Below are 288,358 nucleotides of genomic sequence, written 5' to 3' on the forward strand. Positions count from 1 at the left end.
AGAGCATGGAGGAGATTCCAGGAGACAGGCAGTTACTCTAGGAGAGCTGGACAGGGTCGTAGAAGGTTCTTAACCCATGAGCAGGACCAGAATCTGCTCCTTTGTACAATGAGGAACAGGATGAGCACTGCCAGAGCCCTACAAAATGACCTCCAGCAGGCCACTGGTGTGAATGTCTTTGACCAAACAATCAAAAACAGACTTCATTAGGGTGACCTGAGGGCCTAACGTCCTCTAGTGGGCCCTGTGCTCACTGCCCAGCACCATAGAGCTCGATTGGCATTTGCCAGAATTGGCATGTCTGCCACTGGCACCCTTTGCTTTTCACAGATGAGAGTAGGTTCACCCTGAGCACATGTGACAGACGTGAAAGGGTCTGGAGAAGCTGTGAAGAATGTTATGCTGCCTGTAACATTGTACATGACCATTTTGGTGGTGGGTCAGTGATGGTCTGGGGAGGCATATCCATGGAGGGACGCACAGACCTCTACAGGCTAGACAATGGCACCCTGACTGCCATTATGTATTGGGATGAAATCCTTGGACCCATTGTCAGACCCTACACTGGTGCAGTGGGTCCTGGGTTCCTCCTGGTGCACGACAATGCTGGCCTCATGTGGTGAAAGTATGCAGGCAGTTCCTGGGGGATGAAGGAATTGATACCATTGAATGGCCCCAACGCTCGCCTGAGCTAAATCCAATAGAGCACCTCTGGGATATCATGTCTCGATCCATCCGATGCTGCCAGGTTGCACCTCGTGGCACGTGGGGTCCATACAAACTACAGAGTACCATTTTGAGCTGCTGCAATGAAATTTCAGCAAAATGGACTAGCCTGCTGCATCATTTTTTCACTTTGATTTTCGGGGTGTCTTTGAATTCAGTCCTCTGTAGGTTGATCAATTTCATTTCCATCAAATGATGGGGCATCCTTATGTTCCTAACCTATTATGCAGTCCATATAAGTATAGATATCCAGCATTATATTTTTCCCCACTGAGATCTGATGTGTTTTCAAAGTGTTCCTTTAATGTTTTTCAGCAGTGTATTAAAATTTGTTTGATGATATGAATTATTTAAGTGTGACAAATATGCACAAAATCAGGAAGGGGAAAATATTTTTTAACAGTACTGTAAGTGTTTAGGTATAGAAAGCATTAAGGAGAAAATGCTTAGATTTTAGAACCAGTTAAATGTTTAACTGCTATGTAGCCTATAGTCATTTTTTATATAAAATTTGCATTATGCACACCAGCCTTAAAGCAAGCCCATAGTGGGGGTATAAAAGTTAAAACCTTTACAACTGAATTTAATTTCCCATTTAACTGCTAATATTGCCATTTTGGTGTTTCTGTCACTGTTTTTCTGAGTTTTAATAAGGCTACAAAAGCAGAGGTGGCAACATTGCTTTATATTTCTACCATATCATTAACAAATAGATTGGAGAAACTGGGCAATCATGTAGCAGCAAATGTCACAAGATAATGATCAATAGTCAAAATACCTGTGACAATCAGATGAAGAGTTAGTGTATTGCACAATATTTCAAAAGTTTACATTTTCATAGCCTGAGTTTACAGACTCTATTATCTGAGATATCAGGAGTTACAACAGAATGTTCTCTGTGTGAGAGAATTCCTGAATAACTGAATAACTACTAATTAGTGCATAATCAGTCCCATGTAACAGCGTTTAGCAAAATAATCCATAGTTAATCCCTCGTTCTCTTTTTGTTTCCTACATTTATGTTAGATTTATTTTTTTTATTTTTACTTTAAATTGTGCAGAGAAAAATAGCAAACTTTTCCACCAAAAATGTAGTATAGGAATTTACTTTTTCTGAATCTCTTTTTTTTTTACATTTGTAATGTTATTGTAAGATTTAACAGGTTTTTTAAATCCTAAGAAAAAGGGTACATTTTTTACATTTGTAATGTATTGTAAGATTTAGCAGATTTTTCAAATCCTAAGAAATAGGGTATATTTATAAATAATCAGAGGTGCCACTGACCAAACATTCAGAGGGTTAATCATTCGCTGTAATTTAAAACATGTGAATAAAGTATAGAAAAAAGGAATTTCCATGTGAACCATCATTCAATGTACTAATTACATACAATTATATAAATACAAAACTTTTTGTGATAGTGGTCCTTTAAGATCAATGGCCCATGTAGAGTTTTCTGTTTCAGGAAATCAAGCAGAGTATCAAGGAGAATAAAATAGGTGCCACTGGGGAGGGGACGATCTGCATCTGCTACCTTTTTTGCCTTTGAGCCTATCGGATAAATATGAGATTCACCCCAGTTTACTTTTAGGCCAGAAAAAAGCGCAAGATAATTAAGGGTCTGCAACATCATCTTTAGTGAGGGCTCCAGGTTCCAAAGGAACAGGAGAAGGTCATCTGCATAAAGGGCCAACACTTTTCAATGTTACTCTTATGCAGGACCTTATCATATGGGGAGGAAATGAGGGCCACAGGGGGTCCATCATCAATGCAAAGAGACCCAGGGACAAGGGGCAGCCCTGCCTTGTTCCTTACAAATATTAAAGAAGGGTAACAGAGATGAGTCCTAGGTGTATTGTACAGAATAGATATCCATTGGAGGAACTTGGGATCAAAACCTCTTGCATATAACCCCAATTGACTGAGTTAAAGGTTTTTTCTATGTCTAACAAGACAAGAACTCTACTGCACAGGATAAGATGATCAAGTTTGTAGATGGGAAAGAGGTTACACAGATTTGTGTCTGTAGACCAGTGGTCTCCAAACTATGGCCCCGGGGCCAGATATGGCCCTTTGCTTGCCTTTTATCTGGCCCTTGAGGCATTATTCCTGCCACTGACACCAACAATGGGGCACTATTGCTTCCACTGACACCAACAATGGGGTATAATTTCTGTCACTGACATCAGCAATGGGGCATAATTCCTGCCACTGACACCAACAGTGGGGCACTATTCCTCCCACTGCCACCAACTACTTCTCCCCATAATATTAAAGATCAGGCATTGTTTACTCCCATTGGGCACAGTCCACCCCCCACACAAGTCTGAAGGACAGTAAACTAGCCATTTCTTTAGAAAGTTTGGAGACCCCTGCTGTAGACAACAAGGAATGAATTCTTTGTGATCTATAGATGGGAGAGAGAAATTATATCTGATAACTTGATTGACAGTACTTTAGTTAGTATCTTGGATCAACATTCAATAATGCAAAAGGAACAGGATTGTTTCTCCGGTTTAGGGAGTAGGAATATGTGGGCATCTGTCATAGAGTCAGGTAGATTGTCCAACTCCAATCAGCGTGCACAGAGAGATTACAAATGAGGAACGTGGGAGTGAACAAATGACCTGTGCAATTGTTCAAAGTGGTGATGTCCCATTCCACTGAAGCCTTCTCCTGGTCTAACTGGTATGGGAAGAGAGGAAAGCAGAGCCCAAATAAATTGTTATAATGCTCCAAAACCATTATTTCACTAGACTCACTATCAACAGACCCAGCTGCAAACTGACCTTAAAACGTCATATTACTTTCAAGGGGAGTTGACCCTTTCCTTGCATTCAAGTCCTATATTGCCACAGCCATAACTTATAAGTTTCAGTCTCGCCTTCAGAGCTTGCAATCATGTATGCATCTGCGATCACCTGCATCACGCTGTGCACAGAGCTGGGACTCCGTGATGGAAACAGCATTTTAGTTATGTATTATTGTCATATTTTCTTTATCTGTATCTGTCATTACTTTTAATAAATGTTATACTTAGAAGTATTTGTGTGATCTCTTTTTGCACATATCTAATATAACCCCTAAACCCTGAAAACAAACACTGTAATGTGGTTTCAGTAATAAAAATGATTTATAACAGTGGTTTGATCATGTCTTGTATTTGATTTTCTGGGGGGCATGCAAAAAGTCTAACTCGTTGAATAAGTGAACACTGAGGGGTTGATTTACTAAAACTGGAGCATTCAGAATCTGGTGCAGCTGCGCATGATAGCCAATCAGCTTCTAACTTCAGCTTGTTCAATTAAGCTTTGACAATAAAACCTGGAAGCTGCTTGGTTTCTATGCAGAGCTGCACCAGATTTTGCACTCTCCAGCTTTAGTAAATAACCCCCATGTGTTTATTGCTTTATAAGCTTCTTGACAAACTCCATTCAGATCACTTTGCCTGAACTAAGTTTTTCCAAGTGTCCAGATTAGCTATGGCATTTATTCATACTCAAATCCTCAGGAGCAGAATTCCTTTTGTTAGGTATCCTGATGGGATATTGACTTTATCCTACAGCTCAAGAAAACACTCTAACTTACTTGGATTTTGTAAAGTCATCTAAGGTAAGAACTTTCATTCGACTTTATCTCCCTTTCCCCACCCCTTGTATCTCTCTCTCTATAATACTGGGAATCATTCCATCAACACTCTTGCTATGTGTCAGATTAAGAATAAATCCTACATTTTGGCGCACAACGTATTTCCTTATTGTTTTACTCCATTGAAAGTTGCATTGTCAAAATGGTATCACAGTAGCATGTGTTTATGTTATACAGTGCTGTAAAAGCATTGTTTGATAAATGCTGTAAATATGAATGTTGATAAGAGATGAACTAGCTCTATTTAATATAATGTAGATGATGATTTAGCTATTTTTAAATAAATGTTTTTAAGCATGCATTTTCAAACCTCAATTACGAAAAAATCTTGGTGTGTCCAAAACATTTCTCTAAAGTGGTTCTAATGGCTAATTATTTTTCATTAAAATAATAAACATGTCACACTTACCTGCTTTGTGCAATAGTTTTGTACAGAGCTGCCACGATCCTCCTTGTCTTGGGTCCCCTGTCGGTGCTTCTGGTCCCTCCCCCTTGCCGAGTGCTACCAGAGCAAGCTGCTTGTGTGCGCTCGCTCTCGAGCCTCCTCTGTGTGTTTATGAGACACACAGAGCATGGCTTAGTCCTACCCCTTGTGCCCTGCTCCCTGGCTGTAATTGACAGCAGTGAGAGGCAATGGCTCAGCCAATGTGGAGAGAGAACCTGGGAGAGCTGCTGCTCTCATACACATCACTTGATTGAGTTTAGGCTCAGGTAAGTATTGGGGGGCTGAGGGGGAGCTGCACACTGAATGCTTTTTTAACTTCATGAATAGAATGCATGAAGGTAAAAAAACTTCAGCCCTTAGAACCACTTTAAATCTTAGTACAGCAAAGTGTACAGAGGTCACAAACAGTGAATATGTCCTGATCACTGATCAAAGAAAATGCTTATATTAGTATTTTCAAAATAGTATTTTCAAAATTAGTATATTGAACATGTCAATATCAATGCCACCTTTTTATAGCCATATCCCAATGAACGTATCCATGGAACTGATACAGTGACAATTCAATGAAGCTATATGGCACAGTCATCACCTCCTTTATGTAGCTGTCCTTGCCATAGATGATTCTATGTTCCGTTTTGTATTTTAAATTTCTTACTTCTATAGTGAGCTTGGAGAGTTGTACAGTAAAAGACTGGGGTTAAGATCGGAGTCTTTCAGGCAGAACTTGGATCCATATTGTGTATATTTTCTTGTTCTAAAATTATTGAGGGCTCTTTCACACGATTAGTTTGATTGGGTCCGCTTATTCATTTTTCAAGTGGATCTTATCAGCCCTTCCATTTTCCTGTATGGATTGGCAGATGTAAATGGAGGTGTGGTCGTTTACATCCGCCTACATCCAATTCGATCTGATCCACTAAAAAAAAAATGGAAGGAGATCCCTTCCACTCCATCTGGGTGAATTAGATTGGAGGGCAGTTGGGTGTAAATGGTCCGCCATAGAACAGAGCAGGTTGTGTCCATGTCTGCTGTGCATAATCGGAGTGCACAAGGACCTGCCAACCAGCCGCTCCTCTCTGCTCAGTGGAGGATCAGCAGACATGTTCCCAGCTGAGCAAGTGGATTCAAATGGATTCTGCCCTGTGTGCAAGGGGCCTAAGGGTAACTATTTTTTTCAGTTCTTTCATAAACTTTGGCAAGTTAATAACACAATGCAAAAATCCTAATATATGAATAAACTTTCTTTATATTCAGGATACACATGAAGGATCAGCACTGATCAATTCAACAAAGACACCATGCCAGGTCCATTTTTGCACAGTACATGTCTACACCACTGCTCCTGCCCTTACCTCCTGTCTTTAATATTGCTCCTGAAGCATTTAGCCTTTGGTTTCTACATGAATACAGAAATATGTTTCCACCCCAGCAACAGTCTAGGTAAGTAGTGATAGTTCCAAGCTGTTCTAATGGTTGAACACTTCCATCAAACTTTACAGTGTATGTACAAAAAAAAAACAAAAAACATCTTTTCACTTGTTGAAATGATAAAGGTGTATTATTTTTCTTTATATATTACTTCTCTGTATGCAGAAACCTCATCAGTATTGTACAAATTAAAAATATGTATACTTTTTTTGACTTACAAAAGGTAAAAGGTTTCACTAAGTCCCTTGGCCTTTTATGTCCTTTTTTAGGTAACAACCCGAATATTAACATCCGTAAAGGACTACTAACCTGACTTACAAATAATGTATTCTGATTCTTTTTTTTCTGCTTTCACATTCTGTATATAATTTTTGCACATTACAAACAGACTAAACTGATTCAAACATGACCATGATAAGGATTTTAGTAGCTTTAATTTTGTTCAGATTTAATCCATCACTTAAAAGGTGGTTACAGTAGCCATCATTACCAATGTTTGAATTTTACCCTATCCCCACCACTGCCACTTTTCTGGAAACTTAAAGTGGTTCTACAGGCTCAAGGTTTTTTACCTTCATGTATTCTATGCATGAAGGTAAAAAACCTTCTGTGTGCAGTGCCCCCCCTAACCCTTACCTAAGCCCCCTCTGATCCATTGACTGAGATAGCAGCGGGAGCCAATGAGGAGCCAGTGAGCGAATGAGGAGAGAGCGGGTTGGGGCAGAGCCACGGCTCTATGTGTGTCCTATGGGCCCATAGAGCAGCAGCTCGGGAACAAACATGCAGCGGTGCCCCCAGGGCAAGCAGTTTTCTCTGGGGTCACTGCTCGAGGGGAAAGTGCCAGGAGCACCAGAGGGAGACCCGAAAGGAAAAGGATCTGATCAACTGTGTGCAAAATGACTACACAGAGCAGGTAAACACGTTTGTTTATTTTTTTTTTTTTTAAAAACAAAGCTTTAATATCACTTTTAATGTGGAAAAAAATATAAGACCTGTTTAAAAAAAAAAGAATAGAATGCTATTATTACATGTAATAAGTTATCAAAATGCATTGCTTTTCACGATAGTGGTCCTTTAACACACATTAAATGGCATTAGGCCTGCAACTATTACTGCTCACTATTGTAGACTCGGGACTATTTACTTATTATGTTATTACATGTGATAGGAAATTGGGTGAAAGCTGTGTAAATCTTGGGTAAAAAGATTGATAAACAGGCACCTTAATTTAAAGACCTGTTCTAAACCTTTCTGAAGGATATGCATGCTTGTAATCTAAGCAGAGAGGAGATCTTGTCCACAAAATGCATGAGAGGCTTTGGAAATTAGTTGGTAAATCGTCCCACCATCATTTGCATATTAGTCCTGAATAGTCTTACCTTTTGCTGGGGAAGTCTAAAATCATTTTTGTACATAGTTTTGGGCTATACCCTTAGTTTTTTTTATAAACTATCAAATATACTGAAATCTTTTAGGTGGAGGGAAGTAAACATACAAAACTAAATAATATGGTTGTATAAGTGTGCACACCCTTAAACTAATACTTTGTTGAAGCACCTTGTGAGTTTATTACAGCACTCAGTCTTTTTGGGTATAAGTTCATCAGCATGGCACATCTTGACTTGGCAATATTTGCCCACTCTTCCTTGCGAAAACACTCCAAATCTGTCAGATTGTGAGGGCATCTTTTGTGCACAGCCCTCTTCAGATCACCCCACAGATTTTTGATTGGATTCAGGTCCAATATGTAGACAATTTATATCCACTGTATATACATATATATATATATATATATATATATATATATATATATATATATATATATATATTTTTTTTTTTTTTGTGTTGTGGTGTTCCTGATGTTTTCAAATACTATGATAAGTGACCTTAAGATGTGATGTCAATATTTATTTCAAATTTGATAGGGAAGTAATACTACTCTGCAACTGCTTTAGGGAATTTAGGAATTGTTTTAGGTTGTTTATGTGCTATTATGTGTCAATTGCGAAGTCATTTGTTTTCCATTTTATTAAAGTGACGTAATAAAATGTAGTATGTGTAAGAAAAAGCTGTGTTATTTTTTCCCTTTAAGTGCCTTATAAATAAAATATGTTTTCTTATTGCAGTGTTACATTCCAGTTACACACATTTGCAATGGGAAATGTAGAGCATGAAGTATTTTATCATTATTTCTCATCGGGATGTCAAGACACTTCTTCAGCTGAACATCTTGGTTTATGATATCAGCACAGCTTTTTGTTTGATTTACAGCTTGTGTTTTGAATGCACGGTGTCTAAAGTTTACTTTCCACCTAAAGTCCTTGATTGGCTGTCCATGATATCATGCTCACATTTGCTTGTCACAATCCTTAGGTAATGCCAGATCAGGCCACTTTGTGTATTTGTTTTACAGCATACGTTTCATTATTGTCGTAAGACTCACCAGGAAATGTATTTCTAGGGGATTATTGAAGTTCTCATGAGATTGGAATCACCTGGCCTTGGGCTCAATTCCTGACAATATGTCTCAGGCATGCAAACCAATTTAAATGAGCTTCCCATATTGTGTTTTGTTACACAATGTAACTGATGGTAACTCTTGCTATGCGTTGCTGTATATGAACTATTTGCATTGTGTTCAGCTAAGGCAGTACTTTGCTAAAATAAAAAGGGATTTTTCTTATAAGGCCTTTATCTCTGCTTTGTTGGCACATGTTGGTCTTTATGAAAGCAGACCATTTTTTGTAACTTGCATATATGCAAAGGTATGTGTAAGTATAATATGGATATTTATTACCTCTCAAAGAGATTACAATACTCCCCTGGCAAGGCCTTCATCTTCCAATCATCCAACAAGGCATGTGCAATCTTCAGGCATCATCCGTGGTTAGACTTCCTGGAATAAAACCATTTCTCAAACTGACAATGTCATATAAATCCAGGTGTCTGTGCAGTAACCTTTGTGTTGGGATGTGCGTGCAAGTTGTCTCACATATTTCAGCTCTCCTACGTCTCACCTTGTTACAATGTGTTGACTTAGTAATCACTGGGGGAGAGGAGAGGCAATGCATTACCTTACCTCCTCTGCTGGAGTCCCCAGCTGGCGTTCTCTGCTCCTCCTTCATGTGGGTCCCCCCTTAGCAAGCTGTTTGCTGAGGAGGGTCCCATTTGGTGCACTCCTAATCTGGGCTGCCCGCATCCATAGACACACACAGCATCAGTAAGCCCACCTCCTCTCACTCCTCACAGGAGTTTGACCAACAACCTATGGTTCCTGCTGCTGCTTATGTCTGCTGTGAGACCAAGAAGAGGGGAGAACGGAGCCAGGACAGCGCTAGATCATGAGAGGATGCAGGTACTGTAAGTGTTTAGGGATGGGGAGGAGATAAGTAGTAGGGATTTGTTTGCAGTCTTAATGCAGAGAATACATTACAGTAAAACTTTGACTTTAGAACTACTTTAATTAATTAATTAATTAAATCTTCCAGGCCGCAGCAGAGGAAGGCTGTGATTGAACGTAGTGGTGGGGGCAGATATAAAATGTCACTGATCACCAAAGATTGTGGAATTGTTTTGATGGGTTAAAATGCCAATGGCCACCAATGATTGTGGGATTGGTATACAGGGTGTTGCACACAATGCAATTTTATCCAAAGGAACTTTCTTCCACTAATAACAGAAGACTAAGGCTGGCCATACATTATCTTGGCCATACATTATACAATTTTATTGTACAATTTTTCTTTAGATTTACCAAAACCATATAATATGAGACTAAACCTAAACATTTCACATTTGTACATAGTTTGTACATAGTTAAATGTAAATCTAAAGGAAACTGAACAAGAAAATTGTATAATGTATGGCCATCTTTACATTTGGCTATAGTGTGTGACTTTTAACTGCCTCCCGCCCGCCATATAAGGTAATGACGGGTGCAAGGAAGTTCTCTCGTTCTGGGAGGACGTCATATGACATCCTCCCATTCTAACCGCACATGCGTGGCTCTGGGAATGTGCAGCGCAGCGATCGGTGGTGCGCTGTGTCCCTCGGACACAGCAGATCACCGATCAATGGAAAGAGCCAAACATGTTGGCTCGGTCATGTGATCAGCTGTGTCCAATCATAGCTGATCACATGTAAATAGGAAACTTTATCGGCATTTCTCACGAGCTGTCACGCTGACAGCTCGAGAGGAGAGGAGAGCGGGTAATCGGCATCCCTCAGAGGGGACATGTGCACTGATTATCAGGGCACTGATAAAGAGCTTTGGCCCTACTTCTCCTTTATAAAAGGAGTTCTATAGTCACAGCATACACTTTCATTTTATAACCTTAACTTTGTAATAGCGATACAAAGAATAGTTACTTTTGACACAAATGCACAGTTGGGAACATGTTTCATGCATATGTCATTCTTATGAGTGCAATTTTATTCTTCAATAAATTCATTTAATTTTACAGCTAACACAATGAGAGTTTGCGCCTTCTTCCCTTTCAGTTTGTTCTTTGTGGAGTCATGCTTTCTGGGCAGCAGCACTTCTAGATAGACTAGTAGTTTTTATAGTTATATGCACCCACATTGTGGTGTTTGATCTGTCTGTTCATATATTTGATATCATCATCATCGATCCATTAGTTTCATGTGAGGCACACTTTTTTGTATATCCACTACATCGGTTCAAGGCTTCGAGCTCTGTTATTTCCGTTTCATCACAGAACTAGTATTCTGGCAATTGGTTTTAAATGAATTCAAACCTGCTTAAAGTACAGGTATTCTTTTCTCTTTTTACATTTCCCCTTGATCTCAGCTGCATTAAACCACCCCTCTTATACAGGTGAAACTCGAAAAATTTGAATATCGTACAAAAGTTCATTTATTTCAGTAATGCAGCTTAAAAGGTGAAACTAGTATATGAGATAGACTCATTACATGCAAAGCAAGATAGTTCAAGCCATGATTTGTCATAATTGTGATGATTATGGCTTACAGCTCATGAAAACCCCAAATCCACAATCTCAGAAAATTTGAATATTACATGCAATCAATAAAACAAGGATTGTACATAGAACAATATGGGACCTCTGAAAAGTATAAGCATGAATATGTACTCAGTACTTGGTTTGTCCCCCTTTTGCAGAAATTACTGCCTCAATGCGGCGTGGCATGGAAGCTATCAGCTTGTGGCACTGCTGAGGTGTTATGGAAGACCAGGATGCTTCAATAGTGGCCTTCAGCTCTTCTGCATTGTTTGGTCTCATGTCTCTCATCTTTCCCTTGGCAATGCCCCATAGAGTCTCTATGGGGTTCAGGTCAGGCGAGTTTGCTGGCCAATCAAGCACAGTAGACCCATGGTCATTGAACCAGGTTTTGGTGCTTTTGGCAGTGTGGGCAGGTGCCAAGTCCTGCGGAAAATGAAGTCAGCATCCCCATAAAGCTTGTCTGCGGAAGAAAGCATGAAGTGCTCCAAAATCTCCTGGTAGACGGCTGCGTTGACCCTGGACTTAATGAAACACAGTGGACCAACACCAGCAGATGACATGGCTCCCCAAATCATTACAGACTGTGGAAACTTCACACTGGACTTCAAGCATCTTGCAGTGTGTGACTCTCCATTCTTCCTCCATACTCTGGGTCCTTGGTTTCCAAATGAGATGCAAAAGTTGCTCTCATCAGAAAGAGGACTTTGGACCACTGAGCAACATACCAGGTCTGTTTTTCTTTAGCCCAGGTAAGACACTTCTGACATTGTTTGTTGTTCAGGAGCGGCTTGACAAGAGGAATACGACATTTGAAGCCCATGTCTAGGATCCGTCTGTGTGTGGTGGCTCTTGATGCACTGACTCCAGCCTCAGTCCACTCCTTGTGAAAGTCCCCAACACTTTTGAATGGCCTTTTCCTGACAATCCTCCCCAGGCTGCGGCCATGCGGTCAAAGTGCTTTGGTACAGCACTTTGGGACAATCCAACTGCTATTGCAATTACCCTTTGAGGCTTTCCCTCCTTATGGAGGGTGTCAATGATGGTTTTCTGCACAACTGTCAGGTCAGCAGTCTTTCCCATGATTGTGATTCCTACTGAACCAGACTGAGAGACCATTTAAAGGCTCAGGAACCCTTTGCAGGTGTTATGGCTTAATTAGCTGATTAGAGTGGGACATTTTGAGCCTAGAATATTGCACCTTTTCACAATAATCTAATTTTCTGAGATTGTGGATTTGGGGTTTTCATGACCTGTAAGCCATAATCATCACAATTATGACAAATCATGGCTTGAACTATCTTGCTTTGCATGTAATGAGTCTATCTCATATATTAGTTTCACCTTTTAAGTTGCGTTACTGAAATAAATTAACTTTTCCACGATATTCAAATTTTTTGAGTTTCACCTGTATACCATAGTTTAAGAGCCAAGGTATCTTGTGTGGTTTACAGCCCTTCCAAGGGAGAGCTCCTCGGTGAGCAGGACGTAAGCATCAGAGGAATTGGGGGGGTGGTGGTTAGGATTGGGTGGAGAAGGGGTTCTTTAGCAAATGTTTACACCAGGGTTTCTCAACCATGGTTGGTAGGAACCCTAGGGTTCCTCCAGAAGTTGCCAGGGGTTCCTTGGGCAATGAACAATTTTGGCCTCTCAGGTAAGTTCCCACTGACACCATTGATCTTTTTAGCAATGTGTAAGGGGGTAATTTTTCCCAATGACCACAAGTGTAAGAAGCATTTTTACCTCTGACTATCACACTAATGTATCATGAATTGGGGATAAAGTCATTCTAGCAGGGGTTCCCTGAAATCGGAAAGATATGTCAAGGGTTCCTCTGCGTTGAAGAGGTTGAGAAAGTCTTGTTTACACTAACCTACAGCTGTCCTGGAAAGCATATTATGCCTTACATCACACTGCACTTTTATACAATATATGTGAGCATAGAGGGAAGCTGAGTGCCTAAAGGAGAGCTGAGATCCTCTTGCCATGGGTCCTAAAAAAAGTACCACCTAAAATAAGATTTCATGGCTTCACCATCCCATTTATCATCTCACCCTATGGAAGGAAAAACTAAACTGAAGAGCCATTTTTTTTCTCTACATACGTTTAAATTGTCTTTCTGATTGGCTATATAAAATCTACTGTATGTTTCAAAAGCAACTGCATAATTCTATTCTTAACAGCACAGTTTCTGACCTATCTGTGTTTATACATTTATTCTTGGTTTGCCACTTTTAATCAAAACCTTTTTTTTTTGTTTGAAACATCTGCCTAATTAATCTAAACCTTGACACTATACAAATAAACACTTTCATACAGAGATATGTTAAATCCTCTGTCTTTAGACTTACTTTCTAGTCCAAATGTTTTCAAATCTCAGTTGACTTAGTTAGACCAAAATTGTAAGATATACATCTGTTTGTTCTGAACAAAAAATAAAAGTGTAATCAACATTGCGCTGAATGGGTAATATTAATGCTCTTTGGCAGGTTTAAAATTTGCTGAATCTGACCTTAACTGTGTTTAAACCATAACAGACACTTGTTATTGCTCCCACGGGAAGTGTTAGACACTTAGGGATATGTAAGTTAATTAGACATTGTACTGATAATAAACAGTTCAGTGCTGTAATTAATAAAATATGGATAATCGTCATAACAAATTTTTACACTTTGTTGTAACAGTTATTTTAAGCCATGATTACCTTTAAAAATTCTAATTGTTTAATAAAGGGTCGGTCAATGTTGAGAGCCTTGACATCTGTATTTGGGTCCTGTATGTTTGTTCTTTACAGAACAGCAAGTACATTCTTTTTGGTGAGACCAGTGTTGTATTACTAGAAAAATAAATACTTATGTAAGTGGTTAACTAACACAAACTTACAGTAAAAATGTACAGACATTAAAGAGTTTATTTTAGACATGTAATAAATTAGATTATTAGCGTACGTAAATGGGAATACTTATTCCCTGCAGCAAATCTAACAAAGCTCAGTCACTCAGCTCTATAGAATTTTCCTTTACTGCAAAGTTAAGCAATATGTATCTGCAAGAGATATCTATAAAATAAGACATATTAAAATATTATATTTAGTATATATACATTTTTTGGGGGGTGGAGAGAGATGAAGTCTGAGTGTTAAATTATATTTATCTTGATGTGAAGATTCATCACAGATTCATTTATTAATCTGTCCCAAATAATGAGAATTTGCTATATAGTGTATTCTTTTGATTTCAGTCCTCTCGCATTAAATCACTAAATTGCCCCTAACCTTAATGGCCCATACACATGATAAGAAAATCGTACAAAAATTTTCATACGAGGAACGATCGACTGATTATCTGATTGTAAGTATAATGCTTTCAACAGCCGGCTCCAACTTTTTGGACAACAAAAAACGAGGGTGCAAGATAGAAAGTTATTCTTGTACGAGAACAAAATGTCCCATATTCCGTCAATGTGTACAGCTATCATATGGAAATAATTGAATAGAAAAAAATGCGCATGATCAGAATTATGGAACGACCCCACACTTCCACTTCTACTATGCTAGGATGCAGCTATGTTTACTTTTGTCGGCCAATAATTTTCTTACAAGTCAACACCATTCTGACTACATCATGATGTGCACTTCAGTAGGAAAACAGGCGATCAATTGTCCAGTTTTCTCATAATGTCTACTAGGCTTAAGAGTCCATTCCCGCCATATGCATTGTACTTTGCTGGGCAGCCTTGTCCAACACAGTCCCATTGCATAGACAAGGCAAGGTGCTATGAGTTCAACTCACACCACTGTGCTGCAATGTTGTGCACTAAAAAAAATGTAGGACATGCGCAACTGTTTTTAGTGCAGTGTGTTTAGCATCACACTAATCAGTTTCTCACAGTGTGCATTAGAAGCTGCAGCAAGTCAGATAACGCTTGTCTCATTTCCTGACTGGAGGACTTCCAGCATCATTTAACCATTTCCTCCCTAGCCTTACTGTCCCTGGCCTGCCCCTTTCATTCATTGGATTTACAGTTCTTATGATCATGAAGGCTCAGCTTCACATGTGGGTGTTAAGTAGGGCAGTATGCATGCAAATTCAGCCTGCATAGGAATGCCCACTGCTCCAGACTGACATGCACCCATCAAGGCACTATTATATTTTTACAACTCCTTCCAAGGGTCAGCCTACTGCTGGAACCAGGGATGAGAACTCATGGGATTACGTACATAAAGTGATGTGATGTTTTCAGGTAGCTGTGTACAGCACCCTGCCAGTGCCTTCCCCCAGCCACTATCTGCCTGCATTGCATAGAAAAGCCCAATGATCAATCTAAAATAATGTAATGAAACTAAAATGTTTTATTTAAACATTTCAATATCATGTTAACAAAAGAGGAAAAGGTAAACAAGAAAAGGTGATATATGAGATTAAACGTCAGTTTTAAGCTTTTTATTTTTACAATATCTCCTTGGTGATCCTACCACTGTTTTGTTTGCTTTTATTGTTTGTTGCCTGCATTATAATCATATATCTGTTTTATGATTACACATTAGTATGCCTAACTTATCAAAAAAGTTCTTTCAAGAAAGTTTTACCAACAATTAGATTATACATTGCGTTCTCACATACTTTGTTTGGGGCTAGGGATGTTTCAGAAGAAATTGTCAGCAAAGAGGTGAGCTGTGTATTGGCAAGTCAGCATGTAGCTTTTGGGAACACATCACAGGGTGACAATGCTTCTCCAGTAGCAAGACAATACAGAAGCAGCAGTGGCTTTTTATTGGACAGCACAGTGGCTAAGTGGTTAGCACTTCCACCTGGCAATACTGAGAGCTACAGGTTCAAATCCCAACCACAGCTCCACCTGCCTGGAGTTTGCATGTTCTCCATGTGCCTGCATGGGTTTCCACCGGGTACTCTGGTTTCCTCGCACACTCCAAAGACATGCTGGTAGTTTAATTGGATCCTGTCTCAATTGACCCTAGTATGTGTATGCATGAATGTAAGTTTGTTGCATACATGAACCTTAGATTGTACACCCCTTGAGGGTTAGGGACTGATGTGACAGTACAATATATATGTAAAAGCACTGCATAAATTGACAGCACTATATAAGTAATAAATAAATGTCACAATAATCATTGTCAGGATCACCTAGTAAAATTATAGAGTAGAAGGCAACAATCACAATAGACTGCACAAAGTGTTTATAAATTAAGCTAGGCTACCCTTTATTAAGTTATTTGCCTTTACATTACACTTTATTTTTTGCATTGTTTCTTTGTGCATTGTATTTTTGTAATGTTTGCCCATTTTTCAGTCTGAGGTTTGAGTACTTTGCATATACACTCTATAAAAATAAATAAGCTATTTTATGAATAGTATGGCTATTGTTGGCATCAGTATTGAGATATCACCTAGAACAGCTAACAGCTTTGCTAATGTGTAAGATACAGATAAATCACAGTGGTTGCTTGGAACACTGAAAGTCAAATAAACACTGCAAAACATCAATAGTACCTCGTACGTAATGTAAACCCTACCAGATATCTTCATTTTTTTCCTTGGGAAATTAGGACATTTATTACGAGAACAGTATACTCTATTTTACTGTGCCAATGCATTCGTAGTACTTTCAAGATCAGCCATACATCACGTGGAACCATAGACTGTGGGCTATCTACCAGATGTTACAATGTTGGAAACCCATCAGAAAATAAGAGTCATTTATAACAAATGGATCATTCTGAAGGCTGTTTCCAGGAATTCTGTTTTAACAAAGAGACTGAAGATGGTGTTGACCTGAGATTTTTAAGAAATAACAAAATATAACAAATTAGCTAATCAGAAGTTAAACCTTCCTAATATCTACGAAACCATTTCCAACAAACTATACAAGATATAGTAGTAATTGAAATGAATCTCCATTTAAAAAACTTTAATTGTCTGTTTTGGAGAGAGTAGTGGAGGTTTAGAAACTTTGTAGGATTTTTATACCTATATGGGGGAGATTTCCACTCACTTCATGTTTTGGTCCCCCCTATCTCTGGTAAAAAAGGTGAGATAATATCCAAAATAAGGATACAGTCAGCAAAACAAACATGATAAAAATCCTAACAATACCCCACTCTAAAGGAAAAGGGGATCTGTTTGCTTTATGTGACCTCAGTAGAGAAATTTACCTTAACTTCTAGTCTGTGAAGATTCCACTGGAAAAGAAAATGGAAAAAGGGACTGAAACAGTGATAATATCTTTACAAAGCCCTTCTTTGCTTTATCCATAAACAAGGAAAATGTATGCCTGTAAACCTATGCCTGTAATTCCACTTAAAACTATTTCAGTAAAATAATAAAAGTAACTTTCACAGCAAATTCTATGTTCAGGGAGTAGCTATCATATAAAAGAGCCCTAATTCTGCATGTCTTAACAGGGTCTTCCTCTACTACCCCATGATGATGAATCGGCGACTTCTGGTCATCATTCATGTGCTCTGTGAAACTTTTGATGAACTCCTACCTACAGGATCATGTACTAATGTTCTTGTCTATGTTGTGAGGTCAACACAATAATTTTATAAGTTAATGAAGTAACATTGATGCCTTTGGCTCAACTAATGTACCGGCTATGCATTTTCCTAAAATGTTTTTTTTTCAACTTTGCAACATATTCCAACAGCATCAACACCTTGGTCTTACTGGAAGTGAATCTGAGATCTTAAGTTGAGCCCTAAACCAAAATGTGGATATAAGCAGTTCTAAAATGCTGAGCTATCATTACACAATTTAAAAACTGTTTCTAACCATTTTGTCAAAAGAAAATAGTTGCTGATGTCAACTATCACGTAAATGATGTCTCCAGACCAGATAACCACAAAAGAAGAAATGCTGTATGGCTGGCTCAGTTGTCCATACATGTATTGGTCATTTTCTTAAAAACAAAACAACACACGTCAAATATGTATAAGTTGCTGAAGACGCTGTCATCCCTGAATAGGGAGGATATTTTTGGTGACTTATTAAAATAATTTTTTTTATACTTTTAGTAGCATTTGTAGTGGACATATAAACCTTGGACACCTGAAAAATGTGAAAACATGACACTGTTATGTTTGCTTTTTAAGCTCTTTCAGCAAAGCATAATGTTACAATTGGAGAGACTTAACAGAGTTTTTAGGTTATGCTAGGTAGCATGGAACCAAAGCAAACAGGAGAGTGTGTTTTATTCCTTAAGATTTGCTGGTTAGCGTGGAACCAAAGCAAACAGTAGAGTGTACTTTATTCCCAGCTGTTTCTGATCTCTGTCCATTAAATCATTAACCCTAACTTCATTTTGTGGGTATAATACAAGTACAATTGACTTGCAAAGTTGATAGTAACTTCGTCAACAGCATCTTGAATGACTATTGTTAAAGGATCAATCAACTTAAAACAGATATTAAAGTTTTAAAAATATGTCAGCGAAGACGGTCAACCACTATCTTCTAATTCCTTTCTCTCACCAGTCCTTTCATGGATTCTTACTCCTGCTAATTGTCTGTAATGTTAAAGAAAGGAAATATCTTCTCAGGTAGGTAGTGCAGAGGTTTTATCTCAAAGAAGTATGAGCACTGCAAGATCCCAACCACCTGCATCTACCTAATAAGAAAAATCTGATCCGGTTGGACTTACTCTTTATACAATTATCATCCTTAAACTAACTTTTGTGTCCTAACTCCTGAACTGTTTAAAAAGTATACTTCAGTCAAACTGCAAAATTCTCATTGTTCTTTATCTGTGGGGATGCATATGTGCACTACTGTGTTTGTGCTGAGAGTGCGCGATACAGCACACTCCCAGCACAGAGATTGAGCTGCCACCAACAGCTCCAGGCATTGTACTAACAGTCATGAACTAGGAAGACTGTTTCCCGGTCAACTTATCACTGAGATAACCTGCAATTAGCTATCATAGTGGTCTGTCACTATACAGCCCTCCTGTCACATATCTTGGTTGAAGGCCAAGTTGACGAGAGAGCTTCCCATGTGGCTCTGTTCCCAGCACCCCTGAATGTGGTGACAGAGGTACAAGTCTCAAAGAAGCATGGCTGCTGATAGCTTGATAGCAGGTGACTGCCACGGTCAGAGATGTAGTCAAGGTGAGCAAGGGTCATACACAGTGAGACAGCAGTGGGGTCAGGAAGCAGGCCGGAGTAGGTACCAGGTTAGCAAGCAGAACGAGGTCCAGTAGGAAGCCAAGGTCAGCACCAGGAGATCAGGAAGAAAATAGTCAGAATAGAGAAAAACAAATGCACCGGCCTAGTGCATTACCCTAAAAATATGTTTATTAAATGTTAAAAGTAGGTATTGTACTCACAAATTTTGAATAAAGTCAAAGGCACATCATGAAAGAACAGCTCTGTCCAATTCGCACTACGTATCTGTCCGTAATGGGGACTCTGGACATCCAACATGCTTACGCGTTTCGAAGACAAGCCTTTTCCTCAGAGACCTGATGTAGGGAAAAGGACATTGTCCCTCAGTATTGAAAGGCATGTGGCTTGCTTGCTGTTGCTTTCTTGCCCACCTCGGCTGCATGCCTGGATAAGGATCTGTTTAGACTATTAAGGGTAACTCAGTGCATTATTTTTAAATAAATGTTTGAACAGGAAAAATAGACATTTTGATTTACCTGTAAAGTACCTATCTTTTGGGTACAGTGCAGGATATGGGGCTTGAATTTATAGATCAGGGGTTAAATGCAGGCTGCCTTTAGGTGAATGGACACTGGGAAAAAAACTTGCTATGGCTGCCCCTAGAGTGCACCTTATAACTGGGACCACTCAGTGAGACAATAAACTGAGAGGTGGACAACAACATAGCAAACAGAACTGACAACAGGCCCACAAGAAAAACAAGGATTCACAAAACTCGAACAAAAACACTCAAATAACAGTTTGAAGCAGTGCACCTTGTGGCTGAATCTCAAATAAGCTGAAGCCTGAACATCCCCCTGGTAAAACTTGTGAACAAAGGACCAGGAAGAGGTCTTGCAAATATAAAAAGCAGATGATTAATGCTAAAAGCCAAAGAGACACCATTATCCCTGGTGGATTTGGCTTTGATAGGAAAAAGAGAAACTCTGTCCCTAGGAGTGGGTTTTAACAACCATGCCATTAAAACCAGCTACTGAGAAGCAGGGTGGAATAGGGGGCCTTTGGCCAGTAAGACTGGTTTGTTTAGAGGCCAAAGTATGTCTTCCAGAAGTTTGAGTTTGTTTGTGTACCAAGTTTTTCTGGTCCTGCTGGAACAGAGTCCAAGGAATCACCAAAACATCTACTGCAAAGGCTAAAGCATCCCTGATTTTGGCCATGAATCTGTTAAGCTTGTTATTGAGCCTGGAGGCCATTTCTGTTTTCTCCACCTTGAGAGGAGAGACCACTCCACTAGGTCTAGTAGTTTATGGCTTAGGAAATTCATCTACCAATTATCCACTCTGATGGCTGAGAGAGATGGAATGTGAGTTTCCACCCAGGAGAGTTTTAGACCGTTTAGAGATTTTAAGTCCAGTATTGGGCGAATGCTTCCCAATTGGTTTGGGGCTTGGAATAGAAACAATGAAATTGTTCTACTAAAAGAACTTGTACAACACTTGTATCTAGGATCCATACTGGCACAAAATCCAACAAATGTTTCTACATTCTGATGAGTTCATTGTGAGGAGGACATCTGGGCAAGATTGGTGGACTTCGGAGACAGGGCTTGAGAAAGGAGGTGCTAAGCCTTGGTTTGGAAGTTGATACCTGGGGAGAATGAAAAGAACCTTTTTTGCTGAGAAGTAATATCCATAAGATTAACTGACTTAGGCTTTTTCTTGTGAGGCACAGGTATCTTTCCCCCAATGACTTCCGTGAAGTATTTATCAAAGGATTCTCCAGATAGGTGTTCATTATCAAAAGTCATGCATAGAAGAGGCTTATTACAAGAAGGTGCAGAATACCAAGCTTTAGCCAAAAAATTCTGATTATATGCACAGAAATTAGAGGCATTCTAGAGACTTGGTGAATTACATTCTCTAGATGACATCAGCTGTAATTGTCCTCATACAGCAGAGTCCTCAAAGACAGGTTCCTGGTCTCTGTTCATTTTTCAGTTGCAGCAATAGACTGCCAAAAAGGCCAGGGCAGGACCTGCAAATGCAAAAGAAAACATTAGAAGGGCTTTCAAATGTCTAGTCTAACAGAATCCTTAAAGAGGGAACATCCTCAATATCAATTATAAGGTGTTTATTGAGAACTGAAGTGGCAGGGCATGGTGTCATTGGGGACACTGCATGCAGGCTGAAGAGCATATAATTATTGGGGATACTGGATTCAAGTAGGAATGCATGGGGTCACTGGGGACACTCGATGCAGGCTGTAATGTACAAGGTTACTGGGAATACTGAAGCTGAGTTACAGGAGACACTTGGGATCACTGTGAAACACAGGAGGTCTTAGGAGATAAAGGGGGAATTTGGCTGCTAGCATGTGGGTGCATTGCTTGAATGCAGAGAAACATGAATACTAGCCCTTTGGCACTGGATAGGTGAGCGGGTGATTGTGACAACACCACCCCCCCCCCCCCTTTTATGTGGCCTCCCCACTTGCAGGGCTGAGACATAAGAAGCAAGGACCCTGTGGGTCTTAAATACTTCTAATTAATTAGATATTTGAGCCTTCTACGTGATATTTTGGAATTCAAGATTTGTTAGACCTCATGTTCCTGAGGTGGTTTGGCAGGTGACAAGAAAGAAGGCTAAAGAAGAGGGTTGAGAGAATGTGTTCAAGATTATTGCTTTGAGTGTAGATACATGGAAGGAGTTGGGAATTTTTAAATGCAGAGGCAGTCACAGTCTGTAGCAAACCAGATTGATTCTGGCAGAGATGAAATATGGTAAACAGGAGGGGAGGAGTGAACTCCATAGAAGGGACATTCAGACAGATAGTTTTAGTAGAACACCAGTTTTAGTAGGAAACCTTGTCTCCAGGTTACCAAAATGGTATCCTTTGCCAGTGCTGGTTAGCTAACCTCTTTACCTGGTGGCAGATTGTTGAAGCTGATTTCGGACTTGGGACCAAATCTGGATCATGTTCCTTTGCACGGCATCTAGGGCAGGAATTTCAGGGGCACTGGGCATCAGCAAGGGAATGCATGGATGATTGCAATAAGCTATGAAAACAAGGACTCCTGGTTCCTGGCATTATGATGTTTATTAAGAGCGAATTCTGCTCAAAGCAAAAGAGTACCACAGTTGTCCCGATGAGCAGACACAAGCCTCCAAGGAATTGTTTAAGAGACAGATTTATTATTTTGCTTTGCCTGGTAAATTGAACCCTGCATCAGAGACCTAAAATCTTGGCAATAAAGATTGTCACCAAAGCTGCTGAGAGAGGTGTTAAGATGTGAATGGGTCTATTACTACTGCCCTACAGCCCTTGGAGAAAGGTTGGTGATGAAATCCATGGTGATATGGCACCAGGCCTCTTAAGGGACAGGTAGTGGAAGAAGAGAACCAGCTGGTGCATGAGTGGGAGACTTTTTCTGGAAGTACAGGAGATAAGGACAGTTGTGGACACTGGGATTACCAGAAAATTGGGAATCCTAAGCCCACTGGATTTGCTTGGTATGTAACGCCTCAAATAGAAACATTTTGCCTAGAAGGATGGCTGAGGCTTGGATGGAAGTAGGAGCCAGAACTCAATTGGAAAGGATGATACACTCTTGCTCAATGAAAGTCGAGTGAGTGGGAAAAAGCGTCTGCTCAAAAATTGGCTGTTGCAGGTTTGAAAGACCTGTGGGCTTGCTTTGGGGCTCAAGCAACAATCTGTCTGAAGGTATTTTAAATTCTTATTGATCTGGGCAGATCGTGATCTGGTGAGGTGGGTCTTCCAAGAGGTACTGACACTCTTTCAGGACCAGTTTAATGGGCAGTATATCCTAATCTCCAATTTAATAGTTTTTCTCTGCTGGACAGAGCATCTTTGGGAAAAGAACAGTCCCTCTGTACTCCTGTTGAAGATGTTACCTATGCCTAACAGACTTTATTTATAAAAAAAAATGCCAGAGTTGGGCTATAAGTTATCTCAGTATAGAAATAAAAAGAGAAAACATGACACAATATACTATATTAATCTTTTAGCCTTCATTAGGATCTAATGATGTCTCCAAAAAGTATTGAAAATCACAAACAGTGTTTCTTGTACAGCATGTAAAATGGTCCGACCTCGGCAGCATTTACATCAAGTCAGAGGTGGTATTGACATGTCTAAGTTACCTTGGCATATTTGTGTAAAACTTTTTATCATAAACTTTTTGACTTGCAGTTCTCATTCTAGGAATCCTGCAGTGCCAGGGAATACTTTTGGGTTGCAGTTCACATTCTAAGAATCATTCTAAGAGCCAGGAAATACCATAGACGCATATATTATTTTGAAGATGGTAAAGATAAACGTACATGATTATTACCAAAATGAATTGCAGCAGAACAGCCAGCCCAATTAAAACATAACTATGAATAGCTGGTAATTCAAGCTAAACCTGAGGCAATTTTTCAATCCTCAAATCCTGCTGTTAACAAATATTAAAACAAACTAGTCTGCTAAAATCATTATAAATAATGTGATGGTTGAAATGAAAAAATGCAGAACAGCAAGTAATAAAGTTATAATCAAATATATTATATGTTCATGTTATGCTGCCAGTGGTAGGATATAAAGAATTACAAAACCAAAAAATCCAATGTTTTAAATGGAATGTATTAGCAAAGTACAGCTTGTTGACAAGGTTGTTAGATGAAGGGGGCAGCTTCACCCTCAAATTGTCACATGATTTCTTTTGTATTGAGTTGGTGATATTGATGATATTATTATAACCTGGACTGTAGCTGATAACAACTGCTGAACGTCTTCCTTTGTTGCTGCTGTGTTATCTTGCATATCTGCAATATGGACAGTGTCATGTTTCACATGACTGTCATATTGACTGTCATATGCCTTTAAATGTTTTCATTGTTTTGTCTCTGCTCCTCCCTTTCCTTTAGTTTAGCTAATTTTGCATAGATATCCCTCCCCCCTTCCCAGAGATGCATTGCAGTTAGCCTCATGGCATGGAGCAGGAAACAGCATGTTCTTTTGACCTATGGAATTTCATTGTTGTAAGATTCTCTCAGTTTATGGAATAAACTTCACAAGATCTACAAGATGTCATTCTCATTGAGTCACTGACTGTGGTATCCAACTGAGGTTGAAGTTATCGCTATCTCATCACAACTGTAAGTTACAGAGATCACACTATCAATGCTTAGATTGGAGCCAACAGAACAGACAGGGTTAAGCTGAATACTCAATAATGCAGAAGTACAGCAGCCATCTTTAAGGAGACCATTTTGCAATGCTTGTCTATGGAGTGTCTTCAGTGCAAGAGGCAGCCATCTTGACCGGGCCTGGGTTGATCCTGGAAGTTTGTCTGCTGCTAGAAAGCAAGGGGAGGAGTATGTGTAGGCCAGCTGGTGAGGAGAGAGGAGAGGATTGACTTGAAGCAAGCAGATGCAAGAATGAGACTGGGCTGTTGATGAATGAACAGAGCTGCTTGCTGTGGGGGCACCCGACAGGAGGGAGGGGCCAGGAGCAGAGGAGAATCTAGTGTAAAACCACTGCACAGACCAGCTAAGTATGCCATGTTTGCCTATTTATTTTTTTATTTATTATATTAAACCTTTAGAATCACTTTAATGATTATCAAAATTATTTCCCCTTTTTTTAATAGGTGTTCTATATATATTTTTTTTATATAATAGAAAAATAAAATTATATATGTTGATATGTGGTTGTCATTTGCTGGATACCTGGTGCCTTGAAAGATCAATGTCAATGAAATGTCAGAAAATGTGCATAGATGCAATGGATGGGAGCTGGTGCAAATTAGAGCGCCATAGCACCAGCTTGTGCACTCCGGCACACGCCGCATGCAGTAGATCTTGGTGCCCTTGGGCCTTTATAAGAATATCAGATGCTCACAGTTGTTGCTGACTGGTCTTCAGCTCCCTGATACCCATGTACCTATGTGCTTGTACTTCTGAACTTCCTGTTACTGACTTTACTTGCTCCTGAACTCTCTCCTGTCTCACTCCTGGCTCTGACCTTGGCTTGTTCCACAGACCTGTTCTTGTCTGCATCCTGTGTATGACCTCAGCTAACCTGACCACGCTTCTGATCCCCTCTCTGCTGACTACTGGTATTCTGAATTCAGCACCTACTCCTGACCCCAGCTTCTGTCTTGCCCTGCCTGCTGTGATCTGCCTGCTGTACCTGCCTGCTGTGATCTGCCTGTTGTACCCATCTGCTGCTGCTGTGTGCTGCCTACATGATTCAGCATTCCCTCCAGAACCAGCTTTCCTCCTCATCTGGAGTCCATCTAGAGAGGGTTCACTGATACAGCATCATCTACCTTGCAGAGTTGGCAATTCCTGCTTCTATGGGCTCAGTGTTCCTTGTTATCATTCTCAGGGACTCCAAGCACTCATCCGCAAGGAGAGCCCTCACATCATTTTGGCTTCAAGACCAGGTATGTGACATCCAAGTGCTTAAGTGTTTTTCTGATTGTACCTAACAACAGGGTATAGCACCTTCTATATCACCCACGATTTGGATTAAAAAGGGGTACGATGTGTTCTAAAGGGGGCTTCCAGTTTCCACATCCCTTTAGGGGGACATAATTTGTGGACAAGGCCTCTGTCCATATCAACATAGGGACAAGGTGATTTGCAAGTAAAGGAGGTTTTACAGCCCCACCCCCCCCTCGCAAGCTACCTACCCAATATTTTCTCTAATAAAGGACGTTTTTCACAATGTGGATGTTCTATTTACTATTTACATGTTTCTGTGAATAAGCAATAAGAGTTACTGTGTACCCCATACCTATTCACATGGCGGGGGGGGGGGGGGCAAATATCTGTGGCCTTCTAATTTTAAAGGGGGAAGTTAACCCCACAGAGTGCAAGGGAGGGGACTTTGAAGCACATGGCCAGGAATTATCCAGAAGGAAAGGAGGTGTCATGCTCACTACACCCCCTTCCTCTCCTGGCCAACCAGCATGCATGCCTGAGTAAGGATCTTTCATGAGTCTTGAAAGGGACCACACACTGTTTTTGCTCTCTTAAAAATAAACCCAATTTCCAAAAAAGAATTCATAGTATAGTTACTCATTCACAAAAAAAGCTAAATAGTAAATATGAACACACATACCATGAAACAAATCCCTTCATTGAAAAGTCCTCTGATGTAAATCTAACGTTGTTTATGCCATTCAGCGATATAGAGCTATGTCAACCATGATGAGCACTGCTCAATGAAATTGAGCTGCTGCCAAAACTATCCACTGTGCCCAATGATCTCCAGCTGCCACTACTCCCATCACAAATGACAAATCCATGCTGGCTTGTGTGTGTAAATAAATCTGCAAGGATTCTGGGTGATATCATCCCAAACTTGTTTACAGGCAGAAGCCACTAGAGAACGTTCTGCTAAATGATAGATGTTCAACTGATAATTGTGTAGAATCATCAGAGGTTCAGGCGGGAACTGGCCAAAAACAGTTAGTTTGTTAAACTCATGGCTTGTTCAACTTGGATGCAAAGCTCATCCCTAAAGCTTACCAAGCAGTATCATTTTTTTTAATATTTTGCCTTATTCATTTTATGGTCAAATATGGAAACCAGATCCCAGATTGTTTCAAATATGGGTCTAATGTTCAAGATCCAACAGCCTGATGCAATTTACTAGTAATAAAAACAGTATACTTGAACTGGACCTGAGACATCCTGAATTATAATCATAGCTCAGGCATATTACTCACCTGGCACATCAGGAATCTGGCAAAGGGCTGGTCCACTCTGAAAATCATCCAGTATTGCGGAATGTAGTGATTGCTTCTTCCTGCACAAAAAGGAAATGAGTGGGAAACATGCCACATAGGTTCATGTAAAGAACTTTGCGTCTAAAGCAAGCAATGTGATACAATGTGATTAGATGATTAGATGAAAAGAGCAGGTGTTCATAAAGAATAAAATAAATAATCAACTTTAGATTGCACTCATAGCATAGCAAATTAAATGTTTCTTTCCAACACAGAATCAAGCTGTATTTTGTATGACCGTAAGAATACAGCCAAATAGAAAAACCTGACTCTGACCTTTCTGAAAGTTGAAATCACTTAGCAAACATGCCTGTTGTAAGCAATGGCAGTGAAAAAATGGATGCAGCATCAGATATTTTCGTGTTGCGTAATATATACGTTTTCATTTGTAATATTTACTGTATCTCAATGGTCTAGGGTTGTCAGGGGTCAATATCTTTACCAAGTTTTTATAGACCTGTTTAACTTCTATAGTTGGGAAGATACTGGAGAGTTTAATACAAGACCGCATAGATGAGTTCTTGCTGGAAAAAAATATTTTAAGCAACAGATAGCATGGATTCATGAAAGACAGAAGTTGTCAAACAAATCTGATTTCTTTTTATGAGGGGGTGAGCAAAACCTTGGACAGAGGGGTGGCGGTGGATGTGCTATACTTGGATTTTGCAAAAGCGTTTGACACAGTTCCCCACACATGGCTAATGCGTAAGGTAAAGTCTACAGACTTGGAAAAATCTGTATGTAAATGGATAGAAAACTGGCTAAAAGATCGTATTCAGAGAGTAGTGGTTAATGATTCATACTCTGAATGGTCTAGGGTTGTCATTGGTGTACCCCTAGGTTCAGTGTTGGGACCCTTACTTTTTAATATATTTATAAACAATGTAGGGTCTGTGATTAAAAATCCCCTTTCAGTCTTTGCAGATGACACCAAGCTGTGCAGTGGAATAACGTCCTTACAGGATGTCTCCAATTTACAAGCCAACCTCAATGCACTGTTTAATTGGGCAACTATGTGGGAAAATTAGGTTTAATGTTGATAAACGTAAGGTTATGCCCTTGGGGGCTAAGAATATGCATGCATCATACATACTAGGGGGGGTAGTCCTGACCTCAGCCCAATAGAACACCTTTGAGATGGATTAAAGCAGAGACTGCGAGCCAGGCCTTCTCATCCGATATCAGTGCCTGACCTCACAAATGTGCTTCTGGAAGAATGGTCAAACATTCCCATAGACACACTCCTAAACCTTTTCGACAAACTTCCCAGAAGAGTTGAAGCTGTCATAGCTGCAAAGGGTGGGCCAACTCAATATTGAACTAAGACTAAGACTGGGATCCCATTAAAGTTCATGCATGTGGCAGGAGTCCAAATACTTTTGGCAATATAGTGTGTGTGTGTGTATATATATATATATATATATATATATATATATATATATAATTGTATTTCAATTTTATTTTCTGCTCTTATATTGTGAAGCACTGCATAAACTTTTGGCTCTATATAAATTCTGTATTTTAATAATAATATTCACTATATTATTGAATCGGAGAGATTTGAATCGGAGAGATTTGAATCGGAAGGATTCAATATTTTTGGACACTAGTCCAACCCACAAAAATAAATGGCATAAACTGATTGGACAATATTGACTGGCACCATGTGCATCTGAATTAATGAATGGAACGAAATTCAGATCTATTTGTTATCCAAATCCAAATTATCAAAAAAAATGTGAAAATTGAATTAATTTCCCCCTGAGCCCAAACTACTATTGCATTATGTGATGTCATCCGAATGAAGTAAATCCATTTGTTAATTTTGTTATAACTTTTGTTAGGATTCGTTGACATTTGTTACTATATCCATTCAGAGATACGTATACATCTGAATCTCCGAAAATGTGCTTCTGGAGGAATGGTCAAACATTCCCATAGACACACTCCTAAACCTTGCGGACAGCCTTCCCAGAAGAATTGAAGCTGTTATAGCTGCAAAGGGCGGGGCCAACTCAATATTGAATCGTACGGACTAAGACTGGGATGCCATTAAAGTTCATGTGCGTGTAAAGGCAGGCGTACCAATACTTATGGCAATATAGTATATATATATATATATATATATATACTGTATAATGTAATCTAGCTTTATGAAAAACAGACTACCATTTTCCTCTATAACTGGCTATGATTTTCTATAATTACAAAAAACTGTCAGTCTTCATGTAATTATGGCAACAGTAGTCTAAGATTCCCCGCAATCTCTTGGTTGGCTCATTATTTTACTCTTCATAGAGTTTGAAGTAAAATGTCAGCCATCACCATTATTTTCCACGCTGCAGCATCCCTCTGTAATTCCTGGAATTATCGCAAGATCTTTTCATTTAGTGCTCAGTTTTATCAAGGCATTGCAACAACCTGCCACAGAAAAGAATCTGCACTGAAGTTTGTTTAGGTCATTGCAATGCACAGTATGTATACTGTGCTGAAGAGTATTGTTTTCTTCTGAGCAAAAGTAGAGTTGCACTTTAAAGTGTTATTAAGCCCAGGACCCTGCATTCACTATATCTGGTCTCCCACAGGACACAAACCATGGAAATGCAATTATTTTAGTAAACATAAACTGCTAAATACCTTTTCTCATCAGCAGTTAGAACAGTCTTGTGACTTCTATAAGTGTCCAGCAAAGAACTGGTTAAAGCTCATAGGAAGAGTTTTGTTCTGCTCTAGGAGGATACAGAACCCTTGACCATTGTCTGGACAGTGCTGATTGCCCTGTGTTGATCACATGCACTCTCCCAGGAAAAAAAAAAAACCCTCTCTAGCAATACACACTAAACTGAGCATGTGCAGAGTGACTCCACATGATATGCCTTATCAGGAGATAAGAGGGGGCACTGGAAAAGGGGGCGGATCAGAGAAGTCAGGATCAAACAGCCTTTTTACACAATGTAAAGGATTAACCCCTTAGGTTCCACAGTGAGTATAAAAAGCATGCTTTACTCCATATACAAACTGATTTTACTCTTGTGGGTTTAGTTTAGTAACACTTTAATTAGGTAGATTTTTGGCACCTCTACTGTTATAATTATAGAAATGTTTCCTGTAAAGTTCTACTTTTACTGGGTTAGAGAAAAATGTTTATATTTCTGATTTTCTTTAATCTAATTATGCTTTAACGGAACACATCTATATCGGGCTGATGTAAAATCTACACCTACAGTATATGTAAATCTTTCACAGTGGGATTGACTTAGAGAAAAAGAGAATGTTCACTTAGCAAAGTGAATGTTCACTGAGCTCAATAAATAAAATGAAGCTGTGTTCATTTAAATCGACCATTCATGTACAAATACAAATCTTGTTCATTTTTTAAAGTAGATGGTGAGGTAATACATATTAAAATATAGAAGAATTCTCTGAGAATATTTCTTTACTGCAAAAACGATCAAAACATTACAATACCTGCCTGCAACTCTTTCCTCTCCAGGTGCTAGGATGGGTCTATGAATACATCACCACTATCATGTGTTAGACTAGGGTATCTCAACCAGGGTTCCTCCAGAGGTTGCTAGGGGTTCCTTGAGCAATGAGCAATTTCTGCTTCTCAGATAAGTTCCCACTGACACCATTCATCTTTTTTGCTATCTGTAGGGGGTTAATTCTTCCCAATGACCACAAGTGTAGAGAACATTCTTCTCATTGACCATTACATGAATGTATCATGAGTTGCAGATATAGTAACTTTAGCACGGGTTCCCTGAGACCAGAAAGTTATTTCAAGGGTTCTTCTGTGTTGAAAAGGTTGAGAAACATCGTGTTAGATCAGCCTTTCTCAACCAGGGTACCCAAGCACCCTGGGGTGCCTTGAGATTTCTTCAGGGGTGCCTTGACAAAATGTCTAAAAATTGCCAAAAACTTGTATACAAACCAGCGGTTGGAACAAGTCTGCCTTTTAGTTACACAAAGCCACAGGTTTTCATTGTGCACCATTACGACCTTCTAGCCACCAGCGTCCAGACAACCAATGACATCATCAGTTGATAAGGAGGATGTCAGTTGCCTGCACAGCATCCTAGTTTGACCCTCCCCAGCCCCTCTCAGTCAGTGATGGGGGTCACATTAGCTCAGTGATGGAGAAAAATTGAGGAAGAAGAGAAACTCTGGAATACTAGTCAGTACCAGTGTGCAAAAGTGTATTTACTTTGGAAGAATAAATCAGCTCTAATGTTGGGTGTCCTACGTGTGTGGATGTTGTTGCGTTATATAAACCTATTTGAATAGTTTTTCACATTTTAGAATGGGGTGTCTCAAGACTGTCCATAATTTTAAAGGGTGCCTCGGGACTGTCCATAATTTTACAGGATGCCTTGACTGAAAAAAGGTTGAGAAACATTGTGTTAGACTATACCTTCCATGCTATAACCCTGGAGGCAGTTTCAGCAATACCCCAGCCACCAACTTCTCTAGGCAGGCAGTATAATGATGTCCCTTAGCTCTGGATGTGGATCAGAATGCCAACAGGGGTGGATTTCTATAGGGGATACACGGATTGAGCATACACTGGCAGGATCACCAGGTAAATACCCAGAGATGAATATATTATCACACTTTATAAAAGGAAATGTGAATGTATATGTGCATGTGCACATGGGGTGGAATTCTGCTTTAGATTTCCATTGTTTATTGAGTATAATGGTATTCAAGGTAAGCACAGATTCACCTTTCTAACTATCATTTACTTTGCTAAGGGAACAGCCTCTGATTTTCTTGTGAATCAACCTACCGTGGTATTACAACGGACAACACAGTGGCTAAATGGTTAGCACTTCCACCTGGCAGTACTAGGGTTGTTGGTTCAAATCCCAACCATGGCACCACCTACCTGGAGTTTGCATGTTCTCCCTGTGCCTGCGTGGGTTTCCTCCGGGTACTCCAAAGACATGCTGGTAGGTTAATTGGCTCCTGTCTAAATTGTCCTAGTTTCATCCCTGGCCATGTGGGATCTCCTGCATGGTAGGGGTTGGGGAAAGACCTGTCAACCTACCATGTAAAATAATTGCTAAGAGACTTCATGGAAAAGTTGCTTATGAGTGATGGTCCATGCAATTGCCGAGGGTCAGATATGACTAGATAGATGTGTATGTATGAATGTTAGGGACATTAGATTGTACACCCCTTGAGGGTTAGGCAGCAGGGGTGGACTGACAACTCATGAGGCCCTGGGCAGTAGGGAATCATGGGGCCCCTGTGTCCTTACCCAAACTCAAAAAAGCCTATGAAAAAGGTACCAGGGGCATCTCATGGGGCCCCCTACTGACCTTGGGCACTGCCTGAGTTTCCAAATGGTCAGTCTGCCCCTGTTAGGGAGTGATGTGAATGTACAATATATGTGAAAATTGATGGTGCTATATAAGTACCTGTAAAAATAAATACAATCAATAAAAAAACAAAACAAATAGGGCAGAATAGAACTACTAACCATTTCTCCTATTTTCTACTTTGTTAAAAAGCCTTTGTGTCTGATCAGGACATAACAGTGACACCAAGTGGTGAGAATCAGCATTGCTGTGCAATATTGTCCCAGTTGCTGTTCCATGATGTAAATCTATATCCACAAACAACCTGCATAAGGCATTTTTATCACCTACACCTTTCTTGATTAGAGATATTGTTGTTGAATTACTGTTAGAGACTGTTTTTGTTTATCAATGTGAGTGTTTACTTTGCAATGGGAATGTCACTCAGGTTAGTGAATGAGTTGAAGCTGTGTTCCATATGAATGCTCAATGGTGCAAGAGAAATTAAAAAGCAAGATTTTGCCTTGCACAAGATTTGATAATTGAAATCAATACATCTTCAGCTGATTTACTAAGAACAGAGAGCATTTGCTTTTCTCACAATTAGTTTGTCTCTAGCCCATAATACAATAAAACATGATACACTAAAGAACAGAGTAGCGGTGGTGAGGTGCTATAAATTCAAAAGAGTGCCATCCTATCATCCTAAAACATAGGCCAAATATAGAAGTGAATAGGCACACCCACAACTTTTATGATGTAATATGAGGTCTGGACACCTTGAGATGATGGTTTTGTTGAGCCTCGTTCTTTTACAACTGACTGTTATGCCGTTTGATTATTTCTTATGAGTCTCTGTCTTTCACACAGTTGTAAACTTTTATGCCTGGACCCATTTGTATATTTTATAACTTGTTTATACTGCCTGCTATACTGTTGTGCATTGTATCTGCCATTTTGCGTGTACACTAGTGCCCTTTGTTAAAGTGGCTAAAGGCTCAAGGATTTTTATCTTCATGCATGCTATGCATGAAGGTAAAAAAAAACCTTTTGTGTGCAGCATCCCCCTCAGCCCTCCTAATACTCATCTAAGCCCCCTCTCGATCCTCTCAACTCCCTCTTCTCATTGGCTGAGACAGAAGTGGGAGCCATGGCTCCCATCGCTGTCAATCACAGCCAGTGAGCCAATGAGAAGATAGAAGGGCCACGGTTCTGTGTGTGAATGGACACATGAAGCAGCGAGTACCCCCATAGCAAGCTGCTTGCTGTGGGGGCACCAAACAGGAGGGAGGGGCAAGGAGCACCGGTGGGGTACCCGAGAAGAGGAGGATCCGGGCTGCTCTGTGCAAAACCACTGCAGAGAGCAGGTAAGTATAGACATGTTTGTTCTTTTTTCTTTTAAAAAAAATAAGCCTTTAGAATCACTTTAAGCCAGATATACATTAATCAAAATTCATCTGGTTTAGCAGAGCTGAATTTTGATTAATTTATGGGCAAGCTGGTTGTACACAAGTTGAACTATCAATCGACTTGAGTAGGACAAGCCTGTCGGGTTTTTCCCAAAAGATCAATGCCGCTGGCTTTAGCTGACAATACTGATCTTGTAATCTGAGGGCAGGGAAGTCTCCTTACTGTCAGAATACATTAGCGCAGGTCAGCGTACAGGGTAGGTTTAATGCAGAAGAGCCATAATGGGGGGTGGTTTACTAAAACTGGTGCACACAGAATCTAGTGCAGCTGTGCATAGTAACCAATCAGTCTCTAGGTTTTATTATCAAAGCTTAATTGAACAAGCTGAAGTTAGAAGATGATTGGTTAGTATGCACAGCTAGACCAGATTCAGTGTTCACCAGTTTTCGTGAATCTCCCCCCAATATGTCTCTTCTGCATTAAAAATCCTGTCTGTTTACCTATTGTTTTCTCTAAAATTCCACTTTATGAAACAAATGCATTTAATTTAGCAATGTGAACATAAGTGTATGTTCACTTAGCTTGGCAAATACAATAAAATAGTTAAGCATCATAAACAGAATTTCAAATACCAGTAACAAGTAAACCAGTGTCTTTTATAGTTGAAAACTCAGGTGATGAGCCTATTCATTACATACACTATATTGCCAACAGTATTAGGACACTCCCCCAATCATTGGGTTCGGGTGTTCCAATCACCTCCATGGCCACAGGTGTATAAAATCAAGCACCTAGGCATGCAGACTGCTTCTACAAACATTTGTGAAAGAATCGGTCGCTCTCAGGAGCTCAGTGACTTCAAGTGTGGTACGGTGATAGGTTGTCACCTGTGCAAAAACTCCATCTGTGAAATTTCCTTGCTACTAAATATTCCACGGTCAACTGTTAGTGGTATTATAACAAAGTGAAAGCAACTGGGAACCACATCAACTCAACCACCAAGTAGTAGGTCATGTAAAATGACGGAGTGGGCATGCTGAAGCACACAGTGCGCAGAGTCAATAGCTAAAGACCTTCAAACTTTGTGTGACTTTCAGATTAGCACAACAGTGCATAGAGAGAACTTCATGGAATGGGTTTCCATGGCCGAGCTGCTACATCCAAGTCTTGCATCACCAAATGCAATGCAAATCATCGGATGCAGTGGTGTAAAGCATGCCACCATTGGACTCTAGAGCAGTTGAGACGTGTTCTCTGGAGTGACCAATCACGCTTATCTGGCAATTCGATGGATGTGTCTGGGTTTGGCGGTTGCCAGGAGAACGGTACTTGCCTGACTGCATTGTGCCAAGTGTAAAGTTTGGTGGAGGGGGGATTATGGTGTGGGGTTGTTTTTCAGGGGTTGGGTTTGGTCCCTTAGTTCCAGTAAAGGAAATCTTAAGGCCTCAGCATACCAAGACATTTTGGACAATTTCATGCTCCCAACATTGAGGGAACAGTTTGAGGATGGCCCCTTCCTGTTCCAACATGACTGAGCACCAGTGCACAAAAGTTCCATAAAGACACGGATGAGTGAGTTTGGGGTGGAGGAACTTGATTGGCCTGCACAGAATCCTGACCTCCACACAATAGAACACCTTTGGGATGAATTAAAGCAGAGACTGCATGCCAGGCCTTCTCTTCTGACATCAGTGCCTGACCTCACAAATGCACTTCTGGAGGAATGGTCAAACATTCCGAGAGACACACTTTTAAACCTTGTGGACAGCCTTCCCAGAAGAGTTGAAGCTGTTATAGCTGCAAAGGGTGGGCCAACTAAATATTGAACCTTATGGACTAAGACTGGGATGCCATTAAAGTTCATGTGAGTGTAAAGGCAGGTGTCCCAATACTTTATACAATATAGGGTACGTGTAGCATCCTCCTAGATAGGTTAATTATTACTAGACCTGTAATTAGTGGAGCTGTTTGTGATTACTGTGGTCTGAGTTTTACAGGCTGTGGATTTGGCCACTTTCCCTTGTTTTCTGGATGGTTCTAGAAATTTGTGGACTAGGAGAGTCAAATCTTCAATATGACTATTTAAGTGGTCCCAGCCAATCCCTCGGAGGGGGGCAGATGATAGCTGGGAATGAGTATAAATAGTTTGAAGCCTGGAGCTGTGGGGTTCTTGTCAAGGAGGAGGAGATCTTAGCCTGAAGCCTGGGCAGTCCAAGTTGTACTTCTTCATTTTACTCAATGAGACCCCAGCTGTGCTAACTGGGGAGCCTATTCTAATTCTGCTGTAGCTGACTGAGGGGCTTCTTTTGGGGATGTGGTCTGAATAATTTATGGGAGATATGTCTGGCTGATACTGGATGGAGGCATCCAACTATTCAAGGACATTTGTGAGTGAAGACTGTGTGTTGCTGCTATCCCTCTTGTATTAGAGTCAGCATGTTCCTAAAAGTGAACATTGCTCATGGTGTCCCTGTGTAACTCAGTCTATTATTTGCTACTGCAAAGACAGTACTCAGAATCTTTAGGAGGAAGAGAGGTGTCCTCTAGTTACTACTTAACGTTGCTGGGGTATCTTACGGTGCTCCTACACCCATCCAAGTTCATTTTTTTTCAATACAGCATCAAAGAATACCCCTAGACTGATAATTGAGCCGAAAGAGTGACTGTGTCTGGCTGCTTGTGCATCTCCCGGAGAAAGAACCTTGGGTCCAAAACAGTAAGCCCTTTAGGGGGTGAGCACTACATACAGATATGTTTTAGTCCTTGTATCCACAATATACTGTTTAATTCCTGTGCTACAAGAGAGATTCTCACAGACAAACATTTAGACAAAGGATTATTTTAAAAAGTTTTCTTTTCCATTGCATGGTCTTTTGATTGTAGACAGATAGCTAACACTTTTGTCTGAGCCTACCTTTAAGAAAAACTGCTGGGGAATACTCAGAACCAGTAACTGTTAAAGTGACACTAAAGCTTTGTTCTTTTTCTTTTAAAATAACAAACATGCCATACTTGCCTTCTCTGTGCAGTGCTTTTGCACAGAGCAGCTCCGATCTTCTTCTTTTTGTCTCCCCACCAGTGCTCCTGGCCCCTCCTCCTCGAGCAGTTCCCCCAGAGAAAGCCACCCACCCTGGGGGCACCGCTGCATGCTCATCCCCCAGCTACTGCTCTATGCGTCCATAAGGCAAATAGAGCCATGGCTCGGCCCTGCCTCCCACTCTCTCCTCATTGGCTCATGGGCTGTGATTGACAGCAGTAGGAGCCAATGGGCTCCCACTTCTGTCTCAGCCAATGAGGAGGAAGAGTTCCCAGACAGCAGAGGCTTTTGATAACGGTGCTGAAACGGAGGTGCTCAAGCAAGGATTGGGGGGGGCTCTGCATGTAGAAGGTTGTTTACCTTAATGCATAGAACACATGAAGGTAAAAAACCTTGAGCCTTTAGAACCAATTTAAGACAACAATGATTTATGTGTTGCCTGGGGCAGCACAGAACCTAAATACACCACTGCATGCAGCCATTGATTTGTACAGTTGGTACAAAATCCATAGCACCATCTTTTATTCAAAGGGTCCTGTGCTTTCATAAAATGTATGGCTGGGGAATAATTTACAGACTTTGAAATCTGTAGTTAAAATTAGTGAAACATGATTAAAATGTGAAAAATAGCAAAAAATGTCTGGTTACCTGAGGTTAAAAATGGAGAGCAGCAAAAGAGTTAAGGGGATAAATCTTGATGAAATGTGCATGCATTGCAGAGATGTACTGAATATGTGTTGTTTTTTTAATTTTGTCCAGAAATACATTTTATGCATTTGTATTTAGAGTCTAATCCATCTACAGATCCAGTGAGTGGTGGTGGAAAAGAGGGCTCTACTCCATCTAGACCTCCTGGAAACACAAGTTGATCACCTGTACCTTTTATACCATCCTCCTTACCTTTGGGCCCTGATCAGGTAGCACAGAACTACAGCACTGTAACGAGAATATCTAGTCTGATACTGACCTTCAGATAGCCTTATTGGTATTATTAGATGACATGACTCCAATCCTCTAAAATCCAATTATTTACCACATAGTTACCACTGTGCTTTTTCTGGATTATTATTTGAACAATATTGTTCTAGAAAGTTCACTCAAAGCCATTGTTTTCATGCCCTTATCTTGACAGTGGGGTAACTGCCTTTGGCAAGATAGCACCTATTTCTCCATTCGCGTTCAGATAACATACACCTTGGCCAGAAATACAAAACCAAGTCAATTCTATTTAACAGTTTGTTCCTGTAGGCAGGAAAAGAATATGACTTTCCATTCAGCATGTGTTATTATTTTAATATAATTTTAAATAAAATCACTTGTCCTAAACTTGAACCACATTGCAGTCCTGTTGATCAATGTATGTTGCCAAAAAGCCCTAATATTAAAATTGAGTTGGACAATCAGTATCTCTGGTTTACACATTTGTTCTTGCCAAAATAAAGATCCACAATAAAAATAATACTGGGGGTTTTCTGTAGAGATAAACAACTTTGATCAGAAAGTCCCTATAGCAGTTAATCTCTCTCCATAAAGATCTGGAGTTTCTATGAAATGCATACATATATCTGTCATAACTAGAATGAAATTTTCGAGGGATTTGTTATTACTGATGATTTATTCTTTAAGTGGCGATATTCCCGCTAAAGCATGTTTTACTGTCCAATTTGGCACTTTCCAAGAATGTTCTGTTAATTGCTACTGAATTAAATATGGGAGCAGTGAGAGATTTGAAGTCCTTTTATACAGCTCCCTTTCCTCTACACACCATTGGGGAGGTCAGATGTTAGCTCTTACTGTGTAATACTATAGAGAGGCACTCATACAATGTACTTTTCATCAAAGGGCTAGTAGCGGTATGGTTGAATGTTAGCATGTCAAGCAAGAGTCCTTAGGACCCCAATGAAGAAAGTATATCCCTGCTAGAGCTCATTTAGGTATAGGCAGGGGCGGACTGACCATTTGGAAACTCGGGCACTGCCCGAGGGCCCGGGGTCAGTAGGGGGCCCCATGAGATGCCCCTGGTACCTTTTTCACAGGCTTTTTTGAGTTTGGGCCCCATGATCCCCTATTGCCCGGGGGCCCCATGAGTTGTCAGTCCGCCCCAGGATATAAGGTTATGATTAGCTTCAAGACATACAGTATAATAGAGTCTAAAGGCAAGCTGGAAGACACTGAAAAACATTGATTAACCACTTTAAGTCCGGACACTTTCAGCCCCTTCCAGTCCAAGCCAATTTTCAGCTGTCAGCATTTTTACATTTAAATACAACACTGAACTCAAATGAAACTTTTATCATTTTTTTCACACAAATAGAGCTTTCTTTTGGTAGCATTTTATCACCACTGTATTTTTATTTTTTTGCAATATACATAAAAAAAAAATCTTGAAAAAACACATTATTTTTCTTAATTTTTGCTATAAAATTTTGCAAATAAATAATCTTTCTTCATAAATTTAGGCTAAAGTAAAGTATTCTGGTACACTTTTGGGGTAAAAATAACTCAAAACAATGTATATTATTTAGTCTGTGTGAAATGTATACAGTCTACAAACTATGGGATATATATCTAAAAATTGATCAGTTGGGACCTTAAAATGCCAGATTCTGATATGACGTATGGCAGGGATCAGGACATTGGAATGATGTATGGCGGTAATCAGGATGTTGGCATGAGGTATGGTGATGATCAGGATGCTGGTATTGCATTGATCAGGATGCTGGTATGGGGTATATGGCTGTGATCAGGACGCTAGTACAGTGTATAAAAATAAAAATGCAATTGGCGCAAGAGAATTTGTAGTGGATATAACGTTCACTCAGTAAATCTTAAACAAAATAATCCAGTAAACAGAAATTAAAATATATAATCATATATGCTAGTAATAAAGGGACAACAAGTAAATGATGCAGCTTTAGTGGTGAGGAAAGGGAAGGGGGGAGGGGGGTAGGGAAAGGAGGGGAAAAAAAGGCCTTGTGATGCAAACAGTACTGGATTGAGATAGATGGTATATATATGTGTGTACATATATATACAACGCTGCAATGTAGACACCGTCGTGAGGCTTGCACTTTCTAGAGTAAACCGGACTCTGTGGTAAATGGAGAAGAAAGAGAAGTGCGCCAGACTAAGTGCAGTATGAATATAAAAGTTTATTGCACACAAGATTACAAAAACTCACAAGACGTGGGTAGATATCAGGCATCAATATATATAAGGAGGAGTCCTCCTCCTTATATATATTGATGCCTGATATCTACCCACATCTTGTGAGTTTTTATAATCTTGTGTGCAATAAACTTTTATATTCATACTGCACTTAGTCTGGCGCACTTCTCTTTCTAGTACAGTGTATGGGGGTGATCTGGACACTGGTATGACATATGGGGTGATCAGAAAGCTGGTATGGCAGTGATCAGGATGCTGGTATGGCATATTGGGTGATCAGATCGCTGGTATGGGCTATGTCGGTGATCAGGATGCTGGTATGGCATATGGGGGTGATTGGGGTGCTGGTATGGAGTATGGTGGTGATCAGGATGCTGTTATAGCATATGGCAGTGATCATGGTGCTGGTATCGGGTATGGAGGTGATCAGGATGCTGGTATGGTGGTGATCATTACATGGTATGGTGTATGGCGGAGTTTTTGTGAGCACTGGGACAGGTGACAGGGCTGGCTGTATTATTTATCAGGGACTACACTGGTGCAGTGATCAGGGATACTGGAACAGTGATCAGGGAAACTAGGGGTGGCTGGTACTGCAGTCTGTGAGTATACAAGCAGCCTGGTAACATCTTCTGGGTTCTACGGACAGGAGATGGTGAACCCCTATCCCCAGACTCCAGTTCCAGAGACTGGGGATTTGATTGACTTTTCTGCTGAGGAGGAACCAGCCAGTGCGTCTCCAGCAGAAGAGCTGGCATCAGGGCATGGCGTTGTTTACCTCTGCCCACAACAATCAACAACGCAGGAGGTACAGGAAGAGGATGCAATCGGCACCTCACAACTGCAGCTTGAGCTGATGTCCGTGGATAGGACTTCGGTCTCCACTGACACAACCCCAGAAAAGGGTTCTGGCATTGGGATTCAGAGGAAGTCAACGTTACTTTGTGAACACTGGGGATGTCCATCAAGTCAAAGTGGATAAGACTACAGTCACCACCTGGATATCCCAGGGATGCTGAGCAGTCGGCCCAGATCCCCAAACAGCATGATGGAGTCAGCCCAGCCACCCTGTCTTCTCTCCAGTGGCTGAGAGGACTTCAGGGAGAAGGACCAGCCCGTACTTCTCCCCAGCGGTGGGTATGTTCTACGAGAGATGCAGAGGTTGGATGGGTGAGTAATGCTTTGTGTGGGACCACTTGCTAGGGGTACTGTGTGGGTGCTGGCATTGGGGGACTGGAAGTACAGACTAACTTCTGAGTCAACCCATCTGGGGTTTCCTCCTGCGTTAGTCTCCTGCCGAAAGGGGAGATATGTGACGGGAGTGACTTTGGGTGGGGGGCCCATGGAACACAGCTCACTTTAGAGAGGTGGGGAGAACCCTGTCTCAGCTCTCCATATCCCTATAATGTGTAAGTCACCCTGTGCCTGTTAGGGGTACAGGGTGATCTGTCCTAATATTGGGGTGGGGGGTTGTTGATTGTTTAATGCCATGTGGTTGCATCCCATTGTACTATTGTGTGTCTTGCTTAGGATCAAACTATTATGGGATGTATGTGTTTATGTGTATTAGCTTAGTGGGGGGTGTCTCCAGCAGCCTTCCCTCCTGATGGGATTATCTGCTGGTGTGAAGTTTGAATACCTGTGTGTCTCTTGTTGCTAAGTGTAGATTGCCCCACCCTGTGTCATTATGCAGGGAGGGGGGATTGTCCCTTGAGTGTATAAAAAGCCAGTTCAAGTTTCAAATAAAGAGTTCCATGTTCAGACAGACTGGTGTCGTCTAGTCTTGTATGGTCGTCTGTGGTGTCTGTGGTAAGTGTTCGGACAGGGAAGTGGTAGTCTAACGGAAGTACCCAAGCGCAGACTGGGTCGGTTCCGTTACAGTTGTGTGTGCATTGTCATCCTAATTCCATTTACTGCAGCAAATTATTTTTTGTGTAAAGGGTAGGGGAAAACAACATTAAAAATATTAGTATGTCCTTTGTCAACTTTATGTTTCAGCTGTCTTTTTCTGTACACAAATGACACACTAATGTTGACCAATTAATTTAAGGAGTACTAAAGTCACATTCATTATTATTTATTTATTATAGGTACTTATATAGCGCTGTCAATTTATGCAGTGCTTTATATATATGTTGTACATTCACATCAGTCCCTAACCCTCAAGGGGTGTACAATCTAAGGTCCCTAACTTACTTAATACATACACATACTAAGGCCAATTTAGACAGGATCCAATTAACCTACCAGCATGTCTTTGGAGCATGGGAGGAAACTGGAGTACCCAGAGGAAACCCTAGCAGGCACAGGGAGAACATGGTGCTGTGGTTGGGATTCGAACCAATGACCCTAGTACTGCCAGGCGGAAAAGCTAACCATTTAACCACTGTGCTGCCCATTACATATAAATAAAGAGCGTTAAAAACTGACTAAAAGTGCTGTATTAGTATTGTTGAAATATTTTTACTTATTTACAGATGCAGCAGCTGTTTTTTTTAGTATTTCTGGTTCTTCCTAACAGCTAGCAGGCTGATGATACATCAGCCTCCTGCTGTTTGGAAATGTTAAGGAACACATCCCTGGCCATATATGTTCTAGGGAGGGAGCTGGGCTTGCAGGAAGTAACATGGTTGTCTAAATGGATGTCAAGACTGTGTTCTTTTACTTGATCTCATCACTAACCTTCTCTGCTTTCAGTGAATCTAAATCGGTGGCTACAAAGAGAGATATTGAGAGCGCATAATGAATTGTAGACAGAGACATAAAGGAAATTAATGCAAATGGGGAATAAAAGTTATTTAAGGGAAGTAAAAACACACAGAAATTGAAAGAAACAAGATAAAACAATTTAACATTGACGTATTAAGTTTGTTGTGCTTTCCTCCACAGGAGCTGTTGGATATTATGGGTTCTCTCTTCTGCCATGACTCTTTAACCACTTCAGCTCTGGAAGGTTTTACTCCCTTCATGACCAGGATATTTATTGCTATTTAGCACTGCTAACTGCATTAATGTAATTGCGTGGTTATGCAATGCTGTACCCAAAGGAAATTTTATATAATTTTTCCAAACAAATAGAGCTTTCTTTTTCTGGTATTTTATCACCACTGAGTTTTTATTTTTACAATATAAACAAAAAAAGAATGAAAATGTTGAAAAAAACCCAGTTTTTTTTCTTTCTGCTGTAAAACATATGCAATTAAAAAAAAACCCAAAAAACAATAATAATAAGAATATTATAGTGTCTACAAACTATGATGTATATAGTGGAATTTTTTTTATATGCTACTAATGGCGGTGATCAGAAACTTATAGTGGGCTATAGTGCGTAGGGCAATCTGACATTAACTGACACTGGATGGGAACTGACTAACACTGACATCACCACGACACTCTTACAGTGATTAGTGATAATACTATACACTGTCACTGTACTAATGGCACTGGCAGGGAAGGGGTTACCATCTCGAGGTAATCAAGGGTTAAGTGAGAGCCTAACAAGTGTTAGTGTGTGTAGTATGTGCTACTTTTTACTAAAAATCTCATTGTTCCTTGTTTGCAGGGAGAAGAAACAAGGAGATCATTCCCTCTGCACAGAGCCCTGTGTTGATTGTGTAGGCCATTCCAATAGAGGAGCTACTGTAGCTCACATTGATGAAAAGAATAATGCTGGTTCCAATAGAAAGGTGTCAGAACACACAGTGCATCACAGTGCATAGCCGAAGACAAGTAGGGTGTCAAACAGGGGCTGGTAGGGTGTCAATCAGGGGCGGACTGACCATTTGGAAACTCGGCACTGCCCGAAGGCGTGGGGTCAGTAGGGGGCCCCATGAGATGCCCCTGGTACCTTTTTCATAGGCTTTTTTGAGTTTGGCCAAGGACACAGGGGCCCCATGATCCCCTTTTGCCCGGGGGCCCCATGAGTTGTTAGTCCGCCCCTGTTGTCAATGCTGACCCGTGTCCACAGCCAAAAGTGCTTAAAAAAAGGGCATGTGAGCATCAAAACTGGAAGCAGATGGTTTGGTCTGATGAATTGTATTTTCCTTTTCACCATGTGGATGGCTGTCGCTTACCCAGGGAAGAGATGGCAATAGGATGAATTATGGGAAGAAAGCAAGCTGGTGGAGGCAGGGTGATGCTTTGAGCAATGTTCTGCTGGGAAACCTTGGATCCTGGTGTTCATGTAGAAGTTACTTTGGAATCCATGCCTCGATGGGTCAGGGCTGTTTTGGAGGCAAAAGGGGGACCTACTCAATATTAGGTGGGTGGTCATAGTGTTAAAGGATGATTAATGTAAAATTTCACATTATTAGATGCTATTGATTGTATGATAGTTCCTTATCACTTTTGTATGCTGTATATAATTTGAACAAGCTCTTCCCCATTTTCACAGAGGGATGCTACATTGCTAAGGTTGTAATGGAGGAGATTTTAAGGTATACTGTGGTGGTAAGGAGCCTGGTGTTGTGCACCAGCATTAACCATCCCCCATTGACCCCCCCCCACACACACACACACACACACCACATGTTCTGAATGAGAGGGGGGCACTCCTTCACAATCAGAATATGGGATGAACATAAACTGCCTTCATCAATAGCCTTCAAACACAGACCAATGTTTGCTGTATCCTGGATCCCCTTTGGCCAGCTCTGAAGCTTACAGATATCAGATCCACATTTGAAAAAAATACATTCCTTAAAAGAAAAGCTCAGGATTTAAAAAAAAAGCATACATACTCACCTAGGTGAATGCAACATTGATCTGATGTATCTAAGACCAAGACCACTGATCTCTCAGTTCTCAGTCTTCAGTGAGCAGAGCCCCTCACTGGTGCTCACTGAAAGACCGGGTTGTGCAGGGGGCATGAGTGGCTGGTTTAGGCTTTAAAGTTGAGATCTCTTCAGAGCCTGGACCAGCTCAGTGACATCAGCCGACAGCAGACAAAAGCCTGCTATTGGCTGAAAACGGGTCACAGGATTGCAGAACTTTGACCCTGCTTCTCCTTTAATACTGAAAACTCACTATAGTAGGATCTGTGGAGTGTGCATTAGTGAACCTTTTGTTGCTTCTGTAGCACATAAATGAATAAATCTTCCAGTAATGCTATTACTAGGCTGCAGATAGAGGGAGCTCTAATGATCTGTAGTGTGACTTCAGGAGACTAACAACCAACAAGCTCACATTAAACTCGGAATGAGCTAGTGTTTTCTGTTCTCTTCTAGATACAGCTTAGTCACATTTGATTTATGCTATCTTTGTTCAGTTTTGTGTCTGTTCTGATACTCACTTTCTCTGTATAGTGTCCTATATGTTAGTAATGGTAACTCTTTAACACAAATTGATTTGCTTTTCCATGTGATCTGCACTGCCACTACAAAGAAAGTAATTATCTGTATAACGTGATCCATTTCAGTTTGATATATTAAACTAGGAATGAGCAAGTGAGCCACATGTGTTTTCTGTTCTCCTAATTATAAAGATACAGCAGGCAGCAGCATCTTTGTCATACCTCACACTCAGATCACCTATAATCCTGTAACATTTCTTGCACTGTTCTCACAAGATAAACAGTCATTCAGAGTTCTGTCAATGGCTGGCTGGTGCTGGAAGGCTGGGAACACTTACTATGTAATTTTATAAAGAATTCTAAATAATTTACAGCAGTTTTATTTTATTTTATTTATAAACAATGAAAGTTGCCATAATATAGTGAAAGGAGTTATAGATTATAAAATAAGGTTTTTTTTATTTAAAGCTGACACAAAAAGTTATCCTTATGTACACAGTAAGCATGAAATTGTGTACACTTTGTAAACACCGAGATATTTGACAGGCAATTTCTTCAAATTACCCATAAACATAGAATGGATGTTAAAAATTAATAGTGTCACATTGACAAACCTCATGCTTTAGTTTTACACAGTGGAAAATCTTCCAAGCAATTTACAAGCAATTTTCCAGATTGAGTTTCTTCTGCTTCCAATGTCAGCTGAAAACCACTGCTTGCTGAGAAATTTTCAGGTGATTTAAAGATCTCATATGTAAAGAAAGAGAGAGCCACAAATTACTGCTTAACAGGGCATGCACAGTGGGTTGAAAGTGATATGTTTTACACAAGTACAACTAAAGACTCCTGCAAGGCAGTCTAAACAAGTATACAGTTACTGTGTGATACACAGCTTCACAACCCTATTAAAGTAAACAGAAAACTACCTCCTTCATTTGTGTCTCACACTAGACATGTACACACTGGAAATTTTTATTTTGTTAATTTTCGGATGCATTCGTTTATTGAAGAATTTTGTTTTGTCCTATTTGTTATGTTGGCCCTGTGCATTTTCAGAATTTGTTTCGTATCGGCATTCGTTTTGTATATTTGTTGGTCTGGGTGGAATAAAACCCGTGCAGTTTTTCCAGAAGATTGATGTCTACATATCTACTGTATCTCTCTCTCTCTTTCTCTCTCTCTCTCTTTTTTAAATATTTTATTCTATCTTTTCATGTGACAACACTGAAATGACACTTTGCTATAAGGTAGTGAGTGTACAGCTTGCATAACAGTGTAAATTTGCTGTCCCCTCAAAATAACTCAACACACAGCCATTAATGTCTACACCACTGGCATCAAACGTGAGTACACCCCTAAGTGCAAATGTCCAAATTGGGCCCAAAAGTGTCAATATTTTGTGTGGCCACCATTATTTTCCAGCACGGCCTTTAAACTCTTGTGCATGGAGTTCACCAGAGCTTCATAGGTTGCCACTGGAGTCCTCTTCCACTCCTCCATGACGACATCACGGAGTTGGTGGATGTTAGAGACCTTGCACACCTCCACCTTCTGTTTGCTCAATAGGGTTTAGGTCTGGAGACATGCTTGGCCAGTCCATCACCTTTACCCTCAGCTTCTTTAGCAAGGCAGTGGTCATCTTGGAGGTGTGTTTGGGGTTGTTCTGTTGAAATACTGCACTGGGCCTAGTCTCCGAAGGGAGGGGATCATGCTCTGCTTCAGTATGTCAGAGTACATGTTGGCATTCATGTTTCCCTCAATGAACTGTAGTTCCCCAGTGCCGGCAGCACTCATGCAGCCCCAGACCATGACACTCCCACCACCATGCTTGAATGTAGGCAAGACACACTTGTCTTTGTACTCCTCACCTGGTTGCCGCCACACACGCTTGACACCATCTGAACCAAATAAGTTTATCTTGGACTCATCAGACCACAGGACATGGTTCCAGTAATCCATGTCCTTAGTCTGTTTGTCTTCAGCACACTGTTTGCGGGCTTTCTTGTGCATCATCCTTAGAAGAGGATTCCTTCTGGGATGACAGCCATGCAGACTAATTTGATGCAGTGTGCAGCGTATGGTCTGAGCACTGACAGGTTGACCCCCCCCCACACCCCTTCAACCTCTGCAGCAATGCTGGCAGCACTCATACGTCTATTTCCCAAAGACAACCTCTAGATATGACGCAGAGCATGTGCACTCAACTTCTTTGGTCGACCATGGCGAGGCCTGTTCTGAGTGGAACCTGTCCTGTTAAACCGCTGTATGGTCTTGCCCACCATGCTGCAGCTCAGTTTCAGGGTCTTGGCAATCTTCTTATATCATAGGCCATCCTTATGTAGAGCAACAATTCTTTTTTTCAGATCCTCAGAGAGTTTTTTGCCATGAGGTGCCATGTTGAACTTCCAGTGACCAGTATGAGAGAGTGAGAGTGATAACACCAAATTTAACACACCTGCTCCCCATTCACATCTGAGACCTTGTAACACTAAAGAGTCACATGACACCAGGGAGGGAAAATGGCTAATTGGTCCCAATTTGGACATTTTCACATAGGGGTCTACTCACTTTTCTTGCCAGCGGTTTAGACATTAATGGCTGTGTGTTGAGTTATTTTAAGGGGACAGCAAATTTACACTGTTATACAAGCTGTACACTCACTACTTTACATTGTAGCAAAGTGTAATTTCTTCAGTATTGTCACATGAAAAGATAGAATAAAATATTTACAAAAATGTGAGGGGTGTACTCACTTCTGTGAGATACCGTATATATATATATAATATATATATATATATATATATACACACAAACTATATTGCCAAAAGTATTGGGCCAGCCCTCCAAATCATTGGATTCAGGTGTTCCAATCACCTCCATGGCCACAGAGATATAAAATCAAGCACCTAGGTATGCAGACTGCTTCTACAAACATTTGTGAAAGAATGGGTCGCTTGCCGAAGCTCAGTGAATTCAAGCGTGGTACCGTGATAGGTTGCTACCTGTGCAATAAGTCTTGTTACTTGTTACTAAATATTCCACGGTCAACTGTTAGTAGTATTATGACAAAGTGGAAGCAACTGGGAACAACAGCAACTCAGCCACAAAGTGGTAGGCCATGTAAAATGGCGGGGTCAGCTCATGCTGAAGCGCACAGTGCGCAGAAGTCGCCAACTGACTGCAGAGTCAATAGCTAAAGACCTCCAAACTTCGTGTGGCCTTCAGATTAGCACAACAACAGTGCGGAGAGAGATTCAAGGAATGGGTTTCCATGGCTCAGCAGCTGCATCCAAGCCTTACATCACCAAGTGCAATGCAAAGCATCGGATGCAGTGGAGTAAATCACGCTGCCACTGGATTCTAAAGCAGTAAAGACATGTTTTCTGGAATGACCAATCACGCTTCTCTGTCTGGCACAATTTCATGCTCGCAACATTGTGGGAACAGTTTGGTGATGGTCCCTTCCTGTTCCAACATGACTGCACACCAGTGCACACAGCTAGGTCCATAAAGACATGGAAGAGCGAGCTTGGGGTGGAGGAACTTGCCTGGCCTGACCTCAACCTGATAGAACATCTTTGGGATGAATTAGAGTGGAGACTGCCAGCCAGGCCTTCTCATCCAACATCAGTGCCTGACCTCACAAATGGTCTTCTGGAAGAATGGTCAAATATTCCGATAGACACACTCATAAATCTTGTGAACAGCCTTCCCAGTAGAGTTGAAGCTGTCATAGCTGCAAAGGGTGGGCTAGCTCAATATTGAACCCTATGGACTAAGACTGGGATGCCATTAAAGTTCATGCATGTGTAAAGCCAGGCATCCCAATACTTCTGGCAATATAGTGTGTGTGTATATATATATATATATATATATATATATATATATATACAGTAAAACACTCCATAAACTGTTGGCACTATATAAATCCTGAATTTAATAATAATATTCAATATATTATTGAATTGGAGAGATTTGAATCGGAGGGATTCAATATTTTTGGACACTAGTCTAACCCACCAAAATAAATGGCATAAATGGATTGGACAATATTTACTGGAGCCATGTGCATCTGAATTAATGAATGGAACGAAATTCAGATCTGTTCGTTATCCAAATCCAAATTATCAAAAAAAATTCTAAAATTTAATTAAACTTCTCATGGGCCCAAACTACTGGTGAATTATGTGAAGTCATCCTAATGAAACAAATGTATTTGTTAATTTTGTTATAACTTTTCTTAGGATTCAGTGACATTCGCTACTATATCCATTCAGAGATACGTATACATCCGAATCTCCGAAAATGAAATTTTCGCCCGAAAAACGTGAAGTGGGAGGGTTTCAGCAACAGAGGCAGTGCTATTATATGGAAAGCAGTGGGCAGGTATAAATGTGGCCAGGTATTGATTGACAAGCTACAGGCTTGTGAATTAGCAGGAACAGGGCTGATAGCAACTCCCCGGGCAACATTTTTCATCCCACTGTAGAGCAAGCAGGCACAGCCTACATGAGAATGACAACTCTGCTCTGAATAGTGTAACATTGTTGTTACACCACACAGAGATCTGCATTAGATGGACTTCACCGGCAGGATCAGCAGTGATTTTCCACATGGGACTAAGAAAAAAAAAAAGAAGTGCATATACAACATATATACAGAATCGATTTGTGAATAAACTTTAGTCTTGATCACTCAATTCATTTCAGTTCCTATATATACTGCATTCTGGAGCAGATGTTAAAGAAAAGAATGAAAATACTATGTATACTGTATGTACCTGTATATATACTGAATATAGTTGTATACTGCTTGCATATATATGTGTGTATTTACATCATAATTTTACTGTTCAAAAGTCCTTTGTAACATGTATGACATTTTTAAAAACAGTGGTGACATTCCAGCAGTGCCAAAAAGTCTCTTGCAATATGTCATTGGTAAAAGTGGCTTTTGGATGTGATTGAAGCTGCAAACTCTGCCAGTGAAATAGTGACACAACCATGCAACTCATTTGACAGGCAGTTTGAAAAGCAGAATCAGGTTGAAGGCCATGGATATGGAGTTGATACAAGTCCACAGAAAAAAACAAGTGCAGGTTTCTAGTGCAAAGTATTGTGAAAACGATCCTGAGTTGTCTTTGTGCATTAAAGTGGTAGTAAACTCCCATGGGACACTTGTATCCATAGGTAAGCCTATAATAAAGCTTACTTGTAGGTACAAGAAATATCTCCGGTCAGGAGATATCCTATGTCTCTGCAGCCTGACTCTCTTGGCTCTGAGGAAGAGGGTTGCCCTCGAAACGCGTAAGTAAATTTTTGGTTCTTGGACAGAGGTTTTCAAGCATCGGAGGGTCTCATTGATCACTGTACCAAGTGGCTGTAGCCTGATATGCGATCTTTTATACACTGTGAGTATGGTTTTATCATTATTTTAATAAACTTACCTTGAAATAATGCACTAGGCTGGTGTACTCTCTGTTTGTCTCTACGGCTGGTGACATCACTGGTGCACATGCACTCTTACGGAACGGCATACTCGTGCTTGTCAGTGCTGCATCTGTTCTGCCTCTCCTTGCCTGCCAAGGAACACTCAACATTTCCAGGGCTGTATGCAGCCACTAGGTATGTGCATAACAAAACATTTGCTTTGTTTCATTTTGATTCATTATATAAATAATTTTGTTTCGTTAAAATTGTTTAATTTGTTTTATGTTGTTTTGTTTTTTTGGTTTTTTTTTAAATCCAATCTTTTTTTTTGATTGAAAAATTAAGGGAAATACAGGAGCAAAGAGCAGGGCAGTAGACAATCATACAAATGGGTACAAAAAAATGAATATTGTTCATATACAGCATATACATTAGGGTTACATCTTTATGGGCAGCACAGTGGCTAAATGGTTAGAACTTCCGCCTGGCAGTACTAGGGGTCGTTGGTCCGAATCCCAACCACGGCACCTCCTGCCTGGAGTTTGCATGTTCTCCCTGTGCCTGCGTGGGTTTCCTCCGAGTACTCCAGTTTCCTCCCACACTCCAAAGACATGCTGCTCGGTTAATTGGCTCCTGTCTAAATTGTCCCTAGTATGTGTATGTATGTATGAATGTAAGTTAGGGACCTTAGATTGTACACCCCTTGAGGGTTAGGGACTGAAGTGAATGTACAATATATATGTAAAGCGCTGCGTAAATTGACGGCGCTATACAAGTACCTGAAATAAAATAAAAATAAATAGCCCTTTGTTGCAGAGTTTTAAGATCATATCAGTAAACATTTTACAGAGTATGTAGAGGTTGAGTAGAGGAAACAAAAGTCAGAAAAGGAAAAGAAAGAAAAGAAGAGCAGAACACACAACAGGAACGATAATAACAGTTGCAGGTGGGCCATCAACTTCTATTTCAACAATCAACTAGCCATAATGTCTCAGATTTGTAAAAGCCTGTTCATGATCAATCTTGGAGGTGCCAAGCCGGGCGTATCTAACCAGTTCTGCCAGATTAGCTCAGATTTAAGTGGGGCATTATGGTGAGGATAGGTAATTTGTTCTCGGAAAAGGAGAGAATTAACATACTCCACCCGACATTTCTTAGAAGATATTGTACTAGACAGTCAATATCTAGCTATTAGTTTTCTTGCTAAATACAAGAGACAAGTAATTATGATATAGATACCCGGAGAGTACAGCTCAGGGTCCAGCGCTCCCAATAGACACACTAATGGGTCCGAAGGGACAGGAGTCTGGGAGATGGAAGACACAACCCCCAGAACCCCCTGCCACTGTCTTTCGAATTTTGTACATCTCCAAATCATGTGAATAAAGTCCCCTCTGTGTGCCATACACTTTGGGCACAAAGGTGTATCTCTCCTGCCCCATCCAAACAATCTAACTGGTGTTCGGTATGCCCCGTGAAGGATAAATAGTTGCGATAACTTGTGTGAGGCCAACAGGGATGATTTTGTGTTGTTTTTTAATGAAATTTAATTCAAATTCATTTTGACCAAATTCGAATTGGCATTCAATTCTATTCAAAATGTGAATTCCAGAAGATGGTTCTATTCTATTCTATTCTAATGTTTATTCTATTTTATTCTATTCTCCTATTTTCTAATCTGTTTGAATTCAAATTTATTCTATTTGAAATTCAAATGTCGGAAGACGGTTATATTCTATTGTTTTTTTCTATTCTATCATATTCGAATTTGAATTTATTCTATTCAAAATTTGAATTTCGGAAGACAGTTATATTCTAATTTATTTTATTCTGTTGTTGTTTTCTATTCTATTCTTTTCTATTCTAATCTATTCTATTCAGATTCAAATTTATTCTATTCAAAATTTGAATTTTGGAAGACAGTTTTATTCTATTCTATTTTTATTATTCTATTCTATTAATTTATTTTCTATACTAATCTATTCTTTTATATTGTATTCTATTCTTTTTCTATTCTATTCTTTTATATTGTATTTTATTATTTTCTATTCTATTCAATTCTTTTATTGTCTATTCAATTATTTTCTCTTCTATTCTAATCTCTTCTGTTCTGTTATTTTAAGTTCTATTCTATTCTTTTTGTATTCAATTAAAATTTCATCCAAATTTCATTGTTATTGCGGAATCATTACTAATGTAATTTAGAAATTCGGAGACATCTGAATGTCCAAATAACAAAAAATGAATTTGCATTTGGAACAAAACGTCTAGCAGCCACAGAGAGAGCAGAGGAAAGCCACACCCACCACGCGAAGAACAGGGGAAGCCATAATGCTGTTGCTGTGCAGCCTGAGAAAGGGCAAAGACTGCTGGGAGGAGCAAGGAAGTAGTCCCGAGAGAGATTGTACCTGATATTACAAAATGTTTTGGAACTACAGATCTCAGAGTTGCCAGAGCTCTGCAGAGGAGGAAAGGGAAGGAGTGTTCCTGATCTTAAGGTTGTTGGAGGACATGGTAGAGCACACACTGTGCAGCAGGCTACTGATGGGATGATTTGATGCAGTGTTGGAGATGTAGAGAGGCAGAGTTACTGACATCTTCTGGTCCGTTGGACCATCACTTTCAAGTCTGGTGTCCAGGGGCGGACTGACAACTCATGGGGCCCCCGGGCAATAGGGGATCATGGAGCCCCTGTGTCCTTGCCCACACTCAAACCACACCCAAAAAAGCCTATGAAAGGTACCAGGGGCATCTTATGAGGCCCCCTACTGACCCCAGGCCCTCTGGCAGTGCCCGAGTTCTTGAATGGTCAGTCCGCCCCTGCTGGTGTCATTGCCTGGTCGACGGGAGGACATCATAGCAGCTGGCATCGCTGAGCCCTGGACAGAGAGTGGGAAGAGACAAGACCCCTTTCCTGACCAGGCAATGTTTTTCGATACAGCACTGCGTTACTTTAACTGACAATTGCACGGTCATTCAACTCTGTACATACATGAAATTTATCTCCTTATTTCCCACAAATAGAGCTTTCTTTTGGTGGTATTTGATCACCTCTGCGTTTTTTATTTTTTGCACTATAAACAAAAAAAGACCAACAATTTTGAAAAAAAACCAATATTTTTTACTTTTTGCTATAAACCATGTCCAGTAAAAAAAAAATTAAAAAATTTAATTTCTTCATAAATTGAGGCCAAAATGTATTCTGCTAAATGTCTTTGCTAAAAAAAAAATCCCAGTACGTGTAAATTAATTGGTTTACGTGAAAGTTATAGAATTTACAAATGGCTATATAGATACTGGATTTTTTTATTATACTAGTAATGGCAGCGATTAGCGACTTATAGTGGGACTGTGGTGGGCATTCTGACACTGGGTGGGAACTGACTAATTGCCACTGACATCCCAATGACACTAATACAGTGATCAGTGCTAATAAAAAGCACTGACACTGTACTAATGGCACAGGACAGGAAGGGGTTAACATCTGGGGCGATCAAAGAGTTAACTGTTTGCTGTTTAACATAATGTGATGTGTGTGTTTTACTAGGGAAACATGCTGCTGTGTATTTCTCTGCTGTGCAGGATCCTGATGAAGCTATGAGGGGCGTGGTGTAACGCGTAGATGTGAGGTAGTGACGTGGTGATGCACTTCCGGTCCAGCGCCATCTTGGTACACCAGAGTGCTCTCAGTACACCCATGTGAGGTGATGCATGCAAATTGTTTCTCTGCAGAAATGTGAGTTTGTACTTGGCGGTTTTTCTTCTATTAAATTCAATATACAGTTTTGCACTATGGAGGATCTTTGTGTTCTTATTTTATGACTCTAAAAACATCATGAGTATATAAAGGTATATACATTGGTACCAGTCCAAGGACGAATAGTGGAAGGGGGAGGAGAGAGCATTAAAACGTGTGGAGTAACCTGGAGAGAGCGTGTAGGATCCTGGGGTGATCCGCAAGGCATTTTGGCCCCTGTGGGTCGCCGGGGGAAGGTGAGCGGGCATGCCAGCCATATAGGATTTTCACTCACCACCTGCACCAGCACAGGAACATGTTTTATATCAATTTTGTGTATGTGTGTATAACACTGAATATTGTGGACATTACAAATATCACTGTTATTTATATTAATCACCTTTATAAGGTGACCTGTGTCCCCTTATAGGGAACGACTGTGTGTCACGGCTATGTTGGAATAATCACAGGGTTATTTATGCTAGATTTATACTGCACCAATCACCTTCAAATGTCACTGATATAAGCTTGGTTGATTTTCTAATAATATCAAGTACTTTGGAAGTGGTTTAGTACTATATAAAAGGTTCATAATATCTATTATAGTGCTACATCATTGTTACATTAATTATATCCATTTATCCATCTAAAGGTGAGGATTGGATGTTAGCAGCTGTTTCATTAATCTTAAGCAGGTATAGCAGCGCAGGAGGATTCACCACTTAGATCAGTTGAAGGAAGGATCGATCAAAGAAAGGACTGATCACTTGAAGAAAGGATTGATCGACTGAAGGAAGGATCAATCAGTCCTTCCCTTTCTTCAATCAATCGATCCTACCTTTGATCGATTCTTCCTTCAATCGATCAATCAACCTTTCCTTCAATTGGTCAACCCTTCCTTCGATCAATCGATTTTTCCTTTAATCAATTGATCCTTCAGTCGATCAAAGGAAGGATTGATCAATCAAAAGAAGAATCGATCAGTTGAAGGAAGGATCGATCAAAGAAAGGACTGATCACTTGAAGAGAGGATTGATCGATTGAAGGAAAGATCGGTCAATCCTTCCCTTGCTTCAATCGATCGATCCTTCCTTTAATCGATTCTTCCTTCAATCAATCAACCTTTCCTTCAATTGACCGACCTTTCCTTCGATCAATCAATCTTTCCTCTGATCAATCGATCCTTCCTTCAGTTGGTCAAAGGAAGGATTGATCAATCAAAAGAAGAATCAATCAGTTGAAGGAAGGATTGATCAAAGGAAGGACTGATCACTTGAAGAACGGATTGATCGATTGAAGGAAGGATCGATCAACCCTTCCCTTTCTTCAATCGATCGATCCTTCCTTTAAACAATTCTTCCTTCAATCGATCAATCAACCTTTCCATCAATTGATCGACCCTTCCTCCAATCAATCGATTTTTCCTTTGGCCAATCGACTCTTCCTTCGATCGATCTTTCCTTTGATCAATCGATCCTTCCTTCAGTTGGTCAAAGGAAGGGTTGATCAATCAAAAGAAGAATCAAGCAGCTGAAGGAAGGATCGATCAAAGCAAGGACTGATCACTTGAAGAAAGGATTGATCGATTGAAGAAAGGATCAATCAATCGATTGAAGAATCGTTCGATTGAAGGAAGGATCATAACCGCTTCAGTGTGAACCTAGATTTTAGGTAGCAAGGATGAGGGAGGAGAGGTGATGGTTAAAAAAAAACCCATTGATTTATCAAAGTTGCATAGGAATGTTTCTTATCTCTTAGATTGTAAGCTCTGATGAGCGTCTGAATCCTCCTATATTAATTGGTATTGTAATTGTACTGTCTGCCCTTATGTTGTAAAGTGCTGCGTAAACTGTGGGCGCTATATAAATCCTGTATAATAATCATAATAATAATAATATTTATGCTGATGCAAAGTCTGTGAGATAACATAGAAGTCTATGGGGCTGAAATCGCACTGAAGTCAGAATATAATGTGACTTTCCTTGTCATGTAATTCTCTGAACAAAGGCTTGAGAACATCTAAAGTCGCATTGAAGCCTCATCAAGGTCGCATCAATAGTTGCACTGGAAATCGCATGAAAATTGCATTAGTATAGTGGGAAGTGATATGGGGAAACCGCAAACGTGTCTAAAATAAATCAAAAACACATAATGCGGTGTGTTAAATTTAACGCAATGTGGAAAAAATTTGATAAAAACGCATATGCGTTTTTGATGCGTTTTTTGCATAGAGCAGTGTGAAAGTAGCCTTAGAGTCAAAACTACTAACCAAAAATTTCAGCACTGTGAATAGGACTGGGCATCATCAGAGAGGAGATTTCTACAAGAAGCATTAGCCTGTATCACGTGGAACATACTTTATTAAGTAAATTATGTGGGTGCAGCTGTAGCAAAAAAAAAAAATAATAATAATAATAATAAATGAAACTTCAGCTTTAACCATAAGCATGGTGTGATTGTCAGCTGTGTGTCTCATCACATGGAGAAAAGGACTGTCATTGGTGCGACAAGACCACAGAGCTTTCAATAACACAGCAAACCCAGCATCACTTACAGCTCTACTCTCACACAGCATGTCGCAGATTTTTCAGAGAATGATCCATCAGTCCTGTGGTCTGACTGCATGCCAGCAGATTGCATTGTAAACAGAACCATATTTATTATAATGAAACTGTTTCGCTTACATTAAATGTCGCAAAGCCTTGAGAATGCTCATTTCACATGGCCAGAATCCCACGAACGAAATGATCATATTTGACTTGTTTTTAAAATGACGGTGACATTCCTTATAAATATAATCCTGTCCAATCCATCCATTCGCTCATTTTGTGGGCTTGTGGCTGTCAAGTGCAGAGCACACAGAAAGCTGATCTGATTTAACATCTATCATTAGTTCATGGCATTTCTAAGAAGAATTCAGCAATCAGAGCAATCTATGTGTATACCTGTACCCAATTAGCAATCTGTGGGGAGCTGGGACCCCCTTCTCTTTATATTGGATAACCAGATGGTGAAGTATATAAACCACAGCTCTATTAGGTATAATTCTGCATTAGAAACATATATTATCAAGCCCTGGCCATCCCACATGGAACTTGTATTTGAGAGACGACTGATATTCGGAAGAAAAGATTTCCTGTGGAACAGCTGTGCAGACTGTAATTGTTTATAGCGCAGGAAAGAGAGAACAATACAATGTGTCTGGGTGTTATGTGTCTCTGATAATGCCTTGCAGATAGCTACATACCAGAGGAGAGGTCATGTGAGAAGTGCCAGCTTCTCCTGCCTGGGAGGATGCAATAGCTTGCCTTCATCACCATCACCAGGCAACTTTTCAGAAGGGCATCTCTTCTCCTCTCCAACTTCTAGAAGTAGCTAGTGGATCAGTTACATGCTTTGTCACTCCTGGAGGTGGGCGGGAGAAATAAACCCCTTTGTGGAATCCTATAAAAAGAAAGGAGCTGAGGTCATTAAAGACCAAAGAGAAAAAGGGGAAGTAGGAAGACTCAGAAACACACAGGGTGTTTGCCTAAGTTTTAGTACACTGTGAGCTCTCAGCTGCTTGTAGATTACAGAAGGTCCTGCACATCCCTGGCAGACTGTCATTGCATGGGACTGCAGAGCTAGGTCTAGTAGCAGCATCTTCATTCATCTGCTCACCTGGCTCAAACTCCAATCTTCTGGACTATCTGTCTAACATCTGGATCTTCTGTTTCTGGGCTTAAACAAGACATCTCATACACCTTGTGCTTTGGCAACTGTATAGAGAATACCCATATATTTTGACAGCTGCCTGATTGGACTGTGGATGCTCTACATTTATTTTACCGATGCTTCCAAACATCCGGATCTGTTGTTTCTACAGCAAATTCTTCATGTTTTGGGTGTGATTGTAAACTAAGCACTTGCCATAGTGACTTCTGCTTTGGGCATTGGGAGGACTGTTGTGTGCAATTTCTTTTTAAGACTTAGACGGGTGAAGGATGAACATGGTTTTTCTTGGTTGGACTGGGGAGTGTTGCTGTCTGTTACCCCTTCTACTTGCAGTACTGTTGGTGGAGGGGACCCAGATAGACTATTCCAGATCCAAAGCTAACTCAATCAAGTCCATTTTGGTGGTGCAGACCCCAACCCTAGCTACCAACAGGTCTTCCAGCTTCCAGCATGGAGGGTCACACAAGAAAGGGAAAAGCCTTGGTCAGGTAAGAGATGGCTGTGATTACTTGTATTTATTGAAGTGGTGATGCTTGTATAAGAAAATCAAATCAGTGGGAAAAAGTAAATTGCCTGTTGCCCAAAAACATCCAATCATGTTCTAGAATTGTCTAGTAGATGTTGGTAAATCAAGCAAGAAACTGACTATGGGCCAGTTCACACTGACTTGCGCTAAAATGTATGGAAAATGCATGTATATTTCCACCCATTTATCCATTCGTTTATGTACATTTTGATGTCCATCCGTTTATGTACATTTGATGTCCATTGACATACATTTTGACACCCTTTGACATGCATGTGCAGCATTATGGTGTGAATAGCACACAATGGAAATTATTGTTTTTCAGATGTCCTTCCTTTATGGTGTGAACAAGACACATTAATTTATTGTTTTTCAGATGTATTTCTGTTGATTCCACTTTTTCAGATGTCCTTCCGTTCGTTGATCTGCGTTTTACAGCTGCGCTAAAAAACAGATCAACACACTGGTGTGAATTGGCCCTAAATGATAAGGGAAACAGCCTACTGGACAGTTACACATTTTTTAATTATTATTATCTTAATATACGATACTACAAGTATGTTGTTTCGATTTGCAAAGAATGGTGGACCAACTAACTTTAGATGCTCACTATAGTCAGGTACATTATAAGGCTGAAATAACTTTCTACTGTATTAGTTCAGTTTTTTTTAACAGATTACATAAAAATGATATACAATCTATCAGCATGTTGCTTCTCTAATTATCTGCATGTATATCTGGTATGCATGATTTGCAGTCATATCTACTCATCCACTGTTGCTCAAGTATCAGTTATGTGTATTAAAGGTGTAATAGATGGAGGATAGTATTTAATATGAATCTGGTCCAGAAATGCTCATCCTGATCTTCTGTGTGATTACATTTGCTCTTGTTTTTTTTTTTTTTTTAATCTCAAATGCAAACTGTTAAAAAGGATATTGGCCAACAGGTTACAAATCACACTGAGAAAGTTTTTGACAGCTTGCAGCCATAACTTTTGCAGAACTACATGATATAGCATGTCAAGCCAACAGAAGATCAAGGGGGTGTTATATGTTCTTTTTGACTTGGCATAGACTTGTTGGATCAACAAAGTTGGAAAGTCATGATTGCCTATCAACTATGGCATTTGATTACATTTATTTCATCTTTAATGCACCGCTTATGAACATTTAAATCCATTTAAGTTTTTCTGGCAGTGCAAATCTCCCCATAGCTGCATTTATTTTCTGAGGATTATAGGAGCATCCCCAAACAGATTAAATCCAAGTAATGGCTACATCAATTACATCTGAAAGGATGGATTATATTACTCTGTGCCCTGTGTTATATCAGTGCATGCTGGGGTTACCTGCGCACTGCCGGTCTTGTTAGACAGTTTAATCCTAGGTTCACAAACAGTTGCCATTCACACTGATTCGTTTGTGGTTTCCATGGGAATGCTGTGGTCTTTACTTGTCATATAAAAGGATCTTCCTTTTTGTACATTCTTGTTAAAGTACAATTAAATGTGTTACAGTAGGAGTTAGATGGTAATATACAACAGAAATCTACAGCTGGCAGCAAACATAATAGGGTAAATTTTACTTAATTGACAATTTATGATTTCTTATACATTTTTTTCAAAATGTTTCCACTATAACTATAAAACTATAACACAGAGCTTTAGTTTAGAAAAGAAAGTTGCCATAGCATAGCAACAACTTATTAATTTCATTATAATCTTACATAACAAGAAACACCTATATAAGCAAACTTTTAAACAGAAAAACACTCTGATATCTATTAGTACAAAAATGGTTATTATTTATATTAATGATATATACAGAACAACAATCTATCTGCCAATCTATGATACACTTGAAGTCTTTGGCTAAATGAACTATACATATTATTTTAATTAATAGTTTGTAAGAAATGTAACCCTTTGTTGACAGTGGTATATTATGCAGTAAACTGAAGCAGTTGTCAGCCAGGGGTTAATTCTAACAAGCGATTAAAATTTCACATGTAGCCCCACACTTCTGCTTGGTTCATTGCAGGGATATAATACCGCACAATAAAGCAAGTCTTTCAAAAAGTCCCATCTGGTGAACAGGTACCCAATGGTCTGATACAGACCAGACTGCTTTTTAACCCATTCCGTGTGATTCATTTTAATGTATTATAAATGGGTGTTTTTTTTATTATTGCTACCTAGGCAATCCAAAGTAAAATACTTTAGATAATGTATGTTGCTTTTTGTTAGAAATGCTGCCACTTTGTGTTGTTTTTAGGTATTTGTTGTTTACTAAGAAGTGAATGCATTACAGCTGTGCTGTGGCTTAGGTCTTAATGACCCCAAGTTGTGTGGTTTTCAGTGCTGCAAGTCTTGTTTTATGTCCTTATTCCCAATGTGTAGCCTCCTGTTCCTCAGCAAGATGTGCAGACAGGGAATTCATCGGTTCAGCTCTGGACATCCCAGACAGATATTCCCAGCACCCCATCTTATCACACCGGCCATCTGGCTTCTATTAACATGGTTCTAGCAGATTTTTCCCCTTCAGAATGAGCTAACATAAAACTGCACATCATAAGATAAGTGACATATAATATGTCAAAAAGAGAAGAACATTGCAATTTCTCCTGAAATAACACATTGGACAGGTTACCTGATATGGCAGTTCATGATAAACATTTGTATTTATCCAAATAAATCAGCACTAATTACATGCATGTGTCCCATGGGTAGGAAGAGGAAAAAGATACAGATCACAGGATGGTGAATAGTCTATCCCCTTTTCCTATACACACATAACTAACACATATGGATATGCGTAATTTGTTCTGTGCATCATTAAATACTAATTTGTAACTTTTACTGCTTCACCCAGCCGCCCCAGTTCACAAAATATTTTGTCTTCATCTCCTAGGCAAGATATCTACCAATTCCTGATTGCCCTAGAAAGCAGATCAGTCATTTTAAATATTCCTATCGTTCTGCTGACTTAAAGGCTTATATTGCAAATTCCCCAGTTAAAAGGATCCAGAAGCTGTTCTCTACAGTTTGTCAACCAGTGGTAACTAGGGTTGCCGCCTCATCCCTTTAAAACCAAACACATATTAATTACACAGGTTCTCTGGCTGATTAAGGTGGTAATTAAACACACTTAATGCTTTATCTGCATTAAATTAGCCTCAAAACCTGTGTAATTAATGTGCTCAGTTTTAAAGGGACGAAGGTGCAACCCTAGTGGTAACTGTATCATTAGTGGAACTTTTGACATACCCCTGGAGTAATCCCTCTTTCTGATCTTTTAGCCAGTAATGGACTTTTTGTAAAACAAGCATCAAAAGCTTAACCTTTATTACTTCTAATTCATTTTGGTCTGTGCCCATTTGACCACATAACTGAGCTAACTGGATGAATGTGGCCAAGGAGCACTCTTTTATTGGGTATGCCATGGCCTGCATGGTGGTTAGGGGAAGCACAGTGGCTTAGTGGTTAGCACTGAGACCCTGGGTTTAATTCCCGCACAGTACTGTATGAGATTTATAGGTTTTCACTATGTTTTTGTGGTTTTGTTCAGGGGTTCTGGCTTTTTCTCACAGTCAAAAACACAGCGTTAGGTTTAATTAACATCTAATCAGAACGGTTCTACTATACGCTTGCAAAACTGTGGTAGGAACATAGGAGGTCAAGCTAGTAGCCATTAGTAGAAACATATTTAATATCACAGAACAAGTCAAGTTTAATGTGACTGACTACTAATAGCTGCTATAGCGTGACCTGGATGAATGAGAACCTTTTACAGACGTAAGAGCGCGAGTTCTTTCTGGGGCAAAGACTGATAGAAACGACTGTACATGATAAAGTTCTGTGGAATAAGTTAGCACCATCTAAACAAATAAAATACTTGGTACAAATTTGCCATGACAAAGAGTATGTAATGTAATAAATCTGGGACTTTCTATAGTACATTGAAGTATGCAAGTATCTCGTAGACAATGCCTTTTCTGTTTCCAATAAAGTAATGTTATGTAATTATGATAAGCTTTTCGGTACTTTCTCTAAAATCACAAGGTAATGAATACACTGAGAAAGTAAATTAGACAAAGGTCAAGGGCAGGTATTGTACATGTTGTAGAATTATTATCAACAAGCTAAAATTTAGGCAAGGCTTTTCGAGCTGCTGGAATGCTGTTTATTTTGTATTGCAGTTTTATGCCATTGTGTATTTTTCCATTGCGGATATTTATTTGGAGTTCATTCTTCGCTTTAATTGTATAAAACTAATTTAAGGAAGCTGAAGCTCAACTTAATCCAAAAATATCTCACAGATGGGGATAGTTACTTATAAGTCTTGAGTTAATCAGAATTTTAAAAATAATAAATTCTTAAAACTTGAGAATTTTAAAGGATTTAACCATCAGAATGTTTGGGAATATTAGAGAATGACTGACTAATAAAGCACTAGAACTAAAAAGTGCAATAACTTTTTACAAACAGCCAACAATCATTATCATTGTTCAAATAATTGATATAGCATCAATTATGATTGGTTGCTATTTGTTAACTGCACTTTGCACGCCATCATTGCTTCAGCCTGTGGCTGTCTAGCTTGTTCAGTTTAATGTCTAGTAGAAAACTATTTTGGATTGAATCCAAGTGTATGGTACTCCAACTCATTAGTGTAATAGTTAAAAGGAGTCTGTCATCAGAATTGTATTTAATTATATATTTGTTTAACCAGAACTCCATTTTGCTCTCTGTGGATGTTCATTTACATAATCTAGTTATTCATTCTGAAAATTATGACAAGCGTTTAAAGTAAACAGGGTTATGTGAACAGCAGTGTATTTGTACATTTTAGTCTGAAAACTGAAGTCAAAAGCTCTTTTTTTCTCATTTTGGATAGGGTAAAGGGTGGGTTACAAACCCTGTTAGTTTTTTTTTTTTTGGTCATCTGTGTCACATTGGGAAATTTTCTCTTGACTTCTCCCATAGCCACTGGAAGTGAGAGAAAATTCCTCCATAGTGAGGGAAATCACTGTTATTCACTAGGTTCACCCAAACTAATGTTTCCATTGGAAGATTTCCATTCAAGTCTTGTCCTGGTGACCGTCAAAACTTGGGGTTTTCTTTCACTTTCTTTTGGTGATAATGGTCACCAGGACAAATAGATACAGTGGGTCTCAATTAACAAGGACACAGACACAATAAAACCTCTTCACTCTATCTAAAATAAAATTTTGTCTTCTGTTATACTTAAACTTTATGTATTGCCAGGAGGCAGGAAACTTTGGAAAAATTTCAGTATTTATAAGAGATTGTCAGTGTGAAAAAAGGTAAAGTGAGTACCTTTTTTTATAGGTAATAGGCTTTTTTGTTCGGTTTCTGGCAAGTTCAATCACATATTGGCTTCCTACATTTGTCAGGGACTTCAACGATGCAATAGCCTCTAAGTGCCCTGCTTTTGCAAAGTCAAATGATGGTGTCACACTCTTCAGGTGGATTTTTTGAAACTGTCCAGTAAACTAATATGCGGGCAGTCTAGCTGCAAAAAAGTGACACTTTCTTATGGTCAATTGGACTAGAGCACATTCATAAACTACTGTAGACAAATCTTCCCATGGAAATCTCTGAGAGATGAGGAACATTAGTAAACCAACTGCAGAGGAAGCGGAATCCTGGAAGCAACACAGAACCTACGTTTTTAAGAGATGATATTTCACCAGGGAGGTTATGCATATTGGTTAGCAGTTTAACCAGGGCTGTAATTATGAATGATGGGGCCCCATATTGAAGTATTGATGGTGCCCCATAGCCTTTATCTCAGAGGCAGTTTCAACAGAATATTATTGTTTTTGTTTATTTCTATGTTTTTGTGGTTTCTTTTAGAAAATATGCCAAATGCTTTTGCTATCTGCATGAACACATGACGCTAAACACCTGTACTTCTGAGAACATAGTAGAACCATGGTTTGCTATAGTGATACCTTTTTAGTCTATTAACATTTTGCACTAACTGTAGTAGCTACAGGTTTTGTTCTGGCAGCCACATATACAAACCAATAATTTTAGTAGATTTAAAAGAAATAAGGTTCCTATTTTTTTTTTTATTTCAGGTACTTATATAGCGCTGTCAATTTACTCAGCGCTTTATATAAATATTTGTACATTCACATCAGTCCCTAACCCTCAAGGGGCGTACAATCTAAGGTCCCTAACTTACATTCATACATACACATCCTAGGGCCAATTTAGACAGGAGCCAATTAACCTACCAGCATGTCTTTGGAGTGTGGGAGGAAACCAGAGTACCCGAGGAAACCCACGCAGGAACAGGGAGAACATGCAAACTCCAGGCAGGTGGTGCTGTGGTTGAGATTTGAACCAAGGACCCTAATACTACCAGGCGGAAGTGCTAACCATTTAGCCACTGTGCTGGCCTAGGTTCTTGCTTCTCATTGGTTCCTCAGGCAGAAAAATGATTATGTGACAACAGCTGACAATTTCTAAAAAGTAAAAATCCCATCAAACACAACTCCAAAGTTTTTTCGTCCGATTAGGGCCACTAAAAAGCAGAACTTCAGTTTTAGCAAAATTATGCTTTATTCAGTTGATATTTATAAAACCTTTCTTTAAATACGCTTTCATGGTTGATGATTGATCTTGGGTTTTCTAAAACTATTTATATGCAGATATCAAGGGACATTAGTGCCAGAGCTTAGTGAAGTTGGTGAAGTCTCACTTTTCAAGGAATAATCAATAACATGCAAGGAAAAGAAGAAAACTTCATTTTTACTTGCACATGATTGGATGATAAAAGTTGACAGAGATTCAACTTATTCAAGCTTAATTGCCTATAGTAAATCAACCCCAGTGGCTCACAACCTCAAAATTGCTATAAAAATGCATCCTCCAAAATTTCCAGAGAATTTACCCATCACAGGCCAAGAGAAATACAAAAGGCTGATCCCCTTCTGAAAGTGTTATTTGCTTGGTAGTCACACTGACCACCTGACTTTAATTGTATATATAGCCAAATCTTTTTTTTTCTTTTTTCATTTTGAGTAGCATAGGAAAAGGCTAATACTCCTGACAAAATTTCTGTTCACATTCCGTCTTAGAAGCACAACAGGAAGTTAGGGGAAATCTCATAAAGTGAGGGACATTTCCTCTTAAACAGTTGTCCCTGGAACAGGTGGATTGGAAGATTTCCCCCTTCTCTCCTTTCACTCCTGTTCTGGGGACAACTCTGTTCTGCATTAGACATGATGACACCAATGGATAATCCATAAGTTGAAGTGCAGGGGAGTGCCAGCTGCCAGAACAGTGGGGACCAGGTAAGCAAAACTACTTTTTCTCTTGCCCTAGAAACTGCAAGGAATTTTTGTTTTCCCTGGAGATTGGCTTCAAGTGCAGACAGTGAAGTAAAAACTTCCTTTTTGCACATTTGTTTTGGGTTAGTGAGTCGGTGAACAATGAAATAATTATTAGATCAGCATGACAACCAGGCAACTGAATGAGAGGTCAGCAATAACAGCCTCCACATTGCTATCAGAATGTTTGCCTTGTGTTGGTTCACAATAATTTCAGTTTTAAAACCAAATCCAACATATTAGTAACCAGGGGCGGACTGACCATTTGGAAACTCGAGCACTGCACTAGGGCCCTGGGTCAGTAGGGGGCCCCATGAGATGACCCTGGTACCTTTTTCATAGGCTTTTTTGAGTTTGGGCAAGGACACAGGGGCCCCATGATCCCCTATTGCCCGGGGGCCCCATGATTTGTCAGTCCACCCCTGTTAGTAACCCTTCCTCCCATTCAGGTCCAACTAACCTCTGGTAAAAAGAAAAAAAAAATCCCAATACCCAGTTTACCTACCTGAAGCCATGCTCACATTATGAGCCTTTTCTCTTCCTTTTTTTTCACCTTGGGGTCCTTTTTTTGGTGTCCACATCACTGTCTGCTTGATATGCATACCTACTAATGGTGGAGGCAATATTACCAACGGCCTGGTCCTGTCTCATAGGCTCCGAGGGCAGGAGAAATCATGGGGGCAGTAAGGGGACTGGTGGCCAAGCAGATAACGGGCAGGGAAAAATGTCTGGTTGCCAGGGCAAGAAATTAGCTTGGCTCATAGAGGAAACTGTGACTTTCATCCATTACATAGAAAGATGGCTTAGGAAGAGGTGTCTGGAATAAAAACTGAGCATGCACAATGCATTATTTAAATTTCATTTTTGCCTGGAGTTGAGTTGTGAACCCTTACACATACCCAGTGAAGTGAGGGGCCTCCAACACAAATCCTCCAACACAAGTGGTACCTGTTTATCTGCAGTATTCACTTCTCTACATCCATTCAAAGTGCTGACTTTTAAAGCTTGTCTGAGAGTTACAAAAAAGATGGGCAGAGAGCTGAAGTTGCAGTCTGTAGAGCCCAGTAAGGAGAGCTCTGAGAGCTGATTGGATGGAAGAGGCACCCCCCTCCCCCTGCCACACAGCTCACAGGAACAGAGCTGAGGCTGTCAATCTGCTGGAGGTCCCTCCCCATCACCTTTTTTCTCTTGGTGTCAGGAAAACCTGTCAGAAGTGACTCATGCTGATAGCAGAGGAATGAAGCAGCAGACAGAAATGATGATTAGTGTTTTTAATTGAGACAATGGCACACTATAGAGGGATATGCTTTGTTCATTTTTCATGTCTGAGGTTTACAACCACTTTAAAGAATCAAGTTATAGCTGAAAATGAACAGGGATAAAAGTCCTATTATTTTAAAGGGTTCAAGGAGGACTAAATAATAAATGTACTTGCATCCATTGCAAGGAAAATAGGTAAAGTGTTAGCTGGTTTTATTTAGTGGCTGCTTTTAGCTCCTTTTCAATCAGTAGGTTGATGTTTAGCTGAACCTGCTTTCTTCTAAAGAAATATAACGGATAAAACAATTGTATAAAAAAGTATACATATTTTTATAGTGTAACTGTGTCTTTATTTGTGCTCTTTATAAAGAGTACTAGCAAAAAGGTCAAAAAAAAAACTTCGCCTCTTCCTGTATATATTGTTACTCATAGTTTTTAAGTGCAATTTCTGTTTTTGCTTCAGAATCTAAATCTTAGAGACAGTGCTGTCAAACAATTTTGGTGATGGTTTCATATTCCATTGACGAGGGGAAAACCTTTCGTATGAAAGAAAGTGTGAATGTCAGATTACAAGCTTTTTCTTCTGGCTGCTCTCATAGCAGCTGCTGACCATTCTTATGCGAGGAAGAAAGAGTATATTAATTGTTTCACTTCTTGAAATGTCATTGCAGTTAAGGCACATTCCCACGAGAGCCTATTCTCCAGTAAATACAGCGCACTGTCTTTCTCCTTGATATAAATACATTGGTGAAAACCAAGTGGAGATGTGACATTTAAAACTATCAGGATCAGGTATTTTCCTTCAGGGCTAACAGGAAAAAAAGTCATTGGAAAAAAGAGAAGAAATCTAAGAGGTGTTCTGGTCTAAAACATGATTTTGCCAATGATGAAAGGGCAAAGGGATAGATTACTTTTAGGCAGTTATTATTAGCACCTTCAATGCATTCTTCTCCTGAGAACTATAAACACTAGGACACATTGCAAATGTTTCAATAGGAAACCATGACTGGTATCTGCTACTGCTGCTGGGTGGTACCCTGTTGTAGCAGCTCAAAGAGTTCATTTTTGGTTCTTAGAATACAATACATTGTCATTTGTTATAAAAGGAAGGGATGGCCATTGTGATGACTGATTTCCTTATGTGAAACTAAAAATCTGATATACTTTTCAAAGAGTAGTATACACAACTTAACAATATGATCAGGCTGTTGGGGTAAATCTTTTCAAGAGAACAGCTCACAAAATATGTGAAAAGTGCAATAACTTATAGCAGCCAATAGGATATCAGATGACTGAGTTTAGCTCAGTGAAAGCTAGGTTCTGATAGGTTAAAACTTGCATTTCTGGGTAGCACAGTGGCTAAGTGGTTAACATTGCCATCTGGCACTGGGGTTGCCACATCAAATCCCAACCACAGCACCACCTGCATAGAGTTTGCATGTTCTCCCTGTGCCTGTGTGGGTTTCCTCCGGGTATTATGGTTTCCTCTCACACTCCAAAGACATGCTGGTAGGTTAAGGTTAATTGGCTCCTGTCTAAGTTGGCCCTAGTATGTGTATGTAATGTGGGTTAGGAACCTTAGATAATAGGCTCCTTGAGGGCAGGGACTGACGTGAATGTAATGTTACTTTATATACAGTGTGTGTGTGTACACTGCTCAAAAAAATTAAAGGAACACTTTGAAAACACATTAGCTCTCAATGGGGAAAAATATAATGCTGGATATCTATACTGATATGGACTGGGTAATGTGTTAGGAATGTAAGGATGCCCCATTGTTTGATGAAAATGATCAACCTACAGAGGACTGAATTCAAAGACACCCCGAAAATTAAAGTGAAAAAAATGATGCAGCAGGCTAGCCCATTTTGCTGAAATTTCATTGCAGCAACTCAAAATGGTACTCAGTAGTTTGTATGGCCCCCACGTGCTTGCATGCATGCCTGGCAGCGTCAGGGCATGTTCCTAATGAGACGACGGATGGTGTCCTGGGGTATTTCCTCCCAGATCTAGACCAGGGCATCACTGAGCTTCTGGACAGTCTGAGGTGCAACCTGGCAGCATCAGATGGACCAAAACATGATATCCTGGAGGTGTTGTATTGGATTTAGGTTGGGCAAGCATGGGGGCCATTCAATGGTATCAATTTCTTCATCCTCCAGGAACTGCCTGCATACTCTCGCCACGTGATGCTGGGCATTGTCATGCACGCGTAGGGTCTGACAATGGGTTCAACGATTTCATCCTGATCATTAATGGCAGTCAGGGTGCCATTGCCTAGCCTGTAGAGGTCTGTGCATCCCTCCATGTCTCCCCAGACCATCACTGACCCACCACCAAAATGGTCATGCTGAACAATGTTACAGGCAGTATAACATTCTCCAGGGCTTCTCCAGACCCTTTCACGTCTGTCACATGTGCTCAGGGTGAACCTGCTCTCATCTTTGAAAAGCACAGGGCACCAGTGGCAGACATGCCAATTCTGGTGCTCAATGGCAAATGCCAATTGAGTTCTATGGTGCCGGGAAGTGGGCACAGGGCCCTCAGGCCACCCTCATGAAGTCTATTTCTGATTGTTTGGTCAGAGACATTCACACCAGTGACCTGCTGGAGGTCATTTTGCAGGGCTCTCGCAGTGCTCATCTTGTTCCTCCTTGCACAAAAGAGCAGATACCGGTCCTGCTGATGGGTTAAAGACCTTCTACGGCCCTTTTCAGCTCTCCTAGAGCAACTGCCTGTCTCCTGGAATCTCCTCCGTGCTCTTTAGACTGTGTTGGAAGACACAGAAAACCTTGTGGCAATGGCATGTATTGATGTGCCATCCTGGAGGAGTTGGACTGCCTGTGCATCCTCTGTAGGGTCCAGGTTTTGCCTCATGCTACCAGTAGTGACACTGACCCAAGCCAAATGCAAAACTAGTAAAAAAACAGTCAGAAAAGATGAATAAATAAAAAAATGTCAGTGGCCCCACCTGTAAAACCATTCCTGTTTTGGGGGTCATCTCATTGTTGCCCATCTAGTGCACCTGTTGTTAACTTCATTAACACCAAGGCAGCTGAAACTGATTAAAACCCCCCTCTGCTTCTTAACTGACAAGATCAATATCCCAGGATTTTAACTGACTTGATGCTATACTCTGATTAAAAAGTGTTCCTTTAATTTTTTCCAGCAGTGTATGCCAAAAGTATTGAGACACCCCTCCAAATTAGATTCAGGTGTTCCAATCACCTCCATGGCCACAGGTGTATAAAATCAACCACCATGCAGACTGCTTCTACAAAAATTTGTGAAAGAATGGGTCACTCTCAGGAGCTCAGTGAATTGAAGCGTGGTACCATGAAAGGTTGCCACCTGTGCAATAAGTCCATCTGTGAAATTTCCTTGCTACTAAATATTCCACGCTCAACTGTTAGTGGCATTATAACAAAGTGGAAGCAACTGGGAACAACAGTAACTCAGCCATGAAGTGGTAGGCCACATAAAATGACAGAGCGGGGTCAGCACACGCTAAAGCCCACAGTGCGCAGAAGTCGCCAACTGTCTGCAGAGTCAATAGCTAAAGACCTCCAAACTTGGTGTGGCCTTCAGATTAGCACAACAGTGCGTAGAGAGCTTCATAGAATGGATTTCCATGGCCAAGCAGCTGGATCCGAGCCTTACATCACGAAGTGCAATGCAAAACACCAGATGCTGTGGTGTAAAGCACACTGCCACTGGACTCTAGAGCAGTGGAGACACATTCTCTAGAGTGATGAATCATGCTTCTCTGTCAGGCAATCCGATGGACGTGTCTGGTTTGGTGGTTGCCAGGAGAACGGTACTTGTCTGACTGCATTGTGCCGAGTGTAAAGTGTGGTGGAGGTGGGATTATGGTGTGGGGTTGTTTTTAAGGAGTTGGGCTTGGCCCCTTAGTTCCAGTGAAGGGAACTCTTAAGGCATCAGCATACCAAGACATTTTGAACTATTTCATGCTTCCAACTTTGTGGGAACAATTTGGGGATGGCCCCTTCCTGTTCCAACGTGACTGCGCACCATTGCACAAAGCAATGTCCATAAAGACATGCATGAGCGAGTTTGGGGTAGAAAAACCTGACTGGCCTGCACCAGAGGTGTCCCTAGGGTAGGTGTCACCCGGTGTGGTAACACTTGGTGACACCCCTTCCAATGATCAAGGTAAGTTGTAAAGGTAAGTTGTAAAGAAAGCCGACGATCCCCGCAGAATGGATTGGATCGGTGGATTGAGTATAATGCATAATGGATCAGACTCCGATCCATTATGCTCTCCAATCCGCAGATCCGATGCATCCTGCGGGAATCGTCAGCTTTCTTTACAACTTCCCTTTTTCTTGGAGTGGGTCCGGTGTCACCCTGTGTAGGTTGCATGCTGACGAGTATCGTTGGCATGCAACCTATACGGGGTGACACCGGACACGCTCCAAGAAAAGGGAAGTTGTAAAGAAAGTCGACGATCCCCGCAGTATGCATCGGATCGATTCTGCAGGGATCGTTGGCTTGCTTTACAACTTACCTTTTTGTGAAGTGGGTCCGGTGTCACCCCGTGTGGTCGGTGTCACCCGGTGTGGACTGCACCCCCCGCACCTGCCTCGGGACGCCACTGGCCTGTACAGAGTCCTGGCCTCAACCCAATAGAACGTCTTTGTGATGAATTAGAGCGGAGACTGCAAGCCAGGCCTTGTCGTCCAACATCAGTGCCTGATCTCACAAATGTGCTTCTGGAAGAATTGTCAAACATTCCTATAGACACACTCCTAAACCTTGTGGACAGCCTTCCCAGAAGAGTTCAAGCAGTTATAGCTGCAAAGGGTGGACCAACTCAATATTGAACCCTACGGACTAAGACTGAGATGCTATTAAAGTTCATGTGCGTGTAAAGGCAGGTGTCCCAATACTATTGCGTACAGACGTGCAAACTCATGTCGGGGGAAGGTCAAGGGGTCAGATGCATAAATAGCCTATGGATAATGTTGTGGAGATGCAGCCCTCCTCAGATGGGGAGATCAACAAACTGGAAGAAAGTGTTGAGTTAACAACACCCTGAAATCAGTTTGCAAAATGCGGTGCGATGTACTGAATTGGATTGCATAGGTATTCTGGTGCAGGCAAAAAATAGGGTCCTGCACTATTTTGGTGTGGATCCGATGTGATCTGTATGGCTCAAATTGCACTGCACAGAAATCGCATATGATTTGCACAAGAATGCAATGTAGTTCCTGAGCGAATCACATGCGATGTGCCACACTGCATATGTGTGAACCCAGGCTACAGGAGATACAGGAAAATCTGGCGAGTACTGGCTGTGTGGTACATGTAACAACAATCTCCTGTATTCTTCATATGTCTGGGCTATGGGGTAGAGTGGCAAGACAGAAGCCTTTTCTTACGAAGAAAATTATCCAAGCCTGGCTATATTTTGCAAAACCACATCTGAAGTCCCCAAAAGCATGTGGGAAAATGTGTCATGGTCTGATGAAACCAAGGTTGAACGTTTTGGCCATAAGTCCAAAAGATATGTTTGGAGCAAAAACAACACTGCACACCACCAAAACACCATACCCACAGTGAAGCATGGTGGTGGCAGCATCATGCTTTGAGGCTGTTTTTCTTCAGCTGGAACTGGGGCCTTAGTCAAGGTAGAGGGAATTATGACCAATCAAAAATCTGTGGGGTGATATGAAGAAGGTTGTGCACAGGAGATGCCTTCGCAATCTGACAGATTTGGAGTGTTTTTGCAAGGAAGAGTGGGAAAATATTGCCAAGTCAAGATGTGCCATGCTGATAGACTCGTACCCAAAAAGACTGAGGGCTTGAATCAAATCAATGGGTGCTTCAACAAAGTATTAGTTTAAGGGTATGCACACTTATGAAACCATATTATTTTAGTTTTTTATTTTTACTTCCCTCCACCTAAAAGATTTCAGTTTGTTGTTCAACTGAGTTGTACAGTTTATAGGTTACATTAAAAGTGGAAAAAGTTCTGAAATGATTTATCTTTGTCTCATTTTTTTACATCACAGAAACCTGACATTTTAACAGGGGTGTGTAGACTTTTTATATCCACTGTATGCTGTGTGCTACATAAAATGTTGGTGCTATATACGTACCTGTAATAATTATTTTTTAAAAAACTTACTTTGTTCACATGTACAGTTATGTTCAAAATAATAGCAATGTGTTGAAAAAAAGTGAATAAAGCTCAAAATCCTTCTAATAGCTTTTATTTCCATACACACAAATGCATTGGGAACACTACACATTCTATTCCAAATCAAAACATGAAGAAAAATATATCAAATTTGTGTTGTTCCTCTAAAAAAAATGAAGAAAAGTGAATATTAGACTGTTCAAAAAAATAGCAGTGTTTGTATTCTTCTTTACAAACTCAAACATTCACTATATAAAATGAAAAATGTTTGAAGATTTTGCTTTCCTTTGAATCACTTAATTAATATTTAGTTGTATAAGCACTGTTTCTGAGAACTGCTGTACATCTGTGTTGCATGGAGTCAACCAACTTCTGGCACCTGTGATCAGGTATTCCAGCCCAGGATGATTGGACTACATTCCACAGTTCTTCTCCATTTCTTGGTTTTGCCTCAGAAACTGCATTTTTGATGTCACCCCACAAGTTTTCTATTGGATTAAGATCCGGGGATTGGGCTGACCACTCCATAATGTCAATCTTGTTGGTCTGAAACCAAGATGTTGCACGTTTACTGGTGTGTTTGGGGTCGTTGTCTTGTTGGAACACCCATTTCAAGGGCATTTCTTCTTCAGCATAAGGCAGCATGACCTCTTCAAGTATTCTGATGTATTCAAACTGATCCATGATCCCTGGTATGCGATAAATAGGCCCAACACCGTAGTATGAGAAACATCTCCATATCATGATGCTTGTGCAACCATGCTTCACTGTCTTCACAGTGTAATGTGGCTTGAATTCAGTGTTTGGGGGTCATCTGACAAATTGTCTCCGGCCACTAGACCCAAAAAGAACAATCTTACTTTCATCAGTCCACAAAATGTTGCACCATTTCTCTTTAGGCCAGTCAATGTGCTCTTTGGCAAATTGTAACCTCTTCAGCACGTCTTTTTTTCAACAGTGGGACTTTGCGGGGGCTTCTTGCAGATAGCTTGGCTTCACATAGGCGTCTTCTAATTGTAACAGTACTCACAGGTAACTTTAGACCTTCTTTGATCTTCCTGGAGCTGATTGTTGGCTGAGTCCTTGCCATTTTGGCTATTCTTCTATCCATTCGAATGGTAGTTTTTCCGCTTTCTTCCATGTCTTTCAGGTTTTGGTTGCCACTTTAAAGCATTTGCGATCATTTTAGCTGAGCAGCCTATCATTTTCTGCACTTCTTTATATGTTTTCCCCTCTCCAATCAACTTTTTAATCAGGGTACGCTGTTCTTCTGAACAATGTCTGGAACGACCCATTTTCCTCAGAATTTCAGAGAGAAATGCACTGTAACCAGCATGTACAACATTTGCTGCCTTCCTTCGTTAAATAAGGGCAATAATTGGCACCTGTTTTTCAAAGAATGAATGACCTCACTAATAGAACTCCACACTGCTATTATTTTGAACATGCCCCTTTCAATTAGTGATTCAATTACAGAGAATCAGCAGCATGCATGTCATGACTGTTGGGTCTGTTGGATTTCTATTACTCTACTACACCTGCTAGTAAATTATTTGCCATGTAGAAATATCATTTCTACCAAAAACAGTGATTGATCAGGTTAGTGATGTCTGACTGCTATTATTTTGAACACAACTGTATTTGCATAACTGAATAAACAATGGAAGCATGTGGAGATCAAGGCCCTGACCATGTCATCATTATATAAAACCCATTAGTGAAGTTCAAATACCTGCAACACCCTCCATATGAACTGTTGTTTAAAGCAGATCTAAACCCACCTATCCTTTACAGCCATGGAAGCAGCCATCTTAGCCTCTGTTTGGCAGTGGCCATGGTGCAGCACATGTGATCACTTATGACACCAGCCATTTGATGGCTTGACAGATCAGTTGAGAGCGCAAGCAACTGTGACAGCTATCATTCCTAGCATGCCTTGAATGTAAACTGTTTTGGGGAACCATTTTAAATTGATTGATTCAGTTACGGTTTAATACAGAAAATACCTTGTTTGATGAAATGGATTATAGTGTTATCTGTGCTGTATACTGGCCAGTGCCACTTGTACTTTGTTTTTGTTTTTGAAATTGCCATACATCTAAGAACACGGATCAGGTGGAATCTGCAAACTATTAGTCTCCATGCATACATGACATTTTGATAACGCTGGTAATGTTAGCTGTGTAAAGTCACAATAAGAACGTGAGTTTTCTAGCATTTTTGCATTGGCGTTTTTCCCGTGTTTTTCAACATTTGTGTTCTTTAGCGGGTTTCTTTTTGGTCAAAAAACATCCAAAAACACTGGTTTGTGGCGTTTTATCGCATTTAGCAAAGTTTTTCAGCATTAGAGCGTTTTTCCAGCTAAAAAACGCCTCCAGAAATCCACTTGTCCTGGGTTTTTTTTCCAGCCAAAAAACGTTGAATACAGTCTATGTGTACTTGGGCACATGCAGTAACAAGCTGGGGGGTTTACTAGTTGTAGAAAAAAATGTCAAAAGCCAAAAACAGCCGCTGTAAAAACATCCAGTTTGCATGAGGACTTAGGTCACTCAGGTGTTTCTCTACTTTAGATAGCAAACCTGTACTTGCAGGTTATTTTCAAGTTCTCTGGGCAATGGCACCTTGCTTTGGGTTTTTGCATTTGTTACTGTTTTATGTGTACTGGGCACACATTGAATAATCTCTGCACTTGTTTTGCTGTGCTTATCTACCAGAAGGTTATGGTACAGTCTATAGTGTTATAGAGTATAAAGTATGATTGACATTTGTTTTTTAAAACTTTATTTATATGGCTTGCATCCAAAAATGATAGCAATAACTTAGGTAGTTTGTAAGATATCAGAGTTAGCAAACAGAAGAGTAGTAACATTTGTATGATAAACCACTAATCGAAAGGTGGTAAAAACTGATATTGATTAAAACTTGGAGGTAAAAACTGTCTGCCCTGAAAAATATCAACCATGACAGGTTAAAGCAAAATTCATTATGAGACTAAGAACACTTTGAGACAGGAGACCCTCTATATTTGGTCAAAGTGATTGGAGCAGGTAGATGGAACATTAGAGTCAGACATATACAAAGTGCAAGGATCTGTTAAATGGACAAACTGGTTTAAAAAAACCTAGTTAAGTATTTATTCATAACATAAAGAATACCTTTCATTCTTTCCAGCCTGCTCCAAATTTCCTGACTTTTAGTTAGAAGGTGGTTTTGTTCATTCCCCCTGGTCCCACTGTATGTAGGAATGTAGGCAGTCTCTCTTGCGCACTCTCAAGATGACTATGGGATTTGTAGTGAGCATAGAGCAGTGTACATAATCAAACTAACCTGCACTGCTCATTCCGTACAAACATTTGGTTTAGGAGCTTATGGAGGATGTTGCAAGGAGGCAGAAAAACACCATTAAAAACAATTTCATGAAAAATAGATTACAGGACCATTAAGTAGTGGATGTGTATGGAGCATTTTTGGAAAATAATAATATTGTTTAGCTTTCACTTTAACTACTTGCCCGTCAGATGATTTACCCCCCTTCCTGACCAGCCCATTTTTCGCAATACGGCACTGCGTTATTTTAAATGACAATTGTGCGGTCATGTAACGCTGCATCCAAATGAAATGTATGTCCTTTTTCCCCCACAAATGGAGGTATTCATACTGGATTTTTTTATATACTAGTAATGGCGGCGATCAACGACTTATAGTGTGACTGCTGCAGGCATTCTGACACTGGGAGGGAACTGACTGTCACTGACACCAATACAGCGATCAGTGCTAATAAAAAGCACTGGCAATGTACTAATGACACTGGGCAGGAAAGGGTTAACATTTGGGGCGATCAAAGGGTTAACTGTGTGCTGTTTTACTGTGTGCTGTGCTTTACTGTGTCAGCACATTGCTTTGTATTGCTCTGCTATGCAATTTAAAGCAATGTGCAGGAGCTGACAGGGGAGAGATCTGTATTGTTTACATACAGGTCTCTCCTCCTCCTTCGGGCGATCGCCGGGTGCCGGCAGGGAATCACCGGCCAGGACCTGGTGATTGACAGCTGAGGCTGTGGCGCAGGTAGGGCGCTCGTGCGTGCCCCCTACCTGGAAATGCAAAATCATATATATATATACTGCTACAGGGCGTTGGGAAAGCGGTTAACATATGTACATACTGTAGGCATGTGTTTGCTGTTCAGTGTGTACTGCAGAAATGTAAGCCTGCACTTCCACATACTGGCACTTTGACAAATAATGGAAATGAATAGGGTTTTAACCTCTACCAAAGCCTGGAGTGTGTACAGGAGATGCACATCACATAGGGTTAAGTGGCTGTGAAGGCTGAAGGTTTTTTACCTTCATGCATTCTAAGCATCAAGGCAAAAAACCTTCTGTGTGTAGCAGCCTCCCCCCCCATTCATGCTTACCTGAGCCCAATTGCAATCCAGTGATGTGCACAAGAGTCTCGGCTTGCTGGGGACTCTCCCTACTCATTGGCTGAGACAGCAGCAGGAGCTATTGGCTCCCACTGCTGTCAATCACAGCCAGTGAGCCAATGAGGAGAGAGAGGGGGCACATAGAGCAGCAGCTCTGGAGCGAGCCTGCTTGGGTGCCCTCATAGCTGCTTGCTGGGGTTGCACTCAGCAGGAGAGATGGGCCAGGAGCGGGTGACCCGAGAAGAAGAGGATTGGGGCTGACCTGTGCAAAACCACTGCACAGAGCAGGTAAGTATGACATGTTTGATAATTTATTTTTAAAAAAATGCATTTACTATCACTTTAAATGCAGCTAGAAACAATGCTTAGATATGAACGTTGAATAACAAAATCAAAGGACCAGTGATTTCTCATACAGATAGACTCTGTCTGGCAGTTCTGTAATTTGCCTGAAGGGCTGCTTAGTCTAAAATATTTGTGGGCTAATCCTTTAGATTGTGTACAGCTGGAGCCTATGCACATTCTGCATTTGGGTTTTTGATTAAACCACACTGGCAATTGCGATATTATATTATGATTTTTGTCCTACAATGCTTAGTTAAGTTAAATCACATACAATAGTAGAGCTGATGTGCACGGACTTTAATGGATGTTTTGCTACTTGGCTTTAGTCCTTGTCAAATGCTAGTGCAAATATAACATCAATACATTCTGCAGAAGGCCATATTAAGAACACCTTCTGTTGCTCAAAGGCCGATTATAAGACATCAACAAGTTATTATGTTGTTGTTAAGCAAACACTGCAGTCCAATATTTTCCTCAATTGACTTTAATTTGATGAATCTGAAATCATCTGCATGCAACCCATAATGCAGTTTTTGATAACTTACTTCCTAAAGCATGTGGTGGATAACAACTTTCCCTTTGTTGTATCACCAATTCCTTTCAGACCTCAATAGGGCAGTTTTGAATCCTATTGGTGGAAGCTAGTAACATTTTAATACTGACATTTTTAAGGCTTTCTGTAGGTGAAAACATCCAAGCATCTATGGGAAGCTTGTTTTTATGTATAGCTCCCCTTCATCCTAAATTTCCTGCACCATAAGAAGAGGTTCTCTAGATTACTGAGAAAGTAGAGTTGGGTGGACTAGTGCAATGCCTGGATGCAAAACATAAGTATAGAGTAGGCAAGCTATGCTTCCTGTATGTGCTTTGAAGTTTTCAATTTAGTTTTCACTGGAACCTTTTAAAGCGATGTTTCTCATCTTTATCAAATTTTGAAGCTCTTAGTAAAAAAACATAGTTGCCAATTACCACCTGGTTACAACAGAAGAATGCCAAGAACTAGCTAGTCAATGAACTCATAAGATAATATACAGGTCAGATCTCTTAAAGCCATTCTCCACTGATGTCAATGCTAGCATCTTTTTCCAAGAGCCTTTTAAAATTCACAATGACTGAAAGCAAGGATTAACTAGCAAAAAAAAAAAAAAAAAAATATATATATATATATATATATATTAGCATATAGAATTGTGATTCAAGTCATATTGTAATTGAATGTTATTACAAATGACCTTACCTTTGCAATCTGCAGCGCTGTAGTTTTCTGTAAAATGCAATGCATTATGGCTACCTGGAGGTATTCTGTACACAAAAGGTATACAGAATTCATCTAAAAATGTCATTTTCTAAGATAGAAGTCAGATTTTAGGTATCCCCTACAACAAAAATATCATTTTTGGTGAGATACTCCCAAAGGGAAAAATCACATCTAAGGGGATGCAGACCCTGCCACTTTCCTCATTAGAGCATTGCAGATGCAGCAGCTGATTGATAATTATAAAATCACTCCCATACAGATTTGCTCTATACATAGACACAAACAAACACCTTTCTTCAAAATAACAAGACATAGGACTCAGCAACAAAGTTTATTAAAATCTGCGCAATGTCCATAGATCCCCCAGAAGGGAATGTTGTTTTTTTTTCTCAACAAAAGTGGAGTTACTCTTTAAACCCCTGGCCCTGGTATGCTGAAATTGGGTCCAATGATATTTTGTTGTTAACTTTTTCTTGACATATGTTTTTTTCATAAGTTACACATAGTTATGGCTATAAGAATAAGTTTGTGAGCCATTTGGAATTAACTTGGTCCCTGCAAGTGTGCCTCAAATATGGTCTGATCTTCATCTAAAGTGGGGTACACACCAGGAGAAAAATTCTGTATGAGGACCGATTGATTTTCATATAGTGTGTACACAACCTTGAACATCCGATTCAGACTTTCCAAATGAAAATTTCCGAAGGGACAAACTTCAAAATTTTTCTCATAAGTGAACAGAACTAATGATTTTTGTTTAATGTGTACTGTCTTCTTATATGAAAAATTTGATACGAAAGACTGCACATGATCAGAAACAATAAACAATGAAAAAAGCCTTTGTTGTTCCATAATTTTCATAACATTTGTACAATCCTCTGTTTCGAGCTGTTTGTTCACTCTATTTTCTTATAATGTGTACTGGGCTTAAAGTGTTACTAAACCCAGGACCCTGCATTCACTATATCTGGTCTCCCACAGGACACAGAACATGGAAATGCAATTAATTTAGTAAATATAAACTGATAAATACCTTTTCTCATCAGAAGTATATAGCAGTCTTGTGACTTCTATCAGTGTCCAGCAGAGCACTGGTTAAAGCTTGTAGAAGTTTTCATTCTGCTCTTGGTGGATGCAGGACCCCTAACCCTCTGTCTGTATAGCACTAATTGGCCCTGTGCCGATCACATGCACTCTCCCAAGAAAAAAAAAACCTCTCTACCAATACACACCAAACTGAGCATGTGCAGGTTGCCCCCAAAGCTCTGCTCTATCAGAAGATGGTTTGGGGGTCAATAGCAGAAGGGGAGGATCAGAGAGACAGGATCAAACATCTTTTTTACACAATACAGAGGATTAACCCCTTAGGTTCCACAGTGAGTATAACAAGCACACGTTACTGCATATACAGTCAGATTTTACTGTTGTGGGTTTAGCAGCACTTTCAGTCTTTATAGCAAATGAACTGATGTTTTGTAACATGCTCCGTACCTTACATGTAGAGCTAGAAAAAGTAGAGTTGGAAACAATACACCATCAAATTTTTCATAACAAGTAAAGACAGATTTGCCTAATATTATTTATTTATTTCAGGTACTTATATAGCGCTGTCAATTTATGCAGCACTTTACATATATATTGTACATTCACATCAGTCCCTAACCCTCAAGGAGTGTACAATCTAAGGTCCCTAACTCACATCCATACACATATTAGGGCCAATTTAGACAGGAACCAATTAACCTACCAGCATTTCTTTGGAGTGTGGGAGGAAACCGGAGTACCCACGCAGGCATAGGGAGAACATGCAAACCCCAGGCAGGTGGTGCCATGGTTGGGATTTGAACCAGCGACCCTAGTACTGCCAGGCTAACCATTAAGCCACTGTGCTGCCCTAATAAACAAGATACACATTTCTACATTGTCATATCTTTACTGAACGGCTTACACAACCCTTAGTATAAAAAAGATGTGCAACCTCTAGGATAATGTCTCTTTAAAAAAAAAGAAAAGGTAACTGGAGATATTTCAACCAGTGACTTGAAAGTCAGGTTTGGTTCAAAGGTGCCCCATTCTATGAAAAAGACATACAAAGTTTTGGTACTGACACACTCTGCTTTGCTTGAGAAAATGTTCTTAATGTGAACCATGTACTAATTAAAAAGAACAAATTGAAAACACTACAAAATGGAAAAAAAGAAAAATTGAAAATGTTATGAAAGGATTTCTGTAGGCCTCAGTGGTCATACTGTTGACAAAGATTGCAGCAAGAACTAAACTAAAAGTGCAGTGCTGAAGGAGGTAAAAATGAACATTAGTGTAACAGCAAAGCACTGTTAATGTGTCATGTGAAAAAATGTAGTCTTCTTGAAGGGACACTGAGGAGGTGACCATTGTAATGTTAAAAAAAAAATCTGATGATTAGTGCACCAAACATTCACCCAAAACAGGAAAAACTGTAAATCCCAGAATGGCCAAGAAAAAGTCCAGACCTCAACTCACCTGAAATACTGTGGCATGGCCCAAAGGGCATTGTTCATAGAAAGATTTACAGAACAATGACTGTCAAGACTTTTTTTTTCTGGGGAAATGGTCTAACCTGCTTTGTAAGCATTGTACAAACCTAATTGGTTGCTTTAGAAAAATGCAGTAAATGCTTGTAAAGGGGGTTGCACCATTTACTAAATACAATGGTTCACAGGCATTTTCTAGTCCGAATGGTGGAGATTTAAAGTGAAACGCTAGCATCCCCTCCCCTTCTTGAAACCTCTTCTACCAGAATTTCAGTCTTCCAAGCCTGAAGCCTTCAAGCCTGTTGCAGGTCCTTACATGGCAGGAGGGGTCCTTCCTCCTAGACTGAGAGATTAAATAGTGACATCTAATTGTCACTCAGCCCAGGGGTACCATAAGCCCCGGGTGCATGATGTTGCTGTCCAGGTCATAGGTCCTACATTAGGTGGATTGGATGGCACTGACTGTCATTCAGCCCAGAAGACAGTACTGCAAGAGACAGCTTCTGCTTTTTAACCACTTGCCTACCAGGCACTTATACCCCCTTATTTACCAGGCCAACTTTCAGCTTTCAGCGCTGCCGCACTTTGATTGACAATTGTGCAGTCATGCAACATTGTACCCATATGAAATTTTGATAATTTTTTTCTCACAAATAGAGATTTCTTTTGGTGGTATTTAATCGCCACTGGGCGCTTTACTTTTTGCGCTATAAATTAAAAAAGTGCAAAAAATTTGAAAAAAAAAAAAGTTTCTTTGTTTCTATTATAAAATTTTTCAAACAGGTAATTTTTCTCCTTCACTGATGTGCGTTGATGAGGCAGCACTGATGGGCACTGATAGGCGGCACTGATGGGCACTTATAGGCAGCACTAAAGGGCACTGATAGGCAGTACTAATGAGGTGGCACGGATAGGCGGCACTGATAGGCAGCACTAATGAGGTGTCACGGATAGGCGGCACTAATATGCAGCACTGATAGGCGGCACTGATAGGTGACACTGATGATGGGTACTGATAGACGGCACTGACTGGCATCACTGCTGGGCACTGACTGGCGGCACTGACTGGCACAACCGCTGGGCACTGACTGGTGGCACTGACTGGCAGCACTGGTGGGTGGCACTGGTGGGTGGCACTGGTGGGCAGCACTGGTGGGTGGGCACAGGTGGGTGGCACTGGTGGGCACAGGTGGGTGGCACTGGTGGGCACAGGTGGGTGGGCACAGGTGGGTGGCACTGCTGGGCACAGGTGTGTGACACTGCAGAGTGGCACAGGTGGGTGCACTGCTGGGCACAGGTGGGCGGAGCTAGTGGGCGCACTGCTGGGCACAGGTGGGCGGAACTTGTGGGTGGCACTGCTGGGCACCGATCATCAGGGCACTGATCATCAGTGCCCTGATGATCGGTGCCGATCCTCGCTCTGACAACTGCCGGTTCTCGGCAGTACTTTCCTCACGATCTGACAGCGTGAGGAAAGTGCAGCCGAGAACCGGCACTTGCATTTCCCTGTGATCAGCGTGTCATTGGACACCGCTGATCACATGATAAAAGGCCGGTATGATTGGCCTTTTACCACATCTCGTGATCAGCTGTGTCCGTAGGACACAGCGATCACAGAGATCGCCGGGTGCGCGCCCCCTGGGGCGCGCAGGAGAGCGCGTTCTGGGGGGACGTCATATGACGTCCACCAAGAACTGGCCGGCCGCAGTGCAGCCGTCATTCGGCTATCTGCGGTCGGCAACTAGTTAAATAATGTGTTTATTAAAGACCTGGATTATATAGCTGTGTATTACAAGTTTAAGCAGATAGTGTTTGTCTATTTAATTTAAAGTCATTTTTATTTCTCTATATTTTAATGTTTGTTTTACCTTTTAAATTTTCTTTTCACTATTTATACATCACAGTAACACAATTAACCATTTTGAACTAATAAACATTGATGAAAAATTAACAGAAAAAAATGGGAAACTAAGTCACAATGCAGACATGATTCTACATTTTTTTGCTGGTCTATTTAAATGGAAACCTTAAAGTGATTGTAAATGCTCAAATTTTTAAAAAATTAAAATAACAAGCCAGGGGTGGACTGACAACTCATGAGACCCCCGGGCAATAGGGGATCATGGGGTCCCTGTGTCCTTGCCCAAACTCAAAAAAGCATATGAAAAAAGGTACCAGGGGCATCTTATGGGGCCTACTACTGACCCCTGGCCCTCGGGCAGTGACCGAGTTTCCAAATGGTCAGTCCGCCGCTGTAACAAGCATGTTACAGTGCATCCAGAAAGTATTCACAGCGCTTAACTTTTGACACATTGTGTTATGTTACAGCCTTATTCCAAAATGGATTAAATTCAGTTTTTCCCTCAACATTCTACAAACAATACCCCATAATGACAACATGAAAGAAGTTAGTTTTGAAATCAATTTATTAAAAATAAAAAACAAAAATAAACCACATGTACATAAGTATTCACAGCCTTTGCCATGACACTCAAAATTGAGCTCTGGTGCATCCTATTCCCACTGTTCATCCTTGAGATGTTTCCAAAACTTCATTGGAGTCCACCTGTGGGAAATTCAGTTGATTGGACATGATTAGGAAAGGCATAAACCTGTCTATATAAGGTCCCACAGATAACCATGCATGTCAGAGCAGAAACCAAGCCATGAAGTCCAAGGAATTGTCCGTAGACCTTCGAGACAGGATTGTATCAAGGCACAGATCTGGGGAAGGGTACAGAAAATTTTCTGCAGCATTGAAGGTCCCAATGAGCACAGTGGCCTCCATCATCCATAAATGGAAGAAGTTTGGAACCACCAAGAATCGTCCTGGAGCATGCAGCTCGGCCAAAATGAGCAATCGAGGGAGAAGGGCCTTAGCCAGGGAGGTAACCAAGCACCCCATGGTCACTCTGGAAGAGCTCCAGTCTTTCTCTGTGGAGAAAGAAGAACTTTCCAGAAGAACAACCATCTCTGCAGCACTCCACCAATCAGGCCTGTATGGTACAGTGGCCAGATGGAAGCCACTCCTCAGTAAAAGGCAAATGGCAGCCCGCCTGGAGTTTGCCAAAAGGCACCTGACAGACTCTCAGATTATGAAAAACAAAACTCTCTGATCTGATGAAACAAAGATTGAACTGTTTGGTCTGAATGCCAAGCGCTACGTCTGGAGGAAACCAGGCAACGCTCACCACCTGGTCAATACCATCCCTACAGTGAAGCATGGTGGTGGCAGCATAATGCTGTGGGGATGTTTTTCCAGCAACACGACCTGGAAGACTAGTCAGGATCGAAAGAAAGATGAATGCAGCATTGTACAGAGACATCCTTACTGAAAACCTGTTCAAGAGCTCTCTGGACCTTAAACTGGGGCGACGGTTCATCTTTCAACAGGACAACAACCCTAAGCACACAGCTCACATAACAAAGGAGTGGCTACGGGCCAACTCTGTGAATGTCCTGGAGTGGCCCAGCCAAAGCCCAGACTTGAACTCGATTGAACATCTCTGGAGAGATCTGAAAATGGCTGTGCACCGACGCTCCCCATCCAACCTGATGGAGCTTGAGAGGTACTGCAAAGAATGTGAGAAATTGCCCAAAAATAGGTGTGCCAAGCTTGTAGCATCATACTCAAAACGACTTGAGGCTTGGTGCTAAAGGTGCTTCAACAAAGTATTGAGCAAAGGCGGTGAATACTTATGTACATGTGGTTTTATTTTTAATAAATTGCAAAGATTTCAAAACGAACTTCTTTCACATTGTCATTATGGGGTATTGTTTGTAGAATTGTTTATTGTTTATTATCCGGACGTCGGGCGAGAAGGACGTGCGTCGGCGAGCTCCTGCTCCCCTGGCCCCAATCCGCTGCCATCTGGGCAGCAGCGGACCCTAACGGGGGCCCCACGATCCTTCGGTCCCTGCTCATCAGCCAGGTAAGGCCACTGGACCTTTTTCCCGGACCTCAGGGACTTGCGGCCTACCCGGCACCCGAAGCCACGGCCTCGATTTCTGGCGCGGCCGACCCGGATCGCCGGGCATCAGCCCAGGCCGCCGCTGCTCTGTTCCCCGGTCCCCGCCGATCAGCCAGCCTCCCCAGGGCCCCCCTCACTGGCCCTGGGTCCATCCCGACCACCGGGTACCAGCTCGCCCGGAGCAGCCACGTGCTCGTCAGCTCCGGCGCCCCCGCGCCCGATCCGCTGCCATCCGGGCCCCTGAGCCTGCTGCCGATGTCCCCACCAACACCCTGAAGGGGACACAGACACTCCGTCCCTCCAGCGGAGCTCCGGTGGTCCGAAGCGGCTTGAGGCCTACCACGGCACCCGAAGCCGCGGTGTTTCCTGCCGGCCGTGGCTGGAATCGCAGCGGGACGCCTCCGCTCCTCCGGGGAAGCTACCACCACCACCAACGGTCCTCCTAACATAGGAGGGATCCACCTCCACCCCGACGCTCCAGGACATCAGGTACTCCACCAGGGGCACCCACTACCCATCAGGGAGCCCAACCACCATCCCACCGCCAGCCACCAGGGATCCCACCACCCACCGGAAACCCTAACCACCAGGGACCCTTAACCACTATCCCTCCAGGGATCGCTACTAACCCACCAGGGATAGCACGGCCACCATCCCACCAGGGATCCCCTGCCCTCCACCCCACCTGGGACTACCAGCCACCTCCCACTGCGTTTCGGACACTGCTTCACCATCCCTGACCAGCACCCCCTCACCCACCCCGACCCTTCCTGCACCCCGCTCACCCCAACATGCCGCCCGCGCTCCTCCTCCTTGTCCTCCTCTCCTCCATCCCTAAAACCGCCTTCCTCTACCCACCCACCCCCGCTAAGCAGCTCTATATCGCCCCTTCACTTCTCCCCTCTCCCCACTATGGCACCCACCACCTCCTCCTGCTACTCCACTTCCCCGCTGACCCACTTGCCACCACTTTCAGACCCAAGCGCTCCTACACCTCCCGTTCCCACACCACCTTCCTCACCCTCCTCCTTCTCATATCAGCTGGGGACATCTCCCCAAACCCTGGCCCCTCACCACCTCACACCCCCCCTAGAGCCCCCCCTGCTCACGCCAGCCGACGCGACCCCCTCAACCTCATACATGTACCCCTCCTCCCCATATCTATCCCCCCTCTCTCGGTTGCACTCCTGAATGCCCGTTCGGTTTGCAATAAGCTTACCGCCATCCATGACCTCTTCATCTCCCGCTCCCTCAACCTCCTAGCAGTCACCGAAACCTGGGTACAGGCCACTGACTCCACTTCCCCTGCGGCACTCACCCATGGAGGTCTCATCTGGACCCATTCACCAAGACTGAGCGATCGCAGAGGTGGTGGTGTCGGCTTGCTCCAATCACCGCTTAGCACCTTCCAGGTCCTCCCTAACCCACCCTCTCTTTCCTTCCCCTCCTTTGAGGCGCACTGCATCCGACTCTTCTCACCCACCCCCCTAAGGATAGCAGTGATCTACAGGCCTCCCGGATCCATAGCCCGCTTCCTGGATGACTTCGCCGCCTGGCTCCCCTTCTTCCTCTCCTCTGAGCTACCGACCATCATCCTCGGGGACTTCAACATCCCCATCAACGACAACACCCCGGCTACTTCCCAATTCCTCCACCTAACCTCCTCCTTCGCGCTCACACAGCACACTCAATCCTCCACCCACTTCGGAGGGAACCTTGTCTTCTCCCACCTCTGTACCCTCAACCAGTTCTCGAACACCCCCTTCCCTCTCTCCGACCACCACCTCCTCACCTTCTCCATCTCCCCTTCCCCCAACTCCCCCCCTCAAAACCGCCAAACCATCACCAGCCGCAACCTCCGCAACCTGAACCCGGCCCCCCTCCACTCTGCCGCCGACTGCCTACACGACAGCATCCTCCCACTGTCATGTCCTGACATAGCCACCACCTTGTACAATGACTCACTGTCAGCTGCCCTAGACTCTCTGGCACCCCTAACCACACGCATCATCAAACCCAGACCGCTTCAACCCTGGCAGACCGACAGCACTAAACGCCTCAAACGTCGCAGTCGCGCACTGGAGAGACTGTGGCGCAAAACCAGGTCCCCTCATACTTTCTCCCTCTACAAATCTGCATTTCTTATCTACACCTCCTCCCTCCACGCCGCCAAGCAGGCCTACTTTGTTAACCTAATAAACACCCTCTCCTCCTGCCCCCGCCGACTCTTCTCCACCTTCAACTCCCTGCTCTCCCCCCCCCTCCTCCACTCAGTACCTCTCTCACCACCCACGAGATTGCCACCCATTTCCACAACAAGATTGGCGCTATCCGTAAGGACATCATCAACTTGCAATCTACCTCCCCACCTAGCCTCCTCGCCCCCGTCACCCCTTCATCTCCCCCCTCCTCTGCCCTCACAACCGCACTGCCCCCCTCCTCTCCCAATGCCCCGCCCACCATAACCCCCCCGCACTGCACTCCCTCAGCCCTGTCACTACTGAGGAAGTCGCCAAAGTCCTCTCAAAAGCCCGCCTCACTACCTGCCCCCTGGACCCTATCCCCTCTCAACTCCTCCGGTCACCCCCCTCTTCCCTCATCCGCTCCCTCACCCACATCTTCAATCTCTCCCTCTCTACTGGCGTATTCCCCTCCCCCCTAAAGCACGCGCATATCACCCCCATCCTCAAAAAGCCCTCCCTGGATCCCGCGGACCCCAACAACCTCAGACCCATCTCCCTGCTGCCACTCACCTCCAAGCTCCTTGAACGCATAGTCTACGATCGCCTAAGCGCCCACCTTACAGACAATAACCTCCTTGACCCTCTACAGTCCGGCTTCCGTCCCCTACACTCCACTGAAACTGCCCTCCTCAAAATCACTAACGACCTACTCAACGCCAAAGCCAAGGGCGACTACTCTGTCCTCCTTCTCCTGGACCTCTCTGCGGCCTTCGACACAGTTGACCACCCCCTCCTCCTTAATAAACTACTCTCCCTTGGCATCGGAGATACTGCTCTCTCTTGGTTCTCATCCTACCTATCCCGACGCTCCTTCAGTGTCACCTACAATGGTGCCACCTCCCCTTCCCTCCCCCTCTCTGTTGGGGTCCCCCAAGGCTCTGTCCTTGGACCCCTTCTCTTCTCCATCTACACCTCCTCCCTGGGCAAACTCATACAATCTCACGGCTTCAACTATCACCTCTATGCTGACGACACCCAAATCTACCTCTCCACCCCTCACCTCACCCCCACTATCTCCGCCCGCATCACTCACCTCCTAAATGACATCTCAGACTGGATGTCGCTACATTTCCTCAAGCTCAACCTCTCCAAAACCGAGCTCCTCATCTTTCCCCCTGCCAACACCCCCCCCCCCATCTTATCCATCATCACCAACAACTCCACTATCACTCCCGCCCCGCAAGCCAAAGTCCTTGGCGTCATTCTTGACGCAAACCTCTCCCTCCAACCGCATGTCAAATCACTCACAAACACATGCAGGCTCCATCTTCGCAACATTGCCAAGATACGCTCCTTCCTCACCCCAGACACCACCAAACTTCTTGTACACTCCCTCATCATCTCACGCCTTGACTATTGCAACTCCCTCCTCACTGGCCTACCCAAGTGCAGGCTCTCCCTGCTCCAGACCATCCTGAACTCAGCTGCCAGACTCATCCACCTCACCACCCGCTCCACCTCTGCCACCCCCCTCTGCCTCTCCCTCCACTGGCTCCCGATTGCCCAACGCATCAAATTTAAACTCCTAACCCTGACCTACAAAGCCGTTCACAACACTGCCCCTGACTACCTCACCAACCTGATCACCAAGTACCACCCTACCCGTACCCTTCGCTCCTCACAGGACCTCCTTCTATCCTGCTCCCTGGTCTCCTCCTCCCATGCACGACTGCAGGACTTCTCCAGGTCCTCCCCCATCCTCTGGAACTCACTGCCCCAATCCATCAGACTGTCGCCTTCCCTATTCACATTCAGGCGCTCCCTCAAAACCCATCTCTTCAGGGAAGCCTACCCCACCCTCACCTAACGGCCATCCTCCCTCATTCCTCCCACCACTTCATCCCCCTCAGCCACTTCCTACTGTACCTTTACCCCCTCCCTCCTAGATTGTAAGCTCGTAAGAGTAGGGCCCTCTTACCCCTCGTACGTTGTTTGTTGTTGTTGTTGTACTGTGCCATGTATTGTCCCCCCTATTGTACAGCGCTGAGCAAACCCTTTGGCGCTATATAAACTCATAGTAATAATAATAATAATAATAATAATAGAATGTTGAGGAAAAAATTCATTTAATCCATTTGGGAATAAGGCTGTAACATAACAAAATGTGGTAAAAGTTAAGCGCTGTGTATACTTTCTGGATGCACTGTATACTTACCTGCTCTGTGCAATGGTTTTGCACAGAGCAGCACCAATCATTCTCTTCTTGGGTTCCCTACTGACTCTCCTGGCTCCTCCTCTGTCGAGTGCCTCCATAGCAACCCTCTTGCTATGGGGGCACTTGTATAGGCTCGCTTCCAAGCCAGCTCTGTATGTCCAATTATACACAGAGCGTGGCTCAGCTATGCCCCTGCTCCCTCCTCACTGGCTGTGATTGACTTCACCATCTCTGAGCCAGCGAGGAAAGAGCCGAGAGAGCCACTGCTCTCATGCACATTGCTGGATCAAGATCGGGCTCAGGTAAGTAAAAGGAAGGGGGGGGGAGGCTGCATGCAGAAGGTTTTTATCTTAATGCAGAGAATGGTTGCCTTTTACAACCACTGTATTCTAGTTTGACTTTAACAGACAGAAGCAACTCCTGAACCTATCATTAGAACTCCTAAGGGTACATTGATTAAAGGACCACTATACCTTTTAGCATGCATTTTAGCCTACACAAATTACAGTGTTCAATTTACTCATACTGGTACCATTATGGGCCCCCTAAGTGATGATAGCCAGAGGAAAACTTGACAGGTGTAAAAGGGCCCCCTGCTCAACGGCTGGTATATTCATCTAGATGATTTCAGGATGTAACAAAAGTGAGACTGCAATTTCAGACACCCTTGTTAGCTCAGAGAAAGCAAGGTAACTAAAATAAATACTGTTCCTCTGATCTATCTATCTATCTATCTATCTATCTATCTATCTATCTATCTATCTATGTTCTCATTCAGCATCACTCTACAAAGTCATCATTGAAATGGCAAAGAACTCTACAGGTGTATACATGTGAGCACACACATCACAGAGCAAGTGGTTTCATTATTGAAAACTTCCACTTCAGTTGGCGTCAAACTTTTTTAAATGTATATTTATACAAATTTGAATATCAGTGGACCACATAATCTTGGGCTACTGAGAGATTTGTAGTTATTTTATATGATTTCCAATTGCATACAATTTATTTTTTGTAGGCAGAGCCATATGTAAAAAGTCAATATGGCTATACTGTATACATACATCATTGCAAACTATAGCTTTACTAATTAATTTTTTACATGAGTATCCAACTTATATAAATCTATATTTGTGTATAAAGACAAGCGGTCTATTTAAAAATGTTTTCACCCATGAGTCACGCATTTCACCCAAGATTCACATGTTTATTCAAAATGGATTTTTTGGGCAACGTGGAAATCCTGGGTAAAGCCGGTGTTAATTTTGGGTGAAACCACTTACTGTACAAATAGATTTCTTAATCAGTTACAGTTTCTCCTTAATTAGCCATTTAATGTAAGGTTTTATTGCTAAACACCATAATTTATGGAAAGAAGAAAGTATACACTAGAGTATAAATTATAGTTTAGGTGATGTAAAAGGGGAAACTAGCTTTCATATTCATGCAATCAATTATGAATGATGGAAAAAATATCAGCAAAAATATTTATCATACATATGACTATCGATTTATAAGATGAATTCTAATACAGTAAATTAAGTTGGGTGCTAATGTTTATTTGCCATTGTAATGACAAACATCTAGTTTAGAATAATTCCGAAAAAATACCCAGTGTTAAAAGTACAAAAGAGAATATAAAATATTTAGTCGGGGAACTGGAGAAAGTGCAGAGAAGTTCATCCAAACTGATAAGAGGCATGGAGGAGCTCAGCTATGAGGAAAGATTAGGGGAACTGAATGTATTCTCTTGAGAAGTGGAGATTAAGGGGGGATATGATCAACATGTATAAATACATAGGTGGTATATATAATGAGCTCGGTGTAGAGTTATTCACTTTAAGGTCATCACAGAGGACATAGGGGCACTCTTTATGTCTGGAGGAAAAAAGATTTAATCTCTAAATAAGGAAAGTCTTCTTCACAGTAAGAGCTGTGAAAATGTGGAATAGACTCCCTCAAGATCTGGCTCTGGCCAGCTCAGTAGATTGTTTTAAAAAAAGCCTGGATTTTTTCCTAAATGTACACAATATAACTGGTAACTAATATTTATAGTTAAAGTTTATCCAAGGTATATCCGATTGCTTCCTAGGGGATCAGGAAGGAATTTTTTCCCAGCAGGAACAAATTGGATCATGCTTTATTGGGGTTTTTTTCCTTTCTCTGGATCAACTGTGGGTATAGGGTTATGTATACAGGACTGTATATTTTCTTTTTCCCCTTTACTGGTTGAACTAGATGGACTTTTTTTTCAGCCAGACTAACTATGTAAGTAAAATATTTTTGTTTGTTCACTGACTTGAGATGTATGCTCGAAAACAGACTTTTATGACCATGGAGTCGTGTATTCACATTCGCATTCTGAGCTGCGTAATCATGTGCACATCGCATTGATTTGCAATAAATTAGAGTAAGATATCAAGAACATCAATGAAATCAAAGCCTGCACTGCCTTTCTGTAATAAGGGAATGCCTTTTAAATAGGGTATAGTGGAAAATTGAATGGAAAATGTGCTTATAAAAATAATAATTATCAAACATTATAATTTGATGTTTTATTTTGTTCTATAATGATGCTCAAGCAAATTTAGTCTTCTATTATGATCTGATGTTAACTGTACAAGTCTGCTGTTGTTGACATTAAATTTTTTGGGGAAACTATGAACACCTGTTTGACGTGTGCAGCTGAACTTATGTAAGATTTATTATCCCCTCAATTGCTCATAAGATCATAAAAATAAAATTGTGTAACAATCACACATCTGTTAGGAAGCAAAGGAGGGGACAGAGCATAAGGGATTTTAGCCGTCCACCATAGGCAGAGTTGATTCATTGCTTCAGAGAGTAGCTGAAGAAAGTATTTCAGGGCTGTGGATAAAGGCAATCGGTAAATTCCACAGCGGAGACTGAATATTCACTGCTGCCAGATGACCCATAATTAAATAACAGGATAGCGATGCATGTAACACCAATAAAAAGTGAGACACATTCCTGCTAACAAACAAAGCAGAACATAGCACATTGTTTTCAAATCCATTTTATATGATTCAAGCGTCGTCCTTCAATGACATTGTGTGGCTAAAACATATAATTTACCATAATACGTGTGTGCCCACTCCATAAAAAGTTATCCTTGAAAATTATTGGATCAGCATGGGAAACATGTTCTTCCTCTGGTTCAGAGGAGCTCTTTTGTTGCTCTGGAAATTTTGTATTGGAAGGTGTATTCCCTTTCTCATACTGCTAATACAGGAGGTGATGGAGGTAGTGCAGAGGTCAACAGGTGCAGAGAAATGGCGGTGGGGAATCTTTAAAGTGGCTCTAAAGGTTCAAGGTTTTTTACCTTCATGCATTCTATGCATGAAGGTAAAAAACCTTCTGTGTGCAGTATCACCCTCAGCCCCCCCAAATGCTCAGCTAAGCCCCCTCTCCATCCAGCGATGTGCACTGGAGTCTTGGCTGTCCTGGGACTCCCTCTTCTCATTGGCTGAGATAGAAGCGGGAGCCATTGGCTCCCACTGCTGTCAATCACAGCCAGTGAGCCAATGAGAAGAGAGAGGGGGTGGGGCCGTGCTGCGGCTCTGTGTGTGAATGGACAAACGAAGCAGTGAGTGCCCCCCTAGCAAGTTGTTTGCTGTGGGGTTCACCCGACAGGAAGGAGGGCCTATGGGGGACCCGAGAAGAGGAGGATCTGGGCTGCTCTGTGCAAAACCACTGCACACAGCAGGTAAGTTTAAGTAAGGATTATCTCCTGGCATGTTAAAGGGACTCTAAAGGCTTGGCAAAAGGGTATGACCCTAATCATTCTTCAAAAGATGTCTTGTGAGAATTCTGGCTATGTCTTATTGTAGGGAATGGGATTCCTCTGGCATTAACACAGTAAATTGTTACAATATGCATACTCAAATCATTGTATAGAGTGATGTTTTGAATTCATGTTTGTATATTGGCCCTCCTGTTCCTTCTGTATTGAAATGTACTGTAATTGTACTGCCCCCCTTTATGTTGTAAAGCCCTGCACAAACTGTTGGCGCTATATAAATCCTGTATAATAATAATATATGGACTTTATAATATATAAATGAGCTTGTGAATGTTCATATGAGAAGTATGAATGTTCATATGACACTGGGAACTCTAACTGTAAGCAAAAATGTATCCAAAACGCAACCGGAGTGCGTTTTTGTGGTGTGAACTGTTACAATTGGTATACTTAGCCTCAGCAAATACTGTCGCTGCATAAAAATCTGCTTGCTAACTTGTTGACAAAGCCGGGATACTGTTCAGGTAAGGGTTAATGTTTCAGCTACCCAATAGCTAGCCACACAGCCATGCATGCGTACGCTCTTGTCACACAAAGATGCATATTTGTGCATTCTGAAGACAACAGGCTTAGCTTGATAATCGACCAGGAAATCACTAACTTCCCTCTCCCCCAATGGTGATCGGCCTGAATGATTGCTGTCATCTGAAGATGTCCATCGCTAGTCCAGCTATAGCACTATTTTATTTATTTCAGGTACTTATATAGCGCTGTCAATTTACGCAGTGCTTTACATATATATTGTACATTCACATCAGTCCCTAACCCTCAAGGGGCGTACAATCTATCATAGCTAAATTGGCAGAATCTGCTGAGGTTCATCTGTTTTCTATGTGTACCCTAATAAATGTTCAATAATTACATAGCTTTTATTGATTGCAATATCTAACAAATGATGAGGATGTATAGCCTCATAAGGCAGCACTGCCTTGTTGGTTCCCACAGTGGTGCATTTAGGTTTTGTGCTGCTTAGGCAACACAAAAACTGGACGCCCCTCCCCGGCAGAGAGAGCCTGACACCGATCAACACCAGACCCCCTCTGCGGGGAGAGCTTGACAGTGACCAACAACACTCCTGCCCCACCCCCGCCAGCCAAGAGAGCATTCCACTAAACACACACACACCCACACACCCCCAGCAACAGAGAGAAAGACACCCTCACTGCTCTGGCCATCCCTATGAAAAACAGTTGGGCTCAAGCAGCTCACAGCCTCTCTTGGATCCCACCTGGTCCCCATGCCACATATGTCCCTTCTTCCGGGGGCAGTGCTGCCCCCTTAAAAAAATGCAGCCCTAGGCAAATGCCTTGTTTGCCTTGCGGTAAATACACCCCTGGGTTCCCACTATAGTCTTTGTTTTATTTCAAACTTTGTAACCATTAACATCGTTAAAAAAAAAAGCCACACAATACTTAGTGTTACTAAACCCACAACAGTAAAATCAGTCTGTATATGCAGTAAAGCATGCTTGTTATACTCACTGTGGAACCTAAGGGGTTAATCCTCTGCATTGTATAAAAAGGCTGTTTGATTTCCTCCCACACTTCAAAAACATGCTGGTAGGTTAATTGGCTCCTGTCTGAATTGGCCCTAGTATGTGTATGTATGAATGTGAGTTAGGGACCTTAGATTGTACACCCCTTGAGGGTTAGGGACTGATGTGAATGTAAAATATATATGTAAAGCGCTGCATAAATTGATGGCGCTATATGTACCTGAAATAAATAAATAATAAATAAATTCTGACTTCTCTGCCCCTCCTCTTATTCAAATGTCCACGCTGATAAGACAGACTTAACCCGTAGGCCTTCTGCACATGCTCCGTTTAGTGTGTATTGCTAGATAAGTTTTTTTTTCTTGAAGAGTGCATATGATCAGCACAGGGCCAATCGGCACTGTCCAAACAGAGGTCAGGGGTTCTGCATCCTCCTAGAGAAACCTCCTCCTACAAGCTTTAACCAGTGCTCCGCTGAACACTGATAGAAGTCACAAGACTGCTGTAACTGCTGATGAGAAAAGGTATTTAGCAGTTTATATTTACTAAAATAATTGCACTTCTATTTTCTGTGTACTGTGAGAGACCAGATATAGTGAATGCAGGGTCCTGGGTTTACTAACACTTGCAGTAGTTGAAAAAATTGATTACTTGTTAAAAGTGGTTTTAACAGTATGATATATCGTATATTTTATGGAAATTAAGAATTTAATGTTTATAACATAATAAGTGCACAGGTGCTTTGGTTGTTGTGCTCCTTAACAGTGAACAGCAAAAGCAATTCTGGACTGTAGGAATGATTTTTTTTTAAAGTCCACAAGAGGGCGCACACTATTTGTTAGATATAATGAACATTTGTGTCTAAAAGTTTGAAATCTCATGTTTCTTAAGTGCAAGGTATGTAGTTTGACTTTAAATAACAGACATGTAATCGTGTACTTATTTCCCTGTTACAGATTATTAACGCAGCACAAATGGCAATTTTTATACATATGGATTAAATGTGTTGTACTTAATGCAGAATGGGAAAAATGTTTTTGATCTGCGGTGTAAATATGGATTGTGCAATATCTATGTATTAATAGGTATGTGTTACTTATGTTTGTGATTATTGAAATATTTACACTCTCATGGCAGGAAGTATAGCTATCACAATGCTTCTGGCACTGCAACAGGATTGCTGTGACACTCATACATTGAAACTGCACTGTTTGTCTGCCTGTCCTCTCCCCTTGCCCAGTCACAGAATGCTTTGTTTGCTGTAAACCCATTAAGAGAATACAAAAGGGGGATTTAATAAAACTTAAGTGTGCATCAAAAATGCACCAGACACATCAAAAACGCGTCAAAAGTGCACATGTAGAAATGCATCCGGACTAAGTTTCTATGATGTGAACCAACCCGAAAACTGGTGCAGCTTTGCATAGAAACCAATCAGCTTCCAGGTTTTATTGTCAAATCTTAGATGAATAAGCTGAAGTTGGAGGCTGATTGGCTAGTATGCACAGCTGCACCAGATTCTGAGTGATCCAGTTTGAGGGTCTGTTCACACCATAAAAATGAAGTCCAGATGCATTTCTGCATGTATGTTTTTGATGCGTTCTGGTGCATTTTTTCCCCTCTTTTGTTCTTCACCTTAAAGTGGTTGTAAAGACTCAAGGTTTTGTATCTTCATGCATTTTTTTTCTATGCATGAAGGTAAAAAACCTTCTGTGTACAGCAGCTCCCCCAGCCCCCTCAATACGTACCTGAGCCCCATCACGATCCAGTGATGTGCACGACAGCCTAGGCTGTCCCAGGTCTCTACCTCCTCATTGGCTGAGACAGCAAGCAGGAGGCATTGGCGCCCGCTGCTGTCAATCACAGCCAGTCAGCCAATGAGGAGAGAGGGGGTGTGGCCAAGCCGTGGCTCCTTGTGTGAATGGACACACGGAGCAGCAGCTTGGGAACACGCCTGCCTGGGTGCCCCTATAGCAAGCTGCTTACTATGGGGGCACCCAGCAGAAAAGGCAGAGCCAGGAGCGCTGGCAGGGGACCCGAGAAGAGGAGGATCTGGGCTGCTCTATGCAAAACCACTACACACAACAGGTAGTACAGATATGTTTGTTATTTTACAAACAAAAGAAAAAAACTAACCAGTATCGCTTTAAATAAGGACATGTACGTTGGGGCATTTTGGGCATGTTCCTATGCATTTTTTATGCATTTTACCGCGTTTCAGTACAGTTCAGTGCAGTATGATCTCCTTTTTTTTTTGGAACTGGAACGCACTGGCATGAACTATGCCTTTGGAAACCATATAACCTACCATCCATGCATTTTTGATGCAGAAAAAACAAACAAACATTAGACTGCATGTAGTATGAACCGGCCCTTAGTAAATTCCCTCCAAACTGTTCTATGAATGGACAATGGGAGAGGCATGGGGAAAAACAACAGTTTCTGTGTATGAGAGCCCGCAGCTACTCTCGCTGTACTTCCGCTTCTTAACACTTAACATATTTACTGCTGATTTAAAAAAAAAATCCTTGAGTTCCAAAAGTCCAAAAGATCAAAAGTTAAAGTATATGTAAATGTACCTCCTCGACTTTTAAACTTTACAAAGGGGAACAATTTTTAAGGCTGGGTTCACACATATGCGGTGTGGTATATCGCATTTGATTCGCACAGGAACTGCACCGCATTCCTGTGCAAATCACATGCGATTTGTGTGTGGTGCGATTAGAGCCATACATTTTGTAAGGCTCAAATCGCACCGCACCAGCCCAAAATGTGCAGGACCCTTTTTTTGGTCTGCACTAGAATCGGATAGCATGTGTATTCACACCTATGTGAACTGATTCTGCACATCGCACTGCGTTTTGCGAACTGATTTCGATTTAGCATACACACCCTCAGCAGTTTGCATGAACAGAGTGCGATTCTGATGTGGTGCGGAATTCGCATACAAAACACTGAGAATTCTGCATCAGTGTGAACCCGGGCTCAAAGAACAGAATGTGTTGAGCTTAAAGTGGGTGTAGTCGGTGAACAATAGTCGTACCCATATGGGTGGGGTTTTAAGATATATTTGCAAGAGATTTGATAGGAATCTCACCTGGAACTAGAAGATTTATCATATTAAAGACAAAAACACCTGCAAGAATTAAAGAAAATTATTTATGTATTTATATTGCTAGCTGCACCTAGTACATTAGCATTTAGGCGTCATGCACACTGGGAATATTGGGCGTCAGGCATTTTTTTCTACAGCCAGTAAACTCAGCATATTATCTTATGTGTCCATGCACACATAGGCTTTTATCAGCATTTTTTAGCAGGGTTGTTTTCAGGCTGTAAAAAAACCCCAATAACTACTGCATTTGAAGAGGAATTTTGCAGCTGTAAAAAAGCTGTAATGCTGCAAAATGCTGAAAAACAGTGAAAAATGCAGCTATCCAGCATTTTTGAGCCTCAAGCTTTTGTGGGAGTATAGTTTTATTGAAAACGCTAAATGCAAACGCTGAAAAATGCTACAAAAGTTGCGTTTTTTTTAATGCAGCATTCTACAGCTTGCTCTACTGGTGTTTTTGTATTGTCCAGTGCGCATGAAGCTTTATACCATGATAAAACACCAATTACACTTTTGAAAAGCACATTTGGCATAAAATATTTAGAAAACATAATTTTAAACTGAGCTTTCTGCTGAGCACTGCAACTCCTGTTGAGCCTGTTCTGTGTATACACAGCACACATATTCTACAGTCCTATTACCCACAAAATATGCTTTAATCTCTTCACGCCAAGTATACACACATATGTGGCCTCTTACTGGCTAATCCTTGGCGCCAAGCAGCCGCATTTTTGTGTACCATTTGTAAACAAACACGTGCTGAGGGCGCGATCCCAGAACATGTGTCGCATCCCACGGAAAGGTCCCGATCTCTCCTTGTGATCGGGACCTTTCTGATCATGTGACTGCCGTGACAGCCAATCATAGCGGTCACATGACCCTAAACCCTACCCCCCGGCATCAGAAAACCCTTAAAGGCCTGGGAGGCGTAGGCGTGAAGGGTGTTAAAGGAAGGCCCGGAGTTAGAAAAAAGAAGACCTGAACGAAGGGCTGGCATGACAGGGGTTAAAAGGGGTTGGGATAGGCAGAGTCCCATTAGCATAAGGGGGAGTTAAGAATAGGTAAGGAAGGAGTGGGGGGAGCCATGAGGGGTGGTCTTACAGGGTGTGGCAAGGTTTTTTTTCAGTCTGAAGAGAGTTTTCACAGGGCAAACTTCCCTCCCACCCATTGTTTGATGGTTTGTCTTGGTGGGGGTTGTGCCATATTGGTGCTGGGGAATGTCCGGAGGGGTGCAAGGTCCTTGTTGCTTAATGTGGGCACAAGAAAAGGCACTTTGTAGGAAAGCGTTTGAGGTACGGCTTCCAGTTGTTCTGGTGGGGGTTTCTGCGGTGGTGTCTCCGAGTTGGTGATGTTGCGGCTGAAGGCCTAGTTAAGAAGGACGCAGATATTTGTTTTTTCTTGATGCCTATTGGGACCTTGAAAGAGCATTGTGTTTTTCAGTTATTTAAAAAATTTTATTTATTGATGGTTGTAATAAAAGGCCAGTTTTGGGGCATTAACTCCATTTGTTGTCAGTGTGGTTACTTAGGTTAAGTATGGGGGGTAGGTATAGGTTTAGTGGGACTTACAAGCCATCTTTAGTCCCCTGGTCATGACTGTACCACAAATGAGAGTCTAACAGACATGTTCAAAACTCCTTTTTAAAAAATACACACAGCCTACCTTAACCTCACTGGAGGTATTCCCAAGTGTAGCTCGGGGTAAAGTTTCAGTACCACAAACGGTAACCCCAAGCTACACTCGGGATTACACTGCAGCGTTGCTCCGAAATCCCTCGATCACTTACCTTGTCCTTCGCTCCTGCGATGTCCCCCTGCAGTGTCCCCGGCAATCTCCTCCGGCCGATGCCGGCATCCATCTTCGGGTTCCGTTCCCTGCGACGTCTGGACATACGGGGGCCAGAACCAGCGGGAAATTTTTACATTTTAAAAAGCGTCATTCACTAATACACTAAAATCACATAGTAAAACATTACTGTATCAAACCATTTCACATACATTTTGTCCCTAGTGCTTTGTCCGGCGCCCTGCCTGCATTTTTACTGTTCTTTCTGCCTGGAAACTGAGAAATGTCCACAGCATCCAAAAAGCGTTCCTTTATGTCAAAAGCGGTTTTAGACCAGCTAGAGAACAGCGATAGTAAATTAGAACTACTTGCAGAATTGAGTGATAATGATTCGTGGGGAAATTCGTCATCAGACACTGAAAATGATTTTGCAACTAATTTCAGTGTTTTTGGTTTGATTACATTATTGAATTAAATTTATTATTATTTTTTATGTTTATTTATTAAATTATAATATATGATTTTGTGTTTCAAATTTTAACATACCTGGGATGTTTACTAGACTCTTGTTCGGACAGATTTCAGTGAGTTATTCCTACAATAAAAAACAACATATTTCCATGCAAAAAAATGTACCGCTTTGAGCACAGAAATACTGACATAATCATACCACTAGGGAGGTTAAAGAACTCCCGGAGTAGATAATGTACTTAGTACTTAGAGTGCAGTGGTCAGAAGTGTGTCATATAAAGCCCAGTATAAAGAGTGCAGTGGTCAGGAGTATGAAATGTACAATTATTGTGTAGGGCTCAGGATTGTGTAACGATCAGGATGGAGTGACAGGAGTGAATGGCTCATATGTTTATATCGTGCAGGGTTCAGGAGTATATCATGTAAATAATATATAGTCAGGAGTGGGTGTTACAGAGAGTGCAGGGGTCAAGAGTGTGTAGCGCACAGACTGCAGGGGTCAGGGGTGTATAATGCACAAACTGCAGGAATCAGGAGTGGTTATCACACAGAGTGCAAGGGCCAGGAGTGTGTAATGCACAGAATGTTTTTTGTACAGAATACAGGGGTTATGAATGCATGGTATAGGGTTCAGGAGTGCATAGCAGAGATTGCAGGGGTGAAAAGTATGTAATACACAGCCCAGTGTACAGAGTACATCCAAAAAATCCCCCAAGCCCATTTCCCTCACAGAATATATCTCCTCTCACAGCTCCAAATCCCCATCCAGTACAAATGTTCCCTCTCAGCTCTAAGCCCTCACACTGGATGTTTTTACAGCGGCTGTTTTTGGCTTTTGACATTTTTTTCTACAGCCAGTAAACTCCCCAGCATGTTATCCTGTGTGTCCATGCACACTTAGACTGTAATCAACGTTTTTTGGCTGGAAAAAAACCCCGGACTAGTGGGTTTCTAGAGGAGTTTTTTAGCTGAAAAAACGCTCTAATGCTGAAAAATGTCGTAAACCGGCGTTTTTGGACTTTTTTTGATAACAAATGTGATTACAAAAATGCATAGATGCTAAAAAAAAGCTGAAAAACTCACATTTTTAATGTGACGTTACACAGCTAACGTTACCAGCGTTATCAAAACGTCCAATGTGCATGATCAACCCTCCCTCAGCACAGACCTGTCCTCCCAGCCCCTTCTCAGTACAGTTCACTTCCCCTAGTACACACCACCCCCCAAAACACATACTTCCCTCCAAACCCTTCAAAGTAAAAATCCCCCCCACAGTACAGACACCTTCCTCTTATAAGTTCTCATTGTTCCTTGCTTTCCTGCAGACTACAGAACACCTCTCTTATAGTTTTAGGGAGAGGTGTTCTGCAGGCTATTTCTAAGGTGTCATTACTACTTCTCTACATATCCTTTTATAGTATGCTGAATGAATATTGTCACCCAGAAAAGGAAGTGTGTTCCTGGCAGGATCCTCAGGTTAAAATAAAGAGTAAAAAGCCTGAAAAAAAAGAACAAATGTAATCTAAGATGTTGCAATACACACTTTTTTGTTGTTTTTTTGTTTTGGGGGTTTAGATACACTTTAAAAGTCAAAGACCAGTCAAATTAATATTAAACTCCATTCTCTAAATGAAATATGATATGAATAAAAAAGTTATATATATATATATATATATATATATATATATACTGTATATATATAAATATATATATATATATATATATATATATATAACAATTGGTCTAGCCATGAAAGCATTACAATTTTTATATTTTTCTTTTTTGGAAGCACAGGAAGTGCTTCCATTATGGCCAACCACACTAGTAGTCTTTTAAGTCATGTGTCATTTTGGTTCTAAGCCAGAAGTAAAAGGTTGACAAAAGCTGATGAATCCAACACCTGTTTTGTTTCTGAATTCTGCTCTGAAAATAACTTCTCCCACAACATTGGAAACTAATCAAATTCAGCTGCACTCTAATGTGTTTTTGGGATACCATCTCACAGAGTCCACCTGCTCAGAGCTGTGACAGCACACTCCTTGAAGGAAGCTATTTAGTAACCTGACAAGGGAATTTGATGGAAGTTCACACACATAGGGAGCAGAGGGCAATCATCTGACTATGTTATATTTTAGTCATCATTTAGGGCACGTAAAAGTGTTTCAGAAGACATAATAATATTTATCCCTATTATATACATATACATATATATATACATTTATATATATATATATATGTGTGTGTGTGTACTCCAACTAGCACATTTTTGTTAGTTTTGTAAAATAACATTCATTAACCACTTCAAGCCCGTGCTATAGCCAAAAGAAGGCTACAGCATGGTCGGCTAGTTCTGGGAGGGCGTCCATGGACGTCCTCCCAGAACCCCCCCCCCCATACGCCCCCGAAGCGCATGCCGTGTGCAATCTGTGATTGATGTGTCCTTCGAAGTGACAGTATGTAAAAAAAAAAAAACATAAATAACAATATAAAAAAATTAAATAAAAATTTAAAAAAATTGTTTATAAACTAATTTGGGTTATTTTTTTTTTACTATTTATGAAGAAAGATTATTTACAAAACTTTATAAGAAAAACTTTTTTCAAAATGTTTGTACTTTTTCATTTATATAGCAAAAAAAATAAAAATCCCATAAAATACCACCAAAATAAAGTTTAATCTGTCTCAAAAAATGCTGCAAAATTCATATTGGTACAGTGTTGCATGACCGCGCAATTGTTATTCAAAGTGTGACAGTGCTGAAATATGAAAATTGGCCTGGACTGGAAGGGGGTGAAAGTGTTCAGACTTAAAGTGGTTAAACTCACTTAGTGCCTAATCTACATTAAATTAGACTCAGAACCTGTGTAATTTATATGTGTTCGGTTTTAAAGGGATGAGGTAGCAACCCTACTCATGTGCAAGCTGCACTACCTGAATGGTCCCACAATCTTCTGGGACCGGTGTCATGTCCCAGAAGGCTGCAGGGGGAGGAGCAAGGGCCGAGGCAGTCCAACAGGAAGTGGGGGAGAAGGTACCTGTCAAAACCAAGTACAAAATCACCCCCAAAAACATTAAGTGCCAAATGAGGAGGGCGGAAAGGGGAGGAAGAGCTGAATTTTCCCTTTTGGGTAAAATTCCACTTTAAGGCCTGATTGCTAACACCACCTGCTTTAGGACATCAAGTGCGCCTCATCTTGCTTTGACTTCCTAAAGAAGGAAAGTTTGGCATTTAAGTGTTCACATTTTGGGGTTATGTTAAAGCCTAATGCAGGCCATAGATGGGTCAAAAATCGGCCGATTTTTCTTTTAAAAAAACGAACAATCAGTCGTTCAAGTGGCCGACGTTACCACCAATGGTAAAAAAAATCAGCCGATTTTCATCCCGTCTACAGCCGGCAAAAAGTGTCCCTGCAGAGAGCTCTGCTATTTCTGACAGTTCTCTGACAGTTCCTTGACATTTACAGCGGTTGCAACATTGTATCTATTTGTTTCCATTTAGGATACAGATGTTTTTATTCGGAAACAAATAGATACAATGTTGCAACCGCTGTAAATGTCAAGGAACTGTCAGAGAACTGTCAAAGAAATAGCGGAGCTCTCTGCAGAGACACTTTTTGCTGGACTGGAATTCCTCTTATTTTCATCCTACTTCTTCTTCTTCTTCTTTTTCATCCTCATCCTCTTCTTCTTCTTCTTCATCCTCATCCTCTTCTTCTTCTTCATCATCCTCTTCTTCTTCTTCATCATCATCCTCTTCTTCTTCTTCTTCATCCTCATCCTCTTCTTCTTCTTCTTCTTCATCCTCATCCTCTTCTTCTTCTTCATCCTCTTCTTCTTCTTCATCCTCATCCTCTTCTTCATCATCCTCATCCTCTTCTTCTTCTTCATTCTCATCCTCTTCTTCTTCATCATCCTCATCCTCTTCTTCTTCTTCTTCTTCATCCTCATCCTCTTCTTCTTCTTCTTCATCCTCATCCTCTTCTTAATCATCCTCACCCTCTTCTTCATCCTCATCCTCTTCTTCTTCTTCATCATCCTCATCCTCTTCTTCTTCTTCTTCTTCCTCTTCATCCTCATCCTCTTCTTCTTCCTCATCCTCTTCTTCTTCTTCATCTTCTTCTTAATCCTCTTCTTCTTCATCCTCATCCTCTTCTTCTTCTTCATCCTCATCCTCTTCTTCTTCTTCTTCCTCATCCTCATCCTCTTCTTCTTCCTCATCCTCTTCTTCTTCTTCATCCTCATCTTCTTCTTCTTCCTCATCCTCTTCTTCTTCTTCTTCTTCTTCTTCATCCTCTTCTTCTTCCTCTTCTTCTTCCTCTTCTTCATCCTCTTCTTCTTTTTGTCTTCCTCTTGCAGGTCACTGCTCATGCGCAGATTTTTTATAGGTAAAAAATCGGCCGATTAGCCCATTAATGCCGCAAATTTTTTTTCCAACTTTACCAAAAAAAAAAACGGCCAAAATCCCGAAAAACGGCCGAACAAATAGCCCACTAACGATCCGAAAATCGGCCGATTTGATTTTCGGCCGAAAAATCGGCCGATTTTCGACCCATCTATGGCCTGCATAAGGCTCCATGTACATTGCAGCTGATAAACTGATGTTCAGGAGCTTTTCTGTGTTTTTTTCAGCAGCTCCTGAACTCTCCCTAATGTTTTCCTATGTGTCCATGTACACTATGTTGTTTACAGTCGTTTACAGGCAGTTGCGTTTACAGTCATTTTTTTGAACGCACCAAACTTGCGTTCAGGAATAGATTTTATCAGCGTTACAAACGCCAAACACTTGAAAACGCGGATAACCGTGTTTATAAGCGTTTGCATTTGGAACATTGTTTTAACTCTTCCATTTCCAGATGCTGTCCAGAGCCTTTTTTCATCATGAAAAATGCATGCAAAGCTTTTCCCAGTACTCAAATGGACCTGGTACACCATACTTTGAGTTTTTTTCATGAAAGAAAATATGTTAGACACTGCTGAAATTTCTGCCCAGAAATGAGCTGGAACACATCCAAACACCACAAAAAAAAAGACAGCTAATCTCAACAAATACTGCTCTCTCTGCTTCTGCTCTCTCTGTTTCTCTCAAAATGTCTGAAATAGTTAAGTTTTGACTGTTTTTCAGTGCGTTCTTGGCATTTTGGAAGGTCTCCTGAGGTTATTTTAAAGAACACTTCTAAACGCAAACGCTCATAAACGCTCATAAACACGTTATGCAAACGTGTCTAAACAGATGTTTTTTAACTTATGTTTTTCAAAAGTCAGTTTCCAGAAGTGTATTTCAAACGTCCCGTGTACATGGAGCCTAATTCTAGCATGGTGGGAAAAATAAATAGAAAAACAACTCTACTCCCTAGCACGAGGCAAAAAAAAAAAAAAAGCTCCGCCTGCAATACTCACTCCGTCTCCGGTGCTGTCACTTGCAGTCTCACCGATACAGCACAGCTACACTTGTGGGTTAAACGACTCTGGGCCACGGTTCCTGTGACATCAAGGGCCCATTCCCAATTATGAACTCACAGGAGAATGTTGCTGCTTGATGCAGAATTTAGGATCTGACCATTTCTGGAGGAAGGATCTTTTTTTTAAAGGGTGCAGGGGTGCTCCAAATCGGGGTAAAAGGCAAATGGGTGGAAAGGGGGGTTTCCAAGGCCAGAGTGTAAATTTAAATTTTTAGGGGATTATGTGCTAGACACGGCTTAAGAGTTACGTTTTTAAAAGCTAAACTTTATAGTGCAGTTAAGGTGCAGATGAGGGATGAAGGAAAATTTCAAAACGTGTAATTAGGTGTTATTAAAAATCACCTTTCAGTTTCAATCTGCAGCCAATGTAATTTTGTAAAACTGTAAAAAGAATTCAATATGAAATATGCAATATGAAAACCTGGAGGCATTCTGTATACCATTGGTGTATGGAATGCCTCACAAAATATAATTTCTTCCTTCAGTGATTGGATGACTGATTGTTTCATATATGAGATACAGATTTAATGTTAGGCATCTCCTGCAACAGAAATGTTATTTTTGGTGAGATACTCCCTAAGGGATGCAGACTCTACAGGTTTTCTTGTTAGGACACTGAGAATATACCAGGTGTTTATGACGAACATGAGATTCACTTGGGAAAGAATTTATGCAGGCCATAGACAGGTCGAAAATCGGCTGATTTTTCGGCCGAAAAAAAAGTTTTTCGCACCCTTAGTGGGTTAATTGGTCAGCTGTTTTTCGTGGTTTTGGCACATTTTTTTTATCGGTGAAGTTGGAAAAGAATCGTCTGACTTTGCCGATCGGCCAATTTTCCGGCAATGATGGGCAAATCGGCCGATCTATTTACTGATAAAAAATCTGCGCATGAGCCGTGGCCTGCAAGAAGAAGAAAAAGAAGAAGTAAAAGAAGAAGAAGAAGAATTCCAGTCCGCTATTATATTTGACATGGAAAAGTATTGCGGTTGCAACAATGTATCTATTTGTATCCGAATAAAAACATGTATCCCAAATGGATACATTGTTGCAACCGCAATACTTTTTCATGTCAAATATAATAGCGGAGCTCTCTGCAGGGACAGAAGTAATTAAATGCCTGCCGTAGACGGGACGAAAATTGGCCGATTTTTTTTTTACCGTTGGTGGTAACGTCGGCCTATTGAACGACCGATTTTTCGGGGTTTTTTAATAAAAAATTTACGGTTTTCGACCCATCTATGGTCTGCATTAGTGGAAAAACAGAAGTTTCTTCAGAACAGAAAAAGGTAGGAATTGGCAAAAGTTTGTTAAAATCCAGTGTATATAGATCACTCAGAGGGGATTGTTTTTTTTTCCTCAAAGCAGAGCTATACTTTAAGAGATAAGGTCAGGCTAAGAATTTACTTTTAAAGTGTTACTAAACCCAGGACCCTGCATTTACTATATCTGGTCTTCCACAGTACAAGAACATGGAAATGCAATTATTTTTGTAAATATAAACTGCTAAATACCTTTTCTCATCAGCACTTAGAGCGATCTTGTGACTTCTATCAGTGTCCAGCAGAGCACATGGCAAAGCTTGTAGGAGGAATTTTAATTCTGCTCTAGGAATTTGCAGGACCCCTGACCTCTATCTGGACAGTGCTGATTGTCCCTGTGCTGATCACATGCACTCCCCCAAGAAAAAAAAAACCTCTCTAGCAATACACACCAAACTGAGCATGCACAAAGTGACTCCATACAATATGTCTTATCAGAAGATAAGAGGGGGACACTGAAAGAAGGGGAGGATCAGAGAAGTCAAGATCAAACAGCCTTTTTTCACAATGTGGAGGATTAACCTCTTAGGGTCCACAGTGAGTATAACAAGCATGCTTTACTGCATATACAGACTGATTTTACTGTTGTGGGTTTAGTAACACTTTAAGGTGAGGTAAAGTTTTAAGAGGAGGCTTATGATTCATTTAATTGTTCAGGTGAAGGCTGTTGAGTGTTAGGATCAGCCTAAATATCTGGATAAAGTTAGAGTTCAGGGCGTGTAGGGTGCTGAACACTAGCAGTGAGAAGTTCTGGGGGCTTTCCAGCTTAGCAAAGTATTACTCAAAATGGCACATTTGAATAGTTCAGGGGAACATGTCAACTAGGTTGGGAGGAAGTTGTTAAAGCTGATGGGTATGTAAAGAAGTGTCATGGCTTTTGAAAAATCTGCCATTATTTATACACAATTTTTTTAACCAACAGTCAATAAGCTATTGACTCTCTCTATACATTCTAAAGTAATAAATAACATTTGTATATGCAAAGGAATAGTATACTGCCTTTATTTTGTTTTACTGGACCCTTAGCAGGGTCAAAAATTATGTTTATTACATGCTGGAACTGAGCTGAGATCACATCAGTTTCATCTTTCAAATATGTCATCCCTCCTATCCTATAAAGGCACAATTCTTATTTGTCAAACATTTCTGCATTGAAGGCATGCTGAAAAAAAAAACAAAAGTGGCAATTTCCTTGGGAAACCACAAGCTGGACAATTCTTCTGGGAGTGGCAGGAACACACAACTTTAATAAGTATACATCATAGAAAAGCATTCATCAGCTTCAAGCTATGCAGACCCCCTTACTGCATACAGTATGTCTAATTTAAATGCTCACCCAATAAGTTTTCTTAAAAAACTGACTAGCACACTCCTCCAGACTTTGCGGAGTGCCTCTGGGGTGGGAAAGGAAAATAGTTCTTATAATTTTCAATTAGTGTTACTGCAAGGATGAAGATAACAAATGCATCCACTGAACTCAGAATATATTTTCATACTGAGTATTGTTAAAATTCCAATGTTTTTGTCTTTCCCCATTAAAGGTTTTAGTGTGGGAAGCCTGATCCACCTCAGATGTTTAATTCATTATTGCTTTGGACAAGGACCAAAAACAGAATCTTATAGCTGTTGTCTTCCATCTTTTTTAATGATTTCTAACTACATTTTTTTTTTTCAATCCCCCATTCTTTTTTTCTCTATAAGGAGAAAATGAATGGAAGACATTTATTAGTATGTTGGCTTGCAGATGGCATTTACGTGTACAAATTTATTGCTCATTTTTCCTGTATCTATGTCTTATTATCAGGGGCGGACTGACAACTCATGGGGCCCCCGGGTAATAGGGGATCATGGGGCCCCTGTGTCCTTGCCCAAACTCAAAAAAGCCTATGAAAAAGGTATCAGGGGCATCTCATGGGGCCTCCTCCTGACCCTGGGCCCTCAGGCAGTGCCCGAGTTTCCAAATGGTCAGTCCGCCCCTGCTTATTATCCATGCCTAGATCGCTGTCCTGGTGTGGGGGCCATCTATAAATAATAACAAAAGTGCAGACCAGGGGTGGACTGACAACTCATGGGGCCCCCGGGCAATAAGGGATCATGGGGCCCCTGTGTCCTTGCCCAAACTCAAAAAAGCCTATGAAAAAGGTACCAGGAGCATCTCATGGGGCCCCCTACTGACCCTGGGCCCTCAGGCAGTGCCCGAGTTTCCAAATGGTCAGTCCGCCCCTGGTGCAGACTAAATGCTTTAGATAGCAATAGACCATGGTGTTACAGTGCCTCTTTCTCAACTGTGTTTGAAATGTTCACACTTTTAGACTTGGCAGTAGCAGAGTGGCTTCAACCAGGGTACTTTCAGGTTTCTTCAGGGGTGCCTTGGCAAAATGCCTAAAAGTTGCACAACAATTGCATGCAAGCCAGCGCGTGGATCAAGCCTGCCTTGTACAATAAAGGGATCCTAAGCGAGTGCTACCTTTAGCTTTAGAGAGTAAAGATCAAGCTGCTAGAACACCAAAAAAGGTAACCATAAGAAAACCTCCAGTACAAAATATATCACAGTATAATAGGTGCAGCGCTAAAGAATAATAAATATATACGGTATATACTGTATGATACAATATCAGCAAGTGCAGAACAGATATCACCTAGTGGTGATTATTAGTGACTAGATAGTTCAAGATGATAGAATCGTGTGGATCCTGAGGGATCACAATTCCAGATATGTGGGTGTCCTGAACCAGGAGTGGTAGATGATGTGATTCAAATAAATGAAATACGCACTCACCAGAAGTGCGTTTAAAATACGCAATATGAAATCCTGCGTCATCAAGCAGTAAGTAGGTCATCCGTTTCCAGGTCAGGTCACACCATAGATCACCTTCCAGGCTCATCAGCGTATAGGGTTCCTTGGTCCGTTAGTATGTATCACCATCTGGGGTCATCTCTTTGCTGTATGGGCGCTGCGAATGATGGCATTTACACGAAGAGCCCAATGAGAGACCACATAGTGTGATACTGTATAAAGTATCTTTATTTCAGATAGTGGGTACAATCAATGCTATAACAATAAAAGGTACTGACCATGTATTCAGGATAGGCCACCAGCGGTGGTCAGATGTCCAGATGCTGTAGCCCACTGACGCGTTTCGTGCAAAAGCACATAGTCATAGGGAGAAAGGGCTGACCTGGAAACGGATGACCTACTTACTGCTTGATGACGCAGGATTTCATATTGCGTATTTTAAACGCACTTCTGGTGAGTGCGTATTTCATTCATTTGAATCACATCATCTACCACTCCTGGTTCAGGACACCCACATATCTGGAATTGTGATCCCTCAGGATCCACACGATTCTATCATCTTGAACTATCTAGTCACTAATAATCACCACTAGGTGATATTATCTATTCTGCACTTGCTGATATTGTATCATACAGTATATACCGTATATATTTATTATTCTTTAGCGCTGCACCTATTATACTGTGATATATTAAGCCTGCCTTGTAGTTACACAAAGGCACAGGTTTTCATTGTGCAGCATTACAACCGTCTAGCCGCCGCCAACGTATAAAAAAACAATGGTGTCAGTAGTTGATAAGAAGTTTATCGGACCCCTGCATAGCACCCTTGCTTGGCCCTCCCCTGCCTCTCCCTATCAGCACTGGGGTTGCATTAGCTGAGAGAGAGAAACTGAGAGAGAAGAGAAACAATGGAATACTATTTAGCACCAGAGTGCAAGGTCGTATTTGCTTTGGAAGAATAAATGACCTCTGACGTTGGGTGTCCCACATGTGCAAATGTTGCTGCATTCTGTAAAAATATTAGTTTAGTTTTTTACATTTTGCAATGGGTGCCTCGAGATTGTGCAGAATTTTAAAGGGTGCCTCAAGGTCCTAATAGGAAGTATAATTCCTGTTGTAAAAAGGGAGAATTCTTCAGCTGTTATATACTTTATATATGTTTTACTGTGTATATATTTTTTTTAACTGTTATATATTTTTTACTGTGTAAATGACATTTCAGCACTGTCATACATTGTTATTAATTTGCCCAGTATTTATTTTTTTAGTATAATTCACAATAAACTTTGCATTTTAAATTTGGTGCATTCTTGTCACATGTATATGGTCAGATGCTATATGCTAAATGCAGGTGGTCAGATGCTATTGCTGGCTTCTGTGTTTTTCACCTATAGCAGACCCCTTTCCCATAAGGCAAGCTGGCCTACCAGTACTCAGTTGCCCCCACAACTTATACACAATACTATAGTGCCTGACTACCACGCAGGGGCAGGTGCAAACGGAGCACAGCAAACAGGTATTGCAGTTGGTAGACAGGCAGAGTGATTCAACAGCAATCCAGGTACAAGGGAGGCCAGGTTCAGAATAGTCAGGGTCAAATCATTACTGAAAAGGCAGGCAGAGTTCAGAAATTAGTTGATATCCAATCTGGCGTTGTCAATGAGGGAATCCAAACTGGCAGACAAACAGGGAGCTTTGAGCATGTGTTACAAATGCAAGATCACAAGCATGAGACTGCAGACTTGGCTGGCTTAAATCAGGTTTGGCCACATAAATCACCTTGCAGGTGAAGAGACAGACAGGGAGAATGTATTATAACCAAAACAAGGATTCTGAAATGAGATCAGCAGCCGTGGCGGAGCAGGAGTACTACATGCTGCTGACAATTCTATTACATCTTGACTTACTTGGAGCAGATCGCATGGTGTAGCCACCCTCCCAATTAAGCTCCTGTGTTTGGTGTCATGGAGTGTGTGGTGTGAAGGTTGAGACGTAATTTTTATGAGCAATATAGTATGTAATCTGCTGTTTAACCCCTTGGTGCCGGCACCTCCTGGCTCTTTAAGGGTTTCAGAAGCCGGGAGGCGGGGTGGGGTTTTAGGGTCATGTGACCTCTGTGATTCGCTGTCACGGCGGTCACATGATCGAGAAAGGTCCCAATCACAAGAGGAGATCAGGACCTTTCTGTGAGTACCGGACGTGTGCTGGGAGCACGCAGGGCAGGCGCTTTCGGTACATATGTTTTTCTTAATTGCAGGCAAATGTGTGGCCACTCGGTGTCAAGGCCCAGATGCTGGGAGGCTGCACATTTGCATGCGGCCAGCATCAAGAGGTTAAGAATACATAGAAGGGGTAAGGAAAGAGATGCTGGAGATAAACTTGGTTTTTACTGATCTGTCTAGAGTTTTTCATTGATTACTTCTGCGTCTGACAAGAAGCATGTTTAGTTTGACATGCTATTTCATTCTCTGCCCTTCCCAAAAATGTATGGGATCACGTAACTCTTGTGTTAGGCAGATAAGAAGTTAAGACTTGAAAACGTTTCTCTCACCTGCCGATATGTCTAGTATTGAAACTGCTTTTGTACTTTTATAGTAAGCTTTTAAAGCACGGCTGGCAGCCAGCTCATCCGGGATGTCTGACATTCTATTTTAATGTCTCGGTGACAATAGATTGCTCAGCTCTGACTAATAAAACAGTGGGGATTCCCGTTTTTTATTAAGCTAAGGAAAACAAATGTTGAACCAAAATAAATAATCAAAACATGAGAGACGATAACCTATTCCTAATATGGAAAATATAGTTCATATATTGCGGAAACATCCGCATCAACATATGGCAGTGAAAATTAGAAAATGTTGCCTGGAAGTGCGAAAAGTACCATTTTAGGCAAAAATGTTTTCTGCTTTAAACAAAGAATGAACCCTTGAGTCAAACCCATAAATATAGCAAAGGTAATTTATACTTGGCCTCTCTCTTTTCCTCTCAACTCTGGCTGGGATAAGAATGTACCTGCAGTAATTCTTCTGGTTAATCTGTTAACATAATGATGTTTTGATGTTCATATGAGCTCTATTTCAGGTCTGTTCCTTTACAGTACTGCCAAAAACACTGTTGTGGAAATACAGGCTGTAGATTGTTCACTGTAGATTGATGCCATAGAACTTCATGGAGATCAACTGCACAGTCATGACCAGCAGCAAGAAGATTTTGGGCCACATTGTGGGATATTGCACACCTGTACACAAGGTCCAGCTCTCTGAGGTTGAAAGATTTAACTAGTAGATAGTCCTGGACAGGCTAGTTTTTTGGGGGGGGTTTTAACCAAATATGCAAACACAGTTAACTGTCCCAGTGTGTCATTTCTTCATATACAGTGGGGATCGAAAGTTTGGGCACCCCAGCTAAAAATTTGTATTAATGTGCATAAAGAAGCCAAGGAAAGATGGAAAAATCTCCAAAAGGCATCAAATTATAGATTAGACATTCTTATAATATGTTAACAGAAGTTAGATTTTATTTCCATCATTTACACTTTCAAAATAACAGAAAACAAAAAAATGGCGTCTGCAAAAGTTTGGGCACCCTGCAGAGTTAATATCTTGTACTGCCCCCTTTGGCAAGTATCACAGCTTGTAAACGCTTTTTGTAGCCAGCCAAGAGTTTTTCAATTCTTGTTTGAGGTATCTTTGCCCATTCTTCCTTACAAAAGTCTTCCAGTTCTTTGAGATTTCTGGGCTGTCTATCACGCACTGCTCTTTTAAAGTCTATCCATAGATTTTCAATTATGTTGAGGTCAGGAGATTGTGAAGGCCATGGCAAAACCTTCAGTTTACGCCCGTTGATGTAATCCCCCGTGGATTTCGAGGTGTGTTTAGGATCATTATCCATTTGTAGAAGCCATCCTCTTTTTAACTTCAGCTTTTTCACAGATGGCATCAAGTTACCATCCAAAATTTGCTGAAATTTTATTGAATCCATTTTTCCTTCTACTCGTGAGATGTTCCCTGTGCCACTGGCTGCAACACAACCCCAAAGCATGATTGATCCAACCCCATGCTTAACAGTTGGACGGAGGTTCTTTTCATTAAATTCTGTGCCCCTTCTTCTCCAAACGTACCTTTGCTCATTCCGGCCAAAAAGTTCAATTTTAACCTCATCGGTCCACAGAACTTGTTTCCAAAATGCATCAGGCTTGTCTATATGTTCATTTGCAAAGTTCAAACGATGATTTTTGTGGTGAGGACGTAGAAGAGGTTTTCTTCTGATGACTCTTCCATGAAGACCATATTTGTACAAGTATCTCTTTATAGTGGAATAGTGTACCACAACTCCAGTGTCTGCCAGATCTTTCTGGAGGGATCGTGCAGTCAAACGTGGGTTTTGAATTGTTTTTCTCACAATCCTGCGAGCTGTTCTGTCTGATATTTTTCTTGGTCTTCCAGATCTTGCTTTAACTTCCACTGTTCCTGATGACTGCCATTTCTTAATTACATTCTGAACAGAGGATATTGACATCTGAAAACGCTTTGCTATCTTATAGCCTTCTCCAGCTTTGTGAGCGTCAACTATTTTCAGTTTCAGTTTTCTAGACAACTGCTTAGAAGAACCCATAATGCTGATTGTTGGGGCAAGGTCAGATGAGTCTGGGCATTTAAAACCTTTGAGATTGACATAACCTGGTCTTCCCAGACGATGATTGAGAACAATCCATGACACTGGCAGGTCTCAGCTTTGCAAAGGGGGCAGTGCATGCTATAAATTCTGCAGGGTGCCCAAACTTTTGCAGACGTCATTTTTTTGTTTTCTGTTATTTTGAAAGTGTAAATGATGGAAATAAAATCTAACTTTTGTTGACATATTATAAGAATGTCTAATCTGTAATTTGATGCCTTTTGGAGATTTTTCCATCTTACCTTGGCTTCTTTATGCACATTAATACAAATTTTTAGCTGGGGTGCCCAAACTTTCGATCCCCACTGTATATGTAAGTGAGCTATACCAAGATTTTTCCATGAGCCATACTGCAACCATATGTATAGACTCATCAGAATACCCTAAATGTCAGTAAGAGATGTATGGAAAGCATTAAGCCACTATTGCTCTGAACAAAAACAAAGTTTTTGAAGGATTTTTCTATTTTTCACAGATTCAAAAAGCCTGTCAAAAATCAGTGAACTAGGTGCTGCACCTGGGATGTCTAACCAAGCCTCCAACAATATGTTAAATTTGGCTGGACTTCCAAGTCTGGTATATATCACCTTCTCCCTCAATAAAGTAACATTGATTGTTTTTAACCAATTTGAGTGGGTATGAGACTAGGGGGCTTGTTCGCCTCTGGGCAATAAGTTTGCAAGCTAGAAAAAAAAAAAATCAGAGGATTGGTATACTGTATTCATGGTGGAGCGTATCAACTCTTCATCCAAATATCCTAGCAGACACAGTTTTGGATCCAGAGAAGACAATTTAAAAACAGAATTTATCCTGGACATCACATTCAGCCAGTGTCTGTGCAGCTTAGGGCACCTCTAAAGCTTGTGGACAAGCGTGCGAGGTGAGTACCCGCACCTTGGACAGAAGGCATCCGGTTAAATTCAATTTAAAGGCTCCTATATGACAGTCAAAGCAGGTGCTAAATCCAGTTATTACCCTCATAAGATAAAAAAAGTCACAACCAATCCTGTACCCTAATTTGTGTCTCACATGCTCCCTCTACCAGACACTGCAGCTCATTGGGAGGGTTTCAGCAGCAGAGGCAACGCTCTCAGTGCAGAAAGCAGTGGGCAGAGCTAGGTTTGGCAAGCTGCTGATTGACAAGCTACCAGACACACTTTCTGCAATAACTTCTGCACAGGCTACATGAGGATTACAATACTGCTTTGAATTCAGTAGCAGCACAGCATTGTTGCCACACGATCACAGTAAACTGTATAGGGTAGGGCCATGGAGGTGCCTGGTGTAGTTCCCCAGATTGGTCGCCAGATGTCATCATGGTTAAGATTGAGAACCTGGCAGTGAGAAGTGGGTTCCCAGAGGAGTGAGCGGGTGTACCATGAATAGTGAGGAAGGTGAGGCATCTTGAGTACAGATCTCTGTACAGTATATATAATCTTCATACTGGACCATCCTGAGGAGTTGGTCATGGAAAGCAGTGCAAGGCAAACAAAAATGTAATCTTAGATACTCTAGCTTCTGGAAGGTACAGGACTGCTCCCATCCTGGTGGCATGGGAAATATGGCCCTAGCAAACTCCTGAAGGTATAGGCTGCTCCTCAACTTCACTCCTATCTCTTCTGTTACCTGTTTTCAACCTAAGAAACAGGTTATCACTGTTGGGATGACTGAAAAAAAAACAACTGTTTAAAGAGTGAAAAGTCCATTTGTTGTGTGGACTCTTCCTTCTCCTAGCCACGGAATGGGAACACATTCTGGAAATGAAACTTGTGTTAGGTAAAGATGCTGTTGAAGTTCATTGCCGTAAGGCTAAGGTAAGTGTGGAGCGGGCTAGCGGTGGTGCTAATCAGGCCAGGCCAAGGGCCTTCCAGAGGTGCCCCTGTAATGGTGCTCAGGATAGGACTGGGGAGTCTATGGGACCAACCTGTGCTTAGCAAGAATGGGTTAAGGAGTACAGGTGCTCCCCTACTGTAGCAAGACCCCTATCAGCACTCAGCTAAGCCACAACACAACAGCTGCTTAAAGTAGTTTCCATTGCATGAAGGTAAAAAGCCTAAATATATTATGTATTGTTACTGCTAATCTCTGCTGCAATGATATGTATTTTTACATCACAATGTTGATCTTTGCTGATGTATTAAAATCCAATAAATATTTTTTTTTTTTAAAAAAAGGTAAAAAGCCTTGAGCCTTTACAACCACTTACATTTTCCCTTCTGTTTTCACCTGGTGATCAGTAAAGCACACCTCCTGGATTATAGCGTCATCACTCTGGATTAAGGAGCACAGGGGCACCTTTACACTAACAAACTGAAGCCAAACTCCAGCTCACACCGCAGTTACACAAGCAGTTACACAAGCAGTTACAGCAAACATTTTTTTTTCTTTTGGGATAAATAAAAGCTGATCATTGTAAGCACACCTGTCAGTGGTCAATGGTTTGTCACAACACTTAACTGACATTTGCAGGAGAGCTTGTTCTGTTGAAAAACAGACTTACTAGCTGGATCAACAAATTAAAATAAATAAAAGAAAGCCTAAAAAATGAAAATGAATGCAGCCATCACATCTAAGAATTGGTAAGGTGCACTATAATAAATGTTTAATTTTGGGTTTAATACCACTTTAAACTATAATAGTCCTTGCAGTATTTACGTATTTGGTGAATGCACTACACTAATTCATTTTTTTCATTTTGCGCTAGCAGTGCAAATTTTTTGTAACAAAGTGTGAGTGAGAGATATTAAATGTTAATTAATTGTTAATTAATTCCATTGGGTGCTCAAAAAATACTGGCATTTTTTGTTGCTGCTACACCAGCATTGCAGCCCAAAAGAGAAAATAGAAATAATTAACCAATAGGTATTTAAAATCCAAAAATCCCAGTAGAGCAAATAAAAAATGAAACTCACAAAAACAAACTTGGTAATATCTTTAGCAAGACAAGCTTTTCAATTATTTAAAAACTCATGGTGAAGAATATTCTAACTCTATTCTAATTTAAACTTCTAGTGTGATCCAAATTACAGGTATTACAGGATAGGGAAATGCTTGGGCACTCTAAACTATTAGGATTGACATGGATAACAGAACTCATGGAAATACATTTTGTAAAAGAAGGAAACACATTTCTATGCATTTGGGAGCTACTCATGTCTATTTAATTATAAAGCCATTTATCTGTTCATTTGTGACCTGTCAGCTGTGTCTTTATTCAAGGTACTTTACAAATACATTACTCTCCGTGGGTGTTAATATGTTCTCATACAAATTTTCATTGCTGACAATAAGCTATTTAGATGTGCGGCTGTAACATGTGCATACCAGGTGTAATGTGATGAGCAGTCCTCTTCTGACACTAATTTCTTGTTAGATGGTGCACGGAAATGAAATTGTACTAATTCCATGTTGAAATAGCTCTTTTCAGATTCTGGTCAATCATTTTATGTTATAAAGGCTGCATAAAATATATAATATATTGTAAACTGGAGTTTAAGTGACCACTTCCCATTCAATATACCCGTCTAAATATCCTGATGGGAAGTGGTATATAACGAGAACCTCGATGCAGCCATGATCATGGTGCCATTTATTTCAGCTGTGCAATCTGTTTTCTTTTACAGTGCTACAAAGGTCCCCCCCTACACCTGCCCATGGTAATTGGTCGGGGGAGCTGCCCATAGGGGAGATGAAGGAACCCTGATTTTCTCTGCGGAGAATGATCCCAAAAGCGAGGAGGATTTCATCACTGGTTCCAGAGCCATCATTTCTTGAAGCATCTAACCCAGCATGATATGTGCTTGATTAGTTACTTTGAAGAGCAGCCACAACATCAGGGGTCTAATAGACCCCTGATATCTCCATAAGGAGTACCTGTCACTTGTTAAAAACTATAACAAGGGGGCTTGTTTGCCTCTTTGTGATAGCAATATAGTTCTCAAAATAATTTTTATAAAGTGTAAAAACATTTAAAAATGATGCATAAAAAAATAAAAAAATATACACATACATGCAAATGCAAATATACGCGTAGGTCTGGCACACATATGTAAACAGTGATTGCACCATACATGTGAGGTATTGTCACAAACGGACTGAGAGCAATAATTCTAGGTTCAAAATTCATGATTGACTCTAAACGGATAACCTGTAAAGGCTTTTAAGGTGTCGCCTATGGACAATTTTAGGTACCCTAGCTTGTTGCTATTTTACAGACATGCACAATTTTAAATCTTGTGTATATTCCCTTCGCACACATTCCTGGAAACAGGGCTCATCAGTAGCGGGTGCTGCAGCGACTACCAGCTGGACGGATCAATGCACATATTTGCCAACGGACCACGAAATCTTCAAATGTTGTCCAAGAGCTTTTATTGCAGAAAGATCACATGACAAAAGAACAATTGCTGCATTTCTGAGCCGTACAGGATGCTTCCGTCAGGCATGTGATGATCAAATGCCTGACTATGCAGTCCTGTGCAAATATCACGACATAAAAATTGTAGCAGTTACTGTTTTATTCTCCAGGGCCTCTGCTATCAGAAAATATATGATGTTTGAAGTTTCTAAGTAATTTTCTAGCAAAAAAACCCACATCTTTGTATACAAAAAAAATTGCCCAGGTAGGCAAGCAGCTAATATTTTAAAACACCAGGAAGACCGCATCACTGCCTGCAAGCTAGTCATGTGTTTTTTATAAAAGCTCAACTTCCTGCCTGTGTACATGGGATGTAAATAATGTATTCGCACAGGACATCCATTTGGCTTTTGTCCTGTCTGGGAACATGCATACAAGGGTGGCTCCATAGGACCCTGTGCTGGAAAATAGCTGCCCTGGGTGAATAGGTGTACAATGTAAACTCCCAAATTGAGGGGATACCTGGCAGTTTTTGACCTAGCTAAATATTTTTACACTGCACAATTGACCCAGTTAACCAGATTTTATTCCCAGAAATATCCTATATGGATGAAACTGGAATCATCCCTCCATCTGATGAGATTGATCAGCCACTTGATGTGGCAACAGGCCAAAGACAGACCTGCCATTTTATGCCCAACTCTGCCTTTTTCATTAAATCTGTGGGACAGACTTATGACCATCCATGAATTTAGATCTACACATACTACCTTTCCCTGTTGCTCTAAAACACTGCCTTCATCCCAGGTCTCACTCCCAAAATTTTGCATGGTGGACCAACAAAGGGCTTCTACGCATCTCATACTTATATGATAGGTGAAGTGTGCTGTCAAGGCAATTCCTGCAGGATTAGTATCAATTACCAAACACTGAAATTTATCGTTATACCCAAATAGCTTGTTTTCTAACCTCTCTAAAACCCACATCTGATATAACCTTTTCCAGAGCCATGGCATATTTGCAGGAGCTTTGATAAACACTCATTCCATATATCCAAGATCTACACCATACTCCCCACTGCACCAAACAAGTTGCTCTATATGGAAAAATAGGAGCGACATAAAGGGGAGACAATTGAATTTGTAACACTGCCATAAGCTGGCACAGTACACCTCAAAGACACCTATCAATACTTCACTAATAGAAACAAATTATAACATGTTTTTTCGGTGGTATATGGTTCCAACATAAGTGGCATTGTGTGTTCCTGAGGCTTCTCCCCACTGTTGTGGACAGGAGGGTACAGCTTTCCACACTGGTGGACATTTCCAAAAGTAAAAAGATTTTGGATTCGTACCTTCAATTGTATTTACTTTCTTGCCCAAGTAAACCTCAGAAAATCCCTACATCAGGCATTACTGGGTCGCCCAGTGGAGGACTTGCTGTGAGAATAATAGCATTTATCTTTGTAGCAGCAAGAATCTCTATGGCCAGTTCTTGGAAGTTCCCCACAATTCCGTTTGAATTGCTAAAGGACAAACTGTTGTGGATCATGATCAATGAATGCTTTTATGGGATTCCTGGATTAAATATATATCTGGTGCCACTTGATTCACCTATGTGGGCAACTACCTGGATTGAATGGGTCACTTTCTTTTACCTATGCTCTCCTACCTTTTTTCCCTTTTCTAATTTTACTTACTCATTCCCTTGACTCCTGGGGACATTTTTTTTGTTGTATCCTAGCTGGACATGAGAGCCCCAAGGCTCAGACCCAGCTTAATTGGGTGCTCTGAGAGCACTCAGGATTAAAGGGTGTTCTTTTTATGTTTGATAAGATGTCTTGATCTTGCACTTGATCTAGCACTTTCTATATCACACTACGGGAATAATACAACCATCCTTATTTTTCTAGTGACTTCACTCTTTTTTAATGGAGTAAATGTGAACTGCTGTTATATGCAATAATGTCTTTGTACTTCTTTTGACATATTTAATATAAATTATGGGAAAGAAAATAGCCACCCTGAATCTGGATATCAGTGCTAGCAGCACTCTGGGGACCAGCTAATTCAGAAGGAAACAAAAACTTTACAACAGCAAGGAAAATCATCCATTGTATCTGATTGTATAAGCGTGTAAAATGTCCTACAGTGATTGACTTTAATATGACTTTCAGGTTTTTATCCATCTGTATCCTTATTATTAAGATTTCCATTCATTTATTGCCAGAACTCTCCAATGAAGGACACATTTAGCAAAGAGGAGAGGGTTGGAACTTTTGACAGTGATTTTTTTTATGTCCTGTGCCTTCCTGTCCTGGTGACAGCTGTTCTACCCATTACATATAGGAGCATCAAAGGGACATACACACATTGAGGGAAAATCCATTATGTCCAGTAGCGACTTTCAAGCTGACAGGAGGAACTATGTTATGTAGTGGGGAAGCAGAGTCAGATGCTTGAAAACAGCAACACACCAACATTTTATAACACTAACCACCTAAATGGTGTGTATGGTTTTTAAGCCATTCATAGGGGACACAGGGATTGTTTTGAAGACTAAAACTGGCACTTCATAATTTTAACACTTCATTGCTGTTGTGGATTTAGAATTTATTTTAGACAACATTTCATGGTTTAGTTAGCAGCCTTGAGGAAGGTTGGTGATTAGAGATGAGCGAATCGAACATGACGAAGTGGAATTCGTTTCGAAGATTAGGAAATATTCGATTCGCGCCGAATCCGAAAATTAGCAAACTTCGGATGCACGAATCGAATTTTCCCAAAAATGGCGGCGACATGTGTGGCGACGGAGCGGGGATCTCTGGGAAGGTGCGCAGACAAGGCGCGCTGATCCATAATGCATTCATTCATGACATGTGATCGCATTAGCCAATCAGCAGCCAGCCAGCCAACACTGTGTAATGGTGGAGCTATAAATCGCGGCCATCTTAGAATTCTCCATTAGCCTCCGGTCATTCAAGAGAGACAGACCTCTGTGTATTAGGGACAGAGTTAGGGCCACAGAGACTTTAGGGCCACAGAATCGTTACTTAGGGACACAGAATCGTTACTTAGGGACACAGAATCGTTACTCAGGGACACAGAATTGTTACTCAGGGACACAGAATCGTTATTCAGGGACAGACACAGAATTGTTACTCAGGGACACAGAATTGTTACTGAGGGACACAGAATCGTTACTCAGGGACACAGAATTGTTACTCAGGGACACAGAATTGTTACTCAGGGACACAGAATTGTTACTCAGGGACAGACACAGAATTGTTACTCAGGGACACAGAATTGTTACTCAGGGACACAGAATTGTTACTGAGGGACACAGCATCATTACTCAGGGACACAGAATTGTTACTCAGGGACACAGAATTGTTACTCAGGGACAGACACAGAATTGTTATTCAGGGACACAGAATTGTTACTCAGGGACACAGAATTGTTACTGAGGGACAAGAATCGTTACTCAGGGACACAGAATTGTTACTCAGGGACACAGAATTGTTACTCAGGGACACAGAATTGTTACTGAGGGATACAGAATCGTTACTCAGGGACACAGAATTGTTACACAGGGACACAGAATTGTTACTCAGGGACACAGAATTGTTACTGAGGGACACAGAATCGTTACTCAGGGACACAGAATCGTTACTCAGTGACACAGAATCGTTACTCAGGGACACAGAATCGTTACTCAGGGACACAGAATTGTTACTCCGGGACACAGAATTGTTACTCAGGGACACAGAATTGTTACTCAGGGACACAGAATTGTTACTGAGGGACACAGAATAGTTACTGAGGGACACAGAATTGTTACTCAGGGACACAGAATTGTTACTCAGGGACACAGAATTGTTACTCTGGGACAGACACAGAATTGTTACTCAGGGACACAGAATCATTACTGAGGGACACAGAATCGTTACTGAGGGACACAGAATTGTTACTCAGGGACACAGAATTGTTACTCAGGGACACAGAATTGTTACTCAGGGACAGACACAGAATTGTTACTCAGGGACACAGAATTGTTACTGAGGGACACAGAATCGTTACTCAGGGACACAGAATCGTTACTCAGGGACACAGAATTGTTACTCAGGGACAGACACAGAATTGTTACTCAGGGACACAGAATTGTTACTGAGGGACACAGAATCGTTACTCAGGGACACAGAATTGTTACTCAGGGACACAGAATTGTTACTGAGGGACACAGAATCATTACTCAGGGACACAGAATCATTACTCAGGGACACAGAATTGTTACTCAGGGACACAGAATTGTTACTCAGGGACACAGAATTGTTACTGAGGGACACAGAATCGTTACTGAGGGACACAGAATCGTTACTCAGGGACACAGAATCGTTACTCAGGGACACAGAATTGTTACTCAGGGACACAGAATCGTTACTGAGGGACACAGAATCGTTACTGAGGGACACAGAATTGTTACTCAGGGACACAGAATTGTTACTCAGGGACACAGAACTGTTACTCAGGGACAGACACAGAATTGTTACTCAGGGACACAGAATCGTTACTGAGGGACACAGAATCGTTACTCAGGGACACAGAATTGTTACTCAGGGACACAGAATTGTTACTCAGGGACAGACACAGAATTGTTACTCAGGGACACAGAATTGTTACTGAGGGACACAGAATCGTTACTGAGGGACACAGAATCGTTACTCAGGGACACAGAATCGTTACTCAGGGCACAGAATTGTTACTCAGGGACACAGAATTGTTACTCAGGGACACAGAATTGTTACTGAGGGACACAGAATCGTTACTGAGGGACACAGAATCGTTACTGAGGGACACAGAATCGTTACTCAGGGACACAGAATTGTTACTGAGGGACACAGAATTGTTACTCAGGGACACAGAATTGTTACCCAGGGTCACAGAATCGTTACTGAGGGACACAGAATCGTTACTGAGGGACACAGAATTGTTACTCAGGGACACAGAATCGTTACTCAGGGACACAGAATCGTTACTGAGGGACACAGAATCGTTACTCAGGGACACAGAATTGTTACTCAGGGACACAGAATCGTTACTCAGGGACACAGAATCGTTACTCAGGGACACAGAATTGTTACTCAGGGACACAGAATCGTTACTCAGGGACACAGAATCGTTGAATTAAAGAGTATGTCAGACAACACGCAGAGGAGTGGCAGAGGAGGCAATGTTTCAGGAGCGAGCAGATGTGGCAGCAGAGGAAGGGGTCGAGGCAGCACTAGTCGCAGCCAGAGGCCAGTGCTCCCGGTGTCATCCAGCGGTTGTGTCTCCACCGACAACCCTGCCGTCATCGATTGGTTGGCTCGGTCGTCTTCCTCTTCCCAGGTCACCTCTGACACCTACAGCCAACGGTCGGTGGGTACGTCAGACACAACCGTTAGTTGGCATGGCCCGGGAGCAAGCCCACTGAAATCACGTGTTCTCTACCTGCCCCTGTCCTTTGGTGTTCCCTCACCAAGCGAAGTATCGCATGCTGTGGGCTCAGCCCCACTGTACAGTGAGGAAGAGCTAACAGAGGGCGGTCAGGAACGGGGGGAGACATCCGCCTCTTCAGCAGCCAGGCGAAGAAGTAGTGGCGAGGAGAGTGGCTCGGTAGCCGGTCTAGAGACAGGTCTGTCTCCTGACCCACACGCAGCCGAGGGGGCTAGTAGTGAGGCGGAGACCCTAATTGATGATGATGAGGCTGATCGCACTTGGCAGCCTCGTCGTCATCAGGCTATTGCTTCCGCATCATCAGGAGAAGAGGGTGCCAGCTTGGCAGCGAGCAAAACAGTCGGTGGGTTGCCCAGGAGGCAGCAGGGTCACAGCAGTGTCAGTGGAGGCAAACGGCCACGGAGTAGAGCACCAACTCCACTGCAGCCTACCACCACGGCCAGTAGTGGTGCCGGTGTGCACGGAGGAAGTAGCAGTCAGCCAGTGAGGAGTAGCGGGGGCAAAGTTTCCTACTCGGCGGTGTGGCAATTTTTCATCAAGCCGCCCGAGGAAGTAAACGTAGCCGTATGTCGACTATGTGGCCAGAAAGTCAAGCGTGGCCAGGGGGCCCATGTTGGGACTACAGCGTTGCGTCAGCATATGCAGCGTCGCCATTCGGTGGCCTGGGAAAACCGTGATAAAGATACGGCGGTTCTGCCTGCCCCAGCCCCCATTCCATCACCCGCTCCGTTACTTGCTCCGTCACCCGACGTCAATCGCCCTCTATCAGCCAGTCAAGGCTCCAACACCTCTGCTGAGGGGAGTTGTCGCTCGTTGGCATCTTCCGCTCGTTCAGATGCTCCTTCTCCTGCTACTCCTCTTCACGGATTCCGTCAGTAGTTTTTCTTGGAATCCGTTTCCAAGAGACAACAGTTTGCGAGCACGCACCCGACGGTGCAGAAGCTGAACGTCCTCCTGTCCAAGTTGCTGGTGCTGCAGTCCCTCCCTTTCCAAGTGGTGGACTCAGCACCTTTCCGAGGAATGATGGCTTGTGCCGAGCCGTGGTGGAGAGTGCCAAGCCGTCATTTCTTTGCCCAAAAGGCAGTGCCAGCCCTGCATTCACATGTAGAAGAGATGGTGGGCCAGTCTTTGAGCATGTCGGTCTCTGCCAAAGTGCACGGCAGCGCCGACGTGTGGAGCTGTAACTACGGTCAGGGACAGTACATGTCATTTATGGCCCACTGGGTGAACGTGGTGCCGGCACAGCCGCACCAGCAACTTGGACAGGTCACGCCGCTTTTGCCTCCACGTTTGCACGTCCTTGGTCCAGCCAAGATGTCCGCCTCTACCACCTCTTCTTCCTCAGCCGCCACCCCCGTGCCAAGTCCCATTACCCGACCGGCATATCACATGTGCAGGGCGCAACGGTGTCACGCTGTGCTGCACCTGGTATGCCTTGGCGAACGTAGTCACACAGGGGAGGAACTTCTCAGTGTAATGAACAGAGAAATCGACAGATGGCTGTCTCCGCGCAAACTGAAAATCGGAACCATGTTGACCGACAACGGAAAGAACATGGTGTCTGCTCTGCGTCAAGGAAGGTTGTGCCATGCGCCATGCATGGCTCACGTGTTCAATCTGGTTGTCAAGCGGTTCCTAAAATCCACCATCCCACTGCAAGACATCCTTAAAATGTCACGTAAACTTTGCATGCATTTCAGCCATTCCTACACCGCAAAGCACACCCTCCTTGAGCTGCAGCGGCAGAACGGAATTCCACAGCATCGCCTGATCTGCGACGTTGCAACAAGGTGGAATTCAACCCTACATATGTTAGACCGCCTTTACGAACAGCGAAAGGCCATCACCGATTTCCTGATGTTACAAGCGGATAAAGGTACTCCCCTGTGTAACTTAGATGTCAGCCATTGGCAGCTCATGCGTGACACCTGCCGCTTGCTCAGGCCCTTTGAGGAGGCCACGCTATTCGTGAGTCAGCAGGACTATGGGATGAACGACGTCATTCCTCTGTTGCACGTCCTGGAACAAATGCTGTTAACAATGGCTGGTCAGGGTGCGGTAGACGTGGCGCACAGATCTCAACGCCACATGACCCCTGTGGGGGCAGGACAGGAAGAAGAGGAGGAGGTAGAGGAGGACATTGGTGCTCAGGAATTATTGAGTGAAATGGGTGGTTTTTCCACTCAGCGGACAGGAGTGGAGGAGCAGGAGCATCTGGTAGAGGAGGAGGAGGAGACAGAGGACCCAGACGCACCGTGGCAGTATGCTGTGGAGATGGAGGCAGGGAGTCCCTCGCATTCCTTGGCACAAATGGCCCATAGCATGCTCGGTTGCTTGCGTAGCGACAGCCGAATAATAACCATCAGACAGAGGGATGACTTTTGGCTGTCCACCTTGTTGGACCCTCGCTACCGTTCAAAAATGGTGGCCTTTTTCACACCTGCTGAGAGGGAGGCCAAAATAACGTACTATAAAAACCACCTATGTAGTCAGTTGGTCTCTGCCTTTCTGCGCCAACGTCCATCCTCAGACACTGTGGGCCCTGTGCGCTCGCGTTCCGCTGCCATGGCAGCAGGGGAGGGGTGGGGTGGTAGGAGCAGTGGAAGCTCCACCAGCAGCGGCTGCCTCAGTCTGCAGTCGATGATGAGTAGCTTTCTTCACCAGCGCAGTGAGGAAACTACTAACCAGCCGCAGCAGCAGCAGCATCACGTGGACCTGGAGCAGGACCTCAAACAACAGGCTTGGGCCTACTTGGACAGCACCCTGCCAACCGAGGTAGACAATCCCCTTGACTACTGGGCAACGAAACTTGACCTTTGGCCCCAACTAGCTGAATTTGCCCTTGAAAGGCTGTCATGCCCGGCCAGTAGCGTGGCATCGGAGCGCGTGTTTAGTGCGGCAGGAGGTATTGTAACTCCGCGGAGGACACGACTGTCCACCCAAAGTGTGGAGAGACTCACGTTTGTGAAAATGAATCAGGCGTGGATTAGTCTGGATTTCAAACCACCAGTTCCTGACACAACTGACTAAATCCGCCATGAATCATGCCCCAAACATGTTATTATTTTTAACATAGGCCTCTGTATGGCCTTCAATTTAAGCTGCTTACGCTTCGCCACTCTGCCATGGGCCCCTGTACCGACTCCTCATGCTGCTGCCAGGCCCGTAATCTGTCATGGGCCCCTTTACCGCCTCCTCATGCTGCTGCCAGGTCCAGAGTGTGTCATGGGTCCCTGTACGGCCTCCCATTGCTGCTGCCAGGCCCGTAATCTGCCATGGGCCCCCGTACCGACTCCTCATGCTGCTGCCAGGCCTGTAATCTGTCATGGGCCCCTGTACCGCCTCCTCATGCTGCTGCCAGGTCCAGAGTGTGTCATGGGTCCCTGTACGGCCTCCCATTGCTGCTGTCTCCATCGCCACACTCTGCCATGTGCCACTTTCAGGTCTCCTCACACTGCTGGTGGGTTCCATTTTGTCATAGGGTGCTGGCAGATTACGGGCCTCCCATTGCTGCTGCCAGGCCCGTAATCTGCCATGGGCCCCCGTACCAACTCCTCTTGCTGCTGCCAGGCCCGTAATCTGTCATGGGCCCCTGTACCGCCTCCTCATGCTGTTGCCAGGTCCAGAGTGTGTCATGGGTCCCTGTACGGCCTCCCATTGCTGCTGCCAGGCCCGTAATCTGCCATGGGCCACCGTACCGACTCCTCATGCTGCTGCCAGGCCCGTAATCTGTCATGGGCCCCTGTACCGCCTCCTCATGCTGCTGCCAGGTCCAGAGTGTGTCATGGGTCCCTGTACGGCCTCCCATTGCTGCTGTCTCCATCGCCACACTCTGCCATGTGCCACTTTCAGGTCTCCTCACACTGCTGGTGGGTTCCATTTTGTCATAGGGTGCTGTATGGCCTCCCATTGCTGCTGCCAGGCCCGTAATCTGCCATGGGCCCCCGTACCGACTCCTCATGCTGCTGCCAGGCCCGTAATCTGTCATGGGCCCCTGTACCGCCTCCCCATGCTGCTGCCAGGTCCAGAGTGTGTCATGGGTCCCTGTATGGCCTCCCATTGCTGCTGTCTCCATCGCCACACTCTGCCATGTGCCACTTTCAGGTCTCCTCACACTGCTGGTGGGTTCCATTTTGTCATAGGGTGCTGGCAGATTACGGGCCTCCCATTGCTGCTGCCAGGCCCGTAATCTGTCATGGGCCCCTGTACCGCCTCGTCATGCTGCTGCCAGGTCCAGAGTGTCTCATGGGTCCCTGTACGGCCTCCCATTGCTGCTGTCTCCATCGCCACACTCTGCCATGTGCCACTTTCAGGTCTCCTCACACTGCTGGTGGGTTCCATTTTGTCATAGGGTGCTGTATGGCCTCCCATTGCTGCTGCCTCCACCGCCACACTGTGGCTCCACACTCTGGTTTTGGCCCCGTGACTGCCCAAATGAGTGAAGTGTGCGGTGATTCTAAGATCGACGGCACTCATCTGCATGTCATACTGACTGACAGTATTATTTCTCTTCCCCAGCAGACTCCAAGGGCATTTAAATTAAAGGTACAGTGTTCTGCACTAATATAAAGGCTCTCTGAAGCCTAGAAACACCCTTTTTATAAGTTAAATTCGCAGCGAATATATTCGACTCGAATCAAATTTATTCCGCGAATTCGCCGAATCAGCCGAATCGAATTTTTGAATAATTCGCTCATCTCTATTGGTGATCTAGAAGCATTGCTTAGCTTTAGAGAAGAAAGGTGGTGTCACTGACCTGGGGTTTTAATTTTTATGTATTTGAGGTACTCATATAGCACAATCAATTTAAGCAACACTTTACATATTTATTATACATTCACATCAGTCCCTGTACTCAAGGAATGTAAAATCTAAGATCCCCAACTCACACCTATGCTAGGGTCAGTTAACCTACTAGCATGTCTTTGGAGTGTGGCAGGAAATATACACAGAGAGAACTCTGTGCAGGTACTGCCGTGGCTGAGGTTCAAATCAAGGTGGAATTGCTGACCACTGTGCTGCCCAGATCACAAGACTGGCTAAAAAGAATTACAAATCTTTTGACAGACAACACATTGTAGATATAAGGAAAACTACACTGTTTCATTTCTATCTGTAGTGCTTGGAGTTCAGCTTAACAATGTTACATATGTTTCCACTATTTCTTTCTGTTTTGTAGGTGATTACAATTTCAGCTGACATAAAATGCACATAACTGTAAATTAGCCATAAACAGAAGTGCATTACTGGTATTATTTTTGCTTAGTTTTTTCTTAGAAACATCAAATCATAGTAGTGATCAACCTGAAAGGAAACAGGAGCTCTGACTGTGGCTGTTCTTCTGCACTACTATTAGACTTTGGGTTTTCTATTAAATAGAAGCTCATAACGTGGGCTGGACAAATGCTTGGAGACAGCTAGACAATGCAGCTGGCATTAAACTTTGTATTCGATTTGCTTTAGTACAGTGTTTTTTCTGCATTGGAGTAATTTTTCTAGGCATGGGGGGTTAAGATGTAAATAAAGTGTGTGCAGCTATGCCTTTCATGTTCTACATTTTTCTATCGCCCCATTCACCTATTGCAAATGAGCAACCCTGCTATCCAGTTTTCAAAGTGCAATTGTCATGTGATTCTGTGTGTTGCATAGGACCAACCCTTTCAAATGGGCTGCCCTATGTGTGTTTGTTGCCCAAAAAGAAGTTCCTGCATCTTTTCGGCCACACAAAGGCGTGGTTTGCACCGTAATTGAGGCAGAATTGTATCACATTTGGGGTGCCCTTGAAGGATAATGGAACCCAAATATGTGTCACACATTTTGCAGTGATTACCATGCAATTTGAAATTGTGGGCTGAATCACGGTGATTATATCCGCGATTTAAAATCGCAAAGTGTAAATGGGGCCAAATTCTTAAGGTCCAGTTGAATCTACAATTTAAATACAATCCAGGTGTATAAAAAGCTAAAAATTAAGACATAACTCCCGTAACCAACCGTTTACCTAACCCAATAAATGAGTCTGTAACATTTAATATGTTCCTAAAACTTAACCCAATCCTCCCCCTACCTTAACATTTACACTTAACACTAAGAGCCTTTTCAGACCAGGACATTACATTAACATACATAGGTGTGCTATTCATTGTGAATGGCACCCCAACACACCGTCCCAAAACACTAGTGTTTCACAGAGCATGGCAGCATGCTATCATCCATTGTGTTGTGCTGTACTAGCCAATCTTGGTGCAGGATCAATTCCTGTGGTCTGCTGTGGTGCACTGACAGCCCATTCAAATAGCTGCATTGTCATAATATGTTTTAATGCTTATGTGGTAAATGCACAATGGACTGCCCTGGTGTGAATCTTACCCCTATAATTTCACTTTAAAGTGGTTGTATGTTCTATGCATGAAGGTAAAAAACCTTCAATGTGTTTCTCCCCCTACAGCCCCTCCCTTATACTCACCTGAACCCCATTCTTGATCCAGTGATGTGCTTGGGAACCTCAGCTGTCCCGGGACTCTCTCTCCTAATTGGCTGAAACACAGAAGTGGGAGTCATTGGCTCTCACTGCTGTCAATCAGAGCCATGAGCCAATTAGGAGAGAGTGGGGGACAGGGTTGAGCCTTGGCTGCAGAGAGAGGGCTCAGGAGAGGGCATGCAGCAGTGCCTCCATAGCAAGAGGCTTGATATAGGGGGCTCAGGTTAAGGTGGAGGAGCAAAGAGTGGTGGTGGGGCTCTTCAGTAAATCCCACATGCCTTTTGGGGGACAGGATGCGAGGATTGCAAGGACATGGAAGAGGAAAAGTTGTCTTGCAAAGGAGTTTGCTGCCCTTCTTGCAAGACATCCTCAGAATGTTAAAAGGCAAGTAGCCTTTTGAGGTTTAGAAACACTGCCCTCCCTTTGTTGCATATCTGGATAAAGGTCTGGTATGAATTTTAATTGAAACCCCATGCTTTTTTTTTGTCACTTAAAAGGGTTAAATTACACTGTTCCATCACTCCATGTGCAGTTTTAAGGCATGCTCCAAGCAGATTATTTAAAGGATTTGTGTATTTCCATTGTTGGCTTTTTTTAAAGCTGCAATAAAATGCCCTCTGCCCTCTGAATGGTATATTTCTTTTTTCTTCTGCCACAAGGATTCCAACCAACTCCCCTTTAACCCTTTTTGCTACCAGAGCGTGTTTGCATTTTTGCACACATCTTAAAAATCATTTTACGTCTGAAGAATATTTAAAACACCTAAATTATATATATTCCGAAAGCAGTCAACCTAAAGAATAAAACAGTGGTAGTTTACATTTTTTATGTTACATGACATTAGTGCAACAGTTTATGAAATGCAAAATATCAATAAAAAATACGGTAGTGAATTTTTGGGCACATAAACCCAATATATTACCCAGTGTTTTGGTAAGATATAAAAGATGAGGTTTTGCTGAGTAACTAGATACCCAAAATGCCAAGCCTTCAAATTGTAGGGGGTAGGGGCTTAAAACTTTTTTTGGGGGGGTTTAAGTGCTTGGGTGTAACTGTGTTGCAATTTTGGTGGCAGGTTCTCTTTTATGAGACATCAGTGGTGATTTAACCCTTTGAAAGTGACAAAAACCAGCATGGGATTCCTCTTAATTTCACATTCTTATACTTGAGGAATGATATGACTACTTCTATACCTTAAAAGTCCAATTTATTTCTAATAGTTTTTGGTTTTATGTCACCAAATGCCAGAAGCCTTTGGGCCTAGAACATGCAGGTCCTAAGGCTAAATACTGCAGCATCATGATCCTTCAATTACAAGAAACTGCTATGCTTAATCTAATTCCCCTCTGAAATGAAATCCTTAATTTGCTAAAGGTATCATGTATGGTAAATCTTACAGCAAAGATTCCTTTGTGCAAATGTACATTTTTTTGTTTGTGATTGTTGCCAATGCTAATACCTATTTCTTTTCTTCTTTCAAATGCCTTCTGGCTCCTAATTTGGACTGACTGGTTCCTGAATTATATAATGACATGTCTACTGCTGCTCACTAATTCAGCCTCTACTGCCCCTGTAAGTTGCTTTGTGCAGTAGATATAAATTGCATTGTGAAGAAAAAAGATCATAATCTGAAAAGTATTCTAAATACGTTCTTTTAGCATCTTGGGAATATTCTTATGACGTTAAACAATAAAAGTAGCAGCTATAGATGCTGTAATTTCCATATGAGTCAGATATGCATAATTTCCTAAAAGTGATATGGGTGTAACCAGGAAGTGAACTTTGTCATTGAAGACGTGGACTTCTTAACTTAGAAGCACACTGGGTGGAGAAGGTACAAATGTGTAAATAAAGGCAATTATAAAGCTACAAAGCATTCGTTCATGTTCTCTCTCATTTATTTTCCGTCTCCTTGCCTTGATCTCATTTATTCTCTCCATCTTTAGCTATTATTGAGTTATTATTGAGCTCTGGTAGTGATTTGGATCACTGAATAATTGTTTTCATCCAATTTAATGTAATTATTTTTTTAAAATTAAATTTAAAAATACATTTCTTTAAGGAATGCTCAAGTGCTATACAGTTGTAATTTGGATGCTTTTAGATTTTCAACATAACCAGTGTAATACTATTTTTCATAAACATGGTTTTCAGAAAGATGAAACCTATACTCTTTAAAAATGCATGGTAAAACAATTAAGCTTGGTGAAGAAGAAAAAAAGTAAACCTGCATCTATCTGAAATCAGACAGTTTCTGGGATCTATAGAGCCCCTGCTGTAGCATAAGATTTATAATTTATTATACTGTATATCCCTCATTTTTTTTGTAAGAATTTCCACAAATCATTTGTATTTGGGATTCTTCCTATTGTATCAATGTAGAGATTAAAAGAAACGTATTTACAAGTAAGGTAGAAAGTTTTTTTTGATGGATCTTTTACCCATTTTTATTAATTTGATATGGTTGGAATGTGGATACATTTTATTAAAAAAAAAGGTTAAAGTATATAAGAAATACATTTAATGTTTAATTAAATCAAAAACTATATTTTTAGTTTTGGCTGGAGTTTGGAAATATTGGAACCTCGATTAAGTTTTCATTACTATGTGTGTCTCCACTGTACTGCTTAGACCTTGAAGAAAGGGGTACACACCAAAAGCTTTTCATGAAAATGTAGATGTTAGTGCAAATAAAAAAAAGTATAAGTTCCCAATTGTTTTTGTTCTCACTGAGCTTTACCCTCTCTAATTGTCTCCAGTATAAAAAAGTGATGAAAAACCAACATTTATTTAAATCTTTTAAAGGAACAGGAGGCAAGGGGAAATCTTCCAATAGGTAAACCTGTTCTGTTGACAACTGTCAGGAGGGGATATTCTCAGACTTTGCATGGATCTTCTTTTTTCTTCTATGTATATGAGACAGGAAATGAAAGAAAATCTCTCTGATAGAAGAGGACTAAATAATAAAAAAAATACCAAAAGTTTTCACCCTTCACTACTCTATCTGAAGCAAAAAAAGTTAATTCTGTAAAAGTGATTGATCACATTTCCTCAACAGCCCTAAACCTTCTAAACAAAACAGCCTGCAACCATGAGCTTGTTTTAACCCCTGTCTACCAGGACATTTATAAATGTACCTTGTTAGACAAAGGGTTAAAAGTCATCTTCTAAAAATTCTATACCATCTGCATCATGAGTTTGAAATGCTCTTATCCTGTCACACATTTTTGAGAGAAAAGCTGTTCTTACAGGATCCCAGGTACAGACTTGATGACAGAGGAAACTCTTGCATCCCTTCATTTAAACTTACTAGAACAAGTCTTTCAAAAGACCTGTAAAGGCACAGAAAAGAGAGACACACAAGAGCCACCAACTAAGTGTAGTAAATTTATTGAAAATAATAAAGAGTAAAAGAGCAAACATGCACTCACAAGAGATGTGCACAACAGCACATATATGTGAAGCCAGTAAATGGCAGCCTCTCCACAGCTAGGTGAGGTGTAGGTGCAGGGAGCCTCTCTCTCTAGATCAGTAAACAGCTACACATTGTACAGAAACTCAGGGCCGAAGCCAGACATTTGGAGGGTGTGACTATATATATATATATATATATATACATTTTTTTTTTTTCAGTCACCATTTTGGAGTAGCATGTGTCTCACTCTTTCCTGTGTCTTTACACATTTTTACTGCGGGGAGAAGAAGGTGCTGATTCCTACAGTGTTTGAACCTTTTAGGCTTTTGGTAGAACTCTGAACAACTGTTGACTTTGTTTATTGACTTAATTGATATTATTTTATAAGTTCCTGACACCTTTTAGAGGTTGGCATAGTTTTGCACAATTGAAGTTTTGGGTGCACCCAAAAGACTAAAAATTTGACCTCTACCATGCTTTACTGTTGCCTGCAGACACTTTTTTTGTGCTGATATCAAACACTTTGCAAACAAACAGCCTTTTGCTACAGCCAAAGATTTACAATTTTGACTCATCAGTCCAGAGCATCTGCTGCCATTTTTTTGCACCCAAGTCCCTGATTTTGTGCGTAGTTGAGTCACTTAATTTTGTTTCCATGTCCAATGCATGAAGCATGGTGGAGGTTCCTTGCAAGCTTTCAGTTGCATTTCTCCAAATGGAATTTTGGTCAGGATCAGTGGTGTCCTCATTGTTGAGAGATGCAGGCAGATACTTATCCATCATGCCATACCATCAGAGAGGTGTGTGATTGGCCCCAAATTTATTCTGCAGCAGGAGAATGACCCCCAACATGCAACCAATGTCATTAAGAATTATCTTCAGTATAAAGACGAAAATGGAATCCTGGAAGTAATGGTTTGGCTCCCACAGAGCCCTCATCTCAGCATCATCGAGTCTGTCTGGGATTACATGAAAAGACAGAAGGATTTGAGGCAGCCTACCTCCAGATCTGGGGTTAGTTTCCCAAGATGTTTCGACCAACCTACATGCCAAGTTCCTTCAAAAACTGCGTGCAAGTGTACCTAGAAAAATGTAAGAATTGATGCTGTTTTGAAGGCAAAGGGTGGTCACCAGATATTGATTTACTATGAATTTCTGTTCTGTTCATTTACTCTCTATTTTGTTTTGTTTTTATTCAGGAAACAGGTTTATTGAAATTCAACATACAATACAAACTTAACCCACATGCTAGAGAGTCTGTTCACAAGAAAAAGTGTATGGTTGCCTGCAAATTTTACACAGAATGTACTAAGTGCATTAAAGTACAAATATACACATAGTTGTGCTGCTATACCCACAGCCCAGCCTGCACTCATAATATTGTATATGTTGGTAGAAAAATCCTCACCTGCACCACCTCCCCATATTACAAAGTATCATATCCAAACACACCTTAAAGATACATGACTAATCTGTCCAATATTAAATCTACTGGAGCTCAGCCTGGTATAGCCAGCCAACATGGAAAAACAGAATGGTTGGCCACACAAACAGCAATGTGGTGGATGAAATCCTTTATTGGAATCCTTTACATGCAATATGATAAGAACATGACAGCTCCAAGACTGGACAGAGGAGCAGTAGACACGTTTCACACAAACACGTGCTTAGTCATTACTGATATTCACTTGTCAGAGGAAGCTTTAAACAGAATATAACAGCTGATGACAATTGGCAATTAAACTTGAATCAGGAATAAAATAGTATACAAATCACATGACACAACTTTAAAAACATGACACATATACTGACAGAAATGAAAACGCACCTCTGATATGCATCATACCTAGAACAAACCACAGATATATAAACTTTGGAACTGGCATAATAAACAGGGATACATAAAACCCTTATTGTGTACAGTGGGTTTTTTCCCCCCTTTCTTCCTTTCTGTCTGCACCGTATACAATAAGGGTTTTCTGTATCCCTGCTTATTATGCCAGTTCCACAGTTTATATATCTGTGATTTGTTCTAGGTACGATGCATATCAGAGGTGCATTTTCATTTCTGTCAGTATACGTGTCATGTTTTTAAAGTTGTGTCATGTGATTTGTATACTATGCTATTCCTGATTCAAGTTTAATTGCCAATTGTCATCAGCTGTTATATTCTGTTTAAAGCTTCTTCTGACAAGTCAAAATCAGTAATGACTAAGCACGTGTTTGTGTGAAACGTGTCTACTGCTCCTCTGTCCAGTCTTGGAGATGTCATGTTCTTATCATATTGCATGTAAAGGATTCCAATAAAGGATTTCATCCACCACAATGCTGTTTGTGTGGCCAACCATTCTGTTTTCCCATTGCATCTGTGATCACAGATCGGGCCAGCACCTGTGTGTCTGTGGAGGGGTTATGCAGATTCGGCATTCACCTGGAGAAAATCTTTTGCTCTTTCAGATAGCCAGCCAGCATCCCCACACTTATTAGAATTCAGATGGGTTATCTCAGTCTTGATAAATCAAACACTGATATCAAAGCATTACGCCCATGTATTCTATCTACATCCGAGATGTGGGAGGGGATTGCAAGGTTCATTTAAAAAAAAACTGAGTTTGTGGGCCTGGAAAAGGGCTCTAGACACTGCCTCTCTGACATACACATCTTGCACCATATCATCAAGAATGCCCAGAAGACAAGGTTTGGGGTCTACAGGTATTGTCATTACAAAGGTACTATGGATGGTAGCTGCAATAAAATCCCAGTGCCTGTGGAGCTTTAGGCATTTCCATAGTAAACGTACACAGAGTTGATTAGGGCATAAACCAAGAGAGAATAGTTTGAGGGGAGTGTGATGTACCCTCAAAATATATACTGTAAAGTTATCCTACTCTTTTTGTCACATTTCGAGAACAGCAACAGATTGGTTGCAGGGCCTCCTTCCATTGGTCTCCAGAGATAATTCCTACATCTTTTTCCTATTCCTCCATGGTCAGATTGGGGAAATGCTGCAGGTAGTCCGCCAAAAGCATAGGAATAAATAATAGGAGCATCTAGGAATAAAGCCCTTAGTGGAACTAGATTGCTACATCATATTAAATATAGAGGTTATAGGGACAATGCAGAAATTGCTAAGAAAGATTGGGCCAAAATTGCATGCTGTAATTGGAGGAAGTAAAAGTACATTGTGGACAGAATGCCAAAGCAGGATTGTAGCTGAGTAAAGCAGAGAAGTGTACCATTTTCAAAAATGTGTCTGAGGTGTGTTATACCCAGTGCAAGCTATTTAGTAGTGTTCTGCAAATGAGCCCCGCTGTGTATGGCAATATCTCAGGGTAATTTGAATACCTCATGCCCATGTATGGAAGGGATCAAACTACAAAAAACATCTTCATAGTGTAATACTGTTTATTAAAAACCAAAAGAAACACCCTGACAATGTTCAGTGCCCCGCTTGGCACCCCAGATTCATCTGCCAATATACAGTATAGATCACTGTCACTCTGACTAGCATTGGAGCTGGCATGCATTCCAAAGTGTGGAAGTGTCCTGTGAACCAGAAGTTCCTGCCCCTACACGTTTCATAGATTATTGTGGTGGAGTAACACAGACAGTTTTGCACTTTATTTATTGAAGAAGACAGCCTCCATATACTGTATGGCAAGCAATAGTGTCTCCTGCTCTAAATATCAGAAAGCCAAAGAGAGATAGTATAACCAGCTTGTATAAGAAAGAGATGAAGATTGGCAGAAGTTAAAGGACACCTATCGAGGTCCCATGACATCATCCAAAGACAACGTAATTCACTTGAAATGATTTAATCTATTATACCCCAAACTTTATATTTAAATTAGGTCTATGCTCCTCCAATATAGGCTACAGAAAAGCATATTCCTTTTTCCATATTTTCCAGGCATTTCAAGGACTTTTGGATAAACATAAACAACTTTGTCTAAACTGCCATTGATCTTCCTGAAATATGTAACCCTAAAACTTGCCTCCTTGGCATATTGGAGGATTTACAAATACTGTATCTAACCATGTTAAAACCTTTTTAGGCATCTTATATTTCTGGGCCAATAAGGTTTATACTACTGACCTGGAAAGGATCACCTTTTCCTTCTTTATCTGAATAGAAACAACTGCTTTATTTTAATGTTCTACTGTACAATTGGACCTTTGAGCTGGAAGATAAACTACAAAAATTTCCACTCACATACTTTCCTTTCCACAGGAATCTAGTGTCATATGATCTTGTAGAACCTATTGATATAAATGTTGTGTAATATATACTGTATGATATCACTTTTGTACTTTAGGTGGCATTACCATATTTATTTGAACTCACCACACTAAAACACACAGAGGACTTTATGTATGAAGTTAATTGTGCATAAAAATGAATAAATAAACATTAATATCAGCTGAAACCTGGTTTATCTTGAGAGATTTTCAAGAGCTGCGGGCAGATCATGTGGAATGATTGCATATTTGTCTATGGGACAATATAAAAGGCAGCTCTGTAGAAACATCACTGTGTGTGTGGCCGGCAAGAAAAAAATGTATAAATCTTTATGACTTTTTTTTTCAAATAGTGATAATTATTCCAGACTGTTCATAATTTCTTTTACATGGAACACCAGATAAAGTGATGTTGAAGATTGTAACACATAGCTGGCATAATAATTAAAACATGCAAAAAAGAATAATATTATTTGTAGACTGTATTCCACTAAACTATGCATGGAACAAAATTATCACCAAAATTGAAAGACAAATGGAAGATTCGGTTACATGTGATAAGAAGCAGTGATTTAACAGAAGCATGTTGTTTGCTTTGGAAGAACAAGGGTATATTGGTTCCTGGGGGCTGTCCAAGAAGGAAGCTTTGAAGTGGTTTGACAGTGGCAGTCTTTTGTGATGATGGGTTAAAGTGCATGCAGATCTGAAGTAGGTTATTTCCTGTAAGAGGCTGAAAACATTAACGGATTCTAGTTTGCTTCAATAGAAAGGCTTAACATTGCAATGCTATTTATTACAAAATATCATACCACTTGGTCCCATTCATAGCCATTGATATCTACTACTCACATGGTTGAAAGTGTTTTATGTGATTTGTCTTTGAAGGATTTTTTTTTTTTTTTCATCACAGCTACGTTTCACACTTCTGAAACAAAAAAACTTCTGAAACAAAAAAAAAAATCACGTTTTATTTTGCCTTCTGTTTTCCAGATGACTACTATAGGCATCATTAAAAAAAATGTAATACTGCACCTGGTCCCTGTTATCAGTATAAGGAGTAACACTATACTATAAATCTATGGCAGCAAACTCAGGAATGCACCAAACATGCATTGAATGTTTTAGACTGTATATTTAGCAAAAACACAAATATTCTCTTATCCCAGATGAAGAAAGACTGTATTCATGTGTCGATTGAAAGAACAAATTTGTTGTAAATATGCCTAATGATGTTCATTACACTATATAAGATAAGACGTATATACCGAAGGAGGTCCATGTGCTTTCAGTCCAAAAATTCGAATGAGACCTACTGAGCACCCTATAAGCCTGTAAGGGCAGGTCTGTTGATCAAAAGGTTTGTGCCAATGCAGACAAAAGGGCAGAGGTGGTCACTGGCACAGGCAAATGCTGCCAGTGCAGATAACCTCTGGGGAGTACATTAGCAGCAAAGACAGATGTTCTAGCCTGCCCAGCTGTTGCCTGCCTAAATGCATTCACTTGGAAATTGCCACTGTATTCTCATGTCTGTCACATTCCACTGGGAAAAACAGTTTCCATTATTTCTGTGCTGCCCTTTAGCTACCAATCACATTCAGATATGTACAGGATGTTATCAGAAGTAATCTGATTGCTATAAGCCATACCTTTGGATCCCTTTAGAAATCATTTTGATAATCACTAACTGTTAAGTTCTCCTTCAGGCTAGGTTCACACCTATGCAGTTTGCGTTTCATCCAATTCTGAAGTGCTTTTTGCGCTTCATTTTGCATTTTTGTACATGCATTTTTGATGCGTTTGACGCATTTTTGATGCGTATTGTGTTTTTTTTTCTTGTTAGGCAGATTAAAATGCAGCAAAAACGCACAACATGCTTTTCTGCAGTGTTTCCATTCAAGTCTATAAAACCAAAAACGCAACTTTTTACATTTAAAAAAGTCCTTGATCCTTTCCCATAGGAAATCATGTTAAATGGACTGTAGTGCGTTTCTGCAAAACGCTGCGGAAAATGCTTAGGTGTGAACCTAGGGTCAGACTAGGTTTATTTAATGCACGAAGCCCTTAAACATTATATGAGAAATGCTCATAAAGTGTCTGGAAGCACGTTTAACAGGATTATAAGAGAGAGGTTACAGTGTTTTGTGGTATTGTGAAAAACGTTATCCCAAGAGTTTCCTTAGCTGTAAAGGCTCCCCGCTAATACCTGCAAGTTATGAGCTAGCTATGGAAGCTTGCACATGTAATGTAATTCTAGAGGTATTTATTTATTACACGTATTTATATAGCACCATCAATTTACACAGTGCTATACACATATATTGTACATTCACATCGGTCCCTGCTCTCAAGGAGCTTACAATTGAAGGTCTCTAATTCACATTCATACATACAGTATACTAGACACCATCTTAGACAGGAGCCAAGTAACCTACCAGCATTCCATGTAACTTCATTTATAGAGGGCCCTGTGTTGACTAAGGACTTAGGAAACAGAATGACATTAGTAATAGCAGGACCCTTCGTTGTTCTAGTACAGCTCCTGAAAGAGAGCAGGAAAAAGACTTAAAGTTATATTTGTAAACTTACTAGATTTCTTGGATTTATTAAAGGAGCAAAGAGTTTAAATGTGTACTAATATGCTAAACACTTTGATAAATACAGGGATTGACTTACTAAAGGCAAGTAGACTGTTCCCTTTGCAACTGAATTTTTAAGGGGATCTTACATTAGGTTAGAGAATGTGGTGAAAATTCACTTTGAAAAGAATGTCATGTGAAAAGAAATTAGTAAAAAAAAAATTAAAATTTTTTTCTTACACATGATAGGATAATGGACATCAACAGAACTACACCACAATCACTTACAGTTGCTAAGAAAAAATTCCCTTTTAAATTTCCTGTGTTGAAATCCATTATGTTGCTTTGCAGTTGATCTGCCAAAATTACTTTACAGCTGAATTACAGGAATTCAGCAACTTTGTAAAGAGTGCAAGCATATGTCTAATGAAGTGCCTGCCACCTCCTGAAATCATCTCTATTATTTACATCTGACAGGTTTATTTTGCTCCAGGAAGATAGTTTCTAGAGCTCCAAAGCTGGATTCTCTGGTCCCAGATCTTTCAAGTGTAGAGTCGATGCAGCTTCTATACCCATCCCTCTGCTCCTCCTGTCCAGTCACAGATGCCTTTGTATTATGTGAACTTACAAAATACAAATGCTTTTGTGAATGGGCAGCAGAGTGGAGGGGCTGGTATAACTGCTACGTGTTCTCTCTTCTCAGAGCCCTGACTGTCTCCTCTACAGGTCTTTTGACAGTTCTTGATCCCCATAATTTAGTATCTAGCCTGCTCAGTGCATCAATGTAAGATCTAACAAACTTATACACAGACACTAATTGCAATTTAAAAAGCCACAGGTGTGTGAAATGAACCTTTAATTGTCATTTTAACCTGTGTGTGTCACCTTGTGTGTCTGTACCAAGGCCAAATATTCCAGGGTATGTAACTTTTGATCATGGCCATTTGGTTGATTTCTGTTATCATTAAAATTTAAAAAGGAGTCAAACAACCATGTGATAATAAATGGCTTCATATGATCACTATCCTTAAATAAAAGACAGTTTTGTGTGTGAATTTGCACTGCTAGCTATGAGTACTTTGAAGCAGAACTGGTCAGGAAAAATATCTCATAATCTTGAGGTCCTTTGTATGAATTTTTTTTCCTGATTGTGAGCTTCAATACCTGAATTGGAAGAACCAGCATTGCTCAAAAGAACAAGTTTTTACCAATGTCCAAAAAAAGAAGAAATAGTTTTCAGTATTCATTATCTGCCAAAACAAATAGAGCACCTGTAAATAAAAGCAAACCTAGAGGGATAATTTTTCATCCTAATTTTATACATGGATTTTGTGATTTTGTGATTTAGATGTTCCCTCTTCATTTAGACATGTCATACTTTTGTCCTTGGCCTTTAAAAACAATAATTTATTGAATGCCAGCTGGGCCACCCACTATTCAACGTGTGGTGACCATTAGAAGAAAACTATAGCTATCATGTGTTAAGTATTTACTCCAAAGGCTACATGGAAAGGGTACCCAGTCTGATGTGATGCCAAACATGCAGGATTAGTCTTTAAAGAAGGTTGCTAAACATATCAAGAATATTACTTTCAGCTGAACTGGATCAAGCCAATGATCAAAAGAATACTTAATAAGTAGAGCAAAAGTGGGTAAGTAGATCTGAAACAACGTACATTATATTTAATCATTAGGAGGTATTTTATTTACATAATTTCTTAAATGTCAAAGGCTTGGCAGCCAAATCAATTTCAGCGTAGTCGCAAGTTGCAACTCATTAAGCCATTTTGGTATACAATTAGGGAAAATGAATGATCTGTTAAAGAGGGCAATTATATTAAATTACAAAAATGTTTAAATAACTAATTACTACTCACAAAGTTGCTTTCTTTTTAGTTCTATACAAATATTGGACAGGGGAGCTGTATGCCTCTCAGAGTAATTTGGTCCAGTGCAGTCTACAGTAAAAATGCGCAACTCCAGTAATCACAAAATATAAACCAAGCAGTCTATATTGCTTACAGAAATCTTACTGGCTGCTATGATATACTGCACATATTTATTGCACATTATTGATCAACTTCCCTGAAAATATCAGTATGCCTTTTTTTTTTTACATTCTCTTACCTAGCATTTACAATCGCATACATATTACAAGCTTGCATGTCCGTGTGCACAAATAAAGAAAATGAATAGCATCTGGATATTTGTTAATTTATGACCGCTCTCCCAGGATTATGCTTAGCATTAATAGGTATAATCAGATTTAGATGAAAAGTTAGATTTTCAGCAAGCATTACAGTGAAAAATGAAAGTCATCAGTCAACAACGGTAAATTCTATCTATCTATCTATCTATCTATCTATCTATCTATCTATCTATGTAAAACCACTTTTAATTTCAAAGAACACCTCTATAGAACATAGCATTTGCAGAAGAACAAGAACTGCAAGGAAGAATAACTGTAATTGTACTTACAATTTCTTTTGTCTGTTCACTTTGAGAAATTTAAAGCCATAATGAATATATATCTTGTTACAAACATGTCATCTGCATTACAAACTATATAATAAAATTAATGATACTGACCTTTTTCCTACCTCTTGCTTCTACAATATATTTAACTAATTATATAATTCCCTTATGACCAAAATCAAAATACTTAATATGTGTAGGGTCTTTTATATAAGTTCAGTAAAATGAAGATGTACTCTGAAGCAGATGAACTACGTGAAATAATTTTACCATTCTAATTTGTTTAGTTTCTATTGCTATTTTGCTCTGTTTGCAATATTTATGAATGCAGCTAATCATTTTTAAAGTAACATTCACTTTTTGAAAGGTAGCTTCATAAATAGATTGTAAGCTCTGAGGAGCAGGGCCCTCCTATCCCTCTTGTATTGAACTGTATTGTTGCTGTATTGTCTCCCGTTATATTGTAAAGCGCTGAGCAGGCTGTTGGCGCTATATAAATCCTGTATAATAATAAATGAGGTGAAGCTGTGTACAGTTTAAATATCCAATTATGTGCAAAGAAAATTTAGGAATAAAAAAAACACTGTCTTTGCTTACACAAGACCGATGATTGCACAAGTTTACTTCATTCACTAAGCTAAGTGAATATTCAAATCAACCCAGTAGTGTAAAGAATAAGGTTAGCAATACATGTTTAGATTTCTCATGTTCAGGGATAGATAAAACAGGGTCACTCTGTAGCTCTGACCACTGCTGTTAAAACAGGGCTATGTTTGAAATGTATTCACCTCACAATACAAATCTTTCAAACCTGCCGCTAAAATTCATCCACTCAGAGCTTAGTCTAAGGTAGATGACCAGGTGTTTCCTCACTCCACTCACACTTTACTACCACTTCTGCCTAGAACTCTTGTAAGGTCAGCCCTTTCACTCTTTTGCCTTGAAGATTCGTTACAGGATGGTCTACATCTGGATTACCCCATACTCCTTCTGGACACACTTACTCTATACTCCACTCCCTGTTCAATTAGTACTCCACAGGAGGATACCCTCGCTATGGTGAAGACCATGTGAATGGGACTTAATAAAAAAGTGCAGACAAACATTCACCCTACCAAAGGGCTTGCTGAAAATCTATGGCGAAACACCCTATTTGACCAAAGCAGAATTCTCTCTGTGTTGCATTTCCTTGGAAAGATTGTGGCAGAAAGGACTGAAGAGGATATTGAGGCAGTATTGGATGAAGCTGCAAAAGATTTTTCTTCCCCAGATTGTCACTATATTGAAGAGGAAGCATCACGCAACACGCTTTCTAATGTTGAAAGGCTCATTGCCTCTGTCCAAAAAAGCCTTAACATTGTGCAACCTGACTTCCCTCCATCTCTCCATGCCCCTTTGGGTACAAAGAGAAATGCAAAAGCTTGAAAACGTTCTCTAGTTATTAACAGCGAGAACGTACAGTCTGTGGAAATTGGGCCTCTCCTGAAAGGATTTTCGCTCCCCACAAGCATCTTTGCCGAACTGTATCCACTGAGAAAAGAGTTTGCAAAGAAGTGGGCTATTCCTGTGGTTGATCCTGTTGTCAGGGGTATTCTTCCTTTTCTGGACTTAAAATCCTTCAGCAAATTCCTTCAAATTCCACAATTTCATGTGAAATCTACAATGTCAGAAATTACCTCTCTGAGACTAGGGGAATACATGGCATCCATTTCTGAAAAGAGCATGGGCTTTTTTACTGCAAGCCTCTAAGTACTCACTTCACTTTGCCCAAGTCTACAATTTTTAGCCAATCACATCTTACAGAAAGGAAAAGTAAAGAATAATTTTAGCATCCTACAATGGAACACAGTGGTTCTTTACTTTTATATTGAAAGGTACAGTTTTTATCTTAGTGTTTTGGTCTGGTTTGTTTTCTGAACATATGTTTCTATGCTGCAATTTATTTGCAATATAGTAAGGTTATATAAAGCAATATTAAAATACCTACTTTTTTTTAAAAGTCTGCTGTACTCACCTCTACTCCGGTAATATGACATCTGCGAACTTCCTTGTCAGTGCCAAAGTGTTCACTCGGTCTTCTTCTGGGTTTGGTGTCATCAGCCATCTTGATTAGCTGGCACGGGATGACAAAACTTTTATGCATGAAATGTTAACACAGTACCAAGTTATGCTAAGACTTTATTGCAGAAGAGACATAGGATGAATTTTCTGTGATAAAAAGCCTACCTGCTTGCAATTTTCATTTCTTATTGTAAGTAGAGTTCTGCTTTAGGCAAAGAATCCTAATTCAACTGGAAGGGCTTATTCATATGATGTTTGTTTTCCCAAATATTTAATGGACAATCTTATTGATCGAATGCACTGGCAGTATATTTTTGGCTATGAATTTAATATTTTTCTTTTAGAATTAGCTAAGCTTACAAACAGCTGCATCACCCCAATCCAATTAATCTTAGTTTAATGAAAAAGGTTTATTTTTAGGTAGCTATCATAGTGACAATTGCTTTTCTATCAAATGGTAATAGGGCTCTTTGACTGGCAAATAGGAGACAGCCAGTAGTTAGCTGCTGGTAGCCTTGTTCTCAATAATGAAAAACTTTCCAGTCGCTGGACAATTTCTATTAATCTCTCAGATGATACAGTCATGTAAAAAAGGCCAGCAACAAGACATTTTATGAGGGTGAACTGACCAAAATATATTAAAGAAAAAAAGTATAGTTGAGTGTTTTACTGAAAAAAAAATAAGAAACCACAAATACCACAGCATTGTAAAATTGGTAAGCAGCAGGGCAATTTCAAATAGGAAGGCTAGGTCCAAATTTACTAGAGACAAGGAACATAGGCTGGAACTTTACTAAAGGTGTTAGAATATATCCAGCAGTGTAAAATTGACCAGCAGCAGGTGATTTTATATCAGGGATAATAGACCAAAATGTTTTAACACAAGAATTAGGAGACTGCAGAGGATATGGGAGTGCAAAACTGGCCAGCAATAGGCCTAACTGATATATGTCTAACTTTTATTTTATCTATGGAGATGAGGGGCAGTGAATGTGAGTAATATAATGTGAGTTGCTTTAGGTGCCCACTGTTCTTGCACTTGCACAGTATTTTTCTTTCAAACAATACAGTGACATGCTGAAAACAAAAAGGCAGCTCCAAGAACAGATGGTCCTTAGCAAGTGAATGCTCCACTTTTAGCACTGCAAACTGCACCATAAACTTAAAAAAAATGCACCATCAACACAAAATAAAAATTAAAAAAAAGAAAATGAAAACCCAAAAATACCTTCCCTTTAAAAAAACCAAGACATGTATAAAAAATAAATAAAAGTTTGCTATGAATGGGACAACGGCATAAGGTGCCGGCTGGCCTCAAATCAACCACACAATAAAATTAAAGAATTAAAGACAGTAAAGCTCCCTATAATAACAAAGAAAATTACAATTTCTTAACAGAACCCAATCTCTTCCAGTTCAGGTTGTCAGTTTGCCCAGTGCTTTCCATATAAGAGCTTTCAATTCATAGAGCTTCTCCCCCCTCGTTGTATTATAAATGAGCTGGCTTAACTTCCTGGGTCAAGTAAGCCTCCTGGCCATAATTGAAAGGTCATGCTGTATATTTTGTTTTAAAAAAAATATACATGGCTAATCAACAGATAAATCTGCTGGGACCATGAATCTCAAACTTTGAGCCATTGGCTGCAGCAGATCCAAACCTCATATCTACTGACCACCAGTGTAATTAGTATTCTCCCCACTGACCACCAATGCAATGGGGCCCTTCTCTACCAAGCTAGAGGGTCATTATCTACTTCAATATAGCACTTCAAAGACCACCAGTGTAAGTGACACTACAATGACCACCATTGTAAAGGGGAACTTCTTTTCTGACCATTATATTATTTCATTTCATTTGTTTTACTGAAAATAGTTTTGTTGTATGGAGCAGCCCTGGGTGTCTAATAAACTAAGCATGGCACATTCCTTATCTTTGCATTAAGTCTTGTCTCCACCACTTACCGTTCACACTAATGTCCCATAAGCTCTTCATACAATACTTATCAGCGAAGCTCCCCGAGACCTCAAAATTATTTCAAAGGTTTCTCCTGTTAAAAAATTTGAGAAAAGCTGGTCTGAATCAACCTTCTGTATGCTCAATGAGAGGCAAGATGGCAGAATTACTTGAGGCACAGATTAGGGAACTACTTGAGGCACAGATTAGGGAACAATTTCGGCTACAGTAATTGATTTTGCAGGGTCAACTTGTTTATAATTTGAATAGTTCATATTTAAAAGCTATTTCTGTAAACATTGGCAAAGGAAAGGGTTACTACAAATGTGTCATACTCATTATTCTGTGCGTTTACATTTATGAGCATTGTAATGACTTTTGTGATTACTTGCTTAACCCCTTCACGCCTTAGAGTAAAACAAATCTAAATGCCTAAGCACAATTCTGCAACGTTGACATGTGTTAGTAAAATCGTACATATCATCACAACTACTTTGTACATCCAGGTGGATTATATCTTGGTTTTTTTTCAGGACAAATTGGCCTTTCATTTGGTGGTAAATGGTAATGGATATCTCCTGATTTTTTTTATTATCAAATGAAAACTGGCCCAAAAAAGTTAAAAAACATTTATTTATTTATTTATTTTCTCTCTATGCCAGCAGTTAGAGAGATACAATGTATCTCTCTTCTCCATTCATAGAGAGAGAAAAAAACAAGGGGGCCAGGCTGTACAGTGACTGATCACTGTGATAGCCAATCAAAGGCTATCACAGCGATCACATGTCCCGGAATCGGGAGTCCCAGGTCCCGATCGTTAGAACGGGAACCAGTGCTCTCAGTGACACCGTAGTCTTTGTGCTGGGAGCGCACCAAGCGACACGCTCCCAGCACAAAGACAGGTACACAAATATGCGGCCCACGGAAAAAAGCCCAGTTCCGTGAGGCCGCATATTTGTGTGACGTCGGTGTCAAGGGGTTAAACCAGTTTTTCTAAAAATCAAATGGACCAGAAATGCACAGAACTGCTCGGTACAGTGCAGGTAAATATAGTGTATAAATACAGGTGAAGTTAGTTACTATTTGCACTGCCCAGCTTTTTAATTTTACACCGAATTACTATACTATACATTTGTCTGCATGAATGCCAAAGCCAAATCACTGCAAGATGCATGCATATCTAATACATAACTATAGCTGATCGGATATACTGTACATACATATCTACATGAATTTTAAAAATGAACACATATTGGCTAACTGAATACATTATTATATCTTTTTCTAAATGGGAGACCGTTAAAAAAATGATTGCGGTCTTGTAGGCTGTAATTGTGGTGATGTAGGGTACTGAGTAGATTACCACGTCACACCACACCATGCTTTTGATTTAATTGCAGTGAGAGCATGAACACATAGGGTCGAATTTACAAAGCATTTATTATGACATCAATCGAACATTCCATGCAGGTGAATCAATTACTGCAGTTTAAAACACTTGCACCATGAAGATTCACCTGCTCTGAAAGTTTGGTGAATGTCACATTCATAGCTTTATAAAAATGATTTTTTGGTTTGTAATAGGCTGGAATGACACACATGCACATCTACAGTGCCTTTGTTATCACCATGTGGTCATTAGCTCATATAATTATTCATTATTTGTAATAGACCTAGAAAGAAGTAAAGGAGTCCTACAGTTATTTTAAAATGTAACCAATTGATTCAGTCTTGATTAGGGTTTGTCATTATTTTTAGTTTGTTTGAGATACTTACAAGCTGCAGTAGAAAGAATTTTTGGATTGGAATTTAATATTTTTAAAATATTTAGGTTAAAGTTATTATCAGAGTGCCCGTTCACATATTTGCGTCCTATGGTGCCTGTTCTATATGTCTGGTGCTCTGGCGGTGCGGATTCCGTGCGGTTTGAAAAAGAGTCATGTGTGATTTCTGAGCAGTGAATTCAGGTTCAGGTGCAGATTACAGGCTATTGACTTCTATGGGGACCGTTCCTAAACCGCAAATGTGCGAAAAAGATAAGATCCTGAGCTAATCCTGTCCTGGACCTGATGTAAACCTAGTTTCAACGTAATCATGGGCTCTAGATGTCCCCCTACTGAAACAAGCATAAATCATTAATCCACATGGGCAGATTCTGTTCCAATCAGCAGGAGATCCACTCCCAGATGCCCTGCTGATCGGAGCAGAGCCGGCATATGAAACATTGTGTCTGCTCAGTTTCTGCAGAGCGGACAGGATAGAGCCCGTTCTGCTCTACGCATGGCCGTGAGTAAATTGACTCCACTGTTCATTTACATCGAATTACCTTCTGATCCAAGCCATCCAAACCGAAGGGGACAGATCCCCTTCTGTTTTTAGTGAACAAGATCAGACCCAGCGGTAGGCTGGTATCCTGATCAGATCACCAGTCTGAAAGGGGCCTAACACCTCAGAAACATCTTGTATGTGTTTACAGTAGAATGCTGGCAGGCTGCCAGATTTTTGTTGCAATAAAAAATAGCTCAGATTCAGTGAATGTTGAAAAACAAAATTCTCTGCAATGCTTATAGATACAAAGATGAATTGGGGTTTATTTTAAAGTGCTTTTACTACTTTTCAGATTATGTAAATACTTTATGTGTACTAAAGTAAACCTCTTCCCAGACTCTGCGTACTTAAAGTGTTACTAAACCGACAACAGTAAAATCAGTATATGCAGTAAAGCATGCTTGTTATATTCACTGTTGAACTCAAGGGGTTAATCCTCCACATTGTGTAAAAACAATGTTTGTCCTGTCTTTTCTGATCCTCCCCTTCTTCCAGTGTCTACCAGATATCACCTGATACAACAGAGGGGGCAAGCTGCACATGCTCAGTTTGGTGTGGATTGCTAGAGAGTTTTCTTTTCTTGAGAGAGCGCATGTGATCAGCACAGGGCCAATCAGCACTGTCCAGACAGAGGTCAGGGGTCCTGCATCCTTATACAGGAGAATGAAAACTCCTCCTATAAGCTGTAATCAGTGCTCTGTTGGACCCTGATAGAATTCACAAGACTGCTCTAACTGCTGATGAGCAAAGATATTTAGCAGTTTATATTTACTAAATTAATTGCATTTCTATGTTCTGTGTACTGTAGGAGACCAGATATAATGAATGGGTCCTGGGTTTAGTAACACTTTAAAGTAAGAATTATTTCCATAGATCATGACTATGTGAATAAATAATAGTTAGGATACCAACCTATATACTTTGGCATACATTCTAAACACATCTCCCACTTTTCCCCCACATTCCATCTGTGTGGATAAAACAAAAAAACTCCAACAGTTAGGCATATGTGGAAGTAGTCAGACAATTTTAGTTGACCAGGAATCATGACCAAAAAAGTGAAACTAGGGCTTTTCTTATTGGATTTCATTCTCTAGTCGTAATGGAATGGAATGCAATGGTTAGGCATGGACACAGCATGGCTTCTATAGATTTCTAGTGATCTTACAGTCTTACAGTCCTGTCACTAGAACATAGAAAATTGTTCTTAGGCTAGAGTCTTATTTTAAAATGAACCAGTCAGAAAACAATTATTGAAGCTTTTGTTACTGAATAATTTTTGACAGTACTTACCCGGAGCAATAATGAGTCGATGGCCTGGAAGCAGTTTGTACAGATCATGTCTTGTTCATATTAATGATGAGTGAATCCATACTCACAAATAAACTCTCAGCTATTTCAGGCTTAGGATTCTCCATATAGCGGCAATCTGCTTTTCAGCTGAACAGTTCTTCACCACTGAACAAATTTGCTCAGTTGTACTGGTTAAAGGCCCATTTATTAGTCCACTCCCAGCTTGAGAAAGCCCCCACTCCAAGGGTTTCATGTCCTTGACAACACATACAATATTACCAATGTATACTTCCTTCTTTTTAGGTCCCTGATGTCATATAGGAGGAAGGGATTCTTATCCCCCTAAGCTCCAGCTGCATTAAAAGTGTGATTGCAATTTGATTTTGCAAGTGTTTCTCATTAAGGGAGTTGCTTCCACTCTGCTCTTTAAAAAAACTGAAGTGGATTAACAATATTCCTCTTATTTCCACACCTAATATATATATATGGATGTTCTGGGACAGTAACTCAGTAGGTACTGAAGGAAAGTTTGGGACAGTGGCACTGAAACCAGCACCTTCAAAAGCTACTGAGCAATGGCATCTCCCATGTTTCTTTTCTGATAGGTATCCTTTAATTATCCTCTGAAACTACCTAAATGAAAAGGTGGTTTTAATATAAACAGGAATTACCTACTATTATTTAGTTCAGATGTAGATAACCATATTGGTAGCATACATGTGTCTGTAAATGATCCTTCTGTCACCATAAACTCTCAGAATGCCGGAACACACATTCGGAGACTGACTCATCTAGGGCAAATGTGTTCTTTGATAAGATGAAATAGAAGGACTGCCCAAGTAGTTGCATTTATGTGATTTGTGGTCAATCTTGACCGGACAATAGAGTGCAGCGGCCAGGTGCACTGAAACAGTCATCTTCAGTTCATTGAAGGGTATTTTTCTTGCTAATTTCCTCTCCCTTTAAATTTCACAGCATGAGAAATATTGGTTTTCTTTTTTTCATTTCCTTTGAGGTTAAAACCTGTGCCTTGTTTTTACTTTGAAGATTGCCCTTTACCAATGCTGTATTATAAAGCATGAGCAATGAAGTTAGGTTGGTCTAAAACTGTCATAAATAATTCTATTAGAGGATGGTATAAATAAATATAGTAGTGATTTCAGTGCCACATGTACAGCTGTATATAATATAACTCCAGTTTTAGGTTTTTAGCTTCCTTGAATATTTTATGTTAGGGCTACAATAATGGTAAAACCTTTCGTTTTACAGACTTTACTTAGCAGGAAAGTCCTTCTGTATTCTATATAATTACCGTAAAAATACAGTAAAACTGAAAGTAAATCTAGATAGAAATGTTCCAGCTAAATCACTTTTTTCTTGTTTAAGCTGAGGAAAATAGTACATTCACAGATATTGCTGGAGTTCATAAATCTGAAAAAGTTTTTAAGTTCTGCAAAACTTTTGTAGCACATTGTTTGCATAAAACAAGCTTTATATGAAATTGCTGCATCTGCTGTGCATCTCTGTTTTTTATTTTCTTTTATTATTTTTTTTTAACTTAAGGGTATTTTTTCATTATTAATATTTTAATAACCATCCTTTTTACACTTTCCCGGCACTATTCTTCTTTATCAAGTGCTTTTTTTACTACACAAATGCTGTGTTAATTATTTAGCAAATATGCTAGCCAAAACATAATGATATTTTGAATTTAGCCTGCTAAACAATGACATTTAGTTTCTAGTTCATTTATTTATATGACTTTTTTTCCTAATGTTGCAAACCAAAGCTGTGACAAATCATTGTGGTATGCTTGCATTGCGGACCTGCACATTATTATTATTATTATTATTATTATATAGGATTTATATAGCGCCAACAGTTTGCTCAGCGCTTTACAATATAATGGGAGACAATACAGCAACAATCCAGTTCAGTACAAGAGGGTTAGGAGGGCCCTGCTCCTTGGAGCTTACACATAGCAATCACAATCCCTTTATGAATCTAATATAAAATAAATGTTGCACTATTGTGAAAAACTAAAATTGGTCTGCATAATCCACACAATTAAAAACAAATTATAATGTTTACTGTGATAGCCTTAGCTACAAAACTTATAAAACCACTGCAATATGAAAAAAACCCCAGAAACAATATACATAGAAGTGTTTTGTGCTGCTAGTATCAACAAGGTGTGCTAGGTGCACATGTGCTAAAACTCCATACGTGACTATCAACATCAATTTGAATATCCTGAGTGTAGCTAAAAACTAATCACAAAAAATAAATGAACAGTCTGAAATCTCCATGAACGCTCTTATACTCCTCCACCGGCAGTTCACTCTTGTGATATATTCCAGCGAAACCTTCACTATATTCTTATGGACACTTTGGGGTTTATTTACTAGGGATAGAGAGTGCAAAATCAGGCTCACTTCCAGGTGCGGACTGACCATTTGAGCACTCAGGCACTGCCCGGGGGCCCTGGGTCAGTAGGGGGCCCCATGAAATGCCCCTGGCACCATTTTATAGGCTTTTTTGGGTGTGCTTTGAGTGTAGGCAAGGACACAGGGGCCCCATGATCCCCTATTGCCCGGGGGCCCCATGAGTTGTCAGTCTGCCCCTGCTCACTTCTGTATAGAAACCAATCAGCTTCTATCCTCAGCTTGTTCAGTTAAGCTTTGGCAAAAAAACCTGGAAGCTAATTGGTTTCTATACAGAAGTGAAACTGATTTTGCACTCTTCAGCTTTAGTAAATAAACCCCTTCCTTCTCTTATTGTTATGACCTTTAAATGGAGACGGTCTAAAGCACATACAGTATTTCTTTTAGAGTCAGGATATCTCCCCACTGGTGGATGCAAGCTGATTAAACCTCCAGAATCATAACCAATGCTCAAAAGAAACAAAGGAAGAAAAACATAGTGATCTCCATAATATTTTTTTGCTATTGCTACAAAACAGACATACCTACATTTAAACAGATTGGTTTAGCTGTCGGTCATAGAGTAGCTTCATACAGGGCACGGCTGCATATTATCAAAAAAACTCTGCATTACCCATATGGAAGAAAATATATTTTAAAAATATTCTTCCCAAATATATTAACATATAATTGAAATGCTACAATTTTGGCCATATTCAATATATTTCAATTATATATATATATATATATATATATATACTACAAGATATAAGGCGAGCGCAGCTAATATGGTAGCTGCTAGCACAAAAGGCAAGGTAACAGACCCACCCACAGTTATCATGACCCAAAATATATTTTTAAAAATTTATTTTTTTAAATATATTCTTCAGATTTTTTTAACATATACAAAAATCATTTTAACATATATTTTTACATATATTTGTAAATGCATTCCAGTAATGTAGATTTCTATTTTTAAAGACATACAGTATATTTGAAATGTATTTTTAAAAATATTTTTCATATATTTTGTAATAAAAACGCATTTCAACATACAGTGTATATATATATATATATATATATATATATATATATTGAAATATATTTTGAAATATATTGAATATGGCCAACATTATAGCATTTCAAATATATATCAATACATTTGGGAAGAATATATTTAAAATATATTTCAAATATATTTTTCTTCCATGTGGGTAGCACAACTGCTCTCCAGTCTCCTCTGGCTAGATAGCATCAGACCTCTCTCCACAGCTCGAGCCTTTAGCTCTACCCAACTTGTACTTGTATGTGATCTGACTCATCCCAGGTAGAGGGAGCATGCATTCGCCACCCCATCTGTGCTGCCATTCGCTCCAGCACATGCAGATCAGTGGGTCCCGGCCAATGATTTATGGCCAGGACCCACTGATCTGCAGAGTTGGTAAATAAATCAGAACTCTTTACTGACAGCAACGGTGACAGCAGGGAGTAGAAACCGGCACATTGCTTAGTGAAAACACAACACAGTAAACACATTACACATTGTTAGGCACACAGTAAACCCTTTGATTGCCACTAAATGGCAACCCCTTCCCAGCCTGTGTCATTAGTACAATGACAGTGTATATTATTAGCACTAATCACTGCATTAGTCTCACTGGAAATGTCAGTGTCATTTAGACAGTTCCCACCCAGTTCAAAGAAAGGAAAAAGGAACATAACGGGACTTTATTGGTACAGTATGGTGTTTTTGCAAAATTTATACTATATGTTTAATGATTTATGTATATATATATATATATATACACAGTGGGGATCGAAAGTTTGGGCACCCCAGCTAAAAATTTGTATTAATGTGCATAAAGAAGCCAAGGAAAGATGGAAAAATCTCCAAAAGGCATCAAATTACAGATTAGACATTCTTATAATATGTCAACAAAAGTTAGATTTTATTTCCATCATTTACACTTTCAAAATAACAGAAAACAAAAAAATGGCGTCTGCAAAAGTTTGGGCACCCTGCAGAGTTAATATCTTGTACTGCCCCCTTTGGCAAGTATCACAGCTTGTAAACGCTTTTTGTAGCCAGCCAAGAGTCTTTCAATTCTTGTTTGAGGTATCTTTGCCCATTCTTCCTTACAAAAGTCTTCCAGTTCTTTGAGATTTCTGGGCTGTCTGTCACGCATTGCTCTTTTAAGGTCTATCCATAGATTTTCAATTATGTTGAGGTCAGGAGATTGTAAAGGCCATGGCAAAACCTTCAGTTTACGCCTCTTGATGTAATCCCCCGTGGATTTCAAGGTGTGTTTAGGATCATTAGCCATTTGTAGAAGCCATCCTCTCTTTAACTTCAGCTTTTTCACAGATGGCATCAAGTTACCATCCAAAATTTGCTGAAATTTTATTGAATCCATTTTTCCTTCTACTCGTGAGATGTTCCCTGTGCCACTGGCTGCAACACAACCCCAAAGCATGATTGATCCCACCCCATGCTTAACAGTTGGACAGAGGTTCTTTTCATTCAATTCTGTGCCCCTTCTTCTCCAAACGTACCTTTGCTCATTCCGGCCAAAAAGTTCAATTTTAACCTCATCGGTCCACAGAACTTGTTTCCAAAATGCATCAGGCTTGTCCATATGTCCATTTGCAAAGTTCAAACGATGATTTTTGTGGTGAGGACGTAGAAGAGGTTTTCTTCTGATGACTCTTCGATGAAGACCATATTTGTACAAGTATCTCTTTATAGTGGAATAGTGTACCACAACTCCAGTGTCTGCCAGATCTTTCTGGAGGGATTGTGCAGTCAAACGTGGGTTTTGAATTGTTTTTCTCACAATCCTGCGAGCTGTTCTGTCTGATATTTTTCTTGGACTTCCAGATCTTGCTTTAACTTCCACTGTTCCTGATGACTGCCATTTCTTAATTACATTCCGAACAGAGGATATTGACATCTGAATACGCTTTGCTATCTTCTTATAGCCTTCTCCAGCTTTGTGAGCGTCAACTATTTTCAGTTTCAGTTTTCTAGACAACTGCTTAGAAGAACCCATGGTGCTGATTGTTGGGGCAAGGTCAGATGGGTCTGGGCATTTAAAACCTTTGAGATTGACATCACCTGGTCTTCCCAGATGATGATTGAGAACAATCCATGACACTGGCAGGTCTCAGCTTTGCAAAGGGGGCAGTACAAGATATTAACTCTGCAGGGTGCCCAAACTTTTGCAGACGCCATTTTTTTGTTTTCTGTTATTTTGAAAGTGTAAATGATGGAAATAAAATCTAACTTTTGTTGACATATTATAAGAATGTCTAATCTGTAATTTGATGCATTTTGGAGATTTTTCCATCTTTCCTAGGTTTCTTTATGCACATTAATACAAATTTTTAGCTGGGGTGCCCAAACTTTCGATCCCCACTGTATATATACACATTTTCTAGTTAAGGCATGTGAGCTCTTCGCCTCTAATCTTTGGATCCTGAAGAAGCTAACAAGCGAAATGCGTCGACCTTTAGAGGATATTATGCTATAGAATATCATGCCATTACTGTTTGGGATGTTAGCCATTTATTTTCTTTATATAATGTCACTTCAAGATGTATTTCAAATAAACATGTAAATTTAGGTATATGAGTCTGTCCGCTGCTGTACCAGTAAATTCCCATTATGTTGCTTTTTCCTTTCTGTGAATTGCTTATCAGGGATGAGGTACACATGTAGTCTATAATACAATGTTGAGTTCCCACCCAGTGTCAGTTAGTGTCAGATTGCCAGCCTCACTATCACAGTCCCACTATAAGTTGCTGATGGCCACCATCACTAGTATAAAAAAATAAATACAATTCCAGTATATATTCCATAGTTTGTACATCTACAAACTATGGAATATATACTGGAATTGTATTTATTTTTGCTATAACTTTCATGCAAACAGGGGCGGACTGACCATTTGGAAACTCGGGCACTGCCCGAGGGCCCGGGGTCAGTAGGGGGCCCGATGAGATGCCCCTGGTACCTTTTTCATAGGCTTTTTTGAGTTTGGGAAGGACACAGGGGCCCCATGATCCCCTATTGCCCGGGGGCCCCATGAGTTGTCAGTACGCCCCTGCATGCAAACCAATTAATATATGCTTACTGGGATTTTTTCTTAATAAAGACATGTAGTAGAATACATTTTGGCCTAAATTTATTAAGTAAGTTAATTTTGATTTTTTTTTTTTTATTGGATATGTTTTATAGCAGAAAGTAAAATAGTTAAATATAGTTTTGTCAAAATCTTTGGTCTTTTTTTATTTATATAATAAAAAAAATAAAAATTGGTAATTAAATACAAACAAATACAAACAAAAGAAAGCTCTATTTATGGGGGGGGGGGATTAATTAAATGTAATTTGTGTACAGCGTGGCATGACCATGCAATTGCCAGTTAAAATAGTGCAGTTTTAATTAGGAACAAATAGCCTGGTCACGAAGGGGGTAAAATCCTCTGGAACTCAAGTAGTTAAAGGGAGTCCTGATGATGTCACAGATAGCATCATGGTATTTTCCCTTCAATTTTGAATGTCCAAAAGCCTGTTACAGGTTCTAGGATAGAAACCAGAAATGCCAGCTACAACACTGTAGGCTGCGGGACATCGTATATTCATAATTGATTAATGTTTTACTGGGAATCTGTCCTATCACAGCATCATATTGAACTGAACTAGGGTGTTTGGTTATGAATGTAAGCCATTTAGTTCTATTTTATGCAATAAAAAATATTTTCGGTTCAAAACACCCAAATCTTTGCTGTTTCCATAAACTGCCTTACCAAATGTGTATGAATAACCAATGTTCTTCCTTCTGAAATGCCATAAGCTTTATAATTAATGTTGGAAAAGGTGTGGGTGGCTGTAATAGTCCCTCATTTGGTGAACCATTTAATAACAGGTCTTTAAAAGAATTCTACAAAATTCACTGTATCACTGTCTCTTTCATATAATTCTATTTATTTGTTCACTTTGCACTGGCTAAATTTGGATATCTTCTCTTGAAAGTGTTTTTTCAGTGTACACCATCACAGCTGCTTTTGGACTAGATGCTTTAGTTAGTTGGGACGCTTCCCAGGATTGTGGTTTCTCATGAATTGAGTGGGGTAGATGGCAAACAAAAAGTGCAGAAAAGGTCAAAACTTTATATTTGGAAACAGAAAAATATTTTGTTTCTGCTGAAAAGTTAAATGATTGTGCGTTCTGAAATGGATAGTCACCTTAAGGATCATTTTGTAGATCTTCCTGAAAAAAAGGGGGTTACACTCCATCTCTACAGAAATGGTAGAAAAACTATTAATTAAAATACACCATTGGCAAGTTGGGCAATTCAAACTGAGCAGCTGAAGTTATATGCAAATCTTGACATGTTTACACAGTGTTAAGAATTGCATGTAACTTCAGCTGTCTATATCTCTGTTATATACTTGTCATTATATGCTCAAATTGAATTGTACAGATTTGTGACAGATTTACTGTTTTCTATCATTTATTTAGAATAATATGCTTACTCTTATTACCCACAAAGCAAGTTGGTGCATGCTTATTTATAAATGTATAATACCTAGTTTGATTTTAAATAATAGCTACTGTATATGAATGTGGTTATTATATTGCAAGTTTCTCACGTACTGTTGGTATGTTGCCACATGTGCTTGTTGTTGTAATATGCTGCATAGTAAGGCTTCACTGTTGTGCCAGGTGGTATGTAGTTGTCATCATCATGGCTGGACATCTGGGACCCTTTCAATAATCACTGACCCTCACTAACTCATCCTTCCTATGGCTTTCCCTCTGTTTCCTCTGTTGTGGCTTTCTCTGATTTTCCACCTGTTGGTGTTGAATGAGCTTCACCTGCTGTATTCAATTCTGCTCTCTTCTTTCAGTTTACCTTCATTCGGTCTTTCCATACCCCAGATCTCCCTCCGTCCTCCTGGCACATGCATCAGCCCTCTGCTTATCCACACAGAAAAATCTGACACTACTTCAAGCCCAATAAAGACTTCCACACACAGCTGCAGGGTTGTGGTCACTCCAACAAGCCCATCTTCAATTTGTGACACCGATGTGGCAAATCACTGCCCGCCAGTATGAGCATATTTTCATTTTATTTATTTGTAGTGATCAGCACATGCTACTGTCCTGGATCCCCACCTCTTTAGTGATTTACCCTTGTATGTGGTTTACTCATAAAAATCTCAGGGATTAAAGTGACACTAAACTCTCATGTTTTAGGCCCCATGTACACAAGACATTTCTGAACGATGGAAACTGACTGCTGAAAAACGTAGGTTAAAAAACGTCTGTTTAGCCGCGTTTGAATAAAGCGTTTATGCGCGTTTGATTTTAGAAGCGTTTTTTAAAGATAAGCACAGGAGAACCTCTCAAATGCCCAGAATGCACTGAAAAGTGGTAAATTATTAACTATTTCAGACTGTTTCAGAGAAATACAAACAGTAGAAGCAGAGACAGCAGTATGTGTTGAGATAATTAGGTGGGAGTTGCTCGTTAACATTTCTTTTGTTTCCAAGGGTGTGAAGTTGTCATTAAGGTCACCTGGCAGGGGGTCTTCATGAGGAATTTGAGGTGTGAATGGGCATTAACATTTCTTTTGTTTCCAAGGGTGGGAAGGTGTCATTAACGTCACCTGGCAGGGGGTGTTCATGAGGAATTTGAGGTGTGAATGTGCATTAACATATCTTTTGTTTCCAAGGGTGGGAGAAGTCTGAGTTGTGAATTGGTCATTAAAATGTGTGACAAGCTTGGTAGGAACATTCTGTGTTAAGTGTTTTGTCCATCTGAGCACCTTGGAAACTCTTTGCATGCATTTTTCATGATGAAAAAAGGCTCTGGAAAGCATTGGGAACTGGAGGAGTTAAAAAAAAAATTCAAACGCAAATGCTTATAAACATGATTTGCTGCGTTTAGACTCGTTTAGCTGCATTTACAAGCATTTTGCATTTGAAGCGCTGATAAAATCGACATCTGAACACAAGTTTGGTGCGTTAAAAAAAACGACTGTAAACTCAACTGCCTGTAAACGACTGTAAACAAAGATGTGTACATGGACACATAGGAAAACATTTGGGTGAGTTCAGGGGCTGCTGAAAAAAATGCTGAACAGCTCCTATACGTGAGTTTATCAGCTGCAGTGTACATGAGCCCGTATAAAAGAAAATACATGCAATATGTCTAAATATACCATGTAAGTGGAATAAACCTTCTATACTCTATTCCTTTGTTTCATCTCTCAAATGCAAGCTTTTTCCTGCTGTTCTCAGAATTCCTGTCCTAGGGTGGCTACATTCATTCTCCATGCTCCTTTCTTGTGCATGCAACCAGCTTTTCCATCTTGTCCTGAGATGGACAAAACATCTTCATGCAGACACATTCAGACACATTCAGCTCTCTAGGTATTGTAGTATGCAGAGCAGAGCATGTGACCAAAAATAATAGCACTGTTTGCTCTACACTAATAAATTGTCAGGTATTAGTGCCACTTTAATTGTTGTCTCTCCTGTAATGGGTGGAGATAGTGGCTATTTATATGCCAGCTGTGGATGGGGCACAATGCACATGGTGTATGAACTGGACACCCCGATCAAGAAAGATTCAGTGCTGTGCTGGAGCTGAGCTTATAGATCCCTCTGCAGGGCTCAACTGCCAGGGTATAGAAGAGAGGACACTTAGTAGCAGACAGAGAACCCTTGACCCCCTTGAACCTCACCTAGTGCATTCCATGGCTTAGTTTAGAGTGGCCCCTGGGCCTATGGAGGAGCTCTTTTGTGTGTGCAGAAGGATACCCTATGTGAGCATTACCAAATGCTAAATTAATTATAACATCTAGGAAAGACCTTTAGGTCTGTCCTGAAAGACCTTTAAGTGTTCTGCACTTCTGTGTCCACAAGTCAATGTGTCAATGTGCTGTAATATTCCTGTAACAGAAGAATTGTGCTGGAGTGAAGTTTGTGCAGTAAAGCAGAGAAAATTCAACTTGTCTGGACATTTGTTTATTCTGGGTCACAGGCCCCAGATCAGAAATATGTGAGCTTCTGGCCAGAAGATGAGACAATATAGCAGAATTTCTCTAAAACAGCAGGTGGGACTGTCCAATGCAAGAAAAAGAGGGGTCCAGGGTTCACATGGTGCCAATAGTCAATCAATGTGGACCCACCTTACAAGTCTCAGTGGAGTAGAGCATACACAAGTAGACGTGCATTTATTTTTTCAAATTTATGTTATTCAGAGATTTGGAAGCATCATATTTCCGAATTACAATAGAAACTAATTTAAACAAATCTGAAATGTTTTCTTGCACGTGATTGGACGATAGAAATCAGCAGAGCTTCCCCTCAAATCTAGAGCAACTGCACCTGCAGTGCACTAGCAGTAGACAGACTATTTTATGCCTTTAATAAATCAACCCCTATGCGTATTAGTGTTAGAATATATGTGTTTTCTGAAATTTGGATTTTTGAAAAGAATAGAATAGAATATAAAAGAATAGTATATAAAATAATAGAATATAAAAGAATAGAGTAAAACAGCATATAATAGAATATAATAAAATAGAATATTAGATAAAGGAATAGAAAATAATAAAATAAAAAAGAAGATAAATTAGAAAAGAATAGAAAATAAAAGGAAAAAAATGAATAGAATAGAAATAATAAAGCCATCATCCGAAATGTGAATTTGAAAAAGAATAGAGTAAAACAGAATAGAATAAAAAAGAATAAAAAAAAAATAAAGAAAAATAGAAAAGAACAGACTAGAACAGAATAAAAGAGAGAAGAATAGAAAATAAAAGAATAAAATATTAAAGAAAAGAATAGAAAATAAAAAAAGAGAATAGAAAAGATAGAATAAGATAGAAAAGAATAGACTATAACCATCTTCTGATATTGAATTTCAAATAAAATGGAACCAAATATTATTCACAATGAATTTGGATCAATGTGATATTTTATATTTGAATTCAATTCAATTGGAAAAAATTAAATCTGGCCGAAAACGAAGAAACGAAATGAAACAAATTTCATTACAAATGCAAGGAAACAAAAATTAGTAACTTAACAAATCGATCTAAAACAAAACAATGTTTTTTGTTCTACACATGTCTATGCACAAGACAAGAAAGAAGTCTGAAAAAATGGTAAGAGACATAAAAAAAAAGATCCATGATGTAAAAGCAAAATTGCATTTAGTTACTTTAAGCCTTGTAAAAGGGAATATACATAAAAGGCTATGATTTAGGTGGGAGTATGTGCTGACCATCCTAGAAGTAAATGGATTTAGAATATGATTGGCCACACTGGTGTCTTTATGCTCCCAGATGGGTCAGGCAATGCCAAGCACAACTTTGTTGGCTATCAGTGTTAATTCTAATTGTTTTGGGCTCTTTTGTAGGGGTAAGACACTCCACACATTGGTTGTCCATTGTATTTATTAGCTCATGGGTCTGACACTGATGTTCTTGGACTGATCCTTTTGCTGACACTGTTTGTTCAGTCTGATTGAATTCCATCTGCCCTGATCCCAAAGTCACCTTTGCCTAATTGCCCTGGTTTTGAGGTTCGGTTCACATTGCTTCTGGGAATGATCTCTGTTGCTGTCTTAATGCTTCTGTCTCATGTCTTAGGACTGGCTGCTAAGGACACTGTCTACCATATAGGCACTAGAGAGATCCAAAAATCTGTAAATGAATTACAATCATGCAATCCAAAATAACTTTCAAGCTGAATTGACCATGATAGATGTAAAAGCTGCACAAAGAATACACTATTATTACTTTATACAACATCACGATTAAATGTGTCCTTTAGGTCCAAGGTCTTTTTCTTATTCTCAAAATATTTAACAATAACAAGAACAAACAAAAGAAGAAAAAAAGGGAAAACCCAAGACAGGGCTCCTGGTATGTGTAATTGAAATACCAAAATGAAAAATAAAAACCTGACTAGGGCTCATCCTCTTACTGCACAATCTAACCTCTCCAAGACCAATACTATTTGGCATGAGACCCGGGGGACAGCTCAACATGTATATAAAATGTTGAGCGGTCCCCTTGGTCTAATGCTAAACAGTTGTGGTCTTGGAGAGGTTTTATTGTGTAGTAAGAGGTGGAACCCTAGTCAGGTTTTTATTTTTCATTTTGGTATTATTACCTTTAGCTATATAGAACGAACAACTGATATAAGCAGTAACAATGGCAGTAGAGAGCTTCTATTCAGTTCAATCCAGTGGGTAAGCTGTAGAATATCTTATTTTTGCAAACTTTATTTTAAAGTGACACTAAATTATATCCTTACTGTCCAGAAATAATCCATTCACATCCACTGCTAAAAGTGGAGTACCACCCAAAAGTGGAAGCTATGTTTCTCTGCCTCCCATCCCTCCGCTGCCACATTTGGCACCTTTTGGGGGGGAGTGGGTACCTGGTTTTGACAGGTACCCGCTCCCACTTCCAGCTCTTTTCACAGGTCCCAGAGGACTGTGGCCCATTCTTCAAATGCAGCATGCTTAAAGCCTGCTCAGTAGGAAACTGGCTACGAAGCCACAAGGCTTCACTGCCAGTTTCCCTTAGTCAAGATGGTGGTTCCAGCACCCGACAGCCGACTAAAGAATCGGCTTGGGGTGAGGACACCGCTGGATCCCTGGAAAGGTAAGTGCCCTAATATTACAAAATCAGTATTTGTAGCTGCTGACTTTTTTTCAGATGGGGGGGGGGGGGGGCTCTGCTTTAATTGCCCAGCAATCTAGTTTCATAAAATTCTTAGTGTTTTTCTGCCTACTTACATCCTTTGTGAACTCCTAAACGGCTCCTTTTCCTTCTTGCCTCCATTTGTTTAGAACAACCATTTTTCTAGGTCATGTGCACTGCTCTATGCACACTACAAATCTCATAGTCCCTAGTCCCTCTTGGCTGGATAGATTCCTACATACAGTGAAAATCATCTGCCCCTCCTCTTCACTCATCCATTCACTGAAAGCCTTTTAGTCTGTCAAAAGATTACAAGATGTTTTGTGAATGGAAGAAGAAAATGGAAAGCACTAGAACTTTTAATTCTCAGTGCCAGAGATTAGGTGCTTACAGTAGTGCCTAGGATGAATGAAACTGATAGTTTTATCTAATGCAGCACCATCCACACATGGGACACCCATCATTAGAGGTAATTTATACATAGCAAATATGACCATAGAAAAAAATGAAAGGAATTTTATTATTTTTTACATTTTTGGCAGTTTATTTAATTTGTTACAGATATCGTTTGCATGCATAACAGTGCAAAAAAAATTAGATAAAATAATTTCTTAAAGACTTTACTGCCGCAACAAGATATCTGGGCATAACTTATCTTTTCAGGGTTCTATTTTCTAAAAAGCTCACAGAAGTCAATGGTTTGGAGGTTATGGCCTGTGATCAAGCATGTAAAACCACATTCTAGTGTATTGCTGGTTAAGCAGCCCAATACTTTTGCATTCATGTTTGACCGCAATGAAAACCTCTTGTCTTAATGACAACCTGCATATCTTCCTTAATCCTCTGATTTTGTGGGTCACAGCTAAAGCAAGTACATATGATTTCAAATAATTCCTCATCCTGTTTGCTAATCCAAATTAGCAGCAAATTGAGATAGTACTTTGTATCCCTCCAATTTTTCCTGTTGGAGCTGGAAATATCTCACCATGCTCTAAGTGCGGTTTCACGAATCTCACCCACTCTTGCAATAAATCATGCTAGCAATATTTAGCAATTGCAGTACCACTTAAAGCACCTGAAAAAACAGAAGGAGCTTGCACTTCTTCCAAATACATGGTGTTAATGAACAAAATCCAGACCTCACAAAAAGTAAAGCCTTTGAGCCAGCACGTAAGAAATATTCATACGTTTTATCCATTTCTGCTTAGAGAAATGTATCCTCCAAAAGACTGCAGATTCCTTGATATTGTAAAGAGGCCCTGTCATCTCATAAAAAGCTGTCCTTTAATATGTGCCCATCCTACTGCCCATGCCACTGTTCTCCTCTCTATTCGAGAGATATTGTTGCCTAAATAATCTTCTGTGTTCAACACTTCTGGGAGTGTCAAGTACCTACTCCCCCTCTAAACTCCATGGTCCCTCTGCCAACCCTTATGTAATTACCGGACAAAATAGTGACATGGGGGACAGTGGAACTGAGAATAGTGGGGGACCAGGAATCAGACACCCCTAGAAGTGTTACACAGGATGAAGATTTTTCAGACATCAATATCTATTGAATACAGAGGAGCACAGCAGTGCAGACAGTGGTCAGTCCTTTTCCCCACTTTCAACTCACCTGCTGGGCATGTACTATACTGTCCTGGACCTCCTGCTGCCCATGAGGTCCACAGATTCTCCACGTGGTCCTGGTGATGGGTGGGGCTAAACATAGCCAGCAGGCGATGCCGATCCTCCTGGTCTGCTTAGCCAGAAAGAGTCCTCCTTTGCCCCTGTTGCCAGGGGCAAGTCCTCTTCAGCTACAGCACCTACAAGTATGGGCACAGTTCAGCCTCCTCTCTCAATGTAGCTGTCCATCAAAGGGAGAGAAGAGAAAAAAAAAAAACATGTGGGCCAGATTTAAAGAGCCTAGGCTGGGGTTAGAGTTAAAAATCAAAAAGGACTTCCCACCCAATTTGAGGCTTTTTCTGCACTCTGAAGTCTTGTCGAAGGTTACTTCACTCATGGTTAACATTCATATAATGATTTGTTACAGTCCCTGGAGTATGAGATTCTGGGGCATTAATTTACAAATGTTCACATTTGGATTGTTTAGAGGAAACCAGCAGTATACTATTAGTAAAACATTACAAGGTGTTACTGCATACATTTTATTTTTTTGACTGCCTTATGTCCTGCAAACCCTTTGCTTTATAATTTCTGAGTCACTTCAGCTGGAGCTTAAATAGGATAGAGGATTTCCTTCACATGTGACTGCACTTAGCCAATTGCCAAGCACCAGTGCTGTTATGTGAAAGGATGGAAAGTGAGTCACATGCTCTTCCACAAAAAAATACATTTTCTTCCCACTTAAAGTAGTAACAAACTCTCAGCAGTTTATAGCTTACGCACAGTAAAATAAACATTCCCCAAGAGACTTCTTGATTAACCTATTACTTGCACTTTACAATTTTCAATGCTGCTGGTTCCTGCTCTCTCAGTGCTGCTTCCCCAAACTTCTGGTCTTCACAGGAAGCAGTTAAAAGTGGACAGTGCAGTCTCCAGCCAGTCTGTGAGCTCAGAAAAGGTAGAGGGGAGGAGGAGGAAGGAACAGGGGAGTACCTTGTCATCATAGGCTATTGAACTGTGGCTTTCTATTGATGCACACAAAGTAGGGATGCATGCGAGGGTGGCTACAAGGGATGCTGCAAGAGAAAGGAGCCACCCTGAAACAGGAAACCTGGGGTAGTGGCCATGGCTACAGCTTCAACAGGAATATTGGCAAGGTTAAAAAGATGAAGAATCTGCATACTCATATCAGCTGATAAAAGTGTTTAAAACGGAGGGTTTAAAATCGCTTTATTAGTGGTAGAATAAAGGAAAGGTAAGTATGCACTACTGGGGAGGAAGGCATTAAAGTGAACCTTTGCTTTGCCCTGGCTGGGTCTCAATTTGCATATCAATGTGAATAGCCTCTTTGAGGTTCTGAGATTGTGCAGCATTAAAAATGTCTTTCCAGCTTATTCTGTCAACTATCTGTACTGCTGTTGGCTTTATTAGCTAAAGTTATTTTATTTATTTTTTTAAAAGGGAGAGGTTTCATGTTTTCATAGGAAAAAGTAGTGACATTCTTTTGCATATTAAAAATGATAAAAACTCTTTATCACTAATGATATGTAAAATGTCCTTGGTGACGTTCCAGTTACATTTTGGTTTGAATAAAAATCCAGCACATAAAATCCACTATTCAGTGGTGAAGCACTGTTTTCAGTTTTGCCTCATACTATTACTTCCAGATATCCAGCTATCTGTTTATGCCAAGACCCCAGGCTACTCCTTTGCGATTAGATCAGAGCAATTGTGCAATATATTAAAACAGTAATAGAAAAGAGAAACAAGGAATAAAAAATATTACTCCGTTTCCCCTGCATTGCTTCACATTAGAGATGGAATATAAATTCAGAATGTGACGGAACGCAGTTTTTCTGTCTCCTTTTTGTACACAGATGGTAAAACTAAGTTTGGAAGATGTATGTCTGTTCATGAAGGTACTGCTGGTTTTCATTTGGAACTGGTTTTGTATAATTATTACAGTAAAGAAGCATGAGATTTACAAAGCATATTCAGACTAGCACATATGATGTTATAACAGTCTATGTGGTCTGTACCTATTTTCTGGAAAAAAAACTACTCTCCTGGGACCTGTAAGATTATTAAATATAGGATTTTATGCTACACACTGATTGCAGGAGATAGGGCCAACTGCAATAGTAGATGGAATGAATTTTAAGAGTTTATAGTAAACTGCAAATCAAGAACAAGATACATTTTTCACATAACTGGACCTTGATGCATTGCTGCTATTTCTGTATTTCTTTTAGATTTAAATAAAGCCATAAAGCTGTAATCACAGCAAAATAGATATCACATCCCATATCACCAGGATTCTAAGGCTCCATGTACATGGGACACTTCTGAACGATGGAAACTGACTGCTGGAAAACGTAGGTTGAAAAACATCTGTTTAGCCGCGTTTACATACCTTGTTTATGCGCATTTATGAGCATTTGCATTTAGAAACATTTTTTAAAGATAACCTCAGGAGAACTTCCAAAATGCCCAGAATGCACTGAAAAACAGTTAAAAATCAACTATTTCAGACATTTTGAGAGAAATAGGGAGAGCAGAAGCAGAGAGAGCAGTATTTGTTGAGATTAGCTGTTCGGTTTTTTTTTTTCGTGGTGTTTGGATGTGTTCCAGCTCATTTCTGTGCAGAAATTATTGCAGCAGTGTCTAACATATTTTCTTTTATGCAAAACCTCAAAGTATGGTGTACCAGATCATTTGAGTACCAGGAAAACGCTTAGCATGCATTTTTCATGATGGACAGCATCTGGAAATGGAAGAGTTAAAAACATTTTCCAAACGCAAATGCTTATAAACGCGGTTAGCCATGTTTACAAGCGTTTGGCGTTTTAAACACTGATAAAATCTACTCCTGAACGCAAGTTTGGTGCGTTCAAAAAAATGACTGTAAACTCAACTGTCTGTAAACAACTTTAACGACACAGTGTACATGGACACATAGGAAAACATTAGGACACATAGAAAAAACGTAGAAAAGCTCTTAAACATGAGTTTATCAGCTGTAGCGTACATGGAGCTTAAAACTGTTCTAAAAGCTGGGTATACATATTCAGTTTTTTTTTCATTCAACCAGAGGGTTGAATGAAAAAAACTGACGGATCCCCCCTGCCAGAATACACTGAACAGCTCTTGTAGCCATTGGCTGCAAGCACTAATGGATTGCTGGTTTTCCAGCAAGACTGTTCAATAGGCTGGCTTCTGCTGAACAGAGAGCGATACATATGTACCAAAAATCATCTGGTTCCTTCTGAACTGGCCAACTTTCGGTACGTGTCTATCAGACTTAAAGTGTATTTAAATCCAACACTGTTTTTCCGAATAGAATAGGGAAAGGTTAGAACCCCTGCTTGATTTGTATTGTTGTGTGTGTCTCCATACGTGAGATCTATCCTCTCTATCTGTTTTGGTGATCACTGTCACTGGGACTGAAAGTGATGGAAAGCCAAAATTTTGAGTTGTCACCAGAAATGAAATAGGAAATCTTGTATTGAGAATACTTGTTCTAGTTCAGACTGTCTAAGAGAACATGTGCTTCAGTAGATCCAGCAGTAATCCGTGTCTGTCTTGAAACACACTCTACTCCTTGGTCCTCTGGCTGTTATTGAGTACTTGGCGAGCGCATCTCCAATTTACAAGCAAGTGTCAAAAGGAATAAATGGTTAGCACACCAATGACATCATAAATGCTATAAACTGTTTAATCTGGTAACACAAGTTCACAGGCAACAGTCTTGTTGGCTCTGAGGAAGAGGCTAGTTCTCGAAATACGTTAGCCTTTTGGAAGTCCTATTGCCTTGTCATGTGGCAAGTCGAATCATGGATTGCACTGTGCTGTTTTTACATGATAAGCTTGTTATATTCGCTATTTTTTAGTATAATACTTACCACTTTTTAAAAAAATAAATATACGTTTTAAGGATAATGCACTAGGCCAGTGTGCCCTCTGTTTTGTTTTATGGTTACAACACAAGTTCACAGCATGACTTCCCGCCTGTCAACCACCTGCTCCAGTGCACTTAGCCCAAAAAGAGGGGTTACTCGTGACCAGTGGTGGACTGACCATTTGGAAACTCGGGCACTGCCCGAGAGCCCGGGGTCAGTAGGGGGCCCCATGAGATGCCCCTGGTACCTTTTTCATAGGATTTTTTGAGTTTGGGCAAGGACACAGGGGCCCCATGATCCCCTATTGCCCGGGGGCCCCATAAGTTGTCAGTCCGCCCCTGCTCGTGACCAATATATTCCTTTTGATAATGGTATTTCCCTCACTTTGGAGAGATTTCCACTCACTTCCCAGACAGGAAGTAAAGGAAAATCTCCCCAATGGGACATAGATGCAGCAAAAACCTGAAAGGGTTTGAACCAGGGGCGGATTGACCATTCGGGCACTCGGGCGCTGCCCGAGGGCCCAGGGTCAGTAGGGGGCCCCATGAGATGCCCCTGGTACCTTTCATAGGCTTTTTTGGGTGTGGTTTGAGTGTGGGCAAGGACACAAGGGCCCCATGATCCCCTATTACCCGGGGGCCCCATGAGTTGTCAGTCCGCCCCTGGTTTGAACCGTTTCTGCTCAATCTAAAATTAAAAAAAGTTTTGCCCTAAGAAATACTTCAGTCTGACTTTATTGTTGTTTCAGGGCCACTCAGGGTGCCCTTTGTCAAGCAGTCTGCCTGACAAAGGGGACTCTACATGGCTTTGAAACATTGAACCTGGCTTCTTTACCAGCAAGTGTCTTTACAAAAAAAATCTGATTTAATGAACATTTTAACATGCTGGTGATAAGTAGTTTACTGTTCAAAGCTGATGTCTTCAAGCAATTTATTGATCAAAGTTAATGTCGCAATTTGTCTGATCACTTCAGCAACATCACTACTAATTCTCTGTATCGATTGGTATGCAGCTGAGACTTGCAAACAATTCATAAGCCAATATATTTGGTAAAGAGCAGTTAATTTCAACTGATTTAAAAGTGAACATGTAATGCAGATTTGTGTAGCTTGATGTGGCTTTTGAGCAAAGAGAGGACAGTTCTGGAATCTGATCTATAAAGCACTTGTGTGTATGGCTGAGTTAGGATAAATTAAAGTTTATTTGGTAAGTGTTTGGAAGTTATTTTGAAAAGTGAATGATAGTAAATAAGGGGACATTTAAAAAAGAACATTTGCTAGCTAGAGTGATTAGTTGAAGTTAAACCCAATGTTAGTTAAAAGTAAAAAATAAATATCAGCACAAGGGACCGTACTAACATTCCATACGAATTGTCCTTCATGCTGGTGTATGCTCTCTTAGTTCAAATCCTAACACCTTTGCCAAGCCCCCCTCCACATACCGCCACAGCTATAATTTTCAAGTGCTGCAGCAGGTAATATGATTGGCTGAATCTGTCACAGGCACTCATCAAGGGTGCCTACTATGCCCAATCCCTACTATGCCCAATCTTTTTCTTCCCCCTTCTCCAGTCATATTTGGTATATAGCTTCAATCAAGACGGTGGGCCTTTTATTCATGCACCCATCCTCCATGCCTAGAGTCTTTTTCAGTGCTGTAAGCTATAGTAAAGCTTTTTTGAATGGAGGATTGGGGCAGAAAATGTGGGCATAGTTGTCCATCTTGATGAGTGCCTGTGACCAGTCCAGTGACTTTATTCCCCCACCCAGCATCTGAGTATTATCGTAGCCTGGGTATGGGGTGTGCAGTGGGGGGCAGAGAACTTTGGATTTCAGCTATGAGGGTTTCAGCTATAACAAGTAACCAACATCCGTTGTGCTGACTAAAAAATAAATGAATATATATATATATATATATATATATATATATATATATATATATTATACATAACTCAACTTGGGCTTTAACACAACCAGACCTTATTTACTAAGCTCAGTAAACATTCACTTTTTTATATATTAAATATTTATAAAGCTGGCAAGAATGCATAGAAGTAATCAGTTGCATAGTTACTTATTTTCCTAATGTTATATTAACTTTTTCTGTTTTCCTTTGTTAACCTTTCCATTCTCTCTTTCACTGCCATCATTTTTTTCCTAAGATAATGTAGTTGACATAGTAACAAACACAAGTCTGTAGAGTTCAGCCAATAACAGAAAACGTCCAGAAACAGAAAATGTAAAGGTCTCAACACTAAGCTTTGGGGTACACCACAAACAATCTTAGACTATTTAGAGTATGAATCATTAATCACTACGTTCTGAATACAGTCTTTATGCCAGTATGCTATCCATTCCAGACTCAATTTTCTAAGCCTATGGGCCTTAATTTACACATTAACTGTCTGTGGGGAACTGTGTCAAATTCTTTTGCAAAGTCCAAGTATATTATGCCCACAGCTACATTACCTTTTGTAACTCTGAACTCAAGCTTCATCCCTACTTCTGTGTGTGTCCCAATTGCAGATTTACCACCACTTACCATTCCAGTGATATTGTCCTCACAGAGAAGTGGGAAAAGTCTCCCCAACAGGGCACGTGGCTGCAATAAAATCCTGATAAAGTCTAGTCCTTATAAACCCAAAATTCTGGAATACCATTTTAATATATTTAGTCATCACACAGAAGGAGCACCGTTTAAATATTTTGTACAAAACTTAAGCTCCATAGTAATGGTGTCCATGGAATATTTCAGCTTTTTCCATTTATGTTGTAAGGAATTTCACAAATTAGCTAATCCTCACTTATCTACTGAACTTAATTTTAAAGAAGAGGGGAAGTTGGATTTCTGACGCAGTCTCCTGTGTTATCAAACCATTGTATTACATCTTTGCATGAGGTAATTTTGGTGACTTCAGTGCATTTCAGTTTTTATGAAACAATACAATAAAAGCATACGAACATGCTAAATAAGACGTCATGTATAAAACGTTTATGCTCAGTGGTGTAGCTTGAGTCTTCTTAAATTAATGTTGACACATAATTATGTTATAGTTGATGGTTCCTTTAGCAAGAGATTTGTGCACATATTTTGTTCAGGGTATGTGAAGCACTTTAATCCATGGAAAGAAAACAACCGAAAAGTGGTTTATGCTTGATAATGTATTTGATTTGCCAAGGGACTTGAAATAATGTACGAATCAGTATTTTGCTTTGCAGAAAGATTTAGACATTGGGAGGTATGATAGATTTTTTTTTTAATTTCATCACTTTTAAATTTAATTATAATAGTTCAAAACCTAAGCTTGAACAATGCAAAACTATTGAAAGAACATAATCTCAAAGAACACAGCTGTAAAAAAAAACAAAAAACTATGCAATCAAAAATTCTTTTAACTGTTGTACTGGTTGTACTTCCTGATGCACTGCATCTACTGTATACTTATATTGCTGTTTATTTATATTGTTATTAAATTTTACAAAGATGTATAACACCGAATAATAGAAAAAAAATTCCATTGTTAAAGGGATATCTGGAAATAAAGCTGATTGTCATGATACAAGGGAGTAGTACCGTAGCCATGGAATGCATTGGCCTGTATTTCTTTAGGCTCAGCGGATAGATATTCAGAAGATACAGATACCAGCAACTATATAGAAAAGGCCAGGTGAATAAGATACATGCCAAGATAAAAACTAGATCCATTTGGAGGATAGGGTGTATCCCTTGAGCCAGTTCATATTATGTGTGAGTAGAATGTAACACCAGTTAAATTTTACATCCAGACTTTGGTCAAGAGAGTTCCAATTGTATTGGAAGTGTAACAGCAAGAAACATCCAAGTGCAGTATTACTCTTCCATATTATATTTTTTATTCTTTACTATGCTCTTGTTCATGGCTATTTTTATAGAGGTATCTGTCTGTTCTGTACATTCCAAAACATAAAAATATCCATTAAATTCTTTCACAGTACCATTACAAAATCAAACATATTGTAAAAACCAAAATGGAGAATACATACATTGGATAATTGACTGCAGACCAATGTTTGTTTCTTTTTTTTTAAACTGAGTCTACCATTCAGTTAAATTGAAGTATCAGTGCTTATTTAAGGTTTTAGATCATGTATTGTTATAGATTACCATCTTATAGTTTCCATGTGTTACAGGCATATGCTCCCTTTGTTAAATACCTATCCCCTAGCAATGTTTTGACAATCTGACATCATTTCACTACCATCAAATGCATCTGCTCACTGTATAAGCCAACAATACACAGCAAATGTAATGAATACAGTAAGATATGAAAAGTTTAAGTTCTTCTTTGACACCTTTGTTACATCACTACATTCATTAGGCAACCACTTGCAGCTGCAAAATACTGAGTGCCTACCCAGCTTCAATAAAAGTCAGAAAATAGGTAAAGACTGAACTTGTAAATAGATTCAAATACGCAGCTTAAGTGAAAACAAAAATTAAAAGCATGTATAAAAATAAGTTGTCAGTTATACAAAATGAACCAAGGATGTAAGAGGTTGGCTACTCTTAAAGAGTAGTTCCACTTTTGTTGAGAAATCATTTTTGTTGATCCCTTCTGGGTGATCCTTGTACATTGTAAGGATTCTAACAAATTTTGTCAATGTGCAAAGTGAATATGAAAGCAAGTGACTTTTTCATTATCAGCCAGCTGATATACTTGCAGTGTTCTATTGAGAGGAAATGCCAGTGTCTGAATCCCTTTAATCCTATGAGAGTATCTCACCAAAAATTACATTTTTGTTGTGGAGGATGTTTTTATTTCTCATAAAAAGTCAAGTTTCCCTTTAAACTACTACTTTAATAAAATGCAGAATTAGGTATTACATGATTGGTGGCAAAGTAGGTTAGATTAACCAATTAAATGTCCATTGTGTGTGATAAATGAAGGTGTTAGTCCACCCAAAAGCTCTTGTGCATATAACAGCCAGAATAGCTTTTCTGGATAGAGTTTGGGAACTCAAAGCACTGCTATATTACTACCAAAGTCCCAGTAAGAGATAAGAAACCTTTGGGTGCTTTAATTGTACAGCAAGAAAAGCTAAAATATAGTATTGGCCAAACTAACCATTACCATGATGGAAATAGTTAACCCTCTTATATCTAGGATGTTGTCTTGCCCTTCCAAGCATTTTTACCAAATAAGGTATGTCCATCGAGTTATAATGGCTAACCTATGGTACTTATACATATGAATATGTTGGAGGCAAAGCTAATATTCAATGATGATGTCAGGGGTGGACTGACAATTCATGGGGCCCCCGGGCAATAGGGGATCATGCGGCCCCTGTGTCCTTGCCCAAACTCAAAAAAGGCTAGGAAAAAAGGTACCAGAGGCATCTCATGGGGCCCCCTACTGACCCCGGGCCCTCGGGAAGTGCCCGAGTTTCCAAATGGTCAGTCCGCCCCTGGATGATGTACTACCAACAGCAAAATTGTCTATCTGGAATCACCATAATTCTTGCACTTGATTGGGTATTATGAAATTTTACGCTCTGGGGAAAATTCTCTTGCAAAGTGTAACTTCCTCCGCAGAGTGAGCAGCCTATTAGCATTAGTAAATCATCTCCACTATATTTTCATTGCAATCAAATCAATACAGTTTGGTTAAAGTGGTAGTAAACTCTGCTTTTTATCTTGTACTTACAGGTAAGCCTATAGTAAGGCTTATCTGTACATACAGTGAATATCTCCTAAACATGCACCATTTAAAAGATATTTACATGTGTAGAAGGCTGTTGATGTTACCAGTACATGCGCACAGTGCTCTCAATGGATGGCACACTCCAGTATGCCGTCCATTGAGAGAGGTGTGCCACAACTGTGACTCATGGTTGTATGCGTGGGGGTGACATCATTGCGGCTCAGCCATTCAAACAGCTGGAGCCCACAAACCCAGAAGGAGGACTGTGTGAGAATGGAAGCTCTGTCAACAGTGACAGCGTGCCACTGAAGGGATCCATTTTTTAGGTAGGTCTATTATATTGTGCTAGCATGCAGTGCATACTAGCACATTATGACATTACCCTATGGGGTCACCAATTTTTTTTTTTAATTTTTAGCTTGAAAAAAACGCTAGTGTGCATGGAGCCTTAAGGCAGGGATTAGACAATTAAGGAACAGCAGCTTGTTCCTAGTCTTAATGCTGATTTGCAGGTGATTACAGGAGTTTAGTAAACAGGCAGATTTATTTAGTGTTATAAACATAATTTAAGCAATTTATTCAATGCATAGTTGGATTAAACAGGGGTCCTTTATATGTGTCTACATTTACTTTCTAATATAATAGCCCAAAATCTTCGAATACAGAAAGATTCATTATTTGGTTCCAATAGTAAAAAACTGAAAACTGCCACAACATTGAATGTACAGGGAAGAAAAAAAAAACTTGGCAGACTATTTATATCAATAAAGAGATGAAATCAAACTCACAGACCTAATATAGACAAGCAAAGGAGTTAATGAGTGTCTTGTTCTACTATACCCAAGTGGCACCTTTCCAAGCCTTACATTGCAGCTTTCTGCATTACCAGTCTTGATATAATACTGCCAAACTGGATTAGGGTCTGACTGCATTGGCAGCCACAGATATTTTTACTAACATAGTGTGCAATCTGGAAGCCAACATAAACTATAGATAATTATTCTAGTATGTAAGGAGTCAAAGAAATCTAAGTGGAGATCTGTATTGCAATTGATTTATATCAGTTATATTCCACTTGAGCAATAAATACCTGCTGTTACTGTTATTTCAGAGAAAAAGCTTTGTGGATTCACAATACTATGGTGAGCAGTACAAATATAAAATGGGATAATCATTGAATGTAATATAATAAGATTACCATTTTTAATAGTAATCTTCAAATTTATAGCCCACAGTACCATATTAGCCCTGGTTCATACTATTGCGGACTGTGCAGTCCGCGTTTGCTTGGGCACAGTGGCCCATTCATTTGACCATTTTGGAAAGCGTGGCACCCTTTTGAAAGGGTGGCTTTTTGATCATGTGGTTTCCCTGTGGTTCCCTCACCCACAATCGCACTGCTGGCTGTGATGCGTGGGGGTGCCATTCAGAAGTAATTCGCCAGTCATTACTCCCACCCCCCTTTACCATTCTATTGACCATTGAGGACAGCCATCATATTTGGTGGGCAGCAGAATTCTGTGAGTTAAAAAGGAGATGAGCAAGAATCATAAACGAGAGCTATGGTTTCTGCATGCATAATTGAACACTTGTGTTTTAGGAAGACCTACTTTGTATGGTAAAATTGACATAAATGTTCAACTTGGCACTAGGGTTGCCACCTCATCCTTTTAAACCCAAACACATATTAATTACACAGGTTCTGAGGCTAATTTAATGCAGGTAAGGCACTTATGCAGGCCATGCATGGGTTGAATTGAGACCGAATTTTCTATAGAAAATCAGACACGTGCATTTTGCAATCCGGTGGTGCCACCATTGATTTCGAAATATGACCAACCAAGCCTTCAATTTCACCTCATGTTACTAAAAAAAGGAATTTTTGTGTCTGGGCATCCTTTTTTCCAGGTCACAGCTCATGCTCATTTCTCTTTCGATTATACGTCTCGCACAATTCTCCAATCATTGATTAGAAATTAGTTTATTTTTCAAAACATTTCCAACATGCCCGATCACTCAAATGGCTGCACGAAAATCAGCCAATGCTGTGTCCCACTAATGGTGCAAAATTTGAATGAAAATTCATAGTTACGATTTTCGACAGAAAATTATTTTCGAATTTGCCCCAAGTATGGCCTGCATAAGTGAGTTTAATTACAACCTTAATCAGTCACAGGACCTGTGTAATTAATATGTGTTCGGTTTTAAAGGGATGAGGTAGCAACTTGCCTTGGCACTAGATTTTTGCTGACTGGCCCCTATGGACACCTAGCTTGCACACTCCCTATTAGGTATATTTGTGCACATTCGTACTATATAATGATCTGGAAAAATTTACCATTTATTATTACTGCTATTTATTTCAGGTATATCCCTGTATAAGCGATAAAGAGTGCGAAGTAGGAAAATATTGCTACAGTCCTCATCAGGCTCCTTCCTCCTGTATGGCCTGCAGAAGAAAGAAGAAACGCTGTCACAGAGATGGCATGTGCTGTCCTGGAAATCACTGCAACAATGGTAAGGAAATTGAAATGCAAATATACTGTGGTCATCTTTAGGCAATGAAGCTATATATTGGCAGATTATAGTTTATTTTACTCAACTGCCATCAATGAGGGGTTAGGTACAGAAAATGGATGAAAACAGCCACTGCAGTGGTGGATGATGGCAGTGGATGTAATTTTGGTGTGTCAAGCATAACTAAACCAGATATGTTGCCGCCGTCCCCGGGAGTTCTTACCATATTATGCAACTATGTTCACCATGTTTGTATATTATAGCACACTTACACAGCAAACAGGGGCGGACTGACAACTCATGGGGATCCTGGACAATAGGGGATCATGGGGCCACTGTGTCCTTGCCCAAACTCAAAAAAGCCTATGAAAAAGGCACCAGGGGTATCTCATGGGGCCCCCTACTGACCCCGGGCCCTTGGGTAGTGCCCCAGTTTCCAAATGGTCAGTCCACCCCTGATTGCAAAACATCCCTGTGCGATATTCATGATTCCGCACGTCACTCTGTTGCTGGAGCTTCCATCTTTTCTATATCCTCTTTCAAGCTTGGATTCTTTGGCTGTCTTGATTTGCTAGTCTGCGGTGATGTAACTCTTATGCATGCATATGGGAATATTTTTTATCTCAACACCAAAGGCATGCCAAGATTATGCATTAAAAATTCATGAACAAGAAGTTATCTTTCCTCAAACATTAATGGAGGCAAACTTGTACAAAACATCCTCAAGGCTTTGACCCAGAAAAGACACAGAAGTACCATCAAGTGGACACCAAAATGTTTGGGAAAACAATTTTAGTACATGAATTTCCAAAAATAAAATTAATAGATAGATGACAGGGATGTAACTGGGTGTTAAAGCGATTCTAAAGGTTCATTTTTTTTTTTTTAAATAACAAACATGCTATACTTACCTACTGTGTGCAGTGGTTTTGCACAGAGCAGCCTGCATTCTCCTCTTTTCGGGTCCCTCACCCCCACAGGCTCTCCTGGCCCTTCACTCCCGTCGGGTGCCCCCACAGCAAGCAGCTTGCTATGGGAGCACCCACTGCTCCGTGTGTCTATTCACACATAGGGTCGCGGCTTAGTGCCTCCCCCTCTATCTCCTCATTGGCTGACTGGCTGTGATTGACAGCAGTGGGAACCAATGGCTCCCGCTTGCTGTTTCAGCCAATGAGAAGACAGAGACCCGGGACAGCATCGCTGGATTGCGATGAGGCTCAGGTAGGTATTAAGGGGGCTGGAGGCATTGCTGCACACATAGAATGCATGAAGGTTAAAAAAAAGCCTTTGAGCCTTTAAAACCACTTTAAGTTGCCAACATTTAAAAAAAATTTCCAGGCACTTTTTTCGCTGTGCATTCAGCAAGCCATTATAGGAGGATTATATACTTTAATTAGGGGAAAGGCATTCATTTCATATGGGTGTCATTCTACAAGAGGCATATATTTTACCTAATTGCATACTTTAAACCCTTTCATTTCCAGATCGGTTTCTGCATTTTTTTGCATGTTTAAAAAATCATTTTAGCCCTGAAGATGACATAAACCCCCCAAAACATTATACTGTTTATTTTTTAAAACCAATTTTATTTTTTAAAACCAGTTCCAATTTTTTATTTCACACATTATTACTGCAAAGATCTAGGAAATGGAAAATTTTGGTAAACAGTACAATAAAGTTAATTTTACGGCACAAAAATGGAATAAATTACCCAATTTTTTGTAAACTATAAAAGACGAGGTTGCACTGAGTAAATAGATGCCCAACATGTCAAACCCTAAATTTGCATGCACCCGTGAAATGGCAACAAACTTCAGTCTCTATATTTTCCATAAACGACACTTTTATAGCCCCTATTACTATGGGTCATCAGTTTTGTGTTTATGGTGGACATCTAGGTACGAGAATTATTGCTTGGCAACATGTAACATGTGTATCTCAATCAACTTTTTTTGATGCGTAAGTGCCCGAAACGCATGCGTTTACATTCGTATGTGCATATATGTGGGATTGAGGGGGTCAAAAATATGGGAGGGATTTTATGTGCTTGGGTGTAACATTAATTTTTTACAATTAAACAATTAAACATTTTTTTACTTAACTTTTTGTCCCCTATGTGATGATTTGTTTGGTGACAGGTACTCTTTAATGAGTTATCAGGGGTCTAAAAGACCCTGGATATCTCCCATGTGTGCCACTGAATGTAATGCAAAGCAGATTGCTCTGCATTACATTCTTTCCCAGCCATCAAGCAGGGGGGTCCCGAATGTGACACTGTTCACCTGTGTCCGCTCAGCTACCTTCCACCTACTTGGTTGCCCCTGGTATGCTTATCTAGGGCCCAATCCCAGTGGCTGAAGCCACCAGGATTGTGTTAAAATAAAAAAGATGTTATACTTACCTGCCCAATGAAAATGCACAGAGTGGTCCCTTACCTCTTCTTTGGCAGTCCCCCACTGGTTCTGAATGCTCTTTCTTTCTCTGGGTGCCTCCATAGCAAGCTGTGTGCTATGTGGGCACCTGTGCGGGCGAGCTCCAGAACCTGGCTGTGCGTGTCAATGGACACACACTAAACACACTAAGGTTAAGTTCACATCTATGCATGTTGGAAAGCGTGCAAAATTGTATGCTTTCCTGGCATGCACAGAAACATGCTGCCCTTTAGCAAACACACAACAGAGTCTTCATTTGTTAATGGCATCCCTGCACATCTGCAAACCCACACACCAAATGAATGATGTGGCAGCACCCTGTGGTTTGGTGTGGTGCATTTATGGAAAAGATATCTCTCAGCTGCGAAGGGGGGAGCTGCGGACTTATCTGGATCCCCCACAAACTCGCCCCTCTTCTGACCCTCCTTGCCATCTTAACCCTTCTTATGTCCATGCAGACAAATCCTCCTGACATAAAACTTTGCCAGCTCACCCTCCTGAATAGACACTTCACAGAACATCATCTCAGCTCACACAGCCAACAGTAGCTATGTTCTCCCTCTGAGTTCTTTCAGCACACAGCACTGCAGATCAGAAGGGGAGTGTGGGGAGAATCTGAATTAGGACACAGAGCGAGAGTGTAGGAAACTGCTGGGCGTAGATAAAAAGGAGGTTTGGAGAATCACATTATATACATCACCAGGCGGTATTTTAGTTTCTTACCTCAAAAATAAGATGTGAAATTAGAAACTAGATGGACTGCAGCCTTTTAGTAGATAATTGAACAATTAGTTTTAGTCATTCAGCACTGATTTGTTGGGTGAAAAGTACTCCAAAAGGTGTAGCAGAATGTTCTAACTCTAAACTTAATCTTTATGGCTTCAAAACCTTTTTGGTTATTTGAGAAATCATTAAGTGCCCGTTCACATATATGCAGATTAAAAGATAAAAACTCAGCGAGCACTCAACATAAATAATCAGCTATGCGCAATAAAGGAAACCATAAACCTTCAAAATGACATATAAAATAAGATGAGTGCAGCGCTAAAATATGAATAGTCCTGATAAATAAAATGACATCAAATTCATGTATATGATAAAAGTTTGTAATAATTGTAAAGAGCTCAGCGTGACTTCAAATATCCATCACTTCCTCAAAAATTGGTGAGAGGCAGAGTATGGATAAAGTGCGCACTCACCAGACGTGCAAAGGAATTGCACAATGTATAGATAAATGGAGGTCTGCCAATGGCTCCCTCTCAGGATAGGAATGGAATCAGCCCGGGATGGATGGATATCATCAGGAATACTCAACTGGAGGTCCACTTTAAGGACACGGGTGCAGCCTCTTCAAGATGATGTGATAGTCACCAGGGGGAGCTCATTCAGGGCCATGGGAAAGTGAGGCATGGTGTTCTGCAGCATGTCTTGCTAACTCCAGGCCATCTTCTACAACTTTCTCCAAATGGCCCCAATCAGCAATTGCAACCCTACAGCCAGCGCTTCTGTCTCTCCTCTTCCTGCCCCGCACCCCTCTACAGTGAGCCCCACAGGACAAACCAGCTCTGAGCGTGCAGCCATAGCTTGACTTTACTCGCCCGTAGCCCAGTAGCAAGGTGTTACTCTGACAGCCAGAGCAGGCGGGCGCAAGCAGGTGCAGCGTGGATCTGTAGATATAAAGATAAGCCATAAAGGCACACACTCGGGTGAGTAGAATGCTGGAATGACAGGTGGTCAGCGAGCCACCGTGACATGTGAAAAAATAACGCTTCCTGTGGTGCCTGCTCACATATGTCTGGTGCACTGGCGGTGCAGATTCAGTGTGGTTTTAGAAATAGTTATGTCCGATTTCTGAGCAGTGCGGTCCAGTTCAGGTCTGGATTACAGGCTATTAACTTCTATGGGAACCATTTCTAAACCCCATGTGTGTGAACAGGATAAGATCCTGAGCAAATTCTGTCCTGAACCTGATGCAAACCTGAAATGAACCTGTGAACAACTACCACATCAATTAGCTATGAAACCTGAGCTTCAATCTGCACCGCACATGTGTGAATCAGACAAATTAGCAACAATCTTCCATCTTTTGGAATGGGTTGTGAAAGTTGGGTTTGTTTATTTTGTTATTTGTATAGCTTCCCATTTATGGGTCCAACTAGGTCTGGTGATTGTTGTATAATGCTAAATATTAAAAAAATAATTAAAATCATTGTTAAATGATTAAAATGCTTAAAATTGTTTTGGTGTTCAGTTTGCTATATGTCTTTTCAAATATTTGCGCTGAACGTTTGGATATTACTGTTGATAGTGCCCATCAGAAGACTAGATTACCTAATAAAAAGTGTGTAGGCTAAAAGGGGAGTTTATATTGTTACTGATAAAGTATTTTTGAATGAAATACTTGGTTTGTTAGCCTTTCTAAAATATTTTCAAAGCCCCTCAGTTTTCAAATTGTTAAGGTATACATGGATTAAAAGCCCAATATATTCTGGGGAACACCTTGGCACCAGAAGCAGACAAAGGATGGATTTCATGCCTCTAACATTTATGGAACCTGTTTTGAGTGTTGTTTCTGGCTAATCAGCCACGCAGGCTTTGTTGTGTTCATTTGTGATTAGTCTGAGCTCTAAACCTGTAGTAAAGCATTCTCTGAATGGCATCTAGGCTAAATGGCTCAACTCCTGTGTTCAGAATGCAGCAAAACAGCCACTAGGAAAGGGACCCAAAAGCTAGTGGAGATCACTGAAGGAGCAGTGTCTAATATAGTGATTTCCAGCTGCTAGAGCAGGGTTTCTCAACCTTTTTATCTTGGAGGGATTCTTAGGAAAAGGTTGGAGATCTCAGGGAACCTCTTAAATAATGTTTAGAGCTACAGCTCACTGAACATTATATGGGGGAGGGGGAGCAGTAGGGCACATTACATGAGGATCTGCAGCATGACACGTTACATGGGGGGCAGTAGGTAATGTTACATAGGGGGCAGCAGCAGGGTACATTATATGGGGGTTAGCATCAGGGCATGTTACATGGGGGGGGGGGGCAGCAGCAAAGCACATTATATGGGCGGCAGCAGCAGGGCACTTTGCATTGGGGCAGCGGTAGGTTACATTACCTAGGGGCCAGCAGCAAGGTTTGGAGGGCAGCAGGGCACATTACTTGAGGAGCAGAAGCAGGTTACGTTACATAGGGGGGCAGCTGTAGGGAACATTATATGAGGGAGGCAACAGGGTACAATACATGGGGCATCATCAGGGCACACTACATGGGGGGTGGCAGCAGGGTACAATACATGAGGGACACAACAGGTTATGTTACATGGGGGGCAGCAAGGCACGTTACTTGGGGAGCAGAAACAGGTTATGTTACATGGGGGGCGTCAGCAGGGTACATTATATGGGGGACAGAAGCAGGGCACATTACATTGGGGGGGCAGAAGCAGGGCACATTATATGGGTGGCAGCAACAGGGTACATAACATGAGGGGCAACAGCAGGGCATAGTAAGGGGAGGCAGCAGGGCAACTTATATGGGGTGAGCAGTAGTCAGGTACAGTAAGGGGAGATAGCAGTATACTGCACAGTTGCAGTGGTTTAGTGCTCATGCAGGGCTGTGCTGGGAGGCTTCTGGGAGTCCTGTTGTAGAGCACTGTTCCCTGCCATTCCCTCCTCTCTCATTCATCCTAGGTGATGCCACATAAATGCACTTGAGATGGACAAGAGGAGAGGAGGCGACAATGGGGTACAGAACTCCTGGCAGCTGCCCAGTCCAGCTCTGCATGCAGAAGAAATGTGGGGATACAATCAACCCATGCAACTGTCAGGAAGGTTGCAGCAGAACCCCTAAGGACTTCTCACCAAACCTTAGGGTTTTACAGAACCCCGGTTGAGAATCCCTGTTCTAGAGGGATACCACAGATATGGTATATACATGACAACATTGGTCAATTGGTTCATGTAAAAAATGCTATACTTGGAATTCTTCTTTAAAAGAGAAGTAAAACCAAAGCTCTTTTGGCTGTATTTCTCCGGTGGATCACAGGAGTGCAGTTCAGTCTGCGCTCCTGTGACCCATTCAGCTGAAGCCCGCTGTCAGCTAATGTCACTCAGCTGCTCCAGGCTGGGGAAAGATCTTGACTTCAAATTCGGGATCCACCCCAGAGTCTGGAGCAGCACCTGGCTCAGCCTCTTAGTGATCCGCTGACAGTCATCGCTCTCTGCTCAGAGCGGCTGTGAGAGAGCGATCTAAGTTCTCACCCTTAGAGCCAGTGGGGGACAGCTGCAGCTTTGGAACAATGCTGCACTCACCTAGGTAAGTATAATAGGGGAAAAAAATAACAAGCAATACTTCTCTTTTAAGAAAGGTATCCCCATTGACCAGTACCCATGTATTTCCAGGAGCTGTTAAGATTATATGACTTTTGAAAATTAAGCCACAAAAATTGCAGTTAAGATTCAAAGCAAGGGGTTAAAAAGACAAAATTCTGAGAAAGGCCTACCAGAAGACCAATTCAAAAATACAAGCTTATGATTCTTATCAAACAGATTCTAACCAGGAGAATGCATCAGTTCTCTTTATTGCTAGATCCACTGAACAGTCTCCAGATATACAGTGAGGAACAGAAGTATTTGAACACCCTGCGATTTTGCAAGTTCTCCCACTTAGAAATCATGGAGGGGTCTGAAATTCACATTGTAGGTGCATTCACACTCTGAGAGACAGAATTAAAAAAAAAAAAAATCAGGAAATCACATTGTATGATTTTTAAAGAATTTATTTGTCTTGCACAGCTGAACATAAGTATTTGAACACCTGAGAAAATCAGTGTTAATATTTGGTACAGAAGCCTTTGTTTGCAATTACAGAGGTCAAACGTTTCCTGTAGTTCTTGACCAGGTTTGCACACACTGCAACTGGGATTTTGGCCCACTCCTCCACACAGATCTCCTCCAGATCTGTCAGGTTTCGGGGCTGTCGCTGAGCAACACGGAGTTTCAGCTCCCTCCAAAGATGTTCTATTGGATTTAGATCTGGAGACTGGCTAGGCCACTCCAGAACCTTGATATGCTTCTTACGGAGCCACTGCTTGGTTATCCTGGCTGTGTGCTTCGGGTCGTTGTCAGGTTGGAAGACCCAGCCATGACCCATCTTCAATGCTCTGACTGAGGGAAGGAGGTTGTTGCTCAAAATCTCACAATAAATGGCCCCATTCATCCTCTCCTTAATACAGTGCAGTCGTCCTGTCCCCTTCGCAGAAAAACACCCCCAAAGCATGATGTTACCACCCCCATGCTTCACAGTAGGGATGGTGTTCTTGTGATGCAACTCATCCTTCTTTTTCCTCCAAACACAACGAGTGAAGTTTAGACCAAAAAGTTCTACTTTGGTCTCACCTGACTACATGACTTTCTCCCATGCCTCCTCTGGATCATCCAGATGGTCATTGGCAAACTTCAGACGGGCCTGGACATGTGATGACTTGAGCAGGGGAACCTTCCGTGCAATGCATGATTTGAAGCCATGACGGCGTAGTGTTCTACCGACAGTGACCTTTGAAACTGTGGTCCCAGCTCTCTTCATGTCATTGTCCAGCTCCTCCCTTGTAGTTCTGGGCTGATTCCTCACCTTTCTTATCATCAGTGATACCCCACGAGGTGAGATCTTGCATGGAGCCCCAGTCCGAGGGAGACTGACAGTCGTCTTTAGCCTCTTCCATTTTCTAACAATTGCTCCAACAGTTGATATATTTTCACCAAGCTCTTTGGCAATTGCCCCGTAGCCCTTTCCAGCCTTGTGGAGGTCCACAGTTTTGTCTCTGGTGTCTTTTGACAGCTGTTTGGACTTGCCCATGGTAGAAGTTGGCGTCTGACTGACTGTGGGGTGGACAGGTGTCTTTAAAGAGCTCAGACAGGTGCTACTAAGTTAGATTAATGAGTGGAGTAGAGGTGGACTTTTTAAAGGCACAGTAACAGGTCTTTGAGAGCCAGAATTCTTGCTGTTTCTTAGGTGTTCAAATACTTATGTTCAGCAGTGCAAGACAAATAAATTCTTTAAAAATCATACAATGTGATTTCCTGAATTTTTTTTGAGTACTGTCTGTGATACATTTTTTATTTGCACTAACATACAATTTTGAGGACAAGCTTTCGGGGTATGTCCGCTTCTTCAAGGTGCAAGCAGTACTGTTACAATGTTTTAGCAGAATGTTAGAAGTTGGAGATGAGAGAAAAAAAAAAGGCAGAAAGAAACACAAGCCTATGGTTAAACTAGAGACCCTTTACTAGAGATAAGATACAGCAAAGCAAAAGCAAAGACTGGGGGGGAAAGAACAATGATCACAGTCATAAAAATGTCTGATAATGATTGAGGAATCCCATGTCCAAATTAAGGCCCTTATCCCTTGTGTCAAATAGAATTATCATTCTTAGTTCAAAAGTTTTTCTTTCCTGAATGGATTTGAAATTTCCTTTCAGAACTAAAACATTGAGGTCTCCCAAAGTGTGGTCCGGTTGTGCGTAATGGTGTCCCACAGGTGTGCAAAAGTTATCTTCTTTATTTATTTTCTGTCGCAAGTGCACTAATACGGCTACAATCACCTCAAGCTGAATCTTTTTTTAAATTCTGTCTCTCAGAGCGGGAATGCACCTACAATGTGAATTTCAGACCCCTCCATGATTTCTAAGTGGGAGAACTTGCAAAATCGCAGAGTGTTCAAATACTTCTGTTCCTCACTGTATGCAATGTTTTACAGTGACAATGACAGTGGCTTCTGGAGGGTACAATGATCGCTACATATATGTCCCCTTCACCTTTAATCACCTATAGATAGGCAAAGTCTATGAGTGATCTTTTGATACCAAGAGAAATACATACAGTATGTTGCTGCCAGAGGAAAGGCCCTTACAAATGTAAATGCCGTTCTGTGTGTATATTTGTATACAGTGAAAGACAGAGCTTTCCACCAGAAAGGTTCTATATTCCTCACAATTTGCCAACTGCAGTACAGAGGGAAGATTTACATCCTCCTCTGTGACTGCGGGGAGGGGGGGGAGGGAGGGTTTATGTTGAAAATACAACGTGCCCCTTCAGGATAAGGATATCTGACCATATATCGGACACGACATCCAGAAATCTGCCTTCAGCTCATCATGTTCTTTACAAACATAAGAAGTGTATGGAAAATCCTTTTTTTGAGTGCTTCATAGAATACATAAAATGAAAGAGAGGGTGATTTTGATAAAAGACTTGTCCAGACTGAAAAGCAGGTGGATTTATAGGCCAATATTGCTCCTGACCTTAACGATTCAATCAATTTTGCCTGTTTTATATAAAAAAAAAAAGTAAAAGGAAGAAAGAAAGTCAAAGAGGAGATGAGAGAGAAAAAAGAGAGAAAAAATAGCATTTTTCAATATTTTGTGGATTAATACACTCATTGAATGTTTTTTTTCAGTAAATTGATAAACATTTTTGCTTTGTCTTGTTTTACTCTGTTTTCACTCCTTCTTGGAGTCATGGCACCACATTTCATCCGTGCACCTTGATGTCATTGCGGATGCTGTGTACGTGATGTATAGGGTGCAATTTTGCCATAATTTTAAGGCTTTCCCCTTGCACATTTTTTTAAATGCTTCCTCTTGAGAAAGTCGACCCATGTAATAACGAAATGCATTGCAGGAATGACAGAATGTCTATGGCTACATCCACCTCCAGTTATGGACACGTCTATGGTTTCTACTGCCACAACTGTTTTCACAGTACCACCCTTTCTGGAAAAAGGCTGTGTGAGGACTGGGACACTCTTATGTTATCATGGTCTCCTCCTCCCGATTTGTCCCCCCGGATAGGGAATTCATGTACAATTGTTCCCACTCATTGAATGACTCCCTAGTCCTTCACCTCAATAGCCATTTTATCATAAGTAAATAATGTCTTTATATTTGGGGTTTACACTGATGCTCATTTGATGTCCTTATTTAGATCCCAGTTTTAACTAACTGTATTGACTCTCCATCCTCTTCTATCAGAGATTCTACCTGTAGTTTGGTAAACTATGTCTGACTGGAACACATACTTGGGAGGGATTCCTTTGTCTCAACTCTCACTACTAGAGTTTTGCATCTGCTTATGCAAATTCATGAAGCATTTCATTTCAACTGTGCTGACCTCTTAGATGACTCTAAATTGTTGTGGCACATTACAATTACTTTCGTCCTTTTGCAGAAGGCACTGTGGAAATGCCAATTTGTCCTTTCAGAGAAATTGTCTCTTTGGTGGTGCTCCCAATTGAGGCATGCCTGATCCACCAGATTCATGTTTTGCCTACTTCAGTCCTATATCTGGCACTGCTACCCTTCTTGTAGGCAAGCAAAATCTTTCTCCCACGGGGACCACAGATTTTGAGTCCATAAACCTGCTTAAAACCATATCCCAACTTTACATTGGGTTGGGATTTTTTCTTTTTTTACATAATTATTGGTATTCATATCCCTGCTTTCTAGTGGCTTTACTGTTCCTTAGGACCTGACTCTCCCAGAGATATATTTTTTGACCTACATAGTCGGTACCCATCTTCTACAACTTTATATTATCCAACGCTCTTGAAAAATCCCTCCCAAAATAAAATACCCCAAGCAGCTGTAACCATTTTATCCCCCTGGACACAGTAAAGTGCAGTAAATCAATCTAAAATATCAATGCTGTAATACTAATACAGTAATTCTTCAAATTATATATCTTTCATAAAGTTACTCAAAAATTGCATTTCCATGTATCAGTGCACTAAAAAATGATCAATGTTCTCAGTTCATTGTGAATACTTCTTCCAAAGACTCAATAACACCTCCATGCTATGAACTCAGTAAGAAATGGACTCAATGGGTCATATCAATCTTGATGTCTTTAGAGTTATGTCCTTTGGGTATCTCCCTCCTTTCCAAGATCTAATACCCAAATATTACTCTGTTCCTGAAATCCTCTGGGTTTGCTTAAAAAAAAAACCTAAAAAAACACATCTATACTATAGTGCTTATTGGCAATCAAATTATAAATATATGCTTACATTAATCTTTATGTACAATGCCCCAAATACCCTGTGAAATAGATGTGCATGCAACCAGATCTCCTCATCAATCAAATACACCACCATGCAGGAATCACACACAAATAGACTCTCACCAGAAAAAGCAACCCTGTGATCTCATAGGGTCATGTAAGGCATGATGCAATATTCTATAGCCACCAGGAACTATTCCCATCGTCTGGATACATTGTTAAAACCTCCACAGGCACATTAAATCTCCCCAAAAGACAAAATAGAGAAAGCAAAGCTCATAGTGTAGTAAACACGGAAAAACGCTTTTATTCCAATAAAATTCTGCTTATAGGAGTGTAGAATGCAAAACATGGGATTAGTACAAACAGGAATGGCAGTCACCCGACTTCTGGCTCTGACTCAGTGTCTGACGTCACTTCTCAACGCTTTTTCTCATATTGACATTCTCAAGATCAGCCTCTTTTATTTGTTTGTACCATAAAATCTTTATCTTAAGTTGTAAATCATTTTTATAAGACATTTGCAAAATTAAAGGGTAGAACAAGCAAGTGTTGCACATACAAATCCAAACCGTTCATCATCAAAATAGGGGAGATACATAGCCTCATGCTTCTGTGCAGTCTTTTAAATGCAGGTTTAAAAAAAAAAGCTTGTAAAAAGGGTATGGTCAGACTCACATCTGAACAGAGAGCCATGATTACTCCAGTGGCAGAAAAATGCGGTCTATTTGAGAAAATATTTTAATAGGTTAATAAATTATGCATAATATGATAGCAACTGGCCTCTTTTCTACAAATCAGTTGTGCAGGGAGTCATTGATTGACTGTTATCAGTGTAATTCTTTATGATTACATTTTCATTTAAGCTAAGATGGAATTCCAAAATTCACATATGCACAGCAAGCTTAAAGAGGTGTTCCAGGCTCCCCAAATAATTAAATGTCAGCCAGGGGTGGACTGACAACTCATGGGGCCCCCGGGCAATAGGGGATCATGGGGCCCCTGTGTGCATGCCCACACTCAAACCACACCCAAAAAAGCCTATAAAAGGTACCAGGAGCATCTCACAGGGCTCCCTACTGACCCTGGTCCCTCGGGCAGGGCCCAAGCACCCGAATGGTCAGTCCGCCCCTGAAGTCAGCAGATACAAATACTGTAGCTGATTATTATTATTATACAGGATTTATATGGCGCCAACAGTTTGCTCTGCGCTTTACAATATAACGGGAGACAATACAGCAACAATACAGTTCAACACAAGAGGGTTAGGAGGGCCCTGCTCCTTGGAGCTTACAAGCTAAGCTTTTAATAAAATGATACTTACTTGTCCAGGTAAGTATCACTCGGGCTAGTTCTTCACTAGCCTCCGGGTTCCCGGCGCCAGCATCTTCAGTAAGGGAAACCGGAAGTGAAGCCTTCAGACAGATCGTTTCCTATTGTGCATGTGCAAGTCTTTGCTGTGCCTTGTGAATGGACCCGTAGTCTTATGGGACCTATAAAGTGTCCCAAAAGACTGCAGGAGAGGAGGGGAGCCGTGGTGAACTGAGCCAGAAGTGGGAGCGGGTACCTGTTAAAACCAGGTATCTGCTACACCCCAAGAAAGTGCCAAATGTGGCAGTGGAGGGTGCAAACAAGTGGAGCTTGTATAATAGTGTCACAAAATGTTTCTAAGTGCTAAAAGAGAACGAGGCTCACAATATGACTCCATGTTAGAACCCTCCATCTATCTGCTAAGATTTCAAGTAATTAATTGGCTTCAAGTGGTCCAAGAAGCCAAAACCCCTCAATAAAACAGTGAAACTTGACTGCTTTGTGCCATATTTTATTTCTTATTATACACTTCCATAAAATCTACAAATAGTTTGGCAGTATAATAAAATAACATTTCCAAAGAATATCCCATTTGGTGGTACATGCTAGTGTTTCCACTCAAGAAACCATGCCAACAGATTATTGCTGCTGAATACTACAATGAAAGCAGACACAAGCATATCGGTTTCAGTGGAAATTGCACTGGACTTTGTTATGAGTGTTCTGGCAACGTCAAGTTCAATTTAGATGATGAAGTGTTTTCACGGCTTTTCAAATGCAGTAATTCCTTTATGAATGTAAAGGTATTGCAGACTTATTTGGCTTGCACCAGCACCAATCAGGCCTGCCCTCTTGTTCCCACTTTTTAAAGTTAGGGGAGTTATACACTATACAATAGCATAAGGTGACTGCCATGTTTTTTTTTCACAGCTGTGACTGTTTACTAAACAGTGCTATTAAAGGGTTAGTTCACTCATGAAAAATCACTCATGCAGTCTCTATACACAAATTTTAAAACTATGCCTCTCCTCCTCTAACATATCTGTAGCCCCTCAGAAAAAAATGCAAATGCTTTTCACGGTTCTATCCTATCTTCTTACTAGGACAGAGCAGCAGTTAGGAAGAGTGCCCCTTAACATTGCAGGCAGGAGCATAGTGCTTTTCCAGAAGTCTGTGCAGATGTCAGCTCAGATGAGTTCAGTGGCTGCTACAGGAGAGAGAGAGCAGACTGTGCATGCGTGGTCCTCAGGAAAAGGATGGTGTTTATTCCTGTAGTATTAGGGGGCAATCTTTCTAGTGGCTGCTCCATCCTAGTAAGAAGACAGGACTGAGCCATGAAAAAGAAAACATTTGCAGCTTTTCTGACATGTCCTACACAGGGGCGGACTGACAACTCATGGGGCCCCCGGCAATAGGGGATCATGGGGCCCCTGTGTCCTTGCCCAAACTCAAAAAAGCCTATGAAAAAGGTACCAGGGGCATCTCATGGGGCCCCCTACTGACCCCGGGCCCTCGGCAGTGCCCGAGTTTCCAAATGGTCAGTCCGCCCCTGGTCCTACAGAGTATGTTGGCAGAAGAGAGACATAGTTTAAAAATTAATTAGTTTAGGGTGATGTTATTGTGTATAGTGACTCAGTGCAATTTTTTTAAGGTGAAAAAAAAGTAGCTTCAATTTAAGAAGAATCACATTCTCCCTCAATCTCTTTTGTTTCCCGTCTTTGTCTTTTTCTCTCTTTTGTTCCCTCTCATTTTCTCTCTTTCTCTCTCTTATCTTCCTCTCTTACTCTCTCTGTCACTCTCTCTCTCTCTCTCTTTCTCTTGCTCACTTTCTTGCACTCTTTTTCTTTCTCTCTCTCTCTCTCTCTCCCTTACTTTATCTGTCTTTCTTTCTCATGTTTGCTTTCTCTCTCTCATTCTCGCTTTTTCTTCCTTTCTTTCTTTCTCTTTCTTTCTAACTCTCTCTCCACTCTCTTTTTTGCTCTCTCTCTCTCTCTCTCTCTCTCACTTTTGCTCTTTCTTTTTTTTCTTCCACTCTCACTTTTTCATTTTCTCTCCATTTCTTTCTAACTTTTCTCTCTCTCTTTTACTCTCTTTTTCTCTCTCACTTTTGCTCTCTCTCTCTTTCTCTTCCTCTCTCTCGCTCTCTTTCTTGTTCTCACTTTCTCTCTCTCTTTCAACTTTATAGACTATGCTATGTTTTCTCCAGCCAGAAATTCGGTAGAGCTACAGCAGAACTGTGGCTGGGAAGAACAATCATGCAGTCCTCTTTTCATGTCAAATTTCCTTGTACATGTGTATAATTTATGAAAACCAGATTATATATCAGGGATCGAGAGAGCTGTGGCAAAGCATGTTATAAGCACTGCTTTCCATCATCCCTTTGTTCAATATATTTATTGAACAATTTGGACACCATTTACTTTGTAGTTTTATTATGGGTGTGCTTTAGTGTTTGAACCAACGTCCTGCACCCAAGTGGATTTAAAGTATATATAACCCACACCTTGTAAAACAACCCATTCAGTTTAAAGTAGAAATGAATGCTAAAACATTTGTGTATAGATATAAAATAAAAAATTATAAACACTTTTTTCCCCTCTGTTCTCAGCTGCCTAAGGAGCTCAGAGAGCTAGTCGAGGAGAAACAGCAGTACACTGATTTTCCTGGGAAATGGGTGTCCTCCAAGTCTGATCATTGGAAGAGAGCACACTGAATTCCCAGCACAGCTAGAGAACTGACCACGCTTGCTCTCATGCCTTTTGTGGTCAGTTTTTAATAGGAAAGTGGAGGGACTGGCAGGAACACCAGGGATTTCACACAAATGAAGCAATACTAGGAGAACAGGATACATTTACATACAACAGGCACATATCAATATGAAATGTTGGGGTAACATACTCTCTGTTGTTCTTCCGTCTCGGTTGGCTACAGTTAATTCGTGACAGATATACAGTTGTGTTCAAAATAATAGCAGTCAGACATCAGCAACCTGATCAATCACTGTTTTTGGTAGAAATATTTCTACATGGCAAATAATTTACTAGCATATGTAGTAGAGTAATAGAAATCCAACAGACCCAAAAGTCATGACATGCATGCTGCTGATTCTGTGTAATTGAATCACTAATTGAAAGGGGCATGTTCAAAATAATAGCAGTGTGGAGTTCTATTAGTGAGGTCATTTATTCTTTGAAAAACAGGTGGCAATTATTGCCCTTATTTAAGGAAGGAAGGCAGTAAATGTTGTACATGCTGGTTACAGTGCATTTCTCTCTGAAATTCTGAGGAAAATGGGTTGTTCCAGACATTGTTCAGAAGAACAGCGTACCTTGATTAAAGAGTTGATTGGAGAGGGGAAAACATATACAGAAGTGCAGAAAATGATAGGCTGCTCAGCTAAAATGATCGCAAATGCTTTAAAATGGCAACCAAAACCTGAAAGACGTGGAAGAAAGCGAAAAACTACCATTCGAATGGATAGAAGAATAGCCAAAATGGCAAGGACTCAGCCAACAATCAGCTACAGGAAGATCAAAGAAGGTCTAAAGTTACCTGTGAGTACTGTTACAATTAGAAGACGCCTATGTGAAGCCAAGCTATCTGCAAGAAGCCCCCGCAAAGTCCCACTGTTGAAAAAAAGACGTGCTGAAGAGGTTACAATTTGCAAAAGAGCACATTGACTGGCCTAAAGAGAAATGGGGCAACATTTTGTGGACTGATGAAAGTAAGATTGTTCTTTTTGGGTCTAGTGGGCGGAGACAGTTTGTCAGACGACCCCCAAACACTGAATTCAAGCCACAGTACACTGTGAAGACAGTGAAACATGGTTGCGCAAGCATCATGATATGGGGATGTTTCTCATACTACGGTGTTGGGCCTATTTATCGCATACCAGGGATCATGGATCAGTTTGAATACATCCTAATACTTGAAGAGGTCATGCTGCCTTATGCTGAAGAGGAAATGCCCTTGAAATGGGTGTTCCAACAAGACAACGACCCCAAACACACCAGTAAACGTTCAACATCTTGGTTCCAGACCAACAAGATTGACGTTATGGAGTGGCCAGCCCAATCCCCGGATCTTAATCCAATAGAAAACTTGTGGGGTGACATCAAAAATGCAGTTTCTGAGGTAAAACCAAGAAATAGAGAAGAACTGTGGAATGTAGTCCAATCATTCTGGGCTGGAATACCTGTTCACAGGTGCCAGAAGTTGGTTGACTCCATGCAACACAGATGTACAGCAGTTCTCAGAAACAGTGCTTATACAACTAAATATTAATTAAGTGATTCAAAGGAAAGCAAAATCTTCCAACATTTTTCAGTTTATATAGTGAATGTTTGAGTTTGTAAAGAAGAATACAAACACTGCTATGTTTTTGAACAGTCTAATATTCACTTTTCTTCAATTTTTTTAGAGGAACAACACAAATGTGATATATTTTCTTCATGTTTTGATTTGGAATAGAATGTGTAGTGTTCCCAATGCATTTGTGTGTACGGAAATAAAAGCTATTAGAAGGATTTTGAGCTTTATTCACTTTTTTCAACATACTGCTATTATTTTGAACACAACTGTATATGTTCCTTGGTCACATAATGAAGACTCTTGCAGTCTGTCACTTCCTGTCTGATATGTAGTTTTATTTCATTTATGAATATTAGAATCATGTATTGCTCTGCAGTCTATGGTAGGGTAATAATTCCACCATTGTTGAGCATCATAAATGCAAATATGGATCCTAGTCCACATAGAACTGGTGAAGAGAACATATCTCCTTATGCTTTCCATGTGTCCCTTTTGGGATTTCTAGAATATAGGATTCTATACTTTAGACTTGGGGAGGGTGGAGGGAGGTCAGGGACCATTCCCCATTGACCTTTCCTTTCTTCCAGCCTACCTCTCCCTCTCCTCTTTCGATACTCCTTTTGTTTATCTCTCCCTTTTCCCCCCTCCTTTTCCTCTATCCTCCTCCCCCTCCCCTGCTCTTTTTTTTCTTATTTCTCTTACCCTCTCCCCTAATTCCCTTTTATAGTTTTCCACCGGAGAACTCCACCTCCTGGACTATTCCCTGCTTCACACTTTCTCCTATATTAGCCACACCAGAAGTTTAGTTCTCCCTTGTACTTTGTGTTTTTTTATGATTCAACATTTGCTTTTAGTATGGGATTATTTCTCGGTTGTTCTGTAAATTCTTCATTTTGACTAATCGTAATGTGTATCGTGTTGGAGTGGGCTTACGCCCTTTCACCCATTTTATCTTAATATGCCTCTCCTGTTTATTTGGTTTTCTTCATGGTTGCCATTGATCTCTTGGTACATTGTTTTGTGCATTAAAACCAATAAAACTCTTTGAAACAAATGCAGATATGTTAGTGTAATATGATTTTTGGTAGACATTTGTCGACATTTTGCAGTTCAGAAAAAAAACTCTAGGTAAAAAAGCATAGTAGTCCATAACTTTGTTCACTTTGGGGGAGATTTACTACGACCGGAGAGTGCAAAATCTGGTGCAGCTCTGCATAGAAATCAGCTTTCAGGTTTTATTGTCAAAGCTTAACTGAACAAATTGAACAGTGCTCCAGTTTTAGTTAATAGCCTCCATAATGTCTATTGAGCTGAGTTTTTCTGCACACCACTATACATACTGTATATGGTGTGTACAGGACACGTGCTGCGTGCACCCCAAACTTGTGTGGTGCTGTGTAGAAAGAGACAGCTTAATGGAAATAGTGTGAACAAATTTATTTAGTTAGAGCTCATTCACATGAGTGCAAAGGGCCATACACCAACAAAATTCAATATATTTCTGCTCCTGAGAGGTACAGGTGTTTGTGTACATATGTAATTGTATGCATGAAACTGTTCAGATGTGTATACAGCCATAGTGTCTGGCAGCCTGTCACTGATTTGTATGCAATACCTGTGATTACCAAGCATAGAAATATGCTTTGTTCTGTTGGTACACGGCTCTCTACACCCATGTGAATAGGCCCTTAGGTGCAGCTTTTAAATCAGTTGCAATTGAAATGTAAGAATATTGAGAAAAATGATCAGCACAGTAGTCTGTAATTTAGATTAACATGACACAATAAGGGCTCATGTACACTGCAGCTAATAAACTCATGTTTAGCAGCTGTTCAGCGTTTTTTTCAGCAGCCCCTGAACTCACCCTAAAGTTTTCCTATGTGTCCATGTACATATCTTTGTTTACAGTCGTTTACAGGCATTTGAGTTTACAGTCGTTTTTTTGAACACAGAAAACTTGCGTTCAGCAGTCGATTTTATCAGTGTTTCAAACTCAAAACGCGGCTAAATGCGTTTATAAGCATTTGCGGTTTAAATTTTTTTTTTAACTCTTCCAGTTCCCGATGCTTTTTTCATCATGAAAAATGCATGTAAAGTGTTTTCAAGGTACTCAGATGGACAAAACACTGAACACAGGATGTTCCTACCAAGCTTGTCACACATTGTAATGACCAATTCACACCTCAGACCTCTCCCACCCTTGGAAACAAATGATATGTTAATGACCATTCACACCTCAAATTTCTCATGAAGACCCCCTTCCAGGGAGGCCTTAATGCTTTACTCCACCAGACACCTTTCCCACCCTTGGAAACAAAAGAAATGTTAATGAGCAACTAACACCTAAGTTAATCTCAACATACACTGCTGTCTCTGCTTCTACTCTCTGTCTTTCTCTGAAACAGTCTGACATAGTTAATAATTTACCACTTTTCAGTGCATTCTGGGCATTTGGGAAGTTCTCCTGTGCTTATCTTTAAAAAAAACGCTTCTAAACGCAAACGCACATAAATGCGCAAAAATGCGTTATGAAAACGCGGCTAAACAGATGTTTTTTAGCCTACATTTTCCAGCAGTCATTTTCCATCTTTCAGAAGTGTCCTGTGTACATGGGGCCTTAATGTCCAGTATGCTGGCCATGCCACCACACATAGGTCTGCCAGGAGCTTGCTTAGAATACTTGTGTCTGGCACTCTATGCATAAGCCACTTCCATTCTAACCTCCATGTTTGTTTAAAAATGACCTAAGGTCCCGGTTTGACAGTGCCAAACCCGCCAGTGTTCCACAATTTCAACATACTGAACTTTTGCCCGATAACACTAGCCAGAAGACAGAGTTTGGAAGAAGAGCAGTGGGGGCAGTAGATTTTAGTGTCCAAGTGTTGCCTAAAGTGAGTCAAATAAATGGCTTAGTGGATAGTCCTTTTGCCTTGCAGCACTAGGATTTACATGTTCTCCCTGTGCTTGCATTTGTTTTCTCCAGGTACTCTGTTTTTCTCCCACAGTCCAAAGACTTGCTGGGGATTGATTGGCTCCTGTTTAAAATTGGCCCTCATTTGATATTCTAATAAGTACACCCAACATGGTTGCCCCTCAGCAGAAAAAGCATTTTTAGTCTCCAGGGAGAAAAGTGCTTGAGAAATATAAACAATTAATTAAATACAGTAAAATAAGTTTTATCAGTTTAAAAAATGCAAGGTGGTCTATGAATGGTAGCCATGCCGAGCCAGTGACCTACAAGGGGAAGCTGCTTATATAGAACCCAAAGCAGGACCCAGAAGATTGTGGTTATAGGTAGCACCAACTACCAATGTGATTTTCAGCTTTCCTAGAGGCCCACCATCTGTAAGACATGTATACTGACAATGTCCCAATCTGGACCAATGTTCGAATGCAATGCAGATTATTCCTGAAGTTCAGATATAAACCTTTTATTCTGGCGACCTAATAAATTGTTACTGTGCTGGAAACTTGCCGGAGAATTATTACCAAAATGTCAGCAAAGCCAGACAAATACAAATAGCAATGACTACATCAAGGGCTCCCTTCCCCATTTCTGTAAGTTTTAGTAAAGCCAAGAGAAATAATTTCCTCACTATACTTTATTTACCTCACAACTTTGTCTGTGTAGTTCCCTCTGTATTCTGTCTTGTACATGTTTTATTCCCCATTTGTATCTATGCTGTCAATCATATTCTTTTGTGTTGCAGGTTTTTGAAAGTGATTGTTATGTCATGGGTGGGAATATTTATTACATGTTCATCTCATAGAATTGGGTGCTCTCTGAGACATATTAACTGCATGGCTGACTACGGGGTCAATTCACTAAAGGATTTTGCATGTGATATGAAGGTCATGTTACCCATTTTTTAGAAATATCACACGAGTTAATAAAAGGCAATTCAACAAAGTAAAATGTCGAATGTGAAGTAAATACCACATATTTGTTAAAATATGTGGTAATCACGGAAAAAAAGAGATAAATCATTAAAGTCAATTCCTTTAAAAACATATACATTTGACATTTATCACTGCCAGTATACAGCCGGTATTTTAGCAATGTACAAAATAACTATGAAGGGAACTCTGCACTGGCCAGTAAATTAAAAGTATACAATGTATCAGTATGGTAATGTTCTGCCCTGAGCTCAGGAAAGAAAATAAAATGTTACATTTCACCACTTCTGGTGCAGTTAGCATGTAAAAAAAAAAGCAAAAAACAACAACACCACAGATAACACTAAATTTAAGTGATAAATATTGCGACAGGGTGGATAAAAATCCATGATTTTTTTTAAAAATCAAAAAAATCAGATTTTTTTAATTTAAATCGGATTTTTTTTTAATAAAATGCTTTTTGAGGAAAATATTTTACCATCCAAAGGTTATTCCATCATGAAATTAATTAATTAAGATTAATCCATTCACAATGTTCTGCTCTTCCAGATGTTGTTGTAAGATTATTGGGCAGTTTCTCTGCCTACAAGATATTATCACAGATGCTTGGTTTACTTTTGCAGTTCTCCAAACTGAATTTGACTCAGCGGAGATCACATGCCTCTTATTCACAGCAGAAATGTTATAACATGAACAGAGTTAAGAAAAAGACTTTAATCCTAACTTCTACAAACCTATGAATACAGAATCAACCCCTTCAGTGCTAAATTTCAAGAAGTTCAGTGAATAGAATAGAAACAATATTTTTCTGATTGTTTGGAGTGGAATAGATCTGCACAAGAAGAAAGTGAAACTAAGTGTGAGGAGGAAGGGGCTGACAGTCTAAGTTTCTTAAAATATATATATTTTGTTTAGCCAAATTAGTTAACAAACATGGATGTTTGTTTAAGCAAATAACATATGCTGTAATGTTATTGTTTCAGATGAATAAATCTATTTAAATTGTTATTATTAAGGTAATGATTATTTTTCTCCTTCCTAAGTACAACAGAAAAGTTGTCCAAATATGAATGATTAACCTATTAAACTGGGGATAAAAAAACTAATATGAAAAGTTGTTATTCTAAAAATCTTCATCTACTTGCATATTAAAGTTATACCAGCAAGAATTAGTCTATGTAGAAAACTATGATTTAAATCAAGCCTTACTGACTAGTGATTTAAATCATGATTTAAATCGTGATTTAAATCAGTTTGATTTAAATCAAATCCACCCTGCATTGCGATATATAAATATACAACACCTTCTGTAAATAACGCATGCTTTTTAGTGAATTGGCTACTTTTGAGATAAGTACCATGTGAGTTATTTTAACTCAAAAATGAATGCGGTAATTATCTCTTAGTGAACTGACCCCTACATCTCAGATCATGCTAGTATATGATATGAAAGATAGTTAAGTATATGGACACATCACAAACATGTCCATGACCCAATTTGGTTCCCGACCATAGCTTAAAGTATAACTAAAGATAAACTTTTTTTTTTTAGTTTTGGATGGAGTGGAGATGGATTAGAACACCTGTCTTTTTTTTGCTGTTTATGCCCTCATTACGGAGATTCACCCTCTTTGTTTACCATTTGTTTTGTTTACCGTTATCATCAAAAGTGAAAATAAAAGAAATCCTACTGTGCATCATACTGACCAATTTCACTCCTCAAATATGATCTAAAGATTTTTTTTTTCTTACTTATTTCTAATTAAAAAATGTTCATGTTTACATAGCATTGAAAAAAAGCAGTGACATAAAACATTTTGTTACCAAATACTTGCATATAAGTTTCCAATACATAAAGACATTTAGACCGATCATATAAGAGATAAGGGAGGAGGGTTTAGAGTAACCCCACCTCCCTGTAGCTTTAAGGCAAAGGGTACATTAAGGCAGTTATTCAAGAGAACAAAGGTTGCCTGAAGTGTCCCCCACTGTAATGTTGTCTGTGTAGAGGCCTGTTTTATGAGAAACCGACCCTATGTTAACGCTAGTGATTAGTGCATTGGCTCTGATTTTAGCAGCAAGGGTTTCGATTACCATGGCAAAGATAAGCAGGGATAACGGGCATCCCTGCCTTGTACCGTTAGTGATATGTAGTCTGATAAGTAGCCCCCTGTCCAGATTTTAGCTGTGGGAGAGGAATAGAGGCCCATAATGGCCCGATGGAAGGTACTAGAGATGAGCGAATTATTCAAAAATTCGATTCGGCTGATTCGCCAAATTTGCGGAATAAATTCAATTCGATGCGAATTTATTCGCTGCGAATTTAACTTATTAAAAGGGTTTCTAGGCTTCAGAGAGCCTTTATATTAGTGCAGAACACTGTACCTTTAATTTAAATGCCCTTGGAGTCTGCTGGGGAAGAGAAATAATATTGTCAGTCAGTATGACATGCAGATGAGTGCCGTCGATCTTAGAATCACCACACACTTCACTCATTTGGGCAGTCACGGGGCACGACGAAGAAGATGAAGAAGAAGAAGAAGAAGAATGAAAAGAAGAATGAAAAGAAGAAGAATGAAAAGAAGAAGAAGAAGAATGAAAAGAAGAATGAAAAGAAGAAGAAGAAGAAGAATGAAAAGAAGAAGAAGAAGAATGAAAAGAAGAATGAAAAGAAGAAGAATGAAAAGAAGAAGAAGAAGAATGAAAAGAAGAATGAAAAGAAGAAGAAGAAGAATGAAAAGAAGAATGAAAAGAAGAAGAAGAAGAATGAAAAGAAGAAGAAGAAGAATGAAAAGAAGAATGAAAAGAAGAAGAAGAAGAATGAAAAGAAGAAGAAGAAGAATGAAAAGAAGAAGAAGCAGAATGAAAAGAAGAATGAAAAGAAGAAGAAGAAGAATGAAAAGAAGAAGAATGAAAAGAAGAAGAAGAAGAAGTAGGATGAGGATGAAGAAGAAGAAGTAGGATGAGGATGAAGAAGAAGAAGAAGGATGAGGATGAAGAAGAAGCAGAAGTAGGATGAGGATGAAGAAGAAGTAGGATGAGGATGAAGAAGAATTCCATTCCAGCAAAAAGTGTATCTGCAGAGAGCTCCGCTATTTCTGACAGTTCTCTGACAGTTCCTTCACATTTACAGCGGTTGAAACATTGTATCTATTTGTTTCCAAATAAAAACATCTGTATCCTAAATGGAAACAAATAGATACAATGTTTCAACTGCTGTAAATGTGAAGGAACTGTCAGAGAACTGTCAGAAATAGCGGAGCTCTCTGCAGGGACACTTTTTGCCGGCTGTAGAAGGGATGAAAATCGGCGGATCGGGGAAAATTCGATTCGTGCATCCGAAGTTTGCTAATATTCGGATTCGACGCGAATCGAATTTTTCCTAATATTCGAAACAAATTCCACTTCGCCAGGTTCGATTCGCTCATCTCTAGAAGGTACCCATCAGCCCTAACTTTATCAGGACTTGCTCCAGTTACTTCCAATGCACCCTATCAAACGCCTTCTCTGCATCCAAAGAGATGAACAGAGAAAGTGCCCGACAATGTTCAGTCCACTGAAATAGGTCTATAAACCTGCGTGTGCCATCCGAGGCTTGTCGGTTGGGGATGAACCTGGCTTGATCAGGGTGTATCAAGGACGGGATGTGGGTAGCCAGGCGGGAGGCTAAGAGTTTCGCGTAGAGTTTCAGGTCGGCGTTGAGTAATGAAATAGGTCGGTAGTTAGCAGGGTCATCAAAAGCTTTGCCTGCTTTGGGGATGGTAATTATGAGAGCTTTCAAGGATTCTGAAGGAGATTCACCACTCATCATAAATCTATTTAGGGAGACGCATAGATGGGGAGCTAATAACTCTGCAAATACCTTGTAGTATTCATTGCAAAACCCATCTGACCCCAGGCTTTTGTGTAGAGGTAGGGATTTAATGGCTGCTGAAAGCTCATGTTCTGTGAAAGGCCTGGCTAATTGGTTGCGTTGGGCGATGGTCAATGAGGGGAGCTGAGTTGCGGATAAGAAGGACTGAATGGTTGAGTCTGTGGGTGTCGCAGTTAGGGTGGTGATGTTGTAGAGTTTGTCGTAGAAGCCCCTGAAGCAATTGGCTATGTCAATAGGATTAATACATTGTTTGGCTTGCGAGTTTGTCAAATATGGGATCTTAGATTGGGTTACTCTACATTTATATTGGTTAGTTAGGACCTTACCAGGTCTATTGCCCTGGGAGTACCAGGAGAGACGGAGCAGTTTGATACAGAAATCAAAATTTTTACAGAGGTGTGAACTAAGCTTGAGGCAGAGTTGGCGTAGTTCTTCGGATGCACATGGGGTTGGGGAGAGTTTATTTTGGTCTTCGAGTTTCTTAATACATTCAAGATATTGGGAGGTAATTTTGGTGCAACTTTATTTCTCATGGGCACCAATTTTGAGGAATATTCCTCTGAGCACAGATTTATGAGCATTCCACATGACAGTAGGATTTGTTACAGATTCAACGTTAACAGAAAAATAAAATTCTATTCCAGCCCTGATCTGCGGGTTGTACAGTTTGTGGGTCAAGATGAAGGGGTTGAGTCTCCATACGGAATGAGGTTTGGTCATAGGACTCGTAGTCAGTGTCATAGTCACCGGAGCATGATCTGACTAAGTGATGAGCCCAATAGAGACAGATGACACCTGTTGCAAGATAAATTTAGAGGTGAGGAACAGATCAAGCCTGGAATAGAATCCTTGAGTAGAGGAGAAAAATGTGTAATCCCGCTCCATACTATTCATACAACGCCAGGTGTCATACAAATCTTTTGAAGTCATAAATGTGGATAGAGTGGAGGATTGCTTTCTAAGTGGGTTGGAGGAGTCCAGTGAGTGATCTCGTATCTTATTGAAATCCCCACAGAGGGTGATGCGTTCTTTGGAATAGATGGTTAGTTTGCTTAATAAGTAATTAAGAAAAGATTTCTGTCCTGTGTTAGGGGAGTAGATATTTACTATTACTAATAGTGAGTTGTTAAATTTAGCTATGAGTATAATGAATCTGCCTGAGAGGTCCTGCTCAATGTGTTCTAGCTGGAACCTCACGGAGGAATGAATGGCTATCATGACTCCTCTAGCTTTCTTATCTGAATGTGCAAAAAAGTAATGAGGGTATTGTCTGTGGGAGCAAACTGGTGCTTTCTGTTTGGCAAAGAACGTCCGTGTGTTGAGATATAGCTTCTTTTCATAGTACGGATCATTTATATGGGTGATTAAGGCCTTTAGCATTGATAGTAGTAATAGTTAGAGACATGTTGGTGTGTGAGGGTAAGCGTTTACTCTAGTATGAAACAGGGACTAGACAGTCCACCTTTTGAGCAGTCAGAGTTAGATTGTTGATAAATCGCAAATGAGATACAGATAGGGTGAGATAAGGTGCTGGCAATGCATTGGTGGCTCTAGTTGCTTTGAGTAGTCTTTCCTTTATGTGGAAAAAATGTATCCTAGCCAGGACATCTCTCGGAACGCCATCAGGGAGGTGTTGTGGCTTTTGGATTCTGTGTGCACGGTCAATCGTGAGCTCTTGAGTAGAGAGGTTGGGGATAATTGTGCGAAATAGCTGTTGTAAGTGTGGAATAAGATCAGCGGGTTTAATGGATTCAGGAATACCTCTCCATTTTAGATTATTTCGCCTAGAGCAATCTTCAAGATCCGCTAGTTTGAGTTGTATTTGTTGAAATATGGTGGCTTGATCATCTTGAGTAACAACAACTGCGTTATGAGCGTGAGCTATTTCAGACATCTGTTGTTCAATCGTATCTCTGCATTCTTCTATGTATTGCATTCTGTGGTGTATTTGTTGAAGAGAGATTCTTAAATCTTTCTGCATGTCCGCTTGCAATGTGAGGAGCATAGATTTTAGGTTGTTTTCAGATGCTGGGTTGTTGGATGTGGAAAAGGCCACTAAAGCTGTGGATGAGCCTGCAGCTGTATCAGGGAGTTCAATATCTGTCCCAGGTTTTTTTTTATATGCACGGGATTCTGCAGCTCTCTTACCTCTTTCCATGGAGTTCTGAGCCAGCTCAGTGTCCCCTTATGTATTATCTTCTTCCATATCACTGAGAGCAGCAGTCCCCTGCTCTGAGTGTGTGTTTGCTAGTATGTCTGTGAAGCGGTTCTCTCCACCTGCACCATCTTGGATGGATCTGTGAGACGACTTCATAAAGAAATCTTGTAGTTTGCTGTGTAGCAGCGTTTTTTCCCTGGACATGTCCAGGAGAATCTCCAGAGCTAGTACCTCCGTTTTGGAGGTGATCGGTGCAGGCACTGATGCTCTGTAGTTGCCATTGTGCCCCAGCTGGTTCAGAGCAAGGAAGCTAGGCGGCCATCTTGGGCTGCAGCCAGACCATGCCCCATGATCTTAAGATTTTAACTAAGGTCCTGGAGACATGGGTGATGAAAGTCCTCCCTTCTATCATTAATATTGATCAAACTGGTTTTATGCCGGGTAAATCCACGGACGTAAACTTTTGTCATGGCTTCACCGATCTTCGGATGATACCGCTACCAGGGAGCTGGTGGCACTGGATATCATAAAAGCTTTCGACTCTGTCCACTGGCAATACTTAGATCTGGTTCTTAAAATCTTTGGTTTTGGCCCTATTTTTCATAAATGGTTTAATCTGTTAGATAAATCTCCAGAATCCTGGATCAAATTGGGGGGAGAGCTTTCTTTCCCCTTTTTGATACAGTGTGGGACAAGGCAGGGGTGTCCTCTTTTCCCTGTTTTGTTTGCGCTAGCTATGGAATGGCTGGCTGCTGCCCTGCGATGTTCTAATCAGGCGACTGGTATTCAGGTTGGCTCCATCACTGAAACACTGGCATTATATGCTGATGACCTATTTCTATTCCTGAATGACTCAGGTCCACCACTCACTGCAGCCCATAATATATTGTCTTCTTTTGCTATTTTATCTAGTCTACTCACAAATTGCGAAAAATCCCTTATTTTACCTATTGACCCTGGAGCTCAAAGTGTGGTGGATCTGACTCTTCCCCTAACTTGGACAAGGACTTTTCGTTATTTAGGCATTGTTATTTTTCCAAAGGTCTGTAACTTTTGCCAACTCAATCTATACCCCACTTTGCAGACCATTAAACAGAGGTTGAAGGCATGGAACAATCTTCCCTTAACTCTTATTGGCCAGATAAATTTGTTTAAAATGAAGGTTCTCCCAGTATTATTACATATTATACATTATTCCCCTATATGGATTCCCAGGACCTTTGTTTGATCAATTTAACTCAATGATTAGCTCTTTTTTGTGGCAATGCTATCAACCTAGATTTAGTAATAAAATTCTCTGTAGACCCTGGACTCGGGGAGGCCTAATGTGTCCAGATCTGCAAGTGTATTTCTTGGCTGCTCTCCTCCACATGCCCACAACTGGACAATCTCTGATAATTCCAACTCCTCTGTTGTCCTGGAGGCAGCGCACTCCAGCTCCTTCAAAACTCTATGAAACGTGTTTTGCCAGGGAAAATATGGCCTCTCAAATTCCCATTTCTTTAGATTCTTGCAGCCTTTTGGTCTCAATTTGGCCCCGATGTGTTACATTTGATCCCAGATGACTTGGAATCACTTTTGTGCAAACCTTCTCTAATTAAACGTCTGTCAGTTATGCATAAAGCACTTTTGCCTTCCATTCACATGGGCCTTGACCCCTTGAAATTGAAATGACAGACCTGCCCTGTGTCATGGGCTCACCTGTCCCTCCTGGTTGCCTCAGACTATTATGACAGCTGTCAGGATAGAGAGCAGCATGAGATAAGCAAACATTTTCCTGATGTTCTCCCCTGTGAAGAATGAACCCAGGAGTGATCAGCTCTGACAAGTTTCAGCACTGTCATTTCCCAGCCTCTGTGACTGAGGAAGAAGCTAATCGAGTATGATCAGCACCGATTAGTTTAAAGTAAATGTGGAGGTGACATTAGCAGTCTAATATACCCCAGATGTTTACATAAAGAGAACCTGTTAACTGCACTATGCTATTACCCTAACATATTTAGTATTTATTTACTACTTTTACATTGTACCAAACATTTTAGTATTATATTGTGCTTGTGTGAACTAAAATGAGTTTGATTTCACATGTGGATTTAATAAACAGTTGTACTAATATCTCGTCACAAAAATTGCAACTGTCGCCATTTTATTCTACCTGGTCCCTGCTTATAGAAAATAGAATGTCTTTGGATTTTTAAGCAATCTTCAGGCCTAAAATGGCATTTACAAAATGACTGTATCTTTTTTACAGAATGCAAGGTGTTGTGTTAATACAGAAAATGAAATCATGACATCTGTCCAACCCCTCTTCTTCCCTTGTTCATTCACAGAAGGTCTTGCATTCTTTGAAAGGAATACAAGGGAAGGAGAGAGGAAAGGGAGGGAGAACGATGGGATCTCTTCATTGTTGTAGGCAATGCCTCTCTTCCGCATAGCACTGAAAGATCTCTGTTCTGTGAAGGAAGGATTTGTACAGTAAATAGCCAGTCGGATGTAGTACACACTTCAATGGAGATACATTTTTGACTAGTGGTGTACCCCAAAACTATATTTTACTAAAGATCAGCCTGAAATCCCAACTCTGGGAATTAAACAAAAATTAGTGAAGAAACCTTGCAATATAAGAGTTAAATGCTCCAGGAGCAGTCTCCTCCAAAAAAAATCAAAGTCAGCAGCTACAAATATTGTAGCTGCTGACTTTTAATATAAGGACACTTACCTGTCCAGGGATCCAGCAATGTCCTCACCTGGGCCAATTCTTCAACCAGATTTGGGTGCAGGTACCGGAATCTACTGCTCACACATAGCCATGCTGCTCTTTGCCAATGGTCCCACAGTCTTCTGGGACCTGTGTGAGTCCCAGAAGACTGCAGGGGGAAGGAGGAGGGTGGCGAATTTCCTCACAGATCGCCATGGTGATCTGACCCAGAAGTGAGAGCAGGTACTTGTCAAAACCAGGTACCCGCTCCCCTCTAAATAGTGACAAATGTGGCAGTGGAGGGGGGAAGGAAGCAAACAAGCTGAACTACCCCTTATGGACAAAGTTCTGCTTTAAGTACAAAGGGTAGAGAAATAGGGTATAATACTTACCTTATTTTTATGCTCTGGCAGGCTCCCTCATCTGTGCGACTGGTCCTTTGAAGCTTCTTCTCTAAGATGCTCAAGTTGGAGGTTGCACACTGACATCATCCAGTACAAGGCAGGGCCATTGCGATAGCCTTACAGTGTATATGAGGATGGTTGAGATAGCACCCACAACATGGAATGTCAAAGAGAAGAGGACAGCTCCAGAGCCTGCTGGGCAATAGTGTAAGGTAAGTAATACAATTTACTCCTCTACTCCTTGAATTAATGAGAATTTAACTTCTGCAGTGCAGGGGGTCCCCACTGCAAATGTATTTTTTTCATAATTCCTATAGTTGTAAACACTGATTTAGGAGATTTAGATATTTATTTCTTGTTATTGTTCAGCAAATGTGATGGTTGGCCTAACTGGCTGTTTATTTTCTGTTTCCTATACAGAATTTAAATAATTTTTTTGCACATTTACTTTAGTTTATAAATACAAATATGCTGTACACGGGTTATCACCAGCAAAATGAACAAGGACAAATAAGAACTGATGTGGCATTTGATATATTCTAAAACATTTCCATATGTTTCCCTAAATGAAGGACTATTTCAAAATATATTCACGAGAAGAGTTAAAGCCTTTATTTTAACCATTTCTTGGGTGGCCACTGTGTTTATGGGATGCATTTGTTTTTTCATTACATCACTTGCAAAGAATCTGGCTTCATAAACTGAGACGATTATAAAAAAAAACTCATAAGTTGTGTGTCCATTCTTTTTTCTAATAAAATTTAAACTATACTAAGGACATTTAAACTGCTATCTTATGTTGTATCACATCATATCTAAATTGTTTTAGACCTTAAATTTGTATCATATAACGGCTGAGTATTTTTCCTGTTTCACAGTTAGAAGGCATTTTGAGCAAGCTACAAAAAGGCAAAAAGTGCAGCACTGTGCCTTTAAGACATTACACTATCTAGTAAATATCATAATCGCAGCATAAATATAAGTACAAAATAAACATTGCAATACAAAAATAATACACTGGTGCTCTGATATAATTAGTGCTCCTCCATTCCAATCCACCATAAAGTTACTTAAAGTGATATTAAAGGCAAATAAAAAAACAAACAAACAATCATGTTATACTTACCTGCCCTGTTCAGTAGTTTTGCTCAGATCAGCCCCGATCCTCCTCTTCTCAGGTCCCTTGCTGGCTCTCCTGGCCCCTTTCTCCTACCAAGTGCTCCCAGAGCAAGCAGCTTGCTATGGAGTCAACCAAGAAGGCTCACTCCTGAGCCACTTCTCTGTGTGTATATTCACACACAGAGTCATGGCTCGGCTCTGCCCCCCCTCTCCTCATTGGCCCAATGGCCCCAACTGTTGTCTCAGCCAATGAGGCGGGAGAGTCCCCAGAGAACTGAGGCTCTCGTACACATTTCTGGATTGCAATGAGGCTCTGGTAAGTACTGGGGGCTGGGGGAGCTGCTGCATACTGAAGGTTTTTTACTTTCATGCATTCTATGCAATCCTTGAGCCTTTACAACCACTTGACATAGTGTGTTTATTTCAGTGCAGATTATTAATCTTCCATCCTACTTCAAACACTCCAATGTCTGCAGATTATCACTCCTGTCTTGTCATACACGCTTCAATGCAAGGTGAAGACAAAACTTCAGTAATAGTGATTTTGCTGTACCACTCCATGGTTCCCAAGTGCCAAACACTCACCAGATTTTGTGATCCCTAAATTTAATAAGAAGGTATTAATGCCCTTAAATCCACACCTCCTCCTCTGTCTCCAGTTCAGCACCCTTAATATGACTCTCCAGTTCTATAAATGCCATAATGAAAAGACACTAAAGAGATCCCCAAACAGTGTTATACCTTGAAATAATTAATTCCACCACAATCAACAAATACAATCACACTGCACAAACAGAAAAAACACTTCTCATACTATCTCCCTGCACTTCATGTCTCACAAGATAGCCATGTTCCTCAAACAGCAGAAATGATGTTACAAGTACAGGCTCCGCCCAACGTGTTTCATCCTCAGGACATCATCAAGGGAACGTACAGGTGTCAGTGAAAATATGAGTTCACACAGCAGTTAAAAACATTTTTTAAGAGACCTTTAAAGGATAAATTCACCTTTAGTAAAAAATAATAAATGCACATTTTTTTAACAGGTAAAAAAATGTGCATGTATTTTTGTCTGCAGGAGCCTGTAAAGCATTGCACCAGCGAACAGCAGATCGCTGGTCCCATGCAGGTCTCCTGCAGACCTGTCAGTATATGTGCTTGCTCGTACGGGTTGTACTGAGCAAGCAGATATACTGACAGGAAGAATGAATGAACTACCAGCCATAAAATGGGGAGCGGGGGCTGGTTTGATCATAACATGTTACACCCTGAATTTGGGTGTAACATGTTACGAAAAGTGAACTTATCCATTAAGGGCTGGTTTATACCAGCTGCTGCTTTGCAGTGCTGCTGACCAGGTACCCTGCAAGAGCAACCATTTTTGTATGGAACTTTCATTTTGTTTTCAATAAATGTGGGCTGCCAGGCTCTTAAACTAAAGTTAGGACTGACATGGCTCACTAAAAGCACATCTACCAGATGAGTCTAGTCACCCTATATTACAATAGCTAAACATTTTCTGTCTTCTATGACCCACTCCTAACATACATACTCTTCGCATAATGGGTGATTCAAAATCTTGTACACTGCATGTACTGTGGACATATCAGATACCCACATGCTAATTACAGGGCATTGACACCTGTATTTGCAGATTTCAATCTTTTTCTTCCTTAAAATGTTTTCCAAATATATTTAGTTAGATTTAGAATATTAGATTATATGCATAAGAGGAAAAAAACAATCAAATGCTTTTGTGGTCCAAGAAAACGTTGTGAGGCCCTGTTCACACCTATGCAGTTTGTGTTTTGTCTGTTTTGCAGTGCTTTTCGCAGTTTGTTTTGCATTTTTCTACATGTGTTTTTGATTACTTTTTGATGCGTTTTTATGGCGTTTTGCTCAGCTCTTTTTTTTTTGGTAAAGTAGCAGAATAAAAATGCAAACCGTGGCAAAAATGCAGCACAAATGCAACAAAAACACCCTCTCCTTCTCTATTGAACTCTATTGTAGCAAAAATGCTGCTTTTTGCTTTTAAAAAAAGTCCCTGACCCTTTGCAAAAACAAAGCAGCTCCAAAAGCATAGATGTGAACATGTTCCATAAGAAACTATGTTAAATGGACTGTAGTGCATTTCAACAAAAAGCAAAAAACACTAAAAACACATTGGTGTGAACAGAGCCTAAAAGTGCTGGGTCTTATTCTACTAGTTTATGGATTCTACTATACCTGAAGTGTCTCTCCAGGCAAATATAATACATCTTTTTACAAGGTTTTCAAAGTAAATACACATTGCAAATTTACTAAAACTGGAGCACACAGAATCTGGTGCAGCTGTGCATAGTAACCAATCAGCTTCTAACTTTGTTTGCTCGATTAATCTTTGACAATAGAACCTAGATACTGATTAGTTACCATGTACAGCTGCACCAGATTCTGTGTGCTCCAGTTTTAGTAAATCCCCCCCACCTCCAATCCTTTGACATTATGCTAGTTAGTATTAGCCCTTGACCCAGGGTTCACATATATGCGGTACAGTATATTGCATGTGATTTACACAGGAACCGCACCACATTCCTGAGCAAATCACATGCGATTTGTGTGTGGTGTGATTGGAGCCATACATTTTGTATGACTCTATTAGCACTGCTCCAGCACCAAAAATGTGCAGGACCCTTTTTTGGGTCCGCACTAGAATCGGATCACATAGGTATTCATACCTATGTGATCCGATTCTGCACATCGCACTGCGTTTTGTGGACCGCTTTCGGGGTGTTGTTAACTTAACATACATACCCGCAGCGGTTCGCATGAATGTGGTGCAATTCTGATGCGGTGCGGAATTCACTCTGAAAACGCTGCAAATTCCCCACCGCATCAGTGTGAACCAGGCATGAATGTATACAGAGTAAACCTGGTGATCCTGCCATGATCTTCCATCTGACCTGAATTCCTGCTCTGGCCCAACAATGCTATTCAGTCCGCATACAAATGCTGATCCCCCCAGTGTTGTTGGGACCAAGTAGGAACAAGTGCTGGGCTTGTCGAATGCTTCCTCTAGTAATTTTGTGGGGATTTTAATTAAACGAATACACTATTGCGGTAGGTTCAGGGACAGGAACCATAGCACAAGGCAGGGGACAGGGGTATCCATCATTCTCAGAAATGTCAAATGTTGAAGGCACTGATGGAGACTGCAGCACTGAAAGGAGGTAAGACATCTGTTCTGCCAGAGATGTGAGTATACTAGCTCTTTTCTTTAAGGGATCTGCCATTTTCATGTCTGACCTGAGAGGGTTTCTTTAATGAAAAACTTCATTACAGTTATATAATCTCAGATGGTAAATAGGGATGAGCAGAGTGATTTCAGTGAAACTGATTTTGATGTGAAATTGCAAATTTTGCTACAGCAGTAACTCTCAGTTTCACTCAGGACCTACCTAAATCAGTGGGTATGCGATATGGTGTGATAACATATATTGTTCATGCACTCTGCAACGTATTGATACAGTGTTTTTACCTTATTAAAAAGCAAATCCAGAGGAGGTGTCATAGTGCATTTTTTGCAATGCACACCAACACACTTGCTTGATGTGAACAGGGCATATAGAGAAATAAAGATCTGTTTTGGTTATTTAAAGGATGTGCTTTTTTTTGGGGGGGGGGCATATTTTGTATTATTTAATTCAGCATTTTTTTTGTCTTTGTGGCTTCATTTCTTCTGTTGTTTAATTGTTAATTTTCAGTCCTCTTGCACACTGGACATTTTTACAGCTGCTATTTTTGACTTTTGAAGTTTTTTTTTCACAGTTAGTAAACCCCCCAGCATGTTATCCTATGTGTCCATGCACAAATAGGCTGTAATCAACGTTTTGACTTTTGACGTTTTTTTTTCTACAGCTAGTAAACCCCCCAGCATGTTATCCTGTGTGTCCATGCACATATAGACTGTAATCAACGTTTTTTGGCTGGAAAAAGAACCCAGTACTAGTGGGTTTCTAGAGAAGTTCTTTGCTGAAAAAATGCTCTAATGCTGAAAAACACGGTAAAACAACGCAGTCTGGCGGTTTTGGATTTTTTTACGCTAAAAAACTCTAAAAACCGCAAGCATGGGAGAACTCTGCTAAACGTGGCAAAACACCACTAAATGCTAATGCAACAATGCTAAAAAAAGCTGAAAAACTCAAGTTTTTAATGTGACTTTATACAGCAAACGTTACCAACGTTACCAAAACATCCAGTGTGCATGAGGGCTCAATGTTGCCTCAATGTTATTCAGCAGTAGTAGATTACTCCCTTTTTTGTTAGCAAGAATGTTTGGTTTACTGTTTTTTTTTTACTTACTCAAACCAGCTGTTTGAAAACATAATCGGCATCAACTAGCTGTCCTTCTTCTGTAAGCTTGCATTCACATGTTTTGTGAGCACATGCAAAATTGCACTGCATTTGTACATGTTCTTGCTCCAATCACATAAGGCAGTCCATTGATTTCAACAGGCTGCCCTATGTGCAGCAAAGTAGCTTGTGCACATTTTTTGGTGTGCCGTTAACAGTAAATGGCTATGCAAGTGCGACAGGAATTTTTCCCACGTTTCGTAAATGTACTAAATCATGTGAAGTTCACATAATGCTAAAGTGGGAATTGAGCCTAAAAGATGCCTGTTTTCAACAACACAAAGCCCCTGAATTTGGAGAATCCTGAAAAGTTACCAGTTTATAGATTTCTGGATGAAATATCTTCAGTAAAATAGTAGCAATAACCTGAACTTCATAAACTAAGGATAATGTGCTATTTATGAAAATTGAATTTACATTATATTTTACAGGTATTTGCATTCCGGTTGCTGAAACTATGTTGACAGCTCATATACCAGAACTTGAAGGGCGCCCAAAGAAGAACAGTCACACATCTAGTAAAGATATGAACTGGCAGGATATAAGGAGACATCACCCTAAAATGTCCCATATAAAAGGTAAGACTACATACTTGTAGGCAGGTGCAGTTAGCCACTTTGTCACTAGGTGGCTCTGTACACTAAGTATTGTGCCGCTTTTAGGTAGAGCACTCCCGCAAGTGATATCCGGATGAGCTAGCACCCATATATAAGCTACGTGGGGTGAGGACACAGTAGACTTGGGGCATGGAAGCCATTCACCCCACATCTGTTATAATGTAATCTACACACGTGGGCCCTGGCCATGGCAGAAGGCCGGGTGGAGCGGACCTGCAATCCGGCTGTCCCTTAAGGAGGTGAAGGCTAGAGCAGATTGCAAAAGGTCTTTTAGGCCAGGCTGGAGATCCCTGTGTGAGGCTACTTCCTTGGAGGATTCCCAAGAGAGGTGTACCCAGATAGGAGGTCTCTACAGAGAACACAGTCCTATGAGTACTTATGGCCCTGGGCTAAGGAGAGACTGTAGGGAGATGGCTGTGAGGTACTTTCACCTGGGACTGCTGCGAATCGTCCACTTTCTGTGATTGATTGTGTATGTAAAGTGACTCCAGATTGTATGTCCTTGTGATGTGACCGTCTTGCCATTCCCTGAACAACATCAGTAAAGTGCAGTGAAGTAATTTATTGTGTGTAAATTGCTTCTCTGGATATAAAAGTGTGAAATCTTGAGGAGGCCTATGGCAAGGAGCAGGACACAAGATGAAGGGGTCATCCTCAGCAGGTGGGATTGTTTTCTAGCATGGCTGGAGCTGGGCTAGGACCTTGTTCTTGGGTGCCCAAATTTTCCAACAAAGAAGCCTCTCTTACATTTTCATATCTTTATCATATGGTGGATCTGAATCTTCCAGGATCAGGGATTAGTTTAGGTAATGAAGATCACAGCTCCTGATTTAATTGGCAGTTCCAGTGAGAAAGGCAAATAGGTGATTTTAAAGTAAATCTATCTAAAGCCAAACCTTTTTTTCATAGTTTTGATAGCTGCTGCCTGTGTCCCATTAGAGAGGTTTTCTTTCACTTTCTGTTCTGAAGACACAACACAAAGTGAAAGGATATCTACGTATATCTACCTAAAGTAAAGGTAGTCCTCTCCTAGTCAGCTGTCGCCACAGCAAGTGTCATGTCAAAATAATAGAAGAGCCCGCCTGCCGCATACCCAAATTTTCTGAATTTGTTTTAGGCATCCTGTGTGGTCATACTGTAGGTCTGACAGTTTCTTTTGGGGGGGGGGCATTTTATTAATCTCTGCTTTCCATTGTTGTAGGGTAGGCACCCTTTCTTGGATCCACACTTTGGCTATCAGCTTCTTGGCAGTAAATAATGCCTCATGCAAAAAGGTTTGCAGATTAGTTATTAATTCTTAAGACTCAGGTGGACCAAACAGGCAAAACCAGGAACCCACGACATCAAGCAAAAAGGTTATTTTTTTCCCTGTAGGTGTGTATCTGTGAGCAGGTGGAAAAAGAAACCAGGGGACACTTGACACCTAGGACATAATGGACACTCTGCAATATTTTAGGTTACTGGTGATTTTTGCCCATACAGACAGTAGAGTCCTAACAAAACTAAGATATACTATACTTAAAGGTTGGAGTCACATGCAAGCTCTTCGTGCCAACAGTATCATTCCTAAGACCATGTCAGATAGAAGGATCTTCTTCTAAACAGTACTTACGGGATCTGATCTTTCTTGTTGGCTTCCCCACTAAGGTTATGCATTAATAATCCGTTTTGTGGATAATTTTTTAAAGTTATAGTAACAAAACCCTGACATGGAAAAACAAGGATTCTTGCCTTTTTATGTGCCATCATACTTGATTGCTATTATTTCTGGGGTTTTCTTTTGTTATCTTTAGGACATGAAGGAGACCCTTGCCTTCGTTCAACTGACTGCATTGAAGGTTATTGCTGTGCTCGCCATTTTTGGACCAAAATCTGCAAACCAGTGCTACGACAAGGGGAAGTTTGCACAAAGATACGGAAAAAAGGCTCTCATGGATTGGAGATCTTTCAGAGATGCGACTGTGCTAAGGGCTTGTCTTGCAAAGTATGGAAAGATGCCACATATTCTTCAAAATCAAGACTGCACATTTGCCAGAAAATATAAGCCATATGAATCATTGATACAACAGATTTTGTTCTTGAAGGAGGATACTATTGATCCACATATATGAAGGACATTTGGTACTGAAAATGACACTGAACTGAAAGGGGATGTATATTATGAACTGGAGCTAATGGACCTTTCGTATGTAAATAAACACTTTGTGACATTGACATTTCATAAAATGGCATTTATTATGGTAACAACGCATGCCCACTGATTTAACAACAATATATGAGCATTAAGTATATAGACATTATCTTCATTTGTGTACTCTGTTGAAACACTTTAACAAAATCCAAACATAGTTGTTTTTTTTTTTTTTTTTAAGTTTTCTGTGCATTGGCATTGAGTGCTTTATATAAAAAGTAGAACAGATTTTGTCCAGGGAATACAGATACAGTGTTTTCACATGATGATCAATCTTGCCGGAATACAGTTACGGTATATCCTGTTCTTTGTCAAGAAAGTCTTTTTCAGAACACAGAAATCTGGGTCAGCCAATTACTGGCAACTACCATACGTTCCTAAAAGCTCAATTATGAATACCAGATCTAAGCAAGTCAGATATTGCTGACACTGTGCCGACCAGATCTTTATTATAAAATTATAGCAATTAAGAGAAAGCACGCCTGCTCAATACAAAGTTCACTGTAGCATTAAAAATGGTTAGCGCACATGTCTTAGCTGTCCAGTTTGATACACTACAGTGATTTTTTTGTGGTTTACAGAATGAAAATCATAAAAAAATAGTATAGTAAAAAGAGCAAGGGGACACTGTATAATTTGCTAACTAAGAAGGATAACATCATTGTATGATGTTTACTACAGCAAAATACAAAATATACACAGATATATATGACAGCAGTGGCTGTTTTGTCTTTCTCATCAGCATTAATTTCCTTTCTTATTCTATACAGTTATTTATATTGTTCATTATAGACGTCCATGTTCAGGTTCTGATCTGGCTTTCATTAAAAATTAAATAAAATAGTTACATTTGTTTTGTATTGCATGTGACTGTGTCTTGAATACTAATAGGTTATATGGAAAGGATTAAAGTGGTGAAAACCATGTTAAGAGAGCCTGTTACCATTTTGATGGTTGTGACTGTTGCACAAAAGTTTGGGACTGTATCAGCAAGATAATATTGCCAGAGTTGCAAATAATACATAAATGAGAAATTTCCTCACTTCAAAATACTCTGAGCTTCAAATGTGTTGACACCAGCAGGGAGATGTGTTTGCTGGAATTTGCATTTGATGTACATGTATATGCACTCCAAAGACATGCTGGTAGGTGAATTGGCTCCTGTCTAAATTGGCCCTAATATGTGTATGTATGAATGTAAGTTAGGGACCTTAGATTGTACGCCCCTTGAGGGTTAGGGACTGATGTGAATGTACAATATATATGTAAAGCGCTGCGTAAATTGATGGCGCTATATAAGTACCTTAAATAAATAAATAAAATATGCAAGACCGTTTAGCAGCTCACACCATGATGCTCTATAATGCCACTTCACCATTACCTGTCTAGTCATTGTGGGGTTGATTTACTAAAATGGAAGAGTGCAAAATCAGGTGCAGCTCTGCCTAGAAACCAATCAGATTCAAGTTTTTTTTGTCAAAGCTTTAAATGAACAAGCTTTAGTTAGAAGCTAATTGACTACCATGCACCAGATTTTGCATGTTCCAGTTTTAGTAAATCTACCCCATAGTCTCCTTAGTTCTCAATTCCTGCTTCATCGAAGCCTTGGTTTCCATACATTGCACTGATAATAATCAACAAACCTGAAACAGCTGCATGCAGTTTAAAATAATTGGCTTTATAGTATTTGGTTATATCCATTCTGTAAACCACTTAAGGTGTAGTTGGCTCAGAGGCATAAAGGAACGATTTGCATTGCTCTGTCCTTTCTTCTAAAATTAGGAATAAGCTCCTTGTCTTTATGATCTGAAATCCAAGTGATGACAAGTACATACCTTCTGTTTTAAGAAAGTTCTGCCATGTTTCACAGAAGATTAATGCAGGCTTTTCTGTTCCTTTAAACCCACTCACTATATCCTGTCTGGTTATATTACCACTATGGTGTTTTTAAACAGTAAATAGGGTAGCAAACATACCACTTAGTAAGTATAGATTCTTAAATAAATTACATTGTAGATATTATTATTATTATTATTATTATACAGGATTTAAGATGTAACCCTAGCCTAGAGTAGTTGACAAAATAAAAAAAATTAAAAAATTGGCTTACCATGCTAGTTATAGTGCTGTGATTAACCATACTTAAAAATTAGGTCTAAAATGGAATTACACCCTTTTCCTGACCTCTGTAGCTGTTGGCTCTGTTAGGCAATTCACCTTTAAAGTTAAAAACAGAAGTGCCGTAGTCATTCTAATTGGCAGAGCACCTGCTCTATGTTTACTGTAGACCCATTCCACACTGAGGTGGTGTAGTTTGACCTCACCGCAGGTGTAGTGCAGTGTATCTACGAATTTGGTCCTGCATGCAGGACTTTTGGTGCGCTTTCAGAAGGCACACCAAAATCATGGGACATAATAGAATTCTATGGGAAAGAGCAGCTAACCCGCACCAAACCGGGTAGTATACTTTACTACACCCATGGTGCAGTCAAACAGCAACACATCAGTGTGAAATGAGCCTTAGAAGGTTGGTAAGCTTCTGAGTTGCCACTGAGAGAGCCGAACAGACTGCGGGAAGCTGAAAAGAGAAAGGACTTCAGTATTTCTGGAGAGACATTTGAGGATAAATTTCTACACAGTGCCTGCTGCTACAGAGGCCAGCAAGGGATTGATTTACTGCTTTTTTTGAAATATATAAACCTTTAGATGACAATAGCCTGGCCACAGATTCATTCTAAGTTGAAAGCTTTTGATCTTTAAGCATGCCCATAATATAAAAAATTCAAAATCCATACCTTTTTTGCTTTCTGTAGTAAGCACATGCACTGTTAATTTGTCCGTATGCTTTGAGTTTTATGTACTAAAGGGTATTTACGAATTGTCACTTTGATTGTCTGGGTAATGTTTTTTTTGGCCAGCAGCAGTGCTCATAAAAGATCCTTATGTCATTGTGGTAAGAGTGATACTACCTGGTTTTGCCTAAACTCTTAGAGGAGTCCACAATACTCTAAACAGGCTCAGAAAACAACCATTCTCATTGAAACAAACTTGCAGTTTATTTACAAGGGCTACATACTGTATATACAATAGCAAAAACTGGAAAGCAAAAAAAAATGAAACCTTGTCACTCCAGAGACTTACTGATATACAGGGCCCCTAACTAAGAGGCCTAGAGCAACCTACTGCTGCCAAGGCATCTAATTCTCCTTGCCACCTAGACTGTGTCTCACCACACATGAGCTGTGTCACCACACAAGTAATAAACTGTCTTCAGTCTAGCATACTCAGAAATTTGTTCCAGGGAGGAGCAAAATCCCTGAGCAGCCTCGGAATTTACTGTATATACAGCCCCAAACCACTAGACCTGCTTCAGCTGAGCTCGTTGTATAATCAGCTTGCCCAAACAAACGTAGCCTCCTTCCACCTGGGTTCACACTTCTGTGGTGCAGAATATCGCATCTGATTTGCACAGGAACCACACCGCCAGGGGCGGACTGACCATTTGGAAACTCGGGTACTGCCCGAGGGCCCGGGGTCAGTAGGGGGCCCCATGAGATGCCCCTGGTACCTTTTTCATAGGCTTTTTTTAGTTTGGGCAAGGACACAGGGGCCCCATAATCCCCTATTGCCCAGGGGCCCCATGAGTTGTCAGTCCGCCCCTGCACACCGCATTCCTTTAAAATCACATGTGAATTCTGTGCAGTGCAATTTGAGCCATACATTTTGTACCGCTCCGCACCGCATCCGCACCTAAAAAGTGCAGGACCCTTTTTTTTGTCCGCACTAGAATCGGACTGCATGGGTATTTACACCCATATAATCCGATTCTGTACATCGCACCGCGTTTTGTGAATTGATTTTGGGGTGTTGTTAACATACACATACATACCCACAGCGGTTTGCATGAACGGGGTGCAATTATGATGCGGAGCGGAATTCGCACAGAAACCGGTGCGAATTCCGTACACATCAATGTGAACCCAGGCTCTAAATTAAAAAGAAAAATATTCAACAAACTGTCAAGAATATACATATTTCCAGTCTTGAATACAGCCAGAAGTTTTCTTGGCCTACCATTAATACATATATATATGTATTATATATGGATACATAATACATAATGGGTCCTGGATGGGTGATATACAGCATCTCTCCCTTATTTTTTAATTGGCTTTTGGGGGCACTACAGAATTAATGCTAGAGGGAATTATATTCAGGAATCTTCAGAGTTTTGGGAAAAACTGTTCAAGCTGCTGAATTGCTGAGCACTGCTGAGGACTGTAGCTCCATTGGAGACCCCAGACTGTTTTGAGACTGTGATATCCATCCTGCAGATAATGCTTTAAGTTGATGAGGCATTGTTTTAGGCTAAAGATAAGAAGGGGACTGTAGTATGTTAGCGTGTTTAATCAAACTGTTTAATTAAACAGTAAAAGCTAATACCGAACTGGTTAAAAATGCACTAACCACTTAATCAATCAGTTTTTTTTATCCTTAGCCAGTTAGTATAGTGAATCAGTAAAAGATTATTTCTTATTTCCCCATATAGGATACTGTACAGTACATGTTACTCTTTAACTTAATAAAACAAAAAAAATTGTGTTGTGTCGAAAATACTGTTCAAATATCATCTCACTAGAAGGGAAAGTCCAAGAGAGAGGAAAAAAGAGAGAGAGGAAGAGAGAGAAAGCACACACACCCTCCTTAAGATTTCCATATGACCAAGTCAATGTTTTATACTGTCTCATCTATAAATATATTCAATCCCACATGAGCCCACACACTTTCAAAAACTGTACAATTCTAACTAAACTTAACAGATCATCCAATCTCATTGTGTTAATCCTCTATGAACTGATTGTAGACAGATGTATTAAAAAAAAGCTCTGTGATTAGTACACTCCACTACACAAAACACCAAAAGTCTAATTTAATTTTTATGACCTCATCTCTGTAATTCAAAAAATAACAGCATCTGCTCTGCCAAGGAGGAGGTGTAACAGCGGGGATTACATCATATCCTCTCCTCTCTCTCTTCAGTAAAAGGAAACTACAGTGCCCATCACCCACAGGGAATTGTAGTGAATGAGGGTGGGTACTTTAGGCCTGTACATGTTGAATGTGTCTGAGAGTCTCTGTCCACCCACCACTGCAAGTAGGATGGAATTAAATCACTGCTTCCTGGAGAAAGAACTACAGAAGGGATGTGCTAAGACCAGTGGCTGGTGGAATAGGAGGCATAGCTGCCACCAGTCTTACAAACAGGAAACCAAAGAGAATTACCAGTTTGATTTGAAAATGGATCGGCTATTTCAGAGCAACTACTGAGTAACCCAGAAGATGGATGTCATATTCAGTAAAGGTTGGAAATCAGCCACAAAGACATGTACAGAAGTTTTTGCCCAGAGTTCTGCTTTAAGCATACTGTATTGGTAAAGGTTCCACCTACATTATATTAACATGTTACATTATATTAAAACACTTCCACTTTTCAATTTCACCTTTAGTGATAATTGAAAGTCTTGGAAGGATGATATAACTGTAAGGCAGGGCTATGACCTTCTGACTAATGGAAACTGAAAAGGAGAGAAGGTTTATTAAAAGTGGGTGCAGCCTAATCAAATTGAGTGTGTGCGTAATCAAAAGACAGGGACACCTCTTGCATTAAATTTTGCAAAATGTGCTGGTTTGTCACTTCTTTATCTATACCTGCATTACAGCAAGATGTCAGCTCCAGTGTGTGTGCTGACAGTCCACAACTAGAGAAATCAGTGGAGGGTCAGAGTTGAAGAAGAAACTGACAACCCAAAACTGGATTGAATAATTTCATATAACAGCCAAGGATTGGTTTGACACCTCTAGATAGCAGTCAGTAAGCCAGGCCACAGGTGAAAGGAAAGAAAAGTGCTCGATTCCCCCATCAAAACAGGCAGGCAGTCCCCAAATTTCAATCCATGTATGGCCATCTTAAGTAAAGTGAGAGTTGAGCAAAAAAAAAAAGGGGGTCACAATGTTGGGAAAGAGACAATTTGTGGGGGTTGACAACCATGGCAAAAAATGGTGAGGGATAACCACTTTGAGAAAGGAACAAAATGAAATGGCTGCACACTCAACTGGGATGTGTAGATTTATTGGAAATTCTCATAGACAATTGTCAAAACATTTAGCACACAGATAAAAGTATAATCAGGAGAAATGTTGACGTGTGTACTTATTCATAACCAATTAATTGGTTGTGAATAAGCACTACGAAGCATGAAACGCATCAACATTTCTCCTGATTGTACGATTATCTGTGTGCTAAATGTTTTGACAATTGTCTATAAGTATTTCCAAATAAATCTACATGTCCTAGCAGAGTGTGCGGCCATTTCCTTTTGTTCCTGCTCCTTCCGGAGGTTAGCTGAGAGAGCACCTCTGCGTTTAGAGTGTTGGCTGGATCCTGTCGCAAAGACCTGAAGCCATGTTTTTTTCTATGGACCACTCTGAGAAAGGGACATAGAAATAGAAGGTGACATATGGATGATAAATCAAAATGCAGGGGAAGTGACAACTTCTCAAAAGGAACAGAGGGGAAAAGAAAGGGGAAGGGAGGTGACACCTTGGCGAAAAGACAGATACAGAAGGAAAATAGTAATTCAATAAAAGAGACAGAAACGTTTGGTGACAAATCTGATAAACAGACAGGAGAGCGTAAGGAAGATTTAGAGAAAGAGGCGAGAGGCACCAAAAAGTGGGGGGGAGGGGGTAGTGTTGGAATGCATAGTAAATAGAAAAAGGTGAGAGGAGGGGAACAACATAGTTTTTATAGTGGCCAGAAAGAGAAAAAGTGTAATGTAGACTAGATGGACAGGCAATTAGACAAGCACTTACTCCTACATGAACAAGTGTGCCAGGCCAAGGGAAGGGGGTTGACAGTCAGTCACAGGAGCAGCTCCGTAGCTCTCCTCTAACCTATAAGTACTTTAACCTTCCAGCTACCAGGGTATTATGCTGGTGTCAGTGATTACTGCAGTCCTGACATATACAGTTGATAGAGTGAGGTTTTGAACCAGACAGTTGTTTCTAAAACTGATGGCAGATCTAGTGAAAGGCCCTCCAAGAGCACAGCTAGGACAGAGATATACACATTTCAATTGACTCTGCACTGCTGTGAAGTGAGAGAGGCATGGGAAGTATATATTTTAAAGGGACACTGCGCTAGCGAGAAGGGGATTGGAGACTGGCATTTCCAGATACAATTCACTGCTGAGCAGGGGATACTGCTCAGCATACTGCACTGCTGAGAAGTGGATGGAAAAGGGAAATTTCTAGGTACACTGTGTGGCTAAGCCAGGACTGGGAACAGGATATTTTTAGGTACACTGCATTGCTGAGCCAGGAATGGGAGAATGATATTCCCAGAGACATTCTGATGCAGATATGGGGATTGGGTAGGACAGTAGCATTTCCTGGTATGATATTTTCAGGTATGCTAGTATGATGAATTTTGTATAGGAATATTCACATGTTATTGTGCAAAGGTTTTACGTTTAGCTGATTTATATTTCAAAGGAACACTTCCCAAAAAGAAGAGTTCCTGGACAGATTAAATAAATAAAGGGCCAGTGTACCCCACTGTTCTGAGACCATTCAAACCTCAGCTCCATCAGTCCAACTATGGCCAGAGGGCCCTCCTTCATTCTGCTTGTTGCTGTATGACTTTTATGAAGGTGAGCCCAGTGAATCTTCAAAACATTCATTTACACTAGACCTTACTATAGTTAGTGGATCTGGTATGATAAGCTGATATTAATCTAGTTGATTTGGCAGGAGCTGAAGAACTCTTCACACCTCCATGTAATAGTCTGGGGTCTGGGAATAAGCTGGTCAGGCACCCAACATTGCATAATAAATGGTCCTACATGAGAAAACTAGAGGTTTACTTTACCACAAATAAAAACAAATGTACCTGTATATCTATATATCCATCACAAGGTATGAGTCTGTCCTGTAAAGGCGCAAGATATTATTTGGTAGACTTCATTTAAACAGTTTTCATGTACACCTTGGGAAGGGTGTAAGATGTTTGTCAAACTGGTGCTGTCCATAGCAGCTGCTATTGATGCCTGTGTGAGAAAATTGGAGTGGCTTTTGGAGAATCTTGCTACCGAGTTCCCATACCTGCAAAGCATTGCTCACAAAAGGATATATTAGGAGAGTCTGGCTGTCTGGGGTTTCCTTTCCTGCAGAGTATTGCTCCACTAGCTGAGAGTGAATATACTGGAAAGTCCGGTCACCGCTGTGCCTGTCTGCAGAGCATTGCTCCGAGAGCAAAAGTGCAATTGCTGGTTTATAATATGACTAGCAATATGCTCTGGTGAGTTCATTAATTTCTACTGGTAGGATTGGTACACTTTTGTTGGTGATGGACTTTTTTCACATTATTTGAAAGAAAATTCAGAGACATTTTGTTTTGCTTTCTATATTTATTTATATCACATTATAAGTTGTTGAATTTTCTTTAAATAGTGCTACCTTTTTTTGATTTATATTGTAACCTTTATTTAAGGGGTGAGGTTTAGCAGCTTTTTATAATTTGGTTTATTTTTTGGCGCTGTTTCCACGTATATGTGATTTTATTTTAAACAATTATTCTAAATGAAGCCAACTTATATTTTTTTTATATATACACACACACACATTTTGCCTTGTATTTTTATATTAATGTGAACAAGTTATTTTACAAGATAAAGGTTCACATGTTCTTTAATTGGTTAATTTACTTATCCTGTTTCAGTTGACTGAACTATTACAAATGTATAATTATGGTTAAGTACATTGTAGGAATAGCTATTATATGCCGGTTCTAAGCTAGATAACGCTTGTTTTGTTTTTTTATTCATATCATAAATAATTGTTTCTGATTAAAAACATGACTTACAGTAAACATTTACATTGTTGCACAGCAGTTATCCCTGTTAAATGTATCTCTTACATGCAAGGCAGTAATTTTTCTGTTGCTGAAAGATGATTACACAATGGCTTTAACCACTTCCCACTGTTTCCTATTGTAGACAGTCCACATAAACCACTACTGATTCATTTACCTTTTCATTCATTTGGAGAGACTACCATTCACCAGGGGAAGCTTTATTCTTTATAACCTATTTTACATTTTGGACCCAAATGACAACGCAGAGGCTGCCAATTGGACCCAGGATGAGGTAGTTTTGTTCTGGGAACTTTATGTCTCTGGGATCCAAGCCAAGACCACCATATTTACTTCCCTTAGAACTTTCTAACATCACCTCATCAGAATGATTTTCAATCCCTCAGGTTGTGACTGGCTTCAAACCAGGGTGCTTCAGGTTAAAGGTTGCTGTATTTACAATGTATCTGACACTACACCATGTTTTTCACTCATGTGATGATAGTTTACTTTGAATATACTACCTGAAGACAGCTAAGACTGAATGTCTTTAGACATCAGTTGGCTTTGCGGTATGTAGTATTATCAATAGTAGTTTAACTTTGTCTTAACAGTAATATTTCTATATTGAAATAAGTAGTAAAGTTTCTGATACAAAAAAGTTAGCCCTGCAAGGTAATGTCATAATGTGCTAGTCTGCATTGCATACAAGCATATTATGAAAGACTTACCTTAAAACAAAGCCCTCCAGCGGCTCACTGTCGCTGTTGACAGGGCTTCCATCTTCACCCTATCTTCCTTCTGGGTTTGCTGGCTCCGGCCATCTGACTGGCTGATCCACAATGATGTCACTCCCAAACGTATTCGGGAGCCCCGGGCACAGCACAGAGCTCTGAAGGAACAGCACGGGTATGCTGTTCCTTCAGAGCGCATGAGCCAGTGATGCTGCTCACTAGAATATCTCTTAAATGATGCACATATAGGAGATATTCATTTATTACCTACAAATAAGCTTTATTATAAAAAAAAATCAAAGAACAGACTTTACTACCACTTTAGGAGAATATGATTTAATTTGTGGGAAATAATTTTGAAAGTAAAGACTGAAAATTAAGAAAAGATATCCATTTTTTAACAAAATCTTGTTTAAAAAAAGTAAATTATTTTGATAACAAACCCACAAGCAAACCTGTAATAACTTCATTTTTATCCAAACCCTAAAAGTAAGACAATACATATTTTTAATCTCCTGTATATTTAACACTACAACAAATCCATGTTTATATGCAAAAAAGTATTGTGAATGTCTAAAGAGAAGAACCAGCTTAAACAAACATGACAGAAATACTGTACTCTTGGCAGTTATTATAAATAATCTAATATGTATAGGGATGAATAGAATGATTGTAGCGAAAATAATTTTGCTGCAAAATGGAAAACTCTACACTTATCTTATGTAAAATTTGCTTAGGCATTTATCTATTTACCTGGAGTTTTTTTTTATCAAAATCTTTTGATTTTCAACAAAATTGTGGCAAATAATTAATATACTCTAGCACTTTTAATATATTATAACATTCTTTTTGTCTAGTTTTCACTTTACATTTTCATTAGCAATAGAGTGTAAAGATCCCAGTAAAGATATTTGGTAGTTCCATATGGGGGACTTAAACTCAGGTTAGTTTCTGCTTTTTTGATCTAATACAATATGAATAACTATTGATTTGTATAATTAAAATGGTTTATTATAATATGCAGTTTATAATAATTATAGGGATTATGATGATAACATTATTATATATATTGCTCTTGCTTGTTATTATTTCCTTAACTACGGAAAATTCCTTTTTTTTCTCGATAACATTGTTCATTGTTGTAATATGTTCTTAACATACTGTACATAATACACAAAATACATAATTAGTAATTTACCCAGTGTTATTATTATTTTTTTTTTCACAAAACACAGAGGAGATTTACAAAATATGGAGCATGCTAAATCTTTTACAGCTCTGCATAGAAACCAATAAACTTTCAGATTTTATTGTCAAAGCTTAATTGAACAAGCTGAGGTTAGAAGCTGATTGGCTATTATACACAGCTGAACCAGATTCGATTCTGCATGCTCTGGTTTTACTAAATCTCCCTCAGTGTGTGTATGTAATTTTTTTCTAATAAATTAGAACAAGCACAAAGTGCTGCAGAATTAACAAATATATATATATATATATATATATATATATATACACCGTACTGATTGTATGGTGAGCACAGCATAGCCGTACTGTTAGTAAATCAGTCTCTTAATCACAGCAATATACAAATAAGTATAAAGACAGAAGATTTAGTAAAACCGACTGTAAAATGATCCCAGTTTTACTCCACAAAAACATTTGCAGATGTTATTTTATGAACAGTGTCAGCCACCCGTTACATTGTGGCATGTTTTTTTTTATGAGGGAGTTTCATTTACTCTGAAGCATGTCCTGAGAAGAAGAACATATGAGGTGTAAATCCTATAAATTCAGCAGAATCAGGAGGCGAAAAGTGACTATACAACGTAGTACCCTGACAGAATAAATATGGATCCATATAATATAAATGATATAAATGCTAACAAACAGCAGCCAGATGCTTTTCACATGCATAGCAGGTGAAAGTGTGACATTCGGTTCAGCCAGCAGACTATCAACAGAAAGTACTTTTGCTTTGAAATTTCCCATGCAAATTACAGTGGTGACACCATTCCGTAGCAAGGGAATGCTGGAGATTTACCAGATTACATTACCTTCTGCTATGAATTATTGCATTCATTGGATGTAGCCCTAAGACTAAAGCACTAGGGTGTTTCCGACTGTAACACCTGGGTGACTTGGAAGCTATTTTATAAATCACACTTTTCACAATGCAGCCTTTTTTGGTTCTGGTGTACACTATTAGTTATTAATTATGCAATGCTAAAGACTTTAGTAAAACCTGCTTTTAACATTCAGACCAGAAAAATACAAAAAACATTGTAATCATTTAAAACAGTTACAAGAAACAAGCTTATATGCATAAAGTTACAAAATATTCTATACAAGGTAAACATTTAACTGGAAAACAGTCATTGTCCCGCATATTTTTGAGGGTTGATTTAATAAAGACAAATAGACTACTTCTTTTTTGCAATTTTCCCCAGAGCTTAACGAATGAAGTAAAGTTCTGTTGATGACCACCATCCAATCTTGTGCAAGCAAATAAGCTGTTTTTTTTTTATTTTATTTTCCTTGCACGTAATTGGCTATTTTTTGCAAAGTGAAATTTCTCGGCATTCACTAAGCTTTGGTGAAAATTTCCTTGTAAAGTGCAACTTCCCCAGCAAAATGAACCGCTTATTTGCCTTTTGTAAATCAACCCCAATACACATAGAGTTAAGAATTTATTGTTGGTTCAGAAAATTGAGTGTGAAATAATCCAAATAGGGTATCATAAACTTGATTGCAAGCACTGAAGAAAAATAGCTGGAGTAACACCTAACACTAACAAACAAGCACTTTTATTTAGTGGCAGTGGTATCAATCCATCCATTCCGTAGTTACAATACAAGGATTAAAAGCATACAAAAAAGATGGAGCCAGGACACAACATTTTAAACTTTATCATAATATTTATTCCTTTCTAAAACATAAGTGAAGATGAGTACGTACCATATTTTACAGTATATGCACGCATGATGTGATATACAGTAATGAAAATATTTGGGGTATATTTATGAAATGGTAAATGTTACCTTGACCAAACATTCACTGGTAGTACATCAATTACTGTAAAGGCAGTCCCCAAGTTACGAACATTCGTACTTACAAAAGGAGGGAGAAACTTACCCCTAGTGAGAGGGGAGGAGGAAAGGAGGAAAGTGAGAGGAAACCTACCCCTAGAAGGGGAAATTCACTTACCTCTAGGAAGGGACATTTACTCCTGTAAGAGTTATCATGGAAAAAAGATGTATTCAACAAAGGTTTATCACCAATCCTTGTTTCCAGGACAACCCAAAATTTTAAAGATCCAATTATTAGAGATGAGCGAATCGAAGTAGGCGAAGTGGAATTCGTTTCGAATATTAGGAAAATTTCGATTCGCGTCGAATCCGAAAATAAGCAGACTTCGGATGCGCGAATCGAAATTTTTCCTAAAATGGCGGCGACATGTGCGGCGACGGAGCGGGGATGTCTGGGAAGGCGCGCAGACAAGGCGCGCTGACCCATAATGCATTCATTCATGACATGTGATCGCATTAGCCAATCAGCAGCCAGCCAGCCAGCACAGTGTAATGGTCGAGCTATAAATAGCGGCCATTTTAGAATTCTCCATTTGCCTCCAGTCATTCAACAGAGGCAGACCTGGCTGTATTGAGGGAGAGAGTTAGGGACACAGAAACGTTACTTAGGGACAGAGAAACGTTAGTTAGGGCCACAGAATCGTTACTTAGGGCCATAGAAACGTTACTTAGGGCCACAGAATCGTTAGTTAGGGCCACAGAAACGTTACTTAGGGACACAGAATTGTTACTCAGGGACAGACAGAATTGTTACTGAGGGATACAGAATTGTTACTGAGGGCCACAGAATCATTACTTAGGGCCACAGAAACGTTACTTAGGGCCACAGAATTGTTACTTAGGGACAGACACAGAATTGTTACTGAGGGACACAGATTTGTTACTGAGGGCCACAGAATCGTTACTTAGGGCCACAGAATTGTTACTTAGGGACAGACACAGAATTGTTAGTGAGGGACACAGATTTGTTACTGAGGGCCACAGAATCGTTACTTAGGGCCACAGAAACGTTACTTAGGGCCACAGAATTGTTACTTAGGGACAGACACAGAATTGTTACTGAGGGCCACAGAATCGTTACTTAGGGCCACAGAATTGTTACTTAGGGACAGACACAGAATTGTTAGTGAGGGACACAGATTTGTTACTGAGGGCCACAGAATCGTTACTTAGGGCCACAGAAACGTTACTTAGGGCCACAGAATTGTTGCTTAGGGACAGACACAGAATTGTTATTGAGGGACACAGAATTGTTACTGAGGGCCACAGAACCGTTACTTAGGGCCACAGAAACGTTACTTAGGGCCAAAGAATTGTTACTTAGGGAAAGACACAGAATTGTTACTGAGGGGCACAGATTTGTTACTGAGGGCCACAGAATCGTTACTTAGGGCCACAGAATTGTTACTTAGGGACAGACACAGAATTGTTATTGAGGGACACAGAATTGTTACTGAGGGCCACAGAACCGTTACTTAGGGCCACAGAAACGTTACTTAGGGCCACAGAATTGTTACTTAGGGACAGACACAGAATTGTTATTGAGGGCCACAGAATTGTTACTGAGGGTCACAGAACCGTTACTTAGGGCCACAGAACCGTTACTTAGGGCCACAGAAACGTTACTTAGGGACAGACACAGAATTGTTACTGAGGGACACAGATTTGTTACTGAGGGCCACAGAAACGTTACTTAGGGCCACAGAATCGTTACTTAGGGCCACAGAAACGTTACTTAGGGCCACAGAAACGTTACTTAGGGCCACAGAATTGTTACTTAGGGACAGACACAGAATTGTTACTGAGGGCCACAGAACCGTTACTTAGGGCCACAGAAACGTTACTTAGGGCTACAGAAACGTTACTTAGGGCCACAGAATCGTTACTTAGGGCCACAGAATCGTTACTTAGGGACACAGAAACGTTACTTAGGGCCACAGAAACTTTACTTAGGGCCACAGAATTGTTACTTAGGGACAGACACAGAATTGTTACTGAGGGATACAGAATTGTTACTGAGGGACACAGAACCGTTACTTAGGGCCACAGAAACGTTACTTAGGGCCACAGAAACGTTACTTAGGGCCACAGAATTGTTACTCAGGGAAAGACACAGAATTCTTACTCAGGGACAGACACAGAATTGTTACTCAGGGACACAGAATTGTTACTGAGGGACACAGAATTGTTACTCAGGGACACAGAATTGTTACTGAGGGACACAGAATTGTTACTGAGGGACACAGAATTGTTACTCAGGGACAGACACAGAATTGTTACTTAGGGACAGACACAGAATTGTTACTGAGGGACACAGAATTGTTACTGAGGGCCACAGAACTGTTACTTAGGGCCACAGAAACGTTACTCAGGGACACAGAATTGTTACTCAGGGACAGACACAGAATTGTTACTCAGGGACAGACACAGAATTGTTACTGAGGGACACAGAATTGTTACTGAGGGACACAGAATTGTTACTGAGGGCCACAGAACTGTTACTTAGGGCCACAGAAACGTTACTCAGGGACACAGAATTGTTAATCAGGGACAGAAACAGAATTCTTACTCAGGGACAAACACAGAATTGTTACTCAGGGACACAGAATTGTTACTGAGGGACACAGAATTGTTACTGAGGGACACAGAATTGTTACTCAGGGACAGACACAGAATTGTTACTGAGGGACACAGAATTGTTACTGAGGGCCACAGAACTGTTACTTAGGGCCACAGAAACGTTACTTAGGGACACAGAATTGTTACTCAGGGACAGACACAGAATTGTTACTCAGGGAAGGACACAGAATTGTTACCGAGGGACACAGAATTGTTACTGAGGGACACAGAATTGTTACTGAGGGCCACAGAACTGTTACTTAGGGCCACAGAAACATTACTCAGGGACACAGAATTGTTAATCAGGGACAGACACAGAATTCTTACTCAGGGACAGACACAGAATTCTTACTCAGGGACACAGAATTGTTACTGAGGGACACAGAATTGTTACTGAGGGCCACAGAATCGTTACTTAGGGCAACAGAAACGTTACTTAGGGCCACAGAAACATTACTTAGGGCAACAGAAACGTTACTTAGGGCAACAGAAACGTTACTTAGGGACACAGAATTGTTACTCAGGGACAGACACAGAATTGTTACTCAGGGACAGACACAGAATTGTTACTCAGGGACACATAATTGTTACTCAGGGACACAGAATTGTTACTGAGGGACACAGAATTGTTACTGAGGGACACAGAATTGTTACTCAGGGACAGACACAGAATTGTTACTCAGGGACAGACACAGAATTGTTACTGAGGGACACAGAATTGTTACTGAGGGACACAGAATTGTTACTGAGGGACACAGAATTGTTACTGAGGGCCACAGAACTGTTACTTAGGGCCACAGAAACGTTACTCAGGGACACAGAATTGTTACTCAGGGACAGACACAGAATTGTTACTCAGGGACACAGAATCGTTGAATTAAAGAGTATGTCAGACAACATGCAGAGGAGTGGCAGAGGAGGCAATGTTTTAGGAGCGAGCAGACGTGGCAGCAGAGGAAGGGGTCGAGGCAGCACTATTCGCAGCCAGAGGCCAGTGCTCCCGGTGTGAATCCAGTACAGTGAGGAAGAGCTAACAGAGGGCGGTCAGGAACGGGGGGAGACATCCGCCTCTTCAGCAGCCAGGCGAAGAAGTAGTGGCGAGGAGAGTGGCTCGGTAGCCGGTCTAGAGACAGGTCTGTCTCCTGACCCACACGCAGCCGAGGGGGCTAGTAGTGAAGCGGAGACCCTAATTGATGATGATGAGGCTGATCGCACTTGGCAGCCTCGTCGTCATCAGGCTATTGCTTCCGCATTATCAGGAGAAGAGGGTGGCAGCGTGGCAGCGAGCAAAACAGTCGGTGGGTTGTCTCCATCGCCACACTCTGCCATGTGCCACTTTCAGGTCTCCTCACACACTGCTGGTGTGTTCCATTTTTTGTCATAGGGTGCTGGCAGATTACGGGCCTCCCATAGCTGCTGCCAGGCCCCTAATCTGCCATGGGCCCCTGTACCGCCTCCTCATGCTGCTGCCAGGTCCACAGTGTCTCATGCCATGTGCCACTTTCAGGTCTCCTCACACTGCTGGTGTGTTCCATTTTTTGTCATAGGGTGCTGGCAGATTACGGGCCTCCCATAGCTGCTGCCAGGCCCCTAATCTGCCATGGGCCCCTATACCGCCTCCTCATGCTGCTGCGAAGTCCAGAGTCTCTCATGGGTCCCTGTACGGCCTCCCATTGCTGCTGTCTCCATCGCCACACTCTGCCATGTGCCACTTTCAGGTCTCCTCACACACTGCTGGTGTGTTCAATTTTTTTGACATAGGGTGCTGGCAGAATACGGGCCTCCCATAGCTGCTGCCAGGCCCCTAATCTGCCATGGGCCCCTATAGCGCCTCCTCATGCTGCTGCCAGGTCCAGAGTGTCTCATGGGTCCCTGTACGGCCTCCCATTGCTGCTATCTCCATCGCCACACTCTGCCATGTGCCACTTTCAGTTCTCGTCACACACTGCTGGTGTGTTCCATTTTTTGTCATAGGGTGCTGGCAGATTACGGGCCTCCCATAGCTGCTGCCAGGCCCCTAATCTGCCATGGGCCCCTATACCGCCTCCTCATGCTGCTGCGAAGTCCAGAGTCTCTCATGGGTCCCTGTACAGCCTCCCATTGCTGATGTCTCCATCGCCACACTCTGCCATGTGCCACTTTCAGGTCTCCTCACACACTGCTGGTGTGTTCCATTTTTTGACATAGGGTGCTGGCAGATTACGGGCCTCCCATAGCTGCTGCCAGGCCCCTAATCTGCCATGGGCCCCTGTACCGCCTCCTCATGCTGCTGCCAGGTCCACAGTGTCTCATGCCATGTGCCACTTTCAGGTCTCCTCACACACTGCTGGTGTGTTCCATTTTTTGTCATAGGGTGCTGGCAGATTACTGGCCTCCCATAGCTGCTGCCAGGCCCCTAATCTGCCATGGGCCCCTATACCGCCTCCTCATGCTGCTGCGTTGTCCAGAGTCTCTCATGGGTCCCTGTACGGCCTCCCATTGCTGCTGTCTCCATCGCCACACTCTGCCATGTGCCACTTTCAGGTCTCCTCACACACTGCTGGTGTGTTCAATTTTTTTGACATAGGGTGCTGGCAGAATACGGGCCTCCCATAGCTGCTGCCAGGCCCCTAATCTGCCATGGGCCCCTATAGCGCCTCCTCATGCTGCTGCCAGGTCCAGAGTGTCTCATGGGTCCCTGTACGGCCTCCCATTGCTGCTGTCTCCATCGCCACACTCTGCCATGTGCCACTTTCAGGTCTCCTCACACTGCTGGTGTGTTCCATTTTTTGTCATAGGGTGCTGGCAGATTACGGGCCTCCCATAGCTGCTGCCAGGCCCCTAATCTGCCATGGGCCCCTGAACCGCCTCCTCATGCTGCTGCCAGGTCCACAGTGTCTCATGCCATGTGCCACTTTCAGGTCTCCTCACACACTGCTGGTGTGTTCCATTTTTTGTCATAGGGTGCTGGCAGATTACGGGCCTCCCATAGCTGCTGCCAGGCCCCTAATCTGCCATGGGCCCCTATACCGCCTCCTCATGCTGCTGCAAAGTCCAGAGTCTCTCATGGGTCCCTGTACGGCCTCCCATTGCTGCTGTCTCCATCGCCACACTCTGCCATGTGCCACTTTCAGGTCTCCTCACACACTGCTGGTGTGTTCCATTTTTTGACATAGGGTGCTGGCAGATTACGGGCCTCCCATAGCTGCTGCCAGGCCCCTAATCTGCCATGGGCCCCTGAACCGCCTCCTCATGCTGCTGCCAGGTCCACAGTGTCTCATGCCATGTGCCACTTTCAGGTCTCCTCACACACTGCTGGTGTGTTCCATTTTTTGTCATAGGGTGCTGGCAGATTACGGGCCTCCCATAGCTGCTGCCAGGCCCCAAATCTGCCATGGGCCCCTATACCGCCTCCTCATGCTGCTGCGAAGTCCAGAGTCTCTCATGGGTCCCTGTTCGGCCTCCCATTGCTGCTGTCTCCATCGCCACACTCTGCCATGTGCCACTTTCAGGTCTCCTCACACACTGCTGGTGTGTTCCATTTTTTGACATAGGGTGCTGGCAGATTACGGGCCTCCCATAGCTGCTGCCAGGCCCCTAATCTGCCATGGGCCCCTATAGCGCCTCCTCATGCTGCTGCCAGGTCCAGAGTGTCTCATGGGTCCCTGTACGGCCTCCCATTGCTGCTGTCTCCATCGCCACACTCTGCCATGTGCCACTTTCAGGTCTCCTCACACACTGCTGGTGTGTTCAATTTTTTTGACATAGGGTGCTGGCAGATTACGGGCCTCCCATAGCTACTGCCAGGCCCCTAATCTGCCATGGGCCCCTATAGCGCCTCCTCATGCTGCTGCCAGGTCCAGGCGAACGTAGTCACACAGGGGAGGAACTTCTCAGTGTAATGAATAGAGAAATCGACAGATGGCTGTCTCCGCGCAAACTGAAAATCGGAACCATGTTGACCGACAAAGAAAGAACATGGTGTCTGCTCTGCGTCAAGGAAGGTTGTGCCATGCGCCATGCATGGCTCACGTGTTCAATCTGGTTGTCAAGCGGTTCCTAAAATCCACCATCCCACTGCAAGACATCCTTAAAATGTCACGTAAACCTTGCATGCATTTCAGCCATTCCTACACCGCAAAGCACACCCTCCTTGAGCTGCAGCGGCAGAACGGAATTCCACAGCATCGCCTGATCTGCGACGTTGCAACAAGGTGGAATTCAACCCTACACATGGTAGACCGCCTTTACGAACAGCGAAAGGCCATCACCGATTTCATGATGTTACAAGCGGATAAAGGAACTCCCCAGTGTAACTTCGATGTCAGCCATTGGCAGCTCATGCGTGACACCTGCCGCTTGCTCAGGCCCTTTGAGGAGGCCACGCTATTCGTGAGTCGGCAGGACTATGGGATGAACGACGTCATTCCTCTGTTGCACGTCCTGGAACAAATGCTGTTAACAATGGCTGGTCAGGGTGCGGTAGACGTGGCGCACAGATCTCAACGCCACATGACCCCTGTGGGGGCAGGACAGGAAGAAGAGGAGGAGGTAGAGGAGGACATTTGTGCTCAGGAATTATTGAGTGAAATGGGTGGTTTTTCCACTCAGCGGACAGGAGTGGAGGAGCAGGAGCATCTGGTAGAGGAGGAGGAGACAGAGGACCCAGACGCACCGTGGCAGTATGCTGTGGAGATGGAGTCAGGGAGTCCCTCGCATTCCTTGGCACAAATGGCCCATAGCATGCTCGGCTGCTTGCGTACCGACAGCCGAATAAGAACCATCAGACAGAGGGATGACTTTTGGCTGTCCACCTTGTTGGACCCTCGCTACCGTTCAAAAATGGTGGCCTTTTTCACACCTGCTGAGAGGGAGGCCAAAATAACGTACTATAAAAACCACCTATGTAGTCAGTTGGTCTCTGCCTTTGTGCGCCAACATCCATCCTCAGACACTGTGGGCCCTGTGCGCTCGCGTTCCGCTGCCATGGCAGCAAAGGAGGGGTGGGGTGGTAGGAGCAGTGGCAGCTCCACCAGCAGCGGCTGACTCAGTCTGCAGTCGATGATGAGTAGCTTTCTTCACCAGCGCAGTGAGGAAACTAGTAACCAGCCGCAGCAGCAGCAGCATCAGGTGGACCTGGAGAAGGACCTCAAACAACAGGCTTGGGCCTACTTGGACAGTACCCTGCCAACCGAGGTAGACAATCCCCTTGACTACTGGGCAACAAAACTTGACCTTTGGCCCCAACTAGCTGAATTTGCCCTTGAAAGGCTGTCATGCCCGGCCAGTAGCGTGGCATCGGAGCGCGTGTTTAGTGCGGCAGGAGGTATTGTAACTCCGCGGAGGACACGACTGTCCACCCAAAGTGTGGAGAGACTCACGTTTGTGAAAATGAATCAGGCGTGGATTAGTCTGGATTTCAAACCACCAGTTCCTGACACAACTGACTAAATCCGCCATGAATCATGCTCCTGCCATGTGCCACTTTCAGGTCTCCTCACACTGCTGGTGTGTTCCATTTTTTGTCATAGGGTGCTGGCAGATTACGGGCCTCCTATAGCTGCTGCCAGGCCCCTAATCTGCCATGGGCCCCTGTACCGCCTCTTCATGCTGCTGCCAGGTCCACAGTGTCTCATGCCGTGTGCCACTTTCAGGTCTCCTCACACTGCTGGTGTGTTGAATTTTTTGACATAGGGTGCTGGCAGATTACGGGCCTCCCATAGCTGCTGCCAGGCCCCTAATCTGCCATGGGCCCCTATACCACCTCCTCATGCTGCTGCCAAGTCCAGAGTCTGTCATGGGTCCCTGTACGGCCTCCCGTTGCTGCTGTCTCCATCGCCACACTCTGCCATGTGCCACTTTCAGGTCTCCTCACACTGCTGGTGTGTTGAATTTTTTGACATTGGGTGCTGGCAGATTACGGGCCTCCCATAGCTGCTGCCAGGCCCCTAATCTGCCATGGGCCCCTGTACCGCCTCCTCATGCTGCTGCCAGGTCCACAGTGTCTCATGCCATGTGCCACTTTCAGGTCTCCTCACACTGCTGGTGTGTTGAATTTTTTGACATAGGGTGCTGGCAGATTACGGGCCTCCCATAGCTGCTGCCAGGCCCCTAATCTGCCATGGGCCCCTATACCGCCTCCTCATGCTGCTGCCAAGTCCAGAGTCTGTCATGGGTCCCTGTACGGCCTCCCATTGCTGTTGTCTCCATCGCCACACTCTGCCATGTGCCACTTTCAGGTCTCCTCACACTGCTGGTGTGTTGAATTTTTTGACATAGGGTGCTGGCAGATTACGGGCCTCCCATAGCTGCTGCCTGGCCCCTAATCTGCCATGGGCCCCTGTACCGCCTCCTCATGCTGCTGCCAGGTCCACAGTGTCTCATGCCATGTGCCACTTTCAGGTCTCCTCACACTGCTGGTGTGTTGAATTTTTTGACATAGGGTGCTGGCAGATTTCGGGCCTCCCATAGCTGCTGCCAGGCCCCTAATCTGCCATGGGCCCCTGTACCGCCTCCTCATGCTGCTGCCAAGTCCAGAGTCTGTCATGGGTCCCTGTACGGCCTCCCATTGCTGCTGTCTCCATCGCCACACTCTGCCATGTGCCACTTTCAGGTCTCCTCACACACTGCTGGTGTGTTCAATTTTTTTGACATAGGGTGCTGGCAGATTACGGGCCTCCCATAGCTGCTGCCAGGCCCCTAATCTGCCATGGGCCCCTATAGCGCCTCCTCATGCTGCTGCCAGGTCCAGGCGAACGTAGTCACACAGGGGAGGAACTTCTCAGTGTAATGAACAGAGAAATCGACAGATGGCTGTCTCCGCGCAAACTGAAAATCGGAACCATGTTGACCGACAACGGAAAGAACATGGTGTCTGCTCTGCATCAAGGAAGGTTGTGCCATGCGCCATGCATGGCTCACGTGTTCAATCTGGTTGTCAAGCGGTTCCTAAAATCCACCATCCCACTGCAAGACATCCTTAAAATGTCACGTAAACCTTGCATGCATTTCAGCCATTCCTACACCGCAAAGCACACCCTCCTTGAGCTGCAGCGGCAGAACGGAATTCCACAGCATCGCCTGATCTGCGACGTTGCAACAAGGTGGAATTCAACCCTACACATGGTAGACCGCCTTTACGAACAGCGAAAGGCCATCACCGATTTCATGATGTTACAAGCGGATAAAGGAACTCCCCAGTGTAACTTCGATGTCAGCCATTGGCAGCTCATGCGTGACACCTGCCGCTTGCTCAGGCCCTTTGAGGAGGCCACGCTATTCGTGAGTCGGCAGGACTATGGGATGAACGACGTCATTCCTCTGTTGCACGTCCTGGAACAAATGCTGTTAACAATGGCTGGTCAGGGTGCGGTAGACGTGGCGCACAGATCTCAACGCCACATGACCCCTGTGGGGGCAGGACAGGAAGAAGAGGAGGAGGTAGAGGAGGACATTTGTGCTCAGGAATTATTGAGTGAAATGGGTGGTTTTTCCACTCAGCGGACAGGAGTGGAGGAGCAGGAGCATCTGGTAGAGGAGGAGGAGACAGAGGACCCAGACGCACCGTGGCAGTATGCTGTGGAGATGGAGTCAGGGAGTCCCTCGCATTCCTTGGCACAAATGGCCCATAGCATGCTCGGCTGCTTGCGTACCGACAGCCGAATAAGAACCATCAGACAGAGGGATGACTTTTGGCTGTCCACCTTGTTGGACCCTCGCTACCGTTCAAAAATGGTGGCCTTTTTCACACCTGCTGAGAGGGAGGCCAAAATAACGTACTATAAAAACCACCTATGTAGTCAGTTGGTCTCTGCCTTTGTGCGCCAACATCCATCCTCAGACACTGTGGGCCCTGTGCGCTCGCGTTCCGCTGCCATGGCAGCAAAGGAGGGGTGGGGTGGTAGGAGCAGTGGCAGCTCCACCAGCAGCGGCTGACTCAGTCTGCAGTCGATGATGAGTAGCTTTCTTCACCAGCGCAGTGAGGAAACTAGTAACCAGCCGCAGCAGCAGCAGCATCAGGTGGACCTGGAGAAGGACCTCAAACAACAGGCTTGGGCCTACTTGGACAGTACCCTGCCAACCGAGGTAGACAATCCCCTTGACTACTGGGCAACAAAACTTGACCTTTGGCCCCAACTAGCTGAATTTGCCCTTGAAAGGCTGTCATGCCCGGCCAGTAGCGTGGCATCGGAGCGCGTGTTTAGTGCGGCAGGAGGTATTGTAACGCCGCGGAGGACACGACTGTCCACCCAAAGTGTGGAGAGACTCACGTTTGTGAAAATGAATCAGGCGTGGATTAGTCTGGATTTCAAACCACCAGTTCCTGACACAACTGACTAAATCCGCCATGAATCATGCTCCTGCCATGTGCCACTTTCAGGTCTCCTCACACTGCTGGTGTGTTCCATTTTTTGTCATAGGGTGCTGGCAGATTACGGGCCTCCTATAGCTGCTGCCTGGCCCCTAATCTGCCATGGGCCCCTGTACCGCCTCTTCATGCTGCTGCCAGGTCCACAGTGTCTCATGCCGTGTGCCACTTTCAGGTCTCCTCACACTGCTGGTGTGTTGAATTTTTTGACATAGGGTGCTGGCAGATTACGGGCCTCCCATAGCTGCTGCCAGGCCCCTAATCTGCCATGGGCCCCTATACCACCTCCTCATGCTGCTGCCAAGTCCAGAGTCTGTCATGGGTCCCTGTACGGCCTCCCGTTGCTGCTGTCTCCATCGCCACACTCTGCCATGTGCCACTTTCAGGTCTCCTCACACTGCTGGTGTGTTGAATTTTTTGACATTGGGTGCTGGCAGATTACGGGCCTCCCATAGCTGCTGCCAGGCCCCTAATCTGCCATGGGCCCCTGTACCGCCTCCTCATGCTGCTGCCAGGTCCACAGTGTCTCATGCCATGTGCCACTTTCAGGTCTCCTCACACTGCTGGTGTGTTGAATTTTTTGACATAGGGTGCTGGCAGATTACGGGCCTCCCATAGCTGCTGCCAGGCCCCTAATCTGCCATGGGCCCCTATACCGCCTCCTCATGCTGCTGCCAAGTCCAGAGTCTGTCATGGGTCCCTGTACGGCCTCCCATTGCTGCTGCCTCCATCGCCACACTCTGCCATGTGCCACTTTCAGGTCTCCTCACACTGCTGGTGTGTTGAATTTTTTGACATAGGGTGCTGGCAGATTACGGGCCTCCCATAGCTGCTGCCAGGCCCCTAATCTGCCATGGGCCCCTATACCGCCTCCTCATGCTGCTGCCAAGTCCAGAGTCTGTCATGGGTCCCTGTACGGCCTCCCATTGCTGTTGTCTCCATCGCCACACTCTGCCATGTGCCACTTTCAGGTCTCCTCACACTGCTGGTGTGTTGAATTTTTTGACATAGGGTGCTGGCAGATTACGGGCCTCCCATAGCTGCTGCCAGGCCCCTAATCTGCCATGGGCCCCTGTACCGCCTCCTCATGCTGCTGCCAGGTCCACAGTGTCTCATGCCATGTGCCACTTTCAGGTCTCCTCACACTGCTGGTGTGTTGAATTTTTTGACATAGGGTGCTGGCAGATTTCGGGCCTCCCATAGCTGCTGCCAGGCCCCTAATCTGCCATGGGCCCCTGTACCGCCTCCTCATGCTGCTGCCAAGTCCAGAGTCTGTCATGGGTCCTTGTACGGCCTCCCATTGCTGCTGTCTCCATCGCCACACTCTGCCATGTGCCACTTTCAGGTCTCCTCACACTGCTGGTGTGTTGAATTTTTTGACATTGGGTGCTGGCAGATTACGGGCCTCCCATAGCTGCTGCCAGGCCCCTAATCTGCCATGGGCCCCTGTACCGCCTCCTCATGCTGCTGCCAGGTCCACAGTGTCTCATGCCATGTGCCACTTTCAGGTCTCCTCACACTGCTGGTGTGTTCAATTTTTTGACATAGGGTGCTGGCAGATTACGGGCCTCCTATAGCTGCTGCCAGGCCCCTAATCTGCCATGGGCCCCTATACCGCCTCCTCATGCTGCTGCCAGGTCCAGAGTCTCTCATGGGTCCCTGTACGGCCTCCCATTGCTGCTGTCTCCATCGCCACACTCTGCCATGTGCCACTTTCAGGTCTCCTCACACACTGCTGGTGTGTTGAATTTTTTGACATAGGGTGCTGGCAGATTACGGGCCTCCCATTGCTGCTGCCAGGCCCGTAATCTGCCATGGGCCCCCGTACCGACTCCTCATGCTGTGACGTTGCAACAAGGTGGAATTCAACCCTACATATGTTAGACCGCCTTTACGAACAGCAAAAGGCCATCACAGATTTCCTGATGTTAAAAGCGGATAAAGGTACTCCCCTGTGTAACTTAGATGTCAGCCATTGGCAGCTCATGCGTGACACCTGCGCTTGCTCAGGCCCTTTGAGGAGGCCACGCTATTCGTGAGTCGGCAGGACTATGGGATGAACGACGTCATTCCTCTGTTGCACGTCCTGGAACAAATGCTGTTAACAATGGCTGGTCAGGGTGCGGTAGACGTGGCGCACAGATCTCAACGCCACATGACCCCTGTGGGGGCAGGACAGGAAGAAGAGGAGGAGGTAGAGGAGGACATTGGTGCTCAGGAATTATTGAGTGAAATGGGTGGTTTTTCCACTCAGCGGACAGGAGTGGAGGAGCAGGAGCATCTGGTAGAGGAGGAGGAAGAGGAGACAGAGGACCCAGACGCACCGTGGCAGTATGCTGTGGAGATGGAGGCAGGGAGTCCCTCGCATTCCTTGGCACAAATGGCCCATAGCATGCTCGCTTGCTTGCGTACCGACAGCCATCAGACAGAGGGATGACTTTTGGCTGTCCATCTTGTTGGACCCTCGCTACCGTTCAAAAATGGTGGCCTTTTTCACACCTGCTGAGAGGGAGGCCAAAATAACGTACTATAAAAACCACCTATGTAGTCAGCTGGTCTCTGCCTGTCTGCGCCAACGTCCATCCTCAGACACTGTGGGCCCTGTGCGCTCGCGTTCCGCTGCCATGGCAGCAGGGAAGGGGTGGGGTGGTAGGAGCAGTGGCAGCTCCACCAGCAGCAGCTGCCTCAGTCTGCAGTCGATGATGAGTAGCTTTCTTCACCAGCGCAGTGAGGAAACTACTAACCAGCCGCAGCAGCAGCAGCATCAGGTGGACCTGGAGCAGGACCTCAAACAACAGGCTTAGGCCCTCTTGGACAGCACCCTGCCAACCGAGGTAGACAATCCCCTTGACTACTGGGCAACGAAACTTGACCTTTGGCCCCAACTAGCTGAATTTGCCCTTGAAAGGCTGTCATGCCCGGCCAGTAGCGTGGCATCGGAGCGCGTGTTTAGTGCGGCAGGAGGTATTGCAACTCCGCGGAGGACACGACTGTCCACCCAAAGTGTGGAGAGACTCACGTTTGTGAAAATGAATCAGGCGTGGATTAGTCTGGATTTCAAACCACCAGTTCCTGACACAACTGACTAAATCCGCCATGAATCATGCCCCAAACATGTGCCACTTTCAGGTCTCCTCACACTGCTGGTGTGTTCCATTTTTTGTCATAGGGTGCTGGCAGATTACTGGCCTCCCATAGCTGCTGCCATGGGCCCCTAATCTGCCATGGGCCCCTATACCGCCTCCTCATGCTGCTGCCAAGTCCAGAGTCTGTCATGGGTCCCTGTACGGCCTCCCATTGCTGCTGTCTCCATCGCCACACTCTGCCATGTGCCACTTTCAGGTCTCCTCACACTGCTGGTGGGTTCCATTTTTTGTCATAGGGTGCTGGCAGATTACGGGCCTCCCATTGCTGCTGCCAGGCCCCTAATCTGCCATGGGCCCCTATATACCGCCTCCTCATGCTGCTGCCAGGTCCAGAGTCTCTCATGGGTCCCTGTACGGCCTCCCATTGCTGCTGTCTCCATCGCCACACTCTGCCATGTGCCACTTTCAGGTCTCCTCACACTGCTGGTGGGTTCCATTTTTTGTCATAGGGTGCTGGCAGATTACGGGCCTCCCATAGCTGCTGCCAGGCCCCTAATCTGCCATGGGCCCCCGTACCGACTCCTCATGCTGCTGCCAGGCCCGTAATCTGTCATGGGCCCCTGTTGTCGCTTGTTGGCATATTCCGCTCGTTCAGATGCTCCTTCTCCTGCTACTCCTCTTCACGGATTCCGTCAGCAGTCTTTCTTGGAATCCGTTTCCAAGAGACAACAGTTTGCGAGCACGCACCCGACGGTGCAGAAGCTGAACGTCCTCCTGTCCAAGTTGCTGCTGCCAGGCTCGTAATCTGTCATGCGCCCCTGTACCGCCTCCTCATGCTGCTGCCAGGTCCAGAGTGTGTCATGGGTCCCTGTACGGCCTCCCATTGCTTCTTCCAGGCCCGTAATCTGCCATGGGCCCCCGTACCAACTCCTCATGCTGCTGCCAGGCCCGTAATCTGTCATGGGCCCCTGTACCGCCTCCTCTTGCTGCTGCCAGGTCCAGAGTCTCTCATGGGTCCCTGTACGGCCTCCCATTGCTGCTGTCTCCATCGCCACACTCTGCCATGTGCCACTTTCAGGTCTCCTCACACTGCTGGTGGTTTCCATTTTTGTCATAGGGTGCTGTATTGCCTCCCATTGCTGCTGCCTCCACCGCCACACTGTGGCTCCACACTCTGGTTTTGGCCCCGTGACTGCCCAAATGAGTGAAGTGTGTGGTGATTCTAAGATCGACGGCACTCATCTGCATGTCATACTGACTGTCAGTATTATTTCTCTTCCCCAGCAGACTCCAAGGGCATTTAAATTAATGGTACAGTGTTCTGCACTAATATAAAGTCTCTCTGAAGCCTAGAAACACCCTTTTATAAGTTAAATTCGCAGCGAATATATATTCGAATCGAATCGAAATTTTTCCACGAATTCGCCGAATCAGTCGAATCGAATTTTTGAATACTTCGCTCATCTCTACCAATTATCACAGGGACAAAATGTGAAGTGAAATCTTCTGAACAGGGGCACAATCAGCAAAATAAACATTACAGGGTTGTTAACTTTTCCCTATGCTATCCAAAAAACCTTAAAAGTAATTTTTGGGCTGGAGCTACACTTAAAAAATGTACCTGTTCCAACTTACATACAAATTCAACTTAAGAACAAACCTACAGACCCTATTGTGTTTGTTACTCGGGGACTGCCTATAATTTAAAAGTGGAAGATTTCTGGACCTGGAAAATTCACCTGCAGTGAATGTTTGGTGGATATCAGACTCACTATTTTTAAATATGTTGTGTTGGCAAGGAATATTACCATTCAGATCATTTCCTTTAAGTGGTTGTAAACCTAAAAAACACAAATCAATCTAATCCTACAGTTGAATACACTTTACCTTTACTAAGCATTTGAGCTTAGTTTGGTATCTTGAAGCAATCCCCTTCTCCAGAAATCCTCCCTGCTCTTCTGAACAGAATAAATCCGACACAAGCAGAAAAGTGGTGTTGCCACTCCCCTTCTCCTGTGAGTGACAGGCTGTGCTGCAGACGAGACCAGCATGAGCCTCCATGTAATACATTGCAAAGGGGTGGGGGAGCGGGTGTCCTCTCCCTGCTGGTCTCTGTCTTCACAAGATCGAGAACTCAGCACCAATGATTTATGATATAGATCGGCATCACTTCAGTAATTTATGACATAGCACGGCATCACTTCAGTAATTTTTGACATAGATAGGTGTCACTTCAGTACTGTTGTAGTTATCTAGGTAAGTCTGCTGAGAGCTGATTATTGTCCTGCTCTATTCTCAGCACCTAGCTTGTGAATTGCTGTTTACAGAGTTTTACATGAGAATGTTTCTTGGTCCACATTAAGTAAATATAAATCCTCCTGCGCTTTTATGGTGGATACAATATTCAGCTAAAAGAAGCCGCCAGCATCTATCCTATACCAAAAAAAGGACAATGAAAACTAATATTTTGCCTGTTTCCATATCCCCCGGTGGATTTGGGTTATTTGCTATCATATTTAGTTTATTATTGTTAGCGCTGCATCATTTTTATATCTTGGTCCACATTGCCACTGTAGGTTGCAGGATTCCTGGGATTTTTAACATTAACCCCTTCCTACAAGCTTTCTCCTGATTAGCAGAGCTGGCACCTGTGTATTCCCCTGAATGCACTCAGGAGACATGCTCGTTGGGATAGAGATGTAAGAAAGTTGTGCACGTTCTTGAGCCGAGGCTGGAGGGTGTATATAAATGAGGGATTGTGCGAAATCATATCTCCGCCTACTATTCTCTGGTCCTAAACCATGCCCACAGACCAGCAGTTTTTGGAGGGCTAAGACAAGGGAGAATTTTTCTGAGGTACACTCACAGCTGTATGTAAGTTTACATTAAAATATAAGTATTTTTTTTTATATATTTGCATTTACAACCACTTTAACAATTAAATTCTTAATCCTGGTTACCTTACCTGCATTATTTAGTTATGCTGTATTTTTATATGTTTGAATTTATGACTAACAGGTAATAGGAATCATTTTTAAACTATGGAGCAAGCCTACAGATTAAAGTGGTAGTAAACTACATTTGAAAAAAATGAAATGCCCCCCCCCCCCCCCCCCGCAGAGCAAAGTTATAATGTGTTAGTATTCACCACATACTAGCACATTATGACAGACTTACTGGTGAAACAGATCACTCCAGCAGCGCCCTGTCACTACTGACAAAGAATCAATCCATCTTCACTTGGTCTTCCTTCCTGGTTCGCTGGCTCTGGCTACTTGATTGGCCGAGTCACTATGATGTCACTCCCGTGCATGCATGCGGGAGTCACGATCACAGCACAGCTCCCTCAATGCACAGCATGCCGTCCATTAAGAGCGTAGTGCGCATGTGCCGTTGACATCACTGGCTACTTCACATGTAAATACCTCCTAGATATTTACAGTACCTACAGGTAAGTCTTACGATAGACTCACCTATAGGTACAAAGCAAAAAAAGGGAGTTACTCCCACTTTAACCTCCCTAGCGGTATGATTATTTCAGATTTTTGGTGCTGACAGCGTTACCATTATTTTGCATGGAAATATGTAGTTTTTTTATTGTAGGCTGTAATTTTTAGGAATAACTCACTGAAATCTGTCCGAACAAGAGTTTATTAAACATCCCGGGTATGATAAAATTTGAAACACGAAATCATAAATTATAATTTAATAAATAATCATAAAAAATAATAATATAATAATAATTCATTTATTTCAATAATATAATCAAACCAAAAACACTGAAATTTGAAATATAGCGCCAAGTTCGCGCATTGTTGAGCAAAGTCGCAAAATCGTTTTCAGTGTCTGATGACGAATTTCCCCACAAATCATTATCATTCAATTCTGCAAGTGGTTCTGATTTACTATCGCTGTTCTCTAGCTGATCTAAACCCGCTTTTGACCTAAAGGGACACTTTTTGGATGCCATGGACTTTTCTCAGTTTCCAGGCAGAAAGAACAGACAAAATGCAGGCAGGGCACAGGACAAAGCACTCGGGACAAAATGTATGTGAAATGGGTTGAAACAGCAATGTTTTACTATGTAAAATTTGTTTGGAAAAACATGACATTTTTTAAAATTTTCAAATTTCCCGCCGCCACCGGCGGCCGTACGTCCCGACGTCACAGGGACTGGAACACAGGGAGATGGCCGGGGACGCTGCAGGGGACACATCGTGGGAGCGCAGGACAAGGTAAGCTCTGCAGGGACTCCCTATGCAGCGCCGCATGGTAAGCCCGAGTGTAGCTCGGGGTTACCGCTTTTGGCACTGAAATTTTACCCCAAGCTACACTCAGGAATACCGCTAGGGAGGTTAAGGATGGGTTCACACCATACCTGCATATGAATCGCACAGGAATGCATCGTGCCTACCTGTACGATTCAGATTGCATGCAAAACACACTCCATTGTCAATCTGCAGTGGGTTTCAATAGAAAGCTAAGAAAAACGAAACCCCCATTTTAATATACTTGAGGCCACTATCACTTAACACCACCAGCCTCATCATCTCCTATTCACTGGAAGAATCCTTCTTCGGGTGTCCACACTACTGCTTGTGAAACATGGACACCTCTGATTGAATAAGCAAAGGTAAGGTCCTTGAGGAGAGAGAGAGATGGCAGGGGACATCGGTCTTTGGGTACCATCGTAGAACTTGATTAGTGGTCCCTGCACTGGAACCAGTAGCGGTGAGGGACCTGGACAGGGGAATTAGGTGACTATATCGGCCTTCACCAGGTAAAGGGTGTAAAAAGACAATTAGGATGAGTTAGAAGGGGTGGTAGGGAGGAACAGTGAAAAATTAGTTTTATCCCGGAGAAGGGCTTTAAAGTAAAGTCAGAAATCCTAATCTAAATATTCATTTATACAGCTCTGCCCCTTGGCACAGCCCTGTTTATCAAAGGAGAGGACCTAATCTTGTTGCAGTTTTATTTTACGTACAGGTCATCTCTCTATCCCTATCCTTTTGCTGGACAGAGAAAGGTAATGCAGCACACTAACAAGCTCATTTCTCTGTCACTTTGCTCAGTCCTCCTGTCGGCATGGTTCATTGCTTCTCCCTCCCCGAGTCTGAGCTCTGCTGTGCAGAATGTGAAGTAGACTACAAAAGGCTGATACCAAGACAGGTACCTGCACTGTTTGGATTAAAAAATACATTTAACTATTAATGATTACTAAACTTCATTTATTCATGCCTTTTATATTGTATCATTAATAGTAAACGTCAGCTGCCCGCTATTAAGCTTTAATATATAACAATTTATTCTCATTGGCTCCTTATTATGTTCTTTACACCTTACTTATTATATGTCTCTGTTATACAGCTGGATAGAGTCAAACTTAATGTGTTTTTCAGTTTGGATGCTATGCTCAATTAAATTCTTTACACGGGAATTTCTGCTGTCCAAGATCAACATGTACACACATATACATAATGTCCTTTCAAAATGAATTCCATCATCGCTATGGAAAACAAGCCATTGACTTAATTCCACTGAGATATTCTTGTCCTTGTAAAATGACGTCTTCAACCAACATGTTGTCAAGTAATACCTAGTCCAAAATGAAAGATTAGAACTGATATAAACACAAAGTAAGTTTTTCAAATGTACTGAACATTTCTTATGCATTTGAACATGTGCTAGCCTAATCTCTGTTTCATATGTACATTAAAGCACAGAATTTAAAACAAACCGTACCAAAGTTTGGCAAAATAAGGTATAAATGACGCCATGGATATCTTGTTGTTCTATTTATATCTTTTACACAATAAAAAAATAATATTGTACATTGGATGATGCCAATTTTGAAAAGTTAATCAAATATATAGAGTACATATTATGTGAATTTATATGAATCACTTAATACATTTATTGCTGGATAATGCAGCCACAATGAACCATAAGCCTGGTTCACACTGATGCAGTTTGGAATTTTCAGTGTTTTCTGTGCAAATTCCGCACCGCATCAGAATTGCACCCCGATCATGTGGACCGCTGCGGGTGTGTATGTAAAGTTAACAACACCCCAAAATCGGTCCGCAAAACGCTGTGCGATGTGCAGAATCGGATCGCATTGGGTGCGAATACCCATGCGATTTGATTCCAGTGCGGACCCAAAAAAGGGTCCTGCACCTTTTTGGTGCAGATGGGGTGCGATTTGAGCCATACAAAATGTATGGCTCAAATCGCACCGCACACAATTCGCATGTGATTTGCACAGGAATGTGGTGCGGTTCCTGTGCGAATCACATGCAATATACTGCACCGCATATGAGTGAACCTAGCTTTAAAGCTAATATCTGTAAGGCTTACTATTGCATAAATACACTTACTGGCCACTTTATTGGGTACACCTTGCTAGCACCGGGTTGTACATGAGATGTTGCATGTCTATCATCTTGAACCACTCTGTCCATTTTCCTCTGACATCAACAAGGCATTTTTGTCCACATAACTGGTGCTCACTGGATATTTTCTCTTTTTCAGATCATTCTCTGTAAACCCTAGAGATGGTTGTGCATGAAAATCCCAGTAGGTCAGCAGTTTGTGAAATACTCAGACCAGTCCGTCTGGCACCAACAACCATTCCATGTTCAAAGTTACTTAAATCCCCTCCATTCTGATGCTCGGTTTGAACTTCAGGAAGTTGTCTTCACCACATCTAGATGCCTAAATGCATTGAGTTGCTGCCATGTGATTGGCTGATTAGCAATTTGTGTTACCAAGCAATTGAACAGGTGTACTTAATAAAGTGGCTGGTGAGTGTAGGTATTTTTAACTTCCACAGCATGCTGTGATGATTTACAACCCTGATTCACTTTGTTAACTTACATCAGTGACAGATGGCAGCAGAATTGGCAGCTCTTTACCACTGTCTGTTTTCATGCACTAAGGTCACCAAGAATGTGTGAGCATTCCAATCTCTAATTATGCTAGCTCGGTAGAAAGTGGTATCAACCATTAAATGCATAGAGCTTCCAGTAGGTGCCTCCCCTTTTGTTGCACTGGACTCAGGACCATTGACTTCAGACACGGGTTTACTCTGAGACTTATCAGAAAAAATGTAGTATTATAAATTTAGGGAAAATGAGTGACACAGTAGATTGGGGGGTCCCTTTTTATAATGATTTATTCTAGCTTTATTTATTTATTAATTTATTTACTGTTGTTGCCTTATACAGTTGATTATAGATATCTGCCTATTGGGTTTGGTAGTTATTGGGGACCCAGGTTCTCCTTAGCCAGTTGTCCTACAATTAACACTGGCTGGTATATGATGTTTGTACACAATATAAAATGGGGAGGATTTACTAAACTAGTGCACTCAGAATCTGGTGCAGCTGTGCACAGTAGCCAATCAGCTTCTAACTTTAGCTTGTTCAATTAAGCTTTGCAATATAAACTGGAAGCTGATTGGTTTCTCTGCAGAGTTGCACCATATTTTGCACAGTTTTAGTAAATGACCCCTAATGTTTATAGCATGTCTGAATTATCTAATGAGTTATGCAATATGCATTTTACTATCATATGTTGATATTTTTTAGCAAAACCTGATAAACGTTGGAAAGGGACCCAATGTTATTAAATGGTGCTTTTAATTTCATGCGTTAGGGCTGCCTAAAGTCTGGCCAGGCCAGCAGGCCAGTAGTGGTACAGGTCTGTGTGTAGGAAAATCCCCAAATCACTCTCTTCACTTTAACTAGTGACAAGTAGAAGCAGAACTGTTAGCTCTTTATTACAGTCAGGTGCTTCAGACTAAGATTAATGATATAATCTCTAGTTATGCCCTTTTACATTAGTAATTGAATATGTTGTATTGGTATAAAAATGGGTCAAAATTTTGATGTCCCCAAGAAAGTTCCTTCTGGATCCGTTTCAAGCACTTCAAGCTGAAAGAAAGCTTTACTTCAGACTCTATGACAGGAGTGTCAAACTGGCGGCCCTCCAGCTGTTGTGAAAATACAAATCCCATCATGCCCCTGCCTTTTGGGCTTGCAACTGTCAATTTTGCAATGCCTCATGGGACTCGTAGTTTGGGAACAACTGGAGGGCCGCCAGTTTGACACCAATGCTCTATTGTATGTTGAAGGAATACACTTCAAAGATTGCCTGAGTATACAGGGCAGAATGTTAAGCTTTTTTTTAAGGTTAAAAATTATTTAAAAACAATACTAAAGATGACTTAAAACATGTGCAATGCATCGTAAAAGTGGAACTCCAGACAACACATGGACAGTTAACATACATATTTTACTTTTTTACCTGCCAAAGAATCTGTAATTTCACCTTTTGTTGCAATTCACACAAAACCTGCGCAGCCAGAAAGATCAGTGTTGGACAGAGGTGATGGTGCCAATTGACTATGCAGTGAATAGGAAAAATAAACATATCATCTACCTTCTGTGCAGTGTGAATAAATCTTCAAAATATACAAAATGAATTAGAAATCCTTTAGCAGTACAGTCTATGTAAACATGTATGTATTTCAACTGCAGTTTTCTTTTAAATTTGTCCTGTTATCTAATTTCCAAACTTTTAAATCCAGTAGCCAAAATGAAAATTTTATTTTGCTCCATGGCATACAAGAGCATATTTGGATTTTTTTTGGTCTAGTGATAACATTATTCAGAATATTTGAAGCAGAATCCACTTAGATGGCATATGTATTGCATGTGGGGAAAATGTAAACTAAATCAATTCATTATGTCAACCATGGTAGAACTTCCACTTTTAGTACAGTTATCTTTAATTGACCCCCTCTCCCAGCACCTGCCCAAAGTATTATCCATGCTACTGTGAGATTTTTGATAGGTGGCTTGCATGTTACCTGGTCAGAAAGCTGATTTTTCTGCACGGAGAACCTTCATTCTTTCCAATGGAAAGGCCATCTATTATTCATCCCAGTGGAGGATGCCCTCTCTATAGAAAATAATTGTTTTTTTTTAATTTGCATGTGCAAAAGGAAAGTCAGCCTGGCTAGGATAGTTTGCAGCAATGACTGTGTGCTTTCCAGTGGGTTGAAGATCTGGCAGGAGCAAAAAGCAAAAAACAGGTGAGTAGAGGTTTGTCAGGGACAAGATTGTAGACCTACACAAGGCTGGACTGGGCTACCAAACTATCGCCAAGCAGCTTGGTGAGAAGGTGACAACAGTTGGTGCAATCATTCGCAAATAGAAGAAACACAAAACAACTGTCTGTCTCCCTACGTTTAGTGCACCATGCAAGATCTCACCTCGTGGAGTGTCAATGATCATGAGAACAGTGAGGAATCATCCCAGAACTTCACGTGAGGATCTTGTCAATGATCTCCAGGCAGCTGGGACCACAGTCACCAAGAAAACAATTGATAACACACTATGCAGACAAGGATTGAAATCCTGCAGTGCCCCCAAGGTCCCTCTGCTCAAGAAAGCACATGTCCAGGCCCGTCTGAAGCTTGCCACTGAACATCTGAATGATGCAAAGGAGGACTGGTTGAAAGTGTTTTGGTCGGCGTGTCCAAGATGGAGCCGGGTGCGGACGTTTCTCCCTGAGCTCTGGTACCCTGACCTTCCATCCGCTGCCATCCAGGGTGCAGTGGCCACTTACGGCTGCTCCCTGCTTGCCTGGACCTCATCTGACACCCGAGGAGGGGTGTGCTGGTATTCTGCCCTCTTTCTGAGCATCTGGGGCGCAGGACGATCTGAGGCCTACCGCGGCGTGTGAAGCCACGGTGTTTCCTAAATCCGCGGCCGGAGCGGATCACCGCCGCGGACGGACCGCCGCACAGCCGGATCCCTGCCCTGTATATCCAACCCTGGCATAAAGGTCAGTCCTTGAGATAGGTGGGGGGGACCCCCCTGGGCCTCCTGGTGGCCCTGTGGACTGTAGCATATCCCTGCAGGACCCCAGTGTGCCCCAGGGATCTGAGATGATGCAGCAGCTGCACTGGATGGATTTGTCCATAACCCTCTCCACAAGTGGATAAATCAGGGGTCTCAGGGATACCTTTTGGCAGCCTCTATACAGTTTGCACACCCGGCCAAGTGATTATAACCATCTACATTTCACTGGCTACAGCATCATGTGAATCTTCTGTGAACACCTCTCCGGTGGGGGACGCGCACACGTGCTAGGGGGAAAATGCCAGAGCTACCTCCCTGTGCCGTGCCACCGTGACAATTTCCTCGGTCATTAGGCTTCTACACCCTGACGTAACACTTCAATAACCTGACAACGTTTTGGAGTCCTGTGGACTACTCCCGGCAATGCATCGCACTCCCCGCACTAAACCCAAACATCGGGCCCAACAGCACTCCCCTTCACAGGGCCACGTCGCTAAGCTGATACCTAGCCCGCCTGAGCCGGATGACAATACCCAGCTTCCAGGTGACCCTGAGTCAGATGGCGATAGTCAGCGGCAATTTCCATCAGGGATGGCAGATTCTTTGGAACACAATCCCGAGCCCTGCTACACGAATTCCGTGCTATAGTGCGAGAGGAGATTACAACGGCCTCGCGTAAATTGTCTTCTGATTTGGCAAAGGGCCTAAAGGAGTTGGGCCTTCGCGCCCATCAATTGGAGCAACGTATGGATCTGGCGACTACAGTCTTGGAAGGTCATGAACAGGAAGTTGAAGACCTGCATGCTGAACTGGATTCTTTAAAAGATAAGCTGGAGGATGCCGAGAATAGAGCACGCAGGGATAACCTCCGCATCCGCGGAATCCCGGAGGCAGTCACTGATTTACAGGGTACTGCCACTGCTCTTTTCCAGGAATTGGCTCCTGAGATTCCCATGGAGCGCCTGGAGTTCGACCGTATTTATAGAGCTTTAGCACCCAAGCCCATGGAGGGGCCTCCCAGAGACATTATTATTAAATTCCACTTTTACCGCACTAAAGAATGTCTACTGCAGGCGGCTCGTAATCGTTCGGTTTTGGAATTTCAGGGTCACTCTGTTCATCTGTTTGCGGATTTATCCCCAGTCACGATTGCCAAACGTCGTACCTTAAAACCCTATCTTAAAATTCTTCAATTGGCTGCTATGAAGTACAGATGGGGTTTCCCTTTCAAGCTCTTATTCTCCTTCCAAGGTCACCAATTCCAGGCCTCTTCACCAGCGGATCTTCGGCGTCACTTCAGGGAGCTTAAGCTGGAACTGCCACAATCCCAGAGTGAGGAGATTCCTCTCCCTACGAATCTTCAAAATTCCCAGCTCTCGCGTAAATCTCCTTCTAGTCAAAATGGCCCACAGGCCCTCCAATCTCTACGGGCCCAACGTTTTCAGGAAGTCTCCGCAACTTGGTGTTTAGAGACTGGTCGTTAATATACAGCTTAGTCCTATGTGGATTTTTTCTGCCACCTTCTGGACTTGATTTTGGATATGTTCAGGGATTATGTATCTCCGTGTGTTTTACCTCCTCTAATCTAGAGTAGAGGTTTCTTTTCACTGTCCTGACTGGTTGAGATCTCTATAGTCTTGCAGGTTTCGAATTGCTTAGTTACGGGTGTATTAGCCTCAGTTGTTTATATAATGTTTTTGTATTTTATATTTAAGCCGAGTTGTTCCGGTGGATGGTTGTGTCCCCCACCGAGCTGGCTAGCGGTATGGTCTTTTGTCCCGCCCGCTACCTAGCCCTTATGTGGGTGTTTTACCCACAATGGATAATTATATTGTTTGAATCAATCTTCATGTTACACAGGTATCTTACGTGTATATCAGATGTCTTAATGTCTTTTCTTTTCTTTTTCGTCTCTTTCTCTTTGTCCTTTGTCATGTGTGTTTTGTGTTTTTGTAAATTTTTTTCCAGGGCTCCCGGGGATCGTGGTGGATTTACTCTTCCTTTTTTTAAATCACCATGTCGTTGAACTGGTTATCACTGAATGTCCAGGGGATGAACTCTCCACAGAAACGGGTAAAGATATTTAAGTTTCTCCGGGCTCGCCAAGTTGACATTGCTTGTTTGCAGGAAACTCACTTTTCCACTAATTCTGCCCCAAAATATTTTGATGCACGTTACCCTCAGATATTTCAAGCTAATGGCCCTACTAAACAGAGAGGCGTATTGGTCGCCTTTCATAGCAAAACTCCATTTGTCTGTGTGAGGCGTATTGCTGATCCCAATGGCAGGTACCTTCTGCTCCAGGGCACGATTCATGGAATAGATGTTACTATACTGTCCTACTACGCTCCTAACGTTAACCCTGGGCCTTTTCTGTCACACTTATGTTCTCTTCTGGCTACACACCAAAGGGGCACGCTTTTGATGGCAGGGGATTCAAATCTAGTACTAAACCCTGCATTAGATAAATATCCAGCAGAGAGCTCTGACCCTTCCGCATCAGCGAAGTCCTTTGTACGCATGTTAAATACCCATGATCTGGTAGATTTGTGGCGTGAATTTCATCCTCGGGGGAAAGACTACACTTATTATTCACATCCTCATCATTCTCATTCCAGAATTGACCATGCATTCGTTTCCCGTAAACACCTCCCTTTGGTTCGCTCTATCTCAATTTTAACAGTTCCATGGTCAGATCATGAGCCTATTTTGGTAGTCTGCCGATCTCTCCTATGCAGGCCGGACTCCTCATCGTGGATAATGAACGATTCCTTGCTTTCGCTGAAGGAGATTCAGGCGGAGCTACATCGCAAGTCTCAGGAATATTTTCAATTAAATTCGGGTTCTGTCTCTTCTTCGGTAACATTATGGGAAGCATACAAAGCGGTTCTTAGGGGTCATATTATCCACATAGCTTCGAGGCGAAAAAAGGAAAGACAGTTTAAACAACTTCAGTTGGAATCAAAGTTAGCTTCTGCGTCGGCCCAATTTAAACAGTCACCTTCCCCGTCGAATCGTAGACTGTTGGATCAGGCTCGTTTAGAATTGGATCTGTGCTTGACAGATGAGGCTGAGCGCTCTTTACGTTGGACTCGCCAGAAATGGTACAGCAAAGCAAACAAACCAGACTCTATGTTGGCCCGTAGATTACGTTCTTTCGCGCAACATCCCAAACCGATATCTCTACGCACTCGCCACAATACCCTTACGAGCAATCCTGTAGCGGTCTTGGAGGAGTTCCGGCACCAACTAGCTAAACTCTACTCTGATCCCACTCGGGCTGACCCTCAGTCCATTTCTGACTTTTTAGCACGTCTACCCTTGCCTACTTTAACGCCGGCCCACAAGGATTTAATGGACCGTAATATCCAATTATCTGAGGTTTTGCAATGCATAGCAGACCTGAAAACGGGCAAATGTCCAGGTCCTGACGGCTATACGGCACTTTACTATAAGAAATTGACCGATGTGCTCGCTCCCCACCTTGCCGCTATGTTTAACGCGGTGAAGGGAGGTTCGTATTTTCCTCGGACTCCTTAACTGCTAATGTGGTTATGATCCCTAAACCGGATCGAGATCACTCTTCTTGGGCGAATTATAGGCCTATTTCTCTTTTCAATATCGACATGAAGATTCTTACCAAGATTTTGGCTAATCGATTGAATTCCTTTCTTTCTCGTTTGATCAAAAAGGACCAGGTGGGATTTGTTCCCCACAGGCAGGCTGGAGATGCTATCAGACGTATTTTACAATTGCAACATTTGGCCCATACTCGTAAACTTGATATGATGCTCTTATCTTTAGACATCAATAAGGCCTTCGACACTTTATCCTGGCCGTATCTTCTATCGGTCCTTCATCGCTTTGGCTTTGGCCCTTCCTTTTTACGCTGGATCTCTTCGCTATACACATCTCCTCAAGCGAAGCTTAGATACTACGGATTCGAGTCTTCTACGTTCTCGGTTGCCAGAGGCACTAGACAAGGCTGCCCGCTTTCCCCTTTACTTTTTATCTTAGCCTTGGAACCGTTGGCCGAAGCCATCCGTTTACATCCTGATATTAAGGGGATTGATGTGGCCGGCTCCCAACATAAATTGTCTTTGTTTGCAGATGACATATTATTGTCAATCTCGAACCCGGGGATTACTCTGCCTAATTTGCTCGCAGTCCTCGATTCCTTTGCAGCCCTTTCAGGTTTACATGTCAACCCAGCAAAATCAAGAGCTATGTCAGTTACACTCTCACCATCACTTTTGGTTACTCTGAAGCAAACGTTCCCCTTTCAATGGCTTTCGGCATTACCGTATTTAGGAATTAAGCTTACCCCGACCTATGATGGACTGTATCAGGCTAATTTTCCTACTGTTTTTCATGAGCTGACTGAGTTATTGTCCTCTTGGTCTCATTTCCCGCTTTCATGGTTCGGCAGAATTAATGCAATCCGTATGACCTATCTCCCAAAACTACTTTACCTATTTCGTGTCTTGCCAGTTCCAGTACCTTCGCATATATTGCGTATCCATCAGCGAAAACTTTTGTCCTTTATCTGGAGCTCCTCTCGACCCAGAATTAGCAAACATATCTTATTCGCGCGACGGAGTGCGGGCGGGTTATCGGTTCCGAATCTCCAGTCTTATTATTTGGCGGCTAATATTGCCCCCTTGGCTCATGTTCATGCATCTCATCACTTCCCTCTGTGGGCTGTTGTAGATATGATGGACTCTCATCCAATACCGCTCTCCTCCTTGCCATGGCTTCCTCCTTCTCAACGTCCATCTACCCTTAGTCAAACGCTGACGTTATCGCTACGTCTTTGGGATTCTATCAAATACTCCGCTGGCCTTATCTCTCCTCACCTGCCGCTGTTACGTCTATTACATAATCCATTATTCCCTCCGGGTAGGGATAATCCTAGACAGTTTGCATGGTGGCAGGCGCATGGTTTTTATGATGTTCACTCACTTCTATCTCCCACTAGAATAATTACCTTTGACGCTCTGCGCTCTTCTTATAATATCCCCCTTCGAGAACATTTTGGTTACCTTCAACTTCATCATTTCCTAAAAACACTGATACGTACACATTCGGGACCTTATCGTCTGTCCCCCTTTGAAAGCCAGTGCAGACATAGACCTCATGCCCCGGGTTTGATCTCTTTGATTTATTCTTCCATTATATCTTATAGAACCCCTCCGGTTCGTTCTTACCATCAGCGTTGGCAGTCTGAATTAGGGGGGACCCTGGATCAACAGGACTGGCAGAACATGACCCAAGCAATCTCTAAATGTTCTAGGAATGTCATTATCCTTGAGAATGCCTACAAAATTCTATACCGATGGTATTATACGCCTGCTCGCCTAGCTAGTTTTATCCCTACATATTCCCCAGTCTGTTTTCGGGGTTGCCAACAATTGGGCACCATGGCCCACATATGGTGGACTTGCCCTAAAGTAAGTAGATTATGGATTAGGGTGTACGCCCTTCTCCGCACTATCCTTCACACAGACATCAAGCGTAATCCGTATGAAGCACTTTTATTTAAACCATTGGAGGGTCTTCTCCGTTCTGAACGGCAGCTGGCATCACACTTATTTATGGCAACTAAATTGACAATTGCAAGGGCTTGGAAGACTCCTGTCCTTAGTTTTGAGGCTGTCAAAAAATCGGATGAATTTCATCATGGTTAATGAAAAATTGACAGCCATATTGTTAGATACCCATACAAAATTTTTGCAGATATGGCGCCCCTGGTTGGATGTAGCTCAACCCTCGAGATTCGACCAATCTCTCCTGTCGATATGAGGTTGGATTTTGCCGTGATCCCCTTGGAGCCCCAACTTCCCCTCCTTTCCCCTTTTTTTTTTTTTTGTGTTGTCGTTGTTGTTTGTGATGTCCGTGTCTCTCTATTGTATGCCTTTTCCTTTCCTGCTGTTCAATTTGTCCTTAAATATATTTCACAGATTGTGCTTGTTGTTTTCTGCGCTACATCCGCAATACTTTCTTTAGGTTATGAACATGAATAATTTTTTGGAGAGGCCTCTTCTTGGGCCTCTCATGTTTTCTATAATGTTGATGTAGCTAAAACTCTCTCTGGAGTTTACATTATCATGGACCCACAAAGGTTTGTTAATCATTCCCTTATAACCCCTTCCTTCACTTATTCCTACAAGGCTTCTATGTTAACTCTTCAGCTTATGTCTTTATTGATGCATGCCTTGAATAAGTTCCTCGTCATTTAATATGATCCATAATTGTTGGTCCTTGAATTTATGCTCCGAATGTCTGTTTATTTTTTGCTTACTCTTCAATAAAGCTCTTTGTAAAAGAAAGTGTTTTGGTCAGATGAGACCAAAATCGAGCTCTTTGGCATCAACTCAACTGTTTGGAGAAGGAGGAATACTGCCTATGACCCCAAGAACACCATCCCAACTGGCCAACATGGTGGTGGAAACATTCTGCTTTGGTGGTTTTTTTCTGCTAAGGGGACAGGACAACTACACCACATCAAAGGGACGATGCACGGGCAATGTACTGTCAAATCTTGGGTGAGAACCTTCTTCCCTCAGCCAGGGCATTGAAAATGGGTCGTGGATGGGTGTTCCAGCATGACAATGACCCAAAACACACGGCCAAGGCAACAAAGGAGTGGCTCAAGAAGAAGCACATTAAGGTCCTGGAGTGGCCTAGCCAGTCTCCAGACCTTAATCCAATTGAAAAATCTGTGGAGGGAGCTGAAAGTTTGAGTTGCCAAACATCAGCCACCAAACCTTAATGACTTGAAGAGGATCTGCCAAGAGGAGTGGGCCAAAATTTCTCCTGAGATGTGTGCAAACCTGGTGGGCAACTACAGGAAACGCTTGACCTCTGTGATTGCCAAAAAGAGATTTGCCACCAAGTACTAAGTCACGTTTTGTGAAGGGGATCAAATACTTATTTCCCTCATGAACATGCAAATAAGTGCATAATTTGTTAGACATGCATTTCTTTTGAATTTTTTGTTGCTATTCTGTCTCTCAGTGTTACAATACACCTACCATTCGATTTTCAGACTGATCATTTCTTTGTGAGTGGACAAACATTCAAAATCAGCAGGGGATCAAATACTTACTTCCTTCACTGTGATATATATACTGTATATATATATATATATATATAAAATTAGAAATGTCAGTGTTTCGTCTTTTCCCCCCAAAAAAGGGGAAAAATTGAGATCACCTTTGGATGTCTATTTTCCCGCCAAAAAAAAATGCAATTTGGGGGGGGGGGTTGCACTGTTCTGGCATTTTTTTAACAAGAAGCAAGAAAAAGAATTTTCCAGATTTTTGGTATTTTTTTCTTTTCAAAGTAAAGAAAAAAAACCCAGTTATTAAATGACACAAAAAAAGACTGTGTTCTAAAAAATTTGGTACAAAATTAATTTGGGTACAGTGTTGCAGGATCAAGTAATGGTCAAACTATCACAGCAGTAAAAACTGAAAAATGGCCTGGTAATGAAGGGGTATTATAGGTTGGTACTCAAGTGGTTGATGCATAACTGTACTAATTACAAATATCCTTTAAGAGTAAGACATCTATTTGAAAGTAACTATGTTTAACTGGAATCCACATTTTTTTTATACAGTATCTACTGATTAGATATTACATAATACAGCAGAAAAAAGGCAAACACTACAAATGGTAGTCAGCCAAGTGAAATATGTTTACCTGTTTCAAAGGAATGATATTAGTAGGTTATTAAACAACTAAAACAATCTAGAATTAACACTTGTGCATGAAACACATTGAAGGCTCAGTGGCTTCTTCTTTCTGATGATAGAGAATGGTATCAGCACTGTGTGAGCAGATTCTGCTATGGTGTATTTGGATATTCTGTTATGATGTATTTGTATGTCTTTTATATTAATCAATGTCCAACAAAAATCTGGAAATGCATCCTGTGTAGAAATGCCTCTCCACTACCACTTCTAATTCTGTGTTGAGGGTGATTTGATGATAAGTAAAGCTGTTTATTTAAATGTTCAATCATAACAGAGTTTCTTCTTTCTCACATGATTGGATGATTGACTTACTTTGCCCTCCCTTACAGTTTAGTCAGCATGGCTCACTATATAAAAATAGAACCTAAGCCAATTGCTTTTAGGCTTGGATTTGGAAAGAGAGCTTAAATATCTGTAAGGTTTGTATTGCTGTTTATGATCCTATTAGGTAGAGTCCTATTAGGGAGATTTCAATCTCTATCACATGAATAGTGGTGATTGAGACACAATGAGTAAGAGAATCTGAACAAAAAAAAACTACACACAAGTTCTAACCCTTTCCAATTCTACACAAGACTGAAAAAAAAAATGTTGTGACTGGCGATATACTCTACCTAAAATCCCAACTTCAACATTTTTTGTGCTACCCCCTGTCCCTGACATTTCCTCCCTTATCTTTTTGACTAAATCCTAAAGAAGGAAAGAATAAGCATCAAAGTAGGGCAGTCTAAGGACAGGACTGTTGCATTATCTGTGTTTAGGCTTAGCTTCTAATAAAGCTTTTTAAATATGACATCTTCGGAGTACAACCATCTTTTCAGACAAAAATAATCTTGGTATGATGGTGTCTTTTGCAGGCTGCGCCTGACTGAATTCCCGAGGTGGCACATACGGGATTGTGGAGTGGTAAAATCCTAAATCCTAAACCTAAAATCCCCTGCCATTATGTTTTCAAGAACTCCCTTTATACATATATTAAATCTGTCAATCTTCAAGTTGATCACAATATATTTAGGGTCCTAAATATAGTAGACCATACTACCAGACATCTCTGCACTCAGGTAATAATGTTCTACTAGGAGTACTATGAGTCCAGGCTGACGTGATGATGCCCCCAAGAAACATGTCTATGACAGCTTGGGAGGTGGCCTCGATGACAGGAGGTGGCTTGAATGATTCTGTGTGTCCAGGATTGATTCTACATTGTTCATCAGTGAATCTGCCAGGAACAATGAGAAGAGAAGAGGCAATTTAGCAAAAGCAGCCTTTTATTTTTCAAACTGCTGGTCAACATATTTTTAAAACTTTGTGAAAAGTAGAGTTGGGCTTTAATATAAAACTGGAGCTACTTACACAACATATTTATGTTCCAGGTTCCATTTTTGCTTCACCAATAGCCTGATTGGTTGTTGTATGAGACCAGCATTTTCATTTGATGCTCACCCTATGTTTTTAAATCCAGTGTTTTTATATAAGAAAGGCAGCAAATGTATGGAGAAAGTGAGTGGTAAGGTAACACTCACCAGTCTCATGTGCCCGCACAAAATTAACCAATTGGCTGCAATGGCAGTAGATTTGGCAAAGCAAAAAGTGTTTTTAATTTTCCATTTAAAGCTAGAATTATACAATTCCTTTTTTTTCTTCTGAGTTTTTGCTTTCCTTAAATGTATTTTTTTTTTGGTAAATAAACCCGTATGTGTATGTGTGACACTGAATGGATTTATACCAAAATGACTTCTCATAAATTCATATTTTATTAAGAATAGTTAACATTTGATCCAGAAGCCCTATAATACATGGGAACATAACATTAAACCTTGGATAGCTTCTTAGAATAGAGACCCTGCCAAAAATTGCAGTTTGTGACTTATGAAATACAAGGCACCATACTTACTTCAAGACACCTTTAAATATATTGAAGTCAACAGAGCACACATACTTTTTATTTCAGGTGCTTAAAATATTTCATTACACGGTTGTTTAAACATATTACAGCTTTTATGAAAATACCTGTACAAATCCGGTTTAAAGCATGGATAAAACAGCACTCCACAGATAAAATGCATATAAAAAAAGAGTTTACATAACTTGTGGAACAGGTGTACTGCAGTTATGTATTGCAATAAATTTTAGATTAGTAAGTCCCCCACAGCATTCCTGCAAAATGAAAATGCTTTTCCAGCAAATAGTACATGCTATAAAAGTGGAGGAGAATTTATCACAACTGATAAATAGGGATGAGCTAGGGGTTCGGTTCCAGCATGGGTTTGCAGCGAACCCAATCCGTGAACAAATGAAGCCATTTGAATCCATAGTAACCATCTAACAATAATATACTTCTTGACCTTCGAACTGTGGTCAGGTCACTTAAAAGGGAAAATAATGGAGGTTTTCCCCTCAAGTAAAAATGGCAGGGTTCCCAGCAGCCTTTTGTCAGAGTATGCTGGAGTAGATAGGGAGAGCTCTGTGCAGGGAGAAAGAGTTGTGCTGAAGAGGGTTCTATACAGTGCTCCACAATGCTATAAACAATGCTGTATTGTGCAGAATTACTGTGAAAACAGTGTGGTGGACTATATATGTGTGTGTACTCCACCTTTCCCCTTGTGTTCACAGTGCATAGACCCAACAGTTCTTTTTTAGGGCAGCAGTGTAGCTAAAGTCTGCCTGGCAGTAGTACAGCTGTTGTTTTGTATCCCAGCCATGGCACCACCTGCATGGAGTTTGCATGTTCTCCCTGTGCTTGCGTAGGTTTCCTCTGGGTACTCCAGTTTCCTCCCACACTCCAAAGACATGCTGGTTGTTTACTTGGCTCCTGTCTAAATTGGTCCTAGTATGTGTATGTATGAATGTGAGTTAGGAACCTTAGATTGTAAGCTCCTTGAAGGTTAGGGACTGATGTGAATGTACAATATATATGTAAAAATGCTGTGTAAATTGATGACGCTATATAAGTACCTGAAATAAATAAATAATTGCTGTTTAACTGCTGCCCACACTCCCCAACGTTTTTTGTTCAAGTGTGTAGCCAAGTCTCTTGCCCCCCCTCCTCCTCCTCCTGTCAACAATTCAGAGTTTAACCACAAGACAGGACTCTTGTGGATTCTCTTTCCCCTCTCTCCAAGCAACAGCATTTAACCAATCAGCAGTAAGGATGTCACGATCAGGGGTCAGGCTCAAAGACCAGTTGCGATAGCAGTGGAAAGGCTTACCTGAAACCAGCAGGATAGGTACACAGGCAGGTCACCGTGGCGGAGGAGTGGGATCACCCGAGGTGCGGAGTCTAAGTACCAACCGGTGTTCACCAGCACTCCTAATGGTGGAGATGAATTTGGGTGCATGCTAGCACTAGGTCGCGGTCCTCAGGATCACCCCACCAGGAGGTGAGCAAGCGGAGGTCCAGTAGCGTATAAACAGGTAAGGGTCAAACGGAAGCTTGGTCAGTAAACAAGCCAAGGTCGGTAAGGAGCAGTCACAGGTTGGGAACAGGCAGAAGCGTAGTCGAGAATAAGCCAAGGGTCAATAACGAGTGATAGCAAAATACGGATAACAGCAGAGATGATAAGGAGCACGATACTGGCTGGAGAGTACAATAATCTGGCAAAGAGGAAGTGCAGAGACATGGCTTATATCAGGAAGTTCATGGGAGGAGCAAGGGGTTCAAGGTTCATTATAAACAAAGTCAAGGTAGGATCATCCAAATAATTGTCAAGGGAGCTGTCCAGCATTCCAGGTGGCTCAGCAAGAAGAAACATTGCCACTCACCGCAGAAGGCCCAGGTTCGGACCCAGGCTCTGACATAGGAGGGCAGAACCAGATGTGTGAGAGAGAATGGATATGACAGGATCATGCTGAGGAGCTCCATTTTAACAGAGAAAGAGCCTGTGTCAGATGTGTATTCTCCTCAGAGTGTGACTGAAGCTGAGTGTGACAGGATCCTGTAAAGGAGAGAGAAAGAGCCTGTGTCAGCTGAAGCCCACTGTTGTGTGAGGGACTACCAAAGGCTACAGATTGTGGCCAGATTTAGCGGATGGACGAATCTGCCTACCAGAGTCACCACAGGCAACCCAGAGTGAGCGGATACCAAATCAGAGGGATCGCTGCTGCTGTGTCGCTGGGTCTGGTGAGAGGGTCTTTTAGCCACTACTTGTTGCCACCATTAGAGAATGAGCAATTAGGATCTACCTATCAGCTACCTCACAGCCCTAATACTTCCTTCAGGCCTTATTGATAGCCTTAACGTACACCAATGACCCCCAACGTTTAGCTTAGCTGAAGAGTCAGGATGAAAGACTGTCCCAAACAGTTACTGCCCTGAGGCCTTGTGGTTTTTTTTAGTTCAAAAGGTACTTCTTAATAGACACTGCATTCCATCCAATCTTTTAGCATGCAGTCTAGCCTAGTGCAGTGTTATCATTATTTATACTGTATTTAACGTTTACTAATAGTGTTTATTGCTGATTTACTAATTTACCCTCCTGTTTCTAGTTAGGAATATAAAACCTGGATTTTTGCCAGTTTAACATAGTTATTACTCTGTCTAGCAGCCTGTGTTATAATATATCAGCTAGGTGTTCATTTATGTTCAATTTGCCATTTATTCCAATCCGTACCAATAGATTAAGAGCATTTACCACTAAATGTGTGTGTGGGTGTGTGTCTATTTATTCGTAGTAACCCACAGCCAGGTCAAAGGTATTTTAAACTTTTGTAATTATCTATGTTTTCATTGATTTTAGTCAACCAGGTGTGTCAGAAGGACTGAGATTGTTCTTGGATCAGTGGTCATGCTATATAGCCAGAGCATGCAAAGAGTGTAGTTGAGTGGCTCACAAAAGCTTTGTCATTCTTCTGCTCTCATGAGCAGAGCGGACAGTTTTTGGCAACAGTTGGTAATGCTTCCTCTTCTTCCTCCTTCTCTACTGCTAACTCTGCCATAGCCCTGTAAACTGGCATGGAGGAGTAAGCAGAGAGCAGCAACTGGCAATGAAGTTCCTACAGCTGCAGCTTACCATCCAGGGACAGGGGCAGCTTGTAGGGGACTGGAGGGAGCAGCCATCCTATTCCACCAGATGGCACTGGCTCATGGATACAGGTCATTGCTATCCCCAGAACAGATACACATTGGTCTGCAGTCTGGGCCTTTTTTCACAGAAGATTCTCCATCTGCATCTGCTACAATATCTGTGTCCTCAAGCGATAGAAAGGGAAGTCTGACAATAAGTTTGGGAGGCTTAACTTACACCACATTAAGCAGGAAAGAGGATCGGCACGAGTCATGCTTTGTAGGACCAAGTGTAGCCTTGAACCCTGCCCTCTGCAGCAACACCCTTGACCAGGGAGATGTCTCTCACACAGCTGATGGAGTGAAGAAAAATGTGTCCACCAAAAAAACTAAAAACTCCCATTCCCTGTGTCTGAATGCCAGATTGGCAAAACTACTGGCTTTACAGCTGCTCCCATTTCAGCTGGTGAAATTTACCCTTTTCTGTAAGTTTATGGTCTTTGCTGCAACACAGGAGCAGGTATCCTGCTGACATTTTTTCACCTAGAAGGCCATCAATTCCCTTCCTCAACATGTGGAAGATAAATACAATATGCTTGTGTTGCTGTTACAAGCTCCATATGACCAGAGACAAATGGTCCAGAAGGCATAGAAGGAGATATTACATTTCCTTTATAGTCCACTGGGTACATTTTCTAGTGGATGGGAGGGATGCAGAACAAAACACACCACTAAAGCTGCCCAGTCACCTCTGCTTCCTCCTCCTCAATATAATCAACTGGAAAATCCTCAGAATCCCCCTCCACCAAGTTCCCCACACTGTTTTGCACCTGTATGTCTAGGGGACAGGAGCCAAACTAGGCCAGACATTTTGGCAGCTCTTCAGGGGCAGTCCAAGAAGTGAATTCTGTACCATCGTGTGCCAAAAACAATAGTACCTTATACCACTACCAGCACTTATCATTGCTGCTAGACTGTTAACATTACCAGCCCCTCCCACCATTATCAGCTCCTACACATCTACTGGCCTTAACCTCAATATAATCAACTGGAAAATCCTCAGAATCCCCCTCCACCAAGTTCCCCACACTGTTTTGCATCTGTATGTCTAGGGGACAGGAGCCAAACTAGGCCAGACATTTTGGCAGCTCTTCAGGGGCAGTCCAAGAAGTGAATTCTGTACCATCGTGTGCCAAAAACAATAGTACCTTATACTACTACCAGCACCTATCATTGCTGCTGGACTGATAACATTACTAGCCCCTCCCACCATTATCAGCTCCTACACCTCTACTGGCCTTAACCATTACCAGCTCCTACCACCTCTCCTGACCTGCCACCTTTACCCACCCCAGCCACCTCTGTGGGAATGCCACCATTACTAGCTCCTGTCACCATTTCAAGCTCCTGCTGCCTCTGCTGGCCTGCCAACATTACCAGCTCCTGCAAATTTTGTTGGAAAGCCATCATTAGTAGCTCCTGTCACCCCTGCTGGCTTGCTATCATTACTAACCCCTGCTACCTCTGGTAGCCTGCCACCATTAGACAGCCTTGCTTTATATCCATTTTGGTGATACCTACCATCCATGCTGATTTTCAAAAATATTAACTGCAAGTGTGTTTTTTTTTCTTTCACTAAATGTATACTGTCATGCTCCTGTTTTCCTGTTGTTTGAGCTACCTTAGATCATCCCAGATCTCCTGGGATTGAAACCTGGAACCTGTAGTGCGCTTTGCTGGTTTGTGGATATAAAGTCTGGAAACTCCAGTCAGTTGAAGAACAATGATCACTGTATTGTGTATGACATATGCAATAAAGATGCTTATACTTATCCTCAGGGCACTCCGGTATGGTCACATAAACAGTTTCCAGTGGTGGCTGGAAAAGGAGGGACAGCCAATGACAAATGCCTCATATTAAGCCTATGGTTGATGTCTTGACTCAGGCATTCCAGCCGTTGTCTGCACTCTCCCCTGAAGCTGTCCGCTGCGGAGATCACATGATTGGACCAGAGCTCCCTGACAATATGTAAGTATAAGCATCTTTCTTTTGCAGGGTAGTGAGAAGAGAAGCTAGACGGGGGGTGGGAGAAGATTTAAGAGAAGATAGTTATAGCCTGGACTTCCCCTTTTTTTTTTTAAATCCAAACTACTTTTATTGTCAAGATAATAAATAAAATGGAACAGTACTTACAGAATCCACAATTACATTACTGCAACAACAGGATTACACATAAATAGAACAATGTGGATACGCAGATCCCATAATGGACAGAATAACAGAAATAGTAATCAAACAAAACAGAGACCACAAGGATCCAAAACTTTCTTGACAATATTTTACTTTTTCCTTCCGTTTATTCCTTCCCGTCCAGATGTAAACATAAATGGGGGAAAGGGACAAAGCCCAAAACATGCCTTCAAACAATAAAAATAACTACATCAACAACACATCTGGTTCACCTGAGACATCTCAACAGAAAGAAATGGGGGATGCATATGATCTCCACTAAGAGGAGTGCAGCCACACACCTGATATAAAATGTCACACCTGCAGAAGTCGGTCCACTATCAATTGAGAAGGGGCAAGCCCAGGTGTATCCAACCAACCCCGCCATACCTACTGGAACTTACGATAAGCATTGCAATGTTGGTATGTGAGTTTTTCCCCCGGAAGTAATGAATTAACATAATCTATCCATTGCTTACTAGCCGGCAAAGCCGACGATAACCAGTACCTTGCTATCAACTTCCTAGCCAGATATAAAAGTCTAGATACCATAATATACACTCCTGGTTGGAGCAGTTCTTGGTACAGTGCCCCTAGCAAACATTGCAAGGGATCCTAGGGAACAGTATATTGCAATACTAGAGAAATAAACTGGAGAACCTCACTCCAATTTCTATGCAACTTGGGGCAGCGTCAGAGCATATGAATAAAATCACCCTGTTGGATCCTACAACTAGACAATCACGCCTGCCCCACCGGTACAGTTGCACAGGGGTCCTATACGCTCGATGGAGAATAAAGACATCTCCAGCAAACTCTCCAACATCTCGGGACCACTGCACCCTACCCCGGAGACTAGCCTGATCCTGTACTGTGGACGACAGCTGGGAGTATACACGAGAAATCATGCCCTTCTTATGTACAGTATAGCCTGAGTTACATCCGTAAGAAAAATTCAGTCTGTCAATGTGAGATTAGAGAGCGAAGACTGAGCCTGTACCACATGGCGTAGCTGAAGATATCAATAAAAATGCTTATGTGTAAATGTAAATTCCATTTGCAGTTGTGAAAAGGACTTTAGGATTACCTCCCAAATACAGCTGAGATATGAATTTCAGGCCACGATCCCTCCAGTCGTGAAAACCCTCCAATTTAACCAGTTCTATATATTGCGGATTGTTCCACAAGGGAGTGCAGGAAAGAAAGCCAGTAATATGAAAGAATGCTTTTACCATACTCCAGACATGCCTTAAAAGGTCCGCAGTTGGAGCCGTAGATGGAAGGACCGGTAGAGCCATCTCAAGATGAGAAAGAGCCGAAATGGTGGAATCAGGAAGGGAAATTAAAATTATAATGGGATCAGTATTATTAGGCGAATCCCAGCTAACCAGTTGCTGCCAGAAAATAAAGTCTAGGCTCAGGAAATGCCATATTGCAACATGGACAATTTTATCCTAGCCACCTGTTTTTTCCAAATAAGACTCCTAAACTGGGTCTCTATGTGATTGAACCATTTCTTAGGAATTCAAATGGAAGAATTATGAAAGATATAAAGAAGTTGCGGGGCCCAAATCATTTTAATTAAATTGACTGTCATGATCAGGGGTCAGGCTCAAAGACCAGTTGCTATAGCATTGGAAAGGCTTACCTGAAACCAGCAGGATAGGTACACAGGCAGGTCACCATGGCAGAGGAGTGAGATCACCAAAGGTGCGGAGTCTAAGTACCAACTGGTGTTCACCAGAGCTCCTAATGGTGGAGATGGATTTGACTGCGTGTTAGCACCAGGTTGCGGTCCTCAGGATCACCCCACCAGGAGGTGAGCAAGCGGAGGTCCAGTAGCGTATGAACAGGTAAGGATCAAACGGAAGCGTGGTCAGTAAACAAGCCAAGGTCGGTAAGAGGCAGTTGCGGGTTGGGATCAGGCAGAAGCGTAGTCGAGAACAAGCCAAGGGTCAAAACAAGTGATAGCAAAATACGGATAACAGCAGAGATGATAAGGAGCACGATACTGGCTGGAGAGTACAATAATCTGGCAAACAGGAAGTACAGAGACATGGCTTATATCAGGAAGTTCATGGGAGGAGCAAGGGGTTCAAGGTTCATTATAAACAAGGTCAAGGTATGGAAACAGCAGGCTGTGTGCCATGAGACTGGGATGCTGGGATACTCACTGCAGGACTGCAGGATGGGATCTCTCGGTCTGCCAGTGCAAGAGGGATCTGAGTACAGCCTGCACAGTCTAAGTCTGGAACAGTAGCGGAGTCCAAAAGTTGTTTCTGGGAAGTTTCCCTGGTGAACAGCCTGGCAAAGAACTTTTGAGCAGCCTCCCTCTGTTTCTCCTTGGATGCACAGATCGGGGTACCGCCATCTTGCCCAGCCGACTCAGGCCCAAAGTTCTTTCCCCCTTTTAGCCATCTCGGATCAGGATAAACGGGGCACCAAGTGACAGCAGGGGGGGTCGGAGCCAGGGGCAGACTGACCATTTGAGCACTCGGGCACTGCCCGAGGGCCCGGGGTCAATAGGGGGCCCCATGAGATGCCCCTGGTATCTTTCATTGGCTTTTTCATAGGCTTTTTTTGGGTGTGGGGGAGGACACAGGGGCCCCATGATCTCTTATTGCCCGTTTTAGCCAGAGAACGAAGTGCCAAACAGGATAAATGACAGGATGCAGAGCGGAGCTCACCGTGCACACATTCTACTGCATGCGAAGCTGGCCACGCTCCCCTGGACTTCCACTTTAAGTGTACAAGTTAAAACAGGTTTTAAAGAAGATCTTTTAAAGTACTTCTGGGGCTGTTTTGTAGGTGATAGAAAGCAACTTTCTGTCTCTATTCAACCACAACATCAAGGTAAAATGAATAAAATCTAAATCTGAAGACAAAAAAAGAAACAAAATGGTCTCCATTTCTATCCCTTTACAAAATTGCCATTCTTTCTTCAAGTTAAGAGCTTTCAGTTTATTCTTTTAAACATAGTTCATGTATGTAGTGGTTTTACATTTAGGTTTTCATTAAGATTTTATCACCATTCGCTTTTGGGTGATATATCTATTTAGAACTATTGCATTATCCATTCTGCCAAAAGACACAAACCTGAAATTTGAGCAACCTCATCTTGATTTAGGTAACAGGTTTCATGGAAATACAGCTGCTCCTTTAGCGCAATTTCAGAAACAGACTCACACAGTTTGGACAATATCTAATCTTGGTTATTTTATTTCTTTGTGTTTGGGTAAGGGGAGATATAAACTATTCATTTTCTCAGCCTGGTTCATATTGCAATGCAAATGGTGCAAGCTGTTTGAGATTTATGAACTGCAATAAGCAGGCTAGATACAGAGATAATACAGTATGCAGAAATACTTTTGATGCCAAACATAATTTCTGAAGAACAGATTATCATGGACTTGGATCAGTGTGCAACTTTCTAAATCAAAAGAATACAACTTTTTTGTAAACTGCAATTTATAGTTTTTACAAAATGAACTGCAAAAGTGTTAGGATGGGAATGTAGCTCTGGCTGATGGCCCATTTAAGCCACCTGGCAGGACGTCAGACCCTGCCTCAGATTGTTGGTCCCTCCCTGTAAGTGATTGACAGAGCACAAGGAGAGGAAGTGAAAGACACATGGGACTCAGAAAGAGAGGGAGAGACTGACTGTGGGGAAATACTTTGATAGAGCAAAATAGGGCAGAGCCACAAAGAATGATGTCCAGAGGTGCGGACAGTGAAACTGCTAATCTCAGGTGGAGAAGGTCTGAAATCCAGCTGATACTAGCCTGAGAAGGGATCTCTGTGTGGAAGGCATGACATTTCTTTTTCAGTTGACAGACTTCGACCAGCACTTGTGGTGAGAGGCCTCCTGGCCATCAGCAGTTACACTACTGCTGCTTGTTCCTAAGGAATTGTTTTTCTTACACACGTTTTCCCACTTTCTCAAACTCTCTGCCATGAAGATTGAGTGATCCAACTGAAGAACTGCGGATCCATTTTTGGCAAACTGTATTTAGTCCCAATAGCAAGTGGCATATAATGGGTCTTTTGACTAAGGCGCGTCATCACTGGGAGTAGCTGGAGGACCCAACAATCTATCCAGCAGCCCCTCTGGGGGTAGTGCCACGGGATCATACACACACATATATATGTATTAAAGAGAATCAGCTTAGTGGACATAATGCTATTGTTGAGTGCTCCTGTTTTGAAAAAAATAAATAGTACGGTATATTTTCTAAATATGTGTGTACATCAGACAGCTATATTTTACATACGCAGGGTATGTTTCCCTCTCAGTATTGCTTCACAATGATTGTGTGTTTCTCTTTCATTCTGTTAAAGTACAATTCCAGGCTACAGGGAAACCACTCAGTGAACTATTAATGCTATATAATAAACACCACAATTGGGCTAAAACAAAATGTTCACAAGGTTACCTCAATACTAGCTTTGTAAAATCCATTGAGTACATATCTTCAAAAAATATTTTCTATACTGTGTTATATTCCCTTGTATTGTTTCTTACATCATCAATCACATTCAGGCTTGGGTTGTTTTGAATCTGATTGGGTACTTTGTACATTTATTAGTTCTGGACTATTTTTTCATCAGTCTTTCTGTGTATGAGAGGTAGCAAGGAGAGTATTGCAGCATCAAAACAGGCGTGTTCCAGGATCACCAAATGTCAGACAAACGTATGTGGAAAGGTAGGGCGGAGCCTTCTTTGAGTCATCCCGTCACTTCCAGTGCCTCACGTCTGTTCCGTGGAATGCAGGAGTATCCCGGACATACTAACCCAAAGAGCTATTGCTTGCATTGTAGGCAATCCTATATACATTGTAAGTGCAATTCTAATTTGAGTGTTAATTGACAGTATAACACAATGGGCATATATTCTCTGGTTCCTTCTGCATATGTCTTTGGTGGAGTGGAGGTGTAATGAGAGGAGAAGGATACAGCAGTGGTGGACTACATTCATGTGGAGGAGAGTGATGGTTATAAAGCAATAAGGATCCCCTTGTGAAAGGGGGTCCTGGACCTCATGAGTGGGGTCCAAAAGGAGGGTAGCACAAGTATCATGAAAGTTTGAAATGGCACTGTATAGTTGGAGCACCTAACAAGAAAGACTGCACTATTCAAAGCACTTTTCAAGGACTGCACTATTCAAAGCACTTTTCAAGGACTGCACTATTCCAAAGCACTTTTCAAGGACGGCACTATTCCAAAGCACTTTGTTAATTTATTGCAAATTGTGAATATTTCTTCATAGTGTATGCACATCATTGGTTTTTAACAGATTGTTTTATAACAGATTGAAGGTGGAGCAATAATCACATAAGTTCACTTATAGGGGAAGGTGTTTTACAGTACACGGTAACACACACATATATATGTATAAAAAAATAATAATATATATATATATGAAGAAATGATTGATACTGTGGTGTCATAAGTGTCATAGGAGGTGTTCCATAGCACACATTATTCAATATTAACACAATATTGACACTTTTCACAAAGTAGGGGAGGTATATTGTAGCTCTACACCATAGGAAAAACTGATAACCAGTAATATCCCTGTATAGGGGAAATAAAAGCTGGTGTTTTAGCAGCTGCTTCTTTATACACCAAAAATGTGGGTTCAATTCCCGACCATGGCGCCTCCTGCATGGAGTTTGCATGTTCTTCCTGTGCGTGCATGGGTTTCCTCCGGGTGCTCCAGTTTCCTCCCACACTTCAAAGACATGCTGGTAGGTTAATTGGATGCTGTCTAAATTGGCCCTAATATGTGTATGTATGAATGGGAGTTAGGGACCTTAGATTGTACACCCATTGAGGGTTAGGGACTGATGTGAATGTCCTATATATATATATGTGTAAAGCGCTGTGTAAATTGACAGCGCTATATAAGTACCTGAAATAAATAAATAAAGAATATAGCATTGAATAATATTCCAGCATGAAAACAGATGTGTTTCAGGATCACCAAATTTCAGACAAATGTATGTGGAAAGGCTAAGTACAGCAATGTCTAATTGAATAAGCTGAACTATTTAGAAGGTATACTATGTTCCCTCCATAGATTTCAAAGGTTGATTTTCAAGGTTGAGTGGATTATAGCCTTAAGGCAAGTTGACCAGTCTGCTTTTAGAACAATTAAAAACTATTCTTTTGAGTGTGACATATTCTTTTATTCTCAACAGTTTTTCTGCAATGATGCTAAATAAACAGTCTAACATACAGTCACTAATGGGGAACGTGTTTTATGAAAATATGGAATAGCAGCCATGGAAAGCTGTTTAAGTCCCATGTATGTACATACATATTCAGTACCATAAACTATGAAGATTGCTGCACATGTTCCTAAACTCACATTTATTCTTTTAAAAAAAATCTTGTGGTCTTTGGCTCACACCATATTAAACAAAATTCCCATGAGGTGTTCGAAATGATTAAATGACACGTGAGGAATTTGATACCAAATCAAGTATCTGGATGATTGTGTGGTAAAAGAGTAACCTCTGATGATTAAACACTAATCTTCAACAACATCTACAAACACTTGCTGGATGTTTCCCTCATAATATCTGCAATATTTGTATTGCCTGGAGACCTATACCCCTGCATCTGCTAACCTCCCTATAGCTTTTCCTTTCTCTCTTTAAATCTGTCCACTGGAAGAGACTAATGAAAAGGTGTTATGTTCACTCAAACTGAACTGGGACAGTTTAATTGCTGCATTGATAACATGCCTAAAATTAGCGATGTGTTATTTGGTCTAAACCATGCTTTACATAAAATGTTTCCCATGTCCTAGTAAGCTTTTAAAACAAAATATGTAGTCAAAATTATTACTCTTAATGGAATATTCTGTAAATAGAATACATATTTATTAACTAGGCAACGGCAAAAAAAATTAATTTCACGCTTGTTTTTTCAAATCAGACAAGCAGAAAAGTTACAGTTTAAGAGCACTGTATATAAAGATCAGGGGTCAGCAACCTATAACATACATGCCCACACAGGCTTCGATGCCTTTTTCAGTGGCACCTGGAAGTGCCGCTGCCATTGACTGTGATTGATAGCTCACTAGGTTGTCAATTTCAAAGCATTGCCTGTCCTTTTGCACGCATGGCCCAACTACTTCCCTAACATCACTGGCATTCATGTGCTGGCCTTCCTCCCAGTATTACCATAGGCCTGCTATGGACATTGGTGTATGATGTGAAGAAGTCCTTCCACCTACCCCCCTTTCTCTTCTAGGTGTAACCAACAGCTCCAGCAATTATGAATGTATAACCACTGAATTTCTGACAAGGCAAGATTTATTATTGGTCTGCGGTCTGGAGGTGCCTAAATTTTATCTAATCTGAGATCTGAAAGTACATGAATTGGTGCTGATCTGACATCCGAAGGTGCATGAATTGGGACCAATCTGAGATCTGAAGGTGAAGGATTTTGGGCTGATCTGAGGTCTGAAGGTGCCCAAATTGGGTCTGGTCTGAAGTCTGATGGTGCATGAATTGGGGCTGGTCTGAGGTCTGTAGGTACAGAATTTAGTGCTGATCTGTGGTCTGATGATTCATGAACATGGGCTTATCTGAGGTCTGAAGGTGTGTGAATTAGGGTTGATCTGAGGTTTAAAGGTGCAGGTATTTGGACTAATCTGAAGTCTGAAGGTGCATGAATTGGGGCTGAACAGAGGATCTAAGACCAGGAATTTAGGCTGATTTTCCTGAAATACCTCAATTAGGAAAATACTACATAATGGAAACTAGATGTCAGGGATTATTACAGGGATTATTTGAGCCAATTGTGCAAATGCTTGAAAAACTCACACAACATTTTTTTTATACATAGACCCCTTTATGTGCAAGAGGTTGCTGACCCCTGCTATAGATCATTAATGATATAGTGGCAGGAGCAGTGGTATTTCCCAAAAATGGTAAATTTAGCGAACAATAGCTGAAGACTTGCAATAAAAATAAATGGGTATACGAGCGCTAGGTAGTTTCAATTATAAGCAGCTGGCATAAAGGCAAAACCTCTGAACCTTCTCATAAAACTCATCAATATATGCAGCGCTAAAATTCTATATAAATATTTGATATAAAAGGTATGTAGTATAAAAATTCTGAACATGCGCTATAGAGCGCTCAAATACATTAATGTGAGGAAAACGTCTTAGGATTGATGTTTAAAGTGCAAAAGTGACATAAATGGTTAATGGTGGATAATCTTTTATAAGGCAAAAATAAATAATTAATTGAATTCCGCCACTCCAGTGATTTTGAATGAGTATACATTGCACTAACCAGGCAGCGCAATATAATGCGCATTTGAGTAAGCAGACCACTCCTGGTCATCTGGATCTGGAAAGGTGAGAATCAAGGAATCATCTGGCAAACCACCGAAAGACAGGTAATCAGCAAGTCATCACTCTCCAGGTATCAGGGATACTCATCCATCCAGCAGGGGAATCACTCTCCAGGTATCAGGGATACACATCCATCCAGCAGGGGGATCACTCTCAATGGTAAGTACGGAGCAAAAAAAGGGGGGGGGGGGGGGCTCGGAATAAACCAAGCCCAAGCAGAAAACTCTGATAGTGTAGTATTTTTATTATGAGATTATTGCACATCAAGGTAAAAAAAACTGCACTCACATCTGGTAAAGACAGTAGTAAAGATGGGCGCCAGCCTTCCTCGTGGCCTGTGCGGCGTGACGTCACCAACCGGGCTCCTTCCCTAAATAGGACTTGTCATTATTTCTATCGGTGAATAATTTGTTGATAAGACGTGGCAGAAATGGCATCTGAACAATTAAAGTGAATGTTTAGCTAAACTTTTGTTAGTTCTGGATAAAGCAGGGAAAGTCACTCTCTGCTCAGAGCGAGCGGTGGTGAGAACTCAGCAATCGGCGGGCATGTGATTGCTGAGTACTCACACTTAGAGCCATCAAGGGACAGATGGAGCATCGGACCGATGCTGCATCCACCTAGGTAAGTATAAATGGGGGAAAAAAAGGTGACACTTTTCTTTTAACCACTTGCCCTCCTGAGGATTTACCTCCTTTCCTGACCAGGCCATTTTTTGTGTTACAGCGCTGCGTTACTTTAACTGACAATTGCGCTGACATGCAGCACTGCACCCAAATTAAATGTATGTCCTTTTTTTCCCATGAATTGAGATTTCTTTCAGTGGTATTTGATCGCCTGTACATTTTTTTTTTTGCGCTATAAAAAAAAAAGCCCAACAATTTTGAGAAAAAACACTATTTTTGACTTTTTTCTATTAAACATGTCCAGTAAAAAAAATAAAAAAATAAAATTTCGTCATAAAATTAGGCCAAAATGTATTCTGCTACATGTTTTTGCTAAAAAAAAATATCCCAATACATGTAAATTAATTGGTTTACGTGAAAGTTATAGCATTTATAAATGGCGGTATAGATACTGGAATTTTGTTTTCTTTTTTACTAACAACGGCGGCAATTAGCAACTTATAGCGGAACTGCAAGACTGCGGCGGGCATTCTGACACTGAGGGGAACTGACTTGGTGTGACATCCCCAGTGACACCAATACAGTGATTAGTGCTAAAAAAAAGCACTGGCACCGACAGTGTACTAATGGCACTGGGCAGGAAAGGGTTAACATGAGGGGCGATCAAAGGGTTAACTGTGTGCAGGGAGTGTTTTACCAGGGGGCTGTGTGTTGGTGCTTCACTGTAAGCACACTGTACACAGCCATCCAGAGCAGTGTGCCCGAGCCGACACGGAGGAGGACTGTTAGTAAACAAAGCAGTCCTCCTTCCCATCTGTAATCACAGGGCGCCGGCGGGTAATCACCGGCCGAGACCTGGTGACTGACAGCCACGGCCGCAAATGGCAGCGCGGGTAGGAAGCTCTTGCGGCTCTCATGCGCCACCTACCCGAAAATGCAAAATGACGTATATATACGTAATTTTGCACAACCCTGCCGTCCTTTAGCAGTATATCGGCTATAGGGCGGTGGGGAAGCGGTTAAAGTGCGACAATATTGAAAGCTGAAAATTGGCCTAAAACATTAAAACTAAATTTTAGAACAAAAAGTTTTGCTTTCTTACATGTTGTTAGCGGCAGTATCCCTCGTGTCATTTGTTAGACAAACCCTTCCTTATTAGCCTAGAAACTGGCCATTGCTGTTTTTAATCATTAAAGTGGAGTTCCACTCACACTGTCAAAAAATAAAAGTCAGCATCTACAAAAACTGTAGCTGCTGACTTTTAAAAAACAGCCACTCACCTGTCCCATGATCACGTGGTGTCCTCCCTGCATCCTGTTTCATCAGCCGTCTGGTGTTCCAGACATCTTCAATGGGGGCACCCGGCTGTGATAGCTTGCAGCTTCCCACCCGGGTGCCCACTGCGCATGCGTGAGTAGCGCTGCGCTTCCTGAATGGTCCCGTAGTCTTCTGGAACCTGTCACGTGTCCCAGAAGACTACGGGGAGGGAGGACAACTTCCGCTTTCAATCGCCTAGGCGATCGCAGCGGAAGTGGGAGCGGGTACCTGTCAAATTTGGGTACCCGCTTCCCAAAGGTGCCAATCCTTAATGCGGAGCGGGGGACTAGTCTTTAAAGCAAAACTTCACCTTATGAGTGGAGCTCCGCTTTAAGCTCCCATAGACTTCAATGAGGTTAGGATTCAGCACCCAAATCTCATAAAATTTCGCCAAACCCACCTTGAACCAAGCCCAGTACATTTGGCACATCTCTAATCAGCAGTGCTGAGATGCAGCAAACAATTGTACAAAAGAGGAAAACAGTATTTTACTGCTGTCTGTGCTTTGTATTGTCTGCCCATCTATAGGCACCGTCACCTTTAAATATAAATGTAGACAAGTGTTTATATGAATTCAGACTGACAAAATATAATATTTCTTTCTAAAATGTACAGTACATTCTTGTTTAACAAGGTTAACATTATTCTATACAATGTATTACACATACGAATTCCAGTTCATGCCTATTACATCTGAGCATGATGGTTGACTGCATAGTGCGTGGACACTTTTGCTCCAGTTTATATAAGGTGTGTAGTTCCTGTTCTCAATATTTGTTTTCTCTATAGCATTTTAACAATGCATTTTATGTTGTGAAAAGTGATACTTTCCTTAAAATGTTATGTTGTTGGGCTCTGGAGACATCTGTTTATATATTAGCAGGATTCTGGATAAATAGATTTGCTGAAATCTGGAATGCATTTATTGTTATGTGTGCATTTGGTTTTCTCATCCTAACATTGACAAGGGCATGAGCAATGAACAGTCATACTTAATGATGAGTAGCATTGATAGAGTTTGGTGTCGGTTTATAAGACCCTAATTGTAATAACAGCCATATTCATTAAAAAAAAAAACTCATGCCTATAGTAATTTTTTCAGTTTACAAGAACTATGGAATCCAGCAAACACGTTTTGTTTTTTTTTTTGCTTCCTTTTTAGAATTAATACTAAAACAGTGTAAATCTCAAAGTAGGAATGACAAGGAATGGAGCTTTTAGCTCAAATTTGTGCAAATATGGAATATTTTCTGTCCCTTGCTTAACTCTCAATGCTGTCCTTTATGTGGATGTATTTTTGCATAGCAGGTTATCGCTGCCATCCACACAAAAGTGCCTTTAAAAGTTCAAGCACAATAAAAAAATTGTCATATTGAACCAGTAATTTGCTTACTTTCTGTGTTATGATTCGCCCATCATTCTGAAAGAGTAGTGTTCTCTGAGAAACGATCAAAGTGACAAGACGATCTGCCAGTAGTTACGACCTGTTGTCTTTCATATGAGTAATATATTGTTAAAATACTACAAATATGTACTAGGGTGCCATTGGCATTATGAGTATTTCCTTTTTGGGAAAGAACATTTTCTCTAATATCTGATATATGATAAGAAAAAATGTGCATCATTTTGGGATTCATATTAAATTCATAATTGTTTTTATTTTTAATATTTTTTAAATATTTTTTTTATAATTTTAAAATTTGTATTAGATTAATAAAATGTTTGGATTTCCATAAGTATTAACAGATTGGTACTAGGATGGCCATTGTTTTAATGTACATTATACACACAAGTCACTCCTATGTGCTATGCCAGTGGTCACTTTTTTTCTAGCCAAAGGCAGAGCTTAAAGCGTAACTAAACCCAAGAACAAAAATGTAATATATTAGACAGCACAGCAGCAACACAGTGGCTAAGTGGTTAGCACTTCTGCCTGGCAGCACTAGGGTCGTTGGTTTGAATCTCAACTATGGCACCACCTGCCTACAGTTTGTATGTTCTGCCTGTGTGGGTTTCCTCTGGGTACTCTGGTTTCCTCCCACACTTCAAAGACATGCTGGTAGGTTACTTGGATCCTGTCTAAATTGGCCCTAGTATTTGTATGAATGTGAGTTTAGCAGAGGGAAAGAGAGACAAAGACAGAGAAAACTGAGTGAGAGGAAAGGAGAAAAAGAGAGGGGGGGAGAGGGGAGAAATAGAGGAGGGGGAGATGGAGAAAGGGAGAGAAAATAAATGGGGGGGAGAGAGAGCGAGCAAATGGGGTGAGAGAGCAGAGGGAGGAGAAAGATAGAGATGAGGGAGGTGGAGGGAGGAAAAAAGGAGGGGAGCGAGGAGGGTGAGAGGGAGAAATAAAATAAAAAGGGGGCTGAGGAAAAGGGGAGACTCTGTGTTGAGAAGGAGAGGGAAAAAAAGAGAAAGAGATTAGAGAAAGATAGAAAGGGAGAAAAACATGAGGGGGGCAGAAAGAGAGGGGGGGCTAAAGAGGAGAGACAGGAGGGTGAAAGGGAGGGGAAGAGAAAGAGTGGGGAGAGTGTAAAGAGAGAGAGGGGGGGAAATGGGAAGGGGGGGTTGAGAGAAAGGGAGAGGGGGGGAAGAGTGGGGGGAGAAAGGGAGGGAGAGAGGGAAGAAAGTGAGGGGGAAGAAAGAGAGACAAGGGATGAGAGAGGGAGGAGGGAGAGAGAAAGAGAGGTAAAGCAAAAGAGGGGAGAGAGGAAAAGAGAAGGGTGGGGGGGGATGAAAGAGGAGAGAGAGTGTGGGGTGGAGGGGGGAATGAGAGAGGGAAGAAGATGGGGGGGTGGATGGAGGGGGGTTGTTCTGTCTCCCAAAGGCTCACTCACCAATTATGCCTCCCTCCTTTCAGACTGGTTCCACCTGGGTGGCTTAGGCAGCTATTGTTTCAGATCTTACGCCCAGTTGCTCACAGAACCCCTTTCACAGCATACTCCAGGCATTGCACACAGGGGGTTGGAGTGTGGGCAGAATTGGGCAGACACAAACGAGAGGCGGATTGTGGGATTGGACAGGTGGTGGAGTGAAGAAGGGGCTGGCAGAGCAGTAATGACAGGATGGGATACTGAGCACTAGCAGCCTGACTCCCAAACAAGTTGGCTCTTCTGGTCTCAAACAGAGTCCTGCTATCTGCCATTAAAAATGATGAGGGAGTCAGAGCGAGGCAGAGCAGAGATAGGGCACTGGCCCCTTTCATCACCTGCATGGGATACAAAGTGCCACGGCTCCTACCTCCTCTGGGGATGCACTAACTGGTAGCATCGGCCCTGGTGTCACCCCTTCGGCGAGTGTCACCCCGGTGCGGTCAAAACCCCTGCACCCCCAAAGCGATGCCTCTAAGTTTAGACTTTAGATTGTAAGCTCCTTGGGGGCAGGGACTGATGTGAATATTTATCTAAAGTGCTGTGTAAATTGGCGGTACTATATAAGTACCTGCAGGGGAGGACTGACAACTCATGGGGCCCCCGGGCAATAGGGGATCATGGGGCCTCTGTGTCCTTGACCACACTCAAAGCACACCCAAAAAGCCTATAAAAGGTACCAGGGGCATTTCATGGGGCCCCTTTCTGACCCTGGGCCCTCAGGCAGTGCCCGAGTGCTCTAATGGTCAGTCCGCCCCTGAGTACCTGTAATAAATAATAAAATACATTGTACCTTACCAGTCATTGGATGTGATGGCTGCATTCGTTTTCTTTTTTTCAAGTTTTGTTTCCTTTATTTTCATCTTGCTATTAACACACCTCCTGTCTTAGAATGGCAAAATTCACTTCTCCACCATATCAAGGATATTTTTCCTCACTTCTTGCTTGGTGACACTGTTGTTTGCAGCACAGTGAGCCATGGGAAATCTCTCCAATGGAGCCCTAGATAGCTCCATTAGAGACCTGACAGTGGATTTTACCTTTCCTTACTCAGGCCTTTGTGATGTTGCTCTTATGACTGATATCTATGTGAGTGTGCACTCTTACTTACCTTTGGAGATTGCTGGAGAGCTTGATATGGTGCCTATCTGAAGATCTGTGGAGACCAGGTGGCTGTATGATTTTGAGTGCTTTTTGGCCATGCTTCTGTAGATGGTCATAAACATATGGTATGGTACCTTATGTACACCTGAGGAGGACACTTTTTTGATGGGTTTGATCTTTATATGTGGTGGAAGGCTATTATTGATGTGTTCATCATTTGATGTTATGTTTAACCAAACAGAGGTTCACTTTTTCCTGTTTGGACACTTGGGAGAATGAACATTTCTTTTGATTATTTTGCACTTTATAGTATGTATATATATATATATATATATATATATGTGTGTGTGTGTGTACTGTATATATATATATATAGTGGATCTCGAGACCCTTATATGGACACGAGTGGACTTTGTTTTATGTGTATTATTATGCTTTATGACATGTTTAGTGCTCGTTCAGACTGGAATGCGGTGCCGGAGAGCTGCCTTCCCATGTGGCTTCCCGCATCACATTGCGATCTGCTGTGGGGATCAGTCAAAGTTAACAACACCTTGAACGCAGATCGCAAATGCATTGACAGCACTGGCCTGCACCAAACTGCGTGGTACAAAGTACCATGCGATGCTGTTTCCCCGCGTTTAAAGCGTGGTGCAGTGCAATTTCATCCAATTCAAATGAATGATTCGCATAGACCACATATGAATTTCACAGTGCATTCCTGTGCAATTCATATCAGAGCATAGTATGAACCGACCCTTAGCACTGCACTTTTTGTCATATAAAACTTTCAACTGTTTACACTTAAAACTGTCATTAAAGTGATTGTAAAGGATTACATTTTATTTTTTATAAATAACAAACATTTTACACAGAGCATTCTTGATCCTAATCTTCTGCAGTCCTCTGCTGGTGTTTCTGCCCCCCCCCCCCCGCTGAGTGCCAACATAGCAAGCCGTTTGCTATGGGGGTGCTTGTGGGAGTGCCCCTGATCTGGCTCTGTTTGTCCACAGCCAATGAGGAGGGAGAGTATCAAAGAGCTACTGCTCTCATGAACAGTGCTGGATTGAGATTGGGCTCAGGTAAGTATAAAGGAGGGGACTGGGGGGGAGCTGCATGCAGAAGATTTTTTTTACCTTAGTGCATAGAATGATTTAAGGTGAAAAAAACTTTCTGCCTATAGAACTAATTTAAATGCAATCTGGCTGAACCAATGGAAACTCATCAGTTGAATTTAAAGAAAGTTTATATTAAAAAAGAATGAAAGTTAAACATAATCTAATAATTTAGCTCACTGGTGAATTTATTAACCCCATTCACACATCTAGTAGCGGGAACAAGTATTCCTGATCGTGATTTTGTGTGTGAGATTTGCACATAATTCAGCATGTTGTGCATAGGGCAGTCTATTTTCTTGAATGGGCTGCCCTATGTGCAGTTGTTATAGTAAAGAAGCTCAAGGACTAAATTTTGGCTCCGAGTCAGGCGTGTTTCTACATGCATATTTTGCAGCATTTCTTGCACATTTTTTTTCATGACAATTGTGCCAAGTGTGAACAGGGACTTATGGCTGGTGTTTTCCTTTTAGAAAAAAATTCTAAATCCTTGCATTTAAAATCTATACAATATCACAAGAAACACCATTAACAGCTAACGTAACAGGAACAAGGAACACTATTACCATAAATCGTCTAAAAACTCACTACACATCTGTCTATATCCCATCCTTTGTTCCTCTTTCATTTCCTTTAGCTCTATCACCTTCCAAAGTCACAAAAGATAAAAGAAAGATTGGCATTTCTTAATTCAGTTTTTGTGAGCCAGAGATATAACCTTCCGATTGCTGGCCCCTCAGGGAAGAGAGAAAGACACAGAAATAATAGAAATATAGAACTAGTGATCTGAATGGAATGCATCATAGGATCCAAACAATTTGCCGGTGGAAATATCCTGCTCTAAATAAGAAATGACTGGTTTACGTACAACATACCTCATTCAAATGGCTGCAACTGCATTGCATAAAATTTGAAGCATTTTACAATCTATCTTTCCGAGCAAACACTTAAAATTAAGCTATTAAGCCTTGATTTTACGCAATGCAACCAAATTCCTCAGACAAAGAAGAAGGGAACTCAAGCATCTTATTGCTTACTGAAAAAAAAGATTTAATGAGCTAAATAATTGGAAACATACTTATAATTTATGTTAATGCTAAGCCTCTCCAAACTGTGTCTTTAGAGGTCAATCTATTGGTAATTTTTTACATTTTTGGAAATTAAAGATAAAGCCAGCAAGGAAATATGCATTTTTTATGATTTCAAAATCATTTTAATGGGAAAAAGAAAAGGTAATTTTGTGGTATTGTATTATATCATTCTTCTATTCCCTCCTTTATAAGATCTGATGTGAAACTTTGATGAAGCAGACACAGAATAGTCATTCTAAAATCAATATCACTAAATCAAAATGTTTCTTTATAGCAATGCATTCATATGTCATAATCTGAAAGTGGATTGTTGACATATTTAGGTTTTCATGTCAATGGGAATAAAATACAGCTGAATTGCGTGTATTGTTGCAGGTGCGTTATAAATTTGGAGATTAAGTCCACAGACGTATGTTATTTGGCTAGTAATCCCAAGACAACTTGCGGCTTTTTAAATAGCCCATAATAACCAAATATTTTCATAACCTTATTCAGTTCAAACTGAGTTTCGTTTTTTAATAAATTCAAATTAATATAATTTTTTTTAAGACTTAAAAATAATTGCAAACCAATGTATGTGTCAATGAGACTTGAAGAATCCAAACATTGATGCAGCAATCCAAAGGTTTGTGTACCAGCTTTTGGCTAGCTTTCTGCACATGCAAGTGAGGTTCTCTGTGTTCCTGTATTTTAACATGTAGCAGGAAACACATATGGATTTTTATGAACATTAAGTTGCTTTACTATGTTATCTGCACTAATCTGTTATAAATTGGTTTTACTGTGTTAGTCTAGATTGTTATCACCTTAAATAGGAACTGTAATCAGCAACCCCTCTGCAAAACATGGCACACAAAATTCAGAAAGTAAAAAATATATTTTATTGTAGCATATATTTTAAAAATGTATACTCTGCAACACTGAGTACTACTTTTAAATTGTAAGCTCCAAGGAGCAGGGCCCTCCTAACCCTGTTGTATTGAACTGTATTGTTGCTGTATTCTCTCCCTGTATATTGTAAAGCACTGAGCAAACTGTTGGCGCTATATAAATCCTGTATAATATTAATAATACCATGATAACGTACGAGTTCACAGGCAACACAATGTTAACTCAGACTCAAACTCAGACAGCATGTGAATTCACATGCTTTTATTTACATTTTCTCCATTTTTACATTCAGTATCAGCTGACCTACAAAAGTTACAAAGGTTAAGACAAACTACAACTCTGCAATGGGGAACTTACAACAATTATATCGTATTCACATTATTTAAATAAAAGGGGATAAACCATCACTGCAACTGTTTAAACACCCCACCCCTGTTAGTTTTATAAGTCGGCCCAACTCCTATCACTGTCACTTATACTGGACAGCTTGATCTGCATGTAAATCAGATGGAAATATAATACAGAATGAGATAAATATATAATAAATGTTATCATTTCATGTAATTACCCATTCCAGTTATAATATGTTACTTTTTTGTGACAAAGGTCCTGTAAGCTGTTTGATACATTTACAGTCCTACACGCAGACACAGTTGCTCTGTGTTGCAAACTGTGTAAGAGCACAGTAGTAGTCTAACAATTCCAAAACAATGGGGTTTTGAAATGCAGGCCCAATACAGGTGCACTAACAACCTGCTCTTGCAAATTGTCCCTTTGTGCTTCATAGTCACAGGTTTTCCACAGGTTCTCCACTCCATCTTCTCCCTTGGTGGCCCCATGTTTAAAATTCTGCTACACCAGTTGTCCTTTGACATCCCAAGCACAGGGGAGCTGAAACCATGAAAAAGAAATATATTTCCTCTAAGACTTGACCACATTCTACAACAGTGGTGTGCTTTAATCAAGGGTGAACTAGGATGGGTTGAGGAAGACATTAGCTCCCGGGCAAATACTATTATGTTGGATTGGTGTCCCTATATGGAGATACTTCACAAATTAGGCATTAATCGTGAAAAGTCAGTGATATGCTGGGCATTATACAGCTAAGTGCTACCTGTTCAGGCCTGCGATCACAGGGTCTGACAGGGAGATCTTCCAGCACTAAATTCCTTTGTAACTCTCTGAGGTCATGTAACTGAATGATGTAAAGAGGTGTCCTTCAATAATTCATGTCCTTTAGGAACACTCACGTTTCACCACACTCACCAATCGATGAGGCACCATGACATACTTTGCATGGTATACTTTCTTTAGCCTACAGTAATCTGTCACTACCATAAAATGGCTTTGTAATCATATATGTCCCCCAAGTCAAATGTTCCCAGTTGGCAACAAATTCTAACTCACCCTCTTACAATTATATCTCAGGCTTCCATTTGGTACCGCCTGTTGCACTCCTTCCACTCTCTTCAGGGCCCCATTATTATAGGGAGCAAATGGGAACCAGTCATTACCAAGTCTCTACTAAATAATGTTCTTCAAGACTCTCAAGAGAAGTAGTTTAAAAACCAAAATCAGCTTTCACTTGACATGGACAGGCAGCAGGTGTATATTCCTGACATGTCACAAAGTATAGCAATATGCGCAATATACAGCAAAATGTTAAAATGAAGGCTGAGATGTTGCACATTTGCTACAAGCAAAAGGAAATACTTTCCTAGCCTCCTTACCCTCTGTGACCATACTGTAGCACTTTACATTTAGAGCATGTCACAAGGTGAAAGGTTTCAACAGGGGGTTGACCCATGCCAGACATTTGTCAGCATGGCCAAGAACAGCAAAGGCACCTATGACTGACATGTCTGTGTCATCTCAAGTCAGGTTATAGATGCCCAACCTGAGCAAAGATAATGCTGTCCTTTTGCCGAGAAAAGCAGCTGCAAAG

At 41.3% G+C, this 288,358-nt stretch overlaps 1 protein-coding gene across 1 annotated transcript; it reads left to right on the top strand.

Annotated features, from left to right (window-relative positions):
* The first annotated feature begins 57,890 nt into the window (after positions 1 to 57,890).
* DKK2 (dickkopf Wnt signaling pathway inhibitor 2) lies at positions 57,891 to 218,244 on the top strand. Its single transcript, XM_089680498.1, has 4 exons — positions 57,891 to 58,727; positions 178,782 to 178,932; positions 215,008 to 215,154; positions 216,987 to 218,244. The coding sequence occupies exons 1-4, from the start codon at positions 58,509 to 58,511 to the stop codon at positions 217,235 to 217,237; spliced, it is 768 nt and encodes a 255-aa protein (XP_089536624.1). The 5' UTR covers positions 57,891 to 58,508; the 3' UTR covers positions 217,238 to 218,244.
* Positions 218,245 to 288,358: the final 70,114 nt, after the last annotated feature.

This window comes from Staurois parvus, unplaced genomic scaffold (assembly GCF_062004578.1).
Source record: "Staurois parvus isolate SC_StPar_1 unplaced genomic scaffold, SC_StPar_1.0 ptg000244l, whole genome shotgun sequence".
NCBI lineage: Eukaryota > Metazoa > Chordata > Amphibia > Anura > Ranidae > Staurois > Staurois parvus.

What these genes read in the sequence shown, in the direction of transcription:
- DKK2 (XM_089680498.1), top strand. Translation starts at nt 58,509, where the DNA reads ATGAACATGGTTTTTCTTGGTTGGACTGGGGAGTGTTGCTGTCTGTTA. An exon ending in AAGGGAAAAGCCTTGGTCAG is followed by an intron (nt 58,728 to 178,781) that starts GTAAGAGATGGC and finishes TATTTATTTCAG; the next exon opens with GTATATCCCTGTATAAGCGA. An exon ending in TAAAATGTCCCATATAAAAG is followed by an intron (nt 215,155 to 216,986) that starts GTAAGACTACAT and finishes TGTTATCTTTAG; the next exon opens with GACATGAAGGAGACCCTTGC.